Source organism: Sinohyriopsis cumingii, chromosome 1 (genome assembly GCF_028554795.1).
Source record: "Sinohyriopsis cumingii isolate HCF-2022 chromosome 1, ASM2855479v2, whole genome shotgun sequence".
In the NCBI taxonomy this organism is placed as follows: domain Eukaryota; kingdom Metazoa; phylum Mollusca; class Bivalvia; order Unionida; family Unionidae; genus Sinohyriopsis; species Sinohyriopsis cumingii.
The window spans coordinates 182,433,614-182,721,971 of record NC_142961.1 but is presented as its reverse complement, the minus strand read 5'-3'; the positions used below and the strand labels follow the sequence as shown (position 1 = coordinate 182,721,971).

Here is a 288,358-nt window from a genome sequence, read left to right as displayed (position 1 = left end):
GTCAAAGACAACAACATGGCAGATGTGCAGAAGATTTTACAATGCCATCAACAGTGTTATGTATATTTGATTTAATTTATATGTTATTTAATTTATATTTTATTTAATTGCTTGTTTGTTAGTTTTAATTTTTTTATATTCCATTATATGCTATTGTAATTTAACTTTATTTACTGGATTTTACAGTTTCCAGAAATTCAGTTTCACCTGTTTTTTGTAAACGCCTAATAATATAAACTTTGTATCTAATGCTGACCTAGTTCCTGACCTTGATTCAGAATCAGTAAGAATCAAAGTAAACAACTTTTTTTATTTTTTAAAAAATATTCTTTCCCAGAGTGAAAATCATTGGTTTTAATCGAGGCCATACTGTGAGCATGTGATGTTAGGCACGTAAAAAGCTTCTATGTTGTTCTAGAAACATGATAATATGACCCTCATACAGGAATCTGTTTTGCATCTTAAATTGGTGTATAACTGTATTCTATAAAGAATATGGCCAGTCGGGCTTTAAAGCATTGACACTTAAAGGTGTTTTGTTGTGACCAATTTGAGTTGAAGTTTTAATTTTTCTTCAAATTATTTGGATTCCAAAAGATTATTTTTCTCTGGAAATACTTGTGCTCTAAATTAATTCTTGAACAAAGATAGTTATAGAATTGTACACAGAATTCAAACACTTGAATATTATTTTCTACGATTCAACAAAGAACTGTTGACACATCAGTATGATGCTGACCACATCATAAGTCATCCCCTTCCATTTTAAATTTCATCAGGATTCGAACTGTTTCATTAGGACTTTTTATTACTAGGACTTCTATTTTTTAATTCTTGGATTATTGTTGGATTATTTTTGGATTTGATTTGTAGAACCGTAAGTTCTTTTTCTCATTTTTACCTTGTTTTTCAAGGGAAATAAATTGTTAAATTTTACAAAGCTTGTTGCCTTCACTCTTTTTTTGTTGCGTTTTGTAAGAGCCTAAATGTAACAACAAAAAAGGTATATTAGGAGGTTTTAACCACAGCTTCTAGCACACATATTGCAGCTGGATTCAGAAAGGCTTCTTTCAGGATACTAAATGAAGCAGCAGAGAAGAGGTCAGCATGAGAGGTAATGGAAACCAACAACTGAGTTTTTCTGTTCATCAGCTTTGATTGTTTTATTAGAAGGCAGACCCAAACTCCAGTGTCTAGCTGGGAAGGTTTGAGAAGTCATTTATGGGAATGTACCCAGTAGTGAGACTCAGAGGTCATAGGTCATAAAGTGGAGGGAGGAAGTGACCTCTCTCTATCATGATGAGCAATATCCTAGCATGCAGGAAAACTACAAAATTTCCTAAATCATGGATGAGTGAGGAAGTAAATGTAGCAGGAGGTCTGGTCGAATAAGAGTCCCTGAGATCTTTTCCAGACTGGAAAAATATCTTTTTGGACTGTGCACCTGACAGTTTCAGACACAAGTCAGTTCTCTTCATCTAAATTCAATGGGGCTTCTTTCACACCAACCTCAGGAGTGAACAATGACAGACAAAGCATCATTATCATCTAGTACTCTCTGTGTACATCAGAGGAATAGCTACCTCATTATACTGGGGGCAGAGATGATATAGGGGCACTTGTTGCCAAAGTTCCTAACTCCATACAATAAGTAGGGGCTATGTGTGCACTGGAAGCTCCAGTGAGAAGATGAGAAAGCTGGTCTTTCATCAGTGGTATAGATAACAGCCTTTCTGGTTGATACCATCTGAAGCGGGGCTGGTGAAATTTGTGAGCTGCAGCATCAGCTCTATTCTGGGTTCTGGGTCCAATAGTCTATGGAGGCATAAAGGAACAATCCATTTGAGATGATGGGCCCTGCATCCCACAGATAATAATAGGGATAATATGAAAGGCAGAGGGATACCAATCTAATGTCCTTTCCTAGCAGGGATCGTCCTGGGCTTCGCCAATGTCACAAATTGCGATTTTTTTTCCTTATTGGCGACAAAAATATCCCATCTGGCGATTTTTTTGGCGACATACTTTTTGGTTATTTAATTTGTACATACAATCATGGATTTGGACTGGATAAATTAAAAGGCAGAACGAAAGGAAGCCACAAACTTGACTAAGCAATGCATAGGAATCAATCTGTTACGCAAACGATCCTTTGTTCTTATTGACAACCCCATCTTTACAGTGCATTGTTACATCATAATCTGCTTATGCTGACATCTGGGCTGAGTACTGTATGCTGCGATACAGTCAATCATGCTACCGCACTATACCTACAACTGACCGACTTCTGAAGACGCGAATAGAACAGATACAATTAATTGTATGGCTAATCCTTCTGGTTTTTTTTATACATATACCAATACAATAGTTTTGCTGAACCTTCATAGAAAACTGATAACCTTTGAAGTACCGACTACTGTGTATAAATACAAAGCAAATGGAAAAAATCTCAATCACAATTACATCTGTCGCCAGTGCAGCATCTTACTCATTGATCTTTTCCTTTTGCCATCAGTCCTGTGTTACGGCTGCAGAGACTTAAACTCCGCAACAAGAAATTGCAAAAAAAACAACAGTTTTGCATAATTAATAATAATTATTTATTTCTCAAAATACAGGAGTGAAAGAATCCCTAAATTGGGTGTGAATTTATGCTTATATATACGGTCCAATATTGCCAGGTGTTGACTTGTGTAAGTTTCATTCGTGGGAATGGAGATCATATTTTTCTTGTCGAGAAAATTTATACAGCATTCAGTGATCATTCTAGGGATTTAGGAAGCAATTCGCTACAAGCTTTGTGAAGCTAGCCATAAAAGGGGGAGGGGGCTGCTGAGAGACTACTGGCGTCACCTGTCAGCACTGAGGACTGTGAACGTGGATTCAGTAAGATGAACCTCATAAAAACTGACATCAGAAATAAGCTCTGCATCTCATCTCTCGAGAATTTAATGAGAATCAGCATGTACAGATGTGAAAAATTAGACTTTGAAACTGCATTCAACAAGTGGGCAGCCCTAAAATCGCGACGGATCTTCATGTAACACTTTGTAACATTTTGTTAATGCTTGTTGTAATTAAAGTATTAACTAATCCATCTTTTGTAATTTTCATTGCCTGTTACATTAATAGACTAAATTAACACTTGGAAAGATGTACACTACTTTTTTTGGCGACACTTTTTGAAAATTGGCGACAAAATATTGAGGTTGGCGATTTTTTTGGCGACAGCTTTTTAAAAGCCAGGACCATCCCTGCCTAGTGTGAACCCCATAGATAAACTCTGATTCCTCCATAGAATGTGATGGCAGAGTAGGGAAAGGAGAGACTTGGCATGATCAATAATGCTGTATAGAGAGGCTTTTGTATGATGACAGGTAGAAGGTGATGGTGGAAGAGTGCAACATGCTACCCAGTATGTGAGGGTTGCAGTGCTCCACGTCCCTTGGGACTCCTCGAATATTCAGTCCCTCTTTCCAGATGGGTAGTCATGTATTCTTAAGAGACTGGTCCCTTGAATATTCAGTCCCTCCTTCTAGATGGATAGTCACCTATTCTTAAGAGACTGGTCCCACATGGGACTGCCACTCCCGTGTTGGGCTCCATAGCCACAGCAGACGCTGAACAACCATCAACCGGGACATCTCTCATGGGCGCACTTCCATCATCTCTCGAGACTAACGGATGCCAACCTAACCTAACCAATTGTCCCATAATATCTATGGACCCTAGAGCACTCTTCTGACATGCAGAGCTTGTAGTCTTGTAGTGAGACTGAAGAGCCTCTGCAGATGAAAACTAAAGAATTAAAAAGAAAAGCGGAAGGAACATTTCCTCTGCCTTCTGTATGTATGTATGGAATTGTCTATACAGTAAAACCTGTCTTGAGAGACCACTGCTATGAGAGACCACCTGTCTTGAGAGACCAGGTTCTCAATGTACAGATTTAGAGATTATATATTGTTATAACCTGTTATGAGAGACCACTTGTCATGAGAGACCATTATGTTTTGGCAGAAGGGGTGGTCTTTCAAGACAGGTTCCACTGTATTCTAATTTCAGCTGTTATTTGGCACAGGTTAGGCAGTCTAGGTGAGTATCTCAAGGACCTTTCTTGTAGCCACAGTTACTAAAAGACTTTTCCAACATTGTTTTCTGAAAGTATTTTATTCTGGGGGAGGGGTTAACTCATTTTAATTATGCAATACTTACCTGTCATTACTGTGTAGCTAATGTTTCTTCATGCCGATAAATCATTTGATGTTATTAATTCTTTCACAGAGTGGAGAATTATCATGCATCTGTGTTTGGGCATGTGTAGAACTATCACCTTTTTCACAGATGATTATTCTGCTAGGACATCAGAGATGGGTTCAAGGAGGGCATTCAGCAATAGCGACAAGAAAGTATTACACAATTAAAATTAGTTTCACCTCCCCCCCTCAAAAAATAAATTGTAATAGCTGCAATTCCTAATCTGCCACTATTGTGTACCTGAATTTGCAAGTTAGGTGGGTAGTCTGATGCTCTCATCATAACTGATCTAAAACAGAAAATGGAATGTACTTACCATTCAGAGTGATATCCATGTTATAGAATATAGGTGTCTCTCAAGGCCATACTATTGCTCCAATGATAGGTCCCTAAGAAAATAAATTCAAAGTTGTGTGTGGTGCACAACTGCCATAACAGGAGAGAGCAACACACTACTCAGTGCACAAGGTAAGCTGTACACCACCTCTCTCAGGAGAGAGCACATGCTGCCTGGAATATGAAAAGTGACCGATGTCTCCCTTCTGAGTGAGGAGACACTAAGTTTAATCCCTCCTTCTGCAGGGATCACAGGACACCAATGATGCTAACAAGTGAAGTTAAAGTGAGGAGAAAAGCAGTGGGAATGCAAAATTGCTGCCATCATGAAGTCCTCCAAGGAGGGGTGATTAAGGTAGGCCAAAGAGGCAGCTCTAAAAATCCTGGTTGACAAAGGCGAGAAACAAAATTGTAATTAAACCAGAGACAGCCTGTGTCACTAGACAAGGTGTGAATCTCACTGCATCTTCTTGCAGATGCTGGAGCAAGTAAATAACAGTAATGAATAGGAGGTCCTGAAGGAGGCCTCACTCAATGGTCCAATGGGGCTTTGGTCAAGACATTTAAATTGCAGCACTATAAGTATAACCCTACTGATCATCGTTTGTTCTCAAAGGCACAAAAGGAAATCAGCCATGGAAGTTACAGAGATAGCTAGGATCAACATGCTTCCTACTGTACCAATCACAGAAGATTCTCCGCCTGGCATCATAGACTTTAGATGATGAAGATCTCCTAGCCTGAATGATGCCACTGACAACATGGCCTGGCAGATACAAAACGAGTGTGAAGATGGAGAATCTGGACTGTTGTGTAGGAGGAATCCCCTGTGTTGCAACAGAAGATCCCTCCTGTGGAGTTAAGACAGGGGTCAATTTATCAAAAAGTGTAGAATATCACTGTACCATGATCGTGGAGACCTCAGTGGGACTATGAGAATGATATGAGCAGTGGAAGTTCTGACTTTTGCAGAACTTGAGGTAGTAGTCAGATAGGTGGAAAGGCATATGCGAAAACTGGCAATCCCACTGCCAGCTGAATGCATCCATTGCCCATGCACTTTGGTCTGGGACTTGAGAGATGTAAAAGGGAAGTCTGCTGTTGAGTCTGATGGCATAAAAAGTGAGTAAGGACTCACTGAGCGATGATAAGTCTATTCCATGAGGACTGTTTTGCCTGAACTGGACAGACTGTCAGCTAAAACTATCTTCTTCCCTTGAATGTGGTGAACTGAGAGGATGAATTTCTCTGAGGATTTCCAGCAGAGGAGGTTCCAGATCTCCATGCAAGAGAAGGGGCATGTGTGAAACCCTGATATTTCTGAGAGTTGAAATGTCCAGAGTCTTCAAAAAATCTGAAGAATTAAGCCCTACCTCCTGCCTCCTGATTTAACATGTAAACATATTTTGGCCCACATCTGTAAAACTTAATTGCTGACCATTACATGTTCCCCCCACCACCAAATAGTTATGTGGACATTTTAGAGCCCTCCAGTTATAAGGGAGCACCACACCCATAATCTGATGCATTGGTTAAAAGATAGGAGTAAGGGTCAGGTGCATGATAAGGGACCCTAGTCAGCAATGTCTCCTGATTCATCCACCAGCACAAATGGTGATGAAAGTCTGAACCTAGAGGATTCAGAGCTGATATAAAATATCTGTGTGGTTTCCACCTTGTGTGAAGGAGCAACTGTAGTAGGCACATATGAATACATCCTAATGGAACCAGATCCATAGTGGCATTCAAGTTTCCAAACCTGGACAAGTAGAGGAAAGAAGGCAATGATGTTCTGACTTGCAGCACCTCTACAAGTACCAGGATTCAATCTATGAGATCTAGTAGAACTCAGACTAAGTTCTGCTTCATGAGGCAATGCATTCCCATGTAAATGAAGTCCTGAGATGGAAAGAGTTCTGACTTTCTGAGTTACTGTGGACAACAACAGAACAGATACTAATGGAGGAACTGAACACGAACATTGTGGATCAGCCAATTATCTAACTACTGGAGAATCTGCATTCCCAGTAATTGGAGGTATGCTGCTACTACTGACATAAAACATGTGAGGACTGTATGTGGAAGAGATTCCAAACAGCAGAGCCCAGAACTGAAACAAAGCCTCCTGGTCTAAGCAAAACCAGAAGTATATATAGTGTGGAGGAAATACTGGGATATACAAATGGGCATCCTGAATGTTCCTCAAGAAGAAAATGGTTTAAAGGGGAGAGATCAATTATAATGCAAAACTTTCAACTTTTCTTGGTAACCAGGAAGATTCCAGAACTGAATCCAAGAGACTGATCGTTCAGGATCCCCTTGAATGCTTTCTGCAAAAGAGTGTGCACCTCCTCTCTCAATTTCACATGGGGTCTTGAATGAGCAGGTTGTTCCAGAAACTGGAGTTGGCAACCCTCCCTCTTGAAGGAAATGGACATAACTATCATCCTTGATGTCGACAAAGCCTCTGAAAAGAGACTTAGACAAGCACCTATGGGGATGTTCAGAAAGGGATGCAAGAAGGCAGTAAAGGGTTTAGGTCCTAAGGATGTTTCCTCTCCTCCTGTATTAGAAAATGAAGTTGGGTAAAAGAAATTCCTCTTGGAAGAGTCTGAGGCATCAATTACCTGTACACAGTGAACTCAACTTGTAGTCTGAGGTGCAATTTGGAGTGGGGCTGCATCTGTTTGAAAAACTTGTTGGTCGGGCCCTGATGCCAATTCGCATTCCCATGCTGCCTGGTCAATTGCAATGGACCAAGTGCAGTTGGGAAAAATCGAAACTGACTATCCAGTGAGTCTTGAGATGCCACTTTAGAGGTAAGTCCCTTGAAGAGGGTCTTGGCTTCAAATGGAGCAGCACTTAGGAGATCTTTACTTTACGGTTAAGCAAGACCTTTAATGAGTCCAATACAACATCACAGGAATATGCAGAAACTCCACCAATAGTGCCATTGAGAGAGAAAGCTTATGTGTAGACATCCTGGTGACAGCTTCCAGTGGGCATTGTAATGTGGCAGGATTCAAAGAGAATTCTATCAGCAGACTAAATAAGACAATGTCAACATGTGAAGATATGGTGATGAACAAACCCGACTTTCTGTTCCAAGGATTCAATTATTTTGATGAGAAAGCATGCCCAGGCTCAAAATGAAAATAATCATTTTTCTCTTTCTCTGGATAAACTAGCATCCAACTGGGGAGGCTTAGGAGGCCAATCTGGGTAATGTACTTGGTAACTGACAGTAGAGACCTGGGTTCTCAATGTCAAGGAAGAGAATGGACAAGCCTTGACATTGCCATATGCAATTTTGGCTTGTGGCAAACCTATGAGAAGTTTCCTCAATCTTGAAGGAATGAGAAAGAAGCAAAAGGCTTGGTTGAGGTTGTGCCAGAATTATTTTCCAAAATGGAAACGATCTTCTTGGCCTTGTGCCAGGTGGTTAAGGCAATAGTCAGGCCATATATTTCATTTACAGCCTTGTCAAAGGACCAGACCATAAATCTGTCATGCAACTAAGAGGGAGGTGTTAGCTTGGTAGGTGTCAGTGGTGCTGTTTCAACAAGGATAGAGAGGACATCATCATCGACTAGCATACTCTGAATCAGGGATTGGTTGGGCATCAGAGAAGGCATCTGCAAATTCTGTACCACTTCCAATAATTCAGAGTGGTATGGAATGGGGAGATGGGATCACCGGTCTGCCTTGGATGACATGACACCTCCAGCCTTCCAAATGACCTGATGAGGAGTGATGACGTGATATGAGCCACATCATCACCTCTACTATGTAGGTAGGGTCCAGTAGCCCACACAGGCATACAGGACCAATGACCTTGATGTGATGGGCTCCACGTCCTATAAGTATTAGTTGGGATAATAGGAAAGGGGTGGATATCAATCCTTTCCCCTTCCCTAGTCTGAGACCAGTGGGCATCCTCCCATACCAGCACAGGATGGGTTGGTAGGAGAGGGGTATCAGTCTGTAACTATCCCATATCGTTAAACATCCTCGACTGATTCATAACTCAAAAGGGTGCAGTGCTGATCCTTTTCATCTGAAGGGCACAACATGCTAACCTTAAAATGTTGGGAGTGGTGCACCACCTCCATGTGGATGCAGGTAAGAAGCTTCTCTGAATATGTGCTGGGCACCACATCCTTTTAAGGTGGGAGCAACATGCTTGTACAGTACTCCACCTCCCTAATAGGATGGTGCAATATGTGTGTGGTGCTCCATCTCCCTAACAGGACTGAGCAACACACCTGTGTGGTGCTAACATCCATAACAGGAGCAAGCTGCCTGCAACATGAGGAGTGTTTGACATCTCCTCCCTTCCAGCGAGACTTTGAGCAATAGATGCAGTCTAGACAAGTGTCCCAAGAGCCCTTCTTGCTGCTACACTGCCCTACTGACTGCCTTAACATTATTCTGATGTTTTTAAAAAAGAAATAATTACATTATATGTGAATGTCACATATAATCACGTGTATATTAATCACATAGCTGTATACAATGCATACTATGTGCAATCCTGTGTAAACAACTGAAGACCTGTTTTACCTGCCAATTTCCTTTTGTTGCAACCTTTTACTGAGGAAAATAACAACAAAAATGCAGATACACATGCAATAACAGTTGATTTTTTCTTCTCTCTTCTTGCAAATGCACAGACTTTATTAACAAACATGTTGAAGAAAACAATGACAATAACAACAAGATTCTTAATAGAGAGAGGTTACTGCACAATCCCCTCACTGCCCTTTAATGTTAAGCAGGTTGTGATGTTATTCTTTAACACAAGTACTTACAGATACCTTAGTTATGTATTCAGAAGGAAAATAATGTACCCAAACTCTATGCTTTTTAAGGAACTGAATTCCAAAAGGAAGAAAATGTTACTGGAACATAATTTAAATTACAGAAAGGGTAGTGTAACACTAAGATTCAGCTTAATTATTAGAAGGGAGACTACCAATGCGTTAATCACTTGCTACAAGCAATTTTCTCTTGTGAGATCTAGGGATAATGTACATACAGCAAGGTGTTCAGGAAAAAGATGACAGTTCTACACATGCCCCAAGACAGGTGCATGAGCAGTCTGCATCATAGTGACAATTCTTCAATTTGTGGGAGGATGTATCTGTATCAAATGGACATGGGGGGGGGGCATGAAAAAGCAGAAGCTACACAACAGCAGCAGATAATTAACTGCTGCTATTAAAATAAACAAATTGCAACAGAGAAATATTGATCACAATATATATATAATATGTCACACATGAGTACCTAACTGTGTATCTATGGTATGCAATATGCACACCAATAAAAAGCATAAGATAAAAAATGAAACATCACCAGTTTTTTTTGTTGTACTAAGTACATGTAAGATATTCAACTGTTAAACTTTATTAAATTTGCATAATAACAGCGCAATGCACAGTAACAAATATAAATTATGCATATTGAATCTGTATTATTTATATTTCTCCATTGTTGTATGCTGTGTGATTGTATTTTGACTTGACCTTGTCCAAAATCAAGTTCTTTATGTTCCTGACTAGCAAGTTACACCAGGTCTACCTGACATTTACAACATTCTTTATTATAATTTTAGTAACATACCACATGTAATTAAAACTTAGCATGTTCTAGAAATGATTTTTTTGTCCTACATCCTGGCTCTTCTTTTGTGTCTTAGTATTTTATATAATCTTGTTAATTTTAAAGATTATTCATTCCTGCTATAACATCTTTAGCAGAAATGTGTCTTACTGTTGTGTTCAGTATTACATTTGTGTAGGATTTATTTATTCAAATTATTTATTCACTAGAAATACAAAGTGCTCTTAAACAATATTCTTGGACAGAAACATTTACTTGGAATTATAGTAAATTCAGACAAGGATACCTTGGATTATATTACTTTGATTAATTAGAAGGCTGTTGGTTCATCATCACACTTCAGGGCACTGGTACATTAGAACTTTCAGGACTACAGGTGCATCAATGATGTCAGTGCTGGATCTTATTTTGAACACCACTGGAATTTAATTAGAACTTTATTCATTAGAACTAGTGATAAATCTTTTTGAACTATATAGGATTTAATTCGCAATATTGTAAATTCTTTTTCAATTTTTACTTTGTATTATAGCGAAATGATTTAATGAATTTTTTAAAAACTTGTTGGTTTTCTCTCTTTTCTATTACTTAGTTTAAGATCATAGAGTCATAATACTATAAAACAATTAAAAAAATCTGCTGACCAAAAGACCACAATACAGTATAATATCAATCAATAAGCAATTTTTCTCTCATTGCTTGACCACATGGCCATTAACATGGAATCCTTGAAAAAGAAAATGATGGCTGTTCTGCGCATGGGCATGCAGGGTGAATGGATGGACTGTGCCTTGTTGTCAATTTCCACTCTGTGGGAGGATGTATTCACATCAAATGGTTCTTGTTGTTGTGGGGTCTAACGCCATTTTTCAGCACACGATAGGCTATTCACGGCGGCCAGTATTAATGGTGGAGGAAGAACCTGGGAAAACCCCAGGAAGAACCACCGAAAAAACGAGAAGCTACTGGCAAGTTTTCTCACATACCAAATGGAATGAAGTTTTTTGGCATGAAATGAGCCATGTAAAGACACTAGAGCAGTTCCACTTGAAAAATAATGCAAGTGGCATGGAATGGTTGAAATTATCATGTCAGAAAGATCCCTGTTGTGACATGTGATGTATAACTGTGTTGGAAATCATGGAGCAATACCCAATGATTTTGATAGTAACTAACCTCTTCTCCTTAAAGTGAAATATTAGGTTTGCTATTGAAGAAATTGAAGCTTGTTGATGAGTGACATCTGTGTATCAATTCTCTCAGAACTGAAATGCTGAACTGCTTTCCATGCAATGCTCTCCTAAGAGAGCCAAGAATGATGCTGGAGTTTGCTTGTAAAAGGAGGAAATGTACCCTTGACCATTTAAGCAACATGGGGATCACCATGTCCTGGGAATATCTAAAGCAGGGATCTCAAATATGTGGCCCATGAAGTTATTTGGTGTGGTTTGCAATGACATGCCGAATTTGTAACATAATGAATAAAGCAAATTTTTTCTTCACAGCCAGCCAGTTCTGGTATAAATTTTATTGTTATATTGTTTACTTCTTGCTTCCAACATTTCAAGTGGCTACCTTTTATAGGAACCACTTTTGCTGCATGAAAAGTTTTGAGTGATGCTGCCCTCAGGCCAATGTACTAGTTTTCATGTGGCCTTGTGGTAATTTTAGTTTGAGACAACCCCCCCACCCCCACCCCGGTCTAACACAAACTCAAGCATATTGTGGGCCAAAGATTTGTCTGACCTGAGATGTACAATCAGAACTATTCTGCAAGACTGTACCTTCACCTTCTGAATTTTTCTTGGGATCAGAATTGTCAGAGGAAAGGCATAAGCCCACATAACCTCCCAGCTGATCAAATGGACACTGACAGCCCAGGCCTAAGGGTCGGGAAACAGCGAGACAATGGTGGGCAGTGTGCAGGTCCACCTTGTCCCTCTGAGGTATATCATCAGTCTGTTTGAAATGGCACAAACTTGATCAAATACAGATGGATGGAGAGACCATTCTATACGAAGCAGATGGCCACACCCTAGTAATGAAGTGGCCAGTATCAATGCACCTGCCCTGGATATATCAGAGTTGTATGTCGATCTGGTATTGAGCACACCAAGGAAGTAACTCATAGCATGATACAAAGCTCTGGTAATTTCATCCCCTTGTTTGTAAACGTAACTTACCAAATACCAAACTGTCTGATATGATCAGTACCATCTGTGCATGTATGAGCTCTCAAAGCATGGAAAGTGCAGAGAATGGCCTTCATTTTCAGAAGGATGGTATATGTTGTTCCTTCTTCTGTACCAATGACTCGCTGATGAATGAGGAAAATAATGGCAGCAAGTGGATGCCTCAGCCTAACAAACCAGCATCTGCACAGATTGTCCATAGCTTCTGGTTAGGGTGCATCCAGGACTATTCCTGGAAGCCACTCCTAATCTTGCCACTGGAATAGGCTGGCAAAGGCTGCACTAGGCTGACTGGTTGAGACAGTCCAGATGAAGATATAGAGCCAGGTCATCTGTTCAGCCAGCAGACTTATCTAATCAGCTGAAATGGTGTAACCTCAAATAACTGACAGAGCTGTCAACTAATGAAGTTTGACAGTATAATTTTAATGAATCTTGTTCAAAGTATCCATAACTGAGTCGGCCAGATGGCTAGATTAACTTGTTGGCAGTACAGTATACAACATCTGGTACTGGTTATGCAGGTCATAACAACAAGTGAAGTCAAGTTGCAACCACAAACATCTGGTCTCACCTGTGCTATAGTTATGCATCAGCTGGAAGATGGGCTGGAAAGTGGGGGGGTGGAGAAGCCACCTGGTATTGTATGATTCACCATCTGACATTCATGACGACAATCTGATCAACTCTCCAGGAGTTAACATATCTGATGTAGCTTCTCATATAAATGGACACTCCAATAAAGCATGGGCAGAATTGACTGTAAAGGTTTCTTTGGAGTCAGATTTAACTACTGCTGTTTGTGCTGCTCGTGGAATCTTCATTGGAGTGGGGATCTCATCATGGTGTCCTTCACCAAGCTAGCCTGAGATTCTAAATTGGGATAGACTTAAGATGTCTTGGTCCAAAGTTTTATACAACCTCTTTTTGTGGCCCTTATGTCATTTCTTCATTATGCCAAACTATATATTTTCAGCCAACAAAGCACAAACACTGCAAGGATGTGACAATAAGCATTGCATACAAACGATGCATGTGTCATGGTTGTGACTACAATATTAAAATATTTGCATTTCTTGCATTTCGTCAACATTCTCTTAAGAATAAAAAGAAAAAATGAAATGCATACAAACTATTTATAATTATTTGATTTGCACTCAAACGCCAATACTGGATCAAAAATCTTTTCACTGAAATCATAACTGATTCCCACTTTCTCTATCCCAAACATCACAAATGATCTCAAAACAATCTAACTTTAATTATGCAGACCTAAACATGACACCAGTGACCTGTCATCTCAGCTCAGTTCATATTGATTTTACATGTGCAATATTACTGGCTGATAAGGCATAAACTGTAGTCAAGCAAGGATCAATGATATTGTTTCTTTACGTTATTGCCTTTCTCTGTCAGTGTTAAGCTTATGTTAGCCACTTGTGTTTTAAGAGTAATGAACAGTTCAGCACAGGTGGGTAGGATATGGAAACCTGATTTAGCTATAAATCTGTGTGATTATGTCAACCACACCTGGCATTAAATTGCCTCCTTAAATTCTCTTTTCTAAAGCACTCCCATAACTTTGCAAATGACTTGAGAGTAGTAAAATACAAACTGACAGATCCAAAGTTTTCAAATGTCATGAACAAAACAAAACCGATCAATATTTTAAACAAACGCAAGAAATGGCAATAAACAACAATTTGTACATATGTAAATAAAAACTACGTTTAAACCCTTTTCCTACATATAGCCAAACTGACAAATACAGACTACAATTTGAGCTGATGTTATAGTCAGAAATTGCAAAAGCAGAGGTGTATACCACAATTGTTCAGAATTTAACTCCTGAGCATTCAGAAACTGTGAAATTGTTGGAAACCTCAGAATAATATAGGGCCCTCTCAGGCACATGGAACCTGAGTCAGGACTTGCAATTTTTTTTAAAAAGTCACTTGCACTGGACCAGTGTCTGAAGCATATCTTCTTTCAGCACCATAGTTACAAACATAATCAATATATGTACATATAACATTTATGAAGTAATATAAAGCATATTTGTGATACATTTAGCAAATTTAACTTAATTAGTTTTCATTATTTATTGATGAAAATTAAGAAGAAAAAAACAACTGATAATATTGGAAGATATATTAAGTTCTGCAGATTAGTACATGAATTTCCAGAAATATAACAGGTGAATCAAGAGAGGACAAACAACTCAGCTGGTAGTATAAATTTCAAAAGTTTTGGAAGTACCTTCAATATTAACAATACTGACCAAAACTGAACTTTCTATATGAAATCATTGATAGCCATCAGGTCACATTTAATATGACTTTAGTGGTTGGACTGTACTGACAGACCACCAACATGACAGCCTCCATTATATTGCCTTAGGATGTTTACCAATGTGGCATATCATGTAACAACCTACATGCATGCAAATTGTAATGTTTATTGCATATTATCTAGTTTTTATGCAACACAATTACTATGCAATCAATCAATTATATCTATTGCTTGTCAAAATGCAATAAATCATCTGGTTTATTTTAGGTCTTATAAATACTTTTCCTGCAAGACAACTTGGACCAATGCACAATCCATTTACCATTTCTTTAAATAATGTATCCTTTTCCACTTATTACCTTCTGTACATGATATGCACCTATACTACACTGATGCACTTATGAAACCTGTATGCATTAAGTTGCCAAAAAAGTGTGGTTTGATGGCTACATTTAAAAACAAAAACAATAAAAAAACAGGGATCATAGACCGGAACAGACTTATTTGCAGGGTAGGTGGGTAATCGTATTTAAATGAAGTATAAAGCAGAAAATAGTGTCAATTGCATCCTGAATTTCATTTTGATGACAGTGACATCCCGAACCCCCTCAAAAAAAGGTAAAGTCAGTCAGTAATCAGAACCATTTTTTATTTGGTCTTATAAACAGCCTTCAAACCTCGTCTCTTTTACAATTTCCACAGACATAACTGGTCATATAAATAATCAGTCTCACAATATGAGACATCAATCCTGATATTTATGATCTGTGGATTTGACTACACGTCAGAAACATCAGGATGAAAAACTTATATTGCTGGACTAAGCAACAATCTGGTGCATTTTTGTCACACGGTATGATTTTGATTTCTGTTGTTAACATAATGCTTACGTTATTCATGTGCTATAACCAATTCTAACTAAAACGTGTCTGTGTCCATGCTATATTATACCTCCGTCTGTTTTGCTTTTGTTTTCTTTTGTTTTATTTTTATTTATCTTCATCGGTTTGTTTTTTTTGGGAGGTCTATTTGTATTTTAATTGAAAGCGGAAGTCAGAACAATTTCTGATATCATCAGATATTAGATTGTCGTGAAGTGCATCACACTTCAAATATACGTTTTAATACATGCATTATGATCGAGCAAAGTGAGGTCGTTTGAAATTATCAAAATGTAGAAATATAATTTCAACACGTTCATTCAAAACAAAACGATTGGGCAAAGGAGGATGGGGATCGTTCCCAATCACGTACCGGACATTACCAAATATTGCAATGTTTTAAGTCGCAAAAACAAAAAGATCTCCTTTTTACAATCCATTATTAAAAACAAATTAGCTGGAACAATCGATTAATATAACTAGAAAAAAAAAACATAATGTTACCTTATCAAATGAAACGTTTTTCTTAAAAACAAATCTCTGTCGAGGTAAACCTTGCGGTCATAGGTCTACTGTATAATAGATACATCCGAATGCAATATTGTCAGTAGATACATCCGAATGCAATATTGTCAGTCAATTACGTACGGTTTTGTTTGAAGCAGCGTGTGCTAGGGTTGCAAAACAGCTATATCTGACTTCATGTAACGTATATACTCTAAATCATCCTTTTAAACCAAACAATTCATCGAATTCCTTTGGGACTGATTACTTTTATAACTTCACAAGAGAACATCATGTGAAAGATTTTTTTTTTTAAATACAAAAAACATTTATGACACAAACATGTTTAATCAGTTAATGAGCATAAACGAGTTCATGGCATTGTTTATATGTTGTTCAGTCTTTGTTGGCAGTTTTAAAAGCTATTTTAAAAAAATAATTTCTTACTTCATAATGGACATTACAATATTAAATACATACAAACATTTATTTAAAAGTTTTAAGTTAAGAATCATTATTAATTTGTTAACGAAGTTTCATGTGCCAGATTGTTTAGGTCCTAATTATTTTACAACACTTGGTTGTTCTAAAAAAAAAGAGAAAAAAAGAACACTACTTCCACCACCAAACGAACAATAATTTTGAACTAAGCGTTTCAAAAGAGGATGTTGCTGATAGATACCAGAAACTATCACAAAACAGCAGTTTGCCAAAACACAATATTTATGTTCTAATTGTGGTTGACATGAAATGACTCAAACAATAAAAAAATTATATAATCTAAAATGTATAATTAGTTTGAAGCAGTCTGAATGTTTAGCTTAAATGTAATTTATTGACAAGATTACAAATATATATATATATATATATATATATATATATATATATATATATATATATATATATATATATATATATATATATATATATATTGTCTGTAAGTTTAAATTTTTTAAAATTTCATTACATGTCAAAGTAATGTAATTTTGTTTAGTAGAAATTTGATATTTTCCAGAAAATTCTGTTTGACCTGAATCTTTTCATAAATACCTAATAATAGAAACACTGTTTCTATTTTTGACTTAGTTCCTGACCTTGATTCAGAAATCACTGAGACAAGTAAACAACTTTCTATTTTTATTTTATTCTCACGAAAATGATTGTTTTTTTTGTTTTTTATCGAGGTGGGAGTATGTGACTTTAGATTGTAAACAGCCCTATTTCGCAATTATGGGTTTTCCGAAATTGCGCAGTAGTTAGATTTATTAGTGATTTTCATAGAGATATTTTTTCAGTTTGGGCTTTTACATTGGACAATGGAAAAGTGTTTGTTTGTGACCAGTTTGGAGTTACATTTGAATTTTTATTAAAAATTTTTGGATTCTAAAATAAATTTTCATTTTCCTGGAAATCTTTGAGCGCTCATAATGAATTCTTGGACAAAGACATTTATTTAAATTTTGTTCGGAAATTCAAACACTAGAATATTATTGTCTGTGGAATTACAAAGAACTGTAGACGCTACAACGCCATAAAGGCTACAGTATACATCATCGCCTTCCATTTCGGGACTCGAACTTGAACTTATTAGAACATTTCATTATTAAGACTTCTAAAATGAAATTTGTGGATTATCCTTGGATTAATTTTGGATTTGATTTTTAAAACCATTAAGTTCTTATTTTTTCATTTTTACATTGTTTTTCCAGGGAAATAAATTTCTTGTTAAATTTTTCAGATCTTGTTGTTTTCACTCTTTCTTTTGTTGCTGTTTATTAGAGCCTAAACACGTAACATAAGAATATGTGTGTGTGTGTGTGTGTGTGGATGCATGTATGTATGTGTGGAAAAATGACTGGACATAAGTTTTCACCTTCTTCTCCATTATGAATGTAAATAATTAATTAACGAGCATGCAGGCAAGAGTTCTGGAAAAGGTCAAGACCGGTGATGTTTAGTGAAATAAGACGGGACAAAGAAGAATAGAATTGGTTTGGTCGGGTACGTACAATTCAAACTGTGGTTATAATAGAACAAAACGTAATCATGCTGTTTGTGAATCTTTTTGTGTTAATACAAATATCTGCATTACTTTTTGTAGCAACATGTTTGTTTCTGACTTGCAAAGTTTCTTGTCAAATAAAAGTGCATCAGTATGGATATTAATATTCATTATTAATAATCTGCTATCAAGCTCATTTCCTGCCCTATTAAACGGTCTGCATTGACAAAGAAAACGATGTTCGTTTTCTATTAGAAACCACCTAAACAGGAAGGATTGGATAAAAGAATGCACCTAAATAATCATAAATGAGCGACTTGCAATTGTGTGTTGACCGGCTTAATAGCACAGAAGCTTGCCTACTAGCATAAGCATTAATTCGAGCAGAAATATTGCGCTCGGTAATTTTTTTTAAGGTTAGTTTAGAAACTTTTAGATCAACTAGTTCTTATGGATTGTGGCGGACCGTTCCATTAGTCGATAGGTTTTATATTACAAAACTATAGTCAAGTAACAGGAAAATATAAAACTAAAAAGATTTGAATACTCGAAAATATAATTTATTTCTCTAAAATGCAAATCGAAAAAATAAAAATGATTACATTATGGTGAATGATTTCCTAGTTCTAATTGTTACATTAATTCCAAAAGTTTCGAGTAATCCGAATGATTTCCAAATGTTGATATATCGTACACTCGTTAGGGCGACGTACCAGTCAGCTGTTTAACAGGCAGATAAGATGTTCTACTTCACATTCTATCAGAGGCTAATAACAGACATTAGTGATGTGACTGCACTGAGAAACTGAATGAATCTTCTATGCTCTGTTTAAAAAAAAATACTACATTAATTTTATTCAACACCAAAGATATTTCAAATGATTGTATTGTAACGATGTGTATTAACACTACAGACGAATCATTACGTTGTGATCCCGTACAGCTATTATGTATCCAAATCGTCTTTAATTAATGTAATAGCACTTTAATTTCAACAAATACTTAAATTAAAGAAATGAATAAATTAAGGGACGCCCGCAGAATTATTTTACGGGGTGTTGTGGGGGTGGGCAAACATATAGTGGTCAGCTATTAAGTTTTACAGATGTAGCACAAAACATGTTTAAAAGTGAAACCGGGAGAGGGACGCCTATATGAGGGTGCCCATGAATCAATCCTCTCAATATAACTCTTCCAAGACTGATAGTACTACTAAAAATGTTCAGTTCTACGAAATAATCATGTTCTGTTATATAAAATACCAACACGCGTTAGAGGGAATACAATAAGAGGTTTGAATAAATCATCTTAGTATTTCGGAATCACTCTATCAGTGAACAGATCATCTGTTCTAACACCGAATGGTCATAAATAAGGTCAGCTTTCTTTCAGAAGTAATGTCTTGGAGCTAGGTCACCTGATGTTTACCTTATTTATAGTATATCTCAACCTTGGAACTTTATAAACGATTAGACGCACATAATACATGACTCATCTCTCAGTGTGAACTTAATATTGATAATGAATTTAACGTTTAAATATGATTAATTAAATAACCCTTACGAACTATAATAATAAATGATAATATGCATAATATAGGTATGCATAACAGTTGCTATATAATATTTTTTGTGTGTTAAAAAAGAGGTTCTACGCTGATATTAAATGATACTGTTCGAGGTTCTCAGATTGTGAAGCACGGTGTCTCCTGAACAAGGTGGAGGTAAATCGGTTATATAATCCTGAGCCTGGTTCTTGACAATAAAACTACAGGGATTTTCTTTCTCTCACCTTTCTGCGGGTAGGCCATCCAGTTTCAAAATAAAGTGCTTCTCTGCTAGAAAATTTTGGCAAAGCAGAAACTATTCTGGCTGCTTCAAGCTGTACGATATCAATTTTTTCAGAGTATGACTTAGTGCAGGTAAACCATTTTTGAGTTGCATATTCCTGAATTGGGCGAACGTAAGTCAAATAAATTATATTCAGAATATGTTTCGATATTGCATATTTGAACTTCTTCAGTTGTCCAATTTGAATATATTCAGAATGTAGTATTTATTAGGTATGATAGCTCCACGAGCCATTGGATGATACACTAATTCCCAGATGTCGAAGTCGTGTAAGAAAACGAATTTTCACCGAAAAATTCAAAGTCTGGTAGCTCAGTGTTTGGTGAAAGAACACACTCTGTTTTGGATGCAATAAAATTAACAAAGCAATTTTATTTTGAAGATCACTGTTGAATACTCTTTGAATAAAAAGTGGATCAGGTGGTCGGCATCGTAAAGAGTTTCGGTGTCAGCATACGGTGTCTGTGAACTAACTAGTGCTTGTAAGTGAAAATATCGGATCTGTGGCACCGTCTTCTATGCTTAGAATTTGCAATACATCGTACACAGGACAATTTCTCCTATTCAGTGATTCAGATTTGAGGACATGTATGTGTGTGATATTTCTCAACAAAACAACACATGATAACAGCAGTGAATTGGGATACCTTAGCGTCAATGGAAATTCCAGTCAAAAAGGTCGTGGGAACATTTAGCGTCAAGACTTTTTCAAACCCTTTGGGAACGTTTAGCGTCAAGAGTAATTGAATATGGGGAATATTGGGCCTGTATAGCGACAATGGAAAGTTGGGTTGTTGTATAGGACCAATAGGTGGAGTGGGTAAACAAAGTCACACAAACACATATATATGGCAAAGAGAATAAATATCTTTTCGAGGAAAATGAGTGGCCCTGAAACGGGCCTTTGGGTTCTTCTTCTTCTATTTCTCCACTTCTTCCACCATCTCCTCACTTCCTCTATTATTCCCATCTTCTTTTCCTTCTCTTGCATCTAGTCAGTATGTGCCATTGATCTAAACGTTTCCTACACATTGATCAAGGTTTGATTATGTCTTTCAAAGTCATCTTCTTTCTTTCTGTTTTCTTTGTCCTTTCTTTCCTTTGCCCAGTCATCTTTTACCTTATTCATATCCTCTTTCAGTAGCTTTCTCATCCTTTCTTCAACTTTATTTAATTGGTCTAATCCCCACTTCACAAAAGACCACTCTGTCAAATTCTTTATTTGTTCTAGAAAGCACCTGACGTTGATCACTCAGTTAAGTGCCTCCTTCAATATTCCAACTCTAACATACTTAGGTTGAATGAAGTCTCTTAATTTCTCCACTTCCTCCTCTATCATGTCTTTAATCAGATCTCTCGCTACTTTCAGACTGGTCACAAAGTCTAGGCTATCTGGATACTTCCATTCATCTGCAAGCCTTTTCCACTACATAGGCTCCATCCACCAACCAGTATCAACTGTCTTTCAAATCGTTGAATAAATTCATTTTCCTATGTGTTGAGTAGTCAACGCTTGGTAGCCAGACTAAACTGAACTGACAAGAATTAAGGTCGCCTATGCAACTGGTGCTTTCGCGACCAGTTAAGTCCTGAAGGTCATGATTTTCAAATGGTCGGGACTGCGGGAACGATGCCACCACAGCCCCGAATTTATGTACGAAGCCAAACTGTTTAGTTTATTTCATTTAAGTCGTTTACGCTCATGCGAGTATGTACGACTGGTTAATGTACCCCCGGGGGGCTGATAGATTTTTTCAAGGGAGGAATGAAGCCACATCCCCCAACGCATCAATGCACTCACAGAGTGCTGTTTGATTTATCCGGCAGATCGTGGGACAATAAGTCTCATTCTTCCTGTATGAAAGGCTATCATGAGTGGGAATTGACCCACCACGCACTCAATGTAAAAAATGAAGTTAAATGTCTGTATACTGCTGGATAAGATGTCTCGCAAGATTGGGCACTGCTCTTATGACGTCACCCCGGTTCCGTGCGTACACGCTCTTCGGGGTACCTGCTTTATAGGTGAGTGGAAATCGGCCTACACACTCGTCTTTTAATTTCCGAGTAGGCAGAGAGGAGAGGGACACGGAATGAGACACCAACCGGAACGTGCCTGAAACGCCAAAATTTATATTGCCAAATTCAACCCAGTTGCCTATATAATGGACATTTCCAATTGCCAATAGTAGTGAATGGGGCCACCCTAGCCTCAATGGGAATTATCATTACAGAGACCCCTGGGCCACTCTAGCCTCAATGGAAAATTAACATGGAGAAAAATCGTGGGCCACTCTAGCCTCAAGGGGAATTTAACATGGGAAATAGTCTTGGGCTACTCTAGCCTCAAGGGGAATTGAACATGGAGAAAAAACCCTGGGCCACTCTAGCCTCAAGGGGAATTGAACATGGGATTTTTTTTTTTAATTTTTTTTAAATTTAAATTTAAATTTAAATTTAAAAAAGGGGTAGGCAATTGAATAAAGTCATTCTCTTTTCGAGAAATATGGCTGGCCCTGAAAAGGGCCTTTGGTTTCTTCTTCTTCTTCTGCTTCTAATTTCTTCTTTTTCTCCACCAACTTCTTATTTTCTCACCTACACTCTTTTTTCTTCTTTTTTTCTCCTCCTCTTCTTTCTTCTCTTCCTCCTCCTCTTCTTTCTTCCTCTTCTCATTTTCTTCTTCTTTTTCAATTTTTTCATTCCATTTTCTTATTCTTATCCTTTCCTCTTCATCCTCCTTCTCCTCCTTTATTTCCTTCATCACACCACTTATCATGTCCTTTGCTTTTCTTAAGTTGTTAATCTCCATTTTTGCTCTATGCGGACTATAAGAATAGTGGTCTTCATTGAGTCGTACTAGCATTTGTTCTATCATGCCCAAATTGTCAAGGACGTCTTGCAATGTTTGAAATTTATCGAGGTGGTTCGAAGCCATCTTCTCTGTAGAATGGTTTGAACGACGAATACTGTGGGTTCTTATACGAAAAGCGTGGACGTGAAGGAAAACATCCCCCTAAAACATAAAATTGATATTACCTAGATCATGACTTAACATCGTGCAGACGTGAAAGAAAACATCCCTACTTTTCTCATTTCATATAATATACTATCCACATAAGTGAAGCAACAATAAACAAACCCCAAATCTACTATTTACACACGCAAATCATTAAAACAAAATCCATAATCTACTATCCACACAATCGTACGTGAGCGCTTACAAAACCCAAACTATACTCTCCACATACGCTAAGAAACAATAAACAAAATCCATAATCTACTATCCACACAATCGTACGTGAGCGCTTACAAAACCCAAACTATACTCTCCACATACGCTAAGAAACAATAAACAAAATCCATAATCTACTATCCACACAATCGTACGTGAGCGCTTACAAAACCCAAACTATACTCTCCACATACGCTAAGAAACAATAAACAAAATCCATAATCTACTATCCACACAATCGTACGTGAGCGCTTACAAAACCCAAACTATACTCTTCACATACGCTAAGAAACAATAAAGAAACCCATAATCTACCATTCACAGAAACGTACGTGAGCAGTTACAAACACAAACACACAAACACATACCCTCGCACTATGAAAAAAGAGTTAGTGTTTATAATCACACTACTCTACCTACACAAACACACACACACACACACACACACACACACACACACACACACACACACACACACACATTAGCAAATCGATAGTTATTTCTTTTCTAGAGTATTGGGTAGCCCTGAAAAGGGCTGTTTTTTTTAACTCCAGATGCAACTATCTAATGATTGCACCTTCCTGGCCTGGCGCCACACACGCATCTTCTTCCCCAGTCTCCTTTCACCTTTCTTCTGGGGAGCGAAGAGGGAGGATGATTCGCTTCAGCACCCCAATCCTCTGTCTCGGGAATATTGAACGACATCCTCTCTTCTCTTTTCTTTTCCTCCTCTTCCCTCTGTCTTCTCTCCTCCTCTTCCTTCTTTATTCTTTCTTCTTCTATTATAGCCTCCGCAGCCAGTTCATTTACCAGGCGCCTGACATATTCCAGATGTATCTGGAGTTCAAGAAGTTTGCTTATTCTGCTACTATTCATTCTTGTGTTGATCAATCAACAAGGGTAGCTAGACTGCCGAACGAGTTTCAATTTATAGTGAAAGCGCGTACGTGAAGGAAAACATCCCCCTAAAAACATAAAATTGATCTTACCTAGATCATGACCAAAAAAAAAACAACAACGCGCGGACCTAAAAGAAACACTCACTCACTTTTTTATTCTACCCATCACCATTTTAAAATTTTTTATAAATCACTTCAATTGACTATCCACATACTCAAAGCAATCCAATCTAACCCCGAAATCTACACCTCAAACACCAAATAAAGACATCATTTTAATCTACTATCCACACCAACGTACTTGATCACTTACAAACACACAAACTCACAAACACATACCCTCACATTTTTTTTAAAAAGAGTTAGTGTTTATTTTCACACTACTCTACCTACACACATTGGCAAATGGATAGTTATTTCTTTTCTAGAGTATTGGGTAGCCCTGAAAAGGGCTGTTTTTTTTTTTTGTTTGCTATGGCAATCTTTTAGTTTCTAAGAATGCGATGTCCTCTGAGGATAGACTTTCTGGCGATAGGTCTGCTTCTTCGGAAAGAGAAGAAGAACTCTTTGGTGTCGATACGACAATCGACAAAGCCTCTGTCAGCTTCAGGTTCTTGTTGCTGCTGTTGTTGTTGTTGCTGCTGTTGCTGCTGTCTCTGAAGTCTGTACTTCTCTGTCCATTCTTCTTTTTCCCTGTTCATTTCTTCTCTGAAAAGCTCTTCTATCAGGTCTTCAGTGATTTTTAACATTCTCACATTCTCTATTTCTTCTGGCTTCGGTATCAGACCGTGTCTGACCCTATGCAAATTCACGTAGGCTTCGTTGAGCTTAGCTAGTTTGGAACACATCTTCTTAGGAGGATGAGTCGACAATGGATGGTTAGACTGGAAACAAACCGGTTCTTAAAGTCAAAGCGCGGACGTGAAGGAAAACATCCCCCACACGGTTTTCGAGTCGCAATGTACAGTGAGTGTCATGAGAGGGACAGTAAGAAGTCAAAGAGCATCAATCCAACATTCTTATAGCTAAACAAAAGACAAAGGCATTTTTTTCAAAACACAACATTTTTATTCAAAAATCACTTAACACTAACCAACAACAACTCTAACATTTTTAACAATAATCCAACACTATAACATCAAACAATTTTTTCAAATCACCAACATTTTTTTCTCAATTCACAATCTACTTTAAACAGGGCTGACAACGTTGTGAATGAAATTGTGATTTCCACTGTTGGAAATCATTAGGCCATTGATGGTCACTACGTTTCCTAGCTTGAGACAAAAGATAAGCATAATGGTCACAAAACCATCGATCTACTTTCACATCATTTCTTGAAGAAGAACGAGGATCAAAATGAGTCACTAAATGTTCTAAGGAATAGCCCAGGCTTCGATGATGCAGAAAATACACGCAATATTGTCCACACACCAAGGAATCTGTGCCTTGTAATTTCACATTATTGAATCGGGTGGTCTGAGCATTTCTTCTCATAAAGTCGATGATATCGTCTTCCAAAGGGGGCAATCCGTACGAATCGAAATATTCCACACATCCTTCTTGAGGAAAGTATACGGCTACCCAGTGGGTTCCTGGGAGATGACTGTCGTCCGTGTTGATCACGTAAGCTTGATGGTCTTGAGGTTTGCGATGAGGGAGTTCATCTTTAGCACAGACGACAGGATTCCAAGAAGCCGTATACGAACTGTGGTTCAAAAGGTAATAAAGTTCCCAGGTATCCATTGATTTGTGTGTGTGTTTTTTTTCTTCTTCTTCTTCACAGGTAATAATAAGTCGTCAATACGATCCTGACTTTTTGCTTGAAAATGTCTGACGAATAAACGGTTATTCGTTCTGTTTCCTCAATCTGATTCAGGAGAGCTTCGATACGATGGATCTCTTGAGTGGTTAATGGTGGACAAGAATGTTTACGCAAGTCTTTATACCACTGGTGTAACACGTCTTTGTTCGAGATGAGACTCCAAGCTTCGTCCAGATAATCGTCCAATTTTTCTTCTTGACTCAACATCAGGCATTTATCGTGTTGAATTTGACTGGGATGATCGTTTTGACATCCATAGCAATTTTTCTTGATCAATTCCGTCATTTTTTCGACCAAGTGTTTGGCAAAACAGGAGATTAAATGGGCTTCTTGTTCTGGCCATCTTGACTTCATCATGATCACTTCTTCTTTTTCCACGGTCTCCTCACATTTCATGTCCAAAGTTTCTCCACTAGGTAAAGAGGGATAACAGTCTTCCATGGTTTCTAGTAATCTAGGATGACTTCTCTCAAACTGTTGATTTCTATCGTATTATCGAATTCTGCATACAGGATGACGTTCACCGTTTCATCAGGGTCTCGGTCTTTAAACTGAATTTCCACACGAATCTGGCCGGATTTTATAGGGTGGAAATGTCCCTCGTCGCTGCCTTGGTCTGGAGTGAAATCGAAAGCCCACAAAGCATAGCCTCCTGCATAATCTTCGTACGTAATGCCGTGACTGGTGTTGGTTCCTAACTGGCCGGTGGCTTCGTACAGGGACAAGTACGATCTCAAGTAATTCTTCTTGGTAAAGTCAGGTTCGAAAGGTCGGGTACACAAGGTTTTGCCATCGCGACTGACTTCGATTTTGGACACGCCAAAGTGTTGAAAGTAGAAAGGATTTTTTTCGGCAGCTCCGTTGAAGGCTGTATTCTCGACGATACCAACGATCAAACGTTTGGGTAACTGTCCTTGGAACAGATGATCTTCGATCATGGATCGCTGTCCCTTGGGAATGGTGAAGGTTTTCACTTCCACGCGTCGTATGGGATACTTGGCAGTCGTTCTGCTCAACGTCTGACTGATGTCGTTACCCACTTTAGGTAACACTTCCACACGACGTACGTAGAGTCTGGCTTCTAGGATTTTGGTTTTGTAACCGTCACTATCAGCCAATAAATGGAAAGCGGTACTGTTACTATTCAGTCTCAGGCGGACATCCACCCCGTTCAGCAAATACTTTTCTTGCAACCACATGTCCAAATGCAAACGATCCATCAGTTCTAAACTTGTGTCGACTCCCGTGATTCTCTTTCTTCGTTCTACAAATCCATCATTGTTGTCTTTCTTTTCATCAGTTTCCAATATTTCAAACTTGGTAGGTTCGTCAGCTTCCCATACCACACAGGCATTGAGATGAGTGTTCTTGGCATCTATTCCGTACGTCAAGAGATTTTCCAGGTAGGCACGATAAGGGTAAGTATCCATGCTGCTACTGACCAGTTTGTTATTCAAGTACAAGTCCACTCCACTGAACAAGGAATGCATGAAACTATTGACGGGAGCTACTGCTTCATCGTCTATAGCACCTCCAGTCTTATCTAGAATTTTGACTTTCAGGTACAAGTAACTGCTATTCAGATCGATGTAATCTTCGGGCTGTCCTTTGATTTCAAACTCGATGGGAGCGGAATCGGCCAATGAGGAGACGGGACGAAATTCCACCCACTGGGATTCTTGCATGGTCATCATGGTGGGGGGCATGGCAAACAGATCCAGTTCCGTCTTGGAACAAGCGCAAGACTCTCGGTGCATCATTTTGTTCTGTTCTTTCTCAATAATCGAAAACGTCCAAGTCTCGAACGGTTCTTCTTTTCTTGGCCTTTCTAGCTTGAAGTCTGGTGAAAGGGTGTTTTCTTCGTCGTCTCTTTCTGCCTTGTCCTTGCTGAATGCCTGACTCGGTAGCGTGCAGGGCATTTATAGGTGTTTCTCGGCGACCCAAAATGTCTTTGCCCGTTTGCAGCAAGACATTTTTGCCTGCCCTCATGAAGGCTTCTTTAGGGTTTTGTTTGTGGATGATGACATTTTGGAGAAATTCTTTGCCTTGCGTCAGTGCCGCATCTTTCAAGGCGTGCAATCCGCGTGTCACCATCGGTTTCAACACTGGGGCCACCGAACGAAAGGCCGATTTTAACATATCTCCTAAACCGTGTCCTCGCTGTCGAGCAACCCCTCGGTACACTGGATACATGACTTACGAGTCGTGAGAGAACCGTTTTCGAAAATGGAGTTTCACCGTGACTTTTCCTTTGGTGAATGGAATATTTTGTCCCAAATCTCCTTTTATAGCAATGTTGATCGTGTCCAAATACGACTTGCTGACAGGCAAATAGTGAGGATGTACAAATTCGCGGTGGACGTGGTAAGTGTTTCCACCTTCCTCGTCAGTGTTCGTGGCAGAATCCACTTTGAAAGGAATGACACGCAGTAACGGCACAAAGGTGTGTCCCACCACGTTGTACTCCACCACATCGGAGTACACGAACATCAAATTCAGTCCTTGGTTCAGTTCTACCGGGGTACGAAATAACTTGCTAAAAGACTCGTTGTCGTAAACGATGGGTAATTCGTTTTTCTTCATCATGGCCATTCTCAGGTTCATGTCTCCGCCCAACATGTCATACAATTCAGGACAAAATAAAATGGACAGGATTTTACTCCGTTCAAATTTCATCAAGAAGCGACGAGCTGTTTTGTGGTACTCCATGGTGACACTTTTGTTAACATGCTCCAAAGCTTTCAGAAACACGACATTAAACCTGGAGGCTATGGTGCTGACCAATTGTTGACCACTAAAATAATAGCCTGGGGAAATGAACAAGTGATAGGTGGTGTACTTTTGTGTACGGGTTTTCTTGTCATATTTGACATTGCTATCCATCCACTGTTGCATTTGCTCGTCATGAACTTCCACATCAAAAAAATTTTGATTGGGAAGGACATTGAGGACTTGGGTCGGGTGAATGATTTCCACTAAAGCCACTAACTAATGGGCTTCGTGATGTAAGGGGATGGCCTGAGGTAATTTGGCCGTGTAACAGCACAACGTGTTGTGGGGAAACACCTCCATGGAACTGTCACTGGGTAAGGTTAAGTAAAATTGGTTTTGGTGACTCATAATTCCAGAGTTCTGTGGCTGTCCGAGGGGTTAGTGGACGTCAGAGGCGTGTCTCCGCCCAAAATGGGGTTCTGGTTGTGATTGTTGTTGGAGTGGTGACTGGCACTGGTACTGGACACAAGGTTCCCGTTGGAAGAGAATTTCAGGGAGGGATTGGGAAGCAGGTAACCGATGCAACTGTTCAATAAAATGGTCCACAATTGTTTGTCTCCTTGTTGCAAACTCAAATTGGCGATGGCTGCCCCGATGACACAATACACCACGAAGATTTGGCAGAAAAAGACGATTTGCGTTTTAGGCACACGTTCTCCACACCACACCCACAAGGGTTGTTTTTGTAAATCTTGCACAGAAGAACTAGGTGAAGGAGGAGTGGTCGACGTAGCTGCGTCTGCTGTGTGAAAGGGCATGATGGTCACTTCCTTTTATAGTCGATGACTTGCGAAGCGTCGATCCAAGAATCAAAACTGGGTGGATATCCTTTCCAACGTACTTTGACTTCTTTGACACGTCGTTTGCCCACTTTACGGGTTCTGCGTTCGAGAATGCTTTCGATGTCGTACACGTCGTCTTCTTTTTTTGTCACACGTTGTAACTCGGGCAAATAAAACGTTCCTTTGAGCACTTCTCCGTTCATGTCTTCCAATTTATAGACGACAGGATGACGGCCACGCACTCGTCCAGTGACGCGAAACAATTCGGTCGTCCAGTTAGGTAAGTAACCTTTGTCGAAAGTGCGTTTGGTTTTGCCAATGCGCACCCAATCTCCTACGGCCAACTCTCCACTTTTCTTGGGGCAGCCCTCGTCGGGGACGTACCAAACAGGCGCTCAAACACCAACACTTCGTTGTCGGGAGTCACGTCTTGCGGGGCACGTCCAATGCTTCGATGGTAAGATTGGTTGTACGCTTGCACCAGGTGCGGTAAGATGTCGATGTACTTCAGAGTGTGGTGATGCGTAAAATATTTCCACATGCGTTCTTTCAAAGTGCGTTGAAAACGTTCCACGATGCTGGCTTTGGTTTCGGGATTCTCGGTGGTAAAAAAATGAATGTCACGTTTCTTTAATTCTTTTTGGAAAGCTTGGTTCAGAAATTCGGTACCTTTGTCCGTTTGCCATCGAAGAGGGTGACGACCGCTTTGTTTCAACACCCGTTGCAGGGCTCGCACTAACTCGCTGCTCGATTTGGAAGTCAAGGGTACGACCCAAGCAAATTTGGAAAAGACGTCGATGACACAAAACAAATATTTGTAGCCACGATTGTAGCTGGCCAAATGAGAGACATTTGCTAAATCGGCTTGCCATTGATGATCGATGCCTTCCACTCGGGTGCGACTTCTGGCAAACTTGCGTCGAATGGGTTTGTGTAAAGTGTAGGTAGCTTGTTCTTGTAACCATCGTTGCACTTGAGGCAAACGGAGACTTTTCAGTCGCGTTTTGGCAGCACGATACAATTTTTGAACTCCTGCGTAACCTGCAGGATGGGAGGGATCGTAGTAAATGCTGGCTAAGACTTCTTCCATTTTTTGTGTTGGTTGGTGTGTTAATAAGGCACCCACTCTTGGAGGATGCTACTCTTTTTCTCTTGGGGTATTTTCGTGGATTGCAATGCTTTGCGTGTGCGACCGGCAATAGGTGTTGAAGAGGAGGAGGATGTCTGAGCGGTGGATATCGGTTCTTGTTTCACTTCTGTCTTCACTTTCTTTTTCTCTTGTGATGAAGAAGGGGTGGCCATCATCTTTTTAATCCATCCAATTCTGGAGGTAGGTGGTGTTGTTAACTTGCGTACTTTTTCTGGTGGAGTTTGAAACCCTTCTTCTTCTTCTTCTTCTTCTTTTCCTTTTTCTGTCTTGGTCACTGGTACTGGTACTGGTACTGGTGATGGTGCTGGATCTTTCATCAAGGTCTTAAAATCTTTCAGAGTGGGTAGAGCTGTTTTGTCTAAAGCTTTCTGGTGAAAGAGTTGCAGTCGTTGCAAGAGTTGACCGTACTTTTGCGATTTTTCTGTTTCGGACAAATCTTGGCGATCCATCAAGGACTGCAATTCGTGTTGTAACTGGGACATCTCGCTCAAATTGGGATTGGGAGGTAAATGCGGGGTGTGTTGTTCTTGCCACCGATGGTATTCCATCCATCGTTTGTAAGGCACTAAAGCTAGTTTTCGTCCTTCCATGGGGTTGTCAGGGGTCGATTCTGAGATCTTGGAACTTCCAAGGCCTTTTTATCTTGCTCCCACCAGTCCTCCCAACATGGTTCCCAAGACTCCTTTCAGTATGGGGCCTAACAAGAGAGGTAAAATGCCTCCACGTTGCACTAACATCTTCTTTTTTTGACGAATGGGAATTTTCTTTTGAACCATTTGGCGAAGAACGTGACGATGTTTGCCTAAGCATTGTTTCTGGTGTTTGGACAAAGGGATCGTGCCTTTCAAAACGTTCAAACAACATTCGCACACGGTATCGATGACCTCTTTGGAGGCTGTTTGAATGAGTTTTTTTCGTAGGGGTGGAGAAGCTTTGGACAGGACAGATAACATGTCCCCATGTTTGGCTAAACGTGGTGGCAGTCCTTTCCTTTTCTTTCCTTGGGGTTTTCTGGAGGGTGACATCTTTGAGTCTTCAGGAGCACCAAAAAACACTGATACCCGACTTGGTCACAGGCCTTTTTTATACTGGAACGCGTCGCCACTGATTGTCTTTACGTCGTATTAGTTTGAGGACAGGCATGACACGTCGTGCAGGGGTACGCAACGGACTAAATCGAGCCAGTTCTTGCTTGGACAAATCCAGTAAACTTTGTAACATGCCCGATCTTTCTTGAACTTTGATTTTGGGAGAAGGTACTTTGTGAGCAGCAGCCACTGCCACTAAATTGGAAGGTCCTGCCACTGGGGAAGTTCTTTTGGGGGTCATCAACGGAGAAGTTCTTGGTGTGATCAACGTCTCCAAGTACTCTTCAGTTCTGGGTGTCATTAACGGAGAAGTGGACAAACGTGAAGCTGCCGGAGACGCAGTCACCGCCGTGGCAGGTCGTGGTTTGCGAGTGTAAGGTTGCGTCCTGGCCGAAGTGCCTCTCTTGCGACTAGTTTTCTGTGGACTTTTCTTTTTCTGGGGACTTTTTCTCTGTTTCTTTTTCTGGGGGCTTCTTTTCTTTTTCCGGGGTGGTGTCTGGTAAGAGGAGGGTCCTGCCACTGGAGAAGTTCTCCTTGGGGACCTGGTCTTTTTCTTCTTGGGGCTTCGTTGGACTTTTGTCTTGGGTATAACTTTGGGGGCATTAGGATCCCATCTTAAGAGTAAGCGAATGATGATCCCTCCTAGAGTACCGCTCCCTCCAGGTTTCAAAATGATTTGTTTTTTGGTTTGAGTGTCGATGCGGAGATCGGCCAGTTGGACCAAAGCGACTTTGTTTCGATCAAAAAAGCGTTTGGTTTGATGAGGAATCTGAATGATTCCTTGGAGTAATTGACGTGCCGTCACCGTGAACCATCGTAAGACTTGTTTGAGACTAGTTTCTAAGACACGAGCTCGTGTTTGTGGATCTTTTTCTCGACTGATGCCATACAAGGCACGAATCAATTTGACGGGAAGATGCGACTGAAGGGACGTCATGTTCACACTGTGTGAGACAGACGAAAAAGGGTCTGAGGTTTTTATAGATTTTTTTATGGGGAGTGAAATGAAGTCGAGGACGGAGACGTGTACAGGACAGGCCCTCCGTCTTGGCACCAGTGGTGAAACAAGTGGGTACGAAATCGCAAATCTTCGGGAGTCGTAGGTTTCAAATCGACGAGTAAATAGGCGTGTGGCGTTTGAGTGGCATCGTCGTACGCCTGAGTCAGCCAAGGCGTTCCTAACTGTTTGGCTAAGACTTGCACTTGCGATTTATCTCGAGGGCTTTTAAACAAGACCACGTAATGCGCATTGAGACTGATGGTGCGATGGGCTTTACTTTGTTGAAACAAATTTTGGGTGATGTAAACGACACTGGCATTACGGTGATGCCCTTTGCGCATGAACCACAGTTTAATTTCTTCTTCGTCTTCTCCTAACATGTCGTCGAAAATGACCAAATGGGTTTGACGGGAGTCAGAGACGATGCCGTCGTCTTCTTTAGGAATGCCTTCCACAAACACGATGGAATCGCCTTGACTTTCTCGCAAGAGGTTGTACGCCGATTGCCACTCTTTGTAACACCACACGATCCGTTGAGGTGGCCGATCGATCAAATGATGTTTATGTTCGATCAAACGTTTGACGAATTCGGTTTTGCCTGAACCGCTAGGTCCAGCAATGAGCATGTTAAAGGGATGGCGAAGATACAAAGCCTCCCAACTGGCACGATCTAAGTGTTCGTCGATGACTTTGACAGTAGAGGAAGAGGGAGCAGAGACAGCAGAGGTAGCCATGGTGTGAGAAATGTCACTTGTGACACGAAAAACAAACAAGACAAGAGTTTATATACTTTTTCAGAACACGTTTATTGAATGTTTTTTTTCAAACATGAATACGAAAGACAAAAATACATAAAAGCCAAAGGCTTAAGTACAAGAATAAAAGGCACATGATAACCATGAACGTGGAATAAAAACAAGTGTCTGTACAACAACCACATGTTTTGGGTAAAGTTCTAACCAGTTCTATAGTAGGGGGTAAGGTCACACAAGTGTCCTCCCGAAAGGGTCTTTCAGGCCTGTCCACGACAGTCCTGTCCTGGGTGATGGGTTCTTCTGGCACCGTCACTAACACAGGTTGAAAAGTAACTTTTTTCCTTGAATAACTCTCGTGCATACTGGGCCACCTCTTGTGTCCAAGCCTCAAAACCCTGGTCTCGGTGATGTCCAACATTTGACTCCTAACCAGTCTGGTTTCTTCTTCGTCAACGACATGGTAAGTTACTTCAATGAACAATGAACTATCGATCTTGCCTAGGGTTCCTCTTTATATACAGACCAATACCGACGTGACCGTACGGCAACGAAAAGTGATTGGGAAGTCGCACTCGCTTCTGGTATACAATTTGATAGACTTTTTCCAAGGGTCGACTGACGATGTGGTGAGTGGGTAAACGTACAATCTTGTTCGGTTGATAGGTGGTCACTTTAAAGTTTCCATCCTCTCCCGATTGCAAGGCTTCTTTCAATACTCCAAAGTTGACCACTCGACTGGTACGATAATTCAGAGTCAGTCCTTTCACTTTGCACGTCGTGTGCACTTCTCCTTGTTTGTCCCGGTATTCGTAGCCGTAATTTTTGAGGCCGCCACTGACGAAACTTAGAATCTTGTCGTCAGGATGCTCGTCTGTCCAGGCTCCTAAACGGTCTCCTTCGATGTCAGGGTGCTGTTGACTCGGGTGATGGATGTAAATGCAACTGTCCGTGTCAAAGTACAGGACGCGTTCTTCTAACAGTTCTAAAGCTTCGTACAATTTTAAGCGAGCATGAGCTGTCACGAAAGCCGCAATGATGACATTTCCAAAAGGGTCGTCTTGTACAAAGTCCAGATCTTCTTCGTAATTGACCAAGATCAAATCCTCTCGAACGACGTCCACGTGTTTCATGTATTTGGTTTTGTCGTGAATCATCTGGAAGTAGCGGGAAGGTTCTGTCAAATATTCCGTCTTGGGTAAACACGGTCGTTGTGCCATTTTACCCCACAAGCAATTTAACATCACTTTGGCAAACGATCGCCTGCCTTCGTTTTTTTCGATGTGGTCTAAAGAGATGCCTTCTTGTTCGTAGCATTTCTCTTTGAATTTTATTTGGTCTTGGGGAGTGTGACACCAGGAAGGATAGCCGCTGGCTTGTTTCAGTTTCAAAAAGGCATCCACGTAGTCGGCGAAAATGCCTTTCTGAGTAGGGTCACCCTTGTGGTACTGTTGTGTCTTGGGAAAGTGGCAAATTTCGTACACTTCTAACAGTTGGTATCCTATGTCCAGAGCTTTGAACAATTCTATGCTGACCCAGGTTCCCATCAAGGCCCGTTCTTCCTGGGTGTGCTGACAAGGCTGATCTTGGTTGCACGTTTCGGCACAAGTACGGCACAATGGAAACATCAGTTTGCCTTGACAATGGTGAGGTAAGACGGGATGGTATAGATTCGTGGGAGGCAAAACTTTACACTTGATCAAGCCTTCGTATTGTCGAATGTTTTTCAGGTCGATGTGTTCCGTTAACAATTGCGGGTGCCCTACAGGAAAGCGACAATATTTGCACACGTAGGGATACAGCGAACACACGTCCAAGTATTTGATTTCTTCTCCTTTCTCTTCGTCGGCTTGGTACAGCAAACAGGTGGCATTGGTCCTTCCTCCGTACAAACTATCCCTCGGGTTCAGCGGGTCCATGAACTGGTAACCTTCCACGAGGCGTTTAAACTCGGGATCGGTTTTCATACGGTGATCGTACTCGTGTTCCCACATTTCCACCACTTGGTATCCTTCCTGTTCTAACTTTAGGCGCCGCTGACAAGTGTCCTGGGACAAGTCTTCCATGGTTCGTTGCAAAAACTGATTTTTAGTGCCACGGTCAGGGTAACAGACGGGACATCCGTGAAATAAGCAACCGTTAAACTCGTACACGATCTTGGGGTTTTCTAAGTCCCAGCCATCGACCGAATACGTTCCGATGGTCTTTTCGCCCCCTCCGTTGCGGGCATGCTGAATCCACTTGTCTTCCTTGTCGCACAAGTAATGTAACCAACGTAGGGCTTTGACCGAGTATTGACGTTTGACAAAGTGGGTCGTTTGAGGACTGATGACAGCCACAGTGTTTTCAGGCATGAATCGTTGTCGATACACTAAGGAACACGCTTTGGCAATGGTGCAAGCTTCTTTCAAAGGATCGACCCCTCCGTGTTCCATGAACAGTTCTCGAAATTTTCCACAGCAACGCCGTAAAATGTCCACGTCGGAACGACAATACTTTAGCATTTCTTCCTGAAAGTCGAAAGGGTCCGAGGCGTGAGCTTGGTACCAAGCGTAGAAAGCTTCTCGTTGTTCGGTACGCATGTTGTCGGGGTCGTAATAGTGAGCCTCAGGTAAATGGGGTAGAACGGCATGTTGATTGGCTTCCGTATTGAAAAAGTGAGGAAAGTACCCTTTAGCCATTTCTGTCATTCCAAACGTTTTAGGCATTCGACTCAAAGGCATGGCCAAGTAACTCATCGAATCGTTAAACTGCACTTGTCCCACTTGCATGAAAATGATTTTGGCTCCGTTCAAAGTCACTTTAGGACGCTCGGTGCCTTGTTCCGTATAGTATCTGAGAAGAAACTGTCCACCGTATCCGGAGAAATTGTGAGCCATCACTGTGGCATGACGATGACAATCTCCGTAACGTTCGATGTCCTCTTGGCTCCACGTCTTGTCGATGGGATCTAAGACCCATTGGGCAAAATCGGCTAACGTGTTCGGTCCCCGAAAGATTTTTTCACGCCCTCCAGGAATCTTGCTGCAGTGAGGGCAATGACTGAAGATAGGTTCTTGAATGCACTTCTCGCACGCTCGATGAGCCACGCAGAAATTAGGAATGTGAATGCCGGTCTCTTGCATGCATTCGAAATCGAAAAAGATGAAATTGCTTTTCTTCTTGTGACCGTCCTCTTTCTCTGGTGGGGGTTGGTATTTTTGCACGTAGCATTGGTGTTCCAAGTCGACGATGTGGTGACAAATGTGACATTTTTTCTTTCCTCGACATACGTGTGCCTTGGTACTGTTGGTACGTATGCCTTGTCTACACGTAGGGCACAATCTCAGGAGTTGACAAGCACATTTCTTCTGTGCACCTTGTGTTTTCAAATGTTGTTGGTAACAGGTAGGGCTGACAAACGTGCGCAGACAAGTCGAACAAGGCACTGGTTCTTCGCTCAGACAGGGTGGAGAGGCCAAACATCCTGGGCATTTCCATCCACACGCTTGTGTTGTTCTCGATTGTTATAACCATAATCACATTTCTCACAGTAATATCTGTATCCCAGGAATCCGGTGATAGTGGTAATGGTATCGAAATGGTCATCGTGATAATAAACATGAATGTATTTTCCGTCCTTAAAGTCTTGGCCTCGAAACAACAGAGGTCCGCGCATTTCTTGAGGGTGCACTTTCAAGGTGTAGCGTGGAGCTAGGGCATCTTGCAATTTTTGCATCTCAGGAATGCCACAGGGTGTGTCTTTGGACAGACCAGCTTGTTGCAACAGGAGTTCTGCTTCGTTTCGTTGTTTGGCTCGGTCCGATTGTCGAATAGTTTTCCAGGCTCTTTTCCATTCTACCGTGTCGTTCCTGTTGGCATAGGTTCGTCCCACCACGATGGCTCGAGCTAAACACATCTGGTCTTGAGGGTTGTTAATTCGGACGAGACTTGTTTTGGTGTTGCGAAGGTCGTCCACCAATAACATCTTTTTGCGTCCAGTCCCTTGAGGAGGAGAGACGTGGGCCATTTTCAGTGTGGCTTTACCATCGGTGATGTCAAACTGGTCATTAGATTGTTGTACGTGTTGAATCTTGTCCATGACTTTGGAAGGGGTTAGTTCTGCGGGTCTGCTAAACTCGATCCAAACAGGGGATTTCAAACCGTCGTGATCTATGGATAGTGTCAAGCGATCGTCTTCTTTGGGTTGACATTGTCGCTTGAGTGCGGTAAGCAAAGAATCCCACATCTCGGTGATAAACCCTTCTGCTTTCTCCAAGGGTACGTCGGACTTGAAATCTTTAAACTTCACTGTGTAGGTGTAAGCCGTGGTTCTAAATTTTCTAGAGGAGCGCTTTTCCGTCTCTCGAATGGAATAGTACTTTTCAGTGTTGACTAAGGGTGGTGAACTTGGTTTAGAGGGTTCTGATTCTGGTTCACTCATGTCCTCTTCAAAATCACTGGCATGAATTTGTGCCAAGATTTCAGCCCTGGTACGAGGCGATAGATCACGTTTCTGCCTCTTACTTTCTTCTTCTTCTTCTTTCTTCTCGAATGAATAGGATCGTTTCATCTTGAGTGAAAAACGTCAAATGACTAAAGTTTAAACACCATAGACTAATTTATAGTCATGACAAACCAGCGTATATAAAAGGGTGTGTGTCTTGTCCTTTCACTATTCATTTCACTCTCAAACCGAGCACAACGATGGAAGAGACTACCCAGATGGAACGTTTCGTCAGAGCTTTGCGAGGGGTCATTAGAAAATTCTCTTCAGACCAGCCTACGGACTACTCTCCTTCCTTTCGAGATAAAAGTCAGGATACTTGCTATATCTGTCAGAAGAAAGGGCATTGGTCTTCAGAGTGTCCAGACCGTCAAAAAAAAAAAAAAACAGGGGCTAAAAAAGACAAAAGTCAAGATACCTGTTATTATTGTAAAGAAAAAGGACATTGGTCTCCAGATTGCCCAAAAAAGAAACAAGAGGAGTCAGAAGAAAAGAAGGATTCTTCAGAAGAAGAGAGGGATTCTTCGGAAGAAGAGAGGGATTCTTCGAAAGAAGAGAGGGATTCTTCAGAGGAAGAAGAGGAAGAAAGAAGACAATTCTATTTAAAAGAGGCAAAGAAACAGGAGAAGAAAAGAAGAAGGGAAGAAAATGAGGAAAAAACGGTGAAGAAATTCAAAAAACAGAGAGACTAAACAAGGAGAAAGAAGAAGTCAATGAACTTTTAATTAAAGTGTTCTGTTGTGAATTGTGAATTGGATTGTAACTATGGAGAAAAGAATACATTAATGATATAAGGTAAGTGTCTTTGAGTTTTGATTTTAAAATAAGAAGCTACACTCACGCACTCATACACAGACACGTACTATAAGGGAAAATGGGTGGGGTTTATTTTTGAGTTATTGGCAAATTGAAATTGTATTTCTTTTCGAGAAATGTGGGTGGCCCTGAAAAGGGCCTTTTTTCTTTATGGTGTAGGAGTGAGTTTAACCAATCAACTTTAACTGCCTTAAGCCTTTGCCACGGCCAAGGCCTACTTCTGAAGATTGGGTTGAAATCACTAAGGGTGGTACGATAGACTTAGTCACAGGGTTGGCGTGTTTAGCTCGGGAAGGTCGTATTCTCTTCGGTCGTGATAAAGAAGTCTGATACATTTGTTTCAGACTTCTTAACTCCGCTAAAATGTCCAACAGTACCGTAGCCGTTTGATTTTCACCCTCTTGTTTCTTTGCTGCTACTTCTTCTTGCTGTTGTTGCTGTTGTTTTTTTCTTACCTCTTCTTGTTGCTGTTGCTGTTGCTGTAGGAGAAAAGCTTGTTCCGCTTCCTTTTGTCGTTGCATAAATTTCTCCAATTCTTCTTTCTGTCTCTGTCTAAAATTCTCCACTTGCGGTAATGAAGAATGAGACGAAGGTTCCGGAACAAATTCTTGCGAGGTAAGAAAATCCACAAAATCCCAATGTACCTCTTCTGAAAGTAAGTCCGGGTTCCCTTGGGCGGTCTCCCCTGCTGGTGCACCCCAATGGATCGTTTTCTGAATTTCCGTCATGTTGAATCACTGTCGCATAGATTGACTGCACACAAGCGCTAGCGAATCTATATAGACCAACTGACGTCACAGACTAATCCCTTCGGATTGGATGCGGGCTGACTGAATTTTGTAACGCGTGTTTGGATTGGTGAGTGAACTCAATCCGTTTCAATCCTACCTCTACCTATAAATAAGCGCAGTTCAGTGCATTGATTCACTTGTTCTCGTCGCTTCAAGATGTGGACCGATGTGCAATCTTCTACGCTTGTGTCTTCCATGATGTTCCGGACGGACATATCCATGTATGTCCGATCCAAGTGGACCGTTGTCCACAGGACAAACACCAGTCTTTGGATACGTAGGATCTACGTAGAAAGACAAGGATGCCTCAAAAGAGTCCTGATTTACGGTCCTACAGTGAAACGCAGCCTAAGGACAAGAAGAAGACCAATGCGGTGCCCTTTATGTTAATGGATACATTAACATAAACCCAAAGGCCCTTTTCAGGGCCAGCCATATTTCTCGAAAAGAGAATGACTTTATTCAATTGCCTACCCCTTTTTTAAATTTAAATTTAAATTTAAAAAAAATTATATAAAAAAAATCCCATGTTCAATTCCCCTTGAGGCTAGAGTGGCCCAGGGTTTTTTCTCCATGTTCAATTCCCCTTGAGGCTAGAGTAGCCCAAGACTATTTCCCATGTTAAATTCCCCTTGAGGCTAGAGTGGCCCACGATTTTTCTCCATGTTAATTTTCCATTGAGGCTAGAGTGGCCCAGGGGTCTCTGTAATGATAATTCCCATTGAGGCTAGGGTGGCCCCATTCACTACTGCCAATTCTGTGTTAGCTGCAATTGTAATTAGAGCCTCGAATTTAGTTTCGAGTTTTCCTATCTTAAATTATTTTCAAAAGCACATAGTGTGCATATCTTTTATTTAATTCAATGAAGTAGATCTAGGCGACCATTCAATTTTTTGAAATTTGGAATTTGTGGTTTTAATTTTGAACGATTACCCAAGGATTGTATTAGGTTGTCAACAGTATTATCAAGTCGAGATTTCAAGCCAAATTGAAATCTCTTAATAATAGGCAATAATTTGGTAGCCCTAAAATGACTGAGGTTAATTCTCATCCAGAAACAGTAATCCCATCAGGTGTTTGGGCGGCATAAACTTCTATCTGACTTCTGTCTCGATGCTATCTAAACAAACAAACCCTAAATCCACACACGAGAATGAGAAAAAATAAACCTCAAAATATACTATCCACACACGGGAAGAGGAAGAAAACAAACCACAGATATACTATCGACACACGGGAAGGCGAAAAAACAAACACCAGTTATAATATCCACACACGGGAAGAAGAAAAAACAACCCCAAATATACGATCCACTCAAACGCACACACACACACACACACACACACACACACACACACACACACTCAAACAATCACATCAGCAACTCAGTGAGTGTTTATAGTCACACTACTCCAAATTCAGACAAATTGGCAAGTTGAATAGTCTCTTTTCTTGAGATTTGGTTAGTCCTGAGATGGGCAGTTATCTGAGCTTCAGATACACCTGTTTAATGCTGACATCTCCCAGGCCTGGCCCAACAAACGCAACGTCTACTCCAGTCCTGGTCCCAATTTACATTTGTTCTTGGGAGCGCAAAGGCGGGTTGAGTGGCCTCATCGTCCCGGTCTTCATTTTGTGGGATAGTGAAGACTTCCCTCTGTCTTCTATTTTGCAGTCAGGGATGATGAGGTCTCCTTATCTCTGGCACTGGTACTGGTGGCTGTAGCTGACGTTGTTATGCTTGTGGTGCTGGTTGTCGTGCTGGTTTTAGTGGTGGAGGCGTCATCACCTAAGGCTTTACCTCACACAGAGGTCTGATCATGAGGTGAGGCAGTATCGTTGTTTTGTTTTCCTTCTCCTCTTCTTTCTTTTTCTCCTCTTCCTCTTCCTCTATCCTACAACTTTCTGCTATGGCCTCCATAGCCAGCTCATCCGTGTCAAAAAACAGCATATGATCTGCTAACAGTTCTAAAACTTCGAACAATTTTAAGCGAGCATGGGCTGTGATGTGAGCCGAAATGATGACATTTCCAAATTTGTCAGATATGCAAATTTCAGTTCTTCCTCGTAATTGACTAACGAAAGATGTCCACGTTTTTCATGTATTTAGTTTTTTCGTGAATCATCTTGAAGTAGCGGGACGGATCGGAGAAATACTCTGCCTTTGGTAAACACGGTCGTTGTGCTATTTTGCCCCACAACAATTCAAGATCACTTTGGCAAACGATCACCTTCCTTCGTTTTCTCGATGTGATCTAATGCTATGCCTACCTGCTCCCAGTACTTCCTTTTGAATTTCTTTTGGTGTTCGGGAGTGTAGCACCAGGAAGGATAGCGCTGACATCTTGTTTCAGTTTTAAAAAGGCATCCACGTAGTCTGCAAAAATGCCTTTCTGAGTCTCGTTGCCCTTGTGATATTTTTTTTGTCTTGAGAAAGTGGTAAATTTATACACTTCTAATAGTTGGTATCCCAGGTCCAGAGCATTAAACAATTCCACGCTGACCCACTTTCCTGCCAAGACTCGTTCTTCCTGAGTGTGCTGACAAGGTCGGTCTTGATTGCACGTTTCGGCACAAGGGAAACATCAGTTTTCCTAAGCAATGGTGAGGTAAAACGGGATGACACAATTCCGTGGGAGGCAAGACTTTACATTTAATCAATCCTTTGTATTGTCGAATGTTCTGTAAGTCGATGTGTTCCGTCAGCAATTGTGGGTGCCCTACGGAAAAAAAGATAATATTTGCACACGCAAGGATACAGCGAACACACGTCAAAGTGTATGATTTTTTTCCCCTTTCACCTCGTCAGCGTGGTACAGCAAACAGGTGGCATTTGTCCGTCCTCCGTACAAACTATCTTGTGGGTTCAGTGGGTCCACCAACTTGTAACTTTCTACGATGCGTTTAAACTCGGGATCGGTTTTCAAACGGTGATCGTAATCGTGTTCCCACATTTCCACCACTTGGTATCCTTTGCTGATCTAACTTTAAGCGCCGCTGACAAGTGGTCTGGTAGACGTCTTCCATAGATCGTTGTAAAAACTGACTTTTAGTGTCACGTTGACGGTAGCAGAGGGGACATCCTTGAAATAAGCATCCGTGAAACTCTTACACGATCATGAGGTTTTCTAAGTGCCAGCCATCCACCGAATACGTTCCGATGGTCTTTTCGCCTTCTCCTTTGCAAGCATGTTGAATCCATTTGTGTTCCTGGTCGCACAAGTAATGTAACCAGCGTAAGGTTTAGACCAATTATTGACGTTTCACAATATTGGTCGTTTGAGGGTTTGTGACAGTCAGAGTGTTTTCGGGCATGAATCGTTGGTGGTATACTAAGGAACACACTTTGGCAATGGTGCAGGCTTCTTTCAAAGGATCGATCCCTCCGTGTTCCATGAACAGTTCTCGAAACTTTCCACGTCGTAACGACAATATTTTAACATTTCTTCCTTAAAGTCTAAGGGGTTCGAGAGGTGAGTGTGGTACCAAGCGTAGAAAGCTTCGGTACGCGTGTTGTCGGGGTCGTATAAATCCTGCTTGTCCCACTTGCATGTAGATGATTTTGGCTCCGTTTAAAGTCACTTTAGGACGTTCGGTACTTTGTTCCGTATGGTATCTCAAAAGAAACTGTCCATAGTATCCAGAGAAACTGTGAGCCATCACCGTGGCATAGTGATGGCAATCTCCGTAACGTTCGATGTCCTCTTGGCTCCAAGTCTCTTCGATGGGGTCTAAGATCCATTGGGCGAAATCGGCTAGAGTGTTCGGTACCCGAAAGATTTTTTCACGTTCTCCAGGAATCTTGCTACAGTGAGAGCAATGACTAAAGATATGTTCATGGATGCACTTCTCGCACGCTCGGTGAGCCACGCATACATTATGAATGTGACTGCCACTCTCTTGGATGCATTCGAAATAAAAAGAAAGATTAAATCCCCTTTCTTCTGGTCATCTTCCTCGTCTTATTTGGAATGATATTTTTGACTGTAGCATTCGTGTTCCAAGTTCACGATCTGGCGACTAATGTGACATCGTTTCTTTCCTGAACATACGTGTGCCTTGGCACTGTTGGTACATGTGTCTTGTCCACAAGTAGGGCACACCATCAGGAGTTGACAAGCACTCTTCTGATGTGAACCTTGCGTCTTCAGATGTTTTTGGTAACAGGCAGGGCTGACAAAAGTGCGCTGACATGCAGGCAATGCACCCGTTCTTGTGCTTCGTCAATTTAGCGTTCAGAGGCCAAATATCCCTCACAGTTCGATCCACAATGCGTATGTTGCTCTCGATTGTTATAGCCATAGTCACATTTCTCTCATAACCGTAACCCATGAATGCGGCGATACTGGCGATGATATCGAAATGTTCATCGTGATGATAGACGTGAATATATTTTCCATCTTTGAAATCTTTGCCTCGAAACAACAGAGGTCTGCGCACTTCTTGAGGGTGTACTTTCGCATTTCATGAATGCCACAGGGGGTGTCTTTGGATAGCCATGCTTTCTGTGACAAGAGTTCTGCTTCTCTTCGTTGTTTGGCTCGGTCGGATTGTTGAATAATTTTCCAGGCTCTTTTACATTCTACCGTGTCGTTCTTGTCGGCATACGTTCGTCCTCCGACGATGGCATGGGCTAAACACATCTGATCTTGAGGGTTGTTAATTCGGACGAGACTCTTTTGGTGCTGCGAAGTTTGTCCACCAACAACATCTTTTTGAGTCCTGTCCCTTGGGGAAAATACACGTGGGCCATGAACAGTGTCGCTTTTCCATCGGTGAGGTGAAACTTGTCGTTGCATTGTTTCACTTGTTGAATCTGGTCGATGACTTGGAAGGTGTCAGTTCTGCCGGGCTGATAAACTCAATCCAAACGGGGGACTTCAAACTGTCGTGATGAATGGAAAGTCTCAAGCGATCATCTTCTTTGGCTTCAGATTGCCGTTTCAGTGTTGTTAACAAGGAATCCCACACCTCAGTGATGAACCCCGCTGCTTTCTCCAACGGTACTTCGGACTTGAAATGTTTTCACTGTGTACGTGTAAGCCGTAGTTCAAAATTTTCTAGAGGAGCGCTTTTCCGTCTCCAATGTGGTAGTACTTTTGTGGAGTTAATAGTGGACTTTGGTAGGGTGTTGACTCTCTTGGTCTGGATTCTCGCTCACTCATGTCATCTTCAAAATCAATGGCATGAATTTGAGCTAAGACTTTGAGAGGCGATAACTCACCTTTCTACCTCTTACTTTTTTCCCCTCTCTCCATGAAATGTTCATCTTGACTACAAAAAGTCAATTGACTACATTTTAAACGCCAAGGTCCCGTATATTCATTTCAGACCAGTGTCTTCCCTATATAAAGGGTCAGTGTCTTCTGTCCCAGGATTCATTTCACTCTCAAACCGACTAGAACGACGGAAGAGCCCATACACATCGGACTTCTGATCAGAGCTTTGCGAAGTTTCATACGAAAGTTTTCTTCATAGAAGCCAACGGACATCTCCCCCTCCTTTCGAGATATAAGTCAAGATAGTTGCTATATCTGTAAAAGAAAAGGGCATTGGGCTACAGTGTTCAGACCGTCAAAAAAGCAAGACAGGTGTCAGAAGATACAAAAGCCAAATTACAAATTAGAATGCCCTAAAAACAACAGGAGCAAGAGGAAGAGATGGTTTCAGAACAGGAAGAAGATGTATCCTCCAAAAAAGAAGAACCCAGACACATCCATAAAGAGAAAAAAGAGAAGAAACGAAGACGAGGAGAAATTGAGGAAGAAGAGGAGGAAAAACCTGTGAAAGTGAAGAAATTTAAAAAAAACGAACAGAGTGAATAAATACACAGAAGAAGTCTACGAAGTTTTTAAAGTGTTGAGTTGTGAATTGGATTGCAAAATTTGTAACAGAATAGACCAGACAGAAAAAGTGTTTCTTGGTTTTGATTTTTTAGGATATGGACCTACATTCACGCACTCATTCACACACGTACATCATGGGCAAAAAAAGGGATTTTGAGTTTTAATTGATTTTAGCAAAATGAATGCTATCTCTTTTCGAGAGAGGTGAGTGGCCCTGAAAAGAACCGTTGGGTACACCCCCAATTCACTGTCTTCTTAGTTTCCGTCATGTTTGAAAACTTTGTCGCATTGATTCACTGCACAAAGACGATATGACGTCACAGGACATCTCTCTTCTGATTGGAAGATAGACTGTACTGTGACTGAACTTTGTAAAGCATATTCGGATTGGTGAAAGAACTCAATCCGTTTCGATCCGCTCTTCCACTATAAATAACAGCGTTTCACTTCACCCGTTCTCGTCACAAGATGTGGACTAACGTGGAATCATCTACCTTCGTATGTCGATGCTGTTCCGTACGGACTTACCCATGTATGTCAGATCATCATGGACAACCATCCGGATCACCGATACGAAGAATCTATGTGGAGAGACAAGGCTGTCTGAAGAGAGTCCTCATCTACGGTCCATAAGTCAGAAGAAGTTTGAGGAAGAGAAGAAGGCCCTATTCAGGGCCACTCATATGCCTGGAAAATATATTTGTTGTCCTCGCCATATATGTGTGTTTGTGTGTCTTTGTTTACCAACTCTACCTATTGATCCTATACAACAACCCAGCTTTACCTTATCGCTGTAAAGGCCCTATATTCCCCATGTTCAATTCCCCTTGACATTAAACGTTCCCAGGGGGTCTGAAAAGTCTTGACGCTAAACGTTCCCACGACCTTTTTGACTGAGATTTCCATTGACACTAAAGTATCCCCATATACTACTGATAAGCCTCAACTTAAATAAAATTATAAAATACAGAAGTAATTTTTTGTGTGTTTTTGTGTGTGTTTTAAATGATAGATTGACCCCTCGAAAGCGAAAAACATTTCTGGTAGACAGAATCTACAGTTTTGTTGCAGTGTTCTTGCTATACACACAGGAGCTCGTATTGCTGCCCACAGTTTACCAATAAATAATATATGAAATAACATGGGTTATTATATATGGTATATACATAAGTTATGGGTAAATTATAAGCAGCCATACGATCACCTGTTGTTTATATAGAATGCTACCTGATCATTGGGGGCCCGAGTGGCCAAGTGGACTAAAGCGCTCACCGTTACGGATCACTGCCATCTCACCTGTCTGCGTCGGTTCGAGTTTCGGGCTCGGACAATGGGGGTATGTGAGTAAGCCTGCCGGTGGCTTCTCGTGGGTAGGTGATTCTCTCCGGGGTTTTCCAGGGTTCTTCCACCATCATTTATACTGGCTGCCATGTATAGCCTATCTTGTGCTGAAAAATGGCTTTAAACCCTACAACAACGACAACAAAAACAACCTGATCATTGCATACATTCAGGGCCCTCTCCAGTGGGAGAGGGGTCAGCTACCCCCTCCTGCTAATTAAAAAGGTACACACACAAACGTAGTCACTTGTCATTTGAAATCTGACCATAGTTTTATTCTTGCGCACGTTTTATTGGGCATTATGCACACTTTGAGTCAAAAGACACGTAGATCTTTGCTTTGGAACCCCCCCCCCCCCCCCCCGCCAACACTTGACATGATCGGGTCTTGATGTTATTGTCTGCATACTTACAGTAGTTACAATCCGAGTTCTCTCTGATCGTTCTCACCCATTTTTGATATTTGGACACTTATTTTGGGTTGTACAACATAAATGTCAAAATATAACAAATGGGGTGGGAAGGGGCAGATGAAACTCGAATTAACTTACTGTTCCACTAGACCAAATGGCTCGAACGCCGGCCGAGTCATACCAAAGACGAAAGAATAGTACCTCGCTTGGCGCTCAGCATTAAGAGGTTAGTGTTAGGACTGGTTGGCCTGGTGTCAGGATAATGTGACTATATAGGTGGGACATCATGCTACATGTCTGCGGTATGATGCCCCAGTGCAAGACATAACTATAACCTGTCACAATGCAGACATCGTTGCGATATGACTGAAATATTGTTGAAGCTACGTTAAAAATCTAAATCACACACACACACACACACGACCAACATGTAGTTCTCCGCCTTTTTTCTGAAATTCCCGATGGCTGTCAAAAAAAAAAAAAAAAGCCGGAGAACTACTTGCTGGTATACTGTTTCACTAGCGAAAATTTGAAAACTGAGAGGAGTTAGAAGCGTATGATCCACTTTATATATTGCTTACCGCAAGGGGAGTTGAAGAATCTTTTGTACCTTTGATTCTCCCGCCACATGTTTCCATGACGTTGACTCGGTATACAAACAAGCGCGTCAATCGATAGGTGGCATACAGGAGCCGCTCAGAAGTAAATAAACCTGACTTGCCGTGTGTATTGAAAATGCAGTGGTGTGTACAGTAGTTTCAATTAGTGAAAGGAATATGGATATCTATATACGACAATGTAATAATCCTACATTGTTACGCTAAAGATCACTCAGACTTTGACTGATAATGAACAAGAAACTTTTAATTGGGTGTTTAATTTCAACTTAAATGCGGTCAAAAGGAAGGTGCAGAAACGTGTGTGAAACCAGAGTTAATGTATTTATCAGTTGCAGTCTTTGAATCGAATCCAGCTTGTTGTTGCTGTTTTATTGTATAAAAAAACATCAGTGTGTGTTACCAGCAACATCAGAAACAAGTGTCAGTAGTTTGTTGATAACATTTCCAGTGGACAGTTTGTTGATAACACTACCAGTAAACGTAATTATACCATGCCGCGTCACGTAACAAGCCTTGGTAGCAGTAGCTTTGCCACCTCCAGTAAGATTCTGCAGAAATATGAGCAAGATCGGATGTACCGAATTCACAAGCAAAAGGTAATTTTGACATCAACCCCTCTTTGTATAGAATTTTTCATCCAGCCTGTTTAACTCTAAATTTTTCTACATTTCAAGTGCCTGCATTTTGGACAATTTTGCATTCACGTACATGTATCTATACAAAGAATATCCACCTGTCATACTTGTGCTTTATCCACCGATTCACACCTTAGTTCATTCATTCAACTATTTCACTCCCTTTCTTCATGTAAAACCCAGAATAATCAGACAAATTCAATACAGAAACACGACTCCCAAAAGCGTAGAAGTGTTTGTGGGTTGATGGCTGTGATGAGGGTGAAAAAGTGGCAAAAGTTTTATTTTCTTACAAAATAAAGTACAGAGAGACAAATGAATGCAGATTAAGTTGATAATCCGAGTTACCTGTTTAGTAAGCTCATATCCGTCTAGTGGTTAAATGAAATATTGCAAAAATAATTTGTACGTACAGTTTTCATAATACAATGTTCACAAGTTTAATTTTATTGTTTACTTGTATAATTATGTATAAAATACCTCAGTCCGAGAATTACCCTTTATAAGATGCATATGGTATTATGACTCTATGGTCTTAAACTAAGTAATAGAAAAGAGTGAAAACTAACAAATTGTGTAAAATTCAACAAATAATTTATTTCGCTTGAACACAAAGTGAAAATTTTAAAAGAGCTTACAATATTGTGAATTAAATCCCACATAATCCACAAAGTTCTGTCACCAGTCCTGTTGAGTAAAGTTCTATATAAATTCCATTGGTGTTCAATGTATGATCCAGCACTGACCAGTTTTCTTGACCCATACCCAAATAAATATGTTTACCTATATTGATAATGATTCTAATATTTAACCTACTCAGATAGAGAAATATTTACTATATATAATTTTTTTACAAAATAAAAATAACATCAATGTCACTAGTCAGGTATACAGTGAACTTGATTTTAGACAAGGTCAAGTCCAAAATACAATCATACACATAATCATGGAAAAAACATAACCAACAATTCATATTAAATATAAATAGCAATGGTCATGGATTTTAATTATTGTTTAACTGTACTATTATGTATAAAATACCTCAGTACAAGGCGGTCCATTTTATAAGATGGGTATGGTCACAGATTTAATTTAATTATTTAATAGTACTTTTTTAAAATAAAATACCATATTATAAAATGACCTGACATAAAAGGTAACCCATTTTTTGGGGGCACCCATGAACAACATTTTTGTGAGGGAGTACTGTACAAAAGATGAGGGCTGAAAATAGAGGAACATTTCAAAATATTTTCACAACAGGTGTTTCACAGTTGCATTAACCTTGCAAAACATTTTGTAAATAAGCCTTGATGGAGAATTGCCTTTTGGTGATGGCGTTGGCAACAATTATGATGAAAACAACAATGGTTATGATTATTGGTAGCAGCTAGTAGTATTAACAGTCCTTTTATTTAGATAAGAACATGTAAAACAGTGGAAGCTTAACTGTGGTAGTATTGCTCCTTTTTAATGAATGAGGCCATTATCAGTCTGTTTGCTATTTGAATTTATGACACAATAAGTCAATATAAGAACTAACAGACAGTAGAAGGAAAGACTGAAACAATGAGATAATTGATGATTCTTAGGCAACAAATTCACTATGCATTCAAATTAGATTAGTGGTGGTACCTTTTTCTTAATTAGATCAGAATGAAAGATAAGATCTTATTTTGCATTAATTACTTATCATAGGGATGCATGTTCTTTTAGATACTTATTAATAACTTACCTGCCTTTATTCAAAATCATAAACCATTTATATGGTGGTTTAATTATTTCAGTTATAACAAAGACTTGGCTGCAGATCAGTATAAATGTGAACGATATAGTGACGAACTGTATCACCAGGTAAAGGGCTTAAAAGTAAATGGTGATTAGTGGTATGTAAAATAGTTATAACAGCACTGACCAACATCTTTTAAAGTGGTCAGTGGTCATTGATCAGGAACAGGAATATATACCTGATTGCTTTATGATAGCCAGGCTTGAAATATTAACAGATTAAAAGCAAGACAGTAAAATTTTTGTCAGTTGCATAACATAATAATATTTTAATACACCTGCCGTAAGAAGGAGTGCATTATATAATAACATCTGTTTGTCTGTTCTCTATTTTCATTCTGCACAATAGCTTGTATTTTGCACCATCAAGTTACCTAAACCTTGTATTTATCTTGTACTTGGGGTAAGGAAGAACCATATCAGTTTTGGTGTGATAGGATCAAAGATCAAGGTCGTTGTGACTTTAAGAAGAAAAATGGTTTCTGCAAAATACTGTTATTGCAACATTTCATACATAGACAAAACTTTGTGGATGCTTGTACTGGCAATAAGAAAGATGAATATTGATCTGGGGGGCAAAAGATGAAAGGTCAAGGTTACTGGGATAGAAAGAAGAACAGTGTTCTACATTACCCATATGAAACTTTCTGGATAGCATGCACTTTTGGTATGGAAGAAGCTACTTGATTCTGGGACAAATACCATCGTCACTGACAAGAAGAAAACAACATCAGTTCTGTATCACAGACATGGAGCACACTTCATGGATGGCTTACACTAGAATTTTGGGGTGAGAAGGTCAAAGGTTAGGGTCAGCGTGATTGAAAGAAAAAAAACGGTTTCACAAAAACATTAGTATGTTGACTGACCATTACTGTTTCTCATCACTGACCCTAACATTTTGCCACCCCTGTTTTCAAAAAAATTCAGAAAAAGTCATATTAAATATGTATGATGTTAAAATAAAGTTAAAACAAAATAGGAAGAAAATCAACCTGTCTACTCTAATTTTAAAACCAGTGCAATGGGAAATAAATCCTTTTTGTTTTGGCTTAATACTGTTGATACTTGAACACATTTTGTTGAGGGCTTGCCCTTATAAAATAGAAAAGACCTACATATTTTGGGTATAAAAGGTCAAAGATCAGGGTTACTGTGGTTCAAAGAAAAATGGGTTTTGCGGATTTACCTTTGTTGAATACATTCCATCTCATTCATTTTCAAAAGTTGGCTTGTCATAGATTTGAATGCTGATTTTAAGGTGACTAGATGATAATTGTTAATAAATTCATTATATAATTGTTCACAAATCATTCTTTTGGGAGTATAATAAATCATTACAGTCAAGCTTTCATTATTGTTGATGTTGTTGAAGAAATGAGCCTGTTGTCTAATTAGGCAAAGAAAGGAAGCTTGACAAAGTTTCTTCAAACAAATCTAATAAACCTGTTTCAATGAAAAAATAGCCAGTATGATGCTATGAAATATGCTTGAAAGTCCCATTCATGATGGATTAAAGAGTATCCTTGGCTAGAACCATGACTCTGAAAATTACAAATTATACCGTGTTTTACAGAAAATATCTCAAAACTGTGGAAAGGAAAAATGGGATAGCAAATACATTTCCATGGTGACTGACAAATATAAAAAAGACCATATTAGTCTTAAGATCTGTGTCTCATAATAATATAGTTATTTCCAAAAATTCTTTTCTACATGTATACAGTGTAAGTCTGTCTTTGCTTTTGCAACTGTATCTGCATATTAGTGGTAATTCTTTCTCATCTATCTACATATATTATATACATATGTCTGTTTTACTAATTATAATTCTTGACATATGATTGTAAAGTGCAAAAAAACTAATAAGAAAACAAGACTTATTTTATTTGTAAAATTAATATAGCATGATTTCTTTGAAATATCCCATCTTTTATGTTACATTACTTTTTGTTGTTGAAGTTGATATTATGTTTGATGAAAACTCATATGGGCCAGTTCATTTTTTCAGTCAGCTAGCCCTGGGCTTGTACCAGTAATGTTTCATTCATATTTCTGCTGGCATTAATTATGAATATGATATATAAGGATAAAGAAAAATTAGTTATATATTTGGACCAGGGCTCCGAGTGTCCGAGTGGTCTAAAGCGCTCTCCCTTACGGATCACTGCCATCTCACCTCTATCTGCATGTGTTTGAGTCTTGGTTTCGGCCAGTGTGGGTATGTGAGAAAGCTCGCCAGTAACTTCTCGTGGGTCGGTGGTTTTTCCTGGGGGTTTTCCGGGTTCATCCTCCACCATTAATACTGGCCGCTATGCATAGCCTATTGTGTGCTGAAAAATGGCATTAAACCCCACACATGTTTCGACATATGGTTCAAGAAAACTAAAAAGTAAACAAAAGTTAAGTATAAAACTATTTCCTTAAAATATTCCTTATTTTGTCTTATTTGTGGGGATATGGGCATGCTGACTTTTGTAAAATATGTAAATCCCTGTCATGTATGCATTCCTCACGTACATGTATTTGCATACATGTATATAAACTCTTTTCAAGTAACTTCTTGTCTATAGACAGACTGAATTTTAAGTTGTATGGATCAATAAAGTCTTACAATCATGCACTGATCAATTACTCCAGACAGGCCATTGCAATGATTTATCATGAATCTTGATGCATTGTAATTTAATCTTATGTAATGCATATATAAAAGCAGATGTTGACATGCATGTAACCATAATGGGGATAAACTTATTTCTGTCAACTGTGAAAGTTAAATATTTAGGAAAGATAGGAAAAATTGAGTTTGATAGATACTTCATACAAATGTTACATACAAAAGAAGAAAGAAGATACACATGAGAAGTATGGTTATAGAAAATATGGACTCAGCTTCATATGAAGAATGGACATATACTTATTTTTTTGTTTCCTTACTTGAGACTCCTTGTCCAACAGTAAATCTGTTCATAAATTGAATTTTTACATTTTTTAAAAATAAATTATGAGGCAGTCTTCTGTGTCCAGGATTTTGTTTTTGTTGTTGTTGTGGGATTGGCATGATTGCTTTAGATTTTAATTTTTCTGTATTCAAAAACAAATGTGATATAACTTAAGAAAGGGACAATGCCTGAAGTCTAAGAAAACACACAGGATCTACTTCAGTGCCATCATTTAGCCTATTAAGAAATGCACCAATACATCTATTTTCTTGTTTGGAAACCAGTATGTTGATATATTTATTATACATGGCAGTACTTTAGAACTGAGAGTTGCACTAGAAGCTGATTTTTGCCTATATGTTCTTGGCTCATATATTCTCTTTTCAGTTAGTGTGTAGTGGCCCTGGGTGACCAAGTTGTCTAAGGCACTTGCCTTTACAGATGCCCTGGGTGACCAAGTGGTCTAAGGCACTTGCCTTTACAGATCACTCACACAACTTGCCCCCGCATGAGTTCTCGGCTCGCCCAGTGTGGGTATGTCAGAAAGCTTGCCAGTAGCTTCCTGTGGGTCAGTAGTTCTTGGGGTCTTCTGGAGACCTCCACTGGTCACCATATATAACCTATCATGTGCTGAAAAATGGTGTTTAACCCCACAGAACCCAAACCATTTAGTGTGTAGATAGAACATTCCTTTTAAAACTCTTTTCCAATGTAATAGCAGTTTACATATCTTAATTTGTAAAGGTGGATTCTAAACCATTGTTTTGTTTGGCAGCTTCTGTCTTGTTATATGCTTCAGTTGGGATAGTTATTTTCACCTAGACTTTGTCATAATAAGTAAAACCAAAAGCTTTTGTAAACATATATGCCTCAAACGGATTTCAGAGGAATCCATTAGTGTCTGGTTATTTAGACCTTTTCAGTTTTGCCTGTATCACATGATCACCTTGAATGAATGGTAGAATCAGTGGGATAATTTTTTAATGGGGAAAGTGCCCTCATGCCAGCTTAATACAGTTATTACCCCTACAGACTCCAGGATATAGAATAGGTCCAACTGACCCACCTGCATGTCAGAGTAGGTGACCAATGGAGGAAAAAGCCACAAGAGCTCAGCGGACTTGTGACCAAAAGGTCATGGGCATGAATACTGCTATTAGATTTACCCAGATGAGCTACTTTTGTGTGTCCTTGGGCAAGGCACATTATTCCAGTTGCCTCAACACTCTATTACCTATTTTTGCTGCTGTGATACAAAACACCAAACCCCCAAAAATGCAATTGTTAATCTTATAACACTAAAATGACTCATTAACCAGCAGCTCTGACATGTTTGTAAGTTTTCATAGTAATAATGTGTTAACTTATAATTACTGCAGCCTTATTTTCATGGTAACCACATTGATATAGCAAGACTCAATACTTTTATCTACTTTTTAAAGATTTATTTAAAAATCTGCCTCTTATGGAATCAATGAAAAGGCAGATAAAACTAACACAAGTATTGAAATAAATGTCTATTATTTTGTGCCATTTCGTTTGCAGTTCTCTATTCTAACTTGACAGTATATTCAAATACCAGAGAATTTTGAAAAGAAAAACTTAATCTGAGAACTCAGGAATTTGAATAAAAAAATATCCATCTTAATATAATTATCAGTAATGAAAAAAATCAACACTTTTGCATTATCTGTTTGTATATCAACAACTATGATAAATAAATGTGAAAATTTTGAAGAAACTGCACATATGGTGAGCCTGTATTTACAAAAGTATTTATGCATTTGTTTATTCCTTGATTCTGCCACTCGGGTCATTTTTAATCACAGCTACTTTAGAAAACATGCAAACTTTGGTCATTAGTCTCGTTAAGTTAAAGTACATAGACTAAAATTATGTATACCATCACAATTACACAAAAGACTCAAATTTGTTTTAGCAAATAATACATTTAAGTTTTTTTGGATGTATTTTAGATACACATATGTATTCTTTGAACCAACAACAACCCCAAAACAAAGTTTAATGGATCAGCTGTGTGTAAAAACTTCCAATAATTCTGTGTATGTGAAACACATATCTCTTCATGTTTTGACTTCTACACTGAAGTTAGAGGGTAGGTCATTGAGGGGTAAGGACTGTCTAAAGGGCAAATGTCAGTTTGGTAGCTGCATTTGTCTTTTCATGCCCAGGCACTATGTAGATGGTTACGGGGCTTTGGAAGTAAGAATGGACTCCAGATCCAAGGTGCATAAGGTCATTTCTTGACCAGTAAGTGTGTAGATAGTGTCATAGTGTGGGGATCACAAAAACTTCGAAGTTCATGAGACAGAGGCTAAGATCCTGATCTTTACTGAGCTGCCTTGGGGATTGTGTCCCTTTTAATGATCAAGATGTGGAGATTTGTTAAATTCAGAGTGCTGCTGAAAGGTTCGGGTTGGAGAATGTTCACTGGGCTATTTATAAGATGCAGCTTTGCTGGGGTGGAGATAACTCCAGTGACATGGTCATTTGCATGTATAAATTTGTCTTTTCATGCACAAGTATATATGTGGTGTTCAAGCTGTTGTTGTTATTGTTGTAGGGTTTAACGCCATTTTCAGCACACGATAGGCTATACATGGCGGCCAGTATTAATGGTGGAGGATGAACCCGGGAAAACCCCGAAAAGAACCACCGACCCACAAGAAGCTACTGGCAAGCTTTCTCACATACCAACATAGGCCGAACCCGCGACTCGAACCCACGCAGATAGAGGTGAGATGGCAGTGATCTGTAGTGGTGAGCACTTTAGACCACTCGGCCACTCGGGGCCCCGTGCTTATGGGATAGTCTTTTGTCCATCATACATCCATTTATTATTACAAGTTGATGATCAGTACTCTTCCTAAACTACCTGGAGGAAGGCCATGAAACTTTACACACACACTCATCCTTTGGTCTATTTAGTCCTAATTAAAATGGTGCTGCATAGCAGACATCTTGAAAATTTTGTTTTTGCTACTCCTCCTGAATGGAAGGTCATATCAGCACTGGGTTTTTGCTACAAGACTTCTTATGACGTCTAGTTGGTGCTAAATGAAAATGGTGCCAATCTGGCCAACAAAACAGACATCTTGAAATCATATTATCACTACTCCTCCTGCAGTCATATTGATATGAGGTTTACACCAGAAGACTTCTTTTGTTGTCTAGTTGGTCCAGAATGAAAATGGTGCAGATCTGGTGTCAAATATGGTCATCACAATGGCCATGTTGAAATCTTGTACCTTATCAACATGGGGTTTTCATTAAAAGATGTAAGTTGGTTCTAAAGACAATGCTGCTGACTTGACATCCAATATGGCCGTCATGTAGCCATCTTGAAAATCATGTTATTGCTATTTCATCTGAATTGAAAATGATATTGGCTTAGGGTTTCCAGTAGAAGACTGATATTGGCTCAGGATTTCCAGTAGAAGAATGATATTGGCTCAGGGTTTCCACTAGAAGAATGATATTGGCTCAGGGTTTCCACTAGAAGAATGATATTGGCTCAGGGTTTTCGCTAGAAGAATGATATTGGCTTAAGGGTTCCACTAGAAGACTTCTCATGATATCTGGTTGGTTCTAAATAATAATGACAGTACTGATTTGTCTAGTTGGTTCTATGAAAATGATGCCAATCTGATGTCCAGCATTGTTATTGCCACTATTCCTGGAGAAAATGTCACATTGACATGGGGTTTTCACCAGAAGGTTTCTTATAATGTCTGATTGGTCCTAAAGAAAAATGGTACTGCTACACATCCAGTATGGCTACTACCATAGCCATCTTGTTACTCTTTCTGAATGGATGTTGATGTTTTCAAGGGGACTTTGCTGAAAGACTTCTCATGATAGCTAGATGGTCCTAAATGAAAATGCTGTAAATCAGACTTCCAATAATTTTACCAGTGACCATGTAGAAAATCTTGTTATCATTAACTCCTCCTGAACAAATGATGAAATCAGCATGTTGTTTTCACTGAAAGACTTCTTACATATGATGTATAGTTCATCATAAATCAAAAGTGTACCAATCTGACCTCCAATAAGGCCACGACAATGACCATCTGGAAGAATCTTGGTATCTCTATTTCTCTTAGATGGCTGATCATATCAGCATTTTTGTTCTTTCGCCTGAAGACTTCTTATGATGTCTAGCTGGTCCTAATGGAAATGATGCCCATCTCATATCTAATATGGCCATTCAAAAGTCCTGTTGAAAATATTGTTATTGCAACTCCTCTGAAACAGAAAGTCATATCAAAGGTGTTTTCAACCAAAGAGCTACAGTGGCCCTCTTGAAAACCTTGTCATCACTAATTTTCTAGAATGGATATCATATCAATATGCTAGGGTTTGCATTAAAAGACCTAATATCATGTTTTGTTGATCCTAAATTAAAATGGTGCTGATCTGATCTCCAATATGACCACATGATGATCTTGAAAATCTTGTTATTCTTTACTCCTATTACAATGAAAGTCATTTTGACATGGGATTTTCATCAGAAGAGTTCTTTTGGAATCCTGTTGGTCTTAATCAAAATTATGCAAACTGACCTTAAATATGAAAATATTGTTATCTCTACGTGACTACAATTTATGGATATATGTATGTGGGTTTTTTACAGTTAGACTCCTTGTGATACTTAGTAAATCCTAAATAAAAATCGTGTCAGTTGTGTATCCAAAACGGCTGCCATGATGGCTGTCTTAAAAATCTTGTTGTTGTTACCCCCCCCCCCCAACGGACAGTTATATTGACATGGGGTTTCAACCAAAAGATGTCTAATAATGTCTGCTTGGTCCTAAATGAAAATGTTCTAATCTGACATCCATTATGACCACCACAGCAGCTAATTGGTATCACTGAAGAGTACTGGAGATGGTTTCAACACTCAGCAGATAAAAGGATGTAATGGTGAATACATAGAAGGATGTAATGGTGAATACATAGAAGGATGTAATGGTGAATACATAGAAGGATGTAATGGTGAATACATAGAAGGTTGTAATGGTGAATATATAGAAGGTTGTAATGGTGAATACATAAAATGATGTAATGGTGAATACAAAGAAGGATGTAATGGTGAATACATAGTTGGATGTAATGGTGAATATATAGAAGGATGTAATGGTGAATACGTAAAAGGATGTAATGGTGAATGCATAGAAGGATGTAATGGTGAATGCATAGAAGGATGTAATGGTGAATACATAGAAGGATGTAATGGTGAATATATCGAAGGATGTAATGGTGAATACATAAAAGGATATAATGGTTAATACATAGAAGGATGTAATGGTGAATATATAAAAGAATGTTATGGTGAATACATAAAAGGATGTAATGGTGAATACATAGAAGGATGTAATGGTGAATACATAGAAGAATGTAATGGTGAATACATAAAATGGTGTAATGGTAAATGCATAGAAGGATGTAACGGTGGATACATAAAATGATGTAATGGTGAATACATAGAAGGATGTAATGGTGAATACATAGAAGGATGTAATGGTGAATACATAGAAGGATGTAATGGTGAATATATAGAAGGATGTAATGGTGAATACATAACATGACGTAATGGTGAATACATAGAAGGATGTAATGGTGAATACATAGAAGGATGTAATGGTGAATACATAGAAGGATGTAATGGTGAATATATAGAAGGATGTAATGGTGAATACATAAAAGGATGTAATGGTGAATGCATAGAAGGATGTAATGGTGAATGCATAAAAGGATGTAATGGTGAATACATAGAAGGATATAATGGTTAATACATAGAAGGATGTAATGGTGAATACATAAAAGAATGTTATGATGAATACATAAAAGGATGTAATGGTGAATATATAGAAGGATGTAATGGTGAATACATAGAAGAATGTAATGGTGAATACATAAAATGGTGTAATGGTAAATGTATAGAAGGATGTAAGAGTGGATACATAAAATGATGTAATGGTGAATACATAGAAGGATGTAATGGTGAATACATAGAAGGATGTAATGGTGAATATATAGAAGGATGTAATGGTGAATACATAACAGGATGTAATGGTGAATACATAGAAGGATGTAATGGTGAATACATAGAAGGATGTAATGGTGAATATGTAGAAGGATGTAATGGTGAATATATAGAAGGATGTAATGGTGAATACATAAAAGGATGTAATGGTGAATGCATAGAATGATGTAATGGTGAATGCATAGAAGGATGTAATGGTGAATACATAGAAGGATATAATGGTTAATACATAGAAGGATGTAATGGTGAATACATAAAAGAATGTTATGATGAATACATAACAGGATGTAATGGTGAATATATAGAAGGATGTAATGGTGAATACATAGAAGAATGTAATGGTGAATACATAAAATGGTGTAATGGTAAATGCATAGAAGGATGTAACGGTGGATACATAAAATGATGTAATGGTGAATACATAGAAGGCTGTAATGGTGAATACATAGAATGATGTAATAGTAAATACATAGAAGAATGTAATGGTGAATACATAGAGAAATGTAATGGTGAATACATAGAAGGATGTGATGGTGAATACATAGAAGAGTGTAATGGTGAATACATAGAAGGATGTAATGGTGAATACATAGAAGGATGTAATGGTGAATACATAGAAAGATGTGATGGTGAATACATATAAATTCTTTTTGTCCAGTAGAGCATCATTCCCTAAAAAAATGACTCTTGTTTTTATTTTTGAAAAAGGTTCCATCCCCCTTCCATTGACCTATCTAGGCAACTTAAAATATCCAAAAAATAATCTTGTTTTCTTTCTCCTTTTCTTGCCTTTTCAAGCCAAATCAAATCTAAAAGTACAGGTTTAAGAATATATATCTAGTTTGTGACCAAATTAAATGTAAGCATTTTCTAAAATAACTTAGTGTCTACATTTTTTCCTTCACTGTTATGTTGTAAACATTCATGCCATATAAATGATAATCATTCTGTCATTGATTTTTTGCACAGAAATTCTAGAAGTATTTAAATTTTTTAAATAATTGTCCTTAGGAATCAGCTAAAAATTTTAAATAATATTTTTACTAATAATTATATAATTTTAGATGTTTTGTCAAATCCAACTAAAAACTGCAAAGACCCATATCTACTGCTATATATTGCATTGGCAGATCTGGGTCTATAATGTTTGCAATTGGACTTAAAAGCAAGTATTTACAGTATTGGTACGCCTTGATTGAAATTTACATATTATTATGACTTTAATCAACCTCAATCTGCTAGCTTCTAAAATCAATATGGATGTTTGAGTTATTGAAAAAAGCTACTTGTATGAGATATTTTTTTCATAAATGTAAAGCTTATTGATTTCAGATGCTCAAGCTTGAGAGATGACCTGTGTACCCATTCTGTATTAATAAAGGTAGTCGGGTCAATATTAAATCATAGATATATGCTGATGATCTGAACTGACAAACCTTGTATTTGCCTTAAATAATTATAACTAATATCTTAATCACCACAAAAAAATATATTGCCAATGCAGTATGTCATTATCATATTGTATCTCATGTTTCTTAGACTTTTATTGAATTTTTGAAGGTGTACAAATACTCCTCTGCCAGAAAAGAAATTTTTTAAAACATCTTGGTTTTGCAATAGTTGGTTGTTTACTCCACATTCCAAAGGCATCGAAAGATCATACTATCATACCATAAATTCTCCTGGAAAAGGTCATGATATTTATTTTGGTGGAAATCGCATAAAGTCTTGGTTGTCTGTAATGCCAAAAATCTGGGTAAAAACAGGCATATTTTTAAATTTTGGATACACAAAATTTCCAGCAGCTGAATCTTTGGTATGCAAGTTTTTGTGTGTACAAACATCTTTTATTTGATCTGTGTCAACAAAAGCAAGTATCAGTCCTGTAGCATGTGTGATATGAAGCAGAGTCCAAGTGATTGTATACTGTGAATGGATTAGGTGAAGTTGCATTGGCCAAATCTTTGTAGATAAGGAGAATATGACATCTGTTGATTGATCATTGTTACAATTATGATAAAAATACTTATTACACATACTTTAATACCTCTCTTTGATTCAGCCAAATTTAGTCCTTCATGCATTAATTCTTTGGCAGTGTTTGGAACACTTGCAGTTTATCATATACAATATTTAGAACAAGAACCCCATGTTAATTATGATAAAATGTCATAAAATTAGCTGTTTTTTTATGCCATGAGCAAGTATACTTTGGTTTTCAATTGATTACCAAATTGTGTGCTTTTCCAGTGGCAACTTTACTTACTTTCTTTTTGTCAAGCACAAAGCTGACGATGAGTCTGATAATGGAATAGATGTTCTCACAGAACCTAGAGCACTTTGTGGTGGGTAGTCAAATGTAGACCACTTTATGGTAGGGAGTCAGGTGCAGATAACAATGAAAGCATGGAGGATGACTCCTTCCATTTCCATGAGTCTGCAGGCTGCATGCTTGGCAATGTCCAAAAATAACTTTGCTGTTTTAGCTGAGTGGTATTATCTATAATGTCAGTGGCTTGTGAGTGATGTTTTTTGTCACATAATTGTATCATGACAATGGATGTTTAAAACAAAAATCTAACCAAAGTGATAAGGGTGATGGAGGAAGACCTAGAGAAATAGGAATTTGAATCAAAACTTTTAGGGAAAAAGTTTCTTATTGTTTTTATTTTTAAAAAATGTAAATGTGTTATGTTGTTTGCTTCAAAATAAAATTTTAAAAGAAAGGTGAATGGATGGAATGTGATGATTTGTTTTTTCCTCAAATGGCATGGAAAATATTTCAATTTGAAATGAAAGTAAACTAAGTGAGAAAAAGATAACATAGAAAAGTAACATCATTCTTTTCACGATTCCTTCTAAGCTGTACAAAAATCAAGAATGGCAAGGTGGCAGTATTGAGAATTGTTATAGTTGTAACACATCACAAACCATCACAATTGTCAGTTTTCACTTGCCTTGGATTTTCATTCTTTTGTTATAATACTGTATATTTCACAATGAATAAGCATTATCAATCTGATGACACTTGTATGGATGACACAACATACATTTAGAATTCAAATAAAAAATATTCATATTGTACTTTAATGTTAATATATACCGAGAATTTATATCAAGACTCAGGTGTCTGTTATTTAACTCAGCTTTAAAAACCTAATAATCAGCATTGAAGGTCATTGTAATCAGCATTGAAGGTCATTGTAATTTGTTCCAGGATCTGAAATTTGTAGACCATTCTCATATCATGTGTAGAAGGACTTGTTGAATAGTTCTTATATGTCATTTGTAAAGATTTGTAGCTTTAGAAAATCAGTTTTAATTAACCAAAAGTAGTATACCCCTTTGATCTTCAAAAGATTTGTAGCTTTAGAAAATCAGTTTTAATTAACCAAAAGTAGTATACCCCTTTGATCTTCAAAAGATTACATTTATTATAATTCCACCTTGTTGTGACAAATACCTAGCGGTAGTGTCATTATTGTGATATGGTAATTACATATAGGTGAAAAGAAATTGATGGGTCATACATTTTCTGTTGGGGTCATGGCTGCTAGTATCTTGATATAAACTAGGATTTCAGTATATTATAACCACCCAGGAAATATATTAAAACCACCCAGGAAATATATTATAACCACCCAGAAAATCCAATGAAACTTGATATTAACTGTTTGTATCAGTGGTAATAGATGGGGTTACAACTTGATAAACATACAATGCTTGCAGTGTTTGGACATCATGACTGTGTTGTTTGTATATAAAATACATGCTGACAGTACAGCACTACCTCACTTTAAGGCCCTTCATTATAACATGGTTTCTGTTATAAGGTGGGTATGGACATGACTCCCATCCAATTGTTTGGTGGTAGAATTATAGGTATCAAATACTTCATTATAAGGCAGTCTCACTCAAAGGTGCTATACTCTGGCATGCATGGATTGTGTTATAATGAAGTAGTACTTTTTTATAAGGTGGTCTAACCATAAGGTGCTATACTCTGTGGCTTCCATGGACTGTGTTATAATGAGGTACTGTTCGTTAAGTGAACAGAGTGCATAGTAATATTTTAGTTCTCTTTGTAATATATTTGAAGTCATTATTTTTCAGGGTTTCATAAGCACTTGAACTGTAATAAATGTCACATTTTTATATTCAAATATTCATTGATGTATTTGGATAGGATTTGAATATTCATTGATGTATTTGGATAGGATTTGAATATTCATTGATGTATTTGGATAGAATTTAAATATTCATTGATGTATTTGGATAGGATTTGAATATTCATTAATGTATTTGGATAGGATTTGAATATTCATTGATGTATTTGGATAGGATTTGAATATTCATTGATGGTAATATAGCTATCTAATCCATTATCTTTTCTTTGTCTGCTTTGGTATTTATTGACAACCTCAACTCCAGCCAAACCAAATTGAAAACATTGAACTCGCACATCTAAATCTATTCAAATGACATTTTAAATGTCTTAACAAATCAAATCTTAGGTGTTATTTTCCCAGTTTATCTTGAAACTCAGCATGACTATAAGTGTAACTGCTGAGGATGAACTATTATCAATAGGTAAAGAGGGAAGAAAATTGATTACCTCTTCAATTAACCATGGGTACACTATAAAAAATGTTCACAGTCAAAATTACATGGACAGCTGGATAATTTAATTTAATTAACTTTGGGCATGTCGATTCAACCCTTTGAATTTATTGGACTTGTCCAGTGAGACTGACATTTTTACTGGCAATAAAATGCCTTAAGTGAAAATTGTGAGGTTTTGCTAATAACTATAGAAAACTATGATCAAACTTAATGAATTTTATTAATTGTTTTATGTGAAACTTATACACAGGTATTAATATCCTCATCCTGTAAGATGTGCGAAATGGCCTTGGGGGTTTCCATCAGCAGTATAATGTACCCTCTGCCTAAGGGCCAGTGATCAGTTCCTTCAGAGTAAAGAGGAATCTCAACAACAGTTACATTTGTTTTCATAAAGGCACTGAGAAAAACTGAAATAAACCTGGTAAATGTTCAAATTATGGAGGTAATTTAAATTTGTGCTAATGCAAACAAAAGATGAGTCTAAGAAAGCTTTATTTTAACAGCAAAGTTGCCTCAATTTCTACAGCTTCAATAGTTTGGTTTCAAAGCAATGCCAGCTGATATGAAGTTGATTTCTGTATTAGTTACTTTTAAGAAACAAAGCAAAGGAATGTGTCCGATTCTAAGCATATTTAGTAATTTCATAGCTAGGTAATTACTTTTTCAAAACTTGAATAAAAGACCAAATGTGGAAATATATTGGATAAAACTTTCTGATTCAGGTGATTGACTTTAATAACTTTCTGGTGGAATTAATGTTTGACAGCAGTTGACAGATGTTTTGTAACTCTGTTTGATTGATTCATAAAGGCTTTATACGTTTTGAAATGACCCCTAATATATACCATGTTCTTTATTAACTTGCCAATTAACACATTATCATTTTAAGAGTGCCGGAATAAGATTGAAGTTGAAATTGCATTTAAGGTTGTGAGCAATGAGGCTATTCTGAATGTGGTTAGCTTGTGAGTTGGAGTTTTTAAATTTCAGGTGATAATAGGAGGTTTTAAATTGTTCCCATGTAAAATAATTCAACACTGCATAGTTTATATTTTCTTCCATAATGTATGTACTGCATGCCCATTATATTGTCTTTAGTATTGTAGCCTTTTCTTGCCATACTGTACTAGACTAATGCATTTGTCCCCCGTAACATTTTTTTCTGATTGTCAATTTACAACCGTAAGATTAAGAAAATCATATTGGGGACAGATTTATCTGTCTATTTTGCTGTACATGTTGCATGTTTATAATAATGTACACCCAAAAAGTTTGTTTCTGTGCAAAATGTGAAGATTTGCTAAAAAAAAATATATCCATATCAGTCTGACTTAGGGATCTTTTTGTAACTGTGACCTGGCAGAATGTTATGCGTAGCTTGTTTAGGGATCAACCTAGGTCCATATGTATGGATGGATGGATGGATGGGTGGGTGGGTGGGTGGATGGATGCACGCATGTGTGTATGTGCATACTCAGCTGGATAAATTAATAAAAAAATGAATTCTGCAATATCCCTGTACAATGCTTCAGTATAAACTGTCATGCCAGTGTATTTTATTGTCACACAGTATATGTATATTGAGCAAATATTCAACATTCAATAAATATGTTTATTTATGGTTATTAAGGAGGAAACAAAATGAAATAACAAATGAAGATGCATAAAAAGTAGTAATTATTTATACATCTCAATTTGATTGATTGATGATGATAGTGCTTTTTATATTTTTCTATATATGTAATGATTTGCAAGATAAGTTTAATGAAAGAACTGATAAAAAGATGATTTCTGATGAAATTGTTCAGAAAACTGTTAAACATGGAGAATAATGGCCGTTTTAAAAATCAAGTGTCTCATGTCGAAATGAATGGTCATTGTCTTTGCCAGTAATTTTACAAAATGAGGAATGCCTTATCAATGGCAGTATACCAACTATAGTCATTTGGATTCAACTCATTCTTGAATTTCATGGGTTTATAACTTTCCAAATTTTCTAAATTTTTTTGTAGCACTACATGGATGAACCAAAGACATCATCTCATTAGCACCATTTTGACAGTTAAAGTCTTTACATTAATGATATTTAAAATTAATTTCTTAAATCCTGTTGTGATTGAAAATTCAGGTTGTACTTGTGCAGTCAGATGATACAAGAGATTTTGTCCAACTTGTCTTTGTGTTTTTTTGGGATGAAGCGTCACACCCCCATGATGATACCAAGACAGCATTGCTTGAATGATCCATGGCAAATGTACTTTTCAAAGCTGGACATTCAGACATAAAGTGTTCATATTTCACAGGCCATCTATTTCAGTTATTACGTTTACAGAGGCAAAAATATCATTTATCCTAAATTCAAGAACAAATTTGCAAGCGAGTTAATTCTGTCTCATTACACTGCACTTGTGTTGTTGTTTTTTTACATAAAAAATTCCCATCTTAAATGAATTCTTTTTCTGGGAAGTTCTAAATATTATGTGGTAAAACTTGTGACAACTTGATGCTTGACCTGTTGATTAGGTAAAAATGTCTCTCAGATCATCAAGGGAAATCTTTACCAAATGGAATTCATCTTCAGTTAGGTTACTGTCACATATACTTGTTGATTTTTTTGGGATGTTTTAAAGTCTAGTCTCTATCATAAGGTTATGAGTAAACCAGTCTTTATTTACCTTACAATCCAATTGTGTGATAAAACTAAATGACCAACTGCACTGCAGTTATTAAGCCATTTACCATGCAATCCAATTATGAGATAAAACTAAATGACCAACTGGGATTAAGCCATTTACCTTGCAATCCAATTTTGAGGTGTAAATAAATGACCAACTGTGATTAAACCTGTCTTTATTTACCTTGCAATCCAATTTTGAAGTGTAAATAAATGACCAGCTGTGATTAAGCCTCAGTCTTTATTTATCTTGCAATCCAATTTTGATATGTAAATAAATGACCAACTGTGATTAAACCTGACTTTATTTACCTTGCAATCCAATTTGGAGGTATAAATAAAAGACCAACTGTGATTTAAAGAGTCTGTAAAAGGGAGATTACTCTATTCTGCTAGCTGGGTCAGTTGACTATAGCATATATATATATTGTTTAATGTCAAGCCAAGTCTGTATCATCTTTTTCATGAGCAATCTAAACATAACTTGTCCACTACTTTATTAGAGGAGTTTCACCACTTCAGAAGGACAATTCCAAGATCTTACTGGAACACAATTAAAAGCAGCTGAGGGCTTTTCTCCTGGAGCCAGAGACTCTTCAGAGAGCTCATTCTCTCTGTATATTCTCCACTCCTGACACATCAAAACTGGCAAGGAAGTGAAATCATACTGACTGGTTACAGGGTCCATTTGCAAAGTTCATTAAAGCCACACATCACCAGTCAAAGCTACACTTCCTTCTTGGCAGTCTGGCTCCAAAAGGGGGTGCTGCCAAATCCCAAGGAGTGGTGCTTCCCCCCTTTTTGAAGAATAAGGGTGGACAGCCCCAGGAGCTCACTCTCTCTCCAGCTGAGTGTACTTTTTCAGTTGGTTTCAATAGGTGCCAGGCTACACCTCTTTTCAGAAGTTTGGTCTGGCATCACATATCATGCTGGGTCTTTTCTATCATAAAAGGTAGGTACCAGCTTTAGTTTCATTATCTTCCTCTAGTAAGGTCCTTCATGTTCTTCCACCAGTTGAAACTGGCACCATTAAAGGATGAGTTAATCAATCCCCAGTCTTCTAATCTCAGATTTTCCTGGTACCAAGTATAGTGGAACCTCTCTCCCTAAACATGTTTCAACAGGAGGTTGCTTTCAAGACAAGAGACCACAGTTTCTGCCAGGAATGCCATAAGACTTCATGACTGGGAAGTCTCTGTTGGTCCTATGAATGCATACTTTCACATCCCAATCTTTCCTCCTTACAGGATGTACCTCTGGTTTTGCTTGGACAGGGCGGTTTTCCATTTAGCACTCTGCCTGAACCTCCACACTCAATGTTTACAAGAGTCATGAGAATAGTTACAGTTCACTTAAGGTCAATGGGTGTCCCATTCCTCCAATATTTTGATGATTGCTAGCCAGTGTAACTCAGACTTGATCTGTCTTGCTGTTGTTCCATAGTGACCAGACACAGTCCTTTAACCCAAACTTGAGAAATCAGAGCTTACTCCATCTCAAGATTTCATTCCATCTCAAGATTTCATTTTGAGCAGATTATAATCCATGTTTCTCAGGACAGAACAACAAGATCGTGGCCCTGTTGTAAGTGCTGGGAACCTAGACCATGTTGTTGGCTCATCCTTTCTTCCTCTGCTGGAGACCTTGTAGTCCTCAGTGGATGTGGCTCCCCTAGACAGACTGCACCTGTTTCCTGTTCATTTTCTCCTGACAAAATGTAAACTGCATACATATTCTTTGAATGCTTATACTTTTCAAAGCCTGGATTTCCACCATTATCTGATTTGCTGGAATAATAGGGATGCATCACATTTAAGGTAAACACTCATCTAAAGCCAGAATGACTGATTCTTCAGGGTTTGTGGCCTCCACTCCAACATTTGGAAATGAGGGCAGTGTTATTAACCCTTCATGTTGTGTTTACAAAATAATGGGTAGCTGAGTGATGGTCTCCTCTGACAACACATGATTTGTAATGTACCTCAGTAGACAAGGATGTACACATGCACCTTCTATCTGCATGGAGGTTAAACCTTCTTTGCTATCCAGCCTAGGAAGAGATTACCCTCCAAGTTCACCACAGACAATCTGTTCAGGGGTTGGAAAATAGGCCTCACAGGATAGACTCCACACCAATCCATAGCAGATTCCCAGTGCTGACTTTGGGGTAAGCATTGGTGGACTTGTTTGCAACAAGGCTAAACAAGCCCAAGAGGACATTGCCAGTGGGATTATCAGTTTGCCATGCATTTGCAACCTTAAGGATGATCCACAGATATATAACAGATCTGATCAGGTAATTCAAGCTGCAAAGACTGGTGTCTCTTCACTCACTAATGCCTAAATGGAATCACTTTTGTGTCTTGTGGTCTCTAATTAAAAAACGCTATGAACTTTTGGGAACGGCTTCCTTTGAAAACCTTACTTTCAAGACTGTGTTATTGTTCTCCATTGTATCTGCAAGATTAAGAAACAAGCTTGCTTCATGCCCTATTTATAGAGCAGGGATGTATAAAATTCAGTGGAAATTATCCTTTGTCATCTAGTTTTTTTTGTTGTTGCAAAGAACCAGCTCCAGTCCCAGTTGCGATCAATTCTCGGGATGATCAAGACAGACTTTTATGTCCAGTTGTGACTTTACACTTTTATCAGGCAGTTTCTAAAGTCAGAGAAGACAGGGTAGGAAGTGTATTTTCTTCCCCCTTAAGTGCTCAGTTGATATTTCATCTTCCACCATTTTGAGATTTATTGCCATAGCTGTCAAGAAAGCTTATCAGTCCCTTACTGAGAGGGATCTTTCATTCATGAAAATTAAAGCCATTGAGGTTCCAACTCATTCATCCGTGGAAGATATAACAAAAGCCACATTTTGGATATGGTACACACTGTCTTCTCCTTGCACTATCACTCATTGGCTCACTCAAGCAAAGGCATATTTAGGTTTGAATGTCATAATTCTAAAGGTGGCTGTACAGGTATTATGTGGCTGTAGTATTCTATTCTACAGTGAAGGCACTTATTCTTTGTGTTGTGGGTGGGGGATACAACTAATTTTAAGAATGTAATACTTGCCTGTTGCTATTACCTGATTCCCTCCTCCTCCCACTCTGCACTGTTATCCCACTTAAGTTTAGGATATATCCTGAAAAGGTAGCTATAGGGTGGACTAGGGTTGTTCTAGAATTCATGAACTTTCCAGTCACCCTTTGGGAGGGTGAATTCTCATCGTATGATAGGAGTATTTTCCATCTGGAAAAGAGTCAACTATGCATTAGCAACAGGTAAGTATTATGTCATTAACATTAGTTTTACCCACAAAAAGCCCCTATATTTGAAGCCTTTTTGCCCATTCGATTCTACCAGCATCATCAAGCCTTTTTAACATAATATAACTTGTTCATTATAACTTGTTTTGTTCAACATTTAACATATTTTATCCAAAAAGTCGTCATTGAGTCCAATCATAAAGCAATTTTTTTGACATTATGTTTTGAAATTGATTGTCTCATCTGCATCAGGATATTTTAAGTGTACATTCATCTTATTTTCATTAATTAACTCACTACATCATTACACTTATCAGATTTTAATTAACATCACTAGAATGAATAATAGAAGATTTCTGTTCCACGTTATTGATTAAGAGTGTTGCTGCAAGCAGCAACTAATCAAGTTTAGGTCAGCCCACAATGATGGCTCAACACGCAAACCCTATCCTTATTTTGAATTTGAATATACAGTATATGACCAAATATAAGATCCCTGCTGTTAAAATCTGAGATGCTTTTGCTGTAATTAAAAAAATATTATTGCTATTATTATTGATATTATTGCAGTATTCCCTGATTATCTGTACTACATAATCCTAGTTGTGCTTGATTGGACATGAAAGGAAAGAGCCCAAACATTTATGGATCTTTTTTATGGCGATTGAATCATGTGTCATTCAGATGCTTCCAAGCACCTGTCTTGTAAACATAGATCAATTTCAGTCAAATGGAAAAATGCACTTATCTTAATTGTAATTGGTTGAAATGTGATAAATAAATAAAAAATTATTATCAACTTTTTTAGATTCTGGAATTGTGGGTGATGATACTAGTAACAATAAATGGCATAAATCATAAGCTAAAAGAGATCACTGTATCCTGAGATGCCTTATAATGAGGGAGTGCTTTATTATTATTGATGTTAGTGTTGTTATTATGAAGTTATTCTTAATATTGTTATTGTTAAAGTTATTAATATTATTGTTATGGTAAAGTTATTATTAATGTTAGTATTGCTATTGTGCAGTTGTTATTACTATCATTATTGTTATTGTAAAGTTATTATTTAATATTAGTATTGTTATTGTAAAGTTATTATTGATATTAGTATTGTTATTGCAAAGATATTATTAATGTTAGTATTATTACAGTAAAGGCTGTAAAATAAATTAAACTTGTTGCCTACAGTGTCTCTAAGAAGCATGTAATTGGAATCATGCATTATATAATTTGGGAGTTTCCAAATAGAGTTTAAGATTCCACCTATGTCAAGTATAAAATATGCAAATTGAAATTGAGCTGTAGTGCTAAATTATAGCAAGACCTGTTGGCCTTTCAATCCTACCTCCTTTAACAGATCTTAGTTTTAATGTTAGTCTACATGTCTTTTCAGTTAGACTATGTATTTTAGCTCTCTGGAGGATTTTGAAAATGAAATTTCAGATTAAATTAAGCCATCCAATCCCTTGCCAAACTGTTAACCAAATTTTGAAAACTGAGACTCAGTCTAAGACCTAAAGGTTCTGAAGAGAGAGAGATACTGCATGAATTTATTTGAGTTTTATTACCTATATATGTCAAATTATGTTTATTTTACAACAGATATTGTATTTATTACAGTTTTATTACCTATATATATATATATATATATATATATATATATATATATATATATATATATGTCAAATTAAGTTGTGTTTTACAATTTGTGATTGCCCTAGAGCTCCAAGTCTGTGGAATTTTGAAAAAAGTGGGTTATTTATGACTATTGAAATGCTCTAGATTGAAACACATATTACCATGAATGGCTAATTTGTGTTCACTGATAACAGCTTTCTAAGGGTCATTGTGTCGGACAAGGTCGCTCTCTGTTTAACTAACTAACAAGATTAAGAAAGGTTGCCAAATCACTTAAATGTAAACTTTTCTTTTTCTTTCACTCTGCATTGACATGTAAAAGAAACTTTTAAAATAATTTTGAAGTATTTATTTTTAGGGTATCTTAATGTTGACTTAACAGATTTGTAGTTGGAAATGTGTTCTCTGAAGACAATTGGATCTATCTTATAATCGTGGGGCACCAAATATTAAATTTAATGTTTTAAAACTTAGTTATAATCTTACAGAATCAGAGTTGTACAGCTATTTATAAATAATATTGATAAGCATGATATCTTGTTCTCAGCACATATATATATATATATATATATATATATATATATATATATATATATATATATACATACATTCACACATACATACATACATACATATGTCTTTGTAGAAGACCTCATGGAAGATTGGTCTGCTAACTAAATGAGCTTCTTCTTTAAATAAAGTCATTATTATTATAACTGATGGAGTCAACCTGTTTGGTGTCAGATGCATTGGATGGTTATTTTATACGTAAAAAGGTCGTATACTTTGTTTTATGATTTTTATTGTTTGGTGTTTTAACACAAGTAGTTTATTTCATACTGATGCACATGGAGTAATGTGCCGTGACCAAGAACACACCATCATAAAATGAAAAATCTAGTTATCACAATTCCACTTGAATGAATGGTCATATCAACATAAGAGTTTTACTAAATGATGTCAAGTTGGTCCAAAATGAAAATGGTGCCAGTCTGAATGCCAGTATGGTGTCCATGGCAACTATCTTGAAAATCTTATTGCTATACTTCTCTTGAACGAAAAGTTGCATCAAGAGGATTTATTTACCAGAAGACTTATCATCACAAAGAACAGGTCTCAACTCGGTTTCCTGCAAATTCTTTTTGGCCAGTAGAGCTTCGGATCCTCTGAAGTACTCTTGTATATATCAAGTTTAATGTTTTTTTACCTTCTAACTAAACAAAAGGTTGACAAGACAAAATATGTCAATTGTTTTTAAGAACTGTACCTTCTTTTTCCTTTGACTTTGTTTTCTATGCCTTTTTGGGTGTTTCTGCAACATTTTTACTTTTTACCTATTCTAACTTGGTGCTTATTCACATTTAGTTGAATGGGTTTGTCTTCCTGGGGATTCTGGCAAGTTTTTTAATTTACCATTTTTTGTTCCCTAACCTTTGGTCAGCAGTATGTAACCACAATTATGCTTAAATGCCATTTCATGCTTTACCTACCTACCTATGTACCTACATACCTGCTTACCTAACTATGTACCTACATACCTTCCAATCTACTTACCTGGATGCATGCATACATACATACATACATACATACATACATACATACATGTTAATCTGAAGTACAATAGTGGTGGTGGTGGGGTTGATCTCAAAGTTGCAGTACTTTTTTTTAGTGGATTGCAAATACTAAATAATTATGTGTGAAATAGAAGACAGTAATGCTTTTTAACTCCCAAGTCTTCACTTGTTTGCTGAGTGTAGAGCTATCAGTTAACTTTAATTGTACATTACTAGGCAATTATTATCATCAACAGTAAGACAGTACTTACTCTTTTCAACAAATGATAATAGCTAGTACATACAAAGTTCCTTTTGTACCTATCTGCATGCACATCTGTGAAAGAACTAGTTTGGACTAGACAAAAAATATATCTTATTTTTGCATAATGATGCAAAGAGATTTTAAAAAATGTTGATCTCACTTGGCTAAGAGAGCTTATGGTGTTGGCCTGCATCTGTCATCTGTCAGCAATGCTATTTTAAACGTCTGCTGATCGGAATCAAACATGGTAGGAGCGTTTCTTAGGGCAATGGTCTGCCAAATTTTGTTTTGGGATGGTTCTTCTAGCTAATTGGTGGCTTCCTTTGCAACCAAAATGGAAAGCCTAGTTTTTCTTTCATCGGAACAGCTGATCTAGTTTTGATCAAACTTGGTAGGTATATTTCTTAGCACATGCTCTATAAAAATTGTATTCAGGGAGACTTCTCTGCTGAATGAAAAGCTTATTAGCAACCAGATGAACAGAATGTTTTTTCACCTCTTCTCTAAAAAATGAAGTGTTTCTTCATACATGCTGTATCAGATTTTTTAGGGCATCAACCCTTTTATCAGTGTGCTTTCCATTCTCTGTGTGTGTGTGTGATTTGGATTTTTAATGTAGCTTTAAAAAGTTTTTAGTCATATCGCTACAATGTCTGTAGTGTTGCAGTTTATAGTGATGTCTAGCACTGGAGTATCATGCTGCAGACATGTAGCATGTTGTCCCACCAGACCCTTTCACCAGGTCAACCAGTCTTAGCACTGACCTCTTAATGCTGAGTGTCAAGTGAGGTGGCTGTTAGTAACATTTTTATCAGTCTTTATTATGACTTGGCCAGGTTTCAAACCTGTGACCTCCCCCATCTGAGGCAGATGCTCTAACCACTTAGGCCACTGGAGCAGTTGGTTTCCATGTATTTAAAAAAATTTGTTTCTATGCTTTATCATAAATTGTTTCAAGGGTGGCAACATTAGCAATGCAGTCTTATGGCCTCCATATCAACTGGGTGGAAATCCCAGTTTCAACATTTTCTCCAGTCTTATGGCCTCCATATCAACTGGGTGGAAATCCCAATTTCAACATTTTCTCCAGTCTGTGGCTGAGCCAGTTTAAATCAGTCTTGGTAAGAATGTATCTCGGGAGATGGAGTATCAAAATGGGGTGGCTCCCCAAGCAACAGTATGGCTGCTGTCATTGTGACCATAAACAAAACCAGTTTTCAATTTACTTACATACATATTTATAAACTGTAGTAGCTGCTATTAAAGTACATATTTTCAGGGTTTGATCTATAAAATCCAGGTAATTTAGTACTTTAATTTAGGTGAAGTAAATATTAAATAATTCATTGTGAAACATGCAAGCAGGAATTGAATTTAAAAAGCCATGTGAAGATTAATTAAATCCTTTTATCAGTTTAAATTTAATATTTATTTGCTTTTTTCACTTAAATCATTTAATAAATAAGATTTTACAGTCTAGTCTCATATATCTGGAATTTCTTTATCTGACAATAATTTCCATACAAAAAGAAAATAAATGGGAACACTATCTTTAGAGTTATTCTTAAAAGGAATCCATTATCTGGAAGATTACTTTGATCTGATGTTTTCACTGACAACAGTTGGTATTGCATAAATTTGATTAAAGAGAATGGTTGTTGTCTGTTGATTTGTCAGCAAAATTAATAATGATTTATGTAACATTTTCCCAAAAAAGTATTCCCTATTAAATATGAATGAACCCAGGTTGATTTGAGATGTTGAAATATTCCCCTTTCCAGTCCCATATAATGCTTTACAATGAGATTTGAGTTGTGGGAGCAACTTGAAGATATCCGTTAATATGGAGTTAGAACTGACAATGAGGTCCCCTTTGGTCAGTCATGTGTCAAGACAAAGTAAAGGAAGTCCCTTTTTAGTCACATTTCATAATCTGTCAAGGTTATGCTGTCTTTTGGAGTCTTTTTAGACCGCTGATGAAGTCCTCTAACAGTCCAGTCAAGTGTTTGTGAATCTCTTTACAGTTTCCATGTCTTGTTCTGATAGACAGTAAGGGAATATGAGATCTTAAATTCTCATATGGAATTGCGAATGTGAGGCTTGATACTGAATCTTGTTCGTGTATCTAAGGCAGTACTTGATAATATACCCTTAGAAATTCTGGCTGAACATCTGCATTGTATCGACATATATCATGTGCATGGACAGATTCCAGCCTATATCCAGCCTTTTGATTTTAATGGAAAATGTGGAAATGTCCATTCTTTTTCCATGGAATGGGAATAGAATATTTTCCAAAAACTAGTCATTTTCCATGAAAAACACCCTATTTTATGAATGTCAGTATTGGCATATTGATCATCGAACTTTAGGATGTAAGTTTTACTATCTTCGTAAGGATATAGAAATCCCATGATAATATTTTAGTGTATATAACCTCACTTAAAAGTTGGGTCAAATTGCAAATGACATAGACCCTGATCTGTCATTGCATAATGTGCCTGCAGATCAGGGTCTATGTTGTTTGTTCTACTGATAACACCTAACATACTACATTGACCCAGATCTGCCAGTGCCTTATGTGATGGCATTTCTGGTGTCAATGCATTGTGTACAAGGATCTGACTTGTACATAAGTATGTATAGTACATATATTAAAATATAATCTATGGTGTTTGTGGGCATATTTGTTTTCATAGATCACTCCTGTTTATCTTTATTAATGTTATGATCTGGATTGAATTTGAAGATTTATAATCATTTTAATAAAACAAACCAGCCATTGATTTTAATAGGTTCTATATATTTTCTGTATATTTCACAGAAAGTGTCATTTTAAGCATACTTGGATAATTTTTATTAAAGGTGTAAAAAAATAAAATATCCCCCCCCCATTTTTATTGCTTATAATCAATTATTGAAAATTGAATGCTTGGTTAATTTGCCTTTTTTTTAATCATTCTTCATTTGTTTGGATTCTTTGTCACACTGCATGTCTTTGCATAGACAGAAATGTACTTGACTGTCACTGTTGTGCAAATCCTGAATAATCAAGCTTTTGTTTACAATCATTCAAAGGCTTAGCTCATTGAGGACAGACAACACAGAATTAATGACATTTTTATTTTGGGATTAATATAACCACAAGAATTAAAATAATTTTTGAATTTTTTAGAGTTATATTTATGTTTTTTTTAAATAAAAATAATGATTACTAACCAGACTAAATATATTATTCCCTATCTAATAATTTAACTGAATTTTTTTTTTTGAACTTGAACTAGCTATGGGATCCATGATTCATTTTTGAGAAAAAGGTGATAAGAATAATCTCTCTACATCCATGCAGCTATTGGAAGGTATCCTTTATAGAGAGGTTTAAATAAAAATTAAAAGAATGGAAAAATACCACACTCAGCATTCATTATTGGCAGGTGTCATAACTATACAGGTTTAAACGATAATTAAAATATGAAAAAAGACCCAGTGTACATTATTGGCAGGTGCCTTTATTTAGGTTTTCTATGACCTGTTTCACGGTATATATTCATCTTTGCAGAGATGGAGTCAAATATATTATGGTCATTATAATTTTCTTTTGTAATGTGAGACTTAAAGGAGACCAGAAACCAATGGAAATGTAGAATAATAATAAAAGTACTATAGCAGAAAACCTTATTCTGAAGTATCATCTGCGACCGTAATGCCAATAATTAAATATTGGCCTATCTTCTAGGAGCTGAATTTCCGTGACCTCGTATGCAAAATTTCCGCGCCTATTCGGTTACTTTCGGGATGTGACGTCATAGTAGCGACTCCAGCAGCCCAAGTGGGAGTTGCCAGAGTAAAAGACAAAACCGTTTTTGCGTTGCTTACTGGTGTAATTTAACATTAAGAAAAGCCTGTGGACAACATTTTTTCTTTTTCTTTTCCGAAAGATAAAGGTATAATGAAAGAATGGATACATTATTACAAACGAGTCGATTTCAAAGCAACACCATACCATACAGCACTCTGTGCTTGTTAATTTCTCAAAGGAATGTTACGAGAGGGATCATGAAAAAATGGCAGCTCAAGGATACGCAAATGTTAGGCCTAGACTAAAAGTTGGCGCTGTCCCAGACATACCTTTGGACATTTTAATCCTGGGAAAAGTGTTAAACGTGTGAGTTACAAATATAGGTAGAAGGCTGAGTAAGTGACCACAAAATGCAAGAATCGATTCACAGATCTTTTATCTACACCAGCAGTGCTAAAAAAAAATCTGATAGCCCGACACCCTGGGCCCCTCTGGTTTTAGTTCCGGCCCATCCTGTATTCAAAGTGAGGTGCCCGTCAGGCTTGTCGAAACAAAAATTGTTTGCTTGAGGAAACTTTGATCGCGCTGGTGAAATGAGTAAATGTATTTCAAGATGTTGACATACATGCAGTAACACGGCACAATCTAAATCAAATCACCACTGTCCTAGGTGAAATTTAGATTTGATTTTAATCAAATGGATGCTTTGCTAAAAATAATGTTCTAAACCTGTCGTGTTTCGAGAAAATACGATTTTCAGTAATCTTATAAAAATTAAAAAATTAAAAAAAAAATTCATTGTATACATGTAGGATGTATAAACGGTAATCTGTAATGATTGGAACTGATATAAAACTATTCCTTGGGCAGTTTAAATAGCAGTGATTAAAAGAAAAGAGGTCAAAGTTTCACATTAACTGGCTGACAATAGAAACTGGGGGGGGGGGAGAGACTACTGACCCAGACCCCCCTTGCCCCAATGTGCGTGCGCCCATGGGACGTGCCTTTTCTCCCTGTGATACGCCTTATTATTACCCCCAGGACAAGTCCCTTTTGCATATTCTGGTCAGATCTGGCTAAATTGCAAACTAGCTAAAGTTTTGATTTAAGTACGCAAAGAATAAAGCCGGTGTGACTAATGAACATAATCCTTATCCGTGTATTGATCTTGTGAAAAGAACTGCCTTTCGGACATATTTCAAAGAAACCATGTTCGACAGTGTGTGTATGTGTAAGCACCAGCAATTGATTGCCAAAAAAAAAAACCGATGCCTATTTTGTTGTTACTTACGATGCCATGGACTTCATTTTAACAGTTCAAATCTGCAGTCACAAGTTACCGTACATGTGGCAACTGTTTTTCTCACGTTTTCTGCCCTACCTTATTTCCTTAGGTTTAAGTCTTAATGCATGTAACACTGTTTGCTGAATAAAATATTTATTTAGAATTAGTTCTTTAGGGCCACATATACTGCATGGTATATTTTGTTTTATTCCTTGTAATTTAATCTTGGTAATTAAACTTTACATATACGGTAGAGGAATGTCAGGTGTTAACTGGCCGAGTTTCTTTGGCGGAAATGAAGATGCGAATTTGTTTGAAGAGAAAATTTCAGTGATCACTCATTTAAGATAATTGGTGACAATTTTATTCTTTATTCTTTTATTTTTGTTTTTACTATAGTGCTATTGTAGTTGTTTGAAAACATCTGAAATTTACTTGAATAATGTTTAATCTTCGCGTTCTATTTACTGAAAAAGAAAAAATGAAAAAAAAACCTGTTGTGTGATATTAATTATTTCGTCCAGTGCCGGATTTAGACGTGTGTGCATGTGATTTGAATTTTTAATGTAGCTTTAACAATTTTTTAGTCATACCGCTACGATGTCTGCAGTGTGGCAGTTTAGACTATGGATTGCATACGTCATATCTATTTATAAATAGTTTGGGGTTGGGGTTTTTTCTTCTGACAAATGAAAATTGACAGACATAATGTAATAATCGGGACTTCGCTGCGAAAAATTGAGAGATATTACGAGATCGGGAGGTAGATGAGGAAATACCCCCCCAAATCGGGAGGTTTTTCTCCCGGCTTGAGAGTTGACAGGTATGAACTGTCCGGGCTTGTGGAATTTAATTCAGGACTTTAGTTATTTAGGTCACCAGCCCGGGGCCTGTGCCTAAAAAAAATTATTTTAGCACTGACCAGTACAGTACATAAACTATTATATCAGACTGCAGATTCAACTTTTGAATGTGCAACCCAAATGTGGTCTCCTCCTGTCTGCCTCGCTCGCCAATGTTTATGTTTGTATTTGAGGACTGGCTAGTATTGCGTCACAGTACCACGTCATCTGTCGTCTCATCAAAACTCGGAAAAGCTCGGCAATTTACGGAATCGTGGTATCTTCCACGCAATATAATCACTATCCGCTTACGATATTTAATTTATAAACATTGCAGTCGAATTACAGTATGTAGAGAATTACATACGTAAAAGGAAAAGTTTGATTTCTAGTCTCCTTTAAACAAAAATCTTGGAAGCAATCATATTTCCAAAGAGAAAAATATGTATATTTTATAGATGAAATTATAGAATATCTATGTGATTTTTAAAATAAAAATTGATGTATTGTCAATAATGACAAAAACCATTGTACATTTAGTGATTTAGCTATGTTTTTCTTACGTTTCTAGCTTTGAAAAGGTTACATTTTTAAGTTTATTTTACTATTTAAATGAAACTTGTTATATGTATGATTCGTTTACAACAATATTGGAATCAAATTTGTGTACATTTTTTGTTTCAGTTGGCAAACAGCAAGCATATGCTTAATAACTCCAGACCTGGAACATATCCCCACCTGATACTGCGACTTAAACAAATTCAGGTATGTTGCAATTATCTACTTGTATTTACAAACTCTTTTAGCTTATACTTCTTATCCCCAGTCTTTATTTGGGGGGGGGGGGAGAGAAAACATTTAGCAATCCTGATTATCTGTCTGTCCATCACTTGTTAGTGCAACTTGAGTCTTGCAATTTTTGATGAATTTGCCAAGAAATTTGGTAAATATTATGGCCATCGCCTGAAGATGTACATGTGGACAAGTCACTTGTTCCCAGAATTTTTACAAGAGTTATTGCCCTGTTTCAGCTGAATGTAGTGAGTTAAAATGTCATCAACACACATATTAGTCTCACAGTTTTTAAAGGATGACCATTAAACAGTAAATTTTATAGTCATAATCAGAAAATGTATATATTAACAAACACTTTCCATAAACAATTTTGTTTGGAGTTATTGCTCTTTTTATATGCTGGCCATTTCCAAAGCATATTATGCTATGAACCTGTCTGTCCATAAATTTCCATCTGTCCACTAATTTTCCTTTTCAGCATCATCTACAGTTACCAAACTTTGTGGATGGCTTGTGCTTTAGCTTAAAAAGAACCCTATCAAGTTTGAGGTCAAAGGTCAATGTTACTATGTCTGAAAGAAGTACAATAGTTTCCATACCATAACATTAGTTCTTCATCACAGACCACACTTTGTGGATCTCTTTCACTTAAGATAGAAATGAAGCCTGTTGATATGGGGGTCAAAAGATCAGAGTTCAAGGTCATTGACTTCAACAAGAATAATGGTTTCTGGGCAGAAATATCAGTTCTTAAACATATAACCTTCACCAAAGTTTGTTGGTGATTTGCATGCTGGTTAAGAAAGAAGTTAATAATTTTTGGGGTGAAATGGTCAAAGATCAATGTCACTTGGATTTCAGGAAGAAAAAGGGGTTTTCAATAGTAATTTTATTTCAAAGTCACTTAGCTTGACCAAAGTTTGTTGCAGTCTTGCACTTATGATAGGGAAGAGGCCTGTTGATTTTATGATTGCATCTGCTCTTGCAATTTTGACTGGATTTCTGCGAAACTTAGTACAGATTATAGTTATCACCAGAAGATGTATATGATGATCAGTCATTTTACTGACAGCTTTCAGTAGATGTATATGATGATGAGTCATTTTACTGACAGTTTTCAGAATATGTATATGATGATTAGTCATTTTACTGACAGCTTTCAGAAGAGTTATGCCCATTTTTTTCCCCTATAGGCTCACTTCCATCATTGGGTAGAGGTACATTTATTTAAGCAAATTGTTCAACATTCATTTTTTATTTTTTTGGGTTTCCGTTCACACTTTGTTTCTACAGAATTCTCATCTTTAACAATATTAAGTGTAACAAAAGCTTTGAGAAATTCCATTTTGTCAGTATTTAAAAAAGTGTTTTTTTGTTTCTTTTATCCTCATGTTTGCAAAGAAATAGCATGCTTTTACATCCACTGTGAATATGAAACTTGTATGGATAGATGGCACATAAATCTAACTAATTCAAGTAACTTTTTTGTCATAATTTAAAGAACCATTAGGTTTTAATTGAATTATGTCAAAAATAGTAGATAGAGTTGGTTGGTAACCACATGATCTGGCTACACAAGGGGATTATGGTAAATCCTGTATAAAATTCAAACAAAAACAAATAATTATTTCCATTCTAAATAATTTTGGAATTTGTATTTTTAGCTCAACTGGTCATTAATCAGAAGAGCTTATGGAATGGTCTGTTGTCCATCATCCATCTGTCTGTAAACTCATGTTTGTTGTTTTGTTGTTGCTGCTTCTCTTTAAGTATTTGAAGATTAGCATGAAACTGTACATTCACATTTATCCTATGGTCTATTTACTCCTAAATGTAAACACTGCCACTCAGACATCTAATATAGGCATCAAAGTGTTCATCTTGAAAATTTTGTTATTACCACTCTTCCCGAATGGAAAACCATACTGACTTGGGTTTTTAACAACAAGACTTCTTATGACGTCTGGCTGGTCCTAAAAGAAAATAGTGCCAAATCAGACATCTAGTATGGGCATCACAATGGCCATCTTGAAAATTGTGTTAATGCTACTCAACCTGAATTGATATCATCATGGGATTTTCACCAAAAGACTTTCTTTGATGTAAAGTTGGTCTTAAATGACAATGCTGCAGCAGTGACCATATTGAAAATGTTATTGCTATTCCTTCTGAACAAATGGTAATGTTACCATGGGGTTTACTTCTGAAAACTTCTTATGATGTCTAGTTGGTCCTAAATGAAAATGGTATTTTTCACTATGCTTGCCACAGTGGCCATATTGAAAATCTTGTTATCACTATTTCTTTGGAATGAATAATCATATCTAAATGGGGTTTTCACTGAAAGATTTCTTATGATATCTAGTGAGTCATAAATGAAAATGGTGCCAATCCAACTTCTAATATGGCTGCCATCATAGCCATCTTAAAAATCTTATTATCAGTAGTTCTCCTTCATGCCTGGTAGTATTGACATTGTGACTTCCCAAAAGACTTCTTATGATATCTAGTTGATGTGAAATGGAAATGATACCAGTCTGATATGTGGCTACCATTGAAACCATGCTGAAAAGATTGTTATTGTTACTCCTCCAAAGTGAAAAGTCATATCAACATTTGATTTCAATCAAAAGACTTCTTTTGATGTTTTGTTGGTCCTAATTGAAATTGAAGCCAATCTGATATCCAGCAGCTCATTTGAAAATCTTGTTATCTCTGAATAATATCAAAGATAGTTTCAAAACACATCATTTAAAAGGAAAAATGGTCTAATCTTGATTTCTTGCAAAAATATTTCATCCAGGAGACCATCAGTCCATTCAAGGGACTCTTGTTTTAATTTACTGGAAATGAAAACAAATAAAGGCTTTAAAAAATTAAAGCCTGTGTAATAAAATAAACCAGGAACAGAGTAAACCTACTTATAATGCAGAGATATATGTATGCAAGAAAGCTTGCCAGAACCTTCCTGTGGATTGGTGACTGTTTTCCGGGTTTTCCAGTGTTCTTCCTCTCCTAATTATACTGGCCACCCTGTATAGCCTATCATACACTGAAAAAAACCCAAACAACAACAATTCTGACAGGCAACACACACACACACGCACACACACGCATTCATACACACACACACATACACACTGCCAGCTAGTGACAAAATCATGCAGAACCTTAAGAAACCAGAAATTTATCAAGCAGTGCCAATTCAAGGTTGTATAAATTAAATATGTACAATAGCTAGGCCAATCATTTCAAGATCATGGGCAGTTTCCAGAGCATAATTTTAGAATTCCACTGTGTTGAAACATTAAACAGGTAAACATAACTTTGAAACAATATATGGAAAATATCAATAAAAACTTTTTAAATTCAATTAAAACAAATATTTGTATTATCAGGTGTGTTAGAATATTTTGCAGTTATTCTTTACAAAATAATGAAATTCAAATTAGTAGAGAAAAATTAAAGTTGTTAGTCCAAAATAATTTTCAGTGTTGGTGTTTGTATTTGTACGGATTCAAATTTGTACAGGATTTACAACCGATGCCCCGGGGCCCCGAGTGGCCAAGTGGTCTAAAGCGCTTACCATTACAGATCACTGCCATCTCACCTCTGTCTGCGTGGGTTCGAGTCCAAGGCTTGGCTAGCGTGGGTACGTGGGAAAGCCTGCCAGTAGCTTCTCGTTGGTCGGTGGTTCTTCCCTGGGTTTTCCAGGGTTCTTCCTCCACCATTAATACTGGCCGCCATGTATAGCCTATCTTGTGCTGAAAAATGGCGTTAAACCCTAGAACAACAACAACAACAACAACGACAGATGCCCCAATGACCGTAACAATAATTTTTTCACCAGTCATATCTGCAACTAGGTTGTTATGTGCAGAGGTTAAACAATAACGTTAAAGAGACATTAATAGGACAGTGGAATATGCTGTGTTTCAAGTGGTATTTCCTGATAATAAGCATGTGCATTATAAATAGAGTATACTGTACATTGTATATTACATTCACTGTCTAGGATATGTAGTGGTTAGCATATGACCTAAAAATGTAACATTGTCCAATTGAGAATAAGCTATCTTCCATATAAGCTTGTATAAAAGTGCTGGATATTCAAATCTGAAAAAGCAAGAAAATAATGTGTTTTCTTTAAACATTTAATAATTACTTACAAACGATAAACTGGTAGACTTAGCATAATCCAATATCATCACCACAACTATGTGTGCACATGTACCCGCACTAACATAAACGCAGCAACACAGACATTAAATAAAAAATATATATATCGAGTTTCTGTCTTTAAAATCCATTGAACAGTGGAATATGCAGTCTTTGCTGCTGTCAGTAGTTGGTAGAGGACTCATTTGAGATTGTATCGTGCTGTTGTTCAGAATTCCTTCAAGATCTTGTTGAATTTTTCTCGGCATAGAAAATGATCTTTATGCTGTGAGGGAGTAGCAGACATGACAGATGATGTTGATATTTGTTCATGGATGTCGTATACTTCATAATGACTGATTTCCTAAATCACATCTGCATTTTTATATAATTTTGCCTTTGAAAGAAATAAACCACACTTCTATACTATTCCAGCTAGTGAAATAATTGTTTTGCATCTTATATACATAGTTAAATCTGACTTAGAAAGAAACATCAGCTCTGATCACAAACTTGCCTATACGTTTTATTAATGATGGCTTAAATATTCTCCTTCAAGACAATGTGTAAAAGCTTTTGTTTGTCAACAATCATCTCTGTTTGTATCTAACCAAATGAATTGGGTTGTTCCACTTAGTGTACTTTACCTATGCAAATTTGTGTAATGGACTCTCCCACAGCTGTGTTCAAAGGACTTAAAACAGCATCATCCTAGATATTCTCAGTGAATTAAGTAATGTTTGAAATGGTGGTTTATCTCTGTCTGTTTTAATTAAGGGACTAATCAACCGTATAAACTGACCCAAAGATAGTTTTACATTGGCTCTAAGAAGGACTGTTTACTGTTTTCACAGACTACATACTTCGGACATGTATTATAGTGGTCAAATATGCATGGGTTTTTTTACTCCCTCTTATTTCTAAGTTTATTGAAAATCCTGTTTTATTAGGTTTGAAAGTAAAAAATCATGTTCTTCATGTGACGTGTTATGGAGGGTATGCACTTCACATGATTTTTGACGCACACCATTCAACACAGTTATGTTTTGGAAAACATCATTTTCAGCCATCTTATTTTTTTTTATATAAAATAAGATAGAGAGAGAGAGAGAGCTCAGCTTTCTTGATATGATGTATCTGTGTAAATGGTAAACAGTCATGCTTAATGTTCATGAACAACTATCACTTTAGTTGATTGTCACAGAGGTGTCCAACAGTAAATCAGTCAGAGACGAACAGTTACCTTTGCCCTTTGCACAGATTACTTAATTGACTAACAGTACCATGGATGATGCTGTATTATGAATAATTTGTGGGAGAAACCATTGGCCTAGTTCATTTGAAATTAGGTAAGTCAAAGAGGTGCATGTTAAATATATAAAAGTTATTATCCTCCATTGCCTTCAGTGATAATGTGCAAGCCATCTTTATTGAACATTCTTGACTAGTTTGTGATCAACTCCAATGTTTCTTTTTGTAGTTGGAATTTACTGCATATACTGTTTTGGTAGCTGGAATAGTGTAGATGGAATAGTGTAGAGTGTTACATTTTTAAAGCAAAATGTTGAAATACAGCTGTGATTCAGGAAAGTATGATCCATCAATGAAGTCCAGCAAAACTTAATTCAGAACTCATGGTTGATGGAATCTGAGCTTAGAAGTGCAGCAGCAAGGGGAGCATTTTATTCTTGTCACATAAAGCCAATACACCATCAACATAAGTAATTCTGGAGTTTACAGCATCCATCAATGTAATACAATATAACATCATCCAGCACTGCAACAATACACTTATTGCAGAACTCGTCTCAACTATGGTAACATGTTTAAACATTCAAAATACTGCATATTTAACACTCCCTCACATGAATGCATCTGCAAATAGATTTTCTTTGCCAAGAAAATTCCATCTGGGCATTTTGGGAAAATAAATGTCAGGTCTACAGATAGAAGGGAAAAATATATTCTTGCTCTGATTTGTTAAGTAAAAAAGAAAAGAACTAATAGCCGATAGATCTATTATACTAGCAGGAGGAAATATTAATTATCTTGAGGTTAAAGCAAAAATAAATATCATGATTGGAAAGAAAATCCTAGCCTCCTTCTAAACATTAAATGTTTGGACCCCAAGTATACAAACTATATTTGATTTGAAAATGAATTCAGTGCTATAAGAATCAGATCTTTAATTCCATTTTGAATATCCAGTCTTTTTCTGTAGGCTAATATATGAGTAGAGAATTTTCTAAATTCTACAAAGTTGATTTTTTTTTATTGCATTCACTGACCACTTGTAGAACTTCATAATCTCAAAAGAAAAACAATTCTGTCTGAGGGGTTGACAGATATGAAGTACACTAAAACTATCATTTACAAACCCTGAATACAAGATCACAAAAAGTGTCAGCACTTTAGGAAGCACTAATCCACAGGATCATGTAAGATAAACATTATTGCAACAGAGGCTAGAGAAAACAAGCTACTTCTCGAGCCCAAACCTCCTTAACGTTTATCTCCATTAGCCCAAACCTGTCTACCCAAACTTCCATTGCAAGTTTTATATTCCCATTCTCCATTATTCATATACTCTATGATACTGCAAGTTTCCTCTTCCTCTAGCATATGTGTATAGTCAATTTTTAAAACATTTTAAGCTAACAGCTTCTAAACTGTAAGCTACATGGTTTAGTCAAGCTAATTAACCACCTGTTTGAATTTCCCTTTGTCATGGATCAGGATTAGCAGATCAGAACCAATATATATATATATATATATATATATATATATATATATATATATATATATATATATATATATATATATATATATATATATATATATATATATATTTGTTGTTACCTTCATTTATTTACTTCTGTTAAACATTTCACAAACAAATCACATGAGAATTTAGCTATTGATTATTACACATAAACTCCAGAGGAATTTTGTACATCAATGTAATCACTCAGGCTTGTAGGAGTATGAGAGAATATTAGAATATTTCATTTCACAATCAATTGACCTCATTTAAGTTTTTGTCATTTCAATTGATATAAAAAGACACCTGCCAATATTGCAATTTTAAAAGGGTTCTATTCATTATTTCAATTAAGTTTCATGCCGTTCTAACTCAATAGAAATTGAAGCCAGATATTATAAAAAAATAGTTTATTATAAATGAGATGGACCTGAGGAAATAATCAAATTCAAATGAAATTAGACATGTGCATTTGTACCATCAAGCATAAGGACTTGTATGTAGTCATCGGAAAAATTACATGGTAAAGAGTCCTTCCTTTCCTCTTTTATTTCTTCCTCAGTCCTCTGTCTTCTTTGTTTTTCTTTCATTTAGCTCTGCTGTAGTTTATAAAAAGAAAGATACTAAAGTATATTTTAATATATGCATTTATTTCCACTAAGGCCACCCTGAAATATAAATAGGCTAGGTAGGTAGGGCTTTTTAGTTTTTAAGTACTGTTACATGTTTAGGCTCTCATAAACAGTAACAAGAAAAAAGTGAAGACAACAAGCTTTGTAAAATGTAACAAATAATTTATTTCCCTAGAAAAACAAGGTAAAAATGGAAAAAAGAACTTAGGGTTTTAAGAATCAAATCCAAAAATAGTCCAAGAATAATCCAAGAATTAAAAATTAGAAGTCCTAGCAATAAAATGTTCTAATAAATTTGAGTTTGAGTCAAGACGAAAATCCAAAATGGAAGGTGATGACGTATACTGTAGCCAGTATAGTTTTGATGCGTCAACAGTTCATTGTTGATCCACAAACAATAATATTCTGGTTTTTGAATTCCAAATAAAATTTCAATAAATGTCTTTGTCCAAGAATTCTGTACGAGCACTTAAATATTCCTAGGAAAAAGAATTAATCTCTTCGAATCCAAATAATTTGAAGAAAAATTAGAATATTAAACTGCAACTGGTCACAACAGAAAAGAAACACCACCTTGATGTCGAAGTGTATAAAAGCCCAGCTGAGATTATTTCTCAAAACATCAGCATTAAACATGACTAATGCACACTTCTGGTAAAGTCTATTTGGAGTCACGAATACCAAAATTTTCTTTGCTCTTTCCGTTAGTGGAATTTGCCAAAATCCTTTCAGAAGGTCAAATTTGGTGACATACTTGGCATTTCCGATCTTATCTATACAGTCATCGATTCTTGGCAATGGAAATTAAATAAATCTGTTTTTGTCACACTGTTCACCTTCCTAGAATCAGTGCACATACAGAAAGTTTTATCTGGTTGCGAAACAAGTATACATGGTGAACTCCAGTTGCTTTTACTGGGATCAATAAAATTGTTCTCCAGCAAATACTGAATTTCTTTTTTCAAGTGTTCCTGTTTGAGAGGATTCATCCTGCATAGGTTTGTTTCACAGGTTTGGAATTTACAATTTCAGTGTCATGGAAAATTTTGTTTGTTCTGGTAGGAACATCTGGAAATAAGTGCTCACATTCAAATAATAATGGTTTAAGTTCATTTCTTTCTTGCTGTTTCAAATGTGAAAGTTTCTCGGCCGGGGATCAAACCCACGACCTCCAGCTTCCAAGGCGGATGTTCTAACCACTAGGCTACCGGAGTGGTCAGTTCTGTAGAAGAAAATGATTACATCAGCAAAAAGTATATGAAAACTTGGGAAATCAGCTTTGAAGGCTTTCTATTGCAGAAAACCAGAAAACCAATATGATCACAGTAAATTTGTAATATGCTTTTTGTTTATATTGTATATTTTATGGGATGAGTCAGTGATCTTCACTATCCACAAATTTTGTGAAATTTGAAGTACTCACACAGCTATATATTTAATCTACATCTAGTAATTGGTTACTTTTTACAATACTTTTCAGTTTAGTGACAATTGCTTGGGGATAGGTATTCAGCAAGAAGTTGTAAAAAGACAATGCACAACAACATATACATTTTTACATGATTTGGGATTTCTTGGACAAATATCAATTTGAAAAAGAAAGTTAAATTCCCCAGACATTTCATATGCAGTCATCATTATAAAAAGTAGCAAAAATTGTTTGCCTGCAGCAAGTCTTTGATATGATGGAATTAAGGATCAAATCTTGTTACCTGTGCCATGTTAAATAAAGACTAAAATTAAATGAATAAGTAATAATTGATAATGCTTCTTTGCAGAAGGAGGAGGAAAGGCAAGCAGAAGTAGATCATGACAACAAAATTCTTCTCAATCGTATGAACAAAATATTGAAATATGGCGGACAGGTGGACAACTGGAATGATTATGAATCTAGAAGGTAATAAAGTAGTGACTAAACATTTATTGTCTACATTTTAATATGAAGATGTGCAATCCTGTATATTGTAAGAGGTGACTTATATGTTTGCTGTGGAATGTATCCCATGATGATGTTCCAAAATGAGAAGGTCTTCAACTTTTTTAAAAGAACATGGTTTTAATTTTTTAAAATAAGACTTTGTATTTTAATAATTTGACCCTTTTTTGGCTTCGTCTTTGTTTTGTTTGTCCATTTTGGGATACCATTTTGGCACTGTATAGCTAGGATTGTGATATTAAACGCTGTAAACGTATTCATAAATAAAATTCTGTGGTCCTGTTAGATCTGTATGTACTTGTTTATAAGTCAAATCTGGCTGCAGATATCATAGACCTTGATCTGAAATCACATAATGCATTGATAGATCAGGGTCTGTGTTGTTTGTTCTAGTAATTACAGCACATGTACATTTGAACTTGGTGGATTTGGTATTCAAATAAATAGACGTCTTAAAAAACTATTTGAATTTTGATTTTTTTGTATAAATGTAGCTTAACAATTTTTCAGTCACATCGCTATGATTGTCTGCAGTGTGGCAGTTTATAGTGATGTCTAACACTGGGACATCATGCCACAGACATGTAGCATGACGTCCGACCCATTCACATTATCCTGACACCAGGCCCACCAGTCCTAACACTAACCTCTTAATGTTGAGTGCCAAGCAAAGCACCTGTTAGTACCATTTTTATAAGTCTTTGGTATGACTTGGCTGGGGATTGAATCCATGACCTCCTGCATCTGAGGCGGATGCTCTAACCACTAGGCCACCAGAGCGGTTAAAAAAACTATTCTGTGTTTAAATACCTAATACAATAATTTGGCTCATTTGCATATTTGGGAGAATCCTCAACAGATATGGAGTCATGTAAAGATTATTTCAAGGAGTTTGGAAAGAAAATATGGCTTACCAATATAAAAGGTCCTAAATAAAAATTGAAAAATAGTTACTTTTCTGTATGCCCGGATAATTGATTTACTAATGAAAATGATCAGTTTTCCCAAATAACTGATACACATGGCCAGTACAGTACTGGTTGGGAGTGGCTGTGGTAGGTGAACAACTTAGTATTGTACCATTGCTTGCTAATAAAGAACACTTGTGTGATAATATTTTAGTGTTCTTCAGATAATGATTTCTGGTCACATTTCCTGGTGTTTTTTTCTTCTTCTTTTTCTTTGTTAAATCATGTAAGTCTGTTCATTGCGTACATGTACTGCAACTGGAAATAAGTCTGAGCAGAATTGTATGTGAACCCAGTTCTGATATGGATATAGTTTCATAATGTACAAATTGTCAATAACAACTGAATGTAGCTCATAAATGGTATCAATCAATTCATATTGTATCATCTCTGAAAATCTGAAAGATGATCCATATTTTCCTTGTAAATGCTTGAAATGACCTCAACACTTTGACTACAAATATGGTGATGATGTCCCCAAACATATAATTAAGCCAAATGGCTAAGACTGATTCAGGATTATAATTGCAGAATACCATTATTTGTATTCCAATTAAAAGTACAAAGACCAGGCTATGTCCAAAACGAGGTTGTCAAGAGGAAATATGCCATTGAATAAAACTGAGATGACAGGAACTTTTGAAACTTGTGTGTCAGAAAGTTGACCGATGTATCACAGATAAATTTAAGCACAATTTAATTTATTGGAAAAGGGAAAACAAAGAAAATAACCTGCAAACATCTTTAGAGGCTAATTGTGGAGAAAACCTTCAGAATTGTATTATTCAATCTTTTTGTAAAACATCTTGTGCAGATTAAACATTTCTCTGATAAAATTTACTCCAGCCAAAGGCATAAGTATTGTAAAAGTCAATTTGGGCCCATAGTCAGATCCAGGTGCAACTTGTATAGACAAAATATGCCTTTCTCTCTTCCTTAAATATGTATATGATTTTTATCCAATACTGCTTTTAAAATGGAAATTAACAATTAAATTGTCATTGGTTTTCTTGTTCATGGATTATAAATATGCAGATTAAGCAGTTCCTATGATACATAATTCCAGAAAATATATATCTTAAAGTGTGCCTTTGAATGCAATATGTACAAAAGTCATTGATAAGATTTATAAAACCATATATTTATTGTGAAACGATGTGTAAATGGTGCATATATTTCCATTAGGTTTGGTAGATTACATTTGATGCCTATTTTTTGTTTGATTTAAAATTCTTTGCACATGTGTGGTGCATATATTTCCATTAGGTTTGGTAGATTACATTTGATGCCTATTTTTTGTTTGATTTAAAATTCTTTGCACATGTGTGGTGCATATATTTCCATTAGGTTTGGTAGATTACATTTGATGCCTATTTTTTGTTTGATTTAAAATTCTTTGCACATGTGTGGTGCATATATTTCCATTAGGTTTGGTAGATTACATTTGATGCCTATTTTTTGTTTGATTTAAAATTCTTTGCACATGTGTATGTTTAGCGTTGACTTTCTGTCATATTCTTGCCAGAATCACCGCAGAGAAAACGATATATGTATTTGTTGATCATTTTTCACAAAAAATAGAGATGAATTAAATATGTTCAAAAGGTCAGTGACAGAACTATTTTCATTATGCTTTGTTGGGAGGAAAGACTTAGTTTATATTACAATTAATTTGGACAAAAATATTCTGTATGATGATGATTGATCCTAAATTTGACATATTTTTATGAGTGTGAGGCACTTGTTCGACATCTATAGTACCGTTTTATTACTTTACTGACCGAGGATATCTGTTTTGATACATCTATTATCAGTGTGATGAGTGAATTGGCACTGATTTCTTATTATGTATCAGATGGGTTTATGGAATGGGTGGTATGAAAAAGCAAACATTACAGTAAGACAGATTAATACAAATGTATTTGTTCCAGTGTGCAGTGCTTCCCATACACATGATCATATCACTAACACCATTATTGTCATACCCAATTAGAACTCAACATTATCTTTTTTTTTAATTATATGGTATAATACAAATGTATTTGTTCCAATGCACAATGCTTCCCACACCCATGATCATAATCACTAACACCTATACTGTCATACCCAATTAGAACTCAACATTATCTTTTTTTTATTATATGGTATAATACAAATGTATTTGTTCCAATGCACAATGCTTCCCATACCCATGATCATAATCACTAACACAATTATTGTCATATCCAATTAGAACTCAACATTATCTTTTTTTTATTATATGGTATAATACAAATGTATTTGTTCCAATGCACAATGCTTCCCATACTCATGATCATATCGCTAACATCTATACTGTCATACCCAATTAGAACTCAACATTATCTTTTTTTTTAATTATATGGTATAATACAAATGTATTTATTCTAGTGTGCAATGCTTCCCATACCCATGATCATATCACTGACACCATTATTGTGTCACACCAATTAGAACTCAACATTATCTTTTTTTTAAATTATATGGTATTTACCTATTAAGCTCCTGTATATTCAGTCATTAATATAATCAGGAAATAGCTCTAGATTTCATTTTTGTAGAAAATTGTACCATGTTATTACATTTATGTCCCTGAATTTTTGAAATTTTACATCAAATGATTTAGAAATTAAATATGGTGCACTATAAATATACAGATATACACCATAACATTTTATCTTGATGATGTTTGTTTTCCCAAACACTTGTAACTTCAAATAACCAAGGTCATATGGCTTTGAATTTCAAGTTGACAGTGGTATGTTTTCCCGAACCCTTGTAACTTCAAATAACCAAGGTCATATGGCTTTGAATTTCAAGTTGACAGTGGTATGTTTTCCCGAACCCTTGTATTTTCAAATAACCAAGGTCATATGGCTTTGAATTTCAAGTTGACAGTGGTATGTTTTCCTGAACCCTTGTAACTTCAAATAGCCAAGGTCATATGGCTTTGAATTTCAAGTTGACAGTGCATGGTAACATTTGTCTTCTTGTAAGCATCTAAACATAGAACTAAACCTTGAAAAGACATGAACGACTTGTATATTAATTTTAGAAGAATTAAACTGGAAAATCTGCAAAATTTATGGTGTGAAAAATGTCCAGAATGTTTTATATGTGCATCAGTATGGAGTTAATGCATAAGAAGAATTTAAATTCATTCACGTGTCTGTGTACCTGGCTATACATACAAACACATACACACACACACAAAGAGTTCAGGGACATCAATACTTTTTCAGAGAGGCTGTTTACTCAAGGATAAGGAGACTTTTCCTCCAGTGGTGAGGCCCACAATCAAATTATTAATTTATAATTTGATTTTAAAAAATGGAACTGCTATGGTAAACCATCTCACACAATCTTGTTGATCCATAAGAACAAATATAACTCACATATACATTTTAAGTTATGCGAAAAAGAAGACAGGTATATTAAAATGCAAAATCCAGCAATTGAACACCAGCATAGATGCAAAAGACAGACCCCAAAAGGCTCCATTCAAACAGATTAAGGAAAATTATCAATATCTGCCACAGTTCATGAACTTTCACAGAGTTGACAGAAAATAAGGACTGCTCACTGGGGATATTTGTGTACTGAATATTGTTCATAATGATGGAAATGAAGGACTGCTCACTGGGGATATTTGTATACTGAATATTGTACATAATGATGGAAATGAAGGACTGCTCAGTGGGGATATTTGTATACTGAATATTGTATATAATGACAGAAATTAAGGACTGCTCATTGGGGATATTTGTATACTGAATATTGAACATAATACAGAAACTAAGGACTGCTCACTGGGGATATTTGTGTACTGAATATTGTACATAATGACAGAAATTAAGGACTGCTCACTGGGGATATTTGTGTACTGAATATTGAACATAATACAGAAACTAAGGACTGCTCACTGGGGATATTTGTGTACTGAATATTGTACATAATGACAGAAATTAAGGACTGCTCACTGGGGATATTTGTGTACTAAATATTGTACATAATTTTATGAAAAACAAAGAAAAATAAGGACCATTACTTAAACTGAAATTTCTATTTGTAAAGAGAAGACCAAAAAGATTATCATGACAGTGTTATACATTGGCAACCCAAGATATAATGCAGTCTGGTTTACCTGACCTACTTTCAACTAGCATTGACATTACCCGACACATCAATACACAATCCTGACAGTAAAAATATTTTAAAAAAATGATAATTCTTATTAACACATACATTATCTGGGCATAGGGAACTGAATTACTGTATTTAAACATCCAGGTGATGTCATGTAGTCCTGAATATTGGATTATTATTGCAACTTTTAATATGCTTTCACATATAACATTCCATATCATACCCATAACAAATATCAGATAACCTTGCTTATAATGTGTAAGCATACCTGTCTCAAGAACATTAATGTCAGGAAGTACTGTAATACATAAACACCTGGGCTGATTCAGACCAAGACGAGTGTTTGAAAATAATTTTGAGAACCTGCTGGACTTTGGGCCAGAAAGCACGGAAAAACAACGCAGTATTAAAATTTCTTGAACTGTTACTGAAGATGATTGAGATTTAAAACTTGACATAACATTTTTGAAGTGGTGTATTGATTTCCTTAACAGTTTGAGAATCTTGAAATCTCCATAAATTGTCCTTAAATAATATAAAGCCGGGAAAAGATGGGCATGCTTATTTTTATCTGATAATATCTTTATTTAGAGAAGGTAACTCAAGTAGTTACAGAAGTACTCTTCATTGCGTTCCTCTGTTATATACAATATGTACAGCATAATGTAATACATTTGCCTCAACACTGAAGGATTGGGTTATTCGGAAAATCAATCAAACCTTCAAGCCCATAACACATTCACAAACATCAGTCAGCATAGAAACATATGTAAAATAATATATTGTACTGAAAAAAAATCATCTGTGAGAGAAATCTATAAACAGAGTAAAGGAGGAGTTATTTATATTGCTAGAACTGTTTGACTGACTTAAGATTTCATCCATCTAAGACACTGATTATGAAAAGAAGAAATGCCTTTGTTGGCTTTATTATAATATCTTAACTTCTAACAGAGGGGGCCCTGACTGGCCAATTGGTCAAAAGCACTCACTATTACGGATCACTGCCATCTCACCTCTGTCTGCGTAGGTTCAAGTCTCAGGCTCGGCCAATGTGGGTACATGAGAAAGATTGCCAGTAGCTTCTTGTGGGTTGGTGGTTCTTTCCTGCGTTCTTCCTCACCATTTATACTGGCCACCATGTATAGCCTATCTTGTGATGAAAAATGGCGTTAAACCCTATAACAACAACAACTTTTAACAGACCTTAAATCTGGAGTAATGTCAGCATCTCTTTGGTAAAAGATATTGCTCAGGTAGACAGGAGTGGCTTTTCAGGACATTTTACACATAATATCTCCTCACTACGGAATATTCATTGATATATTTGTACAAATTCTGAATTGATTGTGTCCTGAAAATTGTCTATAAATTGAACAAATAGATCAAATTACATGCCTTCTTTGGGAGTCAGAAAATTATTCTTATGTTGAACTGGTAATATTGTCCAAAATTACATTACATTAGTCCAGATATCGATAATATAACTTTTATAAAACATGACCCAAAATTGAAAAGGAATAAATGTTCAGATTTTCTTAAATAGCCAAAGAAAAAAGAATTAACTGTTTTTGAAACATGTTTAATGTGAATAGATCAAGTTATCTACAAATACATATGAGTTCATATTATGGTTAACATTGTCAGATAGAACATTGAGTCACTATCTAGCCTTGCTCATTTTTTTGTTTTTTTTTGTTTTGTTGTAACTACTAGGGCTTTATTTTTGTTTTTCTGTATTTATAATCATATTATCTTTTTTACACCATAGTCCTTTAAAAGCATCTTGTAAGTTATTTGTAAGTTTAATTTTGGATTTAGCCAGCTCCAATAGCTTAGTGTTATGTACACAGAGGTCAATGTATTTGAAACTGAATTTCCCATCTTGAGGAGTTAAGTTCTGTTTGACAATGTGAACCTTAATATGACCTCTCATTTTAAAAGTTGTGGTGTGTTTCTACAAAAATTCACAAAGCTGAGGCAGTATTTGTCCCATGCATGTTTTTCTGAATTACTGATCACCTTTCCCAACAGCAATTAATCTACGAGTCCACCAACCAGGCTAGATTAACTTTTTTATGCATCCACTTCTTCTTTGGCCTGAGGGTAGAGTACTCAAGCAATAAACCTCTTTCCCCAAATGTAGAACAACACAAATGGGTGTTCTTGTGCAAATTAAATCAAATTATGATGACGTGGTTTTATTTATTTATTTTCATGGTTTTGTAATTTTAAAATAATCAACATTTTTGTGGGTACATAAATTTATGTATTTGTCTCTGTCAGAGTTTGCATGAGTATTTGATGTCATCCATTAACCTCCTTAAAAATAAAATAAAGATTACAAAAGAACAAAATTATGTGAACAATAAAGTTTATTCACCTGAATGGTTTAAGAAATTCTACTGTACATATGAACACTAGTCAAACACCTGTCATGATCAATCTTTAATACTGTGTTTTCATTAGAGTGCTCAACATCAGATGGAGCCAACACAGTTGTATTCATCTGTCAGTGTATCTACTAGTGCTAGAAGTCAGACCTAATTATCAATGTCTTTGATAAAGCTGGACCTCTGCAATTCTGCTAGTTTCAGGATTATGTATGTGGCAAAGTTTGCATGTACCAGAAGACATGAATGACTTGATGTTTATTTAGTGATTTGTCCAAAAATCAGTAACCAGATCTTTAGTACCCAAGCCAAAGCAGCTGCTGGATCAGAAACCAACGTTGTTATCTGCCTCTTATCATATAAGACACACCGCTTCGGTGGCTTAGTGGGTCAGTGTTGTCATAAATTGATGTTGATGGATTTTAGGTTATGAGAAACATTTTGTATTACTTATAAAAATGTGGTGTTTTAATTACCACTATATGCTGCACACATAATCCAAAATAATCCCATGTTTATCTCACGAGACATCATCATATCAAATATGATCACCCTATTTGGGGTGGCAGGCCATATTTGTTTTCAAAGGTTGATACATGTAATTTGTTAATTTGGCTGATTTTGATCAATAAATATTATCCCTAATAGCAAATGACATATATAAAATCAAAATTAGTCCTAATAAAATTGTAAAGGTGATGGGCATTTTGCCCAAACCAAAGTTGCAAGCTTGTTTTAAAGCTCGCAGCAAGCTTGCCACAAGCTAATTTATAAAGCTTGCAGCAAGCTTGTATTTGGAACATTGCAGCAAGCTTGCATGTATTTATTTTTGCAAGCTTGCACAATCTTTTTTAACAAGATAGTGTCATAAGCATGCACAAGCTTGTTATTTATTTACCTAGTACAGTAAGTATGCACAAGCTTGCGCAAGCTTGTTACTTGCTTACACAAGCTTGTTACTAGCTTGCGCAAGCTTGTGGCAAGTTTGCACGGATTTCTTGCTACAAGCATCTGGGCTTTCAAAAATCAGACATGATTGTGGTTTCCCCCCCCCCCCCGAAAATGTGAAGGGGGGGTCTGGGAGTCCGAAGGCCCCTGTCCAAAAATGCATTTTAGACTCAACTGCTCCAGGTGGTCCATATTATCATAATATATTGTAAAGTTTTACTTCATTCCAACAAAATAATCTGCATATTTAATGATTAAATAATGTAATCTTATAGTTGCAATGCAGTGGAAAACAAATCTGTTCCACCAAAACATGAAGTATGATTCCATTGTTCAAGTTTATTCATTCACTGCAAGCTTACCCAAAGTTGCAGAAGTTTTTGTGTTCCTCTAGCTGCAAGTGTCACCGTGACGGTGCATGCTAGTTGGATACATGGTCTCAAACTTTAACAAGCAATGGATATATATATATATATATATATATATATATATATATATATATATATATATATATATATATATATATGTATATGAAGAAACTTGTTGCAAGCTAGTTTAAATTTACTTTCTGAAACATACAAGAAAACTTGCGCAAGCTAATTTTACTTTCTGAAGAAAACAAGTAAGCTTGCACAAGCTAATTTTACTTTCTGAAGAAAACAAGTAAGCTTGCACAAGCTAGTTTTATTTTCTGAAGCAAACAAGAAAGCTTGTGCAAGCTAGTTTTAATTTCTGAAGCACACAAGAAAGCTTGTGCAAGCTTGTGGTTATATCCAGCTATCTTGCCTAAGCCTGCACTTGCTTGTACAAGCTTGCGCAAGCATCCATGTTAGCTTATAAACATCAAACTAGCTTATCGTAAGCTTACTGCAAGCTTGCCACAAGCTTTCAGCAAGGATGCATTTTGGTTTGGGTGGTCAACTACTATTTGCTTAGGAAAAACCTGATGTGTATTGATGGAGGTAGACAACAGAGTGAAGATTGTAAGTAGGACAGACAAATTGATGGACACAGACAGACAGAAAAACATGCCTAATCACAATACAAGGTATATCTTTAATTGTGTGGATAATTGAAAGACCACATGTAAACTGACTTTTCTTCCTTTTCTTTTCCAGTTTAAATTATCCTTACAGAGAAAGACAGACTCAAAAAATTGCAAGAGAGAATCGAGGTATTGCCCGCAGATTAGATAAAGTCAGACCTGTATATCAAAGGAAAAAATGGGTAAGTTGTTATAGGCTTTGCTTTAGAAATGATGGAGAAAGAATTAGATTTGCAGTTCTTTATTCTTTAATTGTGTCATATAAGGAATGGCCCTTACATGGGGAGAGATATTCATAAAAAGCATAGCACAAGAAAATGCAGATCAATGTTTACATTTTCAAATGACCTTGGACCCTTAGCAAGGTAAGTATATCAGCTTTTCAAACAGTTAAATAGTCCAACATTTTACAGGCAGTCATTCTTTAAAGACTAGTAGATAAAGGAAAAGAGCAACCTGGATCTCTGATCACATAAAGCACTGACAGATCAGTGAAAATAGCATAGACATGCATCTGTCATAACATAAAACACCTGCATATCAGGACAAAGAGGACAGACTCATCTGTCATCACTTCTAGCACTTGTAGATACACTGGCAGGTGAATACAAACAGGACAGACTCATATCTGTCATCACTTCTAGCACTAGTAGATACACTGGCAGATCTGTATATAGTTCAGGGCAACATTTCTAAATAATTACAGTGCCACATAAACTTAGACTGGATACTGCTTGGTCTACATGAGGTTCCTTGGGGACAATGTAGACACCGATCTGCTCATGAATTATGTGATGGCAAGTCTGGGTCTAGTGTACTTACAGTTGGATGTTTTTTATGTATGAATAAATGTTGGATTCTTAAATGCATCGGACCGAACTGTAAGATGAAGAAATTTACTTTGGCATATGTTTTGTAGCTCAGATGTGTGGATTGTATCTTAATTATGGACACCTGATAAAGCATGGAAGCTGGGATTCAGAAATGGGAATTTGCCATTTTTCTTTCATAAACCTCTTACCCTTTCTAAAAATGGGAAGGTCTACTATATTTGTAGGTCAGCGAATACAAACAGCATGAATATCTGAAGGGCATGCTTGCAGAGAGTACCAAGGATTACACTAAGCTGACACCAAGAAGATACAATAACAGGATTTCTAAAGCAGTAAGTTATTGGTTGCAGTTCATTGTATCATCTGCATAAGCATGTTGATACACATATATAACCTTTCCAGCAATGGCCATAATGTTCTCAATGGTGATGGCCACTGTTTGTAACAGTGATGGCCAAAGTGTTGCCAACATTAAAGTTTTTGATTAAAGTTTTGAGATAAAGATTTTTTTGCAAGCCAGATGAAGGGGAGGGGGATACATTATTACACAGATGAAGATGAGACACTGAGTTCTATGAATCCTTTACACAAGTATTAAGTACCTTATTTCGTGTCTAGTACTGAAGATTGACTGTAGCAACATAACATTATTTGTTTTTCTGATTGCATTCATAACATTTTTAAAACACGTGATTAAAAAATTAATCAACAATTTAGTTTCATTTCACTAAGTGTTAATAAAGGATAAATCATTATTTTGAAATGCCTTTTTATAACCGTCGTTACATGTGGTAAAAGTATTAGTAAACTTTAAATGAATGGCAGTTTGAGATACCCTTTGAACATTTGTATATCTGTTCTTGGCATCATCAAGTACATGATTGCAAGTGTTGGAATTTGAAGGTTGACATTTTTAAAATTTAAATGAAGAATCTAAACATATGGTATTGCAGTAAAATTGCCATCAAGTTCTGCAGTTTGTGAAAGTTCACAACTGGTCTAATGAAATTTGCCATAATTATTCAAAATGGCTGAATATTTGTTGTGCCTTTCCAAAATCAAACTGTTTCAGGTATAGCCAGTACAATACTGTTACTTCAAACCAGCATAAAACAACATGGGGGGGGGGTGTCTGATTGAAAATGAGATTAAAGATATAAATTTGAATTTAATACTTTTAACAGGTAAAGTTCATTTCATCAACTTTAATCACAAGTCAACAGAATGTTGTCTAAATGCATTGAATATCTATTACAGAGGAGTTTAGACACAGGACTAAGTCAACTATATGAAGATGACTTTGAGAGTGATCATGAGGAAGAAGAGAAAACGAAACTCCCCAAATTGGTGAGTAAGGTATTAGGAATTTTTATCCTACTCAAAAACCTGAAAAAATAAATGCACCTGGTCTTCTGGTATTTTCCTACCAAAAATAAGCACCTATATATGTGAAGAAAAATGAAAGTATTAGATATACATGTAAATTTTGGTATTCAAATGGTTGTTCTATGCCTTATTCCATGAGTACAGGGTTGCAGACAGGGTACGAAAAACTAGTACAAAATTCCAGGGGCCCACAGTGGTCAGGGGACCCATTGCTGTCCCAATTTGCAATTCATAGGGGCCTGCAAAGAATTTTTCCTAAGGCCTATAAATTCTGTCCATGGCCCTGCATGAATATCTGGACTATTTGTCTTTGAACCTTCAGTTTTTCTCTCTTTCATTAACCGTCTTTTGTGTAATATATTCTTAACACAAATGAGCATCACCGTTAAAACTTTACAAATACAGTAGTTTTACAGTGATATGCTGAGCCAAATTTAAATTACCATCTTTGCTGTATGTTTTATTACATCCTTTTTTTTCTCTGTACAATGTTTTAGTGTACCCTAAGTGTCTGGACAGTTATAGTCAGTATTTTTATTTTTTACTCTAATTTTTAGACACATAAAATAAAATCTGTGACTGTTTTCATTTTATAATATTAAGGGAATTTAATTTAAAACCCATTGGTTGAAAATGAAAGCAAAAACTACATGTGCTGTGTATTAAAGACTGACAGTAGTTGTCATTTTCATGTCATCCGTAGTTTTAAAATGAATGTGATGTGGACAAAAATGTCTGAAAATATGGATTTTGTTAGTTTGTACATTATATATAGATATCATTTACAAGTTGACATTGATTGACAGAAATAATATACAAGAGGTCCATAACAGTTTGGGTAAGAAGTTTTATTTTGAAAATAATTGTTTTATTTGAAACAAACTGAAAAAGAAAGGATACATTAATAAAACAGGTCTGCATTAACTTTAATTCCTAATACCATTTAAATAGATTTTGAAAATCATTAGAATATGTATTGTGCAAGCTATGCCATGACTCATTATATAGTTGATTCATCATTCAGTCAGATGGTTGATGTGATTTTAATCATACAAAGAAAACTGGTTTTTATCAGCATTTATATATGTTTTAAATCAACCAAAGAAAATAGCTTGGCATAATAGATCATGCAATTCACATAATGTGTACCCTTACAAATACTTGACTATTGGAATTATTTTAAATCCCATTGTAATAGATCCAGTTAATTTACTGTACAAGATATTACTTTGCTATTTAGGTAAATGGCATTAGTCATATATTTGTCATTGCTTATTCATTGAGAGAGACAGACGGACAGACAGAGACAGAGAGAGCTTCTGACCATGATGTTCTACAACCTGCTGAATGCAAATGAACTCTTTCATATGATGTCATGAAGATTTTAATAATGATATGCAACAGTAATATTCACACATGTTCAAACTGCATGACACTTTATCACTAGTCCATTACAGTCCAAACATGATTGATTATTTGTTCAGTTAGTATGAAAAATGGTAGCAAACTTTACAGTGGACTATAACTGGAATGGTGAGTAAAGGAATCAATACTTCAAAGATTTTTTGGCATGAAGGTTTCAGTGGTCTTTAACAATTTCTGACTGATTAAGCTAAAACAGTTTGATCTTATTGTTATATATATCCAATTTGCATTGTATGTTGGCTTTTCTCCATGAATATATGTTATATATATATGTAATTTTATTGTGTGATTGACCTTTATCCACAGTTGAGGGTAGGACTTGAGCCCACATGTCTAATATCATGTAGGGTAAAAATGTGTACTAAGTTCTGGATACAACCTTGATTCTGACCTAAACATTTATAGAAATGAATTTGGTTTACAGTTTCATGGAAATTTCCATCAAGATATCAGATTAGTGGGGATCTATATAAGAATGTTATAACTTAGAATGTTCTGGAAATGAATTTTTGACCCTCATCCCAGTTCTCAAATTGTGTATTAGGTTTTATATTAAGGTTGATTATATTAGAATTACTCATTCCTATCTTAAAATATATAAAGTGGAATCAGTCTTTTAGTTGTTTTGAGTTTATCAGTAATTAATTTAGTTCATAACCAAAAGGTTGCTATTGATGCCATAGATGGATGATTGCTAGAATTTCAAATAAGGGCATGTAGCAGTCATGAAATACATGAAAATTAGCATCCCACAAAAATTGGTTCCCCACAAAAAAAATAGTGAATTCAGGATATGCTCAATAATTACAAGACAACAGTATCATGCAAACCTACATATTTAAAAAAATGACATTTCTCAATACCTGAGATCTTCATGCTATTTCTTCTGTCTGTTTAGAAAGTGAAACACCAAAACCAGCAATCAAAAGAGAGTGTCAAGAATGAAACAAAGTCTGTCAAGCTTCCCCAGATTCAACAAAATCAAAACAAGATGCAGCAAGATGAAAACCAAAGGATGGTAAGATCTTCCAGGAGTCTTAAGAGTCATTAGATATTTTAGTATGACAATTCAACAAAGTTTGGACCTCTCTATTTAATTTCATTTGTGAAGAGGTCAGTTTTCATTTAAATTTGTATCAGTTGCATTACATCACTGATTTTCTAATTTTGCAGTCCAGGTTGAACATTTTTGTCCTAAGTAGCAAAGGTACAGAACAAATATTGTTCTTTATTTTATTTTCTCTAAGTTTTGAATTACTTGGCAGAATTTTCTTGTTTTCTTTATTTTCTTGCTTGCAGACTTGAAAAGCAGGAGAGCTCTTATTCAGAGCAAGATTTTGGGATGCTTCTAATAAAAAGGAATAGTTTAATTATATCAGGGTTGAGCTATGTTGTTCTTGAATGCTAAGTGTCATGATTGTCACTTGAATTATTGAAAATTCTTGACTGAGCTTAAAATCATAGCACAACTGAGTACAAAGTGTTTAAAATCATAATACTTTTAATTTTCAAAATCCTTTACAGTGTTTACCAGAATGCTCGTAGTACACTTTTTGTACGTGACATGTTCATATGAAGAAATTAGTGTTCTACCTTGTGTTAGTTTTCCATGTTCTACTATGTTAATTTTTCATGTTCTACCATGTGTTAGTTTTTCATATTCTACCATGTTTTTTCATGTTCTACTATGTGTTATTCATGTTCTACAATGTGTTAGTTTTTCATGTTCTACCATGTGTTTTTCATGTTCTACCATGTGTAAGTTTTTTCATATTCTACCATGTGTTTTTCATGTTCTACCATGTGTAAGTTTTTTCATATTCTACCATGTGTTTTTCATGTTCTACCATGTGTAAGTTTTTCATATTCTACCATGTGTTTTTCATGTTTTACTATGTGTTATTCATGTTCTACAATGTGTTAGTTTTTCATGTTCTACAGTATGTAAGTTTTTCATGTTCTACCATGTGTTTTTCATGTTCTACTATGTGTAAGATTTTCATATTCTACCATGTGTTTTTCATGTTTTACTATGTGTTATTCATGTTCTACAATGTGTTAGTTTTTCATGTTCTACAGTATGTAAGTTTTTCATGTTCTACCATGTGTTAGTTGATCATGTACTACCTTGTGATATTTAATTCATGATTAAATCTACACAACTTAGATGTGTCCCAGGAGTCAATGCACAGGTACCTTTCAGATCGGACAGATTTCAAAATCAGATGGTGATTCCCATTCCCCACAGATTATAGAATAAAAATCATATTGCCCTTGAGCTTGAGTAGAGGAAAGCAGGCATTGTTATATAAATATATTTTCCTTGTTATGTTCATTTATACATAATCTCCTTTATAAAATATATGACTAGTTACATTTTATCAAATATTGGAGCAAGTGGTATGATTCTGATAGTCGACAACCACAGATGTCTGGTGGCCACTGGGTTTTGGTCACAAGATTTGTCTGATTCTGAAACAGTGAGGTGAGTGCAGTTACCTATAAAGTTGATAATGAAGCATGAGTACCTTTTATTTATTTACTCAATCATTTAGTCGTACCTACAATATATATGGCCTGCAAGAAAAATAGTCAATGTCCTCATCACATTATTATTTCATTCTTCATCAAACATCCTCAGCTCTCATCATCAGGAATAAACTTTTGTCTTTTATTCATAGATAAAATCCGCACAACTTTTTACGTTTGGAAAAATATAAGAAGATGTGATGGAAACAATCTACTGTCCAATATTTCACATCATTATGTTTATTTTTGTTGCTTGATTGTCATTTTATTAAACAGTATGGGATTAGATAAGATATACACCTCTCCCTCGATAACTCATGCACATTGGGGTCCAAAAACACAGACCGCGCTATAATCGAGGGCATGAGTTACCAAGGGACCTCCAAAAATCCCGCTAGACATCTATAAAACTGCTGTGTTGGGGTGGGGACTGGGCTATTTAATGGTTGAATCCTCGTTTTATTGTCGAGTTGAGAAAATGTTTCAATAAAGCACCTTTTCTGATGAAGTTGCTTGTTATTCTCTATAAATTACATTTATTTTCAAAATGTCCGACATCTGAAAGATCGATAATATGATCATCATGGCTTTTTAGTTTGTTGATTAGTCTGGTTCCTGGAATGGTGCACAGTAGCATTCAGCGAAAGTAGGAGTCAGTGAAGTAGGGGACCAGACTAACTGTTGATACACAACACAACAAATGCTTCCGCTAGTACGATATCAAAACACGGTTGGCACTTAATTAGGTTCTCAAAGAAATGCTTGTGGACATAGCTGTTACAGTAGATTGACACATTTTACGATTAATTACAAGAGGACACATTGCATTTATGATGATTACACTTAATAAAAGGAACTAAAAGATAGAACTAGATCACAAATTTCAATTGATAATTGTTTGTATTTAACTGGTATTTATTTATTAAATTAGTGTCTCCACTAGGCTTAAGTGACATTTACATTGATTTAAATGTCCTTGAATATCATTAATTGTGGTGTACTAAGAATGTTGTCTGAAAAGAAAATGTAACAAATTATATGACTCCTTATTAAAAGTTGATATTTCATAATGTTGATTAATTAGGTTCTCAAAGAAATGCTTGTGGACATAGCTGTTACAGTAGATTGACACATTTTACGATTAATTACAAGAGGACACATTGCATTTATGATGATTACACTTAATAAAAGGAACTAAAAGATAGAACTAGATCACAAATTTCAATTGATAATTGTTTGTATTTAATTGGTATTTATTTATTAAATTAGTGTCTCCACTAGGCTTAAGTGACATTTACATTGATTTAAATGTCCTTGAATATCATTAATTGTGGTGTACTAAGAATGTTATCTGAAAAGAAAATGTAACAAATTATATGACTCCTTATTAAAAGTTGATATTTCATAATGTTGATTAAAATTTCCATGTCTTATCTACCATTTTTGATGATAAAATGAGCGATATATCAAAGTTTCCGTTACCAATTTTGGTCACGATTTTCAACAAATAGTGATCAATTTTGGGGCATTTTCTGGTTTAAAAAATGGTATCTACCCCTGACCCCATGTTATAAGCGGGTTCGCGAGTTATCAGGGCGCGAGTTATTGAGGGAGTGGTATAATTCAGCAATCATAAGAGAGTGAAATGTTTGAAGAAAACAGAACTGTTTGGCATGAATTATATAGTGATTTTCACACAATACATTATGAGATCATTGTATTACTCAAAGCATTGTAAAGTTCTGGAGGAAACAGTTCTTGTAAGGAATTTGCTCATCAGTAAATTGTTTCTGTGATAGTAGACTAGTTGCATGCTTTTCCACATGCTTGGGTCTAAAGTTTGACAATTTAATTTAATCCATTGTAATGCAGTGCTTTCTATCCCTCTGGTTTTAACAGTTTTGGAAAAGGACCATTTAATATTCTATGCATTACAATGAATTTATTTTTAAATTACACCCAGAGGAGTTGCATGTGTTATTGTTTTAAGTGGTAACTTAAAATGAGTTCAGTGAATTGATTATGATTGGTCTTTGTTTCTTTTCTCCAAAGAATATTAGAGTGAGTAATAATAATTGATTTCCTAGCTCTAGTTTGGTTTTAAATTATCTTAGTCTTGCTGACTTTAAAACAACAAGCCAACAGCAGTCAGCTGTGACTAGGCAACCATCAGTGTGTAAACATAATGTGTAACAGGTATTTTAATAATTGTATAAAATACATGGTAAAGGGGGTTGTAGGTGGGCTTATTTACATGGGGTAAGGATGGGTTTATTAAAATGGAGTAAGGATGGGCTTATTAACATGGGATAAGGATGGGCTTATTAAAATGGGGTAAGGATGGGCATATTAAAATGGGGTAAAGATGGGCTTATTAAAATGGGGTAAGGCTGGGCTTATTAAAATGGGGTAAGTCTGGCCTTATTAAAATGGGGTAAGGATGGGCTTATTAACATGGGGTAAGGATAGGCTTATTAACATGGGGTAAGGATAGGCTTATTAACATGGGGTAAGGATGGGTTTATTAAAATGGGGTAAGGCTGGGCTTATTAAAATGGGGTAAGGATGGGCTTATTAACATGGGGTAAGGATGGGCTTATTAACATGGGGTAAGGATAGGCTTATTAACATGGGGTAAGGATGGGCTTATTAAAATGGGGTAAGGATGGACTTATTAAAATGGGGTAAGGCTGGCCTTTTTAAAATGGGGTAAGGATGGGCTTATTAACATGGGGTAAGGATGGGCTTATTAAAATGGGGTAAGGATGGGCTTATTAACATGGGGTAAGGATGGGCTTATTAACATGGGGTAAGGATGGGCTTATTAACATGGGGTAAGGATGGGTTTATTAAAATGGGGTAAGGCTGGGCTTATTAAAATGGGGTAAGGATGGGTTTATTTCCAATTTTAAGATAATCATCGGATAAGTCATGTACTGTATTTGGATGAGAAATAAACTTTAATCCTAGGTTTTGATTTATGACTTTAATGGATATCCAGTTGGTCCTAAATGACAGAGACACCAATTTTACACCCTGTATGGCTACCACTATGGCCATCTTAAAAATATTGTTATTGGGGTCTTTTTCCAATTGTCTTTGTTTTGTGTGCTCTTTGAGTTGTCTAAACTTACTTGGTACTATATAGCCAGAATTGTGCTGATGTGGCATTTATCACTATAATACATACAGAATTCATCTTAAAATCCTAGAAAAGTACACTGCTATTGAATACACGTCTATATTAAACTTGCCACAAAAATCACAATCTTGTCCAAAAGATTGAAGTAGTTGTTGCATGCTAATTCTAGGTTATACTAGAATGCTTTTAAATTATTTACATTCTCTCCATACCATCAGTAAGTTAATTACTGGAAACCAAGCTGATGTATGTATTGTTTTCATCTTAGTGATATTACCATCACTACATTGCAATACCAGGATTGTGCTGATGTGGCATGTATCACTATAATACATACAGAATTCAGCTTAAAATCCTAGAAAAGTACACTGCTATTGAATACACGTCTCTATTAAACTCACCAAAAAAATCACAATCTTGTCCAAAAGATTATACTAGAATGGTTTTAAATTATTTACATTCTTGCCGAACCATCAATAAGTTAATTACTGAGAACCAAGCTGATGTGTGTATTGTTTTCATCTTAGTGATATTACCATCACTACATTGCAATACCACAACATAGCAACAAGAGTCTCCACAAGAAAGAAACCAACCATGGATAAAAATCATTATTTGGAAATTCAACAAGGTGATCTGTAACCTTCTTAATCTGATTTTGTATTGGAAGAATTTGATATTGACATATTCCAATTAGAAAGGAATTTCATTAAGTGCAGCTATTGATCATGTCTGGAAAAGTGTCCACAAAAAAGCCTTCCAAAGGAAGAAAATTGGTAAGATCAGTCTTAATTGTTTCTATTCAATCATAATAAATTTACATCAATTTCTATCCAATCTTACTAAATTTACATCAATTTCAGAACTGTTTATCTTCACTAATGAAAATTCAGAATGAAATATGTTATTTGTGAGATATTTTTGATAATAGTTTGCCTGTGAGGTAGTGTATAATAACTAGATTAATTTGTAATTTGTGAAACAGTTGCAAGGATTGAATTTTTTTTATAAATCTGCATTGTGCCAGGTTTTATAAATAAATTATTACATAAAGTATTGTGATTATAGCATAATTGGATCGTGTAAATAACTTCACAATTAGTGATACCAGTGATAGATATTGGGAAGCTCTAACTCTCTGATAAAATTATATTTAAATTTTGTGTTTCAGTCACCTGGAATAACCCAATTAAAACCATTTGAAATGGAATTTTTATGAATCATGAAAGTATTTAACTTTTTAACACAAGTTGGCATAAAAATGATTTCTTATACTTTTCCAGTACAAAATTTCTGTGTTTTTTCTATGATATAAGAAGTCACTTTCATGGTAACTCTATCTTTCATTAACCGCTCTGGTGGCCTAAGTGTCTGCCTTAGATGCAGAAGGTCACAGGTTCAAACCCTGCCCAAGTCATACCGAAGACTTATAAAAAATGGTACTAGCAGCTGCCTCACATGGTACTCAGCATTAAGAGGTTAGTGTTAGGACTGGTCAGCCTGGTTTCAGGATAATGTGACTAGGTGGGACATGATTCTACATGTCTGCGGTATGATGCCCCAGTGCTAAACGTCACTATAAACTGTCACACTGCAGACATCATAGCGATATGACTCAAATTGTTAATGATACATTTTAAAAAATTCAATCCAATCCTATTTTTCATCATTTCTAACACTGACATATATTTTTTGTGATGTTCTATCTGATAAAACAAAAAAGAACCATATAGTATTTAAGTTTTGATCTCAAGCAGAATATTATGAGGAGAAATAGATTGATTTAGTATTTTCTTTTTCACAACAGTTTGGGAAAAACTAATTATAATACTATTCTAATATTCTTTCTTCACCCATGAATCAGCTACCAACACCTGACTTATCCATGTACCTGCCTCCACGTGAACAGAAAATTAAAATATCACCTAGAAAGGAGGTAACTGCACTCAGCTTCACTCTGTATACAAAGTTCACATAAAAATAATTTTTTGTTAACAAGATCAGTTATCTTTCATGCATGCTCTAGTTCCATGTCAAAACAGTCATGATGTCATAGCAGTTTTGACAGCCTTGCATTTGTACAGAATAATTTTATAATTGCTGAGATATTAAGGGAAAGATTATGTTCTTAGTAGATTTAGCTTCAGAAGACAAATCATGTATGGGTATAAGTTGGATTTTTTATAGCTCTAATGGTCATAGACCAAACCCTTATGGGATGGGCTGCTTTTCTTTGTCCATCCATCCAGTTGCACAAGTTTATTATTGCTACTACTCCTAAACTAGTTGAAGGATTGCCATGAAACTGTACACACATTCATCCTAAGGCCTAGTTGGTCCTAAATGAAAATGGTGCCACACGTACATCCTGTATGACCTGCACAGTAGCCATCTTGTAAATCTTGTTATTGCTTATCATTCTGAATGGATGGTCATATCAACATGGGGTTTTCTTTCAAATATTTCTTATGATGTCTAGTTGTCCTAAAAGATTTGACATTCAATATGGCCACCATAATTGCCATTTTGAAAATTGCAACCAATCCTGAACAGAAAGTTATATCGACATGGGGTTTTCACCAGAATCCTATGGGCACTATGTCTTCACCAAGGCACTATGTCTTCTTGATCCTAAATGAAAATGGTTCCTATTTGACCTCTATTTCAACTGCCACGTGGACATCTTGAAAATCAGATTAGTTAGACCTCAGTTAAAATGTGGCTTGGAGTCTGACCTACAATATGACCACCATGAAAACATTATTATTGCTACCCTGAAGAAATGGAGAGCATTTTAACCAGAAAAATGTTTGTGATCTCTAGTTGCACCTATATGAAAATGGTGCAACTCTGACATCCAATATGGCCACAATAGCAGCCATCTTGAAAATTGTATTATTGCTTACCCCTCCTCAGTAGATAGTCTTATGAACATGGGGTTTTCACTAATAGGTTTTTTATGATATTTAGATAAATGAAAATAGTGCCAGTCTTATATCCAACATGGCTGCTGTGATGGCCACCTTGAAAATCTTCTTATCACATGGAGTTTTCACCCCAAAAAATTTAATGATGTATAGTTGGTCCTAAATGAAAATGATCTTGCGTTCATTGTGGCTGCCACAGTTTGAAAATCATTATTGCTCAAGAATATCAGCGATGGTTTCAACACTAACAGTTAGAAAGAAGAAGCAGTCTTATATTGGATTTCAAGAAAATGAATTCTTTTTTGACCAGTTGAGCGTCAGTCCTTTCCAGGAAATCTTTCTTTTTTATTTTCAAGTTCAACATCGCATTATATTTGTTTCATAATTGAAGTCTGGTTCTGTTTCTTTCATCACCATTTTCATGATAACATAAGCTTATAATTTGCTGTGTGTATTTGATTTATTTTTAAACCAATGTTTCAAAAAATTTTTTGTCCACAACAATAATTTTTATTATGTATAATACTGTTGAAATATTTCATTTTCATAGTACCATAATGGCTTTATTTTCATTTGCAATATTGACTTTTGATGCATTTGTCATTATTGATTAGCATTATGTGCAGATCTTAATCATAAATCAGTTGGCAGTGACTACTGGTTCAGCCTAACTCATTGGTTTTCAGTATTGAGATGAAATTTATTGGTATGATGTATTTGAGGTCCACTCGTATTGCATGTTTTGAGTTGTACAAGCCATACAATAATTGCTTTCATTATATGAATGAATAATTGTGCAATCTTATGACACCATAAAAATTGTTTGCAAACTTTTTCAGTCCCTCACCCCACCCAACCCCACCCCACCCAAGTAATTGCCACATCAGCTTTAATAAGTCACTTTTAGACTTTCTAAAATATAAGTCCATTTTATTTCAGGAATGTGATGTTCTGGTGTTGTCTGTAATCCATTAATATTTGCTTGTCTGACCCATAGCTTTGTAATGACTGGAGAGATTTTCAGGAAACTGAAATATGTATTATGCCATGTGCATCAGTGTGAAGGTCAAAACAAGGGAAAATAAACTCTGACTTGTAGTATCAGTGTTTAGTGTATAACATTTGAACCAGTGAAGATATTTTAATGACACTTTAACCAAATATCGATTATGACTGGGCAAAGAGATACATACCATAGCTATGTCCACTGATCAGTTTGAAGGCCTGTGCAAGGAAAATAAAATTCTCTGACCTCTGTCCATGTTCAGGTATAATGCTTGAAGCAGTGATGGTATTTTAATGAATATATATTTTGACTAGGATGAGATTACTAGATCACCTATCCTGTGATATTTGGTTTTGGTGTGTAGAAAGACAGATTTGGTTGAATGCTTGCCATCTTCCTGGGAAGTTTAATGTAGAAGCAGATCACCTATCTAGGAATTTCAGTGATGATGCAGAGTGGATGTTAAACAAAGCAATCTTTAATAAAAATTCATGCAATATTTGGACAGTTTTGATATTGATATGTTTGCCGCTAGATAGAATCATCAAATTCACAAATACGTGTTATATAGATGAGACCCACATGCATGGGCCATTGATGCTTTCTCTATGATGTGATCTGACCTAGTTTTATATATGTTCCCACCAACCAGCCTTTGCTTAAAAAAATTCCCTAATTCTGACAACAACTCTATCAGAAAAAATAGTATTATCATCAATATTTATGACATGCAAAGTTTGGCATCTCTGGCCACTAAGTAAGGCCAACAGGATCACCAGTTTCTGAGTCATTTGTTTCAAAGAAATGTACCCCAAGGGAAACAATGTTTCCCAAGGGAAACAATGCTGAAGCACAGTTCTCACATCCCAGGTTATGCCATATCTTGGCAAACATGGCCTACATAGAAAAACTCTTCTCAAAAATCTTTCTATAAACACATTATTACCTAGGTCAATACTACTGCTAAATTTAACTAAACTAGATATAGCAGATCTGGCAGTGTCGATGGAGCTGTAACGTAAACCAGAGTCAAACAACTCTGTCAGGAAAGCCAGGATCAAATTTACAGGTGGATCAAGGGTATCAATATGTTTCCCAACTGAAAATGCAACCATTTCTGGAGATGGATCCAATATTGTTTCCTTGTTTATTCTCTCCATGAGTTGAGTATGACACTGGAAGCTTGTCCTGCTATGCCTTTATGGAACAAGGCTTTCCTGATAAGCGAAACACAGCTAGCCGAATTTTCCACAGTTGATTTTCCTTGAGTGGAGCCTGAGGCAAGCACTCAACCAAATCTGTCTTTCTATACACCAAAACCAAATATCATGGGACATTTGATGTAGTAATATCTTCCTACCTCCGATTTTGTTAATGAAGGCAATGGCTACAGTATTATCCATGAAGATCCTAATGTGTAAGTTATATTTGTATCCACAAAGAGACTTTAATGTCAGGAAGCAGGCCTGCAATTCTAAAACACTGACATGGCTCATTTTCTCAGTACTACTCCAGCAACCAACAGTTTTAACATCGTCTCTCTCATTTACCCCTCCCCATCCTATAATAGAACTGTCACTTTTGATAATGTCTGGGTTACCTCTGCAAATAGGCTTAAAACTGATTTTAACATTTTGGATCCATCATTTATTTTTATCTTTAGCATTGCTGGAAGGAGAAATTGATGCATCATAATTGCCCTTATGCTTTTTCAGTAATCTGTCTTTCTTCCTTTCCCAAATTTTTTAGTAGAGAGCAGCATATTCTAAGCCTGGTTCACTAGCAACCATTGTGCCTATTAATTGTGCTAATTCATGAATAGTCAAATGTTTCCGCTTCAACACTGTTTCACAGAACTCAATCAATGCCTGTGCATTTCTCTCAGTCAATCTAACCATCATATTTGCTGAATTAATGAGAAATCCCACAAAGCTGATAGTTTGTGTAGGTTGCAAAATGGATTTAGTTGGGTGTATTGTAAGTCCTAAATCATCCAATAATGCAGCAGTAATGGTACACATTGTTTTGACACTCTAAGTATGTTGATCCTTGAAGAAGACTATCATCCAAACAGACAACATTGAGATAACCCAAATTATGCAAGGAAGAAAAAACAGACTTCATTGTTTTGGTGTATACTCTTGGTTGCCAGTCCATTTGGTAACCAGGTGTACTGATAAAATTGTCCTTTCCAGTGAAAGCATAAATATTTGCGAAAAGCAATGTCAACTGGAAGAGAGTAATATGCATCTTTCAGGTCAACAGAAGCAAAATAAGAATCTTTGTGAACGATGGTCAGTGCTGTTTTTAATGTCTCCACTTTAAAATGGTGGCGTACCACATGTGCATTGAAAGCATGAAGGTTAAGAATAACCCAGATCCTCTTCACTGACTCATCACGTGACCAACTCCATCTTGTGGCATTTCGGGGCATTTACAGGGGAAGTAAGATGACTGTACAGCACTATACTGACTATATATTACTATAATGACTGTAGAGCACTATACTGACTATATATTACTATAATGACTGTAGAGCACTATACTGACTATATATTACTATAATGACTGTAGAGCACTATACTGACTATATATTAATATACAGTAATACCTCATGCATTCGTGTTTCTGGATTTGCGAATTCACGGATTCGCGAAATTTTCATTGGTACCCTCTACGTACATGTTTTCTTTATTTTATTGAATTGTACCTTTGTTATAAGACTTCTGTGACATATGAAGTTTACCTAGTTTACCTTCCTGACAATGACAAAGAAAACATCAGTCATTAAGTTTACAGTCCCATTCGTTACTTGGTTTTACCTTACTGTGAGTGCAAAAGAAAATGGCAGCCAATGAATTAGTATAGGGGTAATATTAGTATACATGTACTGTACTGTAAATGAGCTAGTGTGGCAGATACCCATTAGGCGATTCTGTACTCTATCTTTACGTCAACCATTTATTTCTCTTTTTAAGGGTAATGTATTAAGCTAACTTTTAAATGAAATTAAAGTGCTTTGGGGGCATGATTTTGGGTCATATTTAGGGTTTAAACCCTAGAAATAAGTATTTATTAGCATTTTTAGTGACTCGTACCAAACATTCGCGATTCCTTCTGATCCGCGACTGGTTCTGGAACCTAACCTCATGAATGTTCGAGGTATTACTGTAATGACTGTATAGCACTATAATGACTATATATTACTATAATGACTGTATAGCACTATAATGACTGTATTGCACTATACTGACTGTATGGTACTATAATGACTGTATAGAACTATAATGACTGTATAGCACTATACTGACTATATATTACTATAATGACTGTATAGCACTATACTGACTATAGCACTATAATGACTGTATAGCACTATACTGACTATAGCACTATACTGACCATATAGCACTATACTGACCATATAGCACTATACTGACTGTATAGCACTATACTGACTGTATAGCACTATAATGACTGTATAGCACTATAGAGACCGTATAGCACTATACTGACTATATATATTACTATAATGACTGTATAGCACTATAATAACTGTAATAGTTTCTACACATGCTCGTTTTGTCATCTAATTAAAGAGGCTTCAAACACATTTAATTTGAGTAGCACTATGTGCTGCTCACATAAGGTAGTCAATGACCAACCTTTGCAGTTCAAAGTTAGGCCCAGGTGTATGATAATGCAGCAATAAAGCTGTCTTTGATTTTAATGGGTTTTTGCCATGTCAGAAAGTTGTTTTTGCTAACCTATATTGTCAGTAACCTTAGAATCTCGAAAATAGTACACTCGGGTTATCATCTAATGTACAACCTAATGTATTCATGCATGTAACTGATACCTAGTGTTTGGAATGATGTTTGCTTTTGACCTTTTTCATCCATTAAAACCTGGTCATGGAATTCTCAAGATTTTAAGCATAAAACTTGAGCTAAAACTCAAAGCCCAAGCCAGATACCATACTTGGAGTACATCTATGCCAATGAAATTTAGCTGTCAAGTAGATGGATCAAAATAAAGAGTTCTTTTAATTATATTGTAGATATATTCAGATTGATCATGTTGTCAATTCATATTCATGCTTTTGTCTGTACTTGTATGTTTCCTTGTAACCTGAGTTCCATCTACAACAATGAAAAGCTGGAGGTGATCATATTTAGTATTTGATTTCAAGGGAATGAGTAGATGACAACGAATGGTTTGGATCCAGGATCCTGAAAGGGGTTTGTGTGGGTTAGGGTGGGAGGGAGTGATATGTACTCTTGCTTTTAAACTTAACAATATTTGCACTAATTGACGGGGTGTCATCACGTGTGATATCATGTTTTAGGAGTAGATGACAGTGAAGGTCCTGAATCTAGACCTGGAGGGTGGGAGTGGGGATGAAACTTTGTTTGGATAGAGTTACAAATGGTCAAAACGTTTGGACTTTGAGCTTCAGGAGCTTGATTTTCAAGTTCAAAACATTTTGAGAATACAGTTCTGTAGATTATCTTTGCCATGCAATGATAATGAATATGATTTTAACAAAAAACACTGATGATGCTTACACATTGTAATATCAGTAATACATAATCTGTTGCTGTTGCATAGCTTACTCTTTTCCAGAAGAAAATATCATTGGCCTAATAATGAGAAATTATCCTCCCACAGGGTGTCTCTCAAGAAATATATTAAATGTAACCCATGACCCTGGTCCATGCACACTAGCCCTCACTCCTTTTCCAGTTGCAGCCATCATATGTTGAAATGTATTGAAGAGAAAATTGCTCTCACTTCAAGTGCTATATCACATTGCATGCATTCTTTTTATGAAATTTACTGTTAGATAAGTCATGTTTAGTATCAGATGTCTGAACAGTCACAGGTTCATTATACTTTTTTTTCTCTTCATAATCTTGCATGGAAGTTACACTACAACAATTATTTGATTCTTTTTTTAGCGCAGGTATTCATTAGTTATCCCTAACTTGGTCTGAGGACTCATCTTGATTCTGTTTATTGATGTCATACAGTAACATATCATATCAGACTTTTGCTGTTTACTAAAGGGAGTATATGAGGATATTGCATTGTTCAAGATGATTTAGAGGAATATTTTAGGGCAGCTCATGTATTTTTGTTCAGTTTATGTCAAAAATGTCAAAACATACACTTTATTCCAATGATATAAAAAAAAAACACTGGCTAAGAAATATGACACTCCAAAGACCAACTCAAGAACTTTCTTCTTGGGAAAAACTTAGAATGGATAAGTATTGGAGAGCAGATTTAAAAACCCAGATGCAGGAAACTGAAATTTGAACTTTTTTGCAGGATGAGCATGGTTGCTTTGTCATTGGCAAATTCTAATGTTGATGCAAAGAGTACCGGTACATTCTCCATTCTTCACAAAACAGAAAGTGAGTGAGCTCTTGCACATCAACAGTTTGGAAATGAGGGCAATGCTCTTGGCCCTTCAGTAGTCAACAAAAAAGAAATCACTGTATGTTGGTATCCTCCAACAACCAGTCAGTGGTAACATACCTTATGCAACAAGGAGGCTCACATACCCATTCTCGCTGCATGGAGGTTTAGAACCGCCTTCAATGGTCAGCTTTGGAAAGGATTACCCTCTGAGTTATAAAGAATATTTTGGTAGACAGTCTGTCCAGGAGGGAAAGAATATGCCTCACAGAAGGATCTCTGCACCAATCCTTGTTTTGGAGGAAATCCTGGTGGAGGCCAATCAACAAGCTCACCATTTACATTTCTCCAGTCCCAGACCAGAGATCCTAGCCAGTGGACACTTTCAATCTGAAATGGGATCATTTGTTAGCCTATGTCTTTCCACCCATCAGTATGATTCCCTAGGCACTTAAAAAAGTAAGGACCTACACTATCCAGCTCATCTTGACAGCCCTCTGTGGCCTAAGTAATCTTGCTTCTTGACCCTTTAAGTATAGCAGACAATCCCACAGAGAAGGGTCTCTCTGTCACAGCACAGGGTCTGTCTTCTCCACAACAGCCCTCAGATTCTCCTCCTTCATGTTTAGCTCATCTTAAATGATCTCTCCACCAGGACAAGCAAATTTGCCAAGTGCATCATTTAGTCCATGAGACAATCTGTCTTCAAGGTCAATGATGTGAAAGGGTGAATCTTTTGTGACTGGTGCACTAGGTCAGTATTACACATTAATTTTAGATGTCCCTCTCTGAACACACTGATTTAATCTCTTTTCTTCTTATATGAAGAGAGAGAGTGCTCAGGGCTATAAGGAATTCCTTTCCAACACACTCATTGTTTTGAAAAGCCCAGTCATTGGTGTGGACTTGAACATAGCTGACCTGATCAGGAATTTCAAGCTGCAAAGATTGGTGTCTTACTAATGTGTAGATGGAATCTGTCTTTTGTCCTGTGGTCTCGAACAAAAACTCTTATAAACATTTGGGTGAAGATTATTTTGAGAACCTTACCCCCAAGACTGTTTTCTTGATCTACTTGGTGTTTATGAGATGAAGGAGCAAGCTGCATACTCTATTCATTGAACCAGGCTCTATGTGGTTCAGTGGGAATTACGAGTCAGTTTCTCCCCTTTGCTAGCCATTTTTTCAGCAAAAAAGCCGTTTCCATTGGCTGCTCTACTTCTGATTGAGATCCCCAGTCTCAGTTGTTTCTGTGCTGGGGATGAGCAGGATAGACTTTTAGGCCCAGTTACAGCTTTATATTTGATCTGGAAGCATCAATAGAGAGAGGAATGGGTATGAAGTATCTTTTCCTAAAAAGCTCAGCTGATATCTCAGCTTCCATCATTTTATATAGGATTACTATCAAGCGAGAAGTGTCAGTTATCAAAAGGGCCTGTGTGGATACCATCCAACAATAGTGTACAGTTCTATGTAATAAGGATAAGTATTCCTTGCTGGTTTTTTTCTACCCATTTGTGGGATCATCAGCTTCCCTCTGAACTGGCAAATTTAGCTATGCAGTAGCAACAGGTTATGTATTACTGATATTAAAATGTAGCTTCTTTTTTTCAGGGTGGGGTGGGGTAGACAAATTTTATTCTCCTAATACTTACCTGTTGCTGTTACCATTCCCTCTGCCCACCCTGCACTGATGTCTCACTAGTTTTAAGGGTACATCCTGAAGAAATTTTTTTTGGGCTAGTGCACATGGGTCAGGGTCATGGGTTGGACTTAAGATCTTTCTTGAAAGGCGCCCTCTGAGAGGTTGAATTCTCATCCTATGGGTATTTTCTGTCTGGAAAAGGTGATTGATGCAGTGTCAACAAATAAGTATCACATTATTAAAATTAGCTTTATTCAATGCCCAAATAACATTTTCAAAGGAATTACATCAGGAAAATTAGCTTTATTTTCCCCCCAAGTACAATTTTCAAAGGAATTACATCTGGAAAATTGTCTAATATACTGCAGTTGTTTAAGCTTTGTAGGTAGTAATACACTGAATATCAAGCCAAAGATATTTAAAAATGCATAGAACTTCCAATTAATTTTTGATGAGCATTTGTTCATCTGTATTGCAGTCACATGGCAATTATGCCTCCCCAACCTCAGGAGGAAAATGTAATGGCTTGATGATGTCTGTCCATCATCAGTCCTTATGCTTGTCTGTCACTTTTTATAAGTAAGACACCTCAAAAGCTGCTGTCAGCAAAGTCAGACAAAATTGGATATTAAGATACATTGAATGGGTCTTAAGAACATTTACATTCTGTGGCTGTGCCATACTTTTTCATTTTTTTAATACATGTTTGTTAACTTTATGGACTTTTTATATACAAAAACCTTGTGAGCATATTTAAGCTAAAATTCCTTTATGCAGACTAATGAAGCTTAGTACAGTATCTTTATTCTTATGTATATATCTTGTTTAAGTTTTTGGATAATTATTGTACAGTGTGACCCCGCAATAACATGGTAGTTGGGAGTCATTGAACTTGACTGTGTTATAGACCAAACCATGTTATAAGCAACCAGGTCAGTTAGCTGAAGAAAATGGTGCATGGAACCCAACAAATTTGTGGGAGGGGTAGGTAATAAATGCGGGTGGTAAAATACGCACTTTATTGGCACAGTTACCATCTTAAATTGATGCATATTAAATGAGAAATACACCTATAGTGAAAACAGAGAAGACATATATAATAGTTTAGAGAACCAAGGATTGGTACATATGTGTGTATACTGTTAATATATACATGTCTAATGTATAGTATGAATAGAGTATCAATGCAATGTACTCAGCCATGAATCTCATCACATACTGGTACATTGAATCCACAATACAAGTGATTCCATCGAAAAGATGCATACACACAGATTTAAAATATTCAATAATTTTGTCACAGGTCATATAGGTCTGAATTCAGTGGAAAAACATGGCATTCAATCATGTAATGAATGAGGAAGCACATGTACTTTTCAGTATGTCCCAGGCAAGTAAAAGTTAGTTTGCATTTTAAGCTGCTGTTGGTAGCATTTGGAAGAATTTTAAAAAATTCTGCAAAAAGGAAACTTTCATTTCATAGTAAACATGTTCCAGTCACATTGGAAAATGAAAAAAATCCATCAGATTCCATTACTTTTTTAAAGTTTGGTTAACTTATTTCTTTGAAGTGAAGTTCTTTTTTTTATTGAAGATTGTAGTTGGCTTTCTTTGATGAAGGGTGCATATGTTATTGAAGTCACTGCTAAAGGACAGCTTTTGAGAACCAAACAAATGCCCATTTCTTATTGTGGCGGCAACATCAAATATTTGTATTGCATGATTGAGACTGATTCATTTGCTTAGTGCTTATTCATAATCTTTTTTCTTTGAAATTTCAGCAAACTATTTTATTTGAGTACATTTGTAAAAAAGGAATTGGCCATTGTTTGGTTGATTGCAGTTATTGTTCCTTACTGATTATTGAATAGACCAAGAAGTAAGATGTTGTTTTTCTTCTGGTGTTTTTTTTTACATTTGTGGTAGTGGAGTGATACTGCTTTCCATGCAAGCATCAGAAATTTAACAAATGGTCAGCGGATGATAGAGATGCATGTGTTCTGGTCTGATGACACAGATTACTACAGATAATGTGAGTGTTCTGAAGGATTTAATTGAAAAGAAGAGGAATTTTACTTACCATCCACATACAAATGTCAATCTATGTAAATATAGTAATTACTAGCGAGCGGCCAAAAATCCGATGAAAGATAGATTATGAGATAATGCCTCATCCGGTTGATCTCTGCTACCAGAAATGTCAACAACAAAAAAATGGATATCTCACAACATACAGTACTCATGCTAGATGTCAAGATAAGTGGATTATGATATAACAATGTACTGTTAAGATGGTTTGGCAATATGGACAAAGAATGTTTTTATGTAACAGTATATAAATTTCAGTACATTTTATATCAGGTTTGTGGCTTCCTTACATGGGGCCTCTGAATTTCTCCACTCCAAACCAATGGTTGTATACACAAGTTTAAACAGCCAACAATGTTGACAATAAAAAATATCGCCAGATGTTATATTTTGCCACCAATAAGGGGAACAAAATCACAGTTTGCAACATTGGCAAAGCCCTATGCAATCCCAGAGTAAACTTATTACACATTATTTATGGTACTTTTCAGAAGAAAAAACTATTTTTTCATGTATGAGAAAAATACATATAAAATTTCAGGAGCCGCACCATGATCATCATGTATTATTCATTCGTGATCTCTTCCCCAAAATGATAATAAACATTTTACATTTTTTTCATATTTGTACGAAAAAAGAAAAAAAATTTATTGTGAAAAATACATGTATGTAAAATTTTTGAGACACACCATGACCGTGTTATATTCAAATTCATGTTATAACAGAGGGTGTTATAGTGGGGTCACACTGTAATTATTAAAAATGTTTCTACATTTATAATTATTTTTGAACTTGTACTGTTTTGGTCCACAGTGTTTGCAAAAGAAAAATCTCTTTTTTATTTGGATTTTTGTCAAGGATTTCTGATACCTGGCCCCTTTTTTAAACAAACATCACACTTATCTGGCAAAGCTTATGCTTCCTGTATGCAACTGAAATTGACCATTCTGTTTCAGTCTTACAAAAAAAAAAATGAATAAAATCTAGGCTTTAGAATCAGGGATTTTCTTATTTATCAAATCATAACAGAATGTCATTGTATTCACTTTGCTAGGCTTTTCCTTTCATTCTGTCAAGTACCAATTTTATAGAATGATATTATGCTTTTTTAAGGGGGAGGGGGTTTGAGGGACATAAGATTTTGCTTTGATAAACATTTTCTCCTTCTAGTTTTATATACTTTTTCTTTGCTTTTTAGTGGTTGGAATAATTTTATTTGTCTTTTTGTTTTAGTGGTTGGAATAATTTTATTTGTCTTTTCTGAGTATTATATATCTTTTTGTTTGGTTATAATTTTATTTGCCTAAATTTTGTGATGTATAACTTTTGTTCACTCTTACTATGAAGTATGTATCATGCTCATTTTATCTGCAAGAACTCTTTTATAATGTAAAAAATCAATTACTTTTGTTTTTACTAGTACATGTAGTATGATTAATTTGTAAAGTTTGACATCTGAGATTGCAGTGTTAATGGAGAAACTCATTGTATATTTACCACAGCTCATGACTAAATTTCATATACTTAATTGTATCCTTAAAAAAATATAAGTAAGTATTTAGTGAATAATTTTTAAATAATCAGTTATGGCATTTATTACTTTCTGTTTAGCAGGGCATATCACCTTTTCCATTTTTATGAATTAGTTGTCTTCCATACTGAAATGTACATTGAATCTCTTTTATTGTCTTGAAGTCATCATATTATGAATTAGTTGTATTCCATACTGAAATGTACATGGAATCTCTTTTATTGGCCTGAAGTCATCGTATTCCAACCCATTTAGATGACATTTTTATATCATTATTTTGCCTGCTGTAGAAAAGAAAGAAGAGTCAGAAAACGATAGGCACACAGACATCAATGTCAGAGTCATCTGGGGACAACAGTGATTATGGGGATGAAGATCTCCAAAATGGGCAATTGACAAACCAGCCAAAAAAGACAGCATACCCTAATGGTAGGGGTGTAGAATCAAACAATGGCTTGGAGAATGTGCAGACTCTAGTAAACAACATGGCTGATGACAAGATTGAGCAGAATGATGATAATGATTATGGTGAAGAAACTTACGGTCATATAGATGAAAATGAGGTAGAGGTGAGTGAAAAGGAACATCATCAAAATGGTAAAATAACATCGGAGGACAGAAGATTGGTAAAATCTTCATCAGGTATTGCCGATAAACTCAGCAACGAAAATGATTCACAATTTACACAGAACAAAATGAGTTCAGAAATAAATAAAACACTTGGAAAAAGATTTAACAAATCAGAGCAAAAAACAGTTGTGAATCAACAAAAGGGTAGTTCACTTACTACAACATATATTTCTGTGAAAGATAAAAGGACTTCCAATTCCAATGTTCATTTTTTTAAAGATATTTCAAAAAGAACAATTTCACAGCACAGAAAGGCATTGGCAAGTGAGAACAAGGAGAATGGAATTGAAGATATCATCCTTTTGCAAACAAGAAGTTCACCACTTGATCAATTTCACAGTTCACCATACAAAATTTATACATGGCACAACTCTGATTTCAGAGTTCAGAAATCACATTCGCATGTTAAAGAATCACAGAACTCACATTCGCATGTTAAAGAATCACAGAACTCACATCATGAGATGCATTCACCATATCATTCACATAAAGCAGCTTTGTTACAAAAGGCAGATTTAAATCATGAGCATGCCGGTAAGGAAAAGGCAAATAGTTCATTTTCTAACAGGGTTCCAAAAGTGAATGCCCATTTTAACATTCCAAAGCTTCAAGAAATGCACGAGAATTCACCAGAGAAATCGTCACCAGAGTTGGGTTCAGAAATGGATAATTCGTGTTACATAGATAAACAGCAGCATTTGTTGTATGCCGATTTACCGTCAAGGAATATTTCAACACAAAACACAAAGAAGCATGGAAATGCACACAGGAGTAGTTCACATGCTGATGTTGTATGGCAAGGAGGTTCACAGTATGATGCACAGAAGGCAAGACACGTAGTGTTGATGTGTAGTACCAGTATGCATGTTTACTTTGATCTGCATGTATATGTTGTAGATGGTGGATGTTTTTTATGGTCCATGCATGATATGTGTGTGTGTATATATATATATATATATATATATATATATATATATATATATATATATATATATATATATATATATATATATTTAATGGCACATTAGCACAATAATGGCTATATGGTGCCTATTAAAGTACTAAAAGTGTTAAAATGAAGAATTGCAGAAAACCATTAGCCATGTATGATATAATGGCAGAGCATGAATTAAACACAATGTTATATTGTGCGTACATGATGTTAAAAATCTGCCTTCCTTCCTTATAATACTGAAATGCATGTGTGATAAATATTAAACAGGCAATGCTAGAATACAGCACCATTTGGGATGCCCCATTCTCACAAAAGATTCAAGACACGAAAAAATGACCAAGACTCCAGGTAGAAGCTATTGTTAGTCTGCATCATTACTGGATACATTTAAATGGGCATTTTTGCATGGTTTTCTTGAATGATTTGGCTTCTAGTCACATCAAACTTCATTTTTTGTTAGTAATTTGCTTATATACATATACTTGTTACTTTCTTGTACATATAGCAGCTGTGATGTCTGATGTTTTATACACCTAGTATTAATTATTTTATAAGGTGCACAAATAATCATACATGAAAACAGTTGATGATTGTTTTCTTAGGTATCAAAATTTGGAAGATTTTAACAAAATAACATTCTCTGTACCTTAACTTTAGAGGACAAATTTTGAAAAGTTCTTTATGAATTTATAGAGTGTGAAAAATTTGAGACAAAAGTGATGTGCATTTTTCATTTATTTGATCTTTCCCTGTCTTGATGAACCAAGTGTATTAACACTGCAGATGCAAGTAGTCAAGTACATACACACTGCAGCTACAGATAGCCAGGTGCATGTACACTGCAGATGCAAATTGTCAAGTGCATGCACACAGATAGCCAAGTGCATGTACACCAGTAGCCAGGTTCATGTACACTGCAGATGCAAATAGTCCAGTGCATGTACACTGATAGCCAAGTGCATGTACATAGATAGTCAGGTGCATCTACACTGCAGATGCAAATAGTCCAGTGCATGTATACTGATAGCCAAGTGCATCTACACTCATAGTCAAGTGCATCTACATTAATAGCAAATTGCATGCACACTGATAGCCAAGTGTATGTACACTTATAGCCAATTGCATGCACACTGATAGCCAAGTACATGCACACTGCAGATGCCAATAGCCAGGTGCATGTACACTGATATCCAAGTACATGCACACTGATAGCCAAGTGCATGCACACTGATGGCCAAGTGCATGTACACTGCATATGCAAATAGCCAGGTGCATGTACACTGATATCCAAGTGCATGCACACTGATAGCCAAGTGCATATACACTGCAGATGCAAATGGCCAGGTGCATGTACACTGATATCCAAGTACATGCACACTGATAGCCAAGTGCATGCACACTGATTGCCAAGTGCATGTGCACTGCATATGCAAATAGCCAAGTGCATGCACACTGCAGATGCAAATGCTTTTTGATTTTGTTTATTGTATATGTTGCTATTGTACATAAATGCATTCATAATTGTTTATTTCAATATTTTACTTTGGTTTCTTTTGTTTACATTTTTTTGTTTTGAAATCTTGTTTGTAATTTGTTTAGTGTCGTATCTTTATTTGTAAGATATACAGCAGTTTTGTAGTTTTTCTTCACAATGCTGCACAGTGATTATTCTCATGTGACTGTTTGCCATTTACTTGTTTTGCAATATAATAACTGGTTAATGTAATAAATTATGGAAAAGGTAATTTACTGTAAGTTTGGCTCAGTAAGAATTTTATTTATGTCGAGAAACCCTTTCTTATACATGTGCTGTAAAGTATGTTCAGTTTTGTATCTCACTTGAGTCTCATACTCTCCATTGAAATTTACATTTATCAAATTTTGCTCTGATCATTACATATTCTTCATATAAGTAAAGAATGGAACCTCTGCATTATTTTATGAGATTCCATTGTTGAACCATTCAGAAGTATTTTCTCTTATTTATATACTGCCACCATTTTGAGGAGGGGCAGAGACATATGATGTTCTATCTAGTCTTCTTCTGCATGGTTCTGTGGGATCTTCACAAAAAAGGATATGGTAAGGTCAATGAAAGTGATTGGAACCCCCCCCCCAAGTGAGGTTTAGCAACAATCTGGTAAAGTCATTGATTGATTGGCAGGTAGTCAGCATTCATAATTGAAACTTAGATCCCTTTTATGCACACTTTTTACATTATTGTTTATGTTTTGGACCAACCACATGAAACAATTATGGATAGAGTAATACAAGCTTTAGTTAATGAATGATAATCTTGCAAATTGTTGGACAGTGACATTAACACATTAACCCCTAGCAACGACATTACGGGGCAGGAGGTAGTAACCTACTGCCGAGCTCTGTAGCGTCATGGTCATGCATGATACACTAAAGTGGGTGGTATTATAGAAAGGTAGACAGATGTAGCTCTACAATGATACCAAATAATCTGGAATATCTAGTTGCACTACAAAATACAGATAGAAAAAACCTCATTTTTTGGACCTGACTTTTTTTTACCCAAAATTTGCCCGTGGTTGGAATCTGATTTTGTGTCCGGATTTTAGACTTTTTGGTCTCAGATCTAAGGCAAACCAGTATGAACTGCAAACAGACAGATGAGCCTTTGCAAAAAGTAGGATAAGATGGGCATTTGGAATAAAGAATGGTCTCCATACAAAAATAATGGCTCCGTTTAGCAAAAAAAAAAAAAAAGAAGTCCAACTTTTACCATTCTGCTCATGCGCGAGTCAAATATAAAGCCAATGAAAATCAATGTTTCTAACACCACTAGGCAGTATGTTATTGAAAGATGACCGGGGATTTGGTGTTTTCGAGTCTATTCACAAATAGCTTTCAAAATGTGTTTCCTACTCGATTTTTAGGCAAAAATGACAAAAATCTCCAGGGGTTAATGTGTTAACTGAGGACATATACATTTTACCCCTCAACCATTATATATACACTTGCATTAATTGCTTATGCACAAATACTGCTAATGGACTCTGCAATATATTTTATACAGAAATATAGAAATAAAGGACACCTCAATAAGAAATGGTTGTACAGACCTTGATCAGACTCATTATTAACATTGATCTCTTGATTAAATGAGATTAAGGATGTTACCCAGGTCTATCTGTCCTGTCCTGTCAGGTTATGTAATGTCAATTTTGTTGTAATTTTGTTTCTAATCAATAACATTTGAAGAACTTCATAGATTGAAACCAAATTTAGCATGCATCTATATAATTAGAAGAGCTAGTCAGATTTGATTTTCATTATTTTGCAACAAAATGTAACAAGTTATGGCCCTTGTTTGACTTTGAACATAGCCAGTCAATTACATCAAATTGGCTGGGGCACATGTGTCATATGGATACATTTCTAGTTCCATGTAACAATTTGTATTCCATGTTTTCCAGGAGCATGCTAGAAATGCAGGTACTGCTGAAGATAATGGTGACATCACTCTTCTCTTCAAGGCAGCAAAACAGATGGGTAATTTAATTATAATCTGCTGAAATAATAAAGCTATCTCACACACACACACACACACACACACACACATCACCATGTTTTCTTCAAGGTTACTGTAAGACATGATTTCAGATTTCATGTGTTTATAAATAAAGTACATTTTGATAACTCAAAAATCAGTCACTCCATTGCATCATTTGAATAACTAGCTCAGTCATGCTGTCAGAATTTTTTCCCATGATCTCAAAAACTCAGACAACCAGAAACTTGAACCATAAGTATGTACTCACAGAATGTCAAGTATAGGAACTTTGCTGCAAAAGGGAAACTTGAAATCTGGAGTGAAGCCGAATTCCGAGAGTTTTTCAGATTAATATTTACCCATCACACCTTTATCTCCAAGTCAGTTTGATCAGATTTCTAATACAGTGGTTTAAATGCATAATGTACCAAGTTTGTATATCATGAATTGTAGTTTTAGGATGTCAAAATGGAATGCATGTCAGTACCATGTCTTTGTTTCTTTTTTTTCAGCCAAGCCAGATGAGGTTTTTATTAAAGTGCTGGTTAAAAAGAATCATAAGCAGAGAATGCCCCTCAAGGAGAAATTCAGGCAGAAGTATGACCTGGTATGTTTAAGTGATGTCCTTTGATTTAAAATAGATGAGGAATCTACATATCGGATGCTGTAGCTGAATGACCACTCCTCATGTAATGCCTACTATTTTAGCTATAGTGAGTAAGAACAGTACAAAGTCCAACTCTGCAATGGTTGGTGACTCACAGGACAGCCTACTGGTATTTACTTTAACAAATAGGTTATAGTATATGAGCACACAGTGGTGGCTGTTTGACTTGGCATGGCCGAGGGCTGTTTGACTTGGCATGGCCGAGGGCTGTTTGACTTGGCATGGCTGAGGGCTGTTTGACTTGGCATGCCCAAAACAAAATGATACAATCAGAATCAGTTGTATTTAAGTGTAGAAGACAAATTATGATTTTAAAAAGTTCTTATTTTGTGAGGTCATATAGGTGAAGATTAGATTAATGTACATAGAGCCCAAAATGTAAATTTGATTCCAAAATAGAGGGATTTTTAATGGGAGCCATAGTGGCTTTACACATGACCATCTGAGTGCAGGTTCAATTCTGTCCAGATCAGTCAGGATTGGCTGCTGTGCTCCATTTGCATTGGCACCATACCTTTTGTCATTGTTTATGTGTCAGTCAATACCAAACCAAGCCAAATTAATATTTTTAAAGAAAACATTCACTAGTCTGCATGCAAATAATCATTTTGGGTTTTTATACTTAGTTGTAGATTTGTATTTATCTATTAATGGAAATTGGATTCACCATTGGATATATCCTCCAATCAGATATTAGGAATATAAGCCCTGCTACCTCCAGAATCCAGCCCTCCCAAAAATAAAAATGTATCTTTCTGTCTATAATATATAGACAGAGGCAATACTTCCTCTTGCCACCTGCAAGTGATGTCAGTTTAAGCTTTCGCTTGTGAACTGACAAGACATATTCACTTTGCCTCATGAAATCAAGTGGATATTTGTGCTGTTTTCGTTTGATTGAGGTTCTTGTTATTTTCAGATGTGTTAAAGATTATTCTGCAGGTGGTAGACATTATCATTTTAATTTTGACTTTAATTATGTGATTTTTTTTCCACCTATGCAAACTTAGTTTCTGCATTCTCTGACCGCATGGCTGTACAAGGCTACATTGTATTAGAATGTGTTGAAGTTCGTATTTATCACCTCTGGTATATCAGGTGTCTCTGATAACTTTGGGGCCTGTAAATCTGAGCACATCTGGTTTATAAATGTCCTTCCATCTTAATCAATTTTAGGTGAGAATTTTGACACTTTAAGGGAGTTTCCACCCAATTCTATTCAGCCCTGGTGGCATAAGTGACCCATCATTTCCAAGCATGGAAATTGGATCTGTAAGTCTGGGCACATGGGGCTTATAAATGATATGATTGAGTCGTTCCATCTAGCCATTCCTCAGTTTTGATGCTGTCTTGCCTATTGACCTTATCATCCAACCATCAGATCTTGAGTCATACTGTCCAGCCACACCTCAGTTTTGTTTTTGACAATCCATCTATACCAATTTGATGACTACATTCCATAGATATGGCTAGCCATTTACTCAAGGCTTTCCCACTTGGACAGTACTGTGACTATGTTATAAATGATAATCATGCTTTGTCTAGGCCTCTGGGAATTTAGCATATGGATATTGATCTTGATCCCATCTAGGACAACCCACTCACTGATGGTTTGAATAAACCTGATGATAGTACAATCTCACATACCACAACAGATCAGACTGAGATTAACTTTAAGGTGTCAGTAAGTTTATGGGGTGTTGAATGTGCACCACCATGTTTTCTACACCAGCACACAAGGGACAAGGACTCGGTTCTTTTTGACCAAGAGGAAATCATCCCTTCTTTCTGTGTTCAGTGGGATGATAGAAGATTTGTGGAAGCAGGCAACCCAAGAACTGTCCCTCCATATTTCCGTACAAGAACCATTGCCTTATACATCATCTTCAGTTCACCCTCAATGATGTGATGACAGGAGAGAAGGAGATATGGGATCATTGTCTGTTCAGCTCAAAAGCCATCTTGATCTCAATCCTATGCATGAAGACAATCTGCTAATCAGGTTTGGAGGCAGTCATATCAAGATGTCCCCAACTGCCTGCAGACAACTATTCAGTAGTGTGATTCTTGTTTGTTTTTATAACATAGTTAGATCGATCTCTTTCTGCCAAGCAAGTGGGTGGTTAGACTCAGAGGTGCTTTGATTCTTATTTTGCCAACCATCTTCCCTTTCATCCTCTCCATTTCTGATGGAAGTATTCTTGGACTTGGTAAAGGACACAGTTTTGTAGCAAGAGATATGGACGCTCATAGGGAAGCAGGCAGTGGAGATTATTCAGAATCCACATTCACCAAATTTTTCCTCCAAACCATTTTTGTTAGGATAGCCAGTGGCATTCAAGATGGAAACATCAGGATCAGTCTGCCTTTCCATTTGAGCCATCAAATTTACAATCTGTCTTGATAAGACAGACACATATTTTCACTTTCCCATCCATCCATCCTTACAGAAATTCCTGTGGTTTTCATACTGAGAAAATTGTTATCAGTTTTATGCTCTCTCTCTCCCAGTTTGAACATAATTCCTTGGGCCATTATGAAACTACTACGCTGTATTGTATTTTCTGTATGACTTCATCAGTGGTGGCATATTGGACGACATCCTTCAGAAACATATGATCAGTTCCATTCTAATCAAAGGAAAGAACAATTTCATTTCCCTTTCACTTTATCTAGGTTTTCTGATCAATTGGGAAGTCCTATCTTTGTCCATTCTGTCAGTTCATCCGTTTGGGTATGGATTTTCTTCCCCACCACAACCAGGTACCTCGTCTCCACTTTCATGTAGTCCAAAATCCTCATCCTCACAGATTCCATTTCCAACACAAAATAGATAAAAATCAGGGAGTCCCTGCAATCCCTTGGATTGTTCAATGCAGCAGCATATCTTATTCTGCTGGGTTTCCTCTAAATGCACTCTTTGTAGATGACCTTGCTATCTTAAGGTCATTCTTCTTCCATTACTGCTTGGTTACAAAATCAGTATAACGAGTGAGATAGTATTATTCCTGGATCAGTAATGTAAGCAAGGTTGGCTCATGACATAAATACCTCTTGGACAGCTGCACCCACATGTGTACTGTGTGTACAATGCAAACACCTGTGGTTAAGCAAACCTTCTGTTACTTGACTTCAACAATGTCAAGAGCCAGAGGGGTATGGAGGACACAGGTCTCCGCATCAATCTCTTGGAGATGAAAGCTATCATCAAAGCCTTTCATCTCTGGAGTGACCATCATCAGAAGAAGATGGAGCTCATCATGTCAGACAGCTTGGTTGTGGTGATATACCTTCTAAAACTAAGTGGTACCAAATTACCCCACCTCTACATTCTGGTCAGGACATTCTGTCATTGGTGCTCACAACACAACATCAACATTCAGATCAGATACTAGCAGACTCAGGGAGGGAACAGATTCTCCTTACAGAGTGGACCCTCCATGTGTTGGTATTTCATTAGATTTGTCAGGTATGGGCATATCCAATGATTTATATTTTTACAGTTAGATGGAATCACTGTCCACCTACATTTTTTCAGTACAGGATCCTGAGGTTTGGTCTGTCAATGCTCTTTCTTTTAGTTGAGAGGGTCTATGGCCCTTTTCTAACCCTCAACGATCTTAGTTCCAAGATATACAAAATTGGGGGGACAGGAGTGCAGAAAGCTTCACATTGCCTCTTTCCACTGGGAGAAATCCTTGATCAATGATCTTCTTGATTTAGCAATAGATCTATCTGGGAAGATCCTGGCCAGGCTTAATCTTCTCAATCAGCCTTGAACCCACATGTTCCATGATTGCCCAAACCTTCTTCTCCTTCATGCTTTACTCTTGACTGGAGAACTTGTAGCAGAAACAAATCAAACCTTTAATCAAAGAAAGAATTACATGAGCTAGTAGGCCCTCCAATTTAATGGTTATGAAGAGAAGTGGCATATTTTCAGGGACTGGTGCAAACTTAAAATCAGTTGGCTCATTGAGTGCAGTTATCTTACAAGTAGCTAATTTTTTTTCTGTTCCTGTTTGTGGAGAAAAAAATTGGCTGCAATTACTATTAAGGGCACATTCCATTATCATGGCAGGGAGAATGTTAACAAAGACATTCTGTCATAATGGTAGGAAGGATCTTGGTCATAACAGAGATCTCTCTGACTTATTGTCCTACTTTGATGTGGGTAGGCCTAAATCACTCACGTTTTTTTTTTCTGAGTGGAATCTTTCATGGGCACTGACTTTACGAATTCAAACAATTTTGAGCCCTTAGCCAATACCTTACTGAAGCTCCTTTCATACAATATCTGTTTCCTGATAGTGTTTGCTTCAGCATGTACAGTGAATTATATGCCATCCCTGTTGACCCAGCCTATCGTCAGTTTTGATCAAATGGCTTGGCAGTGTTTATAATGCACCCAAGTTTGGTTGAATTGGTCATCATCAATGGACAATCAAAAGTTATCATGCAATTTCTCTTCTGTTTTAACACGACTCAAGAGGATTTCAAACAGGATCTGGTATGTGTGCTCAGACTTTATCTGATGCAGTCTGAGCCAGTTTGTGGAGCTCAAAGATGCCTTTGTCCCAGTCAAACCATGGAAATGGGACATAACCCCTCAAGCCCTTTAATTGAGGTTAAAGTGCGTAATACATGACATATCTGACATACCACTAGAACAAAATTGCCTCATGAATATCTTTTCTTATTAGATAAGAGCAATGTCTGTGAGCCTTTCTCCCAGCATATCACTAGAACAGAGTCTTCTCATGAAGATCTCTACTCATGAAATAAGGCATCAGTTGACATTTTCACAACCTCCAGATGAGCACGTCACTTTACAGCTTTTGCTGGATTCACCAAATTTTACATGGTAAAGAAGATCTCATTATTTCTTCCTTCCAGACATAAAGCACATCAACTCTAGTTGTATTGCCCCTAATTAGGAGAGTGGGTTAAAACTGGAAATCAATATTCTCCCCTCAGAGGTTACCTGTGGTATAGGTTGGATGCTCATCATTCCCTCTGCCTATTACCTATTCTCCTAATGGTAATGTGATCAGGGAATGTTTCTGAAGGAAAATGCCAATTTCTTAGTAAATTATGTTTTTCCTAGAATACTTACTTGATCACATTACTACCTCCCATTCTCCCTGCAATGTGAACATCTGGTTACAGAAAGTCCCACTCCTCATAAACTGATACCACCACTGGGTGCCAATTGGGCAAGAGTTATTGCCCATTGGCTATATATAGTGTAGACAGAAAAGATGAATATTTGCCTTTGGGAGGGTTGGATGGAGGATGTAGTAGGGCTTATATTCCTAACACTAATGTGATTGCATAAGTATTTTGGGAGAAACAAAATTTACTAACAAATTGCTTTCTACAAAATCAGGTCCTGTGGACTATGTTCTTCATGTACTGTAACTAAGTTTAATTTCTGCAAAATAGCTTAATATTTTGCACAATGTTTCAATCACACTTTACAATTATGGATTGTCAGTTCCTTCATGGACCATGGTTGTCATTATTTAGGGAATCTTTATTATTTTTTGAGAAACAAATTTATTTTTTTACCATGTAATTTGAGTAATGCAGATGATACTGCAGTGCAGCATAAAATAATAGAGCTATACAATTTTTTTTTCAGATTCATTGATGAGTTTTGAGTAATTGTTAATTCAGAATTTTAAGCAGTTGTTAATTTTAATGATTTTTTTCTTTTTTATTAATTGTTTTAATTTCAGCAGATTCCTTGTTTAGGGACCTGCAAATTCTTATATCAAGCTGCAGAGTAGGAAAACTGAGATTGGTTGGTTGGTTGATAGACTGACTGATTGAAACTAAAGTGATTGTAAGACACATGGAGAAGGAATGCTGTTGGTTGGTTGATAGACTGACTGATTGAAACTAAAGTGATTGTAAGACACATGGAGAAGGGATGTGGTTGGTTGGTTGATAGACTGGCTAATTGAAACTAAAGTGATTGTAAGACACATGGAGAAGGGATGTGGTTGGTTGGTTGATGGACTGACTGATTGAAACTAAAGTGATTGTAAGACTCATGGAGAAGGGATGTGGTTGGTTGGTTGATAGACTGACTAATTGAAACTAAAGTGATTGTAAGACACATGGAGAAGGGATGTGGTTGGTTGGTTGATAGACTGACTGATTGAAACTAAAGTGATTGTAAGACTCATGGAGAAGGGATGTGGTTGGTTGGTTGATAGACTGACTGATTGAAACTAAAGTGATTGTAAGACACATGGAGAAGGTATGTGGTTGGTTGGTTGATAGACTGACTGATTGAAACTAAAGTGATTGTAAGACTCATGGAGAAGGGATGTGGTTGGTTGGTTGATAGACTGACTAATTGAAACTAAAGTGATTGTAAGACACATGGAGAAGGGATGTGGTTGGTTGGTTGATAGACTGACTGATTGAAACTAAAGTGATTGTAAGACTCATGGAGAAGGGATGTATATTAGTACATTTTTCATGATAAGCTTTGGGGCCTTGTAAATAGTTGGACTTACTGAATATTAAGATCTTCTTACATGAAACTTTGGCAGACATTTTGTAAAAAAAATACAGGATGTTCTCATCACCAACCATATTCTTAGCAAGAGAGAAATGTGGTAAAAATGAACTTGTCTTTCTCTTCTAAGGACTTAATGACAGAATTGAAGAGTGGTTTAGGTCTGGACTGGGAACGTTTGATAGATGCCTTGCTTCAAGAACAAGGCGTGTTGGATGCTTTTGCTGTCTTTGATGCTCTCAGTGTAAGTATTAGTTTTTTTTATCCATTATAACCTTTCTTGCAATTACTTCCACTTGTGGTTTTTTGTTAGAATACTATCACATGTTTAGTTTATTCTATAGACAGTTCAACAAGCTTTGAGTTAAATTGTTGTCAAATATATTTTATGTTTGCCAGAAATTGGTTTTCATTCACTGTTGTAAAAAATTGTTGTACAGTGATAGCTCTCTCTCAGTAAGTGAATTTTTTTCTTGCAAAATGAACAAAAAGATTTCATGAAAAGTTTTATATTATTACATAATTCCCATGATACCTTTGTTTCAGTGGATGACACAAAATCATGTGATTTGCAGTAATTCATGATATTGCACAATCGTGCATTGTTTTATCAAGATTTTATGAAATTCCTGTATTTTTGTTGCAAATGTGTCTTTCAACAACACAGTATATTGTTTTCTCATACACATTGTAAAATCATGGCATTTCTGTCATTTGTAGTTTGAAACTTCTGGTAGATGTCCCTGTTGATCTTATTATTTTTTCACTGGTTCCATATTTTCTGGACACGAAACATACCGTACTCTTAAATAGATAAAAAATCAGTGTCAACATAGTCCTGACTGGAATAAAATGAAGTAAACATTGAATCTATTAAAGTAATTTAGACTGCCAGTCATATAGCAAGGAAAACTGTATAGCCTACAAATAATTATGTTTCACTAATTTGTGTTGGGGCAGATACAAATAGTTTTGAACTGTCATTAATTTAGGGGGATTCAAAATAAATTTTATTTTATTTCATGACTGAATTAAACTTGTTGAGTGTGTCTTAGATTTTACTATACCCCCTTAAAAGTTACATTGGTAAATACTGTGTCAGTACCTTGATAATTTCAGCCGAGGTTCAACACTGTCCTGATGTTATAAAGCATTTATATGGCATCATGCCTCCTTTGAACTGGCATTTCTCCTATGTTATAAAGCATTTATATGACAACATGCCTCCTTTGAATTGGCATTTCTCCTATGTTATAAAGCATTTATATGACATCATGCCTTCTTTGAATTGGCATTTTTCCTATGTTATAAAGCATTTATATTTCATCCTGCCTTCTTTGAATTGGTATTTCTTCTGTGTTGAAACAAGCTGAATCTTAAACATATGTAATAAAGCAATTATCAAACTTTGTGTTGGTGAAATGGAAGTTTTATAAACCAGTAAGCCAGTGTAGTGGTCAAGGCATACCAGGCCAATTACTAATAACCCTGACCTTTTAGTCTTGTAGTATGTGCACCAGACTGTGAGACAGATGAACTTGGTTCAATTCCCAAATGTGACACTTAGAATTTTTCATCCCTCCCATTTTCGTACACTTCACATTGGTTAGTATGTGGTTAACAGGTTCATAAAATGTCAAAGTTACCTAGACAAAGGTCATTAATTGTTTTGTAAGCAGATAGCAAGACATAAATATCACTTTCCTGGTGGGGGATGGCAGCTAGCACTTGTGACAGCATAATCATCGTCAGCAAGATTTTGTGGAAAAAATCACATACTGCACAAGTTTTGTCACCCTGCCTCGGCAGAAGCTATGCATAGTCAATCATTTAGTTATTTGCATGTGTCCAGCCATCCATGCCCTAGTTTAAATTCTATATTAAAGATTTTAGCTTACCATCCTGTAAGGCTAAAACTGCTAATTTCATTTCTCAAAGGCATTGTTCAATTTCAATCAGATATGGCAGAGACCTTAATTGCAGGCCTGAAGATCTCCAATCTTACATAAATGATGATCCACCATCAAATGTGGCTTTTTCATACTCAATACAGAAAAGTATTTAACCCTTGTAGTATGGGAGCAATATATTTATGGATGATGTCACCTCGCTTTGTATGCAGGAACCATATATTCATGGTCAAACATCACCTAGCTCTGTGTCCGGAAATCATATTTTTATGGCTCAGAGCAGTAACGTCTACAGATGTCCAATGTAGGCCAATCATTAACTGTGTACTAATAATAGCTTGGAGATGGCACATGTAATAGTCCAATAGATTACGGTTCTATATCGTTGTAACAGAACATCAGTAAAACAAATATTACAACAGACTTATTTTCCCAGTAAAGTCTGTTGTCTGCAGTGGGCATTGGTGGCTGATAGTTGCAGTCTCAGAGCTGACTCATAGCCAGTTGCCGCTTATTAACGTATATATGTATGTGATAGTCTGAAATGTAATAAAGTTTGTTAGGGCTTTGTATGGAAGTGTAGAGGTATAAATAGCGGTACTAAGTTTTCCAGATTTGAGAATTAATTTCCTGCATGAATATACCACATGTTGATATGAAAGTGCTCTGACACGTGTTGATATACAAGTGCTATGACATGACCATCCCATTCAGTAACAACTTCAAATTCCACTAAATCCAGTTTAAACTAGTAGCCAAGTTTATCAACAAGTCTGTCACATACAGAACTTTTTCTTATATTGGGTGATACAATGTATCATCGAGTGCGATAACTGTGCAGTCTGGAAAGGGACCAACCATAATTTTTCTAGGGTGTCAGGTTTTGTCTCTGAATTATTCCTTTCCTTGCCTATCCAATTTTATTTTTTTTTAATAAAGAAAAAAACATGATATTCTTATTGCATTATAAAGTTTATTTTGCTCTCTCGCTCTCTCTCTCTCAACAATCAAGTTGTAAAGGAAATGGAAGAGAGAGACTGAGAGATCGAGATCCACTTCTTAATTGACTAACTTTTTCAACAGCAGTGTGAAATGTATGTGACTTGGGAATCGAATAATCAAGACCTTTGTTCAATAGCTGAACTTTTGACCTGGTGGAAATCTTATTTTTCGTTTTTAATTTTTTTCTCGTCAGTTTCATTTTGTTGCCTTTTTACAGAGCTAGTTTCAGAGATAGGAAAATGAAAAGATAAAGCTTTTTATTTTTTATTTTTCTCAATCGTTTGACAATGTATAAGTTATAATATGTTAAGATTGTTGCTCAGAAATCTAATTTGTTTCAAATACTTTGGCAGGTTGCAATTAATAACTATCATTGAAAACCTCACAACTATTGCTCTATAATTTATAATCAGTGAGAAATATTTACGTTAATTTTTGGTAATAACGGCTTTCAGGCGTCTCAAATATGCAGCTCCATGCAACCTGCAGATGGATTTTATGTCAGTTATTACATTTGTCACATGTATTGAGATACTTGTATATGTCAAATTTATTCTTGCAAGCAAAAGTAATTGCTTACTAATGTTTTCACATAATCTGTAAGACATCTGCCTTTCAACAATTGTCAGATGAGAAAACTAGCTTTCCATTAGTTTGACTTCATTGCATAAACAGTATTCACTTCACTCTAAAGCATGACCAATATAATTGTTTTACATTATGATAATTATTATTTTACATTCTTACTTAAAACAGCTTTATAACATTGATTTCTTTGAAAAATGAATGCTGTATTTAGTTGGATAAAAGATTCTGCCAACAATATTATTTAAAAAAGTCTTTTAAATCTTTCAAACATTAACATTAATTTTTGGTTTCTATGGCAACCAAAGTAAATCTAGAATTATGTATCATTTTCAGTATGATTAGCATTGGTTCCTTATCAGTGAACTGAAAGTGAATAGAATTATATTTTATATGGAGAAAATTTGTGAATAATAACTACATAAATATTGCAACATACTGAAATGTAGAGACATGTTTGAAAGTAAAGTTTTAATTATTTAGCAGATATGGCCAACTTTAATTTAAATAGAACAATGTTTAAATATTTCTCTGAAGAAAAAAACCCAACATAATTTGACCAGCTCTGATAGAAAGCATCATAGGATAAATTACGCTAATGCACCAACAAATATAGATGGTACATAAAATATAAAAATCTTGCAACATGTGTTTAAATATGCAATCAGCAGTGCTGCAGGAAATTTCATCAGAAAGGATTCTACTGGTACATATCTGCTCTGACATTTGGCTCTTAGGCAAATATTTAACCAGATGAGCAATCTCAGCCAGCTTGGACCTCTTTGGTTAAGCTTGATGTTAAAGTATTTTACTGTACAGTTATATAAGAGGCAGACTTTACAAAATAGGGGTCTTTTATTGTGTAATGCAAATCCAAGTGTGAATAATGCAGAGACCCAGATCTGCTGCCAGCAGATTAGAATCTATATTCATTCATTAAATGATTTGATTTATTTGATTGATCTTTAAATAGCACATCAAAACATGAAAACTTGTATTGTGCTGAGCAATTGTAGTAAATGTGCCCCTTTCCCAGAGACACGTCATGGCTGACTCAGCCTGGTCTGGGACCACTCTGGTGGCCTAGTGGTTAGAGTGTCTGCCTCAGATGCAGGAAGTTGTGGGTTCGTTCCCAAGCCAGATCATAATACCAAAGACTTATAAATGTGGTACTAACAGATGCTTCCCTAGGCATTTAGCATTGGTTTATGTATATCATTGTGCGGTTTGCTGGTGAGACCATAGAACTCCATATAATCTCTTTTATATAATCTCTGTTCTTGGGAAGTAAAATGAATAGTGTAAATTATAATGTTTTACTTATTACATTATCATGATTTCTGTCAACTTAGTTTATTAGCAACATACAATTTTCACAATTTACTCTCCTGTGTTACACAGATTTTGTACCCTATATATTAACATTAAGTTGAATCCAGCTGCAGACAATAGAAAACTAGATTTGTCTTGGTATAATGTGCAAATAGATCTGGGTCAGTGCAGTTTGTTAGGAATAATAAGTAGAACAAATAACATAGACCATGATGTACCATCACATTGTATGACAACATATCTGGGTCTCTGTTGTTTGCAGTTGGATTCAAGTTGTGTGCAGGTGTATACAGCAGAGTATTGTCTGTACTTTTCGTAACCTCTGCCAAAATAATACAAACTTGCAAATATTTTATGATTTACAGTATATCTTAAGGTATTTGTGTAAGATATGCAGACATTTTATGATTTAAAGTATATCTTAAGATATTTGTGTAAGATTTGCAAACATTTTATGATTTACAGGATCTCTTAAGATATTTGTGTAAGATATTGCAAACATTTTATGATTTACAGTATCTCTTAAGATATTTGTGTAAGATTTGCAAACATTTTATGACTTACAGTAAGACTTGTTTTTTAGAAAGTAGTAATGACAACATAACTATCTCTTTACAGACATTTAGATCAAAACTTTTCTAGTGCATAAAACGGTATGTGGTGAAGTTTGACAATATGTATTGAGCATGGGTATGACGGCAAGTATAAATGTTTGGGGTTGGGGATATTTGATGCTGTTAGTTGGAGTGCAGTACACATAGGTATAATCTGCTCAGTGTTCATGTATGATTTATTCTTTTTTGTGGGTGCTTGTGGTTTGTATGAATTTGACATTTGGTGCAAGTTAGATGTATTTTCACTCAGCCATAAGCCTGCACATATCATGCTTTGAACTGATTAATCAGGTGAGTGATGTATAATTATTTGTACTACATCTACCATGTTGCATGGATGAATTGACAATAATTATTTATGCATGACAATATAAGTACCGTATATATTCGTGTATAAGCTGAATAATTTGGGAATAATTAAAGGCCTGGAGGAAGGGAGATCGGCTTATCCACTGGCCAATATGTAAACTTAACAGTTTTTAGGTCTTTTTGTTGACGGTGCATATTTTCAGATTTTTCCAACACAAAGTTAAACAAAAGTAAATATAGACTTTATAATTTGTGGGCCGGTTGGGTTTACCATAGAGACCATGCTGAACTATAATGTACAGTACTTACACAGTGAAAAGCTTGCATAACATCACTTAAATCCTTACTTATTCCCAAACATAGATGCAGATTTTGCTTTATTCATTGTTTCAACCAAATTGCATTCTTCCAGATAACATTTCAGCTAATTCTTAATAGCTGCTTCATTTACATTGAATCACACACTCACTAGTTACTCGTTTTCAATGATATAAGAGATCCTACACATTGAGGTAATATTCTTAAAATGGTACTCACGTTTATTTGTACAAGGCACATAACCATCCTAATTTACATGTTCACGAAGAGTGGTAATAATAAAGGCTAAAATTCTCATAGAGATCAACTAAGATCAACATCAATCAATTTTAGTTTTGTGTTTTAGCTGAACAAACATAACTTTCCACACAGTGGAAAGCTTGATGTCTCGGTGTCTCCAATGTTGATAGTCAGCGAATTTGTCTTTCGTTTTGCGACAGCAGTAAAGGCCACTTAATCATTAAAACCCTGAAACTGGCTTGTGATATGAGAGACTTTTGACTGGTAACTATACCAGTTTAACATTGGTATATAAGGTATAAAATTGTCAGGTCTTTACTCATGTAAGTTTTGTTCATGGCAATGGAGCTATGGCATATGGAGTTACAGCATTCATAGTGATCATTCTTGAAATTGAAATTAATTGTGGATGATTTTGTTGTTGTGGTTTATCTTTTTGTTCTGGTTTATTTTTTATTTTTGCATTTTGTAGAGGTAAAAATAATCATTCGTGTGAATAATGTTTAAACTTAACATTCTATTTAGTCAAGAAGTGAATATGTTATACTAAAATAATTATTTGGTCACAACAATAATTCACAGGTGATACAACAGAACATGTAGGACTTTTCTTGTTTAGAAGATATGAAAATCGAAGACAATGTAATAATCAGGAGTTCTCTACAAAAATCAGAAGATATTATGAAATCGGGAGGTAGGCGTGGAGTTTTTTTCCCTTCCGGCATGAAAGTTGACAGTTATGGTGTAAGGTCACTTACATCAAAGCAAGCTACAACTCAGCTTTTAGTTTATTAGCATAATTTTTGAAGAATTATTTTTGAAACTTTATAAGAAAACAGAAAATTAAATAAATTACTTTTTTTAAAAATATGTTTGCCTAAAGAAAAAAAATTTAGAACTTAACTCGTGCATCTTGAGATGCCTCGGAGTTGTAAGTCAGCTTATATGCAGGTCATACACTTTTTGGTGTTTATACCTGTTCAGTTTGGGGGTCAGCTTATATGCGAACGGGCTTATACATGGGTAAATACGGTACTATGATGAATTGCTGATTATCTGATGGCACAAGCTCTACATGAAAGAATTACGCCATGCTTCTGCTAGACTAGAAGCCAAATCATACTTTTGATAACTTGTGGGGATTTGTCTATTTATTTAAATACTGTACTTTGGTTTAATACCATTATGTATTCTGTGTTTTGCAATACCATCTGTTCCACATGGCTTATAGCTGCCCATAAAACGTTTCTTGTTACAAAAGGTGATTTCATAAACAGCACATTTAATTTGTATCAGTAATTATTTATGATTTCTATATTTATTTTGCTGTTTTTCATTCTGTGCATATATATAGAATTCTCATTACCAGAGATCTCAAGGGTGTCAATATACAGACGATTCCAAGGCAACTTCACGCTATTTTGTTTACTGTAGACTCTCTTATTCTGCAGCATTTCCCAAATTGGAAAAACAATTTGCCCAGTTAAAAAAATTATATTTCTTTCAAAGGCCACTGCCTACCATGATGATGTTTCATCTTTATACTTTCTGATTTTGTATGTGTATTAGTGCATGACATGAGATGTATGTGTATCATATGTATGACATGAGATGTATGTGTATCATATTCTTGACATGAGATTTATGTGTATCATATGCATGACATGAGATGTATGTGTATCACATGTATGACATGAGATGTATGTGTATCATATGTATGACATAAGATGTATATGTATTATATGTATGACACGAGATGTATTTGTATCACATGCATGACATGAGATGTATGTCTATCATATGCATGACATGAGGTTTATGTGTATCATATGTATGATATGAGATGTATATCATATGTATGACATGAGATGTATGTGTATCATATGTATGACATGAGATTTATGTGTATCATATGTATGATATGAGATGTATATCATATGCATGACATGAGATGTATGTGTATCATATGTATGACATAAGATGTATATGTATTATATGTATGACATGAGATTTATGTGTATCATATGTATGACATGAGATGTATATCATATGTATGACATGAGATGTATGTGTATCATATGTATGACATGGGATGTATGTGTATCACATGTATGACATGAGATGTATGTGTATCATATGTATGACATAAGATGTATATGTATTATATGTATGACACGAGATGTATTTGTATCACATGCATGACATGAGATGTATGTCTATCATATGCATGACATGAGGTTTATGTGTATCATGTGTATGATATGAGATGTATATCATATGTATGACATGAGATGTATGTGTATCATATGTATGACATGAGATGTATGTGTATCATATGTATGACATGAGGTGTATGTGTATCATATTCTTGACATGAGATTTATTTGTATCATATGCATGACATAAGATGTATGTGTATCATATGTATGACATGAGATGTATGTGTATCATATTCTTGACATGAGATTTATGTGTATCATATGCATGACATGAGATGTATGTGTATCATATGTATGACATCAGATGTATGTGTATTACATGCATGACTTGAGACTGTATGTGTATCATATGTATGATATGAGATTTATGTGTATCATAAATATGACATGGGGGCCTCGAGTGGTCGAGTGATCTAAAGCGCTCTCCGTTATGGATCATAACCATTTCAACTCTGTCTGCGTGGGTTCGAATCTCTGATTCGGCCAATGTGGGTATGTATGACATGAGATATATGTGTATCATATGAATGACATGAGGTTTATCTGTATCATATACATGACAAGAGGTTTATGTGTATCATATGCATGACATGAGATGTATGTGTATCATATGCAAGACATAAGATGTATGTATAACATATGCATGACATAAGATGTATCTGTTTGTATATATGCATGACATAATATGTATGTATGTGTATATATATATATATATATATATATATATATATATATATATATATATATATATATATATATATATATATATACATTCATGAAATCAAATGTTTGAATGTGCATGTTATCATCACTTTTAGGCACAGCATGGAAAGAAGGTGAGCCAATCACTTTATTTAGTATTCACTTTTTGCCAGTGCTTATGTTGCCCTAATATTTACTCTTTAGAACTGTATGTATTTCTTTAATTTGAAAGCTTCAAGCTTGGATGTCTTGCAGCAACATACATTTGGCTTTGTGGTTGTTTTCATTCACATAGAATAGATACCCATCAGTTTGCTTAATTATATGTACCACACATATTATTAATTGGACCTTGACTGCCTCTGTTTCCACTAGCTAAAGGTCATTGATTTACTTCATCCCACATTGATGTGAAATGAAGATATCGATTGCCAATGGCTAGTAAAAATGGTCCATCAAAATAGATTATCATCTGAGTACTTGATTTTTAATATGATCAGAATTTATGTAGAAATATTTTCCTGCTGCCACAAATGTCTATTGCAGGTATCAGTAAACTAATTGAGCCAGTCATCTGTTATTGCATCCTATTTTTAGTCCCTGAGAAAATCTGTTCAATAAAAAGCTGCATCAAAGCCTAAATAGGGACTGACATGTTTATTGAATTCATTATGTTGGCTTTTGCATAGGATGACAGAGCAGAAAGGTGTTATTGGGTCAGTTCTGAAAATTCACTTGCATTCAAAATTCCAGTCATATTCAGATGCAGCTAGTTGCAGACAGTACCAATGCAGATTGGTACATATATTCTGTGTCCAAGTTAATTAAAAAGTACCAATGCAGATTGGTATATATATTCTGTGTCCAAGTTAATTAAAAAGTGCCAATGCAGATTGGTACATATATTCTGTGTCCAAGTTAAATAAAAAATACCAATGCAGATTGGTATATATATTCTAATCCAGGATTTTCATGGTTTCTATGAAATTTAGAAAGTTTCATCTAATTATTGGCCTTTTCACCTTAAACAAGTTTGTACAGGAAGAACACTTCAAGACAGAGACAACAACCATTATCACATTCCTGCCATAAGATCCAATGACTGAGTGGTCTCCAATGACCTTTAGTATGCATACTTTCACATGCTATCTTTCTCCCTCATAGGAGGTACCTCAGGTTTTGCTTTGACAGAGTAGTTTTTCAGTTGTGCGCTCTGCCACTTGGCATAGCTTTTGCACCCAGAGCTTTTACCAGATTGATGGAAAAACATGCTATCCACTTCACATACCAGCATTTCAATAATTGATTGGTCCACAATGGCCTGTTTCAGTCCCTCTGACAAAATCTAACTCACAGTAGGTCCATTGTAACTTGACTGGTTGGTCCACCATGGCCTGTTTCAGTCCCTCAGACAAGATCAAACTCACTGTTGATACATTGTGACTAGACTGGTTGGTCCACAATGTCCTGTTTCAGTCCCCCAGACAAGATCTAGCTCACTGTTGGTCCATAGTGACCAGACTGGTTGGTCCACCATGGCCTGTTTCAGTCCCTCTGACAAGATCTAACTCACTGTTAGTCCATAGTGACCAGACTGGATGGTCCACAATGGCCTGTTTGAGTCCCTCAGACAAGATCTAGCTCACTGTTGGTCCAATGTGCCCCAACTGTGCCTTTTAATCAACCTAGAGAAATTAGTGCTGGTTCCATCTTATGAGTTCATTTATGTTGAGATGAATTTCCTCATGAACAGAAGAATAATCTATATCTCACTGGACAGAGTAAACAGAATTATGGCCCTGCTGGAGTCTCTGAGAGGCCAGACCTTGTTTGTTGACTCATCTACATTTGTCTATTCTGGAAAGCTTCAGCTCCACAGTGGACCTTGCTCTTATAACAGATTGTAACTATGCCCCCACCAGTTTCTCCTTCTACCAAACTGGAAACGGCACAGGGCTCCTCAGACAACTCAGTTTTCTTGGACATAATTTTCACAATCATCTGAACTGATGGCAAATTGGGACTGGTTTGATACTGGAGTCCTTATGCACGCTTCTGCCTGTTTGTAGATGTGTCAAATTACAGATGGGGCACTCATCTGGAGCCAGAAGGGCTAATTCTTCAGGATGCATGGTCATGGGAAGAATTCACACTCCACATCAATAATTTGGAAATGAGGGTAGTGTTCTGCTGCTGTAATATTTACCTATTACTATTGACAGATTCCTCCACCCCACAATGATTTTCCATTTGTGGTCTGTACCCTTGAAAAAGGAGGAGGGCCACTGGGCATGCACTGGGTCATAGGGTTGAAGTTCAAAATTTTCTGGAAGTCACACTATGGGAGAATGAATATTCATCATATGGAGGATGGTAATTTTGGTTCCAAAAATGGTAAGCTGCACAATAGCAGCATATAAAAATTACATCATTAAAATTAGTTTTACCCTTCCCACTTTCATAAAACATATATTTGAATCAACATCATATTTGGAAAATGTTATGATTATCTGATGACACTGACAAATCCAGGTACTCCTGGAAGTTTTGTTATACAATGAGTTCTTGCCTTTTTCATTGGAAGCCTGATGTAATGTATGGCTAAATCTAGTGTCTCACAATTTTCATTGGATCCCCTTGAAATCTTGTACATGTTACAGTTGAGCATCTCAATGTATTACTCACCTCTAAAACGTTTTGTTAGATTTATTTACCTAATTATCTTGGAGCTGAATATTGTATATGATAGAATATTGTTAGCACAACACATCCTGAGGTTTTTGATGGATCATTGTAAAACTTGGAACATATTGTATTCATCGTTTGAAGATACAAATAGTGACAATTCAGTTTGCTCCTGTTAGAATTATTACTGATATAACTGGAATTGGGTTCAATGCATTAAAAAATCTTGTGAAATCAACTAGTCTTAAAGTTTTAAGTGGATCGCCATGGAACTTTATACATGTTATGGCCATTGTTTAAAGATGTAGATATTAACAATGCAGCTGAATGCAATGTATGGCAGAATCTTGTGACTGCAACTTGTCTGTCAATTTTTTTATGGATTGCTGTGAAAATTACTACATATTATGATAATCATCTTAAGATGTACATAAGTTATTGCCCTTTTTGACTTAGAGCTGGATATAATGCATGGCAGAGCTTTTAGTTGATTTCCATGAAAATTAGTGTATATTATGGTCATCATTAGAAGATATATGTTGTTAGTCGTTTTTTATGATAAACTTATCTCCTTCACATGAAAGGAGTGGGATGAAAGACAGGTTGGATTATATTTACATGAGCAAAGTGCTTACCATTTTTTCATCTAATAAAGGATATTTCTTTGTTTAAATCAGATATAGATAGCACACATTTTCTTTTTAAATGTAATCATCTAGGACTGATAACAATGAGTATAATCAGTCAAAACTTTATATCTTTATATTTCATTGGACTAAATAATATTTTAAGACTCAATAAATAATAATAATAATAAAATAATAAGGATGATGATGATGACTTTATTTGAAGAAGAAGCTCATTTAGTCAGGTGACCATTCTTTCTAAGAGGCCTTCTACAATGATATTTGTACTATATAATGCACAATTTTTACATGATGAGGTGTCTTTAGACAGTAAATGCTATTAAAAACTAGACAGTGATCTACTGTACAACAAAAAAGCACAAGGCTTCTAGCATGAGTACATACAGGATTCATACAAACAGTAGTAGCGAACATGTGTAAGATATGATAGGTGAGTACATAACATTGTTTTAAAGAGTATCAGTACTGAGTTAAACAAAATCATACAAATGATTGTTTCTGTAGACTGAGAAGTTTTTTTGAAAGCTTGTCATGTGTCATCTGACTTTATATAAGGTGGTTTGGAATTCCATAGTTTGGCTCCAGAAAATTGCAAAACTCTTCTGATAAAACTCTGAATTAAGTTTAGTAAATATAACTTATTGGATGAGATGGGTCTTCATTCATACATATGTACCTTTTATAATAAATTTAAAGTTACATTTAAGATAATCAGGAACCAAACCAAGTAAGGATGTACAGACTAGTAACCCTTCTGAAACTGAGTTCTCTGTTGAAATGTAAGCCACTTTAAGGTTTTAAAAAGATCTGTTGATGATGTATGTAAATCAGTATCAAGAATAAATAACTCTTGCTGCTCTTTTTGTAATTTATGTAACCATTCCTGATTTTCTATAACACTATTGCCCCAGATAGAACAACAATATTCATTCCTGATTTTCTGTAACACTATTACCCCCAGATAGAACAACAATATTCTAGGTGTGGCATGATAGATTATCTTTATTGCATCAGTATATGCTGTTCTCATAACTGGGATAATTTATGCATAAAATCTTGTTTCTGGTCTACTAGTTGTAGGAATTAAGTATCATATTATGACAAAGTTTCCAATTAATGATAGTTTCCTAATACAATTGTGCAAGTAAAAATAAGACCAAATGAATGTCATAATGACAGACTATTTCCAGTCATTTGGATTAGGATCATCATTCACCTCCATCTGTTCATGAATCGATATACTGTCAGCTAATTAAAAAGTATGTGGATTGTGGTTGTGCATCATGGTTAATATTCATCTGTGCTTGTGCATCATGGTTAATATTCATCTGTGCTTGTGCATCATGGTTAATGTTCATCTGTGCTTGTGCATCATGGTTAATGTTCAGCTGTGCTTGTGCATCAAGGTTAATGTTCATCTGTGCTTGTGCATCATGGTTAATGTTCATCTGTGCTTGTTTTTTTCTTTTCTTCAGCTCCTTGATTGCAGTAGCAGTGGATGAAATTATTACTGCATTGTATACGTTAAACATGCTGACCCAGATATGAACATTGTACTGCCACAGTAATATATAACAGCAGATCTGAGTCTGTGCTGTGTTGATGTTGGCTGTATATTGTACACTTGTAAAGATGCTGCTGCTTTTTTGTGAAAGTTAATAGTTTTTGTGTTTTTTTCAAACCAGAACCAGAGGTCCAGTTTCAAACATGGAAGAAAGGTTTCCTATCAAAGGGTTTTCTCAACCATTATTTGATGTAGTTTATAAAGCATAGAAGAAATTGTTTTCTAATTTTTTGGGGTCAGTTTTATGGTATAAGGAAAAGCTTATGATGATATGGGTCAGGATATTACCACTAGGCGTCTGCAAAAACCACCTTGCTTGAATTTTTAAGTATCTTCAGTTTGTTTGTAACAGGCATACCAATGTTTAAGAAAATGAAAGGGGTATTTCTTTTGTTTAATTTTATGCTTCTATCACTGTTTTTTTCTGTCTTTTTTCTTACAGATGTGCATTGGTAGGAATTTAATTTTATAGATACGGGTTTCCTACAAAAATTGATGAAGATGATTGGCATACAGGGGAAAAGCTACATTAAAATGAATCATTTGCTGTATTCCTAATGTTTGCTTGTTTAAAAAAAAATACATTTTTATTTTGCCATTTTTACTTAATCCTTTAAGAAATTGCAACATTTCCTAGAATCTAAAAATTACTTTTTGTTCATAATTAACTGCCATTTCTTGATGCTTAATTTTCAGCTAGGAACTGTACATTTGACATGAGCAAATTAAGGCAGGAACTGAAATTGTTGGATGCCAATTACAGAAAAATACAAGTGGCCAAAATCAGCTTTACCTTAGTAGTAATAAGTATTATTCTAGAATGAATATTGTTACCTGCTACAACCATGTGCAGTTTATGAAATTAAACATGGATATCTTTCTTTAGCAAAATATTTTTTTTTTATACTTTTAAGCTTTGGACATTTTCACAAGATCTTCATTGGAGGAATGACTGGAGTCACATGATCAACTAACTGTTATCCACAAACCCTATAACACCATCCACTCAGTCTTGGTACATCCCAAACCCTATAACACCATCCACTCAATCTTGGTACATCCCAAACCCTATAACATCATCCACTCAATCTTGGTACATCCCAAACCCTATAACACCATCCACTCAATCTTGGTACATCCCAAACCCTTTAACACCATCCACTCAATCGTGGTACATCCCAAACCCTATAACACCATCCACTCAATCTTGGTACATCCAAAAGACCACAAACCCTATAACACCATCCACTCAATCTTGGTACATCCCAAACCCTATAACACCATCCACTCAATCTTGGTACATCCCAAACCCTATAACACCATCCACTCAATCTTGGTACAATCCCAAAGACCACACTCCTTAGAATAAGAAGCTCTCAGTCATGTATAAACTCCAGTGTGTTAAGTGTGGAAAAGACTATGTTGGGGAGACTGCTAGAAGCCTAGAAACAAGAGTTAAAGAACACTTACAAACCAACAGAGAAACCGGCTGACAGCAGTTGGTGAACATTGCAAAGAATACTTTCTCTTGGGATAACATCAGAGTGTTAGGGACAGAATGATACCTTAAGGTCTCATTGGACAGTTTATCTGGTGAATTTTCATCCGACGATGACCAGTTACAGAAAAATGAGAATAATTTTACACTGAAGATACAAATAAAAACAAACTAATGATTTTTTAGAAAGCATACATGTGAGATTTTGACTGCAGTAATCAGGTTAATTCCTGATGCAACTGGTGGTTTTTATACTGAACCAACACTGCCACCAACCCCTAAATTTTACATTCATTTTTGACAAGAAATAGCTATTTTGAATATTTTTCTGTGACAAGGCAGCTAAAAGAATCAGTATGTGCCTTATGCATGAATAAAGTTCACTAGTACTATAACAAATTAGCATACTTTTCATCACCCCTCAACCATCTAGATTTTTAGATATTTACCTCTGTAGCAGACACACATAAATACGTAAGCCAAGTTGACAGCTCATTTGCAGCCCAAGTTACGCATTTGATCTCCAGTGCAAATCTAACTGTGACAGGCAGTCACCAACAAGCCAACCTATTTCCAAGCCTAACTCAAAGTAAATCTGAACCACATTATAGATTTAGCTTATGTGTGAATTTATAAATGCTAGGCTTGTGATAATTAGGTTCATGCCTTCTTCCTTAAAAATTAGGGGGGTGTCAAAATACGAAACTATCCAGTGAGACCTTAAGGATAAATAAGGGAAGCTATTGAAATCATGAAGGGGGAGCCAGTGTTGAATTGTGATTCTGGATTGGAACTCCTGCCATTGTACAGAAGGACTTTGTTACATGATCAACATTTAGTTGATCACATGACTCCCTGAGTCCCAATGTCATTCCTCTGATGAATGGCTTTTGTAAAGGTCAAAAGCTTAGGGGTAAAAAAAAAATATTTTGCTACAGAAAGGTACGTGTTTTTAGTTTCATAAATTATATTTGATAAAGGATAGGAAACAAGTTCAGAATAACTTAAAAATTCCTGTACAGTTGTAGTGCTGTGAATCTAAATATAATAGCATGTGAAGTAAAAACTCAATTTTACTGACATTAGAAAAGTTGATGATAATGATGAATTCAAAATGGCCACTACCACTTAACAGGCTTGAAGCAGCTGCTCTGGATTGTTTTGCCATTTCTCATCTCTCGTGTTTGTTGACTGTGTTCATCTACATTGTTGGTTTTGTCCTGCATTGGCTGTTCTGTTGCAGTATGTTTCTTCATTTGCATGTTTTGGTGGGGAAGAACTGTTCGATTTTTTTTCTCAGTCATTTTTCCCCACTTGTACCACAACTATCTTGTATTTTGAACATGATGTCATCATGTTATACTCACCAGTCTATCCATTTATGCTATGATGGACCCTCATTAATTGTTTTAAATAACTCCTGGCACTCATTACTTTGTTGTGAACTAGACTTGACAACCAGGACTACATTTATCTTTACTTAAATGTAAATGGCAGGTGATGAACCAAAGAGTGTGATCTAATACCCTCTGGTTACTCTATCAAGTCATTCCCACACCATTCCTGTGGAAGTGGAATTTCTGTATTTTGTTTCAATCGCTTTCCTTTAAGCGGCCAAAGACAAACATATTTTTCAACTTGCTTTTTTGGAAATTACATGATTAAATCCATATATATTGCCGCATGCCTGTTCATTATCTTATTATAGGCAAAATCAGCAGAACAGACAGGATGTACTAAGGCTAAATTCAGTAGCAAACACTTAATCAGTCGGCATAAGTGGCAAAAAGGGCTAAATGCAATCATGCTCTTCAGTTTTAAAAATATCAACATTTGAAAAAACCCTGGGATGCTTTGGCCTTGTCTGAAAATTCCCCTTGATTCTTTGGGCCTGTTTGAAAATCCCCATGGATGCTTTGGGCTTGTCTTCATACAAGGAAGTTTGGCCTTTTTGTGGTTTACACTGATTTATCAATGGTTGAATTTGTTCTTAATGTCTCCCATCCCGTCTCACTATTTTCACTAAAATGTATTGACTTGGTTCATGTTTAATACATGGCAAAATGTTGCTCAATATAACACTTTATAGGCTATTAATTTCTTTAGGATTTTGTTTAGAAATTTACAGAACTAGGAATGAAATTTTCATTTTATTCTCACTGATTTTCTCAGAACTTTCATCGACATATATTTATGTTGATCAACGTACACATCATGGATATGATTTATTATCTATGTCATGAAATGACATCACATTTGGATGTTTTCTTACCTGTGTGTTGCCAAAATGACCCTTATCTTGAGTGGCAATAATATATCTGCTTCAGTATTTAACATGATCTGTTTGCCTTAAAATGGACAATATACGACTTGATGGACATGTCTATAGATCTTTCACTGTTTATTTACAGATATCTGTCTGGGCCACTTAGTTACTTTATGTTATGGCCCATCGTCTATCATGTGTTGTCTCTTGCCCATTCTGAATTGCTATTCCTTTCTTTCAACTGCTGGACAGACTTTGACCAAATTTGACAGCTGAGGCATGAAGACCTTTCAAATCTGTTAAATTAATACCAATCTGCTATCAACTATGATCATAGGTACCAAACTTTTTTTCAAAAATCCTTTCAAATGCATCTTCTCAAGAACTATTTTTTAAAATTTGACCTTATTTGACAGAAGTCATCCTGGCATGAAGCTCTTTCATATTTAATCCAATGATGCCAATCTACAGTAACTGTTACTAAAAATAGGGAAAAAACTTCAGATAATTTCTTGTTAAGAACTACCCAACAGAATTTGACCAAATCTGACAGCATTCTGGCATCATGCTTTGCATGTTTGTTCATATGATGCTTATCTGTTATCAAAAATCTGAAAACATTTTAACAATTTCTTCTCATAAGCAGCTCAATAGGATTTGACCAAATTGATTAAAAGAATCTTACCATTGATGACTTTCACATTTTATTTATGAGGCAACTATTCAGGTGAACAATATTGCAGTTCTTGTTTTAGTACCAAAAAAAATTTCTTGCATTTTTGAATTTTTTTCATACATCAATATATTTGTTAAGAAGAATGATGTTTGATATCTATGATAGTTAATCCTGATAGAAGTCATTAATTATAGTTGTATTATAATGTGTCCTGTATCTATAAAGTGTTATTCTTCTGTCCAAAAGTTAATCATACACACCCTCCCTTTGGTTATATATATATATATATATATATATATATATATATATATATATATATATATATATATATATATATATATATATATATATATATATATATAGTTTCCCTCACAATAATGCAGTTCATTTGAGCCATTCAAGTGGACTGCCTTGTAGGTGAGTTTGCCTTATAGTGAGGTACTTTATAAATAAATAATACTGTGGGATAGATAACCATAACTGCCTTATAAAAGGACTGCCATATAGTGAGGTATTTTATACATAAATAACACTGGATACTTAAGGACTGCTTTATAGTGAGGTATTTTTTAAATAATAATGTGGGATACATAACCATAACTGCTTTATAAAAGGACTGCCTTATAGTGAGGTATTTTATACATAAATAATACTGAAATTTATAAATTTGACACTAAATAAATGTAGCTAAAGTTAATAATCTATCATGCAATCAAAATATGTTGAAAGCACCAGTTCTTGTGCATCTTGGGGGAAAATAGACATTTCTTAATTTTTTAAAAACTGAAAGTTGCTAGCAGTTAGATTTTTTACATATACTTTCTAGTAATTAATTTTTCAGGTACAAATAATTGCAATGAAAGCCATTATATTTTTTTGAGATGCCTAAAATTTGCACATCTTTAGTAAGAAAAATGTTATTTGTAGCTAACACAGGATAACAGAGAATGATGATATCTTGAATTGTGTATGAAAAAGATTATGAAAGAGTACACATAAGGAAAACCGCACGCTGTAAATTGAACAATAATTAGATAAAAGTATTCAAACAAATATTTGTCAAAATGATCATAAAGTATAGACAGTAAATGCCAGTCCATCAAGATTAACGTCATCGATTGTTATCTTAATCATGAAGAAAAGCCCTAACATTTTATGAAATCAATCTTGAATTCCTAATTACAAACACTGCACCTAATTATGGAAGAAGGCATAGTTATGTTTAACATATAAATAGGTCAAAAATATATGATAAAGTTAGGATTTTGTTTATGACATAATTATGAGACATTCTGCTTGAAGATTATCACATAATTGCCTGACATGTACAAAGACTTAAAGAAATTCCTAATAGAGAATATTGATAAAGAATACTGTTATACACATACAATATACATGTATGTATTTGAAATTGTTGAACAAGAATTAATACTTCTTACATATTAAAACAATAGTTATAATTGATGACAAATCAATTACTTTTTATCGGTGAATCAGCAGTATTTAATCCTTAAGGATTCTAGATTAGAAATAAGTATCTGTAATTGTTATATATTTGTGGATTGAAAATTTTATTAGTTTTTGAAAACATTTTCATCAGTATTTAAGTTCATGGATTTTGGAGTGATTCCTATTGTTTTCACACAAGTATCATTATTCATTAGGTCTTGACTTTCCTAGATTGTAACAACCATGAAATCCATGATAATTGGTATTGGGTGAATTCACAGTAACTAAGCCTCATATGCCTCATTGGTAATTTTGATATTACATAGTCACAAGATAATATATCCCAGCACTGAAATCTGTAAATTATATCCATCTTTATCTGATACAGGCATAACTGTCCAGAATTGCAATAGCATCAAGATAAATTTGTGAATTCCCTCTTTCAGACCTCAGATTATATAGACATTGTAGAGATTTTGTGTGCCAGGGACAATGCTGGTATCTCAGAACTGAAGGATTCATACAGACAAGGTTTGTACATATTTTACACTTTGTAATTTAATACATAATAGAATTGAGTAATTCATACAGACAAGGTTTGTACATATTTTACACTTTGTAATTTAATACATAATATAATTGAGTAATTCATACAGACAAGGTTTGTACATATTTTACACGTTGTAATTTAATACATAATATAATTGAGTAATTCATACAGACAAGGTTTGTACATATTTTACACTTTGTAATTTAATAGATAGTAGAACTGAGTAATTCATACAGACAAGGTTTGTACATATTTTACACTTTATAATTTAATACATAATAGAATTGAAGAATTCATACAGAAAAGATTTGTACATATTTTACACTTAGTAATTTAATACATAATAGAATTGAAGAATTCATACAGACAAGGTTTGTACATATTTTACACTTAGTAATTTAATACATAATGGAATTGAAGAATATTAGAACAGTGATGACACATCAGATTATTACAATATATATATATATATATATATATATATATATATATATATATATATATATATATATATATATCTTATGACTCAGTGGTCTTAAGCTAAGTAATTAAAAAGAGTAAAAACCAACAAGTTTTTATAAAATAAATAAATAATTGATTGCCCTTGACTCAAAAATGAAAAAATAAAAATAGCTTACATTATGGTGAATGAAATCCTAAATAGTCTTAAAAAGTTCTATCACAAGTCCAGATGTATAGAGTATATTAAATTAGTTCCAGTGGTGTTCCAAATGATAGTCCAATCTGTTGTGATGATGTGCAAATAGTCTGGAATAGTTTCAGTGTACTAATAGACTTAATGTATCACAATGATATAATCCAAAATGTCTTTAAATGAATTCATAATAATTCCAAAATAGCTTTATAGTCCTGAACTTTATGAACACTTGTAGTTCCAATGAATAATTGAAATAAATAAATCATCTTGAATAATATTTGAACAAAACTAAATGACTCCACTAAGACAATATTTAATATAGAAATAACTCAGGTGAACATCACTTATATAAAGAAAGAAGACACAATTTCAGGACCAGAATGAAGGTTCATTACTCATTTCCAGATCATTGTACTTGTCAGCAAGGTCATGTCCTTTTGCAGGTAACCAATCTTAAATTAAGTCGCCTGATTTTTTTAAGAGAAGACCCATGTCCTGAACCTGAATCCCACCAAAGTTGTCAACAAGATTTCTTGTACACCTTGCAAGGTCAATAACATGTTTACTCCAATTAAAAGTACAACCTACCATCTTGAGGCTATGTAATGTGTTTAAGAAGGGCTCTTTTAGTATATAATCATAAAAATTAACACATAATATAGATATACATAATAGTATCAAGAATATAAGTTTTCATGCTGATACAATATATCATGTTTTCATCCTCATCAAAATGCACAATACAGTCTAAGAATAAAATTCTATTTTGAAATTTTGTGTCTTTATTAATGCTAGCAAATAAATTATGTATTTAGTAGCAGTAATTTATCACACTGCTTTTATTTCATTGCACTAGTTCCCAGTTAAGGGTTCATTTCCCTCCTCCAGTCAGTAATTATAGACCATGAAAAAAATAAACAACAGTTCAGTCTGATGCTTTATGCACTTATGTCATTTGGAATATCATCCTTTTTTTCCTTGAACATTATGCTGTATAATGTGCATCTGGACACTGAAGATTTTGCTAATTCAGGTGTTTTTTGCCATACCATATATATTCACTTAGAAGATGATTCAACTATAAGTTAACCTTCCCATTTTAGGGCTACAAAAGCCAATCTCTTTTTGACCCTCCTACAAGTAGGAGTATATTTTGCAACTCAGATCCATCTGAAGCAATGACTTGTCATCAGTGAATTAGATTTGCACTTTGCAAAAATAAAGAAGCCCAACCAAATGGATGGATGGATGGGTGAAGGATACATAGATAGATAGATCACTAGATAGATAGATAGATAGGAGGGGTCAGTGGCACTTCGTGGTTCAAGAAAGTCACAACACACTGATCACAGGATTGATTCGAATACGCTAATTTTTTGTCATTAGTCTCACACACTTTAAAAATTGTGCCATCGTAGCTCATCTAATGAGAACAAAAGAAATGGTTGAATCTTAAGCATATCATAACTTGCCAAAGAGGAGAGAAACTATCATATTCATATATCCAGTCAATGAATATTGTTGAGTGAATGGAAATATGGAACTATATACCAGAATGTTATTTAAATCCACTCAGCAGTATAAAAGATATGGCCAATTAATTTCAAATATTTGTGTCAATATTCTGAGCTCTGAGAGTCATCTTGATGGATTTAGTTATGATGTCACTTCTGGAAGTGTTGCCAATACATTGGTCTGTCAGCTTATTTTTGTAATAAAAAAATGTTATTTTTCAACCAATGGAGAAGAAGATAACAAAGAACAATTATGTTAAACTGTATAGCAAAAATAATTAAAATAAATTCAGATTCTGGAAATACATGAGGAAGCAGTTTATAAGACTGTCAGATTTGCGCAACCTATTCTGGGAACTAAACACTTTTCACGATTACTGAATCATTACAGAAATATAAGTTTGATTAAGATACCACAATATTGCTAAGATTTCTAAATTATCCCTATACATAATGGCATCTATTAAAACCTATACTCATTATCAACTGAATGAATACAAATGGAAAACTGAAATCATGGACTTTGCCACATCCTAGTATGGACTTTAACTGCTTTCAAAGACAAAAGAGCTTAAAATATGACAGCATCTTATACATTGAGAAAATTGTCAATTGCAGAAAAGAAAGAAATTATTTCTTACAAGAGTGCTAAAATAAAATTACTTTGGTAAATCCCAAATTTTCTACACATTTTACATTGTCAACATTTTAACACAGTTATCTGTGTCAGTCTTCTGGTTGCATTCTAAACAATATTTTCTATTTTTAGAATTCTCTATTAGCTTAGAGGAGGATATCACAGACAGAACCGAACCTCCAGTTCAAACACTTCTCCTGGCCCTGGTTAAAGTAAGTACATTGACTGACTTATGATACAAAGTTATATTTCTTAAGGTAAAAAAGGTCTTTATTTGACCATTTGATAATGTTAATTGTGATTTTACTGTTGTAAATTAAGTTTTAAAGTAACACCAAATTGAAATAATCCATTCTGCCAACAAAAAAAATGGTCTCTCAAGACAGGTGCTATCTCAAAATAAGATAACTATACATGGAAAATGATACTTACCAAGTTGAAGCTTGAAAATTTCATTGAAATTGTAGTACCCTTAGGGATCACATGAGATAATGCATAGGTCACATGACTGGTCAGTCATTAGAGAGATAACAGGATGAGACGTAAGGAGGGTATGTGGGCACGTGATCCCTAAGGGTACTAAGGTTCAATGAAATTTTCATCTTCAACTTGGTAAATGTCATTTAATTTTCCAATTTCTTTGAACCTTTCATACCCTAAGGTAATCCCACAAGATGTTTGGAGTGTATCCTGTAACAGAAGTAAAGTGGGGTAAAAAAGGCAGATCACTCTGTAAATCATTAGACTTTATTATGCAAATTCAACAGAACATGATAAATGCATGTACTAACAATGGGTTGGAGCTGATCTGAATGGATGTACACTGACTAACAAGACTGGTGAGATTGGTTTCTGATAATATTTCAGGAAGATGGGGTCTTTCCTCCAACCAGCTGTTTTGAATGTTGTAGCCAGAGGTACCTTGTTTGAAAAAGTAGCACTAGTGAATGCCATTCTTTTACTGTGTAGTGTAAAATATCAGTAGCGATGGCAGCCACTTGCAAGTTGGATTTTAGCCAACTTAAAGTAGTGTCCCTGTTCACTGCCTGAAAAGGGTCAAGGAAACTAACAAAGAGTTTGATTTCATTATTCCCAATACTGTTTGCCCTATCTAAATATCTACAAGAGTGATTTTACAGTACCATCTATCTGGTGAATAAGCTGCTTAGTGAATTTCAAACAACAAGATCACCTGAACATTACTGCTAATGATCAACTATTATAAAGATAATTCTGTTCTTATATACATGTAAATTACTAAGATGTTTGAAATTAAAGGTTTGTTATCTTTGTCTAGAAGTAAAACCAATGTGTATGCAGGGAATTTCAATGGAAGTGTACAAACTGGTGAAAGCAACTTAATTATATTAATACAAAATTAACATAAGATGTGACTACGTTCTTCGGTAAATTAGCTCTCTGATTAAACACCCAACTCCTGAAACATGGAAGCAATAGGTGTTGCAAATACTTTGAACCATTTGACAAAACTAGAAATGTGCTAATAGCAGGTATGGCTGTATTTATAGCACTTTATCCTTATTCATTATGAAATAGCACTGTACAGGTAAGGATTAAATCCAAACAAAATGTACAAATGAGTCAAAGGGATCTGGTTTAGGTCATAAAAACAGAGCAATCACTAGAGATAGGTCTGATATTGTAATTGTGTTGGTTGTCTCTAACTGCAGCATAAAGTATCAGAAATTGATTGGTAAGCTTGGTTTCCAGTGCTTCCAGACATAGTTTTTTCAATGGGTGCATTATGGTTAGATACAGAATCTCATGATCTGGGCAGTATGCATGACTGTTGGACACAAACGACAATTGTTGGGAAACCATTGCGGAGTACTTAAGATTGATGCTACCATCACAACTTCCCCTCCTTGCTCCTCCAATTTCTGTAGAACTCTCAGAATTACACTGTAAAGTGGGAAGTGTATAACTCCAAGATACAACAAAGGCATCAACAAGTGATGCTTGAGGGGATGGTTTGTTATGAAATGTAACTTTACAGCAAGCAATTAAGTATTGAGGCAAAAAATTCAGTATCACATTTACCAAATTCCTGGAAAATTTCAGACCTCAACCTGCATTCAGAAATATGATTTAATTAGCATGATATAACTTTTGGTCTTCATTTTTGATGTGCCAGGCAGATGTCAAGCACTGAGCCAAATATCTGTTGCTCTACACATTTTAAATACACAGGCTGCTGAGTTCCTGAACCAAAGTCAACCCCCATTTTATTAATGTATGAGAGGACATCATTATTGTCCATAAGTATTATTTGCTGAATAAATATAAGGCCTGTGCATAAACTGTTGGAAAGAAATTAAAATATGTCACCTGCCATAGTACCACATTAGGATGACTCTTGAGGCATGCCATTCTCTTTACTTGTGACAAAAAATTGTCCATAATGGAGGATGTGAGGAGAATTGATCGTACTCAACTGAACTTTTGACATTTGGATACCAAGAGACCTATTACGGCATGAAATCTTTAACTCATTTTCCAGATGTACCTTTGTCACTGTGAAATACTTACATTGCTTTGGTAACATGCACTGCACCTGGCAAATGTACAATTCAGGAATTGAGAGAAGTGTGACAAGTCAGTCACAAAATGCATTGAAGACACTCCAGCAGGTTCATTTGCAATGCCTTCTACAAAGGGGTCTTTTAATTTATCTCCTAGTTTTGCCCAAGTGAATGAGTCATTTTCATTGGGGGAAGAGCATCCACCATCGCCAGCATTATCTTCAGATGTTTGAGGTGATACAGCCAACATTTGGCTTTGAGGTGACATCACATAGAGAGCTTCCTAGTAGGAACACTGGGCTGATTTTTCCAACATGAAATCCTCTTTAGGATATTGTTTGAAATAATTTCACAGAAAGCATTCAAACATCACAAAGAGCTTGTCTAATAACAACACTGTGATAACCATATATTTATAAAGCATTTTAAACAAATTCACATGAAGCATTCAGACACTTGCAATGTCCACCATTTCAGTACTAGTATCTGGTCACTGTTTGCAAATTCTTGACCTCATGTTATTTCAAGCTGACTAACATTTGTTCATAAAATACCATATTCTAGAGTTATACACAATTTGAAATTACAGTGTGACCCCACTATAGCTTGCTCCATGATAACATAAATTTGGATATAACATGGTTATGGCATGCTTATGAAGTTTCATGTATTTGTACTTTTCTCATACCCAAATTTTTTTTCTTTCTTAAAAGTACAAAAAGTAGTGTGTGAAAAGTTTATTATCATTTTTGGGGAAGAGATCATGTATGAATTTTAATATAAGATGATTGTGGCATGGCTCCTGCAATTTCATATGCATGTATTTTTCTCATACTTGAAAAAAGTTTTTTCTTCTTAAAAGTATGTAAAATAACATGTAAAAAGTTTATTCAGGATCACGTAGTGCTTCACCAACATCGCAAATTGCATTTATATTCCTTACTGGTAACAGTATATACTGTCTGGTGATTTTTTCCCTGACATTATTAACTGTATAAACTTGTATATACAACCTTGGGTTTGGAGTGAAAAAATTTAGAGGCATTATGAAAGGAAGCTGCAAACTTGATATAAAATGCACTTGAATTTATCTCTTATTGGAGAAACAAATTCTTTGTTCATATTGACAAACCATCTTAACAGTGCATTGTTCTATCATAATCCACTGTCCTGAGTACTGTATGCTGTGCAATCTTGGCATTTTTTAAAATAACATTCCTGGTAGCAGAGATCAACCAGATGAAGAATTATCTTACAGTGGATCTTTCAGATGAAATACTGTCGGATTATCGACCACTTAGCAATTAATATATTTATTTTGACCGACCGCTGTATGTGGATGGTAAGTAAAATTCCGCTTCTTTTCACTCTTATAATTAAATCCTTCAGAACACTCATATTTTCTATAGTAATCTCTGTCAGAACAGAACATTTCTGTATTCATCATCTTTTGGCCATTTTCAAAAACTGTCTGACAGATGTGTGGCAGCATCACTCCGACTCTAGAAATGTCACAAAAAAAACCAACAACAAAAAGCCCCAAAACAAAGATTTACTTGTTGGTCTACTTCTGCTTCCAGGACTAGATACAATAGACAAACTTTTTAAAGGCAGGGAAAGTAAAGGCTACAGTTGACCAAATGACAGCAAATTCGTTTTGTTTTTGAATGTACCCAGAAAAATAGTTTTGCTAAAACTTCAAAGAATAATGATCAACTTTGATAAACCAAATGTTCTGTACTAAGCAAATGAAAAAAAATATAGCATCAATCAATGTTCTACAGTTAGTATATGTTACCAGCACAATAAGAAACAGACATCTGTTGGGTCCTCCAAAGCTGTCCTTTAGCGGTCACTTCAGTAATATATCAACAATTCAAAAATGGTACTAACAGCTGCCTCGCTAGGTGCTCAGCATTAAGAGGTTAGTGTTAGGACTGGTTGGTCTGGTGTCAGGATAATGTGACTGGGTGGGACATCATGCTACATGTCTGCGGTATGAAGCCCCAGTGCTAGACATCACTATAAACTGTCACAATGCAGACATCGTAGCGACATGACTGAAAAATTGTTAAAGCTACGTTAAAAATCCTAAACACACACACACCTTTACTAAATATGAAGATGTTTAATTTATATACTATTGTCTCTAGATGAGAATCCCACCCAAAGCAGATGGCCTGACTTTGATAATATCTCATTAATTCCCAGTTATGTATGTTGAGTCTTGCCTTAAAAATCTATTACACATAATAAAGATAAAAAAGATACAAATTTTTTAAATAAATTTAGTGTAATGAGTAACATTTGTATATATAATCTAATTCCTTGGTATCAACATCTGTTTCTTCATAACATGAAATTCTTGTGTGTTTTTAAACCCAGTATATGTCATACTGTTTCTGTGGTTTACATTTTTTTAATGTGCTGGGAAGACTTATGGTGACCTTTAAAGAAAGATATAACACTTGAGTCTTGCACAGATATACCCACACATTTTGACATCATTCATGCAAAATGAATGCCAAAGTATTTAAACAGCAGGTGTAGGTATGTTCATTTTGTACATTTATTTCATCCAAATATCTTGTGAAAACTTGGTGATGCTTATATGCCAAATGGACAGTTAACCTTTCAACTATGAATAAATTCACATGTAATAATGTTGACCTTTCACATATAAAAGCAGAGAAAGTACTAGGTGTAATGATGTGGACTTTTCACATATGAAAGCAGAGAAGGTACTAGGTATAATGATGTTGCCATGATGTTAATCTTGATTGTCAGCTTCTATTGCTATTTATTGATCAGCCTATTGCTGTTATAACAGTTCATTTGCAGCTCTGGCTATTTATATGGTATGTAAGTGACAATGTTGGTGTCACATGACTCATGACATATCTTGAAACAAAGAGGGCAAACTAGCCCTGCAAATGATGGCTCTGCAATAACATGCCCAACTTCATGGTCATAGACTCTAATAACATGCCCAACTTCATGGTCATAGACTCTAATAACATGCCCAACTTCAGGGTCAGGAGCTCTGATAACATGCCCAACTTCAGGGTCATAAATTCTAATAGCATGCCCAACTTAAGGGTCATGAGCACTAATAACATGTCCAACTTCAGGGTCATGAGCACTAATAACATGTCCAACTTCAGGGTCATGAGCTCTAATAACATGCTCATCTTCAGGGTCATGAGCTCTAATAACATGCCCAACTTCAGGGTCATGAGCTCTAATAACATGTCCAACTTCATGGTCATAGACTCTAATAATATGCCCAACTTAAGGGTCATGAGCACTAATAACATGCCCAACTTTGGAGTCATGAGCTCTAATAACATGCCCAACTTCAGGGTCATGAACTAACATGCCCAACTTTGGAGTCATGAGCTCTAATACCATGCCCAACTTCAGGGTCATGAACTAACATGCCCAACTTTGGAGTCATGAGCTCTAATAACATGTCCAACTTCAGGGTCATGAACTAACATGCCCAACTTTGGAGTCATGAGCTCTAATAACATGTCCAACTTCAGGGTCATGAACTAACATGCCCAACTTTGGAGTCATGAGCTCTAATAACATGCCCAACTTCAGGGTCATGAACTAACATGCCCAACTTTGGAGTCATGAGCTCTAATAACATGTCCAACTTCAGGGTCATGAGCTCTAACAACATACCCAACTTTAGGGTCATGAGCTAACATGCCCAACTTTGGAGTCATAAGCTCTAATAACATGTACAACTTAAGAGTCATGAGCTCTAATAACATGCCCAACTTCAGGGTCAGGAACTCTGATAACATACCCAACTTTAGGGTCATGAGCTAACATGCCCAACTTTGGAGTCATAAGCTCTAATAACATGTACAACTTAAGAGTCATGAGCTCTAATAACATGCCCAACTTCATGGTCAGGAACTCTGATAACATGCCCAACTTCTGGGCCATGAGTTTTAATAACATGCCCAACTTTGGAGTTGTGAACCATAGCAATACTAGATATAGCTGCAATGAAGAGGGCAAAACTAGCCATGCTGAATGAAATAACTGCATTGCAGTACCACAATGTGAGCTCCATGACATGCTTGATCTCAGTGTCATGAACCATATTGACACTAGATATAGTGAACCATATTGACACTAGATATAGTGAACCATATTGACACTAGATATAGTTGCAGTGTTTCCTATAGGAAGAAAACCCATTTGTTCATCTGTGATGATCAACCATTAATAATGACATTATAGCAGTGCTGACCAGTGAATTAAAACTTTGCTGTAGGAAGGATTTGCAGTACATTGTCAAAATAAAGGAATCCTGGTCCGATTGTCTTTTATGCACATATTGGCACATGACGGGACGCTCTGAAGTAATGGAAAAACTACAAAAACTTCATTAATTGCTAAAATGATGAACTGACCAGCACTTTAGACCTGCATACTGACCAGTCATTTGGCCTATGCATTATCTTATGAGTCCCTTAGGGTATGAAAGATTCATTGAAATGGATATTTTTATGAGTAGTAGTAGTACAGATATTCTTTAATTCTCAGACCAAAGACTTTTAATCTGGATATAGATCCCTGTCCTAACATGCTTTACAAATAGCTAGAAATATGATTCTTGGTGAAACTGTTTTACAGTCTTGATGTTACAATGTATACAGTGACTTCCCCGCTTCAATGTTTAAGTTCATACCAATCCTAAACATAGAGCATTATTTTGTAAGGTGTGTTGAAATCAGACTTTTAAGTCAATTAATATATTACATAGAGCCTTTGTGGTTAATTGCTAGGTTCAGGTATTTGTTGGAGTTTAAGGGAAAGTTAAATAAAGCCTGAAATTCATATATTTTTTCGCCAAGTGATCATGCAAACATTGGAATATAGCAAACTGTGCATGGTTATTGTTTTTATATTTGTTTTTATATGGTCAGTTATATTGCAAACTGTACATGGTTATTGTTTTTATACGGTCAGTTACAAAATGAATAGGTGATATACAAACAGACAAAAGGTCAACAACGAAAAATAGTTTTATAAACGTGACATTGAGAGCAACTGCACTTGCTTGTCATCATAAATCTCCACACTTTTCACTGCTTAGTCTAAACCGGTCCCTCTCAAAGCTGCAACCCGCCCAAGCCCCCATCTTCTAACTCCCAATACCCTGACCTCTTGACCCAGAGACTAAACCAGGAGTCACCAAATATATACCAGAAAGTGTCTTCTTTCAGTGATGCATATATTAAGTTTTGTCAGAAGCATTTGATAATGTCATTGTAATCAGAATGTGTGTACATTTGATTGAATAGCTGGAAGGGACCTAAGCAGTGGAAGCCACATTTGTGTACGTTTGACTGACTCACTTCTTAGGGACCTGAGGAGTTGGAGCCAAATTTGTGTAGACTTGACTGACTCACCCCCAAGGTCCTTAGGAGTGGCAGCCAAATTTGTGTACATTTGATGGGCTTACCCCAAGGAGTGGAAGCCAAGAATTACACCCTCTCATAAATGGTACCACAGGAGCAACATAACTACGGTGTTTTTGTGCGGAGATTTGTGATGACAGGCAAGTGCAGTTCTTCTCAATGTCACATTTATAAAACTATTTTTCTTTGTTGACCTTTTGTTCAGTAGTTTGGGAGGGGCTGTGATAATGGACAGACAGATGGATAAATGGATAGACAATCACAGTATCAAAATATCCTCAGCATTTGTTTACAAAAGTCATATTTAGTTGGCATGTACAGTCCCAGTGTTCATGTTCATCACCTCAAAGTTAAATGCATTAAACCTTTGAAACCAGCCTAGTCATGTAAAAATATTCTCATTGCATGCAAAAAATAAATTTATATGTACATTTACATCGTGAGTTAGAGATTTTGAGTACCTTTTATATGGTATTAATTACTTGGATATGTTGGGATGATTTAAAAAATCAGAAGTTTTTGATTTACATTGTTTATATAGTGCAAATCGATTTTTCTGGGGCCAAAAAAAATGTCACACAAACCAGGAAAGTTTTTTTTAAAAAATCATTTACTTCCTATACAATTATTGCACAGATATTATAGTTTTTTATGGTGTATGCCCTACAGACTAGCATGTCTTTTTTTTCAGTTAGGTTGGGAAACATGTTTCATGATGGTTCATCAAAAGACACAATATGGGCAACTGTAACAGTCTGTAAAAGAAATTTTATGTAATTATATTAAAACAAAATAATACACAGATATGTTAAAAACAAAATAACAAACAGATATGTTAAAAACAAAATAATCCACAGATCTATTAAAGCAAAATAATCCATAGATCTGTTAAAACAAATGATATAATAAGGGACATTCTTCAGCAAGTTTATGAACAAGGTTGGAACAAAATGTGTTGATAAATGAATATTTTAAGAGTCGTCATTATTAGCCAAACAAAGCACTGAAAATGTTTTTTGATCTAATACTTAGTCCAGACTGCATTTAATACTTAGTCCAGACTGCATTTAATACTTAGTCCAGACTGCATTGAATACTTAGTCCAGACTGCATTGACTACTTAGCCTAGTCACCATTGAATACTTAGCCCACTCTGCATTGAATACTTAGCCCAGTCACCATTGAATACTTAGCCCACTCTGCATTGAATACTTAGCCCACTCTGCATTACATATGTAGCCCAGTCTGCATTGAATACTTAGCCCAGTCTGCATTGAATACTTAGCCCAGGCTGCATTGAATACTTAGCGCAGCTTGCATAGATTATTTGTTTGTATACTGAGCACATTCTGCATAGATCATTTGTTCAAATATTTAGCACGGATTCTATAGATTGTTTGAATACTTAACACAGACTGCATAGTTCAGATACTTAACACATTCTGCATAGATTGTTTGTTCTAATACTTAGCACATACTGCATACATCATTTGTTCAAATATGTAGCACAGACTGCATAGTTTGTTTGAATACTTAACACAGTGTTATTAGATGTTTGTTCAAATACTTAGCATAGACTGCATAGATGAAGTTTATTGAAGAAAAAAAATCATACAAAGTGAATAATTTTAAGACAATTTCAGAACCATCATTTCTCTGTCACTTTCCTATTTTTGAGATGTGTTCATGGGTTGTCTTTTCTTTTTTGCTATTGTCAGGGCCATAAAGAAGGAACTGGAGAGACGGATCCAAAAGAAGCTTGGAATGATGCTAAGGAGCTACATGAGGCTAGTGGTCAAAATAAATTAATTTTTAACTTGTACATCTAGCTGAAAAAATGTTTAATGTTTGTAAAATAAAGCCATGTTGTCAGTAATTTTTATTTCTTCTTTAAAACAGTTTTTTGGATGTATGAATAATCATTGGCAAAATAGATTGCATTTATTAAATTCATTCATAAAGTATACAAATTTGCAGTCTTGAAAAAAATTATGTATGAACCAATTACAGTACACAAAACTTGTTGGATTGATAGTTTTCAAAACATTAAATAATATGGCACATTTCAGAGACATAAATTGGCATATAAACATTAGGGGGTACAACACATTTCTCAGAGAGAGACATAGAGAAAGAGAGAGAGAGAATATATTAGAGGGCATGACACATTTCACAAAGAGAATTCAGCATATAAACATTAGAAGGTATGACACATTTCAGAAAGAGAGAGAGAATACAGCATATTAGAAGGTATGAAACATTTTACAAAGAGAATTCAGCATATAAACATTAGAGGGTATGACACATTTCACAAAGAGAATTCAGTATGTAAACATTAGAGGATATGATACATTTCACAAAGAGAATTCAGTATGTAAACATTAGAGGGTATGACACATTTCACAAAGAGAATTCAGCATATAAACATTAGAGGGTATGATACATTTCACAAAGAGAATTCAGTATGTAAACATTAGAGGATATGACACATTTCACAAAGAGAATTCAGTATCTAAACATTAGAGGGTATGACACATTTCACAAAGAGAATTCAGTATGTAAACATTAGAGGATATGATACATTTCACAAAGAGAATTCAGTATCTAAACATTAGAGGGTATGACACATTTCACAAAGAGAATTCAGCATATAACCATTAGAGGGTATGATGCATTTCACAAAGAGAATTCAGCATATAACAATAAGAGGGTATGACACATTTCACAAAGAGAATTCAGTATCTAAACATTAGAGGGTATGATACATTTCACAAAGAGAATTCAGCATATAAACATTAGAGGGTATGACACATTTCACAAAGAGAATTCAGCATATAAACATTAGAGGGTATGACACATTTCACATAGAGAATTCAGCATATAAACATTAGAGGGTATGACACATTTCACAAAGAGAATTCAGTATCTAAACATTAGAGGGTATGATACATTTCACAAAGAGAATTCAGTATCTAACATTAGAGGGTATGACACATTTCACAAAGAGAATTCAGCATATAAACATTAGAGGGTATGACACATTTCACAAAAAGAATTCAGCATATAAACATTAGAGGGTATGACACATTTCACGAAGAGAATTCAGCATATAAACATTAGAGAATTATGACACATTTCACAAAGAGAATTCAGCATATAAACATTAGAGGGTATGACACATTTCACAAAGAGAATTCAGCATATAGACATTAGAGGGTATGACACATTTCACATAGAGAATTCAGCATATAAACTTTAGAGGGTATGACACATTTCACAAAGAGAATTCAGCATATAAACATTAGAGAATTATGACACATTTCACAAAGAGAATTCAGCATATAAACATTAGAGGGTATGACACATTTCACAAAGAGAATTCAGCATATAAACATTAGAGAATTATAACACATTTCACAAAGAGAATTTCAGCATATAAACATTAGAGGGTATGACACATTTCACAAAGAGAATTCAGCATATAAACATTAGAGAATTATAACACATTTCACAAAGAGAATTTCAGCATATAAACATTAGAGAATTATGACACATTTCACAAAGAGAATTCAGCATATAAACATTAGAGGGTATGACACATTTCACAAAGAGAATTCAGCATATAAACATTAGAGGGTATGACACATTTCACATAGAGAATTCAGCATATAAACATTAGAGGGTATGACACATTTCACATAGAGAATTCAGCATATAAACATTAGAGGGTATGACACATTTCACATAGAGAATTCAGCATATAAACATTAGAGGGTATGACACACTTCACATAGAGAATTCAGCATATAAAATACATTGCAGAGTCCTTCGGATGCATAGTTTAGAATATGAAAATTTCCAATCAGGGGTCAGAATTATATGTTGGACTTTACTCTATACTGAGACATGATGCAATAATTCTGATCCAGGTGACACAATTTTCCTGTCCAAACAATGATGCATAATGAAGGATTCTTTTTCTCACATTCTAGCTAAAAAAATGCTAATTACTTACAAAATGGCACCCAATTGATACGGCTAAAGTCTAATGGGGAAAAAATACCCATTACATTTTTTAAAATAATTTGAAAGAGAATATGAAGATTTGTCAGTATAAACTTGGAAATGGTTTAAAGCCCAGATAGATAAGCTAACTACTGTCATGAAATTAAAAGGCTAGAAATATCACAGGCAGTCATGACATCATAAGGATAGAAATATCACGGGCAGTCTTGACATTAAAAGGATAGAAATATCACAGACAGTCATGACATCATAAGGATAGAAATATCACAGGCAGTCATGACATTAAATGGATAGAAATATCACAGGTAGTCATGGCATTAAAAGGATAGATATATCACAGGCAGTCATGACATCATTCAAACCGGTCAGAGTGGCGATGTGCCAGTAAAAATGATATTGTGAAAAGAAAAGCAGATGTGTTAGTAAAGAAATGTGTTACATTTTTGTCTATGTCCTATACTAGAAAACATGGTCATGTATGTAAAGAAATGTGACAGATTTTGTCTGTGTCCTATACTAGAACACATGGCCATATATGTAAAGAAATGTGGCAAATTTTTGTCTGTGTTCTTTACTAGAACACATGGTCATATATGTAAAGAAATGTGATAGATTTTTGTCTTGATTGTATTGGCAGTTAGCAAGATGTAGGTATCATTTTCTGGTCATACATATTGTCATCATTTTTGTCAACAATCCAAATATTTGTGGTTTAAACTTTTGCATTTTCATCTGTTTGTTGAACACTATTGCATGTACTGTCATGACTGCATTCACCAGCAAAAACAAGTCACATTTACCTACTTTATAAGCATTAGAGACTAAAATTTGTTTTTTTTAGATCATGCCCTGAATGGGCAGTTTTAACATTGTGCATTGTTTTTAACACATTGTTGATATTTGTTTGATTTTCTTTTGGTATATTTTTCCTGATATTTCTGTACCAGCAATATTAACATTTTTGTGTTTTCAGTCTGGTGATGACCGATGGACAGGTGAATCAGGAAAATTTTTCAAGCTTTTGACAGAGAAGCCATTTGCCCATCTGAAGAGTGTCCTGTCAGAGTTTAAGGTTGCCTCTGGGGGCAAGGATGTTCTGGAAATAGTTAAGGAAGAATGCCCTGATGATTACTACAGAGCAATGACTGCACTGAGTAATTACTTGCATTTCTTGTTTGTTTCTGTAGCCTAAGAAAATATTTGACCGTGTAAAATGTAAAAAGTATTATGAAATTTGTTTTGGTTTGTTCTCAGACACCTCAGAAAATCCACGATTAGGCACCAGGGTAAGGTAAACATGATGGTAACAAAGCATGGTTTGTATTTTACTTCTGCATATTTCTTGTTGATGCTATTTAATTACACAGGTAATGTGGATTATACATGCTAATTAATTACACAGGGAATGTGGATTATACATACTTATTAATTACACAGGGAATGTGGATTATACATGCTCATTAATTACAAAGAGAATGTGGATTATACATGCTAATTAATTACACAGGGAATGTAGATTATATATGCTCATTAATTACACAGGGAATGTGGATTATACATGCTAATTAATTACACAGGGAATGGGGATTATACATGCTAAGTAATTACACAGAATGTGGATTATACATGCTAATTAATTTCACAGAGAATGTGGATTATACATGCTAATTAATTTCACAGAATGTGGATTATACATGCTAATTAATTACACATTGAATGTGGATTATACATGCTAATTAATTTCACAGAGAATTAGAATTATACATGCTAATTAATTACACAGGGAATGTGGATTATACATAATTAATTTCACATTGAATGTGGATTATACATGCTAATTAATTTCACAGAGAATGTGGATTATACATGCTAATTAATTTCACAGAGAATGAGGATTATACATGCTAATTAATTACACATTGAATGTGGAATATACATGCTAATTAATTACACAGGGAATGTGGAGTATACATGCTAAGTAATTACACAGAATGTGGATTATATATGCTAATTAATTTTACAGAGAATGTGGATTATACATGCTAATTAATTACACAGGGAATGTGGATTGTACATGCTAAGTAATTACACAGAATGTGGATTATACATGCTAATTAATTACACAGAGAATGTGGATTATACATGCAGATTAGAGGCAGTATGAAATGATAGAAGGTTCAAAATGTTATTTTAATGTTTTAGCACTACTGGTTTAAATTTTAAATTGTATTTGCAAGTTATTCTTATTGGTTTTTCAAAACCTTGCACTTTAATTTAAAAATACAATCTCTCTCCTGCAAATATGCTAAATTTCAGGCATGGACAAGTGTACAAGGGTTTCAGATTTTTTATCAAAATATTAATGTGACCACCTTGTTTGAGGAAAAATGAATCAGGAATCCAGTAAAATTATCTTTATTTGCATAATATTTATGAGGAAATATAAATCAGTTACCATTATTTTAATTACAGAACTCCATTTACCTTATGTCCAGTTGAAGTAGAGGAATTTTACTTGATGGAAAGATCATCATTTTGAGGCTCTTTTTAACAGTATACATATTACAATCAAACAATGTAAATAAATGTTTGTTGCTATTTCAGTCATTTCCCTTCATTCAATTTGCAATTTTCCCAAAGAAAACTCTTTATATTGCATTCATCGCAGTATATCCCATTTTATGGCCAGTATTAAATTAATTTTTAAATTGGTACCATTTTTCTTTAAGCGTCACTTTAAATAAAATATTTCCTAGGCAAATGTGCCAAATTACAGCTGAATAATTGGTGTATCAAGGGTTAAAAGTTTTGATCACAACATTCATATAATCACCTTTCTTTTGAGATTGGACAATCCAGGGACTGTGATCATGTGACCTGTGGGATAATTGAATTATTGCAATCAAGAACTCTGGATACGTCATATTTTAGAAGCATTTTTTGATGATTAATTTTTATATTTTGATTATACCACAAAGTCATAGTTATCACATCGGACCATTGGCAGTATTTTATTTCTAGGCATGTTCCTAAATATAAAGCACATGTACAGAGAATCTTGAAATCTTGACAATGCAAGCTGATCTACTGATTGTAAATGGAAAGTCCTTTTTTAGGAAATGAAAATTCTGAGGGTAGTAAGCAAACCAAGTAATAGTCAACAGATCAGAAATTAATTTAATAACGAAATTCAACCAATCAGATGTCTGAGTATCTCATTAATATGCATAGACATCACTCATTCGTATGATCTGCATGATATAAGCAGAGATATTTCGTAAAGGCTGCATAAAACATTGAAAGAAAGCTTCAAGTGTTGAAGTCCTGGTTCTACAGAAGTACTTGAATGTTACACATGAACTGTGTCTGGGCAGTCAGAGGAAGTTCTCTTAATTGCATGTGTCAAACAATGTACGAAAATCTAACACCTATTAATTAAACCAAACAGATGCCAATAAGATGCAAATCTCCTTGACAACAGCAGTGATTCAACTGAGATTTAACTCCATTTATAGTGGGATCTTAACAAACTCAGGGAATCAAATGTTAGTTCACCTCTGTATTAAGTGCAGATGCTGCTGATAGTTATCTCATCTGAGATTATCTTGATGGTATAAGCCTACAACAAGTTTTATTAATATCTATTCTGCATATAAAAGCCTCTGAGGGTTTAACAAGTGTAGCCAATAAGATTCAGGATATCTCATGTGGATGACATTCATTATCAATCTAATTTGATTTCATCATAAAAGAAGCTTATATACCAAGCTTAATCAAAAGTAAACTTGAAGATAAAGCATATAGAATGTAAATAAGGAATCTCGGATAGGTGCACAAACCCTAAATTCATGTAGCCATTGGTAGGGTGAGCTAAACAATAAAAGGGTTTAGTTTGATACCTCAGTTGTTAAATTTGTGATACTGGCAATAAATGTGTCTCAGTTCAAGTCATTCAGGTTGCTGCTTTTTAAATGGAGAACTAACAATTGAAGTCATTTGAAGTAATATATGCTGGTCAAGATGTATACAGATTTGTTTCAGATGATTAAATATATGAGACCATGCATTAATGAGTCAAGCTAATACATACATGTTGGTGGTATGTGTGTCTGTCTACAATGCAAAGGTGCTAGGTGCAAAACTCAGCAATAGCTCAACTTTGTCCCTACCTATATATAAATACAAACACCAGTGAATATTGCTGATGTTAGATCAGGTGAAAACAAGGGTGATAGCCTCATGGTATTATGATAATACTCTGTACTCTTTTTTTTAAAAAAAAAACTTTGATCATTTTGCATCTTGCATATTTAGTTTTGGAAGATGCAGGAAAGCTGGCAAAGACTGGCAAATGTTTTTCAAATAGTACAATTGAAAGTTATCACTAATACAATTACCAGTCAGCAACTGCATAGTTTTTTGGATAGCTTTTATATGTGGTTGTCACATGCACATTAGGTGAAGTTAGTAAATATTGAAAGACTTTGAATTTAGAAATGACATTTAAAGAAAAACTGTCCTACTGATTTAAGAATAATTTAAGACTGGCCATATAAATGATTGTCCATGTAAGACAAAAGTACACACATTGCCATGACTAAATAATGATGAAAATTTCAATTTTTATGCGTTGCCATATTTATGGAGAAATGTTCGGTTTTAGTGATTCTATCCCATCGGGTCACAAGATTCTTTTCTGCTTAGTAACTTTTGAATGACTTTATGGATTAAAATCAAATATGATTGCAACTGTACATTAAAAAGCCTGTCATGTTCAGTTTTCACCTTATTCCAGCAAACTTGCATGGCGTTTGGGCCCTTGTTTGACTAAGAACTGTGCCTTTAAATTTTGTTTCCACTAACTTTTGAAGGAATACAAATAAATTTTGTATGGGGTTTTTCATTAAGAAGACATGTTAAGTTCCAATATCAACATTTTATGGAGTTATTGTACCTGTTTGACTCAGAATTTTGACCTTCAATTTCTAATTAAAACCCGATTTTAGTATGAGGCATTATATTAAAAAGTCACAGGTCTGGTTTAATTTTTACTATTTTCTGTCATTATTTTCTTGAGTTTTGGCCCCCATTTCACTTTGACCTTTGTCCACCATTTGACTTAGACATTTGGCCCAATATGACTTTGACCGTTGGTCCTCATTTGACTTAGACCTTTGGCCCCCATTTGTCTTAGACCTTTGGCCCTTTAATTGCATCATATTGGCAGGGACATCTGTGGTATATGGACACATTTCTAGTTTCTCAGAAATATTATGCGGACAATGATGATTTTACTCAAGTTTCTGATCGCTTTTCCCTCAAGTTCCGAATTGAAGGCCTTGATTTTTGTCATCTGGTTTTTTACTTCACCAGTTCCGAGTTAGACTAGGGTTTCTGATTGTAGGCTGTCTACTATCTTCCTGTAATAACTGGTCTCAGTTTATAAGCAGGAACATGAAAAGTTGAATAGAAAGATATGAGACAGAAAGTGTTGAGTTATTAATATTTTTAAAAAGTTGTATTTAGTGTACAGTAAACTTTTGATATGGTGTTTTAATATGACACATTGTGAATTAATTGTTCTACTCACTTTTCTGTAGTTCAGGTTATTTTTTGGTAAAAATATACCCCTCTCTTACTTAAAAAAAACCTTGGGGAGGCCATATTTCAAACTGTTTTGATTCTGACAATGGAGGGTGGGTTAGGAAAATCACTTCTAGTGTGGGCTGCATCAACAAAATCTATAATCACATGCAGGTTTATCTGAGAAAAAAAAGGAATATATATTTAAAATTTCATCTAACTCCCTCTTCCTGGTCTAACTCATGGCCAGTCAATATACTGGGGGCAGAGAAGCTGCCAGGCATGTAAGTGTGCAAATTTGTATGAATTCAAACACTTGGAAAGCAGTGATGCATGAGAAATCCCATAAATTAGTTCAAGGTCACATGTACAAAAAAAATGTACTCTGAGCAGTATACTATTTTTATTTAACTGTGAACCATTAAAGTATTTGTCACAACATAAGTTGCACTGCCTGTAGAGGTCTTGTTGCACTTGGTTTTTTTTTCTTCATGTTAGTAACTGTTTACACATCTGGATACTGATGGCTTGACATGAATAGTTGCTAAAATTGGTACATTGTGTCCTGGAATAAGAATTATGTTATAGTTTTAACCTTACATCCATTAATGAAGTTTTACAAATGCATGTTTGGATATGGGCTATCAAGAAAACTCCAAATGGCTGACTCTTCACATGGTTGATGTTAAATGGTATTAAGCAAATACTGGCTGATGATGATAGCGATGATGATGACAATAAGATTTGAAAGTTTTGAAGCATATCATACCATTAGAGCTGGAAATGTTTTACAGGAAATACCAGTGGGTGATTTGGGGCTGAAAAATAATGTTGAATACAAGTCAAATGTACTGTACTGGATGGACAAGCAGACAGGCAGTTGAAAAGTAGATTTCAGTTTTCATTTCTTTTCTCAAAAAATTCAGCACTAAGGGATTTTGTGCTACAAAAATGTATAGCAATTAAGGTTATGTATAAATTGAATAAATAAGAATTTAAAAGAAATAAAAAGTAAGGATATTTATCTGATCAAAATACCTGTATGAACAAGCAAACTCAGGCATTGATGGATTAATAGTGCAGCATTTTGGAACAGACAAGAAATTTGACATCATAGGCAGAAAGTGTTGATTCAAGAGAGTGAAATTTTGGCAGAGTTTATGTTAGGGCTGTTTCATTTAAACATACTTGGTACCTAGGGAAGTCAGTTTTTAAAACATGTATGTCAGGGTATGTTCATTGCACAGAGTTCATATTAAAATGAAAAGAAAGTTATAAATTGCATCTATGGGTGAGTGCCTTCCCTGGGTCCCAGGTATGTTTTACTGGAACAGCCAAAGCAAAAAATCTTATTCTGGAAGAGAGATATCCAAGAAACAGTACCTGTGAGAAGTCAAAATTTGTATATAACAACCATAAAGAACGGTTTGTTCAAGCTGGCTATGCTAGCTATACATATGCCTATTCAGACAGCAGACTGTGAAAGCAGGGTTCTTGTCATAGAACAATATTTATACACAGATAAGAAACAGATTAAACCCAGAAACAATTAAAAGAGTAATGCTTATACAACTAGAGGGAATATGTTTAAGGGATTTTGATTTTAACAGAGTGGCATGGTAAGAAAGAGATATGAATATTTAAGTGTTTGGTAAATACTGAATTATGGCTGTCCTGCCCTTTTTTTGTTGTCTCCTCCCTTGCTTTGATGTCGGGGGGAAGCTTTCCCCTTTAGATACAATCCTTGCAGCATCTTTGCGGGGGAGATAACTTGATTGGGTTATTTGATTTTATTGGGCTTGACTTATCCATAGTATTCATGACCTTTGGGCATGTTAAGTAAGCATGGCCAAAGAAAGTACAACAATTGGGAGTTGTTTAGTTTTTTTTATAGAAACAGAATCCATGTGGAATAGATCCAGAAAAAAGACGTATGCTGTCTTGGAATTCAGTCTCCCAGTTCCATTTCACACTGGCACAGACATTCTCTGGTTGACAAACAATTAGCATGGTAATCAGATAAATATATGACAAATTCAGATACATATTGAAAACAAGACCATAGTATGGGTGGATAGAGTCACCAGAATGACTGGAACAGTTATAATCACCTAAATGGACTTTGAATTTTGCAACTGTGGGCATGTATTTGCCAGATATGTAAGCTGGGAATATTACCTAACAATGCTAAACTAATGGGGCACTTTCTGAAGTATATAATAATGACAGGGAAGAACATAAGTGTGTTCTTTAATGCATGCAGTATTGTTTTCTCAGCTTGAATAGAAATAACGTCAAAGGGTGGACAATAAAAGATGTGCAGTTAACTTAATAGATGATTTAAATGTATTTTAACCAGTCCATTCTGGTGATTATATATGTTTTTGTACATTTCAGTGAGTCTATCCACTGAAATTGTATAGTTTAAAAAAATCTTGGAAATTTAGATATCAGATTTTTGGGGTGCAGATTATAAGTATGCTTTTGCCATAAAGACTTTAAGAATTTGATTTCTTGGTTTATTGGTTCTAATAGTTACTCAGTCTGAATGTATCACAGAAAAACATTGATGCATTTTCAGATTTTATTTGTTAAATATTTATCACCCTATGCAGATCTCCCGATGGGCCAAAAATAGCTGTTTGTAGAGTTGGATGTTAATTAGATACATGTCATTAAAAAAAATAATTTACAGTATTCATAGGTTTAAAGACAATTGCTATGGTCATAGTTGATGCACTCATACAGCTGTGGCAAAATGATGAGTCTATACTTCTGTTGCTGGTGTTGTTCTTGATTTGTTGGTTGATATGGTTTGGTTTGGTTTTACAGGGTTTAACTCCATTTTTAAGCACATGATAGACTATACATGGTGACAAGTATATTTGGTGAAGGAAAAGCCATTGACCAATAGGACGCTACTGGCAAGCTTTCTCACATACGCATGTTGGTCATGTCTAGACTCAAACTTATATGGACAAAGGTGAGATGTGTGAAGGCTGTTTGACATGCTATATTTCTTTTTTCTTATATGACTCTTGCAACAGGCATAACAATACAAAATAGTCACTGAAAGTACATTTTTCTGACAAGATAATTATATATTGTAAAATTTGGCAGAAATGACGCAACATCACTTCCATAGGTATTAATTTTATATTTATCTCGGACAAATCAAATAATGTCTATATTTACAAATACATTGAATAAAGAAATCACAGCAGCCGACAGACAGTACAATTAAAGCAAAACAAGTTTTAACGGTCATGCAGATCAGAAGCAACATGCATAAGAAGAAAGAAATATTTAGAAAAACACAGCGATCACTGAAATAAGCAAGCATACAGTCATAATGAATGGCAACTGAGTAAGGATACAAGTTTATGATTTGTGTATTATAATAGAAATCACTAATATAAAATATATATTCATGGACATTAAATTAGTAGATAGTAAGTGGTGGAAGCACGGCATCTACAAATACAGTGTGATGATGATGTAGCATGATGTTATAACGCAAATTGAGTATAACCCAGTTGTGGCCTGGCTTCCAAAAAATTTCATATTCATTTATTTTTCTTATATATAAAAATAGAGTTTGCTGATAAACGAATTACTTTGTCTCAGCTAATTCCAGTACCTGTAAGGTGCTGACATCACAATCCCATCCATATGTAGGGTCACCCTAATTTCTTTTTAAAATCTCACACTATAGACATGTTCTAAGATATTGCCATTGCTTTTTATGCAAGTTGTTGCAAAAATGTTGGTCAGTTTTTCTTGTTGATCCAGTGCACTGTACTGGGACTGTGCAAGTGCCAACTGTTGTTTTTTTTAGTACAGATGATATAGTACGTAGTTATATGCTATCAGTGAAGTGACATTTAAATAATTGAGAATGAGTACTGCATGTCGGGTTGATCTGTATTAAAAGCCGTTATCAATTATTAACTTTAATTGACTTCATCGTCTAATATCCATACATAGCAGAGTCCATTAGAATATATGTGTAGGATAATGTAGATTTTAATTCTCATTTATCAACAAAAGCTACAGGTACCCACTCCACTTTGCCCCAGCTCTTAACAAAAATGTGAGTGTCCCTAGCTATCCTGTACCTTTGCCTAAACAGCGGTTATGTATACAGACCCCATTGCTTGTGAATTATCGAGGAACAGGTGTAAAGGCACAATGCACATTTGTCACCTCTGATTACCATCCATGTCTGGAAGTGAATCAATGTTGAATGTATGTTTGTTTCCAAAAAAGAACCAATATGGTGAGCTGACTTTTGTTTTAATATTCATCTTTTCTATAGCAGAACCTGTCTTGAAAGATCACTGCCATAAAGACCACATGTCTTGAGAAAACAGATTTTTAATACAGAGATTTATTGATTATATAGTAGTATGACCTGTTATGAGAGACATCCTGTCTTGAGAGACCATACATTTTTGGCAGTAGGAGATGTCTTTGAAGACAGGTTCTTTTGTATTCCATATTGTCATCATAAAGAGAGACAATTCACTAACTGTACTTAAAATATCTTTCTATATTTTATACCTGGTTTTCAGTAGTTTTCACATAAAGATGTATAAACTATATTGTTTTATTCTATTTCCAGTCAGTTACATTCAGGGTCCAGCCAAGTACTATGCAGAAGTTTTGTTCAAGCACAGAGTCTCCTCCAATGATTCTGTATTTGTATCAACTCTGGTCACACGGTCCGAGGTAAGGTTCTGCCTAGTTATTTCTTTCAAAACATTATGCTGGTAAAATAATTTTCATCATTTTTATCAGTATTTTTGTATTATGTATATTTGATTTTATTTATATTTGATTTAATTTAATTGTTTGCAAGTTTTAAAATCTTTTTATTTTTTAATTTCATTACATGTTACAATAATGTAGTTTTGTTTGCTAGGAATTTGATATTTTCCATAAATTAGTTTGACCTTAGAGTTAATCATAAACACCGAACTTTGTATCTTGTGCTGGCTTAGTTCCCGACCTTAATTCAGAAATCACTGAGACAAGTAAACAACCTTTTATTTTTATCTTATTCTTAGAGTAAAATGATTTGTTTTTGTCAAGGTCATACTGGGACTATGTGCTTTTAGACTTAAATACTTCTTGAAAATTCTGGAGAGTTGACCCTCATCCAGGAATCTGTTTTTTGCGTTTCAGGTTACTGTATAACCTTTGTTTATTGAGATATTTCTCAGTTGGGGCATTTTTTTACACTGGAAAGTATGTGTTTGTGACCAGTTTGGGAATTACATTTTAATTTTTGTTCAGATTATTGGGATTCTAAAAGATTAGTGCTTTTTCCTGGAAATATTTGAGTGTTCATACAGAATTCTTGGACTAAGACATTTCTTTAAATTTTATTCTGAAATTCAAGCACCAGAATATTATTGACTGTGGAATAAAAAAGAACTGTGGACAATATAACCACCATACTGATTACAGTATACGTCGTCGCCTTCCATTTTGGATTCTTTGTTGGGACTTGAACTTGTATTCATTAGAACATTTCATTATAAGGACTAATAAAATTTAATGCGTGGATTTTTCTTGGATTGTTTTTGGATTTGATTCTTAAGTTCTTATTTTTTCATTTTTACAGCGCTTTTCCAAGGAAATGAATTATTTGTTAAATTTTTCAAAGCTTGTTTTTTTTCACTCTTCTTTTGTTACTGTTTATTTGAGCCTAAACACAGTTACATAAGGTTTGGCATAGATAATTATTAGATACGCAAGGAATTTGTTTCATTTTCTTGAAAATTATATCCACCCAGAAACATGTAGGGATGTATAGAGTTAACCATGTTATGTACATCTGCACATTTTCTAATGCTCTTAAATAACATTTACTCTCATATTATGAGACCAAAATAGTCCTAGTAATAGAGGTATTCTTGCGTCCTGTCATTAAATTCCTAATAAATATAGTCCTAGTAATAGAGGTATTCTTGCGTCCTGTCATTAAATTCCTAATAAATATAGTCCTAGTAATAGAGATATTCTTGCCTTCTGTCATTAAATTTCTAAGAAATATAGTCCTAGTAATAGAGATATTCTTGCCTTCTGTCATTAAATTTCTAATAAATATAGTCCTAGTAATAGAGATATTCTTGATTTCTGTCATTAAATTCCTAATAAATATAGCCCTAATAATATAGATATTCTTGCCTTCTGTCATTAAATTTCTAATAAATATAGTCCTAGTAATAAAGATATTCTTGCCTTTTGTCATTAAATTCCTAATAAATAAAGTCCTAGTAATAGAGATATTTTTGCCTTCTGTCATTAAATTCCTAATAAATATAGCCCTAATAATATAGATATTCTGGCCTTCTGTCATTAAATTCCTAACAAATATAGTCCTAGTAATAGAGATATTTTTGCCTTCTGTCATTAAATTCCTAATAAATATAGCCCTAATAATATAGATATTCTTGCCTTCTGTCATCAAATTCCTAATAAATATAGTCCTAGTAATAGAGATATTTTTGCCTTCTGTCATTAAATTCCTAATAAATATAGCCCTAATAATATAGATATTCTTGCCTTCTGTCATCAAATTCCTAACAAATATAGTCCTAGTAATAGAGATATTTTTACCTTCTGTCATTAAATTCCTAATAAATATAGTCCTAGTAATAGAGATATTCTTACCTTCTGTCATCAAATTCCTAATAAATATAGCTGAAGCACAAGATGTGTATTTTTTTAAATATCTATATTTATCATCCATCAAAAGAAAATATGTCTAATTTTTGTCTATTATGTGATTTGAACTCTGTCTGAAAGTTGCCTTAATTTTGTCATCATGTCGTCTCTTATGGCACAGTGTCTGAATTATTACTGAATTTTGTTTGCACAAATTTAGAATCCTCAGTCCTTGGCAATATTCAAATAATCAGAAATTTGGCGACAACAAAATTCAGTATTTTAAGACAAGTTTAGCCAAAAGTGTAGAGATGTTAAGAATGAGTCAGACAAAAATCAAATGATTTGAGATAGGATTCAAATTATAAAATGCAAAATTGAAACATTTTATGACAAGATCCATTCCAGTTATCTAGTTAAGATTCTGGCACAGTTCACACATTTTAAGTTAGGACTGTGGCAATATTTGGCATTTTCTTGCAAGATTCTGACAAATTCATGTATTGTAAGACAAAATTCAGAAATTTTAAGATATAATTCAGACATTTAAGATAAGATTATGACATAATTGAGACATTTTAAGACACGACAAAGACAGTTTTGCCATTTTAAGACGTGATTAAGACATGACACAATTCATGGATAGTATAACATGTGTTTGCAAAATTTATTGAACAGTTTGTATTACATGTTCTTGTTGAATATTTCTGACAGTGTGTAAGATATGTGTTTGTTGAATATATCTGACAGTTTGTTATGCATGTCTTTGTTGAATATTCTGACAGTTTGTAGGACATGTCTTTGTTAAATATTTCTGACAGTCTGTAGTACATGTCTTTGTTAAATATTTCTGACAGTTTGTAGGACATGTCTTTGTTAAATACTTTTGACAGTTTGTAGGACATATCTTTATTGAATATTTCTGACAGTTTGTAGGACATATCTTTGTTAAATATTTCTGACAGTTTGTAGGACATGTCTTTATTGAATATTTCTGACAGTTTGTAGGACATGTCTTTATTGAATATTTCTGACAGTTTGTAGGACATATCTTTGTTAAATATTTCTGACAGTTTGTAGGACATGTCTTCATTGAATATACCTGACAGTTTGTGTGTGTGTGCATGTGATTTTGATTTTTAACATAGTGTAACAATTTTTCAGTCATATTACTATGATATCTGCATTGTGACAGTTTATAGTGATGTCTAGCACTGGGGCATCCTGCCACAGACATGTAGCATGATGTCCCACCCAGTCACATTATCCTGACACCAGACCGATCAGTCCTAACACTAACAACTTGATGCTGAGCGCAAAGCAAGGCAGCTGTTAGTACCATTTTTGTAAGTCTTTGTTATGACTCGGCCGGGGATCAAACCCATGGTCTGACAGTTTGTAGGACATGTATTTGTTGAATATATCTGACCGTTTTTAGGACATTTCTTCATTGAATATTTCTGACAGCTTGAAGGACTTGTCTTTGTTCAGTATTTCTGACAGTTTGTAGGACATGTCTTTGTTAAATGTATCTGACAGTTTTTAGAACATATCTGGCTGTTTCAGTAAATATCATTAGGATTGTAATGAGATTGTTTTATACTTTTTATAATGTTTTATACTGTTCCAAATATTTAAATGATGAATAGTTTATTTCATTATCAGTAAATTAACTTAATGTGTAATGTGTGCTATAATCAATTCTCATCAACTTCTGCAGTTTCCTAGTAATGCATATTTATTATGTGAAAATAGTTGACACTTCATTAAAAGAAATAGCATATAAAATTCTAGTGGACAATCCTGTGGAGCAAAGAAATGGAACTATTTGAATGGGAAACTGGTTGAAATGGAAATATTTGAATGGGAAACTGGTTGATCAGCATCAGTGATAGCCAGATGCATGCAAACATTTACATCCATTAAACTGAACATGTGTAAACATTGCAGACTTAGTCAACATTATCTTTTCATCCGAAGACTTCTTATGATGTGTAGTTGGTCCTGAATTAAAATGATACCAGTCAGATCTCTAATATGGCCAACACAATGGCCATCTTGAAAATCTTGTTGTAGCTACTTCCATTGAATGATCAGTCATTATATCAACATGGCTTTTGACCAAAAGACTTTTTATGATGTGTAGTTGGTCCTGAATTAAAATGATACCAATCTGACCTCCAATATGGCCAAAACAATGGCCATCTTGAAAATCTTGTTATTGCTATTTCACCTCAATGGTTGGTCACATTGGCATTGTGCTTTCACCAAAAGACTTCTTATGATGTGTAGTTGGGCCTGAATTAAAATGATACCAGTCTGATCTCCCTAAAGTTTGTAAATCATGTAACAGCTACATCTCCACAATAGATGGCATTAGTGAGATTTTTTTAATATTAAAGTACAGCTTTCTTGCAATATATTGTTGTTCCTGTGTTAAAATGATGCTGAGATAACTTTCAAAATATCCACCTTGACAGCCATTCTGGAAAGTCATTATTCAGCTTCCTCTGTTGTGGGAAAAGTCTTGCTATCAATACTTTTAATGAATGTTGGCACTGACATGGGGATTTTCAACATTGCACATTTTAATGAATGGTGGCATTGACATGGGATTTTCAACATTGCACATTTTAATGAATGGTGGCATTGACATGGGATTTTCAACATAGCACTTTTTAATGAATGGTGGCATTGACATGGGATTTTCAACATAGCACTTTTTAATGAATGGTGGCATTAACATGGGATTTTCAACATAGCACTTTTTAATGAATGGTGGCATTGACATGGGATTTTCAGCATAGCACTTTTTAATGAATGGTGGCATTGACATGGGATTTTCAACATAGCACTTTTTAATGAATGGTGGCATTGACATAGGATTTTCAGCATAGCACTTTTTAATTAATGGTGGCATTGACATGGGATTTTCAACATAGCACTTTTTAATGAATGGTGGCATTGACATGGGATTTTCAACATAGCACTTTTTAATGAATGGTGGCATTGACATGGGATTTTCAACATAGCACTTTTTAATGAATGGTGGCATTGACATGGGATTTTCAACATAGCACTTTTTAATGAATGGTGGCATTGACATGGGATTTTCAACATAGCACTTTTTAATGAATGGTGGCATTGACATGGAATTTTCAGCACAGCACTTTTTAATGAATGGTGGCATTGACATGGGATTTTCAACATAGCACTTTTTAATGAATGGTGGCATTGACATGGGATTTTCAACATAGCACTATTTAATGAATGGTGGCATTGACATGGGATTTTCAACATAGCACTATTTAATGAATGGTGGCATTAATATATGATTTTCAGAATAGCACTTTGTGCAATATTTAATTAGTTCTGAATGAAAATGGTGCAGATCTGACCACCAGCACATCCACACTTTAATGAAGGACTATTAAAAACCAGGTCTATTTGACCTTTTAGTTAATTCAGAGGTCATTGCTTGTATTTTTGTATTTGATTGATCTTATGAAAGCAATGACTTGTACATATATGTGTGAATTATGTCGAGACTTTGTATTTAATTAAATTCCAGTGAACAAGTTTATATTCAGCAATCTAGACATTGATTTTAAGATCATTTTGGTTTTGATTTAGGTGTTTAGCTGTTTTGGCCTATACGCATGATAGTGCGAACAAGTTAAAATATATTGTACCAATGAACCCAAGTTGAGGATGTATCACTAGAATACTTAAAATGTTACCACATAAGTAACTTTAGTTTTATTCTAAACAGTATTACTTATAGATCTAACCAAACTTATTGTATAGTTATATCTTGGTATTAACTAAAACCTGTTCAGTGATCTTGTATCCATACCAGGTTCAAGGTCAATGGCTATAACTCATTGACCCCTGGAGATTTTTGTCATATTCATATGAAATGTGAGTAGGAAACACATTTTGGGGGCTACTTCTGAATAAATCCAAATAAATCTGCTTCCTTGAGTTTGTCATTTATCCTGATGCCTAGTTGTGTTAGCTATTTTTTTCTCATGCATGTGCAAAAGTATAAATGTTGGGGTTCTTTTTTTTTGTTTTTGCCTATTGGACCCATCATTTTTGTGTCATGGCCACTATTTACTCCAAATCCCCAACTTATCCTATTTTTTGCAAAGGTTCACCTGTTAGTCTGCAGTTCAGACTGGTCCGCTTTAGATCTGAGGCCAAAATGTCTAAACTCTAGACATAAAATTAAATTCCGTCAGTTGTTGAATTTTTGGTGTACAAAATTGGGTCTAAAAAATGTTTTTCCCTCTATATTTTGTAATGTGAGTAGAAAGTCAAGATTATTTTGTATCATTGTAGAGCTACATCTGTCTACTTTTCTGTATTACCACCCACTTTGGTGTAATTTAAATGACCTTAATGCTACAGAGTTTGGAAGTAGGTTACATCCTCCTGATACATAAACGTGGCACCAGGGTTTGATGAGATAGCAAAATGTATGCTGCACTTTCAGGTATTTTGTGATCCTGTTAACTCAAACATAAGAAAATAGTTTTGTAACAAAAGTTCAAATGTTAGTGTTTCTCAAGGATACTAAAGATAGGTTCAGTACTAAGCAGTTAAAAAAGAAAAACAAACTTACCTTGAGTCACTGGAAATTCTTTTCAGTCATTTGAGCATTAGTACCTTGTAGAGACCCTTTTTTATATGTTTATGACAATTCTTGGCTCACCAAAATTAGAAAAATTCTGAGTCATCTAGAATGTTAGACTGATGACATTTGCATATATTCCATTTTAGATTGATATGCCAATGGTAAGAAAACTGTACAAGAAGAAATATGATTCTGACCTGGTGGAGGACATCGGTACCAAACCTCATCCAACTAGGGCTGTACTTGTTGCATTAGCATCAAAGATACCACCAATCACCAAGACAAAGGTAAATATGAATTGTTTTAATTTTTTTGGGATGAAATTTGTACCATGTTATTTAATTATGGTACTCATTGTAAAATTTACCATCTAAATTATTTTGATGCAAGGACATAAAATTTAGATAATGCTGAAACTCAACAAATTATGATTAAGATGTAACTTTTTTGTTCTAATTGGCTACCATAGTTTTTTAAACAAATATGCTCAGGATAAACACAAAAGTTGTTTTCTTGCAAGTATGGATATTACTCTAATCTCACCCACTTAATGGCAAATTTAGGCATGGGACTCAATTTCATGACAGTAGTGAGTGCTTATACATCTTTATTTAGTGATACCATTGTACAATTTTGGAACACTTCAGAGACGTTGTACAGCTGGATATACAAATCATTCATTTTCACACCCTATGCTAAATGGTTGTTTTCAACTGTGTCATCCATTAGTGATCATGTGAATTCCTAATTGGCTATGTAATACATATATTTAATACATGTACCTTTCTGCACAACAGGATTATCATGTGGTTTCTAACCTAGTCCATGCATTTTTCACGTTATTGCATTCTCAGTCATTACTATCTTTATACATCTTTACCTTTCCTTAAATTGGGGGCCATCATTACAGTCACACTGTCACCAGGCTCCCTTCACTTTCTTTGGGCCATTGCCAAGTTTCATGCATTCACAACTTTGCTTTTGACCCCCCCATTTTGTGTCAGTACTAAATGTACCCAACTATTATGCCTAAATATTTCATATCCAGTTCCTAAGGTGCATGTATGGAGTATCGGCTGATGTTTGTTATCACAGCGATTCTCAGGATCAGACTTATTGAGTTTCAGTTATCAGTGTTCCTATACTCCTCGTATCAGGCCCTTGTGGCTCCACATACAGGTGTTGGACACTCTTCACAACCCTATAAATACCCTCAGGTCCCCCAGGTCCCTCTTCCTGAGGTATTCCTATAGAGAAAAATTCAGAGCTTGGCTGGTGCAGTGTGCTGTGATGGGATTTGCCCCCATTCTGCCAAAGATTATTTTATATGTACAATAACTTTTCTATTGAACATAAATATTGTGCGTTATTTAAACTAACATAAAATTTACAGATTTCAGAGGATCTTATAGTTGCCAATTAATTTTCAGTATTTACTGCTAAAGTATTTAAAATAGGTTATGCAGAAATTACAATATGAGAAATAAATGGGTCCTTTGCTTTTATTCTTAAATTAATTGAAGGAAATTTAAGATGGGATTTTGTGTATTTGTTTATTTTGTAGATAATTTTTGGAATGTAACCGTATTATTGAGATCTTTGATCAGTTTATTAGGAGCAAGATCCACACATACGAGTTTTATTATGAGCATGATCCACACATATAAGTTTTATTATGAACAAGATCCACACATACGAGTTTTATTATGAGCAAGATCCACACATATAAGTTTTATTATGAACAAGATCCATGCATACGAGTTTTATTATGAGCAACATCCACACATGAGTTTTATTAGGAGCAAGATCCACACATATGAATTTTATTATGAGCAACATCCACACATATGAGTTTTATTAGGAGCAAGATCCAAACATACAAGATTTATTAGGAGCAAGATCCACACATATGAGTTGATCTTGCATCTCATTGATTGGTAAAGACTCTAGTGATCGGATTTGCTGTGTAAACTTGTATCATAAAGATCTTAGATGACTTTGAGTGACATCCATCTATATTAATGAAGTGATCTTGTGTCTGATTTGCTGAGCTTGTGAACACTCTAGAGGCTATAATTCTGACCATATTAGATCTGATTTGATATGTAAACTTGTGTCATCAAGTTCTCAGATGAGTTTGTTTATAATCAGGATCATACAGATGAAGATTTGGGTTGATGTGATTGTGGGAATTGAGCCTGGAACCTTCTGGTCATGAGTCAAGTGTTTTAACCCTTTACCTCATAGAGTGTATGGCTTTTTAGCCCTTTGATATGCATGTAGCAAAGTTACCCAGTGCAGTGCACTATAAATAGAACACCTGTTACCTATTCAACTCCATACACATAGGCCTGCCTGTTAACTGTTAAGCAGTGTAGTGTATATTACGTTTAACTGCAATTTTAACCGTTTTACATTTTTGGTACACATATATTATGTATGGAAAGATTTAAGAGTGAAATCCAATCATTATAGCTGTTAATTATTTTTCATGGAAGAATTTTTTATGCGCTTTAAAATCTTCACCATCAGATTCAAGTCAGTTAAGCCACGTGACCATCTGTAACTGCCATTTCTCATACTTGAAATTTACAAGTTCTTTGTCTGCGTCTACAACACTAAATGATCTGAATTTGATAATTTATAAAAACTAATTGCTGCCTACATCAAGATCAGAACCTTTAACTAAGTTATTGAAGCTCTTATAGTTGTGATTCTAATCTTGAAAACTCAAGTAAGTAACTGAACGAAATCTGCAACCTCCATTTTGGAGAGCGGGGAATACAACCCATTTTCTTTAAATAGCAGATTTTGACCAGAGCATAAACAGCGACCATGTCATCTGACATAATGGTCATGCACACCAGTGAATGTAGTATCTAATAGGGGTTTTCCCCAGATAATGGCGCTACGAAAAGCTACTCAAAATGGCTGATGTTTACAGCAGGTATCAAAAGGTATCACGGTACCAATCGTTTTTCCATAGACCTCAATGCTAATGGTTTGTGAAATAAATATACTTTCTATCCTACCTCAGCATGCATGTCACACAATGTCATAGAGAACAATGTTAGGTTGTCAATTTGACAAGGACAAAACCAGGTACTCCATTGCATTTAAGAAAGATAACTCTGCTGGAACTAGACAGGGGTAAGAGTTTTCTAGTCACAACAGTCACATTTCCAGCCATGTGTACCACATTTTTAAAAAAATCATAAAAAATACAAAATATGATCTAGATAGGAATTAACATAACCTCACATGTTGCCAAGAGACTTAACTTTTTTTAAGCCTTACAGAAAGTAAAACTCTTACATAATGCACCAGTCACAGCTAGTGTTGTTGTTTATTTCGGAATACAAAGTTCCCTACACCTTAAGCTCTGCCCACCTGAGGTGCCCAAAGGCACTTGCATGAGGTAAAGGGTTAACTACTGAGGCCCCAAGGGTCCCTTGGGTTTGGATCTTAATGTGTGTGAAATTTCATCCACAAGTTGACATAGGTTAACTACCCAAGAGAGTAATATCTGTCCCACCTGTGCCTCATGCTTCTTCACAGACCCTAGGTAAGATTGTTGCCTGCCCTGCAAAAACACTTTTTTGTAAAAAATAAATAAAATGATTTAGTGAACATGGAAACTATGTTATCTGTTAAAATACAGTAGAATCTGTTATAAATGACCACATATGGAACCCTTAAAGGTGTCTCTGAAGTGATGTGATTCAAATATAAAGTTTTCTACAGAATCTGATGTTCAAAATCTAGATAATATGCACAACTGTGCATCTTATGATTTTAGTCTGTTAGCCTACTCCACATCTCTCTCCCTCTTTCACACACACACACAGACACAAAAGTTGGTCTCAAAATGACAGATCATCACAGCTCTCTTCAGCATCTAAAGTTTAAAAATAGAATCAAATTTGTACAGTCTTTTAAGATGTGTGATTTCTTAAAAGACATGATCTTTTAATACAGCTTTGAGTACAATTATAATAAATGAACTTTATTCTTGCAGGAGTCTCTGAGTAAAATTACTTACGGCAGAGGAGGTCCACCTTCGGCCATTAGACAACAGCAAAGCACACCCAAAAAACAGAATCCCAACAGAGTAAGACAACCAGATGAAGCGAGTATAGCTGCTTCCATTGTCAGCAACCCCCTAAATCAGCCATCCAGCCATGTTCCTGCAGAAGCTGCAAAGCAGCAGCACAAGGAGCAGGAGGTGAAAGAGGAGCAGGAGGTGAAAGAGGGGCTTCATGAGGATAGGGATCATAATGGTACTGTCAAGCCAGCAAAGAACTTCAGTGCTGATGATGACTGTGAGAGGCTGCAAAAGGCAATGGATGATGGGAGGGCAGCTGATATGGGAGTCATTATCTCCATTATTCCAAAGCGAAGCAATAAACAGAGACAAGAATTGAAGAGAAAGTATGATGAGAAGTTCAAAAAGGTTTGATTCGTTGGATTCTCTACTTAAATCAACTAGTTTGTCTATACTATCCTTCCTTATACTTATATGTGATTGATGGTATCGTTGGATTCTCTACTTAAATCAACTAGTTTGTCTATACTATCCTTCCTTATACTTATATGTGATTAATGGTATCGTTGGATTCTCTACTTAAATCAACTAGTCTGTGTATGCTTTCCTTCCTTATACTTATATGTGATTGATGGTATCGTTGGATTCTCTACTTAAATCAACTAGTTTGTCTATACTATCCTTCCTTATACTTATATGTGATTAATGGTATCGTTGGATTCTCTACTTAAATCAACTAGTTTGTCTATACTATCCTTCCTTATACTTATATGTGATTGATGGTATTGTTGGATTCTCTACTTAAATCAACTAGTTTGTCTATACTATCCTTCCTTATACTTATATGTGATTAATGGTATCGTTGGATTCTCTACTTAAATCAACTAGTTTGTCTATACTATCCTTCCTTATACTTATATGTGATTAATGGTATCGTTGGATTCTCTACTTAAATCAACTAGTCTGTCTATGCTTTCCTTCCTTATACTTATATGTGATTGATGGTATCGTTGGATTCTCTACTTAAATCAACTAGTCTGTCTATGCTTTCCTTCCTTATACTTATATGTTATTGATGGTATCATTATTATTTTGAGCTAAAGGTGTTACATAATGCTGTTACAACCACGCCTCTTTCACAACATTTGCCATATTTTGTAATGGTGATGAAATAAGACCAAGAAAGGCAATAAACAAAGTTATGATTTTGTTCACATGTATGTTTCTTGGGGACCACTGTCCTACATCAGTTATTAGAAAATATATCCACCAATATGAAAAATCTAATGCAAAATTATCCATTAAGTACAGCTGTCCTGAGAATTTCGTCCCTAACTTTTTCTACAAGGATGTCAATGAGATTCCTTGGCGTCTGATAAATTGGTTTGAGAATGTTACTCTTTGAATAAATTATTTCTGCAAGTCTTGAGTATACATCAGGTGCTAAAATAAAAGAGAGTAAAGCATTCAGAAATACTCTAAAATCAGGATTTAAATCTTGCAGTTGAAATCAGAGATAATCATATTGTAAAATTTCAACTCTCAGCCAAAATAGAGAAAGTAATCTTATTGGAAAAGCAACAAAAGAGTTCTATGACAATATCCAAGATGAATGTATCATTACTAAAAAATGATTTGTGCAGATATTTCTAACACATTGTACTGAATTCAGAAGTATCAAACCCTACCTTTTTCACAGCAAAGAGGTCAGAAATTACACTTAGCAAAGAAAAAAGAAGTCTCAGATGATTTTTGTTTAGAAATGTTGCTAATGAATATATTAAAGTTTGTAACAATCCTAGTGTTACTTTGACAAGTGTGCAATAATCCTTGTATTACTCTGACATGTGTGTAACAATCCTAGTGTTACTTTGATAAGTGTGTAACAATCCCAGAGTTACTTTTACAAGTGTCTAATAATCCTAGTGTTATTTTGACATGTGTAGTTATCTTGGTGTTACTTTGACAAGTGTGTAACAATCCTAGTGTTACTTTGACAAGTGTGTACCAATCAAAATGGTTCTTTTTCTGACAAATGAAAAGCAGCTTTAGTATATAAAAAAATGGCAAAAGACAGTAAATCAAATTATTTCTTTTTTTCCCAAACTGACAAATCTAATTATATATAACTATTTGTATTCCTTTTTATCAACACATAATTAGTTGTTTAAAAATCGGTCAGGTTTAGGAAATTGACCTACCACCACTTGTCTATCATGCTGATTGATTAACCAATCAGCAAGTGTTAATGAAACACACCTCCAGGCATTGGCTTACATGCCATTTTCCTCCAACAAGCTGCTTGTTTCGATAATGAACTGATTATGATAAATATTGATTGATTTTGCAATGGTTTATCAATTTCTTAATTGATAATGATGAAAAGATTTAGAATCCCTTAATTTTCGGGCTTTGCTGTGTAGTTCTTCTTTAGGAAGCACTTACCCTCCCCCCATTGCATTAATTTAAAGTTTGAAAATTTACACTTTAATGTTGATTTGTCCCAAAAATAATGATTTATTGTCTTGATCTTTCAGACACTTGAGTGACTCTTTACTTTCTCATTGAGCCAAAGCAGGGGTTACAAAAATGTAATTAATAGTAGAGAAATACAAAAACAATGGTTTTAGATATTTGTCTTTCTGATATATCAAGTATGCATTGACATGAGTACGTCAACAGACCTCATTGATCAAAATTCCATCTGATGAAGGAAGCAGAACTTTAAAATTATTTTGTACAACATTATACTTCTAAGCAGTAATTATTTAAAATTTTGTTATATACAGTGAAACCCCACTATAACGCGATAATTGGGGTCCCAAAAATTGGATTGTGTTAATAGCAGGGTCACATTAATGTGGGGCTTTACAGTATTTTACTTTTTTCAGAGAACATCTCATTGGCACATATACGTGTATTCATGTCTAATGTATATGATGAATAGGGTATCAACACCGTTTACTATCATGCCGTTCATCCATAATGCATGTAATTCCATTGAAAAATTGCACACAGATTTACAATATTAAATAATTTTGTCCCAGATCATTGTGTCTGAATTCAATATCTAATATATAGCATCAACCAAGTATTTACACCGTTTACTTGCCATCTGATATCGTACCATTGGGGCTTGCAATTAATCCATAATACATATAATTCCATTGCAAAAATTGCATACATATTTAAATATTCAATAATTTTGTCACAGATCATTATGTGTCTGAATTCAATGGGAAAAATTAACAGCAAGATTAGGTTAAGAAAAATGAAGCACATGTATGGTTCATTACGTTCCAAAGTCTATGAACAGTGTCTGTAAAATTTTCATACTGCTAAAATTTTCTCATATGCATTTCCGTGTACATTTATCCATTGTAAATTTCCAATAATTAACGCTTGTACACCTATTCATTTGAATGACTACAGCAAGAATAATTAACAATCAACAGATGCTTTCAGCATGCATGTAAATTTTACTTCAGATTTTAGGAATATTGAAAGAAACGTGTGAAAACTACTATACTAATCATTGCGCAAAGTGCAGAGAATGACTTGCGTTTGTGAACTTGCTTTTCCATAATAGTAAAATATTTTTATACAAAAATAGGAAATTAATAACGAGTTCATAAGCAAACACCATACACATGTAAAACCCAAGAACTAAGTGCAGTAGGCATGCAATGGTCATGAGTCACTTTTATAAAAAATTGTAAGCTGAACGCATGTACAGTTTGATACCCTTTCAATTTCCAGCTAATAAAGCGGACATTATTTACTGGTCAACTGATTGCATTTAATAACACTGCCAAGCCCAGCAAACTTCTTGGCGGCTTTCATTTTTTGATGTTTATTAAATTGTGAGAATCTTTTATCAACCACCGCATTGTCTGCTGCTTGGTTGTATATGCAGTTAAAGAAGAAACACATGCTGGCTATCGTTTGGGCAATGATTGTATACAGAATTAATTGAAGACAATCACAAAGATGACTTACATGATCGTATTATATTCAGATTCATACATGAACTTTCCCCAAATGATAATAAATGTTTTACACACTATTTCTTGTAATTAAAAAAAATATTTTTTCCAGGTACGAGAAAAATACACGTACATGTATTTAAAATTTCAGGAACCATGACACAGTCATATTATATTTGAATTCATATGCGATATCTTCCCCAAAATGATAATAAATTTTTTATATACTATTTCACGTACTTTGAAGAAAAATTTTTTTTTGATGTGTGAATGAATATATGAAATTTCAGGAGCCATGCCACAACCACATTATATCCAAATTTGTGTTATCACAGGGCATGTTAAGGCGGGGGTCGCACTGTATTTATAATTATTACTGTAAAGGCAGCATGAAAATAAGTCAGGTAAAATTAATAAGGATAAGCTTTATATACTAAATACATTAACATTTTTTGAGAAAATTTCCTTTCAGATGAATGTCTTGTCAAGCAGCTTTAAACTAGTTTATTATTATATGAACTTGAAATACAAATGTATATATTGTCTGCTGCAGTATAATTTATGCAACTTAGTAATTTTAAAACTTTTAGAATTAAAAAAAAAGTCACTTTCCATAGACATCACCTAAACTGAAACATTTCTTTGGCAACTACTTCCTGTTTGTCAGAGGCTGACAGTTCATCATGTCATGTGATTTGGTAGGTGGAACAATCTGTCATCTTGTGTAAGGTCAGCTCCATCGTGTCAGATGGCTGTAATGAACTCTATTTAATCTTGGTATTGAAAAATAGATACAGGGAATCCAAATGGTGTATTACTATTAAATTTTAGAAAAGTAAATTAAACTGGTCAGTAGCAGTATTCCACTAAGGAATTTAGGAATGGTCAAAGTTACAGCTATCTTTCTCAACTCATTTTAAAACAGCAGATTTCAAACCATTGTTTTGATGGTGTCTGAAATTATCCATCCATTGCTACTGTTGGAGTTCATTTAGGTCAGTTTTATGATCACTTTTCGATTGACTGTTTATCACTGACCTGCCACTGGTATCTGACCATACTGATATGTTTATGAATGACCTCCCACTGGTATTAGACCATACTGATATGTTTATGAATGACCTCCCACTGGTATATGACCATACTGATATGTTTATGAATGACCTCCCACTGGGACATGATCATACTGATATGTTTATGAATGACCTCCCACTGGGACATGACCATACTGATATGTTTATGAATGACCTTCCACTGGGATATGACCATACTGATGTGTTTATGAATGACCTCCCACTGGTACATGACCATACTGATATGTTTATGAATGACCTCACACTGGGACATGACCATACTGATATGTTTATGAATGACCTCCCACTGGTATATGACCATACTCATATGTTTATGAATGACCTCCCACTGGGACATGACCATACTGATATGTTTATATGCAGATGACTCTCAGTTTTTAAGTTCAGGTATTAGTTAAATTGAGAGTATTGTCACACATAAAGTTTCATTTCTTCTGGTTGACACTATTCAAAACAAAAGGAGAGTGCTAGGGGATTTTTCTATTCTGAATAGATGAAAAGCATGAAAGTAGCGCTCATGAAAGTTTGTAGGAGACAGTTGAAAACATTCTGTCATGGTCTGAACAAATGAACTCTGTATGTAGTAAAAGTTCTTTTAGTTATTTTATTTGAAAAGAATTAAGCATTTTTATGCATAAATCATGAATTGTGTTGTACAATTATTTCATGTTACTTCAGTTTGATTATTGTTGCTTAAGAATTTGGCTAGAATTTTTTAGGTTGATAAAACAATAGTCAACACCAGTGAAACATTCTTTGAAAAACTCAGATGGTTACCTTTTACAGACAGAATATCATGTACAAAGTTCAAAACAACCTGGCACCAGATTATCTGAATACATTTACTCAAGTCTTTGAAGTTCATAGTGAAGTCATATGCCAATGTACTAAACAATCAATTATATATTCCAAAACAGAAGACTGAAATGTTTCACATACAATGGCATTTTAATATGAAATATCTTAGCTAATATTAGATCATGTATTGCCCTTTCTGTTTTTTAAACACAGATGTAAAACACTCATTTTAGCCCTAGGTATAATTATATATTTTTTTATGAACCTGTTGTGTATTATTGCCTGCAGTCATTAATACAATGTATCTTTGTAGTTCATGTTGTTGTTGTTTTTAGGGTTTAACGCCATTTTTCAGCACACGATAGGCTATACATGGCGGCCAGTATTAATGGTGGAGGAAGAACTCGGGAAAACCCAGAAAGAACCACCGACCCGCGAGAAGCTACTGGCAAGCTTTCTCACATACCCACATAGGCTGAATCCGAGACTCAAACCCACACAGACAGAGGTGAGATGGCAGTGATCTGTAACGGAGAGCGCTTTAGACCACTCGGCCACTCGGGGCCCCCTTTGTAGTTCATGTATTACCTTGTACTTAATGTGAATACTGTATAATTTATGCATCTCAGCTGTGTACAAGTAGAGGCTTTGGGTTATTCATCCATCAAAATAAATAGCCTATTATTATTATTATTATTATTGAATCCTATCAGTTTTGGGGTCAGAGGGTAAAAGGTCAAGGTCACTGAAATAAAACTGGTTTCTGTAAAATAATCACATACCTGGACCAAACATTGTAGATGGTTGGCACTTTGAGTCTGTATGAAACAGATTTGGGGTGAAAGATCAAGGTCACCTAGACTTTAAAAAAAGTTTTTGCACAGTAACATTAGTTATACATTTATAGTCCTTGACCAAGCATTGTGGATGATTGACTCTTTTAGAGTCAAAATCACTAGGACTTAAGAAAAAAGTGGTTTCTGCTCATAAATTTGAGTTACCTGCATCGAGGACTATTAAACATATGGTGGGCATAAAATGTGCTGTTTACAGTACATGTGCTCTTGTTCTGACCTTTTTGGAGATGGCAGATGTTCATAAAATCTTTGCAGTATGCAGTAATTTGCTGTAAAATTTATTATTTGTTTCTTCATGTGACAGAATCTGATGATAGAGCTAGAGGAGGAGTTACAAGGAGATTTTGAGGAGATTGTTCTGGCCCTTATGATGATGCCACATGAGTATGATGCCTATTGTATCCATGAGGCAGTTGAAGGTCTGGGAACCTCAGAAGCAACTCTTCTTGGTATACTCGGTACACGCAGTGGCAGGGTAAGCATAAGATCTGATGGTAATGGAATTTCCATTTCAAAAATATTCTGACAGGGTTCTTATATTACTTTTCTATTACGATGCCATCAGTAATTTTCATTCATCTTTAATTATTAGTACACTGACAGGGTTCTTATGTTACTTTTCTATTACCATGCCATCAGTAATTTTCATTCATCTTTAATTATTAGTACACTGACAGGGTTCTTATATTACTTTTCTATTACCATGCCATCAGTAATTTTCATCCATCTTTAATTATTAGTACACTGACAGGGTTCTTATATTACTTTTCTATTACCATGCCATCAGTAATTTTCATCCATCTTTAATTATTAGTACACTGACAGGGTTCTTATGTTACTTTTCTATTACCATGCCATCAGTAATTTTCATTCATCTTTAATTATTAGTGCACTGACAGGGTTCTTATGTTACTTTTCTATTACCATGCCATCAGTAATTTTCATTCATCTTTAATTATTAGTACACTGACAGGGTTCTTATATTACTTTTCTATTACCATGCCATCAGTAATTTTCATTCATCTTTAATTACTAGTACACTGACAGGGTTCTTATATTACTTTTCTATTACCATGCCATCAGTAATTTTCATTCATCTTTAATTACTAGTACACTGACAGGGTTCTTATATTACTTTTCTATTACCATGCCATCAGTAATTTTCATTCATCTTTAATTACTAGTACACTGACAGGGTTCTTATATTACTTTTCTATTACCATGCCATCAGTAATTTTCATTCATCTTTAATTACTAGTACACTGACAGGGTTCTTATATTACTTTTCTATTACCATGCCATCAGTGATTTTCATTCATCTTTAATTATTAGTACACTGACAGGGTTCTTATGTTACTTTTCTATTACCATGCCATCAGTAATTTTCATTCATCTTTAATTATTAGTACACTGACAGGGTTCTTATATTACTTTTCTATTACCATGTCATCAGTAATTTTCATTCATCTTTAATTACTAGTACACTGACAGGGTTCTTATATTACTTTTCTATTACCATGCCATCAGTGATTTTCATTCATCTTTAATTATTAGTACACTGACAGGGTTCTTATGTTACTTTTCTATTACCATGCCATCAGTAATTTTCATTCATCTTTAATTATTAGTACACTGACAGGGTTCTTATATTACTTTTCTATTACCATGCCATCAGTAATTTTCATCCATCTTTAATTATTAGTACACTGACAGGGTTCTTATGTTACTTTTCTATTACCATGCCATCAGTGATTTTCATTCATCTTTAATTATTAGTACACTGACAAGGCTCTTATATTACTTTTCTATTACCATGCCATCAGTGATTTTCATTCATCTTTAATTATTAGTACACTGACAGGGTTCTTATGTTACTTTTCTATTACCATGCCATCAGTGATTTTCATTCATCTTTAATTATTAGTACACTGACAGGGTTCTTATGTTACTTTTCTATTACCATGTCATCAGTAATTTTCATTCATCTTTAATTACTAGTACACTGACAGGGTTCTTATATTACTTTTCTATTACCATGCCATCAGTGATTTTCATTCATCTTTAATTATTAGTACACTGACAGGGTTCTTATGTTACTTTTCTATTACCATGCCATCAGTGATTTTCATTCATCTTTAATTATTAGTACACTGACAGGGTTCTTATGTTACTTTTCTATTACCATGCCATCAGTAATTTTCATTCATCTTTAATTATTAGTACACTGACAGGGTTCTTATATTACTTTTCTATTACCATGCCATCAGTAATTTTCATTCATCTTTAATTATTAGTACACTGACAGGGTTCTTATGTTACTTTTCTATTACCATGCCATCAGTGATTTTCATTCATCTTTAATTATTAGTACACTGACAGGGTTCTTATGTTACTTTTCTATTACCATGCCATCAGTAATTTTCATTCATCTTTAATTATTAGTACACTGACAGGGTTCTTATATTACTTTTCTATTACCATGCCATCAGTAATTTTCATTCATCTTTAATTATTAGTACACTGACAGGGTTCTTATGTTACTTTTCTATTACCATGCCATCAGTAATTTTCATTCATCTTTAATTATTAGTACACTGCTCAAACATTGCATTTGGAAAAAGTATACTGTACTGTTGGCTGCATGGTTTCATTGGTTTTCATAGGAATCAGAGAGCCAATAAAGCAGCTAAAGCTGCACAGCAGTCACTTCTTTCAGAATGGAAATTTGCATATACTTGTCTAGTGATTTTAAATACAACACACTATTAATCAGCATGTTGTATTTAATTGGCAAAATATGTGCAATGAAAACTCAACAAGTATTTTCTGAATAAGGTAGTACATATTGTGTTGCTTGCCTGTAGGGCACACATCAGCTAAAAAAGTTCAATAATTACTTTCTGTCCTTGTTTTGATAAGGGAATTTTTCATTATTAAAAATTTACAGATTTAAGGTGCTAAATATAATATATAGTTTTACAAATACAGTGGTCCCTTTCTTATATGACTCCTCTCACCAGTGGCCACCTATTTATATTTTAATATGTGTCGAGAACTAATATTTAATTCATATAGTAAGTAATTTGATTATTTCTACCAATGTCTGTTTCCTGATGCCAGGTTTTCACTACTGATAGAAGCGTTGGCTAAAGTATATTATAACATGTAACACTATGGTTAATATTATATTATTTATAAATGCTAATGATTATGTGGCCAATTTTGCTGGGTTCTACAAGTTTGTGTTCAAACATTTACCTTCCTCGGCATTCACCCCTCTGATAATAGCATGTGGCCAGTCTTTTAAGTCAAAAAATGTCAAATTAACCCCTCGCAAGTAGCCACATTTTATTTCAATATGTGTCGAGAACCAATATTTAATTCATATGGTAAGTAGTTTGATTATCTCTGCCAATATCTGTTTCCTGAAAGTGTAGAAGTGTTGGCTAAATATATTATAACATGTAACACTGATTAATGTTATATTATTTATAACTGCTAATAGTTACTCAGGCTCAAAAATGCTGTGATGGAGTTATGGGCTTCACATGGCTGCTGAGTTCTTCTCTTTGATTATTATCACTGGATGTAATTGTCAAGATCATAACATGGTCATATTCTAAATATAGATTCTGTGGATTCACACACAAAATATTAACCTTGAACAAAACAGGTGCCAGATAAAGACTGAAAATCATGTGACAGAACATGTACCACATCCAAACATTTCATCCAACTACACAATTTTTGGCTGCATCATTAAATTGATGCACTGTACAATTAGCAACATAGGAATATATCATCGCTAACTTTAACATCTTATCAAGTAAATGAAAGAAAAAATAAACATTTTTGGACTCAAACACAATGGCGTCAGATCCTGATTTTATGATGGAAAGACTCAAATAAACAACATCATAACATATAAGGAGAATATTCTAAGCAATGAAAAAACAGAGTAAATAAAAAAGAATGATTCTAAATGCCAAGCAATGTTTGTTTCAAAATTTTAATGACATTTTTGAATGGTTTTTCAATGCAACTCTGTGGAAAGGCCATCCATCTTATATGGCCACTTTCTGCATGCAGAAGGGGTGGTTGTGTAAGAAGGGGACAACTATAGCTATTTTTTTAGGGCATAAGCTATGTGTAAACACCCACACTCTTCTACCTTCTCTTGTACTGAAACTTATAATTGGATAGCAAAAATAACTACCAATGGTGAAACTAGAGACATGACTTCAAATATACCTTTGATCCATACTTTATTCTGAGGCAGAGGCATCAATTTTTCCGATCAGTGAAATATTAAAACAAATTTATAAAATTAGTTTTATGTGGGATTTGTTGATAAATGATATATTATTATTATGTGTAGTATATAAATTAAGATCATTTGATGAAATTTAATTGATTTTAGTTAAAAAGCAGTATTAGTAGAATGTTGCATGTGGGGGTGATGTTGTGTTTCTCTCCATCCTCTTCTGTCAGGAATTTGTTGTCTCCTTATTTGCCTATAATTTCATGTTTATATTGGAATTGATTGATACATATATTAGTTTTAGTGAAGTAGACAAGATATTCTGGAAAGGTACATTAGTTAAAATACAAAAGCAGCTCCATTAAAGGTGAAAACCACAAGAGAAGAAAGGGTAATAATAATTTATTTAAAGAGGGTAGCATAAGAAGAGGTACAACTACAAACGGTAATTTCCCAATGTGGCCTTCAAAAGGAAAGAACAAAACAAAAGGCAAAATAAAAAAAATAAAATAAAATGATACATTTTTTTTGTATAACTTGTACACCATTCACAACGTCATCTCTTGATTTTACTCTCTAATATTCCTACTTGCCCTTTTTCTGTCTCTATCTTACACACGTACATGCACACACACAGGAGACATCCCTTTTTTTTTGTCTCTATCTCACACACATGCACACACACAGGAGACATCCATTTTTCTGTCTCTGTCTCACACACATGCACACACACAGGAGACATACTTTTTTTGTCTCTATCTCACACATGTATATGCACACACACAGGAGACATCCCTTTTCTTGTCTGTATCTCACACACATACATGCACACACACAGGAGACATATCTACATAAAAAGAACTTCAGATATATTCCTGCTCATGAAGGTACTTTTTGCCACCATTCTTTCGCCCTTTAATATTATAATTCATTTTGAAAATATATCATTCTGTTAGACTAATACAAAGCTAGTCTTCGTGTCTGTGTAGATGATCGCTAAGTTTACTAAAGTAGTATAGCCCATTGTCTAGGAGCTGCATGTCTCTGAAAACTACATCCGTTATCTGATAATATTAAAAAAATTATTAGTATAAACATGCTTATAAGTTGCCAGAAAAAAAATCCTAAATCTCTATCATCAGAACACAGTCTCATAATGTAATCCATTTTATGTCTAATAACATATTATGGTCTAAAGCCTATGTCACCAACATCTAAGCATCACATAGTGTAATACAGTCTAAAACCATCATCACCAGCATCTGTCATACAATGTAATACTGTCTAAAGCCAATGTCACCAACATCTAAGATCACATAGTGTAATACAGTCTAAAACCATCATCACCAGCATCTGTCACACAATGTAATGCGGTCTAAAGCCTATGTCACCAACATCTAAGATCACATAGTGTAATACAGTCTAAAACCATCATCACCAGCATCTGTCACACAATGTAATGCGGTCTAAAGCCTATGTCACCAACATCTAAGCATCACATAGTGTAATACAGTCTAAAACCATCATCACCAGCATCTGTCACACAATGTAATGCGGTCTAAAGCCTATGTCACTAGTATCTAAGCATCACATAGTGTAATACAGTCTAAAACCATCATCACCAGCATCTGTCACACAATGTAATGCGGTCTAAAGCCTATGTCACTAGTATCTAAGCATCACATAGTGTAATACAGTCTAAAACCATCATCACCAGCATCTGTCACACAATGTAATGCGGTCTAAAGCCTATGTCACCAACATCTAAGCATCACATAGTGTAATACAGTCTAAAACCATCATCACCAGCATCTGTCACACAATGTAATACTGTCTAAAGCCAATGTCACCAACATCTAAGATCACATAGTGTAATACAGTCTAAAACCATCATCACCAGCATCTGTCACACAATGTAATGCGGTCTAAAGCCTATGTCACCAACATCTAAGCATCACATAGTGTAATACAGTCTAAAACCATCATCACCAGCATCTGTCACACAATGTAATGCGGTCTAAAGCCTATGTCACCAACATCTAAGATCACATAGTGTAATACAGTCTAAAACCATCATCACCAGCATCTGTCACACAATGTAATGCGGTCTAAAGCCTATGTCACCAACATCTAAGCATCACATAGTGTAATACAGTCTAAAACCATCATCACCAGCATCTGTCACACAATGTAATGCGGTCTAAAGCCTATGTCACTAGTATCTAAGCATCACATAGTGTAATACAGTCTAAAACCATCATCACCAGCATCTGTCACACAATGTAATACTGTCTAAAACCTATGTCACCAACATCTAAGATCACATAGTGTAATACAGTCTAAAACCATCATCACCAGCATCTGTCACACAATGTAATGCGGTCTAAAGCCTATGTCACCAGTATCTAAGCATCACATAGTGTAATACAGTCTAAAACCATCATCACCAGCATCTGTCACACAATGTAATGCGGTCTAAAGCCTATGTCACCAGTATCTAAGCATCACATAGTGTAATACAGTCTAAAACCATCATCACCAGCATCTGTCACACAATGTAATACTGTCTAAAGCCTATGTCACCAACATCTAAGCATCACATAGTGTAATACAGTCTAAAACCATCATCACCAGCATCTGTCACACATTGTAATAGTCTAAAGCCTATGTCACCAACAGCTAAGCATCACATAGTGTAATACAGTCTAAAACCATCATCATGAGCATCTGTCACACAATGTAATATGGTCTAAAGCCTATGTCATCAGCATCTAAGCAGTCTAAAACCATCATCACCGGCAAATGGTGACGTGATAGAGTTCAGTTCATACCATCACATCTAATGGACAAATGGATATATTGACCTCCCTCCATGTCATGGTTCTTCTGTCACATGCTGAATATTTCATGCATAAAAATTGCATAACTGTTTTCTTGTATGTCTAACATTATTACTTAACATTAAATACTTTTTCCCATTCATAGTTCATGTAGCTGATTTGATAATCAGCTATTTCATGCATGTTAACTGCATAAAGACCTTATGAATGGAAGAAATGAATTTTGTTATGGTGAGTAAGAATCATGATGATGAAGCATGGTGATGAAACATTGTGGTGATGAAATGTCGTGATGATGAAACATTGTGGTGATGAAACATCATGGTGATGAAACGTTGGCTCATCAAACAACAAGTTTCCTCAAATAGGTTTAAATGGAACAGCTCAGATCCATTTTTATCCCTCCCTCCCACTAGAATGTAATACAGGGGGATATAGGTATGACTGTCTATTTTTCTGTCTGTCTGTCCATAAACATTTTCATTCCCTAAGCAAAACAATTAATCATCTAAGCTTGGTAAACATGTCAATGAAGTTGCACAGAATTATTTTTTGATGCATTGCATTCATTATTTTATTTTACCATAGAAATAAGGTATAGCATATGTATATAAATTTAATACAGTATTATCAAAAATAGCATACATTGAGACTACTTGACGATGGAGTATTTTCAGTAGAAGTCTATACATAGCTATTTGAACATGGGGTATTTTCAGCAGAAGTCTATACATAGCTACTTGACAATGGGGTATTTTTAGTAGAAGTCTGTACATAACTCCTTGACCATAGAATATTTTCAGTAGAAGTCTGTACATATCTACTTGACCATTTTTTTTTTCAGTAGAAGTCTGTACATAGCTACTTGATCATGGGGTATTTTCAGTAGAAGTCTGTACATAACTACTTGACAATGGGGTATTTTCAGGAGAAGTCTTTACATAGCTACTTGACCATGGGTATTTACAGTAGAAGTCTTTACATAACTGCTTGATCATGGGGTATTTTCAGTAGAAGTCTGTACATAGCTACTTGATCATGGGGTATTTTCAGTAGAAGTCTGTACATAGCTACTTGATCATGGGGTATTTTCAGTAGAAGTCTTTACATAGCTACTTGATCATGGGGTATTTTCAGCAGAAGTCTTTACATAGCTACTTGATCATGGGGTATTTACAGTAGAAGTCTTTACATAACTACTTGATCATGGAGTATTTACAGTAGAAGTCTATACATAGCTACTTGATCATGGGGTATTTTCAGTAGAAGTCTTTACATAGCTACTTGATCATGGGGTATTTTCAGTGGAAGTCTTTACATAGCTACTTGATCATGGGGCATTTTCAGTAGAAGTCTATACATAACTACTTGATCATGGGGTATTTACAGTAGAAATCTTTACATAGCTACTTGACCATGGGGTATTTTCAGTAGAAGTCTTTACATAACTACTTGACCATGGGGTATTTACAGTAGAAGTCTTTGCATAACTACTTGACCATGGGGTATTTTCAGTAGAAGTCTTTACATAACTACTTGACCATGGGGTATTTACATTAGAAGTCTTTACATAACTACTTGATCATGGGATATTTACAGTAGAAGTCTTTACATAGCTACTTGATCATGGGGTATTTTCAGTAGAAGTCTTTACATAGCTACTTGACCATGGGGTATTTTCAGTAGAAGTCTTTACATAACTACTTGACCATACAGTAGAAGTCTTTACATATCTACTTGATCATGGGGTATTTTCAGTAGAAGTCTTTACATAACTACTTGATCATGGAGTATATACAGTAGAAGTCTTTACATAACTACTTGATCATGGGGTATTTACAGTAGAAGTCTTTACATAACTACTTGATCATGGGGTATTTACAGTAGAAGTCTGTACATAGCTACTTGACCATGGAGTATTTTCAGTAGAAGTCTGTACATATCTACTTGACCATGGGTTATTTACAGTAGAAGTCTTTACATAGCTACTTGACCATGGGGTATTTTCAGTAGAAGTCTTTACATAACTACTTGATCATGGGGTATTTACAGTAGAAGTATTTACATAACTACTTGATCATGGGGTATTTTCAGTAGAAGTCTATACATATCTACTTGATCATGGGGTATTTTCAGTAGAAGTCTTTACATAGCTACTTGATCATGGGGTATTTTCAGTAGAAGTCTTTACATAGCTACTTGATCATGGAGTATATACAGTAGAAGTCTTTACATAACTACTTGATCATGGGGTATTTACAGTAGAAGTCTTTACATAACTACTTGATCATGGGGTATTTACAGTAGAAGTCTGTACATAGCTACTTGACCATGGAGTATTTTCAGTAGAAGTCTGTACATATCTACTTGACCATGGGTTATTTACAGTAGAAGTCTTTACATAGCTACTTGACCATGGGGTATTTTCAGTAGAAGTCTTTACATAACTACTTGATCATGGGGTATTTACAGTAGAAGTATTTACATAACTACTTGATCATGGGGTATTTTCAGTAGAAGTCTATACATATCTACTTGATCATGGGGTATTTTCAGTAGAAGTCTTTACATAGCTACTTGATCATGGGGTATTTTCAGTAGAAGTCTTTACATAGCTACTTGATCATGGGGTATTTTCAGTAGAAGTCTTTACATAGCTACTTGATCATGGGGCATTTTCAGTAGAAGTCTATACATAACTACTTGATCATGGGGTATTTACAGTAGAAATCTTTACATAGCTACTTGATCATGGGGTATTTTCAGTAGAAGTCTTTACATAACTACTTGACCATGGGGTATTTTCAGTAGAAGTCTTTACATAGCTACTTGACCATGGGGTATTTTCAGTAGAAGTCTTTACATAACTACTTGATCATGGGGTATTTACAGTAGAAGTCTTTACATAACTACTTGATCATGGGGTATTTACAGTAGAAGTCTTTACATAGCTACTTGATCATGGGGTATTTTCAGTAGAAGTCTTTACATAGCTACAACACCATGGGGTATTTTCAGTAGAAGTCTTTTCATAACTACTAGACGATACAGAAGAAGTCCTTACATATCTACTTGATCATGGGGTATTTTCAGTAGAAGTCTTTACATAACTACTTGATCATGGAGTATTTACAGTAGAAGTCTTTACATAACTACTTGATCATGGGGTATTTACAGTAGAAGTCTTTACATAACTACTTGATCATGGGGCATTTACAGTAGAAGTCTATACATAGCTACTTGATCATGGAGTATTTTCAGTAGAATTCTTTACATAACTACTTGATCATGGAGTATTTACAGTAGAAGTCTTTACATAACTACTTGATCATGGGGCATTTACAGTAGAAGTCTATACATAGCTACTTGATCATGGAGTATTTTCAGTAGAATTCTTTACATAACTACTTGATCATGGAGTATTTACAGTAGAAGTCTTTACATAACTACTTGACCATGGGGTATTTACAGTAGAAGTCTTTACATAACTACTTGATCATGGGGTATTTACAGTAGAAGTCTTTGCATAACTACTTGATCATGGGGTATTTTCAGTAGAAGTCTTTACATAACTACTTATGGGGTATTTTCAGTAGAAGTCTATACATAGCTACTTGATCATGGAGTATTTTCAGTAGAAGTCTTTACATAACTACTTGATCATGGAGTATTTACAGTAGAAGTCTTTACATAACTACTTGATCATGGGGTATTTACAGTAGAAGTCTTTACATAACTACTTGATCATGGGGTATTTACAGTAGAAGTCTTTACATTACTAATTGATCATGGGGTATTTAGAAGTTTGTACATAACTACTTGACCATGGGGTATTTTCAGTAGAAGTCTGTACATAGCTACTTGACCATGGGGTATTTTCAGTAGAAGTCTTTACATAACTACTTGACCATATGGTATTTTCAGAAGTCTGTACATAGCTACTTGACAATAGGGTATTTTTGATAGAAATCTGTATATAGCTACTTGACCATGGGGTATTTTCAGTAAAAGTCTGCACATAGCTACTTGCCATGCATGGCTTTTTTTCAGTAGAAGTCTGTACATAACTCTTGACTATGGGCTTTATTCATTTGAAGTCTATAAATAGCTACTTGACCATGAGGTATTTCTGTAGATAACTACTTGGCCATAGGGTATTTTCAGTAGAAGGCTTTACATATATAGAAGAGTAGAGAAAATTTGTCGTCTCAAGGTGACTCATATTAAATTTAAGATATTCTTTTGACAGGAAATGAGAGCTATTAAGGAGCACTACAAGAAAGGTATGTAAGCCCATTTTTACTTTTTCTTTTGACAAGACACTTTTGTTCTTGTATGGAGTAAGTGCTCTCCATTTTGATTTCTAAAGGAAGTGTTTAACATTATCAGTTCTTTATATTTGTAACAACTAGAATAACTTTTTATACATTGTTGCAAATGGAAAAATATAAGAATAGTTTAGAACTTGTAAGTATTAAGTGTTAATGGTGAATACATTTGATTTGTTTTAGTAAGTATAGGTGTCAGATATGGCTTCTCATCGATGAATTCAGTGGGATGAATATGTTTATGCCTTCTTAATTTGTAATGGATAATAAATATGTTTCTTATCATTGACAGATTCTGATTTTCTTTTCATAAAATGTTCAGTTCTTGTAATGTTCACAAATTTGGCTCTTGTTATTTATAATATAGATCAGTCAATTTCACTTCAAGGTTATAGGTAAGGATATGACCATAAATGAATGATAAGTTGATAATAAGCTATTGACAAGTTTTCCAAATCTTTCAAATTTGTATTTAAGAAAGCTTGCCAACATAATAAGACCAAACCCACTGAAACAAATGTTCCTTTTATGGGATATTTGATGTACCATAGGATATAACTGTACAAATGAAATATTGTAGTGTCTGTCATGTACAAGATGGACTTCAATATTAACATAGAATAAACAATACTGTACAAATGAAATACTATAGTGTCTGACATGTACAAGATGGACTTCAGTATTAACATAGAATAAAGAATACTGTACAAATGAAATATTATATTGTCTGTCATGTACAAGATGGGGCCCAATATTAACATAGAATAAAGAATACCGTCCAGATGAAATACTATAGTGTCTGTCATGTACAAGATGGACTTCAGTATTAACATAGAATAAAGAATACTGTCCAGATGAAATACTATAGTATCTGTCATGTACAAGATAGGGCCCAATATTAATATAGAATAAAGAATACTGTCCAGATGAAATACTATTGTATCTGTCATGTGCAAGATGGGCCCCAGTATTAACATAAAATAAAGAATACTGTCCAGATGAAATACTATAGTATCTGTCATGTACAAGATGGGGCCCAATATTAACATAGAATAAAGAATACTGTCCAGATGAAATACTATAGTATCTGTCATGTACAAGATGGGGCCCAATATTAACATAGAATAAAGAATACTGTACAGATGAAATACTGTAGTGTCTGTCATGTACAAGATGGGCCCCAGTATTAACATAGAATAAAGAATACTGTACAGATGAAATACTATAGTGTCTGTCATGTACAATATGGGTTCCAATATTAACATAGAATAAAGAATACTGTACAGATGAAATACTGTTATATTTATGCTTGTAATATACAAGATGGGTCTCCTGGCTGTCCAAATGATAAATGATAAATACTGTACAGGTAAAATAGTATTATATATGTAATCTACAAGATGGGCTCCTTGGCTTACCATAGGATGAATACTGTACAGATGTGAACTGTTCATACACCTAAATATTTTGTACACCATCAATCCATACAAATTATAGAGGTGATTTGCTTGCTCCAAATGAATAGTAGATATATTTCATGTAGTGGTTGAAAATACTTAAGCTTTTTACCCACAAGATAAAAAATATCCATTATTCACTCATAGCAAGCCAATTTTCTTTTTATTTTATGCTCTAACGTATTGGCTAATAATATTTATAACAGGCTGAAGGAGCAGATTTCTTCCTGTATCCTATGCAATAATGTCAGTGGTTTGCCATTTATGTTTTGTTTATGTACATTTGCACAGAAGATATAAATAATACATAATTCTCCTTCACAATTGAAAGTAAAATATCACATACAAAGAAAAGATTTTAAAATAATTTAAAAAAATGAAGGAAAAGAAATGGTTTCACTATTCTTGGATTTGACCAGGGTCTTCAGTATGCAACAGGCCCATATTTACCACTAGACCATAGAAATGCCATTAAATAGTCTCAAAATTTCTTAGTAATAATATTATGAAAGTCTGTTGATGGGCAGTAAAAAACATTTATATTTCACTCATGATATTTTCAAGATTATTTCTGTAAGAATATCCAGTAATTCATAGCCTAGTATAAAATTAATTTTTGTAGCAGACAACATTTTTATAATATAATTGGGCAAATATTTTTTATCTAAGAAAATAATTTAATTCTCTGAACTTGAATTATTTGTGCACCTAACAAAAATTTTTTCAAAAGTATGACACCTTACAGACATTATTTGACCTTATTGGTTTGTAACAATACACAACACCCTAAAGAAACAGGCAAATAAGCTACCAACAAATTTTGAAGTGTTATTACTCATAAATATTATTTATGCTACTAGTTCCATTATCTTTTAAGATAATTATATCAATAATTATTATTTGCATACTAACATTACAGGAAGATTTTTGAAATACAAAAGGAAAGGCGATACAAAGGGTAATTGTATAACCATGTACATTTATTGTTACTGTGGTGTTATTGTTTACACAAAGATATGGTCTGTATTTTCTCGTCATTCACAAAACATTTCTAAACCTCATATTGAAATCTTACAGTGGCATATTGCATGAAAATGCATGGAGACCTGAATAAATTGTTTAGGAAAGTGTAATGCTTTTCTTGGTCAGATATGCACATATTGATTTGCATAGAACAATATTTATGTTAACAATTTAAATTTCTGATGATTGCTTGTGCATATACCAATCAAAGAGTATGTTTTCAAAAACACATGCATGTGGGCACAAGTACAAGAACAAATGGCAAAGGTAAAATTAAGTTTTGACAGTTGTACCTGAGCTTAGAGAATTGCATGATCGTGTGTACAAGTGGCTAGAGAAAACTGCTTGAATTGTTCTTTTCTGACCAAGATTGACAAATATGGCAAGACTTACTTATCACTTTTCTGACATTAATGGTATTGACTTTTGTGAAGATTAAGGTTTTTAAGTTACATACAGGGAGGGACTTAAGAACAGGTGAGACCAGGTGTTCCACAGACACCATGTTTCAGTTATTATTGATTTCATTGGAATCAAGGAGTTATGATGCTCAGTGTCTAGAGTGACAGACTAGCAATCCTGGGTTTTAATCCCATTCTGATAGGCCTGGGTTGACTGTTATGGTGTACTTCTGTAAAGGGCACATTACTCTCATTGCTTCGGCACTACATAGCCTTTCAGATGTTGATATACTGTTTAACACCAACCAAAAATAAAACATTTATTGACATTTACATAACATGTATTTACATTTTAAACTTTTATTTCAGTGGAAAGCAGCATTCAATAAAAACCCTTCAATGGTTTCCTTACACAATGGTTTTTTTTACATATATATATATATATATATATATATATATATATATATATATATATATATATATATATATATATATATATTTTTCATTTTTTCTTGCCAAACCTGTTTGCTTTTGACATTAAAGATCATAATTTCTTTCCTGCTAAATACATTTCAAAACAGTAATGGTTGACTGTTCTGTGAATTTACTGTTTGTTGGTGGGTACAAATTATCATTGATTTCATAGTGCTACAAACTACAAGTTGAAAGATCCAATGAACTTCTGTGGAAACAATATGACCCCTTTCCCAGCCCATAGCATGGTCTGACAGTTTTTGCCAATCTTATGAAAATTTAAACAGTGACAATTCATGAATTCAGAGCGTTTATCACAGTTAGACCTGTTTAATTTGATGTAATGTCTTAGTACTAGGCTGCAGTAACTAGAGAGCATCAGGTCTGTTAGATTATATCTTAGTTCATACATAATATTGTGATTCGTTATTGCCTTGGAAGAATATTAGCACAGTGATCACTTTGGCATTCATGTGTTTATCCAGTTAGACATACAGTCACACCCATGATTTGTCTTGATGTTGGAGTTTTTGCTTTACTTTAATTTCTGTTATTTGTTTGAGATTTTTATTTTAAACCTGAAAAATAATATATTTTTCATGGTTTTGTTAAAAGTAGCATATATTGATGTTGTCTTCTCAACTTAAATGCACTTATTTGTTTGTTGCGTTGTTAACTGGTGTCATCCATGAAATATCAAAAGCATCATGGGATGAACCTTCCGGTGGGTAGAGTAGATGAGCAGTGTTATCATAGATAAAGTCTAATCACTTTTAGGCTCCTGCCTGATGAAATTGACAGAACCAGCTTGTAGTCATCATATTTATTACAAACATCTTGACCTGAATTGAACAGATTCTGACCCAGTTTAAGTAAAGGATGCCTCAAACCAAGTTACAACCAACAGAAATCATGTTGCAAGTGAATTCATTTTGCTCAGTCATTTAAATGAACATTTTAAATGTTGTGCGAAAATGCAAATATTTTCTCTGGACTGGTTGCATGAAGGAATGCTTTATTTCAAAGTTTTATCTTATGAAAATCTTTATTGTTATCAGATGAAAAGCATGGGCCAAACATTTGTCTGTAAGAGATCTAAAGAGTCTATTTCTACCATGATAATTAATCTTTTGGATAGAAACCAAACTAATTTTCCTTTCACTTGAGATAGACAAGTTTGTCTAAGTTGTTGCAATCACATAATCAGAATCAAAAGCTTCTATGTTTTAATGAGGTTATATGCACCCTTAAACATGGCACTTAACTCCTTAAAGGTTTTATTTACCCTTAAACATGGCACTTAACTCCTTAAAGGTTTTATTTACCCTTAAACATGGCACTTAACTCCTTAAAGGTTTTATTTACCCTTAAACATGGCACTTAACTCCCTAAAGGTTTTATTTACCCTTAAACATGGCACTTAACTCCTTAAAGGTTATATGTACCCTTAAACAATGCACTTAACTCCTTAAAGGTTTTATTTACCCTTAAACATGGCACTTAACTCCTTAAAGGTTTTATTTACCCTTAAACATGGCACTTAACTCCTTAAAGGTTATATGTATCTTTAAACATGGCACTTAACTCCTTAAAGGTTATTTGTACCCTTAAACATGGCACTTAACTCCTTAAAGGTTATATGTACCCTTAAACATTGCACTTAACTCCTTAAAGGTTTTATTTATCCTTCAACATGGCACTTACCTCCTTAAAGGTTTTATTTACCCTTAAACATGGCACTTAACTCCTTAAAGGTTTTATTTACCCTTAAACATGGCACTTAACTCCTTAAAGGTTATATGTATCTTTAAACATGGCACTTAACTCCTTAAAGGTTATTTGTACCCTTAAACATGGCACTTAACTCCTTAAAGGTTTTATTTACCCTTAAACATGGCACTTAACTCCTTAAAGGTTATATGTACCCTTAAACATGACACTTAACTCCTTAAAGGTTATATGTATCTTTAAACATGGCACTTAACTCCTTAAAGGTTATTTGTACCCTTAAACATGGCAGTTAACTTCTTAAAGGTTATATGTACCCTTAAACATTGCACTTAACTCCTTAAAGGTTTTATTTATCCTTCAACATGGCACTTAACTCCTTAAAGGTTATATGTATCTTTAAACATGGCACTTAACTCCTTAAAGGTTATATGTACCCTTAAACATGGCACTTAACTCCTTAAAGGTTATATGTACCCTTAAACATTGCACTTAACTCCTTAAAGGTTATATGTACCCTTAAACATAGCACTTAACTCCTTAAAGGTTATATGTACCCTTAAACATTGCTCTAAACTCCTTAAAGGTTATATGCACCCTTAAATATGGCACTTAACTCCTTAAAGGTTATATGTAGTCTTAAACATGGCACCTAATTCCTTAAAGGTTATATGCACCTTTAAACATTGCACTTAACTCCTTAAAGGTTATATGCACCCTTAAACTTGGCACTAAACTCCCTAAAGGTTATATGCATCCTTAAACATGGCACTAAACTCCCTAAAGGTTATATGCACCCTTAAACATTGCACTTAACTCCTTAAAGGTTATATGCACCTTTAAACATGGCATTAAACTCCTTAAAGGTTATATGAACCCTTAAACATGGCACTTAACTCCTTAAAGGTTATATGTATCTTTAAACATGGCACTTAACTCCATAAAGGTTATATGTATCTTTAAACATGGCACTTAATTCCTTAAAAGTTATATGAACCCTTAAACATGGCACTAAACTCCTTAAAGGTTATATGCACCCTTAAACACAGCACTAAACTCCTGAAAGGTTATATGTACCCTTAAACATGGCACTAAACTCCTTAAAGGTTATATGAACCCTTAAACATGGCACTTAGCTCCTTAAAGATTATATGTACCCTTAAACATGGCACTTAACTCCTTAAAGGTTATATGTATCTTTAAACATGGCACTTAACTCCTTAAAAGTTATATGCACCCTTAAACATGGCACTTAACTCCTTAAAGGTTATATGAACCCTTAAACATGGCACTAAACTCCTTAAAGATTATAGATATCTTTAAACATGGCACTTAACCCCTTAAAGGTTATATGAACCTTAAACACAGCACTAAACTCCTTAAAGGTTATATGCACCCTTAAACACAGCACTAAACTCCTGAAAGGTTATATGCACCCTTAAACATGGCACTTAACTCCTTAAAGGTTATATGCACCCTTAAACATTGCACTTAACTCCTTAAAGGTTATATGAACCCTTAAACATGGCACTAAACTCCTTAAAGGTTATATGCACCCTTAAACATGGTACTTAACTCCTTAAAGGTTATATGCACCCTTAAACATTGCACTTAACTCCTTAAAGGTTATATGCACCCTTAAACATTGTGCTTAACTCCTTAAAGGTTATATGCACCCTTAAACATGGCACTTATCCTCCATTTGTTTTAATTAAGCCATTGTTTTGTTAAACCAACTATAAACAGGTACATGCCACCTTTGGCTAAGGGTTCAAAAGTGAGGGACTATAGTTTCAGTTTACTTGCAGGGAATCATGTACTCTACTTCGTTGGAAAAAGCGCTTTAGTGACAGTTATTTTTGACATGATTACAAAACCAGGATTTAGTCATTAAACAACCCATTCCCCCCACCCAAAAAAAAAACATGGGGTTCTCTGGATGTCTAACAGATTTTTTGGAGGTCCATCGGTAACTCATGCCCTCACTTATATTGTGGTTTATGTTTTTGGACCCTGATGTGTACAAGTTATTGAGGAAAAGGTGTATATGAAAAGTGAGTCAAGAGTAGGGTATAGGAAGATTTTATTTTAGTGAAAAATCAAGGTTTACTGAAGCTAATTAATGGTATACTTAACTCAAAATGATTTTGGAAAAGCCACTTTCATTAAAAATTACAATTATTTCATTTATTTTCAGAAAATGCCACATAACCTGTGATGAATATTTTATGTTCTGTATCCCATTAGTTTTGCCAAGCAAAAATAGTATCGTCAGGGATGAACTGAATGGGAAAGTTGATCTGCTCACTTAAATGGTGAAAAGTAAAGGAAGTTTGCACTTAACGAAATTCTTAATGTAATGAAATCTGAAAGTATAAGAACTTTTTCTGACTTGCAGCCCACAAGTTGGACATGGAGAAGGATATTGTTGCTGATATGAGCAGCCCATTTGCTCACCTTGTGGTACAGCTGGTGCAGGGTAACCGTGAAATAGGATCAGATGTCAATAGAAAGGAGGCTGAGGAAGATGCAAAAGAACTATACAAGGTCAGACTTGTCAAACTCTGCAGATCTGTCATACTTTATATCAATGTCATTATTATCATCATGCTACTTTGTTTTTCAATCAACAGTAGACATTTAAGTCCATGTTCATAGTGTTCATTCAAATTATCAACACATCTTAAGTTTTCAAAAATCGGTGTAAATTTTAAAATGTATAAAACAGGGGATTCAGGAGCATTGCATGGTCTGAAAGTTGATTTCTTGTGTGAGTGAAACAATAAATGACTAAACCTAACAGTACATATTATTGGTACTAGTACAGACTAAATAGTCATACAAATTTGTTATATACACAAACGTTTTTACCTTGTTAAAGGTAATTTACCTACAAAATGCTGCAAGAGTATCTGGTTTTGAATGTAACAACCATTCCACATTCATGTTTTAGTCATTGAGTTGGACAGGTTTTGCATATTTAATGCATTTGTCATCTTCATCATCATGATTACTGTTATTGTGGTGTCTTTAGGATGATGCTGGCCGTGGTATTGGCAAGAGTAGTAGTAGCAGAAGTGGTAGTAATAGCACTGTAGTAAAGGTTATAAATATAGTAATAGCACTGTAGTAAAGGTTATAAATGTAGTAATTGCACTGTAGTAAAAGTTATAAATGTAGTAATTGCACTGTAGTAAAAGTTACAAATGTAGTAATATCACTGTAATAAAGTTATAAATGTAGTAATAGCACTGTAGTAAAGGTTATAAATATAGTAATAGCACTGTAGTAAAGGTTATAAATATAGTAATAGCACTGTAGTAAAAGTTATAAATGTAGTAATTGCACTGTAGTAAAAGTTATAAATGTAGTAATAGCACTGTAGTAAAAGTTACAAATGTAGTAATATCACTGTAATAAAGTTATAAATGTAGTAATAGCACTGTAGTAAAAGTTATAAATGTAGTAATAGCACTGTAGTAAAAATTATAAATTTAGTAAAAGCACTGTAGTAAAAGTTACAAATGCAAAATATTGTATCCCAGGAAAAAAATGTGCAATTCCTCTGTTATTTTTCAGCAATAATCCTGTATATTCAGTGCAAAGGTAACCATACTATTTGAGGTTTTGTAGACTATTCTTATAAAAATAAACATTTCTGAAACCACTACCAACCTTATTATGAGTTTCATTCCAAATCTACATGGTAAAAGTTTGATTATATAATCCCTGGGTTGCCATCTACTAGATTTTTTTTGGATCATTTCCTAGTTTGTGTTGAACTTAGAAATGTTTAGTATCAATCCCAGAGTTCTAACAAGCAGACATGCAGTTCATTCCAAAAATATCTTACCAAGTAAGATTGGGGTAGATTTGAAAAAAATCACATGCTAGGAAAACTTGGGAACAATCCCAAAAATCACTTCACAAATACATAAGCAAACTTGGGATCAATTCCAGATGTCTCTTAGCAGGCAGATTTATATTAGGTTCGCAGTATCCTCTTTTAGGTAAGCTTGGACTAGACCCCAAACATTATGCTTGGAATTGACCCCATAATCTTTTCCTTGTGAAAGTTCAGATTGTTCTCAGAAGTTTGACCACTTGCTAGAACTGCATCTGCAAATTTGTTGTTTATTATTGGGTCTAGTACAAATATATGAGTGCAAAGAACCAATCTTTGCTATTAAAAACCTCAAATAATATGCTTAAATTTGATTAAATCCATGGGGATATTTCTGGAAGATAACTGTGCTTCTGGGAAGAATTACCCATTTTTACACCCAAAAATGAGGGTTAATAGTAATAGTCCAGTGCTTTCAATATTTGCACTCAATTTCTTTGCTTTTTGTTATTCACAGGATGGGAAACCATTAGATCCAGATGACAGCACATTCAGGGATTTATTGGCCAAGAAAAACCATGCCCAGATCAAGGCCATATTTGAAGAATACAAGAAGGTAAGATATTTCTTAACTAAAGATTTTACTATTAAATAAACTATATATGCCTTTTTTGGTTCCACACATCAAAAGTAGAAACTAAAATAGGATGTTGCCAGTAGCTTCTCGTGGGTCGGTGGTTCTTTCTGGGGTTTTCCCGGGTTCTTCCTCCACCATTAATACTGGCCGCCATGTATAGCCTATCTTGTGCTGAAAAATGGCGTTAAACCCTACAACAATAACAATAACAATAAAATAGGATGTGGCTGTTATGGTTTAAAACCTGGATTAAAAATAATTGTTTACACTTTTTATATGTGCTTATGATCAGTTAAACTTTAAAAAAAATATACAACAAATCAATATGTATAGGGTTTAATGGTATGTCAGAACAGTACTGGCTATATGGTGTCAATTTAAAATTTATTTCTCAATGTACAGATAGAAAAATTGCAAAAATACGTTATGAATGTGAATCCATTCCAAATAAAAACAAATGTTGAACAATATCAATGGTAAAGGTAATACAGTTCTTCAAAACATATAATAATAATAATAATAATAATAATAATGATAATAATAATAATAAAGACTTTATTTAATGAGGGTAAATCAGTTAGTTAAAAAACAGAACTAATCCCTATATATATATATATATATATATATATATATATATATGTTTATCAGAGAAAGTAAGTTCATCAGCATATAGATCAGTAGATAATAATGTGTTTGCACTCCAGGTCTTAAACTATATAACAGAAAGTTGTGAAACGAACAAGATTAGTAAAATCAACAAAGAATGTATTTCTCTAAGTTACATAGTGAAACTTTAAGAGACAATTACAGTATTGTGAATTAAATCCTAAATAATCCTAAACGTTTTATTATAAATCCAAAAAAGTATAGAATGTTCCAATTGAATTCCAATAGTCTTGAATGCCCTGATGTACCACTATTCTTGAATGTCCAGATGTACCACAGTGATACAATCCAGAATGTCTTTGAATGATTTCTCATTAATCCCACTTAACCTAATAGAAATAGAAAGTTCTGTAAAACTCATAATTGCCATACAAAATTCCACTAATCTTGGAACTCAGATTCTAGTAAACATTTTGTTTACTATTTAGCAACCATGATGATTATGATAAAATTCAGGTATACAGAACCTCTATCCACAGCCGTCAATAACACACATAAATCATGCACACAATATAAATTAAATATACATGACAACTGTATTTCTAGTCTGTAGGGGAAGATTGTTTATGACAAAAACAATAAAGGGTGTCCAAGTATAGAGCCTTGTGGCACACTGCAGTTTAATCTTTTATATTCAGATACATGTCAGTGCAAGGTCACTTTGTAAAATCTGTAATAAAAGTATGATGCAAGCCAAAAGTGAGCTGTTTCACTACACTGGAAGACTTTTAATTATTGTAGATGTTTGTGATCGGCAAGATCAAATACTAAATTTTAAGAAGCAACCATAACACTCCCACCTAAATTTCTTTCATCTAAAGCCCACAGCCATGTGTTAACCAGTGGTATAAATGCAGTTTTTCAGGAATGAATTTTGCCTAAAACCAGATTGGTTATAATGAATAAAATTTGTGGTTATTTTCTAATTACGTTTTTCAGCTATGTTCCTCAGAGAATGTAGTATCATCAGCATATTGATAAGTGAATCATCCAATTGTATGGGGAAGATTGTGTGCCATTTCACATGGAAGATTTTGCCTAAATCCAAATCGTTTATCATATAGAAGTTTGTGTCATTGATATAAATCATAAATCACTCACACACATGCATTTCAGTTAATTTCAAATGGGTAGGAAGGATAGGACTGGTAAAAAGTTGTTTTAAGCATATTTTGCCCCTGCTTTGTGGAGTGCGGTTAAATTTGCAGTTTTCTATAATTGTGGAAATTTAAAAGTTTTCAGACTTAAAGATAACATTGAATATGTTCATATCAGTAATGCACTACCTGACATTATTACATTGCTTTTATCTTCCAGGACACAAGTCCCCTCATCCAAGTTTATAATTCAATCCTATTAGTAGGAAAGTCTTAGAACAAAAAGAAAACAACAGATCCAATCTGCCTCTCACATCAAAGGCCCATTTGGATTACTCTTCCTCTTTTCCTTCGACAATGTTCATGTTAGACAAAGAAAATTTACTCATGGTGATTAGCCTTCATTTTGTGCTCTGAAGAAATGCATATTGGCTTTTTATTAAATGTTATGTTTGAGTGATAATTTCCTCTGTCCTTGCAAATCTGAGTATTATTTTTGGTTCTCTTGATAGCTTTTGACTGTTATCTGCATCATTTTTAGCAAGTATGTGCATTTAAACTTACCCCTGCCACTTTTTGAAATATGGTATTTGCATTCTTTTCTTAGTTCTGGAATTTTATTTCTAAGTATTTGTTGCAGTTTATTTATAATTGTTGCATTCAAATATGGTATAAGGACACATCTCCACACATCTTCCTTGATAACAAGGCAGTTCAAAAACATATACCACAATACAAGGAAAGGCACCAGTTGTCATGGGATAAACAATAAATTAAAGAAGGGGATTCCATCCCTGCTGGACATCACGAAAACCCAGAAAGGTTATGGGGTTGTTTAATGGCTTATCCCTCAAAGCAGACAAAGAAGCATGGTAATTCAGAGTGCCCAAGTTTTTCAAGAGGATACAGTCCCAGAAACGACCCCATTTCAAACCTCCCTTTTGCCCATCCTTTACTAGATGAGGCAGCTAGAGAGGCCAAGGGAGGAAGTCATTGGCCTCCTCCCACTTCCCCAAGGAAGAAGCAAGGTGGCCCTAAGGACTTGAGCCTTCACATTCTGTGAATCCCTCATCCTAATGTACCATTGGGTGTCCAGTTAACCTTCTTTTCAGAGGTCTGGTTGGGTATCATGGAAGATGTGTTGATCTTTTCTACATTCTTCTCTTTAATGGACTCCCATCCTCTTTTACCAGTCAAAGCTATTCATGTAAAGGAATAGGTGCATACCCTTTCACAGAAGGGTGCAGTAGAGGGGATATATAAGGACCAATCTCCTGCTTTGTGCTTCCAGATTTTCCTCATGTCCAAGAAAGGTGGAAACCTTTGGCTTAATATTGGTCTTTCTGCCATAAAACTCATTCCTGCAGGAGAAGCCATTCTAGATAGAGACCACTGCCATAAGGAATGTCATAGGGCTTGATAAATGGGTGTTTCCACTGACCTTCAGGATGCCATACCATAACATCCCCAGTTTTCTACCCACAGGAAGTACCTTTGGTTTTGCCTGGAGCAGGAAGCATTTCAAGTTTGAGCTATGCCATTTATCCTAGCATCTTACCAGAGAGCATTTTCCTGGGTAATGGAAAGTAGCTACAGCTGACCTCAAGTTTTAGAGTGATCCCCCTCCTCCAATACTTTGATGACTGGTTGATGCACAATGATCTCAGAGTCCCACTTGCCATATCAGGAATGAATGCTGTTGTTCAGTCTTGTCTAATAGTGTTACAGAAAATCAGGAATGAATACTGTTGTTCTGTCTGGAGTAATTGTGGTACAGAAAATCAGGAATGAATACTGTTGTTCTGTCTGGAGTAATTGTGGTACAGAAAATCAGGAATGAATACTGTTGTTCTGTCTGGGGTAATAGTGTTACAGAAAATCAGGAATGAATAATGTTATTCTGTCTGGGGTAATTGTGTTTCGTAAAACCAGGAATGATTACTGTTGTTCGGTCTGTTGTAATAGTGTTACAAAAGATCAGAAATGAATACTATTGTTCTGTTTGGGGTAATTGTGTTACAGAAAACCCACACTCCACCCTATATGTCCATATGTGAAAAATGGCATTGGAATATTTGGAGGAAACCCAGATTAGAAAAATGTCGAATCACTGAGCTGATCTTTGGTGCGAAATTATTATACAGTGACTTGTAGCTTGAAGCATTGGTTTGAGATCTTAAATGGACCACAGGAGAAATAGGAAATTGTCGTCCCTTTTATTATAAATTAAGAACCAATAAGAGCCCATGTATCAGTTCAGGTTTGGGGACTGGTTTATTAAACTACAAGAAGGCAAGTTGATTTTACAGAAAATTCAGCCCTTGTTTATACAGCAGTGTATAATTTAGAAAGTCTTTTGTAAAATTTTAAATCAACCCTTTTGTAAATGTCTTTAAATGATGGATTTTTTAACTAAATCATCTTAAAGAGTTTAGGTTGGTTGAAAAATCTTGTTTGAGATTTTATTGGCACACACAAATTCAGGGTTAAACTTTTTCGTTACAAGATAAGATTCTAATACTTTGCATTTATTGGGGTTTTTTTCTTACTGTGATAGGAAATGATTACTTTGTATAACATGCACATGGAACAAGATGGCCGCTATCACTTAACTGGCTTGAAGCAGCTGTTCCATTTTTTAGTGCCGTTTTCATGATATTTGTGCTTGTTGCCTGTTTTCATCTTCATTATTGTGTTCATTATGTATTGGCTGTTAAATTTTTATGTGTTTCTTCATCTCCTTGTTTTGGAAACAAGAATAATTAGACTTTTTCTCAGCTGTCTTGCTCCACTGTTTTTGAACAAACTGCCATCATGTGATACTGCCTAAAAACATAAGCGATGAGCCCAAGTGTGCAGATCTAACACTCACTGGTTACTCCATCAAGTCGTTCCCCCAAAATTCTCACGGAGGTGGAATTGCTGTCATCACAGAGAACTCCATGATAAATATCTTAGCTATACCACAACATTCAATTTCGACCACACATCATTTGAACTAGTCCAAACCACACTCGCACTGGAGCAAAGGTCAGTCCATTTTTTCTGCCTATACCACCCTCCTCCTAGTAGAAAAAACAAGCTGGCTGACTCTCTCTTTTTGGAGCAGTTTCTGAATCTCCTGGACTATGGAAATTCGATAGGTGGCAACCTGATTATTCTTGGAGATTTCAACTTTCACTTTGACTGTCCCGGAAACTCAAATACATCAAGATTCCATTAATGTTTTCAACCTCAAACAGTCAGTTAACCAACCCATTCATAAACATGGTCACATTTTAGACTGGATTCTTCATAGACCTGATGATAACATCCTACAGTCCTCCCTGATATCCCATGAACTTGCATCAGATCACCTCTGCATTATATGCCATCTTGACATATCAGTCCCTAACCCTCCACTTTTATCTGCTACTAAGAGAAACCTCCATATGATAAATAGAACCAAACTAATGCGTGACATCCAAGCTAACCTAACAACTTGCTTTCCTCCTACCACAGACCAACTCGATAACTGTCTGCATTCATTACTTAGCAAACATGCCCCAGCTACCAAGTGCAGAGTATCAATTCAGAAGTGTTCTCCATGGTATAGCAGTGTTAGCGACCAGCTTTACACTGCTAAAAGAGACCACCATAAAGCTGAGAGGCTCTGGCTTTCCACCAGACTCACTATTCATAAGCAAATCTATGAAGTCGCTAAGAAGAATGTCACAAATAAAGTCCATGCAGTGAAATCAGCCCACTACACTACTAAGATCATGGAAAGTTCCAGCTGCAAAGAGCTCTTCGAGATTACTAACAAGCTAATGCCAAGGAATAAATCAACACCACTTCCAACTACCTTCTCTCCAGTCGACCTTCTGGACATGTTTGCAAATTTCTTCCGTGACAAAGTACAAACCATTAGAGATAAGCTTGACACCACAATTTCAATTGACTCGTCATCACCATACAGTTGGGATACAGAATTTGAGTGGCAACCATTAGCAGCATTTGAACCGGTCTCTATAAATTTTGTATGTACAATCGTGATGAAGAGTGCACCAAAGTCATGTGAACTTGATCCAATTCCAACATCACTGCTGCTTGAGTGCTTAGATCCAGTATTGCCTTCACTAACTGATGTTATTAATACCTCTCTCTCATCTGGGGAATTCCCATCATTTTTCAAAACTGCCATTGTAAAGCCTCTGCTGAAGAAACCAACACTAGACCATAATGATTTAAAGAACTACTGCCCAGTTTCTAATCTCCCATTCATTTCAAAAGTCTTAGAAAAGGTTGTTCTATCCCAGCTTGTATCTCATCTAAATTCAAATAGTCTTTTTAGCAATGTACAATCTGCATATCGCCCTTGCCACAGTACTGAAACTACTCTTCTAAAAGTAGTTAATGACATTCTCTCTGCGTTGGATAGCAGAAAGATTACAGTCCTCACCCTCCTTGATTTGTCCGCAGCATTTGACACAATAGACCATGATATATTACTTCACCGTCTCCAGCATGTATTTGGCATTCATGATACAGCCTTACTGTGGTTCAAGTCCTACTTGGTCAACAGGACACAAATTGTTTCTGCAAATGGAATACACTCCAACCCAGTTGATCTATGTTTTGGTGTTCCACAGGGGTCTGATCTTGGACCTGTTCTCTTCATTCTGTACACTCAGTCGCTCTCAAGTGTCATAGATCATCATCCAGTGTCTCACTAATTGTATGCTGATGACACCCAACTATACAAATCTAGGTACCCAAATGAAGTTGATGCTACCATCCAAGGTGTTGAGAGGTGCATTTATGATGTGAAATCATGGATGACTTGTAACAAGCTGCAGATGAATGATGATAAAACTGAGGCCATTCTGATCACAACACAAAGACTTTCTCATTCACATCCTTTACCTCAAACAATAAATATCAGCAATGCCAACATTAAATTCACACAATCAGTACGAAACCTAGGTGTTACTCTGGACAGTACTTTCACATTGCTCCAACATGTCATGAACATATGCAAGGCTGCATATCTTGAGCTGAGATGCATCAGTTCAATTCGCAAATATCTTTCAGTTGATGCCACTAAAACACTTGTGTGTTCCTTAGTACTTTCAAGACTGGACTATTGTAACTCAATTCTGTTTGGTTCATCTCAATATCTACTCCAGAAACTTCAAAAAGTTCAAAACACAGCTGCTCGGATCATACTTAGAGTACCACGATCAGAGCACACCTCCCCGCTGCTCTGTACCCTACACTGGCTATCCATTCGATCCAGAATCAAACACAAAATTTGTTCTCTGTGCTACGTTTCACTGTCGGACTCTAGTCCAACAAACCTATCTGACCTCACCCATGTGTATACACCAGCAAGATACTTATGCTCCTCTTCTGACAATCGTATACTCATTATTCCCACTATGAAAACAAAGTCATATGGACAGCGTTCTTTTGCATACCAATGCCCAGCAATGTGGAATGAATTGCCCACTGAACTTAGACACAAAGACACAGTGATCACATTCAAGAGGGCTCACAAAACTCGCTTATTTCGACTGCAAGAACAAACTTAAAGACCTAATAATGTTTCCTACCTGAAATATTCTCAGCATGTTTTTTATTTTTTAATGTTTTTCTAATTTCATGTTGTTTGTTTTTGTTAATAATATTATTATATTTCTTATCTTATAGGTGTTGTCTAATGTTGTAAAGCGCTTAGAGCTTCTAAAGATTAGGCACTATACAAAGTTCTCATTATTATTATTATTATTATTATTATTATTATTATTATTATATATTGCTTTAGAATTCTTTAGAATTAAAGGTTTGAAAGGAAACAAAATAATGAATGCTCATTATGTTGTTTCCAGGTAGCAACATAATGCAGGTCAGCAAAGTAAAGTTAGAATTTGTATTCTGTCATTGAAATGGCTTTAAATGCCAATTTATAGGAATATAGTCAGATTTGTTTCATGTGACCCATTTTGTGGTTTTGTACATGATCAATTCTTTTCTGACCTGTTTTGGAGAGTCTTGAAAGAGAAACATCTTTAGATTTGGAAAATGCATGTTGTATAATCCAAAACGTTCTTTAATTTCATTCAGTAATGGTCATATGTTAACCTTGAAAAAAATTATTTCATCCTGGAAAAAACCTGGAAAAGACCAGGATATTTATATTTAGAAAAGCGTGGGAACCATGTGTTACAGAAAATCAGGAACAAATACTGTTGTTCTGTCTGGGGTAATTGTGTTACAGAAAATCAGGAATGATTACTGTTGTTCTGTCTGGGGTAATTGTGGTACAGAAAATCAGGAATGGATACTGTTGTTCTGTCTGGGGTAATTGTGTTACAGAAAATCAGGAGTGAATACTGTTGTTCTGTCTGGGGTAATTGTGTTACAGAAAATCAGGAATGGATACTGTTGTTCTGTCTGGGGTAATAGTGTTACAGAAAATCAGGAGTGAATACTGTTGTTCTGTCTGGGGTAATTGTGTTACAGAAAATTAGGAATGATTACTGAAATTACAAAAAGAGCAGCTAGAGTTATTTATTCTTGATGCTGATTTACATACATCATCAACAAATCTTTCTAAAACCTTAAAGTGGCTTCCATTTCAGCAGAGAACTCAGTTTCAAAAGGGTTTACTAGTCTATAAATCCTCATATGGTTTGGCTTCTGATTGTCTTAAATGTAATTTTAAATTTGTTACAAATGTTCATATGTATGAACTAAGATCCATCTCAAATAACAAGTTATATTTACCTAAAACAAATTCAGAGTCATATAAGAAAAGGTTTGCTTTTCCTTGGAGCCAAACATTGGAATTCTATACCATCTTATATAAAGTCAGCTGACTCATGCCAAGCTTTCATAAAGGTTCTTAGTCTGCATCTACAGAAACAATCATTTGTATGATTTTGTTTAATTCAGTTGTGACTCTTCAGACATTTTTATATCATCTACTCACTTATAATGTTTTACACATGCTTCTACTGCTCTTTGTATGAATACTGTATGTACTTATCCTTAAAGGCATATTTTATTATAGAAGTAGATTGATTGTGTAGATTATAATAGCATTTGATGTCTAAAAGATGCATCATCTTGTAAAAATTGTGCATTATATATATATATATATATATATATATAAAAACATGTAATTGTAGAAGGCTTCATGGAAGATTGGTCATTTTACCAAATGGGCTTCTTCTTTAAATAAAATCATCGTCATCATCATCATTATTATTACTAATGCTAACTTTATGAGATACTGGGTATTGTTGTGCCAGATTCATGTGTCAATGAACGCTACATGTGTATGGCAGCTTGAAATGTTAACTTTATGAGATAATTCCAGGGTATTGTTGCTATGCCAGATTCACGTATCAATGATGTTTCATAAATTGAAAGTATGGAATATATGTTTATCTGGTTAATTTGAGAAAGTGGAGATTTGTGTAAGAAGCTTTTCAAGTGTTTGTAGACTGTTCATGACACTATCAAGTTACCAGTGAACAAGACTACACTTACATGGTATTAAGTAACTAGCTCACAGATAAACTGTCTGTTGCCTGGTACAGACATGAAACCCACATTCATTCATTACCATTATTATGTGTGTTTGAAATCTCATTGATTTTTATAGGCAGTTAAAAGGTTCTGGAACTCCTTTAATGCCATCATTTCAAAGACAAGAAAAATGAGTCAGTCAGTCATGCATCCATCCATCCATCCATACATACATACATACATACATACATACATACATACATACATACATATATACATACATACATACATACATACATACATACATACATACATACATACATACATATCTCATCAGCACAAGTATGCTTAAACTGCTTGACAAAGATATTAATTTTGTTTGGCATATTAGATTTTATACCTAGATGACAGAATTAAATGTTTGTGCCATTTAAAAGCAATTTTCTATTTGGCTATAATATAAATGTTTTACCATTTTGATCTTGTGTCAAACCTTGTTAGTATCATTATGTAAAAACCACTTCACATGAAAAAATGATATGCCCATGGTTTGTATGTGTGTTTGAATGAACTCATTAGACTTCATGATATGCCCATGGTTTGTATGTGTTTGAATGAACTCATTAGACTTCATGATATTCCCATGGTTTGTATGTGTTTGAATGAACTCATTAGACTTCATGATATGCCCCTGGTTTGTATATGTGTTTGAATGAGCTCATTAGACTTCATGATATGCCCATGGTTTGTGTGTGTTTGAATGAGCTTGTTAGACTTCATGATATGCCCATGGTTTGTGTGTGTGTTTTTGAATGAGCTCCTTAGACTTCATGATATGCCCATGGTTTGTACGTGTGTTTGAATGAACTCATTAGACTTCATGATATGCCCATGGTTTGTATGTGTTTGAATGAACTCATTAGACTTCATGATATGCCCATGGTTTGTATGTGTTTGAATGAACTCGACTTCATGATATGCCCATGGTTTGTATGTGTTTGAATGAGCTTGTTAGACTTCATGATATGCCCATGGTTTGTATGTGTTTGAATGAACTACCATATTTACCGTATGTTTTCGGACACCATTTGTTTTTGGACACCGTTTCTTGGGGGGAAATATAATATTTAATATGCCTTGTAAGTTTTCGGACATTGCTCTGCTATAATTTTTTCTACAATTTATGTTTTCGGACACAATATAGGAAGATCTGCTGCTTCATTTTATTGTAAAATTTGCAGCGTGTTTACCGTTAATTTAACTGATACAAAATTTGCTTCATTTCTTAGCCAATTATTTATTGTGATCATGAACTTCCATGAACTAATATAATTTAAATTTTTTAATCGTATGTATATATTTACAGTGTATCCTCCAGGGGTGTAAAATTGAGGGTACAAAAAAAACCCTAGGTGTCAAAACTGAGGGTCAAATAATAAATGTGGGGGTAAAAAATGTACTGACAAATTTTCATACGACTCATACTTTTTCAGCTTGAAATAGGAAATTGCAACTTGCACAACATACTCTCTCTCTCTTTCTCTAAACATACAAATACACCAACATGCACAATTAACAAACAAATGCATTGTCTATTCAAAGAATAATTTTATTAGTTCATTTTTCTTTTAAAGTCGTACTTTTAACAGTCTCCTCAACAATATTATAGCCCAACATATTACATATAAGCCAATACAAAAAGCCAAATAAATCTTTTTAACGAAATGTGAGTTAATTTACTGCCTTTCATCAAATGTGTACTATCATAGGTTTTATTGTCCTTCGTCCTAGAACACATTTATCCAAATATCAAGGAGGATACTGATTCATCTTCTTTCTAATAAGTTACACTTGAACTTTAAGATCTTTCTTTTATTGCAGCAAAAGTTAACAACCAACAAAATCTGCAATGACCCGCTGACTTTGTAATCCAAATAATGCATTTGTCTCTGCAAGTTTACTGATTTCTATGTTGTGAAATAATGTCTTAGGAAGTTAGGTTATAATGTGTTCTCCAGATATCTTATGGCGAACGAGGGCCTATTTTTAAAAATTCTAAAATCCTGTCATGAAAGGATTATTCACTTTTGCAGTCTTTGCAATCACGCGATCAGAAGTCACACCGGTAATCGTAATGAATATTCCAGTCAAGGGAATAATTTTCTCCATTTTTCATTAAAGTTAGATCCACAGTTACTCTTTTGTGTTCTGTTTCTTTCACTTTCTTCGCTAATGCTTTTTAGTGCACGACGTTTTAATCTGGCGATCACTTTCTAGTGCAACGAGCCTTGATGTTAAATATCTAGAACAGCTTTGCTGAGCTCGATGGAAATCGCGAGAAGCTCGCGAGATTAGGGGAAGCTACTCCGTCATAACATTGCCTATGCTAGTCTGGTTCATTGTTTTATATGTTCCCTATGTTGCACTTTGCTATACAAATAGAGGAGCGCAAGGCAGGGAGCAAGCAAAGCGGGGAACCAGTCAATGCCTATACGCTAAGTATATACGATGCCATCCATCGTCCAACGCATTGGGTATTAAATAAATCATGATCATATTTTGAAAATCCTTTGCATCAAAAAAACGCACGGTAACAAAATGTGTGCATCAATTTTCTCCAGCATGCGTCACTGACGCACAAATGTGCGTAAAGGGAAACACTGTATTTATGTATGTATGTATGTATGTATGTATGCAGATAGATAGATAAACATTGTTATATTAAGCCATACACAATAAGTAGCAATATCAAAGAATGAAAAGAAATATGATTTAATCCTGTAATATATTTAAATATATTATTCAATATCAGGTAGCTTGTCCATAGCCATTTTTAGATCCTCAGGCGAAAAGCCCTCAAATTCTGTATCAGTATCATCATCCATATTGTTTAATTGTTTGTCATTTCTGATCAGCGCGTTTTCCCTTCCGCTCAGATTGATACTGATGCCACACACCTTGAAAGATTTAATTATCATTGTGTGCTTTTCCTTCAATGTGTCCATGGCATTTACAACCCAGTCCAATACAGTCTGTTTGCTGGCTGTCTTGATCCGTCCATTGCTGCTTTCATTAGATGATATTAATGCATTTGTAGTATCCCTGATGTATTCCGTCCAGCTGTGGCAAATGTAGCTCTTGACAGGTTTATTGATGCTCACATCAAGAGGTTGCAATTTGGATGTGCAGCCTCCTGGTGTTATTGCTGGCACAACATTTCCACGCCGCAACTGTTTCTTCACGTTATCAGTGATGTGAGCCCAGAACGAGTCCATAAGTAATAGTGATCGCTCTCTTCTGGTGAATGGCAAATAAATTTCTTCAATTCATCGCAGCATTAGCGTTTCGTCCATCCATGCTTTCTCTTGAACTGCGATAATCCACCCTTTTGGTGCCTTCAGATCTAGCTGTCTCTTTCCCTTGAAAATAATCATTGTGGGTAATACGTTTCCAGAACCTGCATGAAACTCTCTCCCCATGAACAACTGGCATGGAATTTGCTCTCCGGAAATTCTTTTGAGACAAGCTCCTTGGCATATATACATATTCCCTCAACACTGACTAAGTCACGCTAAGTGAGCACCCATTGAGCTATCTTATCATTCATAGCTTGTCCATATGAAATGGGTCATCCACACTTAGGCAAATGTCCGTTCAAGTTCAGATCGGCAGAAAAGTCAATTTTCATCCAATTTTCATCCAGGTACTCACCGTGGATTTTGGAATCTTGAATTTTTCGCTGTAGGTCTAATTCCCAGACATTTTGCATTGTTAATGATATCCTGCTTTTGCTTTAAGGTATAATGTTTATAGTGACCACGTATAGAACTGAGTGGAGCACTCTCGGGTTCAAGATAATTAGACTCGTCATCTAGAGCAGGCAGTTCTTTTTGTGATGCATCCTCAGAATCATTAATTCGAGGTCGCTTCTGTGGATGGCCTACTGGCCTCTTTGGAAACGATTTTGGCAAGGGAGAGTCCCTCCACGAACTAGGCAGTGCCTCCTCGCTTGTTGCATAACACATGATAAACTTAACCATCAAAATTATTACAGTACTAACAATATTATGTTTCACTACGACAGCTATCCAGTATATAAACTTTTGATAGTGGTGGGTATTTTATTTATACTTTATATTTTAATAGCTTGATTGGCTAACAAAAATATGATTGGTTGTCAGTGTAGACATTGTTACACATGAAACCACTTCAAACAGGTGTGACAGTTACGGCTTTGATTAGAAACCATGACCCCTGTTTTATATCATTAAACAATACATCAGAGAGTCGGTATGGATTAGTAAAATTCATTGGCATTGTGCAACAAAAGAAACCCATTATCCCTGAGGCATTATATACCAAGGTTTAAACATAGTTATTGTTCTACAGGTAGTAAACCTCTCTGTAGACGATAAATTTTGATTGTGGGTGCTAAATGTTCAGTACATCGTGTGCTCTTTTAATGAAATCCAGATGGCTGCATTCTATTTCCAAACACACCTGTCAAAGAAATCTCGCAAGTTTTATTATTAACAATTATCACCTAGACACCTTGAAATCTCCGACATACATCGAAACAATCTTTGAGCAGTTGATTGTTTTAAGTCAGCAAGCTCTACTCATTTTGAAGCTGCCCTCGGCAAGGTGGGGAAAAAAAAGAGAGAACCACGACAAATAGATCACCTTTATTTTATTTAAAAAAATACTAACATATTAATCATGCTGACTCGTATATTGCAACTTGCTTGTTATTTTTACCCTTCCTTGGCGTGCATACAACACTCACCCCATAAGGAGCTTCTCACCCTTGATGCTCTAAGATTAGCCATCATACGTGTACCGGTATTTCTACTCTCGATATTAAAATGTTTCTGTCATAAATATCTTAAAAATTATAATTCCAAAATCTTTTTATTTAGTTTGCATTAATATCTTAATTACACAGAAATTAAGCTTGCGTGCGTTTGTAATGTAGATTTTAATGATCACCGATTAGCAGAGGGTTAAACTGGATTGCAAGATTAGTAATATGGCAGTTCTTTTGGAAAATACGCACACAATCGTGGCTCTAATACATGTATGGCTGTGTTTTCTGGTGGATGGACATGTATCACATAGACAAAATAGGCAAGTAATGCCTGTTTTTCATTCTTTATCCTTTCCATGGTGCTTGGCAAAATACTTGTTTTACTTCATGGCAGCATGTTGTCATTTGAGCTAACTGTAACTTTGTTACAGACCTGTGGGGGGGAATAAATCTATCTTCACCTGTATGTTTTCGGACACCTAATTAAAAAATTTGATATATATTCATACGACAAAAAAAGTATTTATTTTTTGCAGTCCGAAAACATATGGTAAATACGGTAGTTAGACTTCATTATATGTCCCTGGTTTGTATGTGTTTGAATGAGCTTGTTAGACTTTATGATATGCCCATGGTTTGTATGTGTTTGAATGAACTCATTAGACTTCATGATATGCCCCTGGTTTGTGTGTGTGTTTTTGAATGAGCTCCTTAGACTTCATGATATGCCCATGGTTTGTATGTGTTTGAATGAACTCATTAGACTTCATGATATGCCCCTGGTTTGTGTGTGTGTTTTTGAATGAGCTCCTTTGACTTCATGATATGCCCATGGTTTGTATGTGTTTGAATGAACTCATTAGATTTCATGCTATGAACTTAGAAACTTTCCCCCCATTTAAAAGAATATGTTGAAATTTTTGGAGAAAGCAACATTATCAGAATTATGTAGCAGAAATCACTTGATGTAAAGCAAATGATTTTTTATATGCTTATATACATAAGTAAATCCCATATTTAGATCTTAAATGTACCATTTGAATAAGTTATGCCAGCTTTATCAGGTTTTCAGAGTTTTGGGGAATTGGATTTTTATCCATGAAATTGGACATAATAATATACCTGTTTTACAAATGAATATAGATTTCAAGAGATGGTTTAAAATCAATGGCTGAAAATTTCTAAAAATTGTACAGTGTGTGATCGAGATGTAAATTTTGATAGAACCCTTCACTCTGTTGCTAATTTAGTATACAGATTCAGGTAATCTAACTGTTTGGTGGATGGTGGTTGAGCTTTGGCTGTTTCCAAAAACTGTGCCTTCATATATTCAGTTTTTACCAATCTGTAACCAATGAACAACTTCAAAAAACCAAGCAATTTATGTCTTCTTCATCTGTTTTTGATTGTTTCTCTTTGATTACTGGATGAGAAAACTATTTTTGAAACAGAATTCTTTCTTTAATTATCATTTATTATATAGACTAATTGATTAATTTTGTACCTTATGTTGAGTAATTGAGTACAGCTTGAAAATAGATGAAAACTGGCTAGTTAAAAAAAGAGGTACATCTAAAAAGTATGCGCAGTAGAAGTCAAAGTACTGATGTGTTCAAATCCAAAGATACATCACAAGCCTTGACAATAAAAATTGAGCATGAAATAAATGTATTGCTGACAGTCAGGATGATCTCTCGTGCAAGCCATGATGTTTCCTTGATTGTATTGCAAACTGTTTTGTTAAGGATGAGTTTAAGTGATCTAATAAATGTCATTACCAGTGGTAGTGAAACTGATGATGATGATGTTCCCTTTGCTATGGTACCAGATGCCTACACACTGAATCTGACAGTTCATTTGTTTATCAAATCCCTATTGATATACATTTTCATGTGACCTAGGTGTGAATCATTCCAGTGGAAAATTCCAGTCAAAATGTAAACAAGAATGGACCTAGAATGTTCTGAACTTAAATGCTCGTGTCAAAATTATTTTCATAACTTCACAGTAATAGACAAAAGTTAGCTATGCAAACATTCTTTTTACATCCAAATTACACTTACAGTAATGGACAAATGTTAAGCACACAGTTAAATAACGATAACACTGTACTTGTACAAAATACCTATAGCTGTCCTGGATATTTAACTCTTAAATGTTTGGTACAATCAAAAAGGGCAAACTGTTTCTCTAATAATGAATTTCATTAGTGTTTAAAGCTAAATGGACATATTCCTTTAATATTCAATGTCACTGGTTTATAAGTTGAGCCCAACTGTAGACAACATAGACCCTGATCTGCTATTACAAAATGCCTGTCAGATTAGGATCTATGTTGCTTAGTCCACTGCTTGCACCTAACAGACTAAAGAGAGCCAGATTTGCTGCTGTATTATGATGTGGCAGGCCTGGGTCTTTGCACTTGGACTAGACTTATTAGTGACTTATACACAGCAAGCTAAGCTTGCCAGTAGGGGCCCCGAGTGGTCTAAAGCGCTCTCCATTATGGATCACTGCCATCTCACCTCTGTCTGCACCGGTTCGAGTCTCGGATTCAGCCAATGTGGGTATGTGAGAAAGCTTGCCAGTAGCTTCTCGTGGGTCGATGGTTCTTTCTGGGGTTTTTCCAGGTTCTTCCTCCACCATTATTACTGGTCACCATGTATAGCCTATCGTGTGTTGAAAAATGGTGTTAAACCCCACAACAACAACAACTAAGCTTGCCAGTAGCTTCTCGTGGGTCGATGGTTCTTTCCAGGGTTTTCCCGGGTTCTTCCTCCACCATTAATACTGGCCACCATGTATAGCCTATCGTGTGCTGAAAACGGCATTAAACCCTACAACAACATTGCAACAACAACAACACAGCAAGCTTGCACACTTGATAGGAAATTAAATAACATTACAAAAAAGCAACATGATTTTAAATTTGCTATCTATTTTTAAGTAATGTTTAAATAATGAATACAATGCATGTTTCTACACATATGTACTTATCGGAACAGGTTAATGCATTTCACGCTATTAATTGCAACATAATACCTTCAAAATTTTAAGATGTAAAAGGGGATATTGTTTTTAGATGCAACAGTTTCAAATTGTTGCAGAGTTTTCTTCGTTTAAGGGAAGAAAACAAAATATTTTAAATTTTGTTATGTCTCTAGCTGTAAAACTTCATTCCTGTATATACTTGCAAAATTCACCCAGCTACTGAAAGCAAAGATCAACCTTTGCCATCATAAAACATGGACCCTCCCTGTATATGTATTCATTTGGATGATATTAAGTAAGATGCCTTCACAAAATGTGGACTCTCCCTGTATATGTATTCATTTGGATTATACTGAGTAAGATGCCATCATAAAATGTGGACTCTCCTTGTATATGTATTCATTTGGATGATATTGAGTAAGATGCCATCATAAAATGTGGACTCTTCCTGTATATGTATTCATTTGGATTATATTGAGTAAGATGCCATCATAAAATGTGGACTCTTCCTGTATATGTATTCATTTGGATTATATTGAGTAAGATGCCATCATAAAATGTGGACTCTTCCTGTATATGTATTCATTTGAATGATATTGAGTAAGATGCCATCATAAAATGTGGTGGCATGTCCTGGTCAGCATATTGATTATAAAAATGATGTTGAGCAAGCAGTATAGTCTCTAATGCCCAATTGTATTAAGAGATTTCAGATCTGGGTTCTTGCTGTATAGTTTTGTTTTTATGTGCATTTAATTTATGCAGGAAAAGTAGTATATATTCTTTATGATGTCAGTTTTTCTGTGTCTTAAGTGATGTTTGTATTTTTTATTCTAAGTCAGGGTTTATTTACATTTAAGTTTTATGATTATGGCTTCCGAACAGGCTTCTTTATTGTTTGATGTACAGCGAAAACCAGTAATAGGAAAAAGTACCTGTAGACCAATGTACTGTTCAGCCTATCTTAAGCAATCACTGGCTTCTTAACAGAGGTGTCCCATGAATGGAGGTCACCTTTCAAACGTAGTTCTTGAACAAGAACTATGCTCCATACACTTACTAATATTATTATTATTATTATTATTATTATTATTACTATTATTATTATTATCAATGTCTAAATAAATAAAATTCCTTTGAATCAATAATAAAATGTTCAATTTTTAACTCTGCTGAGAAGAGTCTATGTAATGAACTGTTCTCTGGCATTCATCTATCCATTAGCACAAGCTTTTATAACGTTACTCTTTCTAAACTACGGGAAGGAAATCTCGGACACTTCATATGTACATTCATCCCAAGACCTTGTACATTTCCTATAAATCTAATTTGAGTGAGGCTAGACAAATGTGAATTTTACAAGAATCTATTTGGAAACTGGATTTAGGTTTTAAGTGACAAGGAGGGAATGTGGTGGAATGGAAGAGAAATCATTTGTGAAAAAATGTTTTATTGCAGTATTGGAGTTTCTTTGTCATGTTTGATGTGAAATTGAGGAATCCCTAAGCACTTGCTTGTACTGATTGAGTAGCCTTGTCTCTATAGTATCTTTTCCTGCTACTGGTTTATGCCAATCCAATTAGGATGTGGCCTGCAGCTTCAGTTAATGAAATAAGAATACTGATGGATAGTTTATGTTATATATTACTGGTAATTCATATTGTATGATACTGCTTTCAGATTGCTGGCACAGATATCTATGCAAGCCTGACAAAAGCCGATCTTGGAGATGATGAAGACAGCTACATCAGCCTTGGTGAGGACAATCATTATTAGTTTTATTAAAAAAATTTTAAAAAAACTGAAATGCAGTATTCTGCCAGTTTTCTTCACTTAAAACTGGCTGGTTGTGGATTAAACTGGTTATGACCGTTTTCTACCAGCTAATTGTTGGAGACTTTATATGGATATCAAATGATATTTTCAGTGATTTTCCTTTTCTTCCAGTTTTTGGTTTAGGAACAAGTAATGTTTCTTTGTTTACTATGATTTATATTTATACACAAGGCAGATAAATGCATTTATTGTGGTAAAAGTTGTAAAGATCACATTATTGGGATTGAAAGAGGGTGGTAGTTGAAATAGACTAGCCTGTTCATCATTTGAACAGTGTTTATTAATTCAGTGAATTTTTCATAGACTGTCCAACCCATGGCCCACAGGCTGCATGCCACCCATGGGCTGATTTTAAATGGCCCGCCAGAGCTTGAGCACCTATATAGTCATTGCTTTTCAGTTTTCTGCTGCATCCCTTGGCTTCAAGAAAACATTTTTCAGTGGCCCATGGTGTCAAAAAGGTTGGACAGCACTGCTGTACATGCACTGACTACAGTTTAGAGACCACAAAACTGCAATACAGCCACTGGTATAAATAACATATGCCATCTTGTTAGCAGAATGAACAGCCTTCTTGTTATCTATTGAAGCAGCTGGTACAGCTTCAAAGTCCAAGGTTTATTCAGTGCAATTGAACAACAAACATTGTTACAGTCTTGTAAAATTAGACACTTGGCTTGAAAAGTACACTGTACTTTAGCTGTCAGATGGATGGTTGATAACAAGAATGCTCCATTTGGGAATAAAATTATCAAAAATAAAATTTAAATTGTCAGTGACCCAGAATATGTTGCATGGATGGAATTGAGATGCATACTTGCAGCTCTTTTCAGGCAAACCTTCCCAGGAATTCTTGCCTGACTGTTCTCAGTCAAATAACCTATGTAAGTCAGCCTATTAGTCATAGGCAGATTTTATTATTATGATCCTTTATGGCCTCATCATGGCAATTAGAGAACAAAAATTCCACTGAATGTGCTTGCTTGACCAAGGATTATATTGAGCTGGAAAGAAAGAGCAAACTTTAAATGCCGGTAGCTCTATCTATTCACACTAAACATCACTGAATTCCACTTTAAATAGCTCTATCTGTGTAATAAATCATTAAATTCCACCTTAAATAGCTCTGTCTCATCATGCAATAAATCACTGAATTCCCCATTCAGTAGCTCTGGCTATTCAAGTAATAAATAAGTGAATTTCTCTTTAAATAGCTCTATCTATTCATGTAATAAACCACTAAATTCCACTTTGATTAGTTCTATCAGTTCATGTAATAAACCACTAAATTCCCCAATCAGTAGCTCTATCTATTCATGTAATAAATAACTGATTTCCACTTTAAATAGCTATATCTATTTATGTAATAAATCACTGAATTCCTGTTTAAATAGCTTTATCTTATATTGTAATAAATCACTGAATTCCTCTTTAAATAGCTTTATCTATTCTTGTAATAAAACACTGAATTACACCTTAAATAGCTCTATATATTCATGTAATAAATAATCACTGAATTCCACATTAAATAGCTTTATCTATTCATGTTATAAATCACTGAATTCCACTTTAAATATCTCTGTCAATCCAAGTAATATATCACTAAATTTGATATGTAACTATAACACTTTCATGAAATAAAAATGCAATGGATGGAAGGAACCAGGAGTGTAATTTTAGCACTGGTCTGATTTTCACATACTTTTTGCTCTCTGAATGCAATGCAGAAACTAAAATAAGAAAATGTTAAAACCGTCTGAAAATTGAATGTTTAAAGGACAAATTTGATATGATGCTTTACATAGCTTACATAGCTTGCAGTCAAATTTGATATGATGCTTTACATAGCTTGCATAGCTTGCAGTCAAATTTGATATGATGCTTTACATAGCTTACAGTCAAATTTGATATGATGCTTTACATAGCTTGCAATCAAATTTGATATGATGCTTTACATAGCTTGCAATCAAATTTGATATGATGCTTTACATAGCTTGCAATCAAATTTGATAATGATGCTTTACATAGCTTGCAATCAAATTTGATATGATGCTTTACATAGCTTGCAATCAAATTTGATATGATGCTTTACATAGCTTGCAGTCAAATTTGATATGATGCTTTACATAGCTTGCAAGCAAATTTGATATGATGCTTTACATAGCTTACAGTCAAATTTGATATGATGCTTTACATAGCTTGCAATCAAATTTGATATGATGCTTTACATAGCTTGCAGTCAAATTTGATATGATGCTTTACATAGCTTGCAATCAAATTTGATATGATGCTTTACATAGCTTGCAATCAAATTTGATATGATGCTTTACATAGCTTGCAATCAAATTTGATATGATGCTTTACATAGCTTGCAGTCAAATTTGATATGATGCTTTACATAGCTTGCAAGCAAATTTGATATGATGCTTTACATAGCTTACAGTCAAATTTGATATGATGCTTTACATAGCTTGCAATTAAATTTGATATGATGCTTTACATAGCTTGCAGTCAAATTTGATATGATGCTTTACATAGCTTGCAATCAAATTTGATATGATGCTTTACATAGCTTGCAATCAAATTTGATATGATGCTTTACATAGCTTGCAATCAAATTTGATATGATGCTTTACATAGCTTGCAGTCAAATCTGATATGATGCTTTACATAGCTTGCAAGCAAATTTGATATGATGCTTTACATAGCTTACAGTCAAATTTGATATGATGCTTTACATAGCTTGCAATCAAATTTGATATGATGCTTTACATAGCTTGCAGTCAAATTTGATATGATGCTTTACATAGCTTGCAATCAAATTTGATATGATGCTTTACATAGCTTGCAATCAAATTTGATATGATGCTTTACATAGCTTGCAATCAAATTTGATATGATGCTTTACATAGCTTACAGTCAAATTTGATATGATGCTTTACATAGCTTGCAGTCAAATTTGATATGACGCTTTACATAGCTTACAGTCAAATTTGATATGATGCTTTACATAGCTTACAGTCAAATTTGATATGATGCTTTACATAGCTTACATAGCTTGCAGTCAAATTTGATATGATGCTTTACATAGCTTGCAATCAAATTTGATATGATGCTTTACATAGCTTGCAATCAAATTTGATATGATGCTTTACATAGCTTGCAGTCAAATTTGATATGATACTTTACATAGCTTGCAGTCAACTTTGATATGATGCTTTACATAGCTTGCAATCAAATTTGATATGATGCTTTACATAGCTTGCAGTCAAATTTGATATGATGCTTTACATAGCTTACAGTCAAATTTGATATGATGCTTTACATAGCTTGCAATCAAATTTGATATGATGCTTTACATAGCTTGCAATCAACTTTGATATGATACTTTACATAGCATGCAATCAACTTTGATATGATACTTTACATAGCTTGCAATCAAATTTGATATGATGCTTTACACAGCTTACATAGCTTACAGTCAAATTTGATATGATGCTTTACATAGCTTGCAATCAAATTTGATATGATGCTTTACATAGCTTACAGTCAAATTTGATATGATGCTTTACATAGCTTGCAATCAAATTTGATATGATGCTTTACATAGCTTGCAATCAACTTTGATATGATACTTTACATAGCTTGCAGTCAAATTTGATATGATGCTTTACATAGCTTGCAATCAAATTTGATATGATGCTTTACATAGCTTGCAATCAAATTTGATATGATGCTTTACATAGTTTGCAGTCAAATTTGATATGATACTTTACATAGCTTGCAGTCAACTTTGATATGATGCTTTACATAGCTTGCAATCAAATTTGATATGATGCTTTACATAGCTTGCAGTCAAATTTGATATGATGCTTTACATAGCTTACAGTCAAATTTGATATGATGCTTTACATAGCTTGCAATCAAATTTGATATGATGCTTTACATAGCTTGCAATCAACTTTGATATGATACTTTACATAGCATGCAATCAACTTTGATATGATACTTTACATAGCTTGCAATCAAATTTGATATGATGCTTTACACAGCTTACATAGCTTACAGTCAAATTTGATATGATGCTTTACATAGCTTGCAATCAAATTTGATATGATGCTTTACATAGCTTACAGTCAAATTTGATATGATGCTTTACATAGCTTGCAATCAAATTTGATATGATGCTTTACATAGCTTGCAATCAACTTTGATATGATACTTTACATAGCTTGCAGTCAAATTTGATATGATGCTTTACATAGCTTGCAATCAAATTTGATATGATGCTTTACATAGCTTGCAGTCAAATTTGATATGATGCTTTACATAGCTTGCCATCAAATTTGATATGATGCTTTACATAGCTTGCAATCAAATTTGATATGATGCTTTACATAGCTTGCAATCAAATTTGATATGATACTTTACATAGCTTACATAGCTTGCAGTCAACTTTGATATGATGCTTTACATAGCTTGCAATCAAACTTGATATGATACTTTACATAGCTTGCAGTCAAATTTGATATGATACTTTACATAGCTTACAGTCAAATTTGATATGATGCTTTACATAGCTTACATAGCTTGCAGTCAAATTTGATATGATGCTTTACATAGCTTGCATAGCTTGCAATCAAATTTGATATGATGCTTTACATAGCTTGCAGTCAAATTTGATATGATGCTTTACATAGCTTGCAATCAAATTTGATATGATGCTTTACATAGCTTGCAGTCAAATTTGATATGATGCTTTACATAGCTTGCAGTCAAATTTGATATGATGCTTTACATAGCTTGCAATCAAATTTGATATGATGCTTTACATAGCTTACAGTCAAATTTGATATGATGCTTTACATAGCTTGCAGTCAAATTTGATATGATACTTTACATAGCTTACATAGCTTGCAGTCAACTTTGATATGATGCTTTACATAGCTTGCAGTCAAATTTGATATGATGCTTTACATAGCTTACATAGCTTGCAATCAAATTTGATATGATGCTTTACATAGCTTGCAGTCAAATTTGATATGATGCTTTACATAGCTTGCAATCAAATTTGATATGATACTTTACATAGCTTGCAATCAAATTTGATATGATGCTTTACATAGCTTGCAATCAAATTTGATATGATGCTTTACATAGCTTGCAGTCAAATTTGATATGATGCTTTACATAGCTTGCAGGCAAATTTGATATGATGCTTTACATAGCTTACAGTCAAATTTGATATGATGCTTTACATAGCTTGCAATCAAATTTGATATGATGCTTTACATAGCTTGCAGTCAAATTTGATATGATGCTTTACATAGCTTGCAATCAAATTTGATATGATGCTTTACATAGCTTGCAATCAAATTTGATATGATGCTTTACATAGCTTGCAATCAAATTTGATATGATGCTTTACATAGCTTACAGTCAAATTTGATATGATGCTTTACATAGCTTGCAGTCAAATTTGATATGATGCTTTACATAGCTTACAGTCAAATTTGATATGATGCTTTACATAGCTTACAGTCAAATTTGATATGATGCTTTACATAGCTTACATAGCTTGCAGTCAAATTTGATATGATGCTTTACATAGCTTGCAATCAAATTTGATATGATGCTTTACATAGCTTGCAATCAAATTTGATATGATGCTTTACATAGCTTGCAGTCAAATTTGATATGATACTTTACATAGCTTGCAGTCAACTTTGATATGATGCTTTACATAGCTTGCAATCAAATTTGATATGATGCTTTACATAGCTTGCAGTCAAATTTGATATGATGCTTTACATAGCTTACAGTCAAATTTGATATGATGCTTTACATAGCTTGCAGTCAAATTTGATATGATGCTTTACATAGCTTGCAATCAAATTTGATATGATGCTTTACATAGCTTGCAATCAACTTTGATATGATACTTTACATAGCATGCAATCAACTTTGATATGATACTTTACATAGCTTGCAATCAAATTTGATATGATGCTTTACACAGCTTACATAGCTTACAGTCAAATTTGATATGATGCTTTACATAGCTTGCAATCAAATTTGATATGATGCTTTACATAGCTTACAGTCAAATTTGATATGATGCTTTACATAGCTTGCAATCAAATTTGATATGATGCTTTACATAGCTTGCAATCAACTTTGATATGATACTTTACATAGCTTGCAGTCAAATTTGATATGATGCTTTACATAGCTTGCAATCAAATTTGATATGATGCTTTACATAGCTTGCAGTCAAATTTGATATGATGCTTTACATAGCTTGCCATCAAATTTGATATGATGCTTTACATAGCTTGCAATCAAATTTGATATGATGCTTTACATAGCTTGCAATCAAATTTGATATGATACTTTACATAGCTTACATAGCTTGCAGTCAACTTTGATATGATGCTTTACATAGCTTGCAATCAAACTTGATATGATACTTTACATAGCTTGCAGTCAAATTTGATATGATACTTTACATAGCTTACAGTCAAATTTGATATGATGCTTTGCATAGCTTACATAGCTTGCAGTCAAATTTGATATGATGCTTTACATAGCTTGCATAGCTTGCAATCAAATTTGATATGATGCTTTACATAGCTTGCAGTCAAATTTGATATGATGCTTTACATAGCTTGCAATCAAATTTGATATGATGCTTTACATAGCTTGCAGTCAAATTTGATATGATACTTTACGTAGCTTGCAGTCAAATTTGATATGATGCTTTACATAGCTTGCAGTCAAATTTGATATGATGCTTTACATAGCTTGCAATCAAATTTGATATGATGCTTTACATAGCTTACAGTCAAATTTGATATGATGCTTTACATAGCTTGCAGTCAAATTTGATATGATACTTTACATAGCTTACATAGCTTGCAGTCAACTTTGATATGATGCTTTACATAGCTTGCAGTCAAATTTGATATGATGCTTTACATAGCTTACATAGCTTGCAATCAAATTTGATATGATGCTTTACATAGCTTGCAGTCAAATTTGATATGATGCTTTACATAGCTTGCAATCAAATTTGATATGATACTTTACATAGCTTGCAATCAAATTTGATATGATGCTTTACATAGCTTGCAATCAAATTTGATATGATACTTTACATAGCTTGCAATCAAATTTGATATGATGCTTTACATAGCTTGCAATCAAATTTGATATGATGCTTTACATAGCTTGCAATCAAATTTGATATGATGCTTTACATAGCTTGCAGTCAAATTTGATATGATGCTTTACATAGCTTGCAGTCAAATTTGATATGATGCTTTACATAGCTTGCAATCAAATTTGATATGATGCTTTACATAAGAGGAGCAAGGTCAGAATTGACTTTGACTATTTCCTGGAAGGAAATGGGGAGTTATGGCCGCTGTTTAACGTAAAACTTTACACTTCCAATTATCTCAGTTTTGAAGGATCAAAAATCACACATAGTATGAGTATTTACATTATGAAGATCTAGGTCATCTTTGATTTTCATTATTTTGATTTGACTAATGACTTTGCTCATTAGTTTCTGCTCAGCAACTTTTGAAGACTCCATGGATTGAAATCAAATTGGGTATAAGGTTTTACTTCACAATGGCCAAAAACAATCTTAAATTATATGATTATTATTCAGAATTTGATGGAGTTGTGGCCTGTGTTTGACTTGGAACTTTGGCCCTTGAGTTTCCACTTAGTAACTTTGAAAGTCTTTACAGATTGAAACAGAATGCTTGTATGATGATTTACTTGAAGAAGAGTTTGATTTTCAAGATTTTCCAGCAAAATGTTATTAGTTAATGTAACTGTTCCTCTTGGAACTTTGTATTTTTTCTTTGGAGCAATAACTTTCAAGGATTTCATGGAATGAAATCAAGTTTGATAAGAAGCTTTACAGTTGAAAGATCTGGGTCATGTTTTGGCTTTCACTATTTTCTGGCAATATTTGACAGATTTATCGCCAATTTCTGCTCAAATAGTCGTCTTGAAGAATTTGATGGATTGAAAATACATTTAGTATGAGGCTTCACTTTTACAAAGACTTAGATTAAGTTTGATGTTCACAACAACTAGTAGAATTGTACGATGTTATGTCCCCTTTTTACCTCAACAAGACTCAGAGATCAGGATTGATTTTAACTATTTTCTGACATAATTTTATGGAGTCATGTTTCCATGGCATCAGTGTTGGGGGCATCCTTGTCATAATAATGATGAGGACTTTGTATAGTGCCTAATCTTTAGAAGCTCTGAGTGCTTTACAACATTAGACAACACCTATAAGATAAAAAACATATAATGATATGATTACAAAAGCAAACACCATGAAATTAGAAAACATAAAAAAACATGCTGAGAATATTTAAGGTAGGAAACATCATACAGGCACATTTCTAGGTTTCCTTTTTTGTTAATTTAAAAATAAAATCTGGTTGTATTCTTACTAGGTAAAGCTGTATAATATTAGAATTTGCAATGCAATAAATACGGGATGAGGTTGCCTGAAATTCGAGTAGGAAACACATTTTGAAAGCTATTTCTGAATACATCCAAAAGCACCAACTTCCAGGTGATCATCCAATAACATACTGCCTAGTTGTGTTAGAAACATTGTTTTTCATTGGCTATTTGACTATTTGGCTCACGCATGAGCAGAAGGGTAAAAGTTGGAGTTCTTTTTCTTCTTCTCTTTTTTTGTGTGAAACAGATCCATTATTTTTGTATCGAGACCACTCTTTATTCCAAACGCCTATCTTATCCTACTTTTTGCAAAGGTTCATCTGTCTGTTTGCAGTTCATACCAGTTTGCCTTAGATCTGAGACCAAAAAGTCTAAAATCCAGACACAAAATTGGATTCCGACAACGGGCGAATTTTGGGTAGAAAAAAATCCAGTCCAAAAAATGAGGTTTTTCCCTCTGTATTTTGTAGTAAAACTAGAAATTCCAGATTATTTGGTATCATTATAGAACTACATCTGTCTACCTTTCTAAAATACCACCCACTTTAGTGTATCATGCATGACTATGGCGCTACAGAGCTCGGCAGTAGGCTGCTACCTCCTGCCACGTTAACTCTCTTAATTTAAGAGAGTTGGGAGTCTACGAAGGGTATAGATCTGTAGTTTATGTTTTCTGTCATAGTTCATTTCACACAGTACTGAGAATTTTATCCTGTCTGTAGCACAGTCAATTTTCAGGTTAGCATTACTAAATATAGCTAACAGTATATAATTTGTTTCACACAAAGTATTTAAAACTAGTTAGGTAGCTTTAGCTGCATTTAATGATGCTGACATGAAAATGTGCTGAGCTAGGCCTGCATATAGGATAAAATTGACCAACTAGCATAATACCAAAAAGCTCGACATCACGTGCATGTGTTTCTTTGTCTCTCTCGAAAAGTTTTTGTATGGTGTGATCTCAACGATGGATTGACCTTAAGGTACTGTGTTTTTGTTATATATTTGTTGTTGTTGTTGTTTGATTTTAGAGCAACCTCATCAAGCACAGCAGAAGACTACAAGAGTTCTTTTTTAAAAGTAGTTCTGAGCGTGTAAACACCTTCAATGAGACAACTGGTTTTTAGATGGCTGAGATAAAAGTAAGGTTAGCAAAACAGCTAGATTTCTCTGTCACATGGATGAGAAATATCAATTTATTGAAATGGATCCAAAACAACTGTATGAATTCCCATGCATTATGTGTGCCAGGCTACAAACAGCATAGACCCAGATCTGTTGTCACACGTGCCACTAGATCAGAGTAGAAACTAAAACAGTACAAATTCTAACCTGCTGCACAACCAGTGTCATTAGATCATTGCCTGTACTATTCAGTTTCAGAAAAGAGCAAATATAAAATGCAGTGTATGAACATTATTGAATATTGCTTGAGTTAGGAGATAACCATGTAATGAGATTTTGTTTCTGAGATATGAATTGATTGTCAGATGTCTGTTGGTAACAAATCATGGATTATGGTGGTGGTCTCAGGATTATTTTGGTTTGAATCTGCATTTCCACCAGAGAAAAATTAATATTATTGTGAATCACTTTGAATTTGTGGGATACCAATTTTTATGGTTTTTGTGGGTGGCTAGACCATGAATTTTCAAAGCAGACCCACAGCTATATGCCATGGTAAAGCATTACTCTATATTTGTGCCTTTGTGTTAATACCAATAGTAGTTAATATTCAGACTGACACACACACACACACACACACACACACACACACATTAATGCAAGATGAGAATCAGTGGAAATGTTGTTGTTGTTGTTGTGGGGTTTAACGCCATTTTTCAGCACGATAGGCTATACATGGCGGCCAGTATTAATGGTGGAGGAAGAACCCGGAAAACCCCAGAAAGAACCACCGACCCACGAGAAGCTACTGGCAGGCTTTCTCACATGCCCACATTGGCTGAATCTTAGACTCGAACCGCCGCAGACAGAGGTGAGATGGCAGTGATCCGTAACGAAGAGCGCTTTAGACCACTCGGCCACTCGGGGCCCCCAATGGAAATGTATTGAATATAATGTTAATCATGTGTTATATTTTGCAAACTTTAAAGCTGTAAAGTTATGTAGTGACTATCTGATAACTATAAAATTAGTAATGGTTTGTGTGATTATTTACTTCACAAAGCATTTATTATATCATTTGAAATAACCAATACTCAGGAAAACTAATCCAATAAAATTTGCAAACAAATGATAAATGGTAAAGGATGAAAGTTCAAGAAAAGACAATGTCAGTCTCTGTTTCTTGTTTTAGGCTCACACATATCCTTGAATAATGTCAACAGCTATTAAGTCATGAAACACATGGATGACAAGATGCCTTAGTTCCATGTTGGTGATTGTAGTAATGTGAAGGCAGTTACCTCGTCTCATTTAAAATTTGATTGTAGTAATGTGAAGGCAGTTACCTCGTCTAATTTAAAATTTGATTGTAGTAATGTGAAGGCAGTTACCTTGTCTCATTTAAAATTTGATTCTTTCATGAATAATGAAAAGTTTCCCTACATTTTTGTATTCATTGAAAATAGGTACTATTAGTTCATTGATCAGACAGAAAAAAGGGCATATCATTATTTCAAATTAGGTTTCAAATATTTAACTAACTGTTGGCTATACACTCAGTGAATCTGTAATGCTCTTTCAAAGCCTATATTAATTGTATCCTTCTGATATGGGGAGATGGTCCACTTTGCATTAATTTGCTTAAGGGTTGATAGTTTTTAGGTCAATCAAGACTTGATCTGATAGTTCTCCCATTCACTTAACTGAGTGTTCTCCTGTATTGAATACCACCGATGAAAGGTGGTTTAAGTTCCCTCTTGGAGAATTTGTTGACATATAAATCTGGAGGTTGTGTGCAGATAGATATAGTGTCATTCCTTTCAACGAGACAGCTGAGCCACTCCCTGTGATATGCTTTGAAAATATCAGAGAGCACTGCCACATTCTGTTCACACTGAATCATTATAGTAGTATTTGATTTGTTTGATTTTTAATACACTCAAAAGGATGTCTGGATCTTTTTTTATTACTGTCTCCATATTTATGCTGAGTGTTATAGCATTGAATATCATACCTAATCAGTCCAATAACTTCACTGTGGAATTAACCTATTTACTCTGAAATGTATGGAAGTGAATGATGGTATAATCTTTTGAAGAAATACATTATGGCTTAACATTTTATCCCCATGAGTCATATTCCCAGACAGTCTTGGGGATTTGCTGAAACTCAAAAATTGTGTTTTGAGGTCCCAAGGGGGTGTCAGTGCATGTAACAAAAGAAGGCAATGTCATCCAATTAGGAGCTAGCTTTCTTTTCATATTAACCTATATAAAATGATTGGAAATTGAAATCTGAATAAAAGAAAATAATTTGTCTGTTTTCTTCAAAGCATTTTAATACACTTACAAATAAAGAAACTGTAGGCAGACTTAGCATTGTCAAAACATACCTATGTGCAAACACTCATATAATCACAACCACACTGACATTAAACAGTTCAGCAGAAACATATGCTCATGTGTCTGTCTTTAAAATCCATTGGAAGCTTAATGAAGTCTTTGATGCTATAATTATTTCAATAGGGGGTTTGAAGGTACTGAAAATACCTATATTGTTCATCTTGGCACTCATGAGAGACTGAATGGTACTGTTGATTTTCATATATAATCATGAGTTTTGCATAACTAATCTGTTTGATGTTCATAGAAGCATGGCAGTGGTATTTTTTTGTATTTGTTGTCTTGACTCCATTTACTGATAGGGTTTAAATTAACTGTTCTTGGGCTGTGTTGCTGTTTTGACCTGTTGTGTGGAACATTGTTGGGTGATGTTGCTGTTTTGACCATGGTGTGTGGAAAGTTGTTGGGCTGTTTTGCAGTTTTGACCTGGTGTGTGGAAAGTTGTTGCACTGTGTTGCTGTTTTGACCTGGTGTGTGGAAACTTGTTAGGCTCTGTTGCTGTTTTGACCTGATGTGTGGAAACTTGTTGGGCTCTGTTGCTGTTTTGACCTGGTGTGTGGAAACTTGTTGGGCTCTGTTGCTGTTTTGACCTGATGTGTAGAAACCTGTTGTACTGTGTTGCTGTTTTGACATGGTGTGTGGAAAGTTGTTATGCTGTGTTGCTGTTTTGACCTGATGTGAGGAAAGTTGTTTCACTGTGTTGCTGTTTTGACCTAGTGTGTGGAAAGTTGTTGGGCTGTGTTGCTCTTCTGACCTGATGTGAGGAAAGTTGTTGCACTGTGTTACTGTTTTGACCTGGTATGTGGAAAGCTGTTGAGCTGTGTTGCAGTAGACAACAGATCTAGAAATATTGATTCTGTTACATGACACTTATCAATGTCTTCAAGACATTTATCAATATTATCTTTATTAGTGCAGTATAACATGAAATGCTTGACTGAAAGCCTGATTTGCTTGTAAGAAAGTACCAATTTGTTGTGCAACATGTGGAACAACTTTAGTGTATTTCTGGCATAATACTAGCGTACTTTAGGCATATACAGAGGCGAATTATTTAAATTAGTATGCCTGTATTCAAATACATCAATGTAATAAGGTGTATTACAGGCGTAAATCACAGGCATAAAACATATTCAGTTACAGGCGTAAATCACATGCATAAAACATATCAGAGTAATAATGGACTGAATTTGGCTCTGTAATTTTCTGGAAGACTTTAGGCTAAAGTTTGTGTACTACAGACTTATGTATTATATTAACACTTTCTAAGGCATATACCTTCAAGTAGATCAATTGACCATGACTACTGTGGCTACGAGAGGCTAACAGTTTGAGTCAAGACATTTAAATCCTGTCTTAGTGGAAAGTATACTGATTTATTTTAAAAGGCGGAAAGATGTAAGTTTTCAGACAATCCCACTTCAGACTGAAAGCATTCACTGCCCAAGCTATTTGATCTGGTACTGGAGAAACATATGAGGAGAACTTGTTCAGTCTTGTAGGGAACAAGTCCACTTATGGTCTCCCCTACAGCTGAAAAAGTACCTGTTATTGATTGATGCAGAGACCATTCCATGAGGACCATACAGTTCCATTGAGACAGGCCGTCCACCGAGATAGCCCTTCTTCTTTGGTATATGATGGACTTTAAGAGTGATCTCTTCTGAGACAGCTCATTAGAGGAGGTTCCAGACTTACATGCAAGAGGAGGACTTTGTGTATTTCCCTCACATTTGAGGTATGGTCTTACTGACATGTTGTCCATGTCAAAGATAACACAGTGATGAGGATCTCACACCCCAGTAGAGCAACAAACACTGTCAACATTTCTAAGTTGATTATATGAAGGGTTGCAAGTTCCCAAGACCAAAGTCTGAAATACTAACCTCTCTGGCTTTGAGTGAATAAACCATTAAAAATCTAATGAATCTGTGTACAGAACGGAATGGAGTTTGGGACTCCAGTCTGGAAATGATTCCAATCTTGCCACCAGCTCAGGTGGTGATGAAAAATTGGATCTGAGAGGAACCCAAGCCAATAGCGGGAACCCTGTGTGGTTTCCAGATTGCTATAGAGACTCGGAGGAGGCAGCAGAAAATAGATCAGCATGAAAGGTGACTGTCATTAGGGTTCATGACCTCTAAGACCTTTACTGGGAGATGAGCCCAGGATACAGCCAATATCACCACTTGGGATGCACAGGAGGGGGAGGCTTAAAGGGACCAAGCAGGGAAATGAGCCCAGTACCTCGATAAAGAGAACAGTGACCAGAACAAAGAATAGTAACAGACCACACCTTCTGCTGCCTAACAGACTCTTGTGCTAAAGTAAACTTCTGTGCAAATTCCTACACCAAAACAGAATATGGGAACAGTAACAGGTTTGAACCAGTGTAGGACCTAGAAAGTCTCTCCAGATTTAAAAGAATCTTAGTCCCAAAATACTTTGGGCACAAGTCTTAGGGAAGGAGGTGGTAAACTTCTATATCTTGACTTCCTTCTCTCTCAACACTTGATGACATAACAGGTTGGAAGAAGCAGCTGGCTCAAATTGAAGAGGGCTACCTACAGCAAGTGGCTCTTCTTGGAACTTACCTGAGTCTTCCAGAATGGAAGGGGTATTTTCATCCTGAACCTGCTCCTGAGGCAAGACATGACTCTCTCCCCTTGCATCCATCTCTGGAGTGGGTGGAGGTGGAAAGCCACATTCATGTTTGTGTTTTCCCATAACCACTCACAAGGGATAATATAACTAACCTTACTAGCTGTCCTCCTAGCTAAATGGATCATGGATCCCTTCTTTAGTCTTTGAGGAGATGTAATTTGCCTCCATTTTGTTGGAGAAGATCAGAGGTAACTGAGCAGCTCCCTGGCGCATTGTGTCTGTCATACTTTGAAACCATGGCAGGAACATCCAAGATGTCACTGGTAGGAGGGGCAGGAACAGGGTGGGGGCACAGTGGATAGTAACTGGTGACCAGTACTCAAAGCTTCTTGAAGAGAAGTTGACTGGTCTCTGGTGCCCAAAGACTAGTGCCAAGTGAATTGTACTAGTGCCCAGTGCCCAGTGATGAAAATCTGACAGACAAACATGTCTCTGATTTATCAGTTCATAATCACTGCTCTTCTCTGTCATCAGGAAGGTGAGACATCACTGCTCTTCTCTGTCATCAGGAAGGTGAGACATCACTGCTCTTCTATGTCATCAGGAAGATGAGACATCACTGCTCTTCTATGTCATCATGAAGGTGAGACATCACTGCTTTTCTGTCATTAGGAAGGTGAGACTCTCTACTCTTTTCTGTCATCAGGAAGGTGAGACTCACTAATTTCAGTAAGTGGCAATATGCCACACTGGAAAGGCCACTGCCCTCCCTGCTGGGAATGTGCAAGGATCTATTCTTTACTGGCACTAATGGCATCAGATATCACTGGCATTTTGGCAATGTCCAAACTATGGTGATCACTCCCTATTTCTGCCCCACATGGAGAATTGACTTCTCTAAACTGGAAAGGGATCCAGATCCCTCCTGGGATTGGAGAGCATCATCTTGTTTTGCAGAGAAGGAGCCCCTCCTCCCCCTTTACAGGTGCAGGTCCCACACATGATCTGACCAAAGACAGCATATGGAACATCTATCCATGCATGCATAATGAGTACATGATACACAGGTGGAAATTCCATGGAGCCTAGTAATAACATGCAAGCTTGTGTTTGCTTTTATAACCCTTTTAAAAGGAGTTACATTGTTTCAGTACACAAGCGCATATGTACATGGTATATCACTGCGGGTAGCTGTATTTTCCACTCACTGCCTTCAGTCAATGCATTATGAGACAAGTAAATGTAGGGAGAAACAAGAAAAAGCATCAAGTTTTCAAACACTTCTATCACTAAAATGAAATTAAATGATGGTATGATATGAAAATTAGATTTTTACTTTATGATGAAATCAAGTCTTCATTTAGTTGAAAACTTTATAGTCTCCTAAAAGCATGTGTCTTAAACAGGAAAGACCAAACTACTAGAAGTACATATGTATTGCTTGTCACACATTTACTGAAAATGAATGAAAGAACAATGAATGATGCTAGGATATGAATATTAGATTTGATAATTTATGTCCAAATTAAGTCAATCATACTGATGAAAGATTGTATATATACACTAATTACAGCACAGTATTGAAGCTCACACTTCACTCTTTTTGGTTAAAACCACGGAATCAACATCATTTCAATCAAATCTGCTGGTACACACAAATCTTTGTCAGGTAAATAACCCTGAAATTGTTAAATTAAACAATCTTTCATGCATTTTATTATGAGGTGCATTCAGCATGACTTGCTTGATTGATGAGGTTTTATAGTGCAATGGTCTTCACATCTTCCTGACTTACATTTGTTATTATTTAATCCATGAAATTAAATACTACATGTATGCATACTTTGACAAGCAAAACCATGAATTTGAATGCCCGTATAAACTCTTGTTTTTTATGAACAAACCACAAAAATTGCGACTAACAAAAATAAGTGATGCCACAGTATTATGAATGGAAGCTTTGTAGTTCAGGAACAGTCTACTCATTTTCTCTTATTTTCCTCAAGTGCATGTAACATATACCTTTTTATCACACAGCCAAAGCAATTGAAGATCCAGTTCATTTCTATGCAGAGAAGCTACATGACTGTTTTTCTGGCCTTGGCACCAATGACAACATGTTGATTAGAATAGTCATGTCAAGATCAGAGGTATGTAGAACACAGCTGACAAATTCACACTGAAAGCATTAATTTTTGTAGATATTCATAATTTGGCAATATTCTTCCCAGAAACAATTACATTTATAGTATTATACCAAATGCAAGGGCCTTAAAAGTAAATCACCTTGACAGGCATTCTGTGTGCATTAAAAGTAAATCACCTTGACTGGCATTCTGTTTACATTTAAAGTAAATCACCTTGACTGGCATTCTGTGTGCATTAAGAGTAAATCACCTTGACAGGCATTCTGTGTGCATTAAAATTAAATCACCTTGACTGGCATTCTGTGTGCATTAAAAGTAAATCACCTTGACTGACATTCTGTTTTCATTAAAACTAATTCACCTTGACAGGCATTCTATTTGCATTAAAAGTAAATCACCTTGACAGGCATTCTGTTTGCATTAAAAGGAAATCACTGAGACTGGCATTCTATTTTCATTAAAAGTAAATCACCTTGAGTGGCATTCTGTTTTCATTAAAAGTAAATCACCTTGACAGGCATTCTATTTGCATTAAAAGTAAATCACCTTGACTGGCATTCTGTTTGCATTAAAAGTAAATCACCTTGACAGGCAATCTGTTTGCATTAAAAGGAAATCACCTTGACTGGCATTCTGTTTGCATTAAAAGTAAATCACCTTGACTGGCATTCTGTTTGCATTAAAAGTAAATCACCTTGACTGGCATTCTGTTTTCATTAAAAGTAAATCACCTTGACTGGCATTCTGTTTTCATTAAAAGTAAATCACCGAGACTGGCATTCTGTTTGCATTAAAAGTAAATCACCTTGACTGGCATTCTGTTTTCATTAAAAGTAAATCACCAAGACTGGCATTCTGTTTTCATTAAAAGTAAATCACCTTGACTGGTATTCTATTTGCATTAAAAGGAAATCATCTTTATTTATATGTGTATCTTTATTTAAGTGCAGTTGCTTGTAACCCTCGTAGCTCAGTAACCAAGGGACATACAACATATACTCGTATATAAGTCAGGTCCACTGCAAAAAACATAGACCCTGATATGACATCACATAGTGCACCAGCAGATCAGAGTGTATGTTGTTTGTTCTGCTGGTTAGTCCAAACAAACTGAATAGACTGATATATATAGGTTAATTATGCAATGTCAGATCTGGGTCTGCTCAGTTTACAATGGGATCTGACTTGTAAGCTAGTATATATGGTATGTGATGCTGTTTCTTATGTAGTTTGTCTTACAGACATAGAAGTGCCATGAAAGGTTTTCCTTTTTTTTTATATTTCTTAAAGTAATGGCTGTTGATGAAAACTTTCCATTTTGCATCAATAAATCTTTTAACTAGTACACATCTCTCTTGAGAACTCATAGCCAGATATCTCGCAAACCCACTACTAATGCATGGTAAGGTGTGGATCCATTTTTTTACTCTGGAAAATACCAGAAAAACTGGTAAATGAAACTTTGATGTATTGCTTGTTCAATCATGAAAAATGGTGATTAGTACCTGTAAATTTGAATCAGCAAGTTTTAATAGGAGTCATATATTTTACATTTCTTTACAAATGTTTTTTCATTACAGTGTAAATAACTATTTAATGTTATTTCAGTCCATGAAAATGTCGGTAATGCCTACTGGTGTCAGCACTTTTAATAAACAAATAACCAATTAAATAAGATTTTTCAAGTGAAATGACATGTTTTAGTTCTATCTTTTGATTTTGTTTCCATGTAATCATCATATATGTGATATGCCCTATAGATTCTGTTATGACTATGATATTAAACTAAGTAAAATGAAGAAAAAAATCAAAGCCAACAAGTTTAGTAAAATTCAACAAATATTTTTTTTTCTGGAATACAAAGTGAAAGCTTAAAAGGAATTTACAATATTTGAATGATCTTTGTTTATCTAAAAAATAAAGGTAATTTATACAGGAAAGCAAACAACTTCATTAGGGAAAGTATTTTACAGACAGTTATTTTCAAACTTGATTATAAAGTGAGTAATAAATTGTTAAAACAGGCCTCCTCCCCCCTCCTCCCGGTCCCCCCAACAGCTTCTTATTATCAGTGTCCAACTGGGATGACATCCACTTCTTAAGATTTTAAAAGTTCCTCTATAATTTGTGTCCTCGCTAATATTGTAGTCTGCATTTTATCATGGGAAAGGTGTATAATGTTCTCTTACCTTATTACAATTATGTAGATGTGTTTTCTGCAAGCTTCAATTGCATATCTTTCTAACAGAGTTATAGCCCTCGGCTGCAAATTATTTTTGTAAATTGTTTTTCAGGCACCATAATTTAGCAACAGATTGACATATTCAGCTATCATATCTTAATGAACCCATGCAATCAATAGACATAACTAGCTATTATATTTAATGAGCCCTTGTAATATACATGACTAGCTATTATATCTTACTGAGCTCTTGCAATAGATAGACGTATTTAACTATCATATCTTAATGAGCCCTTGCAATAGATAGACATATTTAACTATCATATCTTAATGAGCCCTTGCAATAGATATACATAATTAGCTATCATATCTTAATGATCCCTTGCAATAAATAGACTTATTTAGTATCATATCTTAATTGAAGCCCAGGTTGCAATAGATAGACATATTTAACTATCATATCTTAATGAGTCCTTGCAATGGATAGACATAATTAGCTATCATATCTCAACGTTCCCTTGCAATAGATAGACATATTTAACTATCATACCTTAATGAGCCCTTGCAATAGATAGACATATTTAACTATCATATCTTAATGAGCCCTTGCAATAGATAGACATATTTAACTATTACATCTTAATTAGTCCAGGTTGCAATAGATAGACATAACTAGCTATGATATCTTAATGAGCCCAGGTTGCAATAGATAGACATATTTAACTATCATATCTTAATGAGCCCTTGCAATAGATAGACATATTTAACTATCATATCTTAATGAGCCCTTGCAATAGATAGACATATTTAGTATCATATTTTAATGATCCCTTGCAATAGATAGACTTATTTAGTATCATATCTTAATGAGCCCAGGTTGCAATAGATAGACATATTTAACTATCATATCTTAATGATCCCTTGCAATAGATAGATATATTTAGTATCATATCTTAATGAGTCCAGGTTGCAATAGATAGACATATTTAGTATCATATCTTAATGACCCCTTGCAGTAGATAGACATATTTAACTATCATATCTTAATGAGCCCTTGCAATAGATAGACATATTTAGTATCATATTTTAATGATCCCTTGCAATAGATAGACATATTTAACTATTACATCTTAATGAGCCCAGGTTGCAATAGATAGACTTATTTAGTATCATATCCTAATGAGCCCTTGCAATAGATAGACATATTTAACTGTCATATCTTAATGAGCCCTTGCAATAGATATACATATTTAACTATTACATCTTAATTAGTCCAGGTTGCAATAGATAGACATATTTAGTATCATATCCTAATGAGCCCAGATTGCAATATATATACATAACTAGCTATAATATCTTATTGAGCCCTTGTAATAGACATGACTAGCTATTATATCTTAATGAGCCCTTGCAATAAATAGACATATTTAGTATCATATCTTAATGATCCCTTGCAATAGATAGACATATTTAACTATCATATCTTAATGATACCTTGCAATAGATAGACATAAATAGCTATGATATCTTAATGAGCCCTTGTAATAGATAGACTTATTTAACTATCATATCTTAATGAGCCCTTGCAATAGATATACATATTTAACTATTACATCTTAATCAGTCGAGGTTGCAATAGATAGACATATTTACTATCATATCCTAATGAGCCCTTGTAATAGATAGACATATTTACTATCATATCCTAATGAGCCCTTGTAATAGATAGACATATTTACTATCATATCCTAATGAGCCCAGATTGCAATATATATACATAACTAGCTACAATATCTTATTGAGCCCTTGCAATAGATAGACATATTTACTATCATATCCTAATGAGCCCAGATTGCAATATATATACATAACTAGCTATAATATCTTATTGAGCCCTTGCAATAGATAGACATATTTAGCTATCGTATCTTATGAACCCTTGCAAAAGACAGATGTAACTAGATATCATATTTTAATGATCCGTTGCAATTGATATACATAACTAGTTATTATATCTTAATGAAACCTTGCAATAGATATACACTGGCCTTTCTAATGTTTGAAAAATTGGCTTCCTTTATATTTTTGCTGAGTCCTAACTCTTTTCAGCTCTATTGATTGATATTTTTTTTGCTTTGTTGGTCATATAAGGCCAGCTGAAGTTATGTATTGGTCCTAGTGTGCATTGTGTGTCTGTCCACGGTCCATCAACAGCTGCTATTTCAGCTCCTAAAAAGACTCTGGAATATTTTCAACAAAATGTGTCAGAGAGCATTCTGGTATGATGTCCTTTTAAGTTTGTGCATATGATGCCAGTCAATAATCCAATATGGCCACCATAATTAAAAACTGATGAACCTTAAAATGATATTTCTAAAAAGCTGCTAAGCATAATTTAACCAACTTGGACAGAAAACATTTTGGCATAAAGACTTTTACATTTTATACATTTCATGCTAATCTGCAAGCAGGTATGGCTACCATTAAAAAATTGAAAAAGCTTTCAACAAAAAACCTTGAAACAGAATTCAACTCAATTTGACAAAAATTATCTTGGAATAAAAACCTTTTATGTTTTGGACATGATGCTGATAATACATCATATAATGCTCAAAATACGATAACCTTCAAACAGTTTCTAAACATTCAGTCAACAGAATTTGACAAATGTTGACAGAACTTGACAGAATTTGACAAACAGATTTATGGCATTAATTCCTTTCATAGTTTTAAAATATTGCTGTAGTGGAAGCCTTAATCTAATTAGCTTTGAAACATCACTTGACAGTAAAAGTAATCAGACATTCCACACTGCACTAGAACTGATACACACCAACAGCTGGTTTATGTTATACATTCACTAGGGTTTAAGTTCCATGGGAAATAGACACTCAGGGCAGACTTTACTCCCCTTCCAAGCTGTATTGATGTCTTGTATATAATAAATACTATAGAACGCCTTCTGCAGTTATTCTTCAATAACAAATAACATTACATGGTGGCAGCGGTAAAAACACAGGATCGAAATTATCAGAGTTGAAAATGGCTTCATTTCAATTTACAAATCTGGACAAATTTGACTTTTCGAGACCTGAAACTTGGGAAAAGTGATTTCAGCGCTTTGAACGCTTTCGGCAAGCATCTGGACTTAGTGAAAAAGAGGAAGAAATTCAAGTGAATACCTTGATTTATTCCATGGGAAGTGAGGCTGATGACATTTTGTCTTCGTTCAACCTGACAGAGGAAAATCAAAAGAAGTGGAAGCCCGTGACAGATAGATTCATGCTATATTTCATTCCAAAGAGGAATGTAATTTTTGAAAGGGCAAAATTTAATCAAAGAAAACAGGAAGAGGGAGAAACAGTGGACAGTTTTGTTACAGCTATCTATGTGTTAGCAGATAATTGTAATTTCGGGCCACTACATGATGAAATGATCAGAGATCGACTTGTAGTTGGACTGCGAGATTCAAAGCTGTCAGAAAAATTGCAGTTAGATGCAAATCTAACTCTAGAGTCAGCTGTTAGTCAAGCTCGACAAAATGAAGCTGTGAAAAAGCAACAAACAACGATACGAGCAAGTGGAGAACGAATGTCTGAAATGGATGCAGTAAAATCGTCTTCACTGAAATATGGGAAACAGAAACATAAAATCCCAAATGTTCAGCAAAATAATGTCAGCAGAAAAGGATGCATGAAATGTGGAAAGAAAATTAATCATTCTCGAGACCAATGTCCAGCAAAAGAAGCAGAATGCTACAAGTGTAAGAAAAGAGGACACTATGCAAAATGCTGTTTGTCAAAGTCAACAGTTCGCACAATAGAATCTAGAGAGGAATCTGGATTTCTAGGGACTATTAGCACGAAGAAGGGTCAGCCGTGGATAACGCGTGTGAGATTAAACAACACTTCACTTGTATTCAAGATTGATACTGGAGCTGATGTGACTGTAATTCCTGAGAGAGATTTAAGAAAAATTGGAGACCAAAAACTATCAAAGTCTGATCGAAAACTGTATGGACCTGGAAACTTTGAACTTAAAGTGCTTGGAAAATTCACATGTGGACTTGAATCAAACGATGCATTCAGTGTACAAGACATATTTGTTGTAAAGGGACTGAATCAGGCACTCTTGGGCAGGCCCGCAATTCAGGCTCTCAAGATAATTGAACAGGTAAATATATCCTCAGTAAATGCCTCAGATAAAAACTCACAAAATGCAAGCAAAATTCACGATAAATCCATACTTTTAGATAGGGATTATCGCGAGAAATTTCCAAATTTGTTTAAAGGTCTAGGGAAAACAAAATGGTTCTATAACATAACTCTGGACAAAAATGCCAAACCTTATGCCTTATCTACCCCAAGAAAGGTTCCTATCCCTTTATTGAATAAAGTTCAAGAGGAGTTGGATAGAATGGAAAAAATAGGTGTTATTTCAAAAGTAGATGAGCCCACTGAGTGGTGCGCGGCAATGGTTGTTGTTCCGAAACCAAACGGTACGGTACGAATTTGCGTGGATCTAACAAAACTGAATGAATCGGTTAAAAGAGAAAACCACCCACTACCATCAGTTGAAAAATCCCTTGCAAAACTAGCAGGTGCAAAGTTTTTCACCAAACTTGATGCAAACTCAGGCTTTTGGCAGATAAACCTGTCAGAAGATTCACGCCGCCTTACAACTTTCATTACTCCTTTTGGAAGGTTTTATTTTAATCGCCTTCCATTCGGAATCAGTTCTGCGCCTGAATTTTTTCAGAAAAGGATGTCAGAAACGCTGGAGCGACTTGACGGAACACTCTGTCACATGGACGATGTTCTTGTCTTTGGGGAAACGCAGAAACAGCATGACGAAAGACTAGAAATGGTAATGAAATCAATTCAAAAGGCCGGCGTCACTTTGAACGCTGAAAAGTGTGAATTTTTGAGACCATCAATAAGGTTTCTTGGGCATGTTGTTGACGAAAATGGTTGCCAACCTGATCCAGAAAAAGCCAAAGCTATAACGGAAATGGAAACACCGAAATGCATAACAGATATATGACGATTTCTCGGTATGGCAAATCAGCTTGGCAAATTTAGTCCAAATTTGGCAGAAAAATCAAAACCATTACGTGAACTTTTGAAAGGTAAAAATTCGTGGACTTGGGGTCCAGATCAAGAACAAGCTTTTAGAGATATCAAGCAAGAAATGATATCTTCACCAACTTTAGCACACTATGATCCAAATAGAGAAATAGTTGTATCTGCAGATGCATCTTCATTTGGACTAGGTGCTGTGCTACGGCAGAAGCACAGAAGCACTCTGAGACCGGTGGCGTTCGCATCACGAGGTATGTCAGAAACTGAGCAACGCTATGCTCAAATAGAAAAAGAGGCCCTTGCAATTACTTGGGCTTGTGAACGCTTCAGTAGCTATTTAATTGGGTCACAATTCAAACTTGAAACTGACCATAAGCCATTAGTACCACTAATGAGCACAAAAATCTTGGGAGATTTACCCCCTAGAATTCAACGCTTTAGAATGCGTTTGATGAGATTCAACTTTTGTATAGTTCATGTTGCTGGCAAAAATCTATTAACTGCTGATGCTCTATCCAGAGCACCTTTAAGTTATCACTCTGAGAGTGACAGAGAATTTCAGGCTGAAACTAACGCCTATGTTGATTTCGTAGTTAGCAATTTGCCTGCATCAAATACCCGACTTGAACAAATAAAGTCTGAATATCGAAATGATTCGATTTGCAAACAACTTGTACAATTCTGTGAAACGGGGTGGCCAGAGAAATCCGCTATTGACGGAAAACTTCAATCGTACTGGGCAGATAGAGGTGAATTTACAGTTCAAAATGGTCTTTTAATGAAAGGTACACGCCTTGTCATACCAGAATCACTTCAAAGAGAAATCCTAGAGAGAATTCACGATGGTCACCAAGGCATAGTTAAATGCCAAGAACGCGCCAAAACGTCAGTTTGGTGGAAAGGACTAAGTACTCAGCTAGAGCACTTGGTAAAGTCTTGCCAAAATTGCATCGAAAACTCACGAGATCAAGCTGAACCAATGATACCAAATGAATTTCCAAGTCGACCTTGGCAAAGAGTCGCTTCAGACTTGTTTGAACTGAATGGTCAAACATATCTCTTGGTGATTGATTATTTCTCATGATACATCGAAATAGCAAAATTGCAAGGCACAGGTTCGAAAGCAATTGTCAATCATCTCAAATCAATCTTTGCGCGACACAGTATACCAGAAGTTTTAGTTTCAGATAATGGTCCGCAATACACATCCGCTATACTCAAAGATTTTGCAAAAAGTTATGAATTCAGGCATATTACAAGCAGTCCAAAATATCCACAGAGCAATGGTCTCGCCGAAAGGGCTGTTCAGACAATTAAAAGAATGCTTAAAAAAGCAAACGATCCTTACATAGCTCTTTTGACATATCGCGCAACACCATTACCAAATGGATACAGCCCTGCTGAATTACTGATGGGAAGAAAATTACAAACTACTTTGCCAATGGCACCAAACAACTTAGAGCCAAAATGGCCAGATTTAATGAAACTGAAGAAATCGGAAAACTATCAAAAGCAAACTCAAAAGAGAAATTATGATCGTCGACATCGCGTCCGAAATATGAAAAAACTTCAGGTAGGGAATAAAGTATGGATTAAAGATCATTTTTCTTCAGGGATAATTAAATCTGAGGCATATACACCTCGTTCATACATGGTAGTAACTGACGAGGGAGAGATACGGCATAATAGGAGAAATTTAGTTCCCATGCCTACCACATTATCGGAGCCTCTAAAAGTGACTGCTTCAGACCCTGATACTTTGACTGACTCAGATGAAAGCAAAGCAGTGCCAACCAGCCAAAACGGATATTTCACATGTTCGGGAAGATTGTCGAAACCACCTGAGAGACTGAACTTGTAAAATAAATTAAGCTGATGTAGCTTGTTTAGAAATGCGGTCATCAGATCACGTTTCGTTTTAATGTAAACTTCTCAGGAAAGGAGATGTAGTGTAAGCCTTAATCTAATTGGCTTTGAAACATCACTTGACAGTAAAAGTAATCAGACATTCCACACTGCACTAGAACTGATACACACCAACAGCTGGTTTATGTTATACATTCACTAGGGTTTAAGTTCCATGGGAAATAGACACTCAGGGCAGACTTTACTCCCCTTCCAAGCTGTATTGATGTCTTGTATATAATAAATACTATAGAACGCCTTCTGCAGTTATTCTTCAATAACAAATAACATTACAATTGCCATTTGGCAATCAGATATTGTCACTGTTACTGAAAATAGAAAATCTTTTACATTACTTCTCAAAGAGTGCTAAACATGTTTTAAAATACAGAAAGCTTTCTCCCAGGATGCCCAAACAATATGTTCAAGGGATGGAGACTGTCTTAATGTACAAATGATATTTCTAGGAATATAGAAACCTTTAAATGAGAGTTGTAAAATATTATCCAATGGAATTCAAAGCATTTTCATTTGAGGGCCTTTCATTTTTTGTACAAGAATGATATGGATATTGTTAAAAATATAAATATTTTGATGAGTTTTTCTCAAAATCTCTGAACAATATTCGAACATAATTGGACACAAATTATCCTTGGATAAAGACCTTTTCACATTTGTACATAGGATGCTGGTCTATCAGATTTGTACATGGGATTCTGGTCTATCAGATTTGTACATAGGATGCTGGGCTATCCTCAAATACAACTTTGTACATAGGATGCTGGTCTGTCAGATTTGTACATAGGATGCTGGTCTATCCTCAAATACAGCTGCTGTTACAAAAAATAGAAACTTGTCAAAATATCAGCAGGTATTATATAAAAGCCAGATTTTTTGGCCAACTGTCTTTGCATTTGGCTTGTAGGTCATTGTGCTATTACATCAGTTGTTTGAAGTTTGAACAATGAATTACTAATTAACTTCAGTACTGAAAGTGTATGTTTCTTTGTTATTGTCTTTACTGGTGCTTGCAACTACAGATGCCTAGAACAGGGTGATTTTGAGTGCTTTTCTTTAATTTTGAATGTTCCATTAATAACATTCTTCTTCAGACATGATGTTTTATTTTGATATTGTAATACTTGATATAAAATGGATGCATTTTGACCAGTATAAAAAATGGCAACGATGTTTGACATTTTGTGCTTCAATTTTATTTTATTTTTCATTTTGTAGATTGACTTGATTGACATCAAAGAAAAATATCAGGAGTTGTACAACAAGCGTCTCAGTGAGAGTGTTCAGAATGAATGCAAGGGAGACTACAAACATATACTTCTTGCGATCATAGGGGACAAGTAAGGATCAAGATTTGTTGTGTTTACTGGTCTATGGCCCACTCTCCACATGGCACTTCCAAGTTAAAGCACCTCAGGATACAAATGTGATACATGTAAACTGTCTGTGATATATATATGCATTTTGTCAATTTCACCCAATTACACTTTGTTACTGATTTCATTCATGTATTGTATCACCATATATGTGTTGTTGGAATGTATTATTTTTTTCACCAACACTGGAATGTATTATTGTTTTCACCAACACTGGAATGTGTTATTATTTTGACCAACACATTACATGAGATACAATCATACTGATCGTTTAGTTCAGAACATCAGTAGTTTTGTATCTTCACTTAAGTCTTTTTGCAATGTCATTGTTATAAATTATACAACTTAAGTCCATTTGCAATGTCATTATTATAAATTATGTAACTCAAGTCCATTTATGATGTCATTATTATAAGTTATATAACTCGATTCCATTTGTAATGTCATTATTATAAATTATGTAACTCAGTTTTGGAAAATGTAGGCTTTCGTACACATTGTACAGTGAAATGTTATTACATTTTTGTACTGAGTATTTTGTATGAAGTTTTTTAAAATATTAAGTTTTTTGAGAATATATTTTTTCATGGTTAATGTATGGTGGCTGGTTAGAGTTACACAAAGAGGGATATTATGAAAACAATAAATTGAGTATAATTCTTTATCTAACTTGTAAGCACTTTGGGTATAATGCAAAATGTAGAGACTCACTATATGATTTTGTATATTCTTTCATTCACTTAATTCTGTTTATAAATCAGCATTAGAAATTCTGTCAATTTTTTTTACCTGATTACACGTTGTTCAGTTACATGTATGTGGTTCATTGAAGTGGATCTTATCATTTAAAGTGTTCTTAAGGTAAAATGCAAAATGTGCATCTTTGTGATAGATTTAAATTTACAAATTAATGTAGACTGCTCTGGTGGCTTAGTGGTTAGAGTGTCCGCCTCGGATGCGAGAAGTCTTGGGTTTGATACCCGGCCAAGTCATATCAAAGACTTACAAAAATGGTACTAACAGCTGCCTCACTTGCAGCTCAGCATTAAGAGGTTAGTGTTAGGACTGGTTGGCCTGGTGTCAGGATATGGTGACTGGGTGGGACATCGTGCTACATGTCTGTGGCATGATGCCTCAGTGCTAGATATCACTATAAACTGTCAGACTGCAGACATCGTAGCGATATGACTGAAAAATTGTTAAAGATACGTTAAAAATCCAAATCACACACACGCAAAAACACACACACACACACACATTAATATATGCAAGCACAGAAATTGGGATTCATATTAATATTATATCATACTAAATTCTTTGAGAAATACATCAATAAATACAGTTGTTAAAAGCTTTTACTACAGTCAGTTTAGGCTGTGTTATAATGTACTGTATGTACTCCTAAGCCAGACCCAAACTGACCAGATATGGATCTGCCATTGCATAATGTACCATCAGATCTGGATCCATGCACTTTGTTAAGACTAATTATTAGTACAAACAACATAGATCCTGTTCTGCTTGTGTATTATGCAATGATAGAAAGGCTGTAGCTTGTTTGCAATGCTGCACCCAGCTTATAAGCAAGTATATTCAGTAATTATTTCCAGACATTTTATTCATGCTAGGAAGTATGAGTACAAATGTGTACAGAGCAAGAATAATAATTTAGGAAAAAGGAAGAATTATATGACACATTATTTTGAATATATAACGATTTTATCTTTCAATAAATTTAATTCTGGTCAGTACGAGCTGTTGCTTAACTCTTTCCCACATGCAATCACATCTGGATCACCAGTCCTACTTCATTTCAGTGGCAGTGCATTTTTACCACATTTCAGTGTAGATTTTTCCATACATACACTTCCAGACACTCCTGGTAGACAACTGCTGCTTGCATAGTCATGCATTACATAGTACCACCAGATGGTAGAATGCTTTTTATTTAAATAAAAAGCCTTTCCAAACATCTCTGTCATTAGCCAATTACAGAATATAAGAAGTTCCTCCCAAAATGCTGCTATCTTTGCAGTTAGAATCATAGAATCTTGACTATCAAGTCAGTTTTTGAAGAATACATTTATCAGATTATTTTGTTGGTAATTGTGTTAACCTGTTTCTAATATATATAAAAAAAGAACAAAACAAACTCAGATAGTTGACACAGCAATGACAGTGCTCACCAAATTTTGAGGCTCAACACTGATTGGAATATATTTATAACACACTAATATGAGATTCACTACTTGCTGTGCAAGTAAACACGACTGTTGATGATTTTGATTTGATATTTTAGAAATAAACAATATGCACTAAATAATGAATTTTAAACTTTAAATATGCAGTATTTTCCATCTCACACAGTTTTCTTGATTCTCTGCACTCCTTGGTGGGGTTGGCAAGAGAGTGGGGAGGATTAAGAAAATTAAATCTTCACCATATCTCCATGTATCCAGACAAGTTGCTGAGAACAACTCTGTACACCACACTTTCTTGCAGGCAGAGTCACAAATAATGATCACTGCGGAGTGGACAAGGTTTTAGTAAAATGGGCATGGTTTATTGTTTATCACCCTTGTGTGCTTGCTCTGAAAGATAGATATATCTATGTGTTATCTCTCTCAGGAGCTTTTGCTTACTTTTTCATAGTAAAAAATCATGATAATGCAAGTGAATTATGAACATTTCCTATTTCAAATGAAGATAATGTATCATACATAATGCCAAATCAGATTTTAGAAAGAAAAAAAACATTATGACAGTTTCTGTCAAACTGTATTAATAGTACATTTTGCAAAATTAATCTAATTATTTTTTTTAAATATTAGAATCTACAGATGCATTCATATCCTAATTTCTGTTGCATTTCATGAAATGAATTTTTTTAATGAACATAATTATGAAGTCAGTTATATTGTACTCTCTACAGTGAAATGATAGATAAATAAATAAAATAATAACAAAATCACAGTCATACCTGACTAAGTGAAATAAGATCTCACAGTTCCCATGGTTTCCCCATGTACAAGTTCTTATTAACATAATTTGTGATTTCTTCTGACATCTAATCACAACATTAGGGAGGGGTAATTAAAGCATAGCTAATCACAGCATTAGAGAGGGGTAATTAAAGCATAGCCAATCACAGCATTAGGGAGTGGTAATTAAAGCATAGTTCTGGTGGTATCTGCAGGACCATGAAAAACAAAAATTGCTGAGGAAAGAAAATTATTAAAATTTTGTGTCTGAACTCCTATTGTGTATTAATTATTAAAGTAGGTTGGTGTTTTTTTAAATCACATATGGATGCTGAAAATTATCCTAGGTTCATGCAGGTTCACATATATACTATTCAGATATATACTATTCAGATATATACTACTCAGATATATACTATTCAAATATAAACGCTCATGTGCAAACTAATAACCTAGTATAAAATAAGTCATTAACACATTTTGTTTTCTTTTTTTTTTTTGACATATTCATTTCATGAGCAAAACCTAACAGCACAACAGTAGCTCTTGTACAGGTTTGTTTTCATTGCTGTTATGTTGATGATATAAAATAATGTACATGGGGATAAGGAAATCACACTGTATATTCCACTGATTGATTCTCATGAGAGAAAAATCAGTGATAGAAAAAACAAGTGAACTAATCAGTACAGGTAGCAGGCTATTATTACATTTTTGTATGTATCTGTTTATCATCATCTACTATATCTTTTGTGAGTCAGATCACCTAAGTCAAGATTATGATTTACAGGTAATAAGGAAGTAGAGTTTAAAATTAAACTAGCTCTTTAAAATGGAACAACGGTCTTGCTTCAAGCTGCCTTTTGTTATTAAAAGTGACACCTGCCACTCAATCAGTCAACTCCCTTTATCTAGAACTACCTTATATCAAAATATATTCTTGTCACTGTAAAGTTCACTTACTTAAATTATAAGTAATCCATCTATACCAAATCTCAAAACTTACCTGAACCAGGATAAACATGTACAAATTTGTTGTATGTAAATATTGTTCATCAGTTATATACCTGTACTTGTATATTTATATCACCAAGTAAATTTGAGCATCAGATGAAATTAATGTTTTACTTTTTCTGTTTGTTTTCCTATTGAATACTTTGCATAATAGAGAAAAATGAGATGAAGCTGAAACATTTCTAGATCATTTTTTTCAGTAAATCTCTCTCTTTCTCTTGCTCTCTCTCTCTCTCTCTCTTTCATAAAATATGGAATCCAAGTTATCATAATCATTTGCACTAAACATTAGAAACATTATTTTTTGTGCACATGCTTCGGTAACAATTTAGGTATTGCCAGATTACACACCAAGTACAAAAGATCATTCTGCCAGGAAAGTTTGTTGTCATTTTACTTATGTTTTAGATACTTCATCAATGTGAGTTGTAAAAAGAATGCTAAAATGCTTATTAACATTAACAAAATGTTCCTTTTTTATGCTTGACATGATGCCATTTTTAGACAAGCTTCCAAATTAATGTATTGAAAATAACTGATTATAAATCTTCATGTACACAAATTGAAATCTGGAAAAGTTTGTAAGTGGTGAGAAATTATATATATAGCATCATGGAGGAAAATGAAAGAAATATTTTTCACTCATCTGGGTGCGAACTCATTACCTCCTGCTCCTAAGTGAAGTGTGTGTTTGTCATACATGCCAACCAATGCTTAGGGCATAATCATGACGCCTTTTTCCACTGAATTATGGCTTATGCCTGCCTGTGTATGGATTATGCTTTTCTGGTACATTAAAATGTAAATGAAAATAAAGTAATGAAAATCATGTTTGTAATTTAAATTATCGTCTCTTTACTTCCACTCATCATAATTTTTTTTAAAAAATATTCAAAAATGAATACTGTTGTATAAGAATAGCATAAAAGTTAATTTTTCCATCATAGAGCTATGTGTTCTTACCTAATTTTTTATTTGTAGAAAACATTCAGATTTCTTCAGTCCGAAACTTTGCTTCACAGATTTATTACATTGATAAATTACTTAGCGGACCAGTTCATACTTTTAAAGAAAATGGTGCCAGATATCGAGGGCTTCTATAGGTTGACATGTGGATGAAAATTCATAGAGCAGCTGAGTCTTTTTAAACTTCAGAACCTGTCCAATAAGATAAAGGACAAATCAGCAACATTTTACAAGTTTGTAAAGAAGAACACGAAAGTGATTCAATACAGCAATCAGATTGAGGACAGAATCTGTAGAGTTCGTGATTATTCTCCAAAAGTTAGACACATATGATGTAGACTAGTGAAAGTGAGTGTTGAATATAAATAAGTTTTCAGTATGTTTTGTGCTCTCATCTTGAATTTGCATGGGAAAAAGAACGTGTTTCGGTACTACTTCACATGGATTTTGTCCATTTTTCCCAAGTATATCGACCCGCAGATCCAGGTTAGTGGAAAAAATAAATGGATATTTTTTTGTACAGTTTACAGTAATTACAGCATGTAATGTCATACCCTCAGCAAAGTAGGGCTACTAATATTAGTACTAGTAATATATAGATTACACTTTTTATGCTCAGATTAAGCTTTCTTGCCCCTTATATTAATAAATTTATGCTTATACATCTCTTGAGGTTGGCGTGTGTGTGTTTGTGTGTGTGTCACACACTGTATCCATTCAGCCACATCACCTCTAACTGAAAATCAATGTAGCATATTCAGAAACATGCCAAATACTTTTTTTAAAAAAGTTTATTTCAATAACCAAATGCTCAAACAATCACAAAAAGGAAACTGCATACTTTAATATCTGTGTCAAAATAATTATAATAAATTAGTATTAGGATTCAGTTATTGACACATCATTTCCATGTGATTTACCAATTTTCTATGTTGATAAAAAAATTCTGTATCGTTTCCCTTGAAAATATTAGCAATTAATAGGCTACAAGTGGAGACAATACATACATACAGAATGACATAAATTTGTTGGAAATTAAAATCTCTGAACATCTAAGATTTGACAAATTTCAATATTTCAATTTATTTCAGCACTAACCTGTGTTCAGATTAATTATGAACATTTATCAAACTTCAGTTCACAACGGTGTGACCATTAACGAGGATGATAAGTACAATGTACAAAGTGAGATGGTTATATATTCGTAAAGACATACATTTCTCAAGTTGAAATTGACATCATCTTTTGATGCTAACCCTTGTGAATATTTTATCATAATGTTGACAGATGGCCACTGCCTTGAGGTGAAAAATATCTAGTGAAGTCAAGTCTTTATTAGGGAGAGACTTTAATTTTTTAAGTATGGGTGTGTATGATAAATTCTTGAAAATGATTACCTTGCTGTGATTTGTCGTATAAAAAGATATTCCATTCCTTATTTTCCTTGAACCAAATTCAACTTTTGATGAAAGAAAATATGCCCCAGTCAGAAAGAAAATTTTAGCCCCTTAAATTAAATGTTCAGTCCTTGACAATAAAGTGCACAAGCTATCAGAATTGAACTAATTCAAAGTTGTCTATATTCAACTTCATGACTGCCATTACTGCTTACAAGACTATGCATGTGGTTTGCATTTCAATATTAATTCAGTGTTTTTGGTTTGTACAAAAAATGCTCAGGAAGTTCTGCCTCTCATCAGGTCATTTCGTAAGTTTGCTAAGATTTCTTTGAATAAACTGAAAGTATAACATTATTGTAAAAAAGTTGATTCATCCTTTTCCAAATAATCATACACTGGATATAAAATACTTGTAAAAAAAAATTTGTATTGTCCAAATATATGATCAAAATAAAAATGACTGATTCTTCGAATGATTGTGAGTATCAGACTAAATAACTTTTGACATCTCAATTTCCCAAGGGCAGTCTTCATTCATTGGCCATTCAAATGTCAATTAGTAAAGTTGACCAACCCCTCCATGGTGGAGTTGCCATCAGTGTGGTGCCAAGGTGTGGTGGTGATTTGTAGGTATTTATCTCTCCACTGTGGAGAACTATTGCAGAGTGGAAGTGGAAGGGATTTAGTCCCCCCTAAAGTGAAACATGGGAAATTAAAATAACATCTGAGCTGTATTGTATATTGGGAAATTGTCAGCTAGTGGCATGCAGGACTTTTTTGACAGCACTTTATGCCATTCAAGAGACATGCATATTAAAGTGTAATTATGTGATTGCATTGTGATGGTTAGGATTAGCATTCATTGCAAAAAATGTCATCTGCTGCTTGTAAAATGTCATCTGCTTCTTGTAAAATGTCATTTGCTGCTTGTCGTAAAATGTCATCTGCTGTTTCTTAAATTCTTCACAATTCAATTATATATGGTAGATTAAAACTAAACATACAAAAATGCACAATATTATAATGGTATTTTCATGCTGCCACTGCTTGCTCTTGATTTGGTCATGTCTGTTCATATGTCCTGAGAGGCTTGTTAGCAAGATTGCACAAAGAAAACACTCAGTTTATAACAAAGAAATTTTACAGGCATTATCGTTTACATATGTAGATGGCCTGATTAGATTTTATTTCCATTAAAGCAATATTTCAGTTTTAACCAATTTTTGAACTTTTAGGACAAAAACCTTGTTAGGAAAATAAATCAAAACCACTTGAGATATACAAATGAAATAATTCACTTTTTTATGTTAATGAATTTATTAGATTTTTCATGTTATTATTTCAATATTTCGAAATCTTTTGGACTTGCACAGCTTGGTTTGTAGTGGGGGGAGATGTGTTTTGATGCTCAGTGACAAACTTATCCCCACGTTAGAAGTTGGTGTGTCAAATTTTAATTGTAAGATGCATTATTGAATAATAAAGGCACTCAGGTTATTGTAAGTGAAATTTTATGGTTGTTCATTTTGTCTGTTTCTTGTTTTGTTAACAAATATTTTGCTTAGACTTTCAATACCTAATATGTATTCACTTGAAAACTCAGTATTACTTAATTGACTGAGTCCTGTCGTGAGTCCGTCCATAAAAGCTCAGAACTATCCTAAGAATCAAAGAGAAAAATATCATTGCTGTTCCCACCCCAAGCCCCTCCTTTATCCCTTAGACATGATGTTTTCAAGCTGTTTTTATGTCCATTGCTGACAGTGGGTCACTGCTGGCATGGACTTTAATGTTATTTCACAAGTATTGGTTTTGCATGGAAATGGTGAACAGTTGCAAAGATGTGCATTTTAATTGAAATATTTTTTGTTGTTGATATCATTTGCATATAAATATGAAATGTTTGTCTTTTATTTGTCATTGAGATAACAGCAAACAGAACTGTCTGTAGGATTTTGAAAATGAAAATGCATGGCTTAATTTTTTTGAAAACTGGGAGTCTAGTATATAGAGTACTATAGACCCACAACTTTTACAACTGAGGGTCAAGAACCAGAAACTGAATACCTTGGAAGCAGGGATTCCAAAAGTGGTGAAATTTATGACAGTCTCTTCAGTAAGTACCACCTCTGCTCCGGTGGCCTAGTGGTTAGAGTGTCCGCCTCAGATGCGGGAGGTCGTGGGTTTAATCCCCAGGCGAGTCATACCAAAGACTTATAAAAATGGTACTAACAGCTGATTCCCTAGGTATTCAGCATTGAGAGGTTAGTGTTAGGACTGGTTGGCCTGGTGTCAGGATAATGTGACTGGGTGGGACATCATGCTACATGTCTGCAGCATTGATGCCCCAGTGCTAGACATCACTATATACTGCCACACTGCAGACATCATAGCAATATGACTGAAAAATTGTTAAAGGTATGTTAAAAATCCAAATCACACACACACAAACACACAGTAAGTACCAGTACAAAATTCAAACCTGCTTTAAAAATTAAATAACATCATACTCTCTTAGGAGCACATTTTTCTTAGTTCCTACGGGTGACTGGTCAAGAATGGTTTGGCTAATTGTCTTTATTGATAATCCTTTCATGCCTCAGGTGTTAATAAGCAGTCTAATTAGTTTTTAGACAGACATACTGGACCAGTGATTGCAGTCAGCTGTCCTTTCCTAGAAAATGTAATTTTATTGCTGGAGCAGGTACAAATGCTAAAGTAATACAGTGACTAACAGCTTGCCAGTGTACAGTAGCAAATATCCTGCCAGTAATACAGTAACTAATAGCCAACCAGTGTATAGTAACTAATAGCCTGCCAGTAATACAGTAACTAATAGCCTGCCAGTAATATAGTAACTAATAGCCTGCCAGTAATACAGTAACTAATATCCTGCCAGTAATACAGTAACTAATATCTGCCATTATACAGTAACTAATAGCCTGCCAGTAATACAGTAAATAATAGCCTGCCAGTGTACAGTAACTAATAGCCTGCTACTAATACAGTAACTAATAGCCTGCTAGTAATACAGTAACTAATAGCCTGCCATGGTACAGTAACTAATACCTGCCAGTATACAGTAACTAATAGCCTGCCAGTAATACAGTAAATAATAGCCTACAAGTGTACAGTAACAAATAGCCTGCCAGTTTACAATAACTAATAGCCTGCCAGTGTAATGTTCTTTAGATCCTTGAATCCCATGAGACTGAGAAGGATATACTTATATGCATTATGTAATTGGGAGGGACAGTAAAAGGAAGAAGGTCTTTTGTTTTTGTTTCATTATTTGTAATTAGGCCTAACAAATCTAATTTTGTATTAAGTTTAAACTGTATTGGTACTATATATACACATGTAAGTGTATTTGAGAAAAGATGGGATGAAAATTACTAGGGAAATTTTCATCTTTTCCAGTATTTAAATTTGTGCTTACATCATTTAAGTTCGATGTAGAAAAAGTGATTTGTTAGTTTAACTGGAAGTGGGTACGATTTATTGGGCCATATCCCACAGTTCAAATAATAAATTATGTATGCAGTAAATGTGTTTTTCTTGCCATTGATTGTGTAATTAAGAATTTGTAGAGTTCTTCTGGGGCCTGAAAATATGCCCTAATTTAAAAAGATATGGGACCTCAATTACAAATAAATGTTAGAAAATCATTAAGAATTCTCATTTTAATCAATCTGTTGCTACAAATTAAATCAATATCCACCTCCCCTTTTAAGTTCCAGTACCTTGTGAATATTTCCTTATTACTCATAAATATCAGACATGGAGAATGCATGCATAATACTGTATTAATAGTTAAAGTGGACTATACTTTAATAATTCATACATACAGTAAACATTAGGTAAAAGTATAAACCCATATGGACAGAGGTGAGATAACACTAATTGGTAAAGATGAGTGCATTAGACCACTTGGCTATGTAGGGGACCCCAATTGATAGGTGTAATTTCAGTTATATGGTATACAGTTTGACTTTCATCTGTGCACCTCTCAAAAACCACAAACTCCATTTGGTCTTTTTCAGTTCCTAGACTTAAAGGTAAATTGGAAATATTTAATAATTCATTAATTGCGCTTTCAGAAGCATGTAGTGTCTACTGTGGCAAAATTCATTTTTCCCTATTTTAATAACTGCTTAGGTTAATGTACTTTGGATTAAATCATGCTAATTTTTCGAATACATGGGATCATCAATTCTGATAGATGTCTGCTTTAGATATTGCATCATTTCCATAAATACCAAATGTAATGAAATTACCGTCTCGATATGTGAAAGTAGCATAGTGCACTGAACTAGTGCACTGAACTAGTGCACTAAACTAGCTTAGTGCACTGAACCAGTTTGTACCAGATGACCATCCATCATCACAAATCTTTTTTTCTATACTTTTCTACATCTGGAAAAAAAAACAACTTTTTCTGACTTTTTCCAGACTTTCAAGACTTGGTATAAACCCTGTCTATTTTGTCACACAGATGTAGACCATGGGGAAGACCAGACTAAGAACCACTTTACATGTGTAGCTTACTTCAGTCTACTAATACATGTCAGACTTGCATGGACAGAAGTCATTGGGGGGCAGTATAAGGAGTACTAAAGGAGAAGGCACATTTGTGCACATTGAGGGTGGGATGAGGATGTTACCAGTTTGCACACTAGGGTTCAGTGTCATATCACTTGCTGGGGAGCAATATAGTGAGCAAACAAGCCATCTCAGTTACCATCTCACACACCATAATTACAGATCAATTCTCATACCTTGTCCAAAGATAAAGAATTTGACAATGTCATGCTAATCAATATGGCTCCATTCTGTCAGAACCAGACTCTGCAGTTAACCTCTGATCATAATGGGCATAATTGGATCTTGGTCATTATCAGCAACCAGAAGAACAAACTTTGTCCTGTTACATGAACCCAGGTTATTCAGACACTCTCATGGATCAGTCTAATGTGAATAGTGTCATTTGGGACTCCATACATATGATGTCCTGCTTATTGTCCTTGGTATCCAAGAGATGTTGCTTGGTATCCAAGAGATGTTGCTTCACTTTGTTCTCAGGCCTTACCTCTTAAAGGAGCTTATACATAGTGACATTTTGGAAGTCACAAAATCTAACTTGGGATATTCTGTAAGTTAGTGAGCTGCCATCCTAGAATTCTTACCCAGCTAATTGCAGGTAGCACAAGAGACGTCACCTTCAACACCTTTATGCAGAAACGACAAAACTTCTACACAAATCACCTCATTGTTTTTAAATATTAATTGATGCTTGAAAACTGAGTCCTTACAGGCTTCAACTGAGGAAGTTTTCATCCACTACGGATGGAAGAATTGCATGGTTTAAAGTTCTGGCATCAGGTGATTATTGACTAAATGGAAGAATCTACTTTGAAATTACTTCCATATTCTGACAGAGTTATTGACATTCAGGGCTGTTATATTGTGGTTTTCAAGACACAAACATCAACCAACTCTTTTTCTTGCCCAGACATATGTCCTCAAACTTTAGTTGATGCTCTGTAAGTCCCACACACCAGTTTTCCAATTGAAAACTTAAGCATTTGACAGAAATATCACTGACAAAGCCTTCCTCTGTATTCATAGATTGATAATCTTTTAACAACACACAGCAGTTGGTGCACAGCAAAGTGGCTATGGGTTTTATGTTGGATATAATAACAATGGCAATTTTTAAACAGGTGGAACATAACACTTCTTCTCCCAATCCAAACCCTGCAGAACATATGTGGGAGTCTGTCTCAGAATTGCCAGTGTCTTAAGCAGAACTACACAATATATTCTGGCCAATGCCATGACAGCAGTTATGAACTTAATATCTGGTGGAACGAGATGAAGTACTCCCTACTTCCACCCTTTTCAATGCCATAATTAGGCTATCCTATGCTCGTACCCTTTATTATCTAGTCTCTTTTAAATGTTCTGGTTGATCAAAATCTGCAAACAAACTACCAAGTAGACTAATTTCCCACCCTCACAATCACAGTTTCAGAGGATGGATTTTCAAGGCAGTCAACAAAAAGTAGTCCTACCGAATTAACAACCATATAAAACAGTTCGCCCAAAAAAGTGGACAAGAGGCAGAGAGTGGGCGATTAATCAATTCATTCGCATTCATGCTGGAAAAACCCTGACTACGCAATAGTGTGTAACTTCACGTTCCCATTCACGTGGCTTCCAGGAAGATCCTGCGATTCACCTACAAAGACACCATTTACCAGTTCTGGGCATTCCCAGCTTTACCCAGTATCAGTCCCCTGGGTATCACTCGATTGAAGTACCGGGAAATTGACCATGTTAAGACCATCTACATCAACTACCTGGACTACATTCTATAAAAACATTAGGTGATTTATATCTTGGAGAATGAGATAAAATCCAATGTTACTCTCCGTCTCAACATTGGTTTCCTTGTCAATACGGACAAATGTGACCTCGTACGATCTCAACATTATGTTCATTTTGGTTTGGATTTCAGCACTAAGTAAATATAGTATGTCTCCTTCAGAAACTAGCATTGGAAATCAATGCAATGGTGACTTCCTTGCTCATACTGGTTGATCTACTTGCTCAAAAATGTATTCGCCTGCTCTGTTTCCTCAGTGGGGCAGTGGACCTCATAGTCTTCGGTAGCTTAGTGATGTCCCCATTACAAATGATTATGTTGTCTAAATGGAGAACGAGAATTTGCCATTGTACCAACTTGTCACAATCTGCACAAACATGGGGTTCTTTACACAGTGGTATTTCCAAGAACATATTGCACCATTACAAGCATCGATGTCTTACATAGCTTACTTCCCACTACTTTGATGAGAAACAGCAGCAATCACACTCAAAGGCTACTGTTCAAAGATTACTATGAGCCCCAGGTGGCCATGTGGTCTAAGGCACTCGCCTTTTCCGATCACTGCCATCTCCCCTCTTTCCATGTGGGTTCTAGTCTCGGGCTCAACCATTGTGGATATATGAGAAAGTTTGTTATTTGTTTCCCGTGGGTTGTGGTTCTTCATTTGGTTTCCCTGGTTCGTCCTCTACCAGATATACTGGCCGCCATATGTAGCCCATAAGATACTAAACATAGCGTTAAACCCACAAACTAACATGATGACTGACACCCTTCATAGTCAATGCTGAGAGCGAAACAAAGGTCTAGCCGATCTTCTATCCAGTTTTGATTAGTAACATACAATGATGTTTTCTCTTTGCCCAAAGTGGAATCTATCATGGGTACTTACCTGGCGGAATAAGACACCATGTGAACCGCTCTGAAGAGCCTCGTGGTATCACCTATCATACAGGACCTGCTTCCTCGCAGCATTACCGAACAACTATCAGGATGAGTGAAATACACGCTTTATCATTGGACCTGAACTACATGCAGTACCGACAAGATGGGTCAGTATCGCTCATGACAGTTCTTTCATTGTCAATAACTTTCATGGGTATTCAGGGTTTTGTATGAAATTTCTCTAGACTCTAGACACTTTATCTCGAGGTTATTTGCAGGATCCAGTGCGAGCTCTGAAACGGTACTTGAGAAGGACCGAGCAATTGCCTCGGGATTGCACGAGTCTTCTTACTCCTCAAAGAGGAAAGACGATATATCAGTACAGACAATTTCGTCCTGAATAAAATGAGATATTCATACCATGTTTCGGAAAATAATCGCGTACCAAACAAATTGCTTCGCATCTGAGCTCACAAAATTTGGGCAGTGCCATAAACATTGCAGTGAAGCGAAACTGTTCTCTGTTATTTTCTTTGCCGTGGAATGGAGATTGAAGATTTTATCTCAGAGATCTTTACTTCTAAAAGGACAAACTCGACCTGGCGAGACCTATAGTCGTGGTGCAAGAGGTTACCTTACTGAGTATTAGACAGCTTCATAAGGACACGGCTTCATGACTTTTGTTGCATTTGCGTGACGGATGATTTTTCTCTTTCGAAGCTGCCCCTCGATTTATGGAGGCTTTTTTCCAGTCGGGTTATCTATAAACTGTCTCACATAGATAAGGCGGACCAAAGATGGTCTTTCCAGGATAAGAGGATGTATATCCCACCGCTTCATACCCATGGTCCTAAGATATTAAGATCGGGAAACGTATTTGAAGAAGAAACCATTTTTAATACAAAATGTTTCTTCAGTAATACGAATTCCAATTGAAAGTTGTTCCATCTTCAGCTTATATTATTATCGTCGCAGACAGTATCTGTAATTTAACTGTCTTAAATTTGTCCATGGAAAGACATTCAGCTCCCAGTTCCTTTGCATGATATAGACAATACTGTGTTAGAAAGTCATTCGAACCAACCACAATAGCACAAACTATAATAAGTGAGTTTGTTAGATATTAATGAGCTACCTTGAATCCCTTTCTCCGAGCTTGTTTCCATATCTAAATTCTGTTTCTGATCTAATCTCTATAAAATTAGGTTGTATCATCAGGATCTTGGATGACGTCATTTGTGAGCAAGACACATTACATATTGACTATGCATTTAGGTTTATCAAGAATTGTAATCTTGAGCGGTAAGAATATAATATCACATAAATATTTTAAAAGAACTATTGTTTCTGGCTATTCAAAGACATTCACTGAATGATCAATGACATGCATGCTAGCAAATAAGTTTTAAAAATTCTGCTGCCATAAATGCTTGTGCACAAAAACAAAAAATCATTTGATTTTTTTCTTCATGTTTTGGAAATTTAAAGGTTTAACCAGTGATTACACCAGCATCAGTGAGTGCCATGCATACTGATGAGATGATCGTACATCTGACTGGATGAATTTGTCAACACTTGGCAGCAACTTGGTTTTGATCCGGTTTACATCATTAGAATGTAAATATTAGCATATTAATAACAATGAGTTGATCTTGCATCGGATTGGTTTAGTTTCTTACTATCTGAGAAATGATATTTTTGAGCTAATTTTGACCTGAATTGTTAAGTAGGCTAAATACATGTATCATCAATATGCCGGATCAGATTTTCTTTTTAGCCAGATCAATATATATTATTGAGGTGATCTTGCATCTGATATGAGGGGGGTCTTTTACTTTTCAAATTACTTTTAAGACTATCCTTTTAAATATTTTTGATCAAAAAGATGCTGAAAGATTGTGATTATGAGCAAGTTATGTGCATATTTTTAATCTTGTATCTATTTGGCTGCGCTTGTGACTGTACTGAGGACTGAGTTCCATATTTGGATTTTGCTCCAGCTTTGTAAGCTTATATTGATTTTGATTTTTGTGCAGGTTATGTAATAAGTGAAAGCTGCACATATTGAGGTGATATATATTTGATTGGCTGAGATTGCTGCCTTTGCTAAGGGAAACGATATTTCTCATCCAGTTTCAATAAAACTTGTTAAATAAAATGAATATCAATTAGATATATGTATATTAATTATGCTTTTATCTTTGGAAACAATTTTATCATACTATATTAAAACAGTTAAAACCTATGTGATATAAAGTTTTGGAAATGCATTACATAACAACAAAAGTCCTAGTTGTTAAATAAAGTAAACAAGGTGAATAACATCAGGACCGATTTAGCCTTTAGATTTTATATGTCAGATGGGGTTCGGGGAGGACAAAGTGTCACAATCAGGGTCATATAAACAAGTACAGTAATGGTTAGATTTTACATTGAAGGATTTTTATTCTCTAGGCTCTATCATAGAGTGGTGACATATCGTGTAGCAAAAATGCAAGTTGGTTGAACTGAATATTATTAAATATGCCTAATGTTAAATGCACATCAAAATTATAATCGTTTGCTTTTTGTCAGTGTCAGTTTGTTACGACTCTATGGTCTAAAACTAATTAACAGAAAAAAGTGGAAAAAGATAGTTTGTAAAACTCAACAATAATTAATTTCCCTCTATATGAAGTGCCAATTGAGTTCCAGTGGTTTTCTAAATAAGTTCCAATATTGAATGTTTTCATGTGCATGTAGTCTCGAATGTGCTAATATGCCACTGGCCTGGATTGTGGCGATGTGTTAACTATCTTTTCATGTATCATAATAATATAATCCAAAATGCCCTTGTCTGAATTCACTATAATTCGAAAGTAATGGGTTTTTCTTTGTTAGTCAAAGGATATTTTTCAGTACTTTGTAATTCCCGTGATTAATTTGACTATATAAATCCCCCTAAATTAAAACCTGAACACAACATTAAAAATGATTCTGTTTCAGATATTAAGGCACGAATGAATAATTCTTATGTAAACCAGATTATATACTCCTCTACTTGACCTGTGTCGGAATTACCATTTTCTGTAAATATTCTGTCAACTAATAAGGAATTTCCTTTCTGTAAGTTTCTACGGTTTGAACAAAGAATATATCTTTAACTCAAATTTAAATAAACACATTTACTACTAACAATTATCAGAGTATTTAATCCACAATAATAGAGAAATATTTGCATAGTTTGTTGTTTACAAAATAAATGCCACTGGTCATGCACAAAATTAACTTGATTTTGGACAATATCAAGTACAATATATATATATATATATATATATATATATATATATATATATATATATATATATATATATATATATATATATATATATATATATATATATATACATACACACATACATACATACATACATACATACATAACATATGATCATAAAAGATAAAAATACAAAATAGTAGCAAAATTTAATTTGTTCCTTTATATCGAAGTAATTCTGCATATGTGATACAGTTACTACATCCTGTAACTTGTTCATAAATAAAACAAACGGTGTTGTGATTTAAAGCACCATAAATGTAGCCTTTTACCATCTTCATTTTTTCTGTATTGAGGATTTAATATCGCGATAGTATAGTAGTATTTCAGTAGTAAGGTATCAATATTTCTGATGACAAACCCGAATAATCAGTTAGTAAGGAAAATAATCCAGTATTACAGTCTAAGACTATGATAGTAGTTTTTTGCATAAGTAAGGAAAATTTACAGGCAATATTCTCGTGCTCACATACAGCTACTGAATGTGCTTAGAAGCATGTACTAATTAAAATAATAGTAGAGCACTAAGTTTAATTAGTCAGTGCTTACACCTTGGTTAAATTATGCGTTTAGGTCATTTGATGCGCCGTGGTGGGGAAATCTGAATGAGATTTTAGTTATCTTAGCGGTATGAATTATGAAGAGTAGCACATACCTGATAAAATTTACAAGGTGACAGAATACATTTCGGAGAAAATTCTAAAATGAAATCACTTTGGACAACCAGCTGCCTACCTATTGCTCACTGGGTATTATTGAGTTTTTCAGCTTCTTTGAAATAGATCCCTAATCTATCTCATCCATATTATTAAAAAAAAATTAATATGTTTATAACTGACAATACACACATAAAAAGGACAGTAAAGCGACGGCATACACTATTAGAGCATCACATTAATGAAGTCATGAGAAGGAGTGATTTTTCTCAAAAGGCTATTTGCTGATTGCTAGCTGGATGCAAAAGTTCCCACTCTTTTGTGAATGAAATTAGCAGTGAAATTTGTAACCAGCAATTTAGCGGTCAGTTGGTCTTATTCTTTTATCCCAATTTGATTTCTAAATAAATATTTCGCATAGTTCTACACTGAAACACGTCTGTTTGGTAAATCGGATTCATTTGTCGTCAGGAAATAGTGTGGACACGGCGCAGGGATATTAATCTGTCTTTCTTGGTTCAATGAGGTCATGACATTTTCGGCTTGAGGAGATTATACGAAATCAATGACATTTTGTTGCACTCAATTTCCTGCTTGTAATGGATAAAATAAAAAAATAAAACGGTGAGCAATTCTGTTGTAATAGTAAAACAATTTCACAAGACAGATGTGTGTGACAAAATCCATTGTCAAGATCGCGCACAACAAAATATGTATGAAGCGATTAGTAAGACCATATTGATAAAAGACAATTTTAACACAAAATTTGGAAAATAAAAACAATACTGTGTCATACAATTAAACCATAAACCATCTTATCAATGTCAAACCTATATATGATAGAACGTCTTTTTGATCCCCTTCATTCGGATTTAAGAATTTTAAATTGAGATCACAAAGTAATCTATGTATCTGGAAACATTAGAGGAACAACATATGTTTTCGTGGGTAATTGTGTTCCTTTACAGGTACCAAAACGCGGGACCGCAGAGGTTCAGAGTTCATAAAAACTGAACTAGGAGTCCTTTTGTAAGAAGCCACTATTTTTGGAGCAATTTCCTAAAACAAATCATCCTATTGAGAGCTTATTAATTGCCATAAAAGGACAAGAAAACCATTGTTCACACGAAAGCATTATAAAGATTTGGGGACACACGTTTGTAAGGTATTATGCTCTATTTAAAGAACGGCACTTCCAAATTGTACAACATTTACTATAATTGTCTTCTCTACTTGATTTGTTAGGTTTCTTTTGATCAGACTGTCGAAACGGATGAAGCCTCAACAAAACCAACAGTAATTTGAAGCCACATAGTACTGGCCTATTTTGTCATCCAAAATAGGAATTTTGATGTCAGTCTTATGATGAAAAAATCACATCATCAATTCAAAAAGAACTACCATATGCATTGTTACCAGACGTGTGAACAGATAGCAACATATAGAATTTATAAATGAGTGAGAGAGAGTGCAATATGAATTAAAATTGGTAACTTCTTATCCAACATTGTGTTTGACATATTCCAAAAATCTGTTGTTTTGTTCTTTAATATATTTTCACGTTTATAAGTCACGAACATAACTGGACAATACTCTCGAAGTCCCGAGTGTATGATATTGGACGTTCCTCGGTCCAGATCAATAATCATGTTGACCATACCATGCCACCAATTCTACTAAAATATTACATATACTTTTGATTTAAATAATGTAAAGGCTATTGGCTTGTATAGTAACTCACCGTGTATCTGTAGGATGAAATATGACAACTATTTTCGTGCCATGGGACAAGAAAATAAATGTAAAGATTGGTAGATAGTGGAGAGATTCTGTCAATTTTACATAGCTTTTGCTAATTTCTTCAGTGTCCACTGATTTCAGACTCCGGCAGGGAACGTATCAATAATCAAACTAACATATAATCAGTATTAAAACTACTAGCGGAAGGGACACAAAACATTTTTTGCTACTCATTGAAGTTATGGAATCATAGTAAAACTGCATTTAATAAAGGCGCCAAACTGTTCATACCCCAATTATTTGTGTTTCTATTCACCATTGATATAGCTGCTGCAAACATTACTCTGACAGAATTAGATGCTTGAAAGATACACGTCCCTTATAAGAAACTTTAGTAATGAAACATTTTGACAGAATAAGTTCAAACGAAAATTCATTGGAGATATATTGGAGATTCTTCCAAACCATAATGCAAGCGAAGCTGAGCGAGCAGCTGTATAAATAGCACTGTCACGTGATCTGCCCTTGCTGAGCCAAAGACAATGACACTTCCCAAATGAACATAGTCCGATAATTCTGCACCACCACCAAGCTACCCTCCACCCAAAAAATCCCAGTCGATATTGTTGTATTGGATTGTCTGAGAGAGGATCTCACGCGTTCACAAAACTCTAAAACTCTGCAGTTATTGTAGACAGATATGTCCTCAATACATGATTGTATATATCCATCAATTTTAGATACCTATCGGTTTTCCTCGCGACTTACGAAGTGACCTTTCAGTGATCTGTATATCAAATTTCTGGACCATATCCGATGATTGGCAACTTTTAAACCCACCTAGAATCACAATACACTACGCTCCATTACCATGTCAAATTATCGGGTAATCATGCTGTACAGATCTCCGAAAAATCCAATCAATCGACGGTAACTTAAGAGCTGCAAAAAGAAATACTGGTGTCTAAAAAGTGATCGATATGTGTACTCGTGTTTTGCGGGCATATCTGCGATAAATGCAAATTTTATTGACTGGGTGAGGTCAGATCCCAACCCACCCAGCACACCAATCCGGATTTTGGTGCAGATTTATCGTTTTAAAATGTTTATCAAAACGACAAAACAAAATATATCGGATGTACCTTGTCACGCCAGGTACAACATTTATCTTAGAGACTTGAAATATTACCAGTTTCCGTTTTGATATTGAAACGAAATACGCAGTACCAAAAGTAACATCAACTTATAAACTAAATTAGTACACACTCTCACATTCATCGTCAATAAAATGATATCTTTCTTTCTTATTTTAATATTCGAATAGAGGAAAATTGTAACTTATTAAATATATGATATGAATTGGCTCCTCCGGCCCTTCTAATAAAGGCACCTTATGATCTTATACATTTTTGGAAAATCGTTTGCATAACGTTATGGAACGTGTTGTGTTTGGTAGACTAGAGGGGAGCTCTTGCAATCCACTCCCCAGTATGATAGTTCACGGTCATGCCACGGCTTGTCATCATCAAAATGGGCAACACATATCATTAGTCAGATGTACTGAGCAGTTCTGCAATGAATCAAGCAATACAAATCCGCGTGATACCTGTAAATCAGTGTGATTTTATGGATTGTATGGGTTTAACACTATTTTTCAGCACACGATAGATACTTGGCGGCCAGCATATAACTGTCACGATAATTTGAATGACATTTGATACTGAAATCGAACGTGTCATTCTCTTTTCTTCTACTGCTTAATGTTTCATAATGGCGGCTTTAATATAGATGCTCTCATTTTTAATCACAATAATAAAATGTAATTTAAATGAATATGTTGGATTAACCTTAATTAACCTAACCTTGCTAATAAATCATCAAGAGTGATGGAGTATATCTACTTTGATCATACTTAAACTGCTCACCCACATTCCGTATGCGAAGTCATTATACTATGCTTAGTGTAAGTTACCTTTATCCCGTCTGCCTAAAGCGTAATCAAAAGGCAGATCTTTAAGCCCTTTTGACAACGAGTTTGACAACGATACTATCCTTCTCTTCCTATTACTCAATAAAGGTGCGGTCTGACAGATTCTTCCCGTCACTTAATTAAACATCTTCAAAGAAAATCTCAAATGGTTAACACACACACACACACACACACACACACACACGCACGTGGTCTATTATGATGACATAAAAATAGCCAGTAAATTGCGTAATTTACTCGACCTAAAAGATTGGCAAAATTACAAACTTTGGGGAAATAAAGCAACATCTATAATCAGGGAAAGTAAGAGCAATTCTTTTTCTAATTTAATTGCGGTAGAAAAGACGCCAAGCTGATCTGAATACACTTGAGAGACATTAAGCTGTATCCCTCATGAAATTGCTGTCCATAATGGAACTGTACATAATGAACACGAATTTGCAAAAATGGACGAATGAAGTTATTTCCACCCCACGTGACTTTTCCTTCTTATACATTTTTGTGTCAGAATCAATACCTTCTGATATTGAATTTGTCATACCCATATGACCTGTTTAGGAAGTTTGGAACATTCTTTTCAGCCTTAATATTCAATACCTAACAGGACAGAGGGATTAGTGAAAATGCTATAGCTCGCTTTTCTCACCGATCTATTGGCCTTTGACTTCAAGGTTCGTCTCAGCTATCTTATGAACTAAATTGTAAAGCCTTTAAAGCTGCTAAATATTTTATTATGGAAACCAAACAATTTTCTTATTTCCTTGATATGTTTGTAAAAGATTTCTTACTATACCTATGTAAATATTAATTCTTGTGAAATGCATAAAGCTGTATTTCATTCTCTCTCTCTCTCTCTCTCTCTCTCTCTCTCTCTGTGCCTCACCTATTTTGCTAAGTATTCTAAATGTAAAGAAAGGCGTCTACTTAAGTTGGAAAACTTGTTTTCGAACCTGAATTGATTCTTTTTTATGGCAATATCTCTTTTTTTTTTAAATCGTAATTTTTTTCCCCCTGATGCTTTGATGCAATCCAAAGTTTTATATTCATAAAGACTGTCCCAAATTGACTCATTATACTTTATACCTGTATATATCCTGTCCGTCATTTAAAAGCAATAATTAAAAAACATATAAACATCCACAAATATAACAAAATAGAGAAAATGGCGATAACATGGATACAATCGCACTGTTTGTCTTAATAGAATTCAAAAAGATACTATCAATAATATTTTTCAAAAAATTATTTTCTTAAGTTTGGAAGAAATTAGCAGTTTATACATTTTCAACTCTTACAATCTTTTATTTCAAATCTTATCTAACAGACATTACTCATAGTGTCAGTATTGGAACAAGTCGTAATAATCAGTATATCAGTAAAACATGGTGTCCCACAAGGTTGTATTTTAAGGCCTGTTCTTTTATAATCTGTAATAACGATATATGTTTATGCCTTCAATACTCTTAATTCCAACATATTCAATGACGACACAGGAATCTATTATTCTGGCAGCTGTTTATCCATTATCAATA

General features: G+C 35.2%; 1 protein-coding gene and 1 long non-coding RNA gene across 2 annotated transcripts in view; one reads left to right on the top strand and one right to left on the bottom strand.

Moving 5' to 3' along the window:
* The window catches only part of LOC149808505 (uncharacterized), an 18,119-nt gene extending 1,951 nt beyond the window's left edge, over positions 1–16,168 (bottom strand). Inside the window, exons 1-2 of the long non-coding RNA XR_016419833.1 lie at positions 16,085–16,168; positions 10,502–10,633 (exon numbers count right to left, since the gene is read on the bottom strand). This is a non-coding gene — a long non-coding RNA (uncharacterized LOC149808505). The remainder of the gene's footprint in view (positions 1–10,501; positions 10,634–16,084) is intronic.
* A 31,673-nt stretch (positions 16,169–47,841) lies between these two features.
* On the top strand, positions 47,842–275,399 carry LOC149808504 (annexin A6-like). The gene is made up of 25 exons (XM_089978253.1): positions 47,842–48,345; positions 79,820–79,900; positions 89,260–89,378; positions 99,009–99,117; positions 99,993–100,100; positions 101,026–101,115; positions 103,478–103,597; positions 127,903–127,978; positions 128,492–128,586; positions 135,309–135,422; positions 144,526–144,543; positions 155,641–155,725; positions 158,686–158,765; positions 168,259–168,327; positions 171,540–171,720; positions 180,774–180,880; positions 187,610–187,750; positions 191,482–191,916; positions 198,548–198,718; positions 209,594–209,627; positions 217,154–217,302; positions 219,117–219,215; positions 237,993–238,068; positions 254,819–254,931; positions 265,333–275,399. Exons 1-25 carry the CDS (start codon positions 48,241–48,243, stop codon positions 265,456–265,458), a joined length of 2,901 nt encoding a protein of 966 aa, XP_089834379.1. The 5' UTR covers positions 47,842–48,240; the 3' UTR covers positions 265,459–275,399.
* Positions 275,400–288,358: the final 12,959 nt, after the last annotated feature.

Coding starts and splice junctions, on each gene's coding strand:
- LOC149808504 (XM_089978253.1), top strand. CDS start 48,241: ATGCCGCGTCACGTAACAAGCCTTGGTAGCAGTAGCTTTGCCACCTCC. Junction 101,116..103,477: donor AAACGAAACTCCCCAAATTG/GTGAGTAAGGTA, acceptor CTGTCTGTTTAG/AAAGTGAAACACCAAAACCA. Junction 209,628..217,153: donor TAAGGAGCACTACAAGAAAG/GTATGTAAGCCC, acceptor TCTGACTTGCAG/CCCACAAGTTGGACATGGAG.